The sequence below is a fragment of the Eleutherodactylus coqui genome, chromosome 6, assembly GCF_035609145.1.
Source record: "Eleutherodactylus coqui strain aEleCoq1 chromosome 6, aEleCoq1.hap1, whole genome shotgun sequence".
NCBI classification, from domain to species: Eukaryota; Metazoa; Chordata; class Amphibia; order Anura; family Eleutherodactylidae; genus Eleutherodactylus; species Eleutherodactylus coqui.
The window spans coordinates 105,347,701-105,636,058 of NC_089842.1; the positions used below are offsets into that span (position 1 = coordinate 105,347,701).

The 288,358-nt window shown below is 42.7% G+C and overlaps 3 protein-coding genes across 8 annotated transcripts; all 3 read right to left on the bottom strand.

The window, feature by feature from the left end:
• Positions 1–224: 224 nt before the first annotated feature.
• On the bottom strand, positions 225–207,610 carry PLEKHG5 (pleckstrin homology and RhoGEF domain containing G5). 6 transcript variants are annotated; one of them, XM_066607336.1, is made up of 21 exons: positions 207,535–207,610; positions 109,825–109,954; positions 96,136–96,238; positions 76,862–76,922; positions 67,625–67,716; positions 64,162–64,298; positions 55,523–55,686; positions 24,887–25,063; positions 18,897–19,067; positions 16,966–17,061; positions 14,477–14,527; positions 13,349–13,498; positions 12,442–12,552; positions 11,112–11,261; positions 9,003–9,140; positions 8,522–8,641; positions 7,738–7,870; positions 4,389–4,504; positions 3,963–4,111; positions 2,611–3,627; positions 225–1,183 (listed from the first exon to the last, which is right to left on the bottom strand). In XM_066607336.1, the coding sequence occupies exons 2-21, from the start codon at positions 109,925–109,927 to the stop codon at positions 1,174–1,176; spliced, it is 3,249 nt and encodes a 1,082-aa protein (XP_066463433.1). In that variant the 5' UTR covers positions 109,928–109,954; positions 207,535–207,610; the 3' UTR covers positions 225–1,173. The 6 variants fall into 6 exon arrangements, with proteins under 6 accessions (XP_066463433.1, XP_066463432.1, XP_066463435.1 ...); XM_066607335.1 differs by lacking the exon at positions 207,535–207,610 and adding an exon at positions 153,558–153,920; XM_066607338.1 differs by lacking the exons at positions 64,162–64,298; positions 67,625–67,716; positions 76,862–76,922; ... (1 more) ...; positions 109,825–109,954; positions 207,535–207,610 and adding an exon at positions 61,472–61,585.
• Positions 207,611–249,698: 42,088 nt separating this feature from the next.
• On the bottom strand, positions 249,699–267,297 carry NOL9 (nucleolar protein 9). Its single transcript, XM_066607341.1, has 12 exons — positions 266,953–267,297; positions 264,003–264,222; positions 263,613–263,743; positions 262,016–262,151; positions 260,719–260,815; positions 258,814–258,911; positions 256,233–256,394; positions 255,848–256,139; positions 254,371–254,482; positions 253,269–253,446; positions 250,540–250,673; positions 249,699–250,244 (listed from the first exon to the last, which is right to left on the bottom strand). The coding sequence occupies exons 1-12, from the start codon at positions 267,175–267,177 to the stop codon at positions 250,134–250,136; spliced, it is 1,896 nt and encodes a 631-aa protein (XP_066463438.1). The 5' UTR covers positions 267,178–267,297; the 3' UTR covers positions 249,699–250,133.
• Positions 267,298–276,021: 8,724 nt separating this feature from the next.
• LOC136632446 (transcription factor HES-5-like) lies at positions 276,022–283,942 on the bottom strand. The gene is made up of 3 exons (XM_066607342.1): positions 282,016–283,942; positions 281,758–281,938; positions 276,022–278,101 (listed from the first exon to the last, which is right to left on the bottom strand). The coding sequence occupies exons 1-3, from the start codon at positions 282,091–282,093 to the stop codon at positions 277,836–277,838; spliced, it is 525 nt and encodes a 174-aa protein (XP_066463439.1). The 5' UTR covers positions 282,094–283,942; the 3' UTR covers positions 276,022–277,835.
• Between the last annotated feature and the right edge of the window lie 4,416 nt (positions 283,943–288,358).

Sequence of the window (288,358 nt, forward strand, 5' to 3'; positions counted from 1 at the left end):
ACCTGGTTTTTCGTGTGCCCATACATGCTTGTTCAGCCGACAACTGTCCCTTCCAACCCCCTTAGCTGAACGGTCACATATTATCAACTGGGAATGAAGAATAAGCTATTCCCGGACATCAAACAAGCCCAAGCCTTCGTTTCTCTAACATCTGCTATTGGGGTACCCCTATACATATTAGATAGTCAATCAGTCCTGCTAAATGTGTATGGACATCTACATGGGTTTGTTTTTTTTAAAAAGGAAACACGTAGGATTGATCATAAATATCTAGGTGTTTCCATTATTTTAATAAACCCCTTTAGATGCTCACTGATTACCATGGGTACAACACAACAAGGTACTTACTGTAATCAATGGGCATCCGCAGCACACAGTACCAACAGCAATACTGTATAATGTACAGTTTATCTTAAAAGATGGGGTTACAAGTAGAAAAACCATCAATTTCATGAAGCAATCACTTGTATAAGAATTGTCAAAACTGGTCCAACCCTTTAAGTATCACAAGACTCAATGGCAGACCAAGACTAGGAGTATCACAGATGACTGGCCAACGCAGCCAATGCCACCACCTTGCTTTGTAGTGCCTTTCCAATACCAGTCACTGGGACTTGTAGTATCCTTAGAATTTACAGTAGAGTCACAATATCCTTTCAGTCAGCGTCGGACATGCAGCTTAGTAAACATTTCTTAGACATTAATTCAAGCTGTGCTAATAAACATATATGTTTTCTAGCGGCAGGGGTCAGTATGTAAAATATTAAAGCAATATTCTGAAAAGAGTCCGTTGAATGCATATTTAAGTCCCATAAAGAAGAGGCAGATCGGCTTGGTCATCGTAACACTTGGGATCTATCAATGAGGCACATGTCCAACAATTGCCGGTTGCTTTCTATGGCATTGCTTTCCGCCATAACAGTTCTGAACTTGAAATTTATATTAGAAGTTCTTTATTGCTCAAAGTGCAAATAAGATGCCTTTCAGAGGGGCAGATTTAGTCAATATCCGTCAATGTATCCAATTTCTCTCAACCATCCAGACCATCAGTAGCGTACAGGCCAAAACATGGACCGCCGTACTCTTCAGCCACATCGACATCCATAACATCTGGTACAAAGAATATTTCAAAGACTTAATCTTTTGTTGTCCACGTGTTTCTGCTCCGATGTGTTACACCTCCCTGAAAATGTAACATATGAATGTATATTAGTATACAGCATAAACCGTCATTATTTCCTATCAGTGGCAAAATCACCCCAAATCTTATTCGGATTACCAGTAAAAGCTTCAGATTTAGATGGAGTGCTTTCTCCAGTTACATATTTGTAAACCTGTCATTTTTCTATGCGAGTGGAATGCGTTTGGTTAAAAAAACATCCTATTGCTGCGCTTGATTGAAAATTGCACTCATGCATATCACATAGCATGTGAGTGTGATTTTTTTTAATTAGTTCCATAGAAAATAATGGGTAATATTAGCTAAAAATAGGTCCAAGAGATAAACGGCCCATGTAAAATACTTGTTTTTTTCTTATGCGATTTCTGCACATCTCATAATGCACAGAAATCATGCATGAACATCCCCTGCGCAAATATGATCTTAATAATGCATTTAGTGTATAGTAGGCTACAGTAGGCTCCAGTAGGCTACAGATTTAGGGCTCTTTCACATGAGCATAGGAGATTTTTGCTTGGCCGTGTCACGGCCACAACGCAATCAAAAATCGCATGAACAGGTGAACAAATCTCCCATTTGTGTGCCCGTTAAGACGGCCCGGGTGCAGCAAGTATACACCGAACCCAGGATACGTCGGGCAGGGAGAGACAGTTTAGCTCTGCTAAACTGGCTCGCCCTCGCCAGCTCTCGGCAAGGGGAGGGGATGAGGCAGGAGCTAGTGTTCTAAGCTCCCACCCCCTCTCTGCCCCTTGTTGGCTGTCAGCGATTGGAGAGGGCAGAACGGGGCGGGAGCTTGGCAACTAGCTCCCACCCCCTCCCATTGCAAACAGACAGCAAGATGGGCAGCGTATATCGTCCCGCCGTGAAAACAGGGCCAATATATACACTCGTGTGAATGAAGACTCAGACTGAAGTATGAAACATCACTCTTAATAAATTTCCCCCAGTCCCTTTAAACTGGATATTTCTCAATCTCAGTGTTCTGTATACATCATATATTTGTGGCTAGACACTTCTACAGGTCTACTTTGACACAGCTGTTTGTTACAATGTATCAAAATAAATCTCTAGGTGAACATAGCAACAGATAAAATCTCTCTCTTGTCTTATGGCCCTTCTACACAAGCTGAGAACCCCACGATTCTCGTTTGTCTGATAGAATGAGCTGTTGACGTCAACCCGAGCCCGGCGCCTCTCAGGCAACCCATTCAGACTGCACGATTCTCGTTCCTATGTGAAACACTGAATCATCAGTGTTTAAAGTGCAGAAGAAGTTAAATGATTTCTATGCCGGCTGAAACTGAATGATGAACGAGAGAGATCCTCGTAAATGTGAAGAATTGGAACACATGTACTGGCAGTGATAAAAATTACTCTATACAGCCGCAGTCACTATAGAATACATAAGTAATAAAATCATATTGACTTACGAAGCCGTCAGAGTGGAATTAAGGAGTAAAGTTGTTCTAATCCTGTACAGTTGGGCCAATGTAAGTTTCCTGTGCTGTGTCGATTGTGGATCTGACATTGTCCGCCTGGCACAGCCAGGTTCAGCAGCATTGTCCATTTCTGTCCCATTGTCCTCTGTATACTGTTCTGTGTAAGAAGCGCTATCTTCCTGTGATGGGGAGTCGAGCTCAAAATCCGGGAGGGAGTCAAGTTGCTCAGAAAGTGGATCTTCATTAGCTTTGGAAAATCTAATTTCTTCTGAATCTGAAAGGTCGGACGAACTGCTGCTGCAGCTACTTAGATTGACAATGTTTTGTCTCGCACAGTCAGAATGAGATCTGGGTTTTGTGAAGTGTTCTTCAGCCTTTCTCAAGGAACGTTCCACTAAGCTAGTCCTTTTGTGGGAAACGTATCGAATCTGGATATTTTTATTGTTGTCGGAGTGTATAAAAGTATCTGGTCTTGGAGACATAAAGAGTTCACACAGGCTTTTACTTTGGGTCAGCTGAGCTTCCTCATTATTGTGGTTTGTTGGTTCTATTGAAATCAGATGCAGAAGGTTGGCTTCAGACTTGGATTTCAAGACCTTAGACTTGCATGGTAAGAGCTGGACTGGGGTTCTCCTCTTGAGTTTTGGAGAGGTTGAGCGCTGAGAACTGACCGACTCCCTTTCTTCTTCTGTCATTTCTTGCTGCTGACGTTCTACAAACTCCTCCATTGAGGTTGGCGAGAGGGTCCCGTAAGCGCTGTCAATAGATGATGATCTACATGCATTTGGCTCCAGTTTTAGATGGTTAGAATCCACCATTGGGTTTGCATCTGAAGTCTCCATGCTTTCAAACATGTCCCTTGTAGGTGTGATGGACGAGGCAGTGGTACTGATTGAGATTTCATCAGACTGAGAACTAAAGAGTCCTTGTTCAGTCTCAGGAGAAGAAAGGTCTTCACAGGCATCGATGACCACGACTGATATTGTCTCGGTTGAGCTGTCTGACTGACTGCAAAAAAAAAAGTTAGAGAACAAATTTACAAAACATCCATAATATTAACAAATGATCATCATTATCATCATCAATTACAGTCTACACAATGCTGATTCTAATCCCAAGGCATTATGAACCAACATGGAAGAAGAATGAGTTTTATGGACAGCCATTTCTTCGAATAGAAACTATGTAATGATTCAATGCCCCAGTTTTGAAGAACGTCCTGCTGAGTCCTTCAACATTGCATGTTCAAGACACCCTGTAATCAACTTTACAATGGGAGGCTCTTCTAACAAAAAAAGGATTGTCCAAAGCAGGCAACCCCTATAAGAAATCAGGTTACTTACCTCTGCAACAAGTCAACACTGTTCCGTCGCAGAATGGTCGGGGAGCTGGCTGTAGATGTTCCACTTTCCATATCTTCTTCCTCTTCTGGAATGTGTGATACCTGCTGCTGGTTCTGCATATGCTCCTGACGCAGCCTCTGTAACAGGTTCTACAAAGGTAGAAGAGATGGTTATTTGCATGATAGGGATGACTTATAGAGTATCATGACAAGTATGGGCAACAGCAGCACGTGTTGTATATTACAGTATGCAGAACAGCCTCCGACATCGGAGAGCTGCCCTACATAATGTTAGAAACGTGTCAGACCTCGCCTGAAATGGGAGCTACGCCGGGAGATCTTAATGTTAGACGAGATCTGATGCTGGATTGGAAAGACTATGAAACCCTGTATTTTCCCAAGGGTAGTGTGATAATTTTTCACTTACCTGTGCATTGAAAAGTGCTTCCACCCATCCTCTGCATAACGACTGGCCACTGGCTTGAAAAGAATAGGCTGCCACTGCACTTCTGAACTCATTCAGGTAGATCAACAGGAAGGAACCTGAACAGAAAGAAAGCAATGCATTTCGGTGATTGGGGGTTTTGCTTCAGTTTTGGAAAAGTTGTAGCAAACATTGCACTATAATCGCAACGTATAAATGACATCTCTAAGTACATTCACACACAGCACAATCACTCCAGCTATTCCCATATGGAAAACCTGCAGCCATTATGATGGAAAACCCCAGTGGTCAAGTTTCCATATAAGGCCGGTGTTACACAGGTGTAGGCGCATTTCCGTCTGCATTTGTGCCACGTATTTGCGCAATGGGTATTGCACATTTGCACACACGTGTTTTACTGTAATTTTTGCGCACGCAATCATGCTCCCATTCATTGAAATGGGCAATTAGTGTAATTAATTCAATATGTCCTCTTTCCCTGTGCAAATGCGCAGGAAAGTAAAAAATGCTGCACATTTTTTTTGTGCGCGCAAAATACGCTTACGTGAACGACACCATTGAAATCAATGGCTTCTATTCATTGCGTATTGAATGTGCCAATTTTTTGTGTATAATATGCTGCGCAAATATGTTCAAGTGAATCAGCCCTAAATGGTGAGGATTTGGCTGCAGTATTTTAAGCAGATCTGCTACGGGATTTAACCCTTCTATTTCAAGGACTATGCCACAGCTCAAATCCACTGCCTAAATAGACACGGTGCAGATTTAGAATCTGCAGTTTTATCACAAACACTGAAGATTCCTTGCAGGAATTTTTCACATCATGTGGAGATTTTAGAAATCTCCTCTATGTGTATAAGGGCTTATTCAGACAACCGTATATCGGCCATGTTTTCACGCCTGGCCGATATACGGTGTCCCTCACTGCAAGAGGAGGCTGGAAGAGTAGGGGGCAGTGCTCTGAGCTCCCGCCCCTCCCCACCCCTCAGCACTATTTACAATGGCAGGGTGCGGAGCTAAGTCACTGGACTTAGCTCCGCCCCCTCCCATTGCAAATAGTGGTGAGGGGCGGGAGCTCAGTACACTGCTCCTGGCTCTTTCAGCGTCCTGCAGAGAACCTGGCTGATATACAGTCATCTGAATAAGCCCTTATACTGTAAATGCTGTGGAATTTCCACTGCAAGAACTCTGCAGTGTTCCCGATGTGTGTGCAGGTAGCCTTAGCACCTTTCACACAAGACAGAATTATGCAGCGGGACAAAGCCATATTTGTAGCTGCAGAATTCCACACCAATATCTGCAGATCTAACTGCAAATTATGATGCGGAGCTGCAGGCAGGAGTTAAGCCATTTTAAACTCTGCAATCAAAGTTTGCAGGTAGCCTATGGATTTTGGTGCAGAATTTACCGCAGCTATTGATGTGTCGTTCAACCTATTCCGTCCCGTGTGGAAGGTATCAAAGATCACTCTAATGTCTAGAAATACTCTGTGCAACTATGGCCACTCCACTGATCTGGATTTTAAAAAAAGGACTTTTTCTCTACCCGAGCGAGGAAGGAGTGGGAGAGAAGAGTAAAACAGCAGCCTGGACTGGAGTGAATTAGGGCATTGCATGTGATAATAATGCACCTTTTGTCCATCTCCACAATAGTGTCTGCAGTACAGCATACCCTGTATTTATTTACAGCCATTACAGCCTATTTACCTCCATTTATTGTTTATTTTAGACAAACAATATAAAGTGAATGTTTGCCCTTCACCTGGCAGCACATCTGTTTTCACAGGGTGATTCTCTCACTACGACACCCAAACATTCCTCAATAACGATTTCATTTTCGTTTGCTCCTTATGAAAATTGATATGTTTCTCCTTGTATGTTGCAAAATAAGTTCTGCCCAGACTAAATGCTAAAAATGGTCCCTCCAGCATCCAAGCACTTGTGAATGCATATTGGCGAAGACATCCGGTAATGTGACATTCGTAATGGCACCAACTCCCCTGCATTATAAGTGTGGTACATTGTGCCATCTTGCTGAAAGTAATACCTCCAGTTGTTTCAAACTTTTCCCCCAGTTTGTGACTGCAGGATTTTGTCAGTATTCTTCCTTCACTGTACTTATTCCGAAATGCCCTTTGACAATATTTAAATGAACCCGTTTGCCAGTATTAACGAATAAACACACGAAGTACATGTTTGTGGTAAGCTAGGTCAAATGCCTGTTTGGCGGTCGCCTCTGGATGTTACGGGTACAGTCCACTCCGTTGAGAGGTGTGATGGTTCCATAGCCAGAAATCTTCTTGCAAGTCAATTTTCAAAGGGAATCATACAAACATTAAAAAGTTACTAAGGAGTGTTTGGGTTTCCTAGTGAGAAAATCAGCCTAAGGGCTCCTTTCCACTGGCGAGGTAATCGCACGTTTTCAGTGTGATGTGAGAGTGCGAGCTCTCCCAGGAAAGTCCCACACATGTTGTTCTATGACAGCCTTTTCACTAGCGATGTCTAAGGACAAGCTGCGATGCGAGGATTAAAAATCGCAGCAGGAGGATTGTTTCAGCGTTTTGCATTTTTCTGTCGCCCATATAGTGCAATGGCAAAACAGATTCTCGCATCGCAAGGCAGAAGCTTGCGATTTTGCAGCATTGTGATGCGATTTTAACATTGCGATTTTCTCGCAGCGATATCGCTATCGCCACTGGAAAGGAGTCCTAAGGGCTCCTGCACACTTGAGTTTTTCTTGCGTTTTTTTTTTCACGCGATTGTCAATGGGATTTTCTAATGTTAAAAACGCATCGCACAAAAATTGCAAAGCACCAACTTGCGATGTGTTTTTAACATTAGAAAGTCCCATTGACAATCGCGTGAAAAAAACGCGAAAGAAGAACGCAAGTGTGCAGGAGCCCTTAAATTGCTTTCACACGGATGCCAGTACTTCCGCAGCAAGCTGCAGAATTTGCTGTTGCAGAAAATCGCACCAAAATTCGCATGGCTAAATGCAGATTTTAATGTGGAATTGCTGGCAGAATTCTGTCATTTTCAATTGGACATCAAAATCCACAGGTTAGCCATGTAGGTTTTGGTGCAAAAATTTTCCACAGGACCGCAAATTCAGCTGTGTCTTGCAGAAATACTCTGCCTGTGTGAAAGCAGTCTTAGCATGCAAACAAAGGCTTCCGACCCACAGAACACAAATGCCAACAAGTGGGCCCAAGTCCCACGGTTATCCAACACTTTACATGGTGCAATATAAAGAAAAGTGCATGATCTGAGGGTGCGCCAGTACCATCTAGTGTTGAAAAATGATATTGCAGTAGATGGTAGTAATTGTTCACCTGTGTCTTTGAGTTCTCTACAGATGATTTTGTCCACCAGTAATGGCTGTCTGATAACTTTGGTCCTCTCTGCTTTCTTCACTGGTTTTGTGATGAGGAGGAGATCCGTAAACAGGAAGCAGTAAACATCCATCTGTAAGCATAAATACTGGTTTATATGTATGTCTCACTACAACAATATGGTCAGAGCATTAAGGTCCACAATGGACGTAACATTGGGAATAAGGGAAAGGGGGTGATGGCCAGAGGAAAATGTGGTAATGGTGGCTGGAGGGTAAGGTCAGCTTCACACAAGCTGTAAATGCCGCAGCATTCGCAGTACAACCATGTGAAGGACGTTTCAAAAATCTCCTTCATATGAAGTGGAACGTTTCTTCAACGAATCCACAGAGTTTTGGGAAAATACTGAGAATGGTAAATCCGCAGCATGCTATTTATTACTGTGGATTTCAACACTTGAAATACAAAGGGTTAATATCCATGGCAGATCCATATGAAAAACAGCGACAAAATCCGCACCATTTAGGTGCTGATTTGCAAAGTAATTACTGCAGGTTTTTCCACAGCGGAAAGCCCACAGCGAATCCGTCAAGTGTGAAGTGTGCTGGACCTGCTTCTCCAAAGATGATGGAGAGTGATGATGGAGTATGATCCAAAAATGGCTGGGGACACCAATTTTATTTTTTCCCTTTTGCTCTTGCCATTGAAGCCCCTGAGCTTGGCTTAAAATTGTCAGTAAGGATATATGGTATATTAATGTTAGATTGTAAGCTCTGTTCCGCACCTTGCTGTCTTTCCCTTCTTTCATTTTGAGACTTCCTTCCAGCAGAAGTTGTCGGGTGTCATCAGGGGATGTTCCAATCATTGGCGCCGTCAAATCCAACTTACAGAATTCCTTCAGTATCTGACATTGAGAAATATTGTATATTAGTTATATTAAAGGAACCCATCAGCACATTTGAGCCCCGCAAACTATATTATGAGTTCATGAGAAAGCGTGTACACGTGTCCCTCTGAAAAGAGTCATGCAGTTTGCATGCACCAATTTCTCAGGGGCACAGCGCTGGACCGGGGGGGATCTGGGGAGTATGAGACACAGCTGCACGGACTCCCCGTTCTCTCACCTCATGCTGATAGGTTACTTTAAAAAAAAATTGCATAAAGAAAAAAAGTGCATTGGGTCATATACTAGTTCTCACTGACTAATAAAATGACAGATTGGTTGCCATGGGTGACATCCTTGATTTTCTTATATCATTTCTCACCTTATCCACTTCATCAGAACTGCTGTCCACAGCTTCATACGAGTCAATCCGGCTGATGATGGCTACCAATCGCTGCTGTTCCTGCCTCTGGCGCATTCGTGAATTCACGTGATTGATAAAACGCTCCACACAGTTTATCTACAGGATGACATAAGAGTGTAAGATGAAAAAAGTTACAATAAATCACTAACACCGGAAAATATTGCCAAAGTATCTACATTGCCTGAGTGACTCCATTAATCATTAGCCTCATTAATCATTCATGCATTAAAGGGGTTTTCTGGGCAAATGCTGTTGATGACCTATTATTAAAATTGGTCCTCAATAGCTAATTGCCAGGGATCCATCACTCAGCAACCCTGGCAATCAGCCGATCATCAGTGTTGGAGCCGGAAATCTCAGTGACAGCTTAACTTCCATTGAACACAAGCAGAAATATTAAAGCAGCTTCAGGGTCATCAATTTCCTTGAAGCACTGACAGCAGGCTACACAATAAGCGGCGATCAACTATTGATGATCTATCCTTCGCATAGGTCAGCAATACTATTTGTCTGTACTACCCCTTTCACTGTTAAAGGGAAAGAGAACAATTTGGTTACATGAGGCCAATTACATAGCTGCTTGTGTTTAAACTACAGAAGATCTTTTTAACCCTCTAATCAACATTTACTAAAAAAAAAACAACCCACCAGTGAGGCTAATGCCCTCCCATTCTATCCCAGTACCCCATCATAATCATAGGATTCTGGCCATTTGGACCCAACTAATTCCAAAGGTGCCATCAAAAATATGGGAAAATCCATTGAAGGGTGCACTCAGAAGGGTGAGCGCGATACTGGTCTGAGAAACGTCGACCGATATCAAACTTGTAAAATTGTGATTCTGGATGTGAGAATAATGTGCTTATGCTTAAAAACGCATCGCATCTACATACTTCGATTTTAATGCGCGTGAAAAGATTTACAAGCGCTTTTGATCGTTTTCAATGGTAAAAATCACATTGCACTCAAATGCGATGCAATTTTTTTTAAAGATTCCATAGGAAATAATGGTTGGTTCTTTACAGCAAATCGGCCAAAAATAGGACATGCAGTGTTTTGGTTTTTTTACAATTTTGAAGCATCAATGCAAGAGAAAAATCACTTATGTAAATAAACACATCAAAATCAATATGTTATTAACGTGTTAGTTCCATCTCTTCCGCTATGGGACAAAACTTGCTCGTGTAAATACACCTTCAGGCTTTAGTCACACGGGCGTTTTTTGCCGCGATTTGCGGATCGCATGACGGATGCGCATCCGCAAATCGCGTGACCGGGGCTGAAAAATCGCCTGAAAAAACTGCTCCTAGCTGCGTTTCAATAGAAACGGGCTGGAGCTGTCCAGCGCATTGAATTCAATGGAGCCGGCAATACAGCCGGCTCCATTGAAAGCAATGCGCTGCGGGCGATCTCACGATGAATTGTCGGGAAGGGCTTAAATATATAAGCCCTTTCCTGCAATTCATCCAGAAATGTGTAAAAATAAAAAAAAATATATACCCACCTTGTCCCAGCAGACGGAGTTCAGCGCGGCCGGCCAGCAGTGGGTGTGAGTGGGTGTGAGTGAGAGCTGCCCCTGATTGGTCCCTGCGCTGAGCCAATCAGAGGCAGCTCTCACTCACACCCATTCATGAAGGTGAGTATATATATTGTTTTTATTTTTACACATTTCTGGATGAATTGCAGGGAAGGGCTTATATATTTATCCCGCTGTATTGCCAGCTCCATTGAATTCAATGGGCAAACATCGTTCTTCTCTGCCACAGCTGTTACAGCTGTGGCAGAGAAGAAGGATTTGTCTTCTATATGTTCTCAATGGGGTCGGCGCTGCTGCCGCCGGCCCCATTGAGCGCATATAGAGAAGAGAACAGGAATCGCAGATCGCAGATAGGTGCGATCTGCGATTTCTGTTCTATAATTTATCGGATGAGCGCATAAAAAGCACTCATGTGTCCGATACCATTGCAAAGCAATGGTTTTATAAAATCGCCGGACGCATGCGCATGCGCAAATCGCGCGAAAAAACGCCCGTCTGACTAAGGCCTCAGGCTCATAGACATAATGTACCATAATGATGATGGACTCTCTGATTTGATGGTCATCAGTTTTCTTTAGGATCGACTTGAGCAGCAGGGGGTACTTGGTGAGACGTTGATGTGGCTTCACAAGCATGTCACTCAGCTTCAGTCGGTTGCACTGCTTGTGTTTCTCAGCCCACTGCAAATGCGAAACACATCACCATTAAATGAGTTTTACACTATGGACACCTATACACAGAACATAAAATGTCCCTCATGACCAGCTGTTACCAATGGGGAAATCAGAAAGTAACTGTTCAATTCCCCAGCAGTGCCTCCACAGGTAGAATGAAGCATTACACAATGTCCATTCAAAACAATGAATTGCCTGTATAATGCGAGACAAGAAGGGTCCTCCAGAGAGGAAGATGCTCTTTACAGCCATCCTCCATGCAGGCCAAGAGATGAGGATCATGCCCTCTATTAATTCAGAATTCCCTAACAGAGTGCATGAAAATGGGATTTATATATTGGGCAACCCCTTTAAGAATCAGCTAAATAGATTTATTTCAGTGCAAGAAATAACACAGAGATTATTTACTCTTACTGTCTATTAAAGGAGACTTTCTTTACTTCCAGAGGTTAAAACCTATCTGGACCCGGTCCTGCTCACACAGCTGATAGTTTGCTCTTATTATAAAAACATTGCAACAATCAGTTTACATTGCAGCACAGAAGAGACATTTATGCCGCGGATGTGTTAAACCCACAGGGGGATGTCTAGGCTTGACACAATTGTAGCAGACCGTAAGCTGTAAGAAGTTGTAGAAGAATATTCCTATTCAATGACAGCAAGCAGAAATTTGAAAAATGCTGGAGAATATTACAATGATTAAATTAGTTCTTTCACTTCTAGATATCGATTAGCTATCTTCAGGAGGTCTACTACTTTGGATCTCTGGTGATCAGCTGTTCTACTGATGCCACTGCAATACCAGCCAGGGCCACTGTGCAATGTATGGAGCTGTCTGCTTCTGGCAAAAAAAAGCTGTGTACACAAAGAAAGTGGCCTGGGTGAACAGGTGATCACAAGAGGTGCCGAGCGGTGGACCTCTGCTGATCTGCTATTGATGACCTATCCTGAGGATAGGTTATCAATAGCTGGAAGTGGGAGAACCCTTCTAAGCTTTGTTTATAAAACGGGGAAACCTTTTTATAATGAATGTACAGGAATCCCAGCATAGAGAGGCAGAAAGGAACCTCTATGTTTTGGGGATTTCCTCATCACCAGTGTGACACCAGGTAGAGATATTTACAAAAACAGTAGCTCATTATTCAACCACATTTACCACTGACTATAACAGGAGGTAATAACTCACCGTGACGTACGCTCGGAACAATTCGTTGTCACGATGCAGATTTCTCATATACTCCATACAGCCTTCTTCTTCCATACAATATCGGATGTACGGCTTGAAAAGCGACTCAAACTGCAGGAAAAATTGGAAGGAATCATTCAAAAAGTTGAACAGACTCAAAAAGTTTATACCTACACATTGGAAATTTAGTATCAGTTCAATTTGCTACAGCTATCATCTGATTTAAGGCACAGCTATAGGCCCATTTAGACACAACGATTATCGCTCAAAATTCTCTCAAAAGCCGTCTTTTGAGCGATAATCGTTGTGTGTAACTGCACTGACATCATGCAGTTTTCGTCACTCCGTTGGTCATCATCGTCTTTCAGCGTGCTGGAAGACAACGATGAGCCTTATCAGGGATTCACAGCAGAATACAGCTGATACTATTGTTTCAGCTGTATCCCACTCCCTGATCACAGGCTGGGTACGAAGAACAGAGCGGTCCAGCCGAGCGCTCCATGCAGAAAACATCTGGATCTGGATACAGAAGAAAAGCGGAGACACCCCGCTTGTCTTCTGCATCCACCGCTCCCAGCGCTCGGCTGTATAACAGCTAGGCGCTCAGAGCGGGGAACAGCTGGATGCAGAAGACAAGCGGGGACACCTCGCTTATCTTCTGCATCCTCCGCTCGCAGTGCAATGTGATCGCTCATCTTGAGCGATCATCTTGCACTGTAAATGACACAACGATGATCGCTCAAAAGTCGCTTGAGCGACATCTTTTGAGCGATTATCACTGTGTCTAAATGGGCCTCATGCAGTACATGCCAACACTATTTACTCTGCTCTCACATGATGTATTATGTGCTAACACCATGTACTATGTGCAAATACTATGTATCGTGGTCTGACTGATTTTAATTACCATTTTGAATCCTTTCTGGAAGTCCATTGGGTTGAGCAAGCTTTTGGTTTTCCTAGTCTTCTCCAGAACTGGCACCATCACGTTGCCCCATAGAATCCGATGAAGCTGAATGATCTCTTGCACATTGCTAAACAGTTTCTCTGGCTCCACCTGACAAAACAGCGATAGAGTGTGAATGAACTGGATGAGGGATGGCTGATCAGTAGAGATGAGCGAGTATACTCGCTAAGGCACATTACTCGAGCGAGTAGTGCCTTAGCTGAATATCTCCCCGCTCGTCTCTAAAGATTCGGGGGCCAGCAGCGGGCGGGGAGCGGCAGGGGAGAGCGGGGGGGAACGGAGGGGAGATCTCTCTCTCCCTCTCTCCCCCCTGCTCCCCGCCGCAACTCACCTGGTACCCGCGCCGGCCCCCGAATCTTTAGAGACGAGCGGGGAGATGCTCGGCTAAGGCACTACTCGCTCGAGTAATGTGCCTTAGCGAGTATACTCGCTCATCTCTACTGATCATATGACAGAGCTATTAAAGTGGTATTTCCAGATGAGACGTTTATGATATATCCTGTGGATATTCAATGAAAGTCTGATAGATGTGAGTCTCACCTCAAGTACCTACACCTATTTCTAGTTCTGACCCCCACTGTCTCCGCCCCAGCTAAACGCAGTGGTCGTGGGTGATCAGCACTTACAGAACCAGCCGAGCGGGTTTCATAGGATAACACAGAAAGCTACACTGTTTCTGCTGCTCCCAAGTTTGGGAAAGAGCGTAGCTAACAGTGTTACACGGTTTCCATAACCACCATTGACTTCTATGGGAGTTTGGGAAACAGCGTAGTGAAGCCAGCTCGGCTCCTTCTGTGCTCTCGGCCATCGCATTCAGTAAGCTGGATGCAGTAGGGGGCATAATTAAAGAAAAGTGTAGGTTCCAGAGGTGTGACCCACATCTATCAGACTTTCATGGAATATCCAGTAGAGTTTCATGGTTGGTTGCAACTTTTTTCCCCCAAGAGGAAACACTGAAGTTGTGTCATCATGACACATAAGACTGTGGAGAATATACAATACACAACACATTTAAGACGTCAATGACAAAATCAATATATTTACAATCATCAGTTTCTTCATTTTTACCTCACACAGTAATCCGGATTCCTGGAGATTTAGCAGGCAGCACAGGAACAGCTGTGAATACAAGGTATGTGAGAGATTAAAGAAAATATAGGGGATGATATAGAAAATAGGAAAATACATTGTAAAATCATAAACGATGAGCGATGAGACAGGGCAGTGTAAATAGCAGCCGTTCAGTATTGAACAGCCACTATGTTAACTGAATGGAAAGGGGCGGGGGGGGGAGCGAGAACTGAAATCTGCTCCTGCAGCCCTGCTGTGAGCCAGTAATACAAGCTCCTGTGCAGGAGCATAGGAGAGCGTGTATGTGCGGGGACGAGGGTCAGGCATCGTTTGCCCAACATTCGTCTCGTCTAAATGGGGCTTTAGTTTACGCCAAAAATTGCACTAAAATTTAGTGCAGCCTTTAGTGCACAATGTTACATTTCGGCCATGCCCCTTTTCACAAAATCACTCCTCTTTGTCGGAAGAGTCATAAAAAAAGCGTCTAAAAACAGTTTTCTGGTGCAATTTGCCCAAGAAAATTGCTTATTTCTAATATTAAAGCTGCCCTATTATGTTAATACAATAATAATTTACATTAAAATTAAATATAAGATGTTTTGCTACCATATTATAGGATTACAATATGTAATGACTTTTTGCATGTGCATATATAGGTTTATACTATAAGGGCAAAAACACAACGGAGCGTAGTTGCACATGAACGTTTTGGGTTTTTTTTCTCGGAGCATTCTAACTCTGTGCTATAGCGCATGAGTTTGAATACAACTGTGGGAAGATAGATCCTGCCCTATCTCTTCTTGCCCATACTACTAACGGGTGAGAATAATGAAAACGAAACTATTGGAATCAATGGCTTCTTCTCGTCCCGTTATGCGGCCGTGATTATCACGGCCGCATAAAGGCACAAATACACGCCCATGTGAAGCAGCCCTCAGACTGAAGGATAAATATGTATGAGTACATCAATATGTAGGTCTATAGTATATATATATATATATATATATATATATATATATATATATATATATGTAATTAAAGGCCCATTTAGACCCAATGATTATCACTGAAAAATCGCTCAAAGTCGTCTTTTGAGCGAGAATCGTTGGGTCTAAATGCACAGACACTGTGACGTTTTTGTTAACGAGTTGTTCATCGTTCTCTTTCAGCGCAGGTTGCCAACGGGATACCACTGATACTATTGCTTCAGCTGGTATCCCGCTCAGAGAACACAGCCGGAGTATGAAGAAGACAGCGGTCCAGCTGTGTTCTGTATACCCCGCTCGGAGCACTCAGCTGTATACCAGGTGTGCGCTCCGTGAATTCAGCAGGAGTATGCAGAAGACAGCGGTCCAGCTGTGTTCTGCATACCACGCTCTGAGCGCTCAGCTGTATACCAGTTGTGCGCTCCATGAACACAGCAGGAGTATGCAGAAGACAGCAGTCCAGCTGTGTTCTGCATACCCCGCTCGGAAAGCTCAGCTGTATACCAGCTGAGCGCTCCAAGGAGACAACAGCTGTATACAGAAGATAGCGGTCCCGCTTGTCTTCTGCATACAGCGTGAGCCTTCATTTACACACTAATGCAAAATGAACGCTCAAAACTGCCATTTGAGCGAATTTCGAGAGATCATCTTGCCGTGTAAATGCACACAATGATTATCGCTCAAAAGATGACTTTTGAGTGAGAATCCTTATGTCTAAACCAGGCATTAGGTATCAAGGGTGTAGCTAAAGTCCCATGGACCCAGGTGCAAAAGTTCAGCTTGGGCTCACCCCAGCTACTCTGCATGGCCAGCCCCCAAAAATACATACACACATACTATATATAAGGATAGGATCCGATTCTCTGAGAGATGAAAAGACACAGATTGTAACCCTTTCACTGCTAGAGAAACGACACGTGCTCCTCACACAGAGGTGAAACAGTGAGGAGAATTAGGAATTTAAGGGACCTTTCACAAAGGACAGAATTGCACTGCAGGACACAGCCACATACGCAGCTGCTTACAAATGAATTGAGCCATGATTTCCTTAACTTGTTCCCTCATCCAACTATCCAGTCTCAGCAGTGATCGCAGTATTTATGTATTTTCCTAAATAAATCCATATTCATCACAAACTAACTTCTTTTGTTCCTAAAAATCGGGTGGTGTATTTAATTTAATGAGCTTTAGTGTATGTATATTAAATGTATGTTTATGTATTATATGCATATACTGTAAGTTTAGGGGTATATTATATGTATCTATATCTGTTCATTCTATATAGAGCAGCTATTATGTCTAGTACATTTATGTATAATTGCATTATGTACTGTATATGTAAAATATATATGTATAGTTGTATATGTACTATATATTTATTGATATGATCTATGGGTCTAGCAAATGTATATTTGCATTGTAATTGCACTTTATGTATGTTTGTATTGTATCTACTAATGTGTATGTATGAGTAAACTCCATCAGACTTGTACTACTCACATCTGTTATGACCTTCAGCTTCTTGATGTATGTGGCCTCGGTGTGGATCAGCTCCCATATGGCCTCCTGCTGGTGACACTGGCGTCTTGATAAAGTCTGCAAGAACACAGAACAATGGTCAGCATGATGTACGGTGTCAGCAGAACCAAGGGCTACAAATCACCTATAGAAGCAAGTCTAGACTAGCAGACTGGGCCCCACCACCAGAACCCTACAGATCAGAGTCTTCTTTCACAGTGTCTACGAGGAATAGGAAGGTCATAGAGTGCTCATTCATATGACTGTTTAAAATATATTTCTATAGACCTATTGTGAGATGATGCATTCTGGTAAGACTCTGGTTCATAACGCAATCCTTTATGTATGATATGAGAAAAGACCAAAAGTTTTGAGAAGATTATGGACTCTCTATCTCCACCGTGTTCCATTCACGGATCATTGACTATACTTCCACAACAACAAAACCCATTCTGTAAACCATGTCTTTGTAATGTAGGCTCCAATCATCATATGGCACCTTAAGGAGACACAATATGGCAGCGCATGGAGTGTACATAGTTTGCCACATGCATGAAACCATAAATCATGACCATAATTAAAAGGACATTACAAAGATTATAATGAAAAGTTATATAGTGTTCCAATATAGTTTCTGTATTGACTTGATTGACAGCCTGACATTGCCCTTTAACAGTGGTGAGGACTTTCAACTTGACACATTGACAGCAGTGGGAGCTAGACCTAAGAAGAGTCCGTCCAGAGGAACAAAGGTGGATATGAAAAAAATAGAGATAAAGTCATTGGGGTTGAAGGGTGCAGAGCTATGCAGTCAGGCCCGCTGACTATCTCCCATATCAGGTCTACTTTAAATGCATATATTTCTCTCTAAAAAGCATTTTTGCTATAGTATTTCATTACGAATTTTGCACACTCTGGCATCTGCAGTTTCTATGTATCACAGTATATAGTAATCTGCAGAAAGCTGATCACAGTGATATCTGCTTTAATCTGGTAAGAAATCGGCTTTGAAATTTGTTCAGGAGAGAAGAGAGGGGCTGGAGACTGACCGGTTCACTGATGTATTTCACTGCGATGTGAACTGCATCCTGCAGCATGATATTATATATAATAAACCCCTATTGCAAAAATGCTTTTCAGCCAAAAATACATCTATGGGATAGATAGATCATAAGTAGAGATGAGCGAGCGTACTCGGAAAAGCACTACTCGCTCGAGTAATTTGCTTTATCCGAGTATTGCTGTGCTCGTCCCTGAAGATTCGGGTGCCACTGCGGCTGACAGGTGAGTCGCAGCGGGGAGCAGGGGAGAGCGGGCGGGAAAGAGGGAGAGAAAGATCTCCCCTCCGTTCCTCCCTGCTCTCCCCTGCAGCTCCCCGCTCCGTGCCGGCACCCGAATCTTCAGGGACGAGCGGGGAGGTACTCGGATAAAGCAAATTACTCGAGCGAGTAGTGCTTTTCCGAGTACGCTCGCTCATCTCTAATCATAAGTATTATCAGTGGAGGTCTCACCACTAAAATCCCCACAGACCTGAGAACGGAGGTTCCTTGCTCCCCTTCCTGCTTACAGCACCCCCCACAGTGAGAAGGAGATTAACTACAATGGCAGTCGCACATGCACGGTGCCACGCCATTCTCTTTCAATAGGACTGTGTAAGATAGCCAAGCACTTGTACTTGGCTATTTCTATCAGCCCCATTGAAATGAATGGAACACATGCTTGGCCAATGCTGCATTCAATTTGTTGTCACTGCCGGAGGGCGCAGAGAGGCTGCAGTGACAGAAGAAGGGGACTCTGGACCCATGTTCTGCAGCTCGGTGGGGGGCTCATCTATCCTATGCCCCCCAAACTTGTCCACAGCCTTTCATTCACCCAAAACCACTACATTATTAGGTTACTATTCTTGAACTTACCTCAGGAACATCAATAATTTCCTGCCAGCTGTCTTCTAGGCTGAGATTTGTGTCATCCTCTTCCTCCTCCCAAGAATCCTGGTCAAAGCACAACTGTTGGGGAAGTTTTGGAAGCCCAAACATGCTGTATGAGTGTAGTTTACTTTCCAATTGCTCCATCTTATCAATCTCCTATAGAAAGGACATAAAGTATATACACAGATCAGTATAGAAGAGACGTAAAGAAATATTAGTCCTGTGCATTCCAGGGATCAGGGGGTTAAAAGTACAACCCAGCCTATAACAAAAGCAGAAGATATCAGAATAGTCTCAAGTCATTTGAATTTCCATTCAGTCCCGCTCTAGACAGCTGGCGACGTATAAATAACACTTAAGAAGTCAACCGTATTTTATATATGGAAGATCTGCGTTATCCGCTAACCAGACTGCTGCTAATGTATGTAAATGAGATTAGTAGGGGGCAGTGACACTTTGGGATGGAGCAGATTCCCTTCTTTGTTCGGCGGTTACTGTGGCTCGTGCTTGGACACTTGGCAAAGCCCATGAGGGTTATAAAAGAAAAGCAACAGCTGGGAGCAACGGGCGAGGGTCGGGGCACTGAATGAGCCCCAGACAATTGGAGCTACCCGGACAACTCGAAAATATTGACAGGGCAACATGATCCTTAAAAAGGATACAGGCAGCTGAGTCATAAAAAAGGCATCTATCCCCGGGGTTCAGGCACATAATAGCAGCAGTCCTTGTACTTCATTTTTTTAATTGGCGTTGATCAGCATGAAAAGTACATGAATGCCCCCGATAATTATAAACAGGTATACAAGTCAATGCCTCCAACTACAGAGGGTAACAGTAACATGGGAAAACAAAACTTCAGCTCAAAAGTAAAAATGTTATGTTAGGGGAAAACGCTATATATTACTAATCGAATAGATATGTTACAGGCAAGGATGGATCTGGAGCAAATGAATAAAAAACAATATAAATATACATAACGACATTGTACAAACCATAACATTACATACAGCACAGGTCACGGTTCATGATGGAAGAATCGATCTCATTATTTGTACTCTGCTGGTTAAACTTGCATCTGAATAGCAGCCAAGAATTATAACTCCTATTGTCTATTAATAATAATCCATCTGTTATATCTATCTATCTACCTCATATCTATCTCATATCTATCTATCTCATATCTATCTATCGATTCATCTATCTACCTCATATCTATTTATCTATCTATCTCATATCTATCTATCTCATATCTATCTATCCCATATCTATCTATTCATCTATCTACCTCATATCTATTTATCTATCTCATATCTATCTATCTCATATCTATCTATCTATCTATCTATCTATCTATCTGTCTACCTCATATCTATCTATCTATCTATCTATCAATCTATCAATCTATCAATCTGTCTACCTCATATCTATCTATCTATCTATCCCATATCTATCTATCTATCTATCTATCTATCTATCTATCTATCTATCTATCTATCTATCTATCTATCCCATATCTATCTATCTATCTATCTCATGTCTATCTACATATCTACCTCATATCTATCTATCTATCTACCTCATATCTATCTATCTATCGCCTATCTATCTATCCCATATCTATCTATCTATCTATCTATCTATCTATCTACCTCATATCTATCTATCTATCTATCTATCTATCTATCTATCTATCTATCTATCTATCTATCTATCTATCTATCGCATATCAGTCTGTCTGTCTTGTCTATCTATCTATCTAATATCTCATATCTCTATCTCATATCTCTCTTATATCTTTCTCATGTCTATCTATCTCATGTCTCTCTCATGTCTATCTATGCTATATCTATCTATCTATGCAATATCTATCTATGCAATATCTATCTATGCATCTATCTATCTATCTAATATCTCATATCTCTCTTATATCTCTCTCTCATGTCTCTCTCATGTCTATCTATCTGTGCCATATCTATCTATCTCATATCTATCTATCTATCTTTCTAATATCTATATATCTACTTATCTCATATCAGTCTGTCTGTCTATCTAATATTGCATATCTATCTCTCTATCTCATATCTATCTATGTCATATCTCTCTGTCTAGCTCTCTGTTTATCTCATATCTGTCTATCTCATATTTATCTATCTATCTATGCAATATCTATCTATGCATCTATCTATCTATCCATCTAATATCTCATACCTCTCTTTTATGTATATCTATCTCATGTCTATCTATCTATCTATCTATCTCTCTATCTCATATCTATCTATGTCACATCTCTCTGTCTAGCTCTCTGTTTATCTCATATCTGTCTATCTCATATCTATCTATCTATCTATCTATCTATCTATCTATCTATCTATCAATCTATCAATCTATCAATCTGTCTACCTCATATCTATCTATCTATCTATCCCATATCTATCTATCTATCTATCTATCTATCCCATATCTATCTATCTATCTGTCTATCTATCTCATGTCTATCTACATATCTACCTCATATCTAGCTATCTATCTACCTCATATCTATCTATCTATCGCCTATCTATCTATCCCATATCTATCTATCTATCTATCTACCTCATATCTATCTATCTATCTATCTATCTATCTATCGCATATCAGTCTGTCTGTCTTGTCTATCTATCTATCTAATATCTCATATCTCTATCTCATATCTCTCTTATATCTTTCTCATGTCTATCTATCTCATGTCTCTCTCATGTCTATCTATGCTATATCTATCTATCTATGCAATATCTATCTATGCAATATCTATCTATGCATCTATCTATCTAATATCTCATATCTCTCTTATATCTCTCTCTCATGTCTCTCTCATGTCTATCTATCTGTGCCATATCTATCTATCTCATATCTATCTATCTATCTTTCTAATATCTATATATCTACTTATCTCATATCAGTCTGTCTGTCTATCTAATATTGCATATCTATCTCTCTATCTCATATCTATCTATGTCATATCTCTCTGTCTAGCTCTCTGTTTATCTCATATCTGTCTATCTCATATTTATCTATCTATCTATGCAATATCTATCTATGCATCTATCTATCTATCCATCTAATATCTCATATCTCTCTTTTATGTATATCTATCTCATGTCTATCTATCTATCTATCTATCTCTCTATCTCATATCTATCTATGTCACATCTCTCTGTCTAGCTCTCTGTTTATCTCATATCTGTCTATCTCATATTTATCTATCTATCTATGCAATATCTATCTATGCATCTATCTATCTATCCATCTAATATCTCATATCTCTCTTTTATGTATATCTATCTCATGTCTATCTATCTCATGTCTCTCTCATGTCTATCTATCTATCTCTATATCTCATATCTCTCTATATCTCATATCTCTCTCTATCTCATATCTCTCTCTCTATCTCTCTTTTCTATCTAGCTTACACTTATATCAGTCTGTCTATCTAATATCGCATATCTATCTATCTCTCTATCTACTATCTATCTATGTCATATCTCTCTGTCTATCTCATATCGATCCATCCATCCATCACCTTGATTATGGGTCCAGAGTAAATAGAGCAAAGGAATGGCTGCACTACTAATAGATCCAGTCAAGGTAGTGATTTATTTATTCCCCCCAATGCAATGTTTCAATCCTCCCTTTATTTATCGAGCTACCTGGATGCTATAATTCCTCTCATATCTATCTATCTGTCTGTGGTAGGATAATCTGATGTGTATCCCCCACCACCACCTTCAATCCACCTTATGAAAAGCACCGTTTTCTTTCCTCTGCTACAGTATAAGTTGCTGATAAATAGTTCTCTGTATTTATAAAAGTGTGAAAACCTAATTGCTTAAAATAACAGTTTTTCTTCCTAAATGCACTGGCAGGTGAGAGGTGAGAATTTCGCCTTGTATATGGGTTTCTGGATGGGTGACAGACTCATTTATACCTCATCATGGGTCATTCACACCTATACAAGAGACAGATCGCAGACATTAATTTGGGTAACTGCTGATAGATGTATGGATAATATAATGGACCTGAGTTTTAGGACAGCTTGTTTTTATGTGTTACCTTAAGGCACTCTGAACTAATACAGTCACATTCCAGTGTCCATACATGGGGTGCAATACCCGGACCCCTCATTGATCTAATGGACCTAGCATAGGTCATTATAGCATCCTATGCACAGAATGGGTCAATGTCCTAAGGATCCGTTATACAGCACCCATATTGTAAGGCAGTAAGCCTCTGATTTCCTATTATGGCATGTTACATTGGACATCATTTTATGGAGGACAGAATACAGTACTAGGTGGGAGTGATGTCTATAATAGGACTTGCTGACAAATGGGACTTGTATAGAGTTTTGCTATAGGTATGAGACCCCAGTAAGATAAGATGATCTGTCAAACTCTGCTTTGCTAAATTGTGAATTACATACTCAGCTCTGCTTCATCTGTGTGTGTGTTTAATCACATCTTACCACATATATTGTATATTCTCCTATAAACAATCCCTTATATAAACAGTGACTGTATATACAGGACATGTAATACGTCTGAACAGGTGTATACAGTAGGGTGTGACTGGTCATGCTGAAACTAGTAGTTCTGGAACAATTGGTGACGCACATATTATCACCCTGCACAAATGCTGTGAGCTAAAGAAAACACAGCAATGTTTGCTATACCTGTCGGAACCTCCGAAGGCTTTATGAAACACCTGAAGACCTGACCCTGAAACACCTGAAGCCCTGACCCCTGGCTGGTTTCACTTGAAACTTCACCTTGTTACAACGTGTCTAACACTAATTCAACGGTGGCTGCTGTTTTAGTCCATTAGCAATCAGCACTGATGGTCTAATACACTGATACAATCTATTTTCTCTTGTTAACATACCAATGGCAGGCTGAGCACATGACTTTTAGGGCTCTTCCACACAGGCATTGCGATTTTCGGCTGCTCACATCGCGGCTCAAAATCGCATAATTGAGAGAAAGCCGAAATTAGGTCATGGCTAAATCTTCAGATCTCGTCCATTCAGGCAGCTGAGTACGGCGCATAAATGCCGTAGCATGGTATTCTGTCGACCGAGGGGAGAGACTTTAGCGCTGCTAAAATCTCTCCCCCTCGCTCCTCCTCCCTTTGCTGGCTGATCGCGGTAATAGAACCTCCCATAGAAGCCTATTAGAGATGCAAGCAAAGGGAGGGGGAGGAACATTAGAAGCGCTTGCCATGCTAATTTCTCTCCCCAGCCAATAGGAACTGCTGGCAAGGGGAGAGGAAAGGATTTTTGCTATGCAAGACGCTGCTAAACTCCCCCCAACCTCCCTCCCCCTCCCCTTTTCTGACAGCTCTCATAGGCTCCCATAGGAGTCTATGGGAACCGGCTAGGTATTTCAGCAAAAAGATAAGTCCTATCCTATTTCAAAGTTTCAGATAATTGCGATTTTCGACTAGCGTTTTATTGCGGCAAAATCGCCGGGATAAAATGCTCGTGTGAGAGAGGATAGATACATAGATAGATATTAGATACATAATAGATAGATAGATAGATAGATAGATAGATAGATAGATAGATAGATAGATAGATAGATAGATAGACATGGCATAGATAGATGGATAGATAGATAAGATAGATAAGATAGATTAGATAGAGAGATATGAGATAGATAGATAGATAGATAAATAGATATGAGATAGATAGATAAATAGATATGAGATAGATAGAAAGATAGATAGATAGATATGAGATAGATAGATAGATAGATAGATGGATATGAGATAGATAGATAGATAGATAGATATGAGATAGATAGATAGATATGAGATAGATATGAGATAGATAGATAGATAGATAGATAGATAGATAGATAGATAGATAGATAGATATGAGATAGATAGATAGATAGATAGATAATATACTAAATTGCATAAATAAATATAACAAAGATCACCTTGCCAAATGGCCCGGTAGTGCCAGATCCAAAGAAGCCACTGAATCGACTGGCAGCTCTGTTCTTCCAAGTGTCATTGTTGGGCAGAGAGCAGCTGAAATTCTGGAGAGAATCTTGCATGGGAATAGTGGCATCCCCAAGGAATTCATTCATATTCTTTCTTCTTCTCCCCGGAGCCTAAGCAAAAAAGGAGAACCAAAAACAATATTATTCTTCGTGATCGACACTATTATCAGTTACACTGTATACAATACACTCTGTCATTAAAGCCCTACAGAGAGTTCTCAGAAAAAGCAATTATACAGTATAAGAAGACACAACACTTCAGTCTTCAGGGTCAGACAAAAGATGGAACTCAAAGACCCCTTATGTACAGGATCCTAATCCTGGTGCTTTTATTCTAAAGGTTTTCTAAATGCATCAGGTCTTTCCTGGCAGCTACTGTATACATTGGGGTCATTACAGTCCACGGTCCAGACAATAACTGAGACTAATACCAATGTGTCAACTTATCAGCAGCAGACATTAACAATCGCAACAAATAACAAAACTGGGCTGGAAGGAGTACTGAAATATACAGGTAGTGCAGCGACTCAGGCCGAGAGCAACAGATAATACCACTGAAAATCCAAAAGCTCGTAACGTAAGATAATACAACATAACAATATGAACATAAAATTCTAAATAAGAACATAAAGAATCAAAATAACACATTATAGAACTATAATAATATCTGTAACACTAACTATTATTAAAAGGGTGCATGCAGACCACATGAATGTAAGGCCGGTCTCACACGAGCGTATGCTACAGCGTATTACACGCGCAGTTCTTTTAATTGTGCCGCTCACACGATGCACGTGGAATACATTGCAGCATGCTTTATTTTGACGCAGAGTACGTGGGCATACATGCCAAGACAGTGTCTGGGGATTGGCGGCACGCAGCAAGTACGTGTGCCATTGCGTACTTGCTGCGTTCTCATGCGCAAGAGATACGCAAGTGGTCCGCTGGCAACTATGGTCGTGTGAGTCCATCCTCAATCGAAGCAACAGTAAGGGCTCATGCCCACACACGAAGCAGGATACACCCACTGTTTTACGCCGTGGGAATCCCGCGGGGATAAACTAAAAAGTCCCCACAGGCGATCACGGAAAAATGCACTTTTTTACCACGTTTCTTTGCGGTCTCCATTAATACTATATCAATAGAGACCTTCGACCGTGGAAAAACGTGTTAAAATAGAACATTTCGCAATTTTTTTTCCTGCGCTATAAATTCGCCCATGGGCATTAGCCCTAATATGTATCAATACACGGTAAACAAAAAATTGATATTTTATAGTCTCACACCTTCCCCAAAAATCTCTAAAATTCAGATGTGACTAAAAAGAAGCATTTTTATGACCACATTACAGCTGGACCATGAGGGTTTCAAAGAAACTAAACTTAGCTACGACTCTCCCACACTCCACTCTTAAGAGTTTCAAGTGTCTCCTGCACTCATACCAGCTCTTGGATGTCCGACATATTCCAAAACCAAAAGAGAGAGATTCTTCTTCTTTTTTCCCCATTACACTCTTTATACTAGAACTGTTCTCTTCCTCATCAGGCGCTTTGAGCTGTGGCTGGTGTCAGACTCATCTATAGAGTTGTTGTCAGTTTCTGAGCACACCCCGGTGTCCCTTTCACTACTTTTAGAGGCTCCAAATCTACGTCAGGGTCCTTGGTAATTAAATTCATCTCTCTTGCAAGATCTCTCTATATCTCAATAAATTGTCTCAGAATTGGAGCGCTTTTTTAGTACCAATGCAAATTGGTTAATTGCCTTCTGGTCTGGGAGGCCCACAAATGCTGTTTAAGAGGGATACTCATTATTTTTAAAGAACGAATGTATGCGACTTTCTCAAAACCTCCTACCGGTAGCTCAAATTCGGCAGCTCAAAACATCCCACAAACATAACCCCATGGCAGCGAGACTTGTTGAGTTCATCCGTTAGGGGGCACTTATGCTCCCTGGAAATGGCCAGGGCTAAAGCCACTCTCGTTGCTCCTTTTACAAATGTGGTAGACTACTAGCCAATCCACTTTGGGCCCAACAAACCTGCTCTTTTGTCCTACTCATTATTGACCATTCGGGTACCACCCGTTACCTGACCAGGTATTTTACTAATGTCTTTCAAAGCTTGCATCCCTCCCCTCTGGAAATTTTCTTCCCTGCCTACTATTCCTCAGCGGTTTGCAAGGGTGAATGAAATATGATAATGGAACATTTGAGCGCATTTGGGAAGAGACACACAGATATAGTGGAATGGTTCTTGAATATCGCCGGTTCATCTTAATATACTCCGCTGAATGCCCACAAAACCTTGTAAAGATCCCAATAGAGCTATAGGAGGCTGTTCTTTTGCCCATAATGTACACGTTAAAATGCGGTTTTAGGAAAGCGTTTAGGGAAAAGGAAGATAATGCTGGAGCATAACGTATTTCATTCCCCCTTCCACCACTCATCGGATAGTCCTTTGTATAAAACAGTCATATTACATATCAATACCTGAGGATATGTATTATTGACAAGCTGATTTATATTGGTCTACCTGCTTATCTCTTACCCCCCCCTACTTCCCTTTTCTTTCCCATATAGGTTTTTCATTTAACCATTCAACTAAATGATAGTTGTAATGTTAACGCTTGTAACTGTAATGTAATGCAAGGCTTGTAATTTTGTATAACCATCATTTTGTTAATTAGGGAAGCTAAATCACCAGTGAACACCAGCTCCCCAGCTAGTGTAGGGTCACCCCATACAATGCCCTATATCTCTGCTCCCTGGAGGGTGGGGGTCAATGCTAAATTTTCAAAAGATTAGTAACACCAATGTAAACATAATTAACATACATATTGAATTGCGGCACATAATCAATCAATCGCCATAGAAGTAATGCTATAATTGTAATATTATAATGAGGCGTAATAAAGTATGAGAATATTATCACTGCTACTGCTAATAGTAATAATATAAAATAATGGTAGCAGAAATATCAATCATCTGAATTAATATTAATAACAACTCTGTAATAACATTCTAATAATGGTGATTGATTGGTTAATAACAGTAGTAATAATAACAACTGGTTGTTCTTTCATCTCCTACCAAGAGAAAACACTAAGAATTTTGCATGTCAACAAAGTAAAAGGCAACTACAATAAGCACAATAATAGCAGCACAGCCAAAACCCATCGCATATTAAAAAAAAACAAATACTCACCTCTACCTGGAAAAGCCCAACTCCAATAATAGACTGTATACCATTATGTTTCATGTACAATGCTACTCAGCTTCCCCTAGGTCAGGGGATGTCACAAATATGCCTCTCTTCTCCCTTCCAGTTAATATCAAATCTCATATCTTACTGAGAGAAGGATGGAAGTCTTGCGTCAACACCCAGCACAAAGTCAACAGTCAATAAAGCAGATTGCATTGCTGCTCCGGGTATTACTGAAGTCATGGCAATCGCATTCCTTGCTCTTTTCCCTTCTTCTCTTCCTAAATTGACTCTGTAGCTTTAAGAAAAACAGGCAGAGCATATTTGCATATAGTGGGCAGGGAGAAGAGCGCTGCAGCTGGTGTCATGCCTGTGACTGTCTGCTAATGAGAACTGCTGCTGCTGCCACCCTCACTTTAACCCCTTCCATCATTAGCAGTAAGCAGTGGTTTAACGAGCCTGATAAAGAGATACGTTCCTATATCTATGTATATTCATTATTGCAAAATGTCACTAAGATAGGTCCACGCAGGTACAATGTAGAGTTACATGGAGAGCATGAAGGTTTATTAGTAGGAAGATCAGGATTGACTACACTTAACCCTAAAATACATGACCGAACCATCGAAATAGTCCTCTGACAACGAGATGCCCCCTAGTAGTATTATCAGAGCTGCAGCACATAGCAGTGCCACCTGCATGATGACACTTGAAGTTCCTATCAGTCAGTATTAGCAATCTGTAGTCACTTTATGTGCTGCCATATAGTGCCACAAAATGGCATTGTATTTTACCTCCGTTTTCATACATGGAATTCTAAGTACAGAATGGGCCCATGGGTTCCTACAGGATCATCCAACACAAGTCTGCAATGCATTGGTGTCTAGGAGCCCTCTATTTGCACTTAATAATCTATTCCATTATTTATTATACAAGGTGGGCCAGGCAAAAGTTGCCCGGCGCCACACTCTTATGAAAGCGGTCCAAAAAAAATCTTGTCTTTGTTGCCCACAGCAACCAATCACAGCACAGCTTTTATTTTATCTCAGCAGTATACGACATGAAAGCTGTGCTGTGATTGGTTGCTATGGGCAACAAATACAGGAAAGTTTTTTCAAAGAAAAGCTAAGAAAGTGGTGCCAAGCTCATTTTCCGTGGCCCACCGTGTATGTGGTTTTTGGGCAAAATCTGTGTGCCCTCCTCCTTCACAGGGGGTTGTCACACAGCTTTCCCACACTATTAGTCAAATGTAACTAGTTTTGTAATTTTTCACTCCATTACCATTAACACAGAGCTTTGCCCTTCCGGAACCCAGGAAAGCTATATTAGTGATCATACTCTCACCCAGCTTGACAGAAAAGAGATAAAGCGAAGACATTTATTGCAGACCAGTGCGATGTTTTGTGTTGAAACCACTCCAAATTCTTGCCCAAATTCCAGTGGAACTCAAAACATTTGGAGGGGCTTCAACTCTCCAGGCTGGGATCAGTAAAACACAAACAGCCTTTCTGTCCATGTTTACTAAAACAAACATGTAACCTTAGAGCCAGACAATGTACTGCAGCCTTCACAGGTCCAGGGCGAAGCACAAATAGCAGACTGATCATTCACATACATGTGTCATCACAACATCGCCCATGCCGCATCTCAAGTTGTCAGGTTCCAGGAAATAGGTGAAATGATCAGAACAACATAGACTGATGGCTTCACTAAACAGCCAGGGACTGACCATGAGATAGCAGTTGAGGGATGACCTACAGAGACCATTCCCTCTCCTTTTCCACTATGCAATGGGATAGATGTAACTAGTATGTTCCAATGCAAAATATATAAGAACCACTACCCCCCGCCTCCTTAAAAAAATAAAATAAAATCACATAGACTTTTTGGCACTGCTTTATGTAGCAGGGCATATGTTGGGGCCATCTGGCACTAGGACCCAGGAACACCACAAATATCTGCCCCACCTTCAGATTGAACAATGGGATGATGTTATTTGCCCAAGTGTTAGATGGACCAGGGACCATTGTTAGACCACTTTGGTTACAAGATAACTGATTTCAATAAAGACATGTTAGGACTTGTAGCTCCTCATACATTGGTAATACATGTTACGGATAATAAGTCTGGTGAGTTTTTGCATTATAGATAATATATCTAAAAAACAGATTGTATTAAAAACATTGAATTCAGACTATAAAAACACTGTATAAAAAGTTTCCATCACAGAATAAAATCTTTGGGGGAAAAAAAAAGAAAATTGCGAGTGTATTGGACAGAACAAAATACCTTGTATCCGTGTAAAAATAAGTAACATTTACAAAAAAATAAATAAAACAAAGCAAATGTCAAAAATACAAATAATATCAAATAAGGAGTAATAAGTAACATCTTTTCTAAGTCCCTCTAGAGATCAGCCACTATATCTTTTGCCACAACTACCCTGGAGATGAGCAAGATTCTGCTGATACTTACCTTCAAATCATTTCCTGCCATCAGGACTTCGTCTATTACAGAAAGCCGGTCCCAACTCTTCCATTCTGAAAGTCGACCCATGATTGATCCTGAACCGACAGACTTTTCCTTCATCTCATGAACAGAGATCCAGAATTATGGTTTTTTGGGACATCAAATTAAAAAAAAAACTGCACAAAAATTTGTGGTTGGGGTCTGTGCTCTGGTATTAGAGAACTGGTCTTCTATTAGTCTAGTGGAGAAGAGCCTCATCACACTGGTGGAGCTGGACACTTGTCCTCAACATAGGCTGTGAGGAGTGAGGAACTTGAGAAGGGGGAGATATAGGGCCAGGAGGAGTGACCAGTAAGACCTCATTTCCCTCCTTTCCCCATTCAGGGAGTAAATTACATCAACTCATCAGTGGCTGACAGAGATCAAAGGAAGTCTGAGCTGTCAGACTTGGATTCTAGGTGGATTGGTTGGAGGGTAAGCAGATCACACCTCAATTCATTGAGATAAAGACCTGCTAAACTGTAGACATTGTGCACCAGTGCAGCCATTCTAGAACTGGGTCATTATGCAGACTGTTTAAATTAGGAAAATTGCTGAAGTGAAAGAAAACAAAAACACAAAAATGACAATAAGAACCACAAACAACAAAATAAAAAAATGGACAAATAAAAAGGAAAAATCCAAAGCAAATCTATACTAAAATCTGCACCATTTGGTGCAGACCTGCAGCAGATCTGGTACACGTGGACATACTCTTATATTCACTCTAAGGGTTCCTGCAGAGAAGCAAAGGCGTACAAACGCGAGCGTGCCGTGATTGCGCCATGAAGGGAGCGCTATCACGTGCTTTTGTGCACAACACTGTTTACTGTACTTTTTTGTGCTGCCGGGCCCATTCACATCGGTGCAGGACACACCCGCGCCGTGATTGAACTGACTGGGCCTACTTGGTCCCTGGTGTTATCGATTAACACCGTGAAATTGCGCAGTTCAGACTCCTGTGGTGCCTTGGGTGAGCAAATGCACACCCAAATAGAGCATTTATTTTTTTGCACGTGCACAAACTAAGTGCAAAAACGCAGAATATGAGGGAACCCACTGAAATCAATGTGTTCTATTCTCTGCGGTTTGCGCAAGTGACATTGTGTGTGTATCTTTCCACATGGCAGAATATTCTGATGTGTGTGGAAGCACAGAGCGGATTTTATATGGATTATTAGTATGGATCCCCCTGCATGGAGAATCCGCAGCAGATACAGTAGCGCCAAAGTGGATGAGATTTTAACAATGTCCTCCACTCCATATACTGCGGAAAAATCTGCTGTGGAAATAGACCTACGGAGCGGAGTCTGGATCCGAGGCATGTCAATTATAGCACCGAGATCGAGTAGCTCTCCGATTGTGCGACTCCTTGTAACACAGCAGTGCCGGATTTCAGCTCCACCATGTGAGCCAACGTGCCATATGCGAATCTCTCTTGCGCGGATACGAAGCAAGTACACAATGACATATGTAATTGCTGCGTGCCGTCAATCCACATGCACTATCTTGGCGTATAAACAAGATAGTACATGCTTTGATTTTTCTTAAAAAATGCTGGTGTGAGTGGCTCAATACAAATCAATTTTTTAAAACCACTGCGGATTCATCACGGAAAACTCTCGCAATCATATGAAGGAGATTTCTGAAATATCATCCACATGGCTTAGGGCTTATTCAGACGTGCGTATATCGGCCGAGTTTTCACGCCGGCCGATATATGCTGTCCCTCTCTGCAGGGGGAGGAGGCAGGCCAGGAGCAGTTTGCAATGGGAAAGGCGGGACGGGGGCGGAGCTAAGTTCCACCCACTCCTATTGCAAATAGTGGTGAAGGGCGGAGAGGGGGCGGGTGCTCAGTGCACTGCTCCCGGCCTGGCCTGCCTTCTCCTGCAGAGAGAGACAGCGTATATCAGCCAGGCGTGAAAACCCAGCCGATATACGCACGTCAGAATAAACCCTTAGGCTTTATTCCCATGAGCGCATATACGGAGTGTTTTCACGCCTGGGTGCATCTACGGTACCTATGTGAAGCATTGATTTCCAATGCAGCCGTTCACATGGGCGAATATACGGCACGTAAAAACGCCGTCAGCGCCCAAAAAAGAACATATATGCATCCGCGCATATACGCTCAGCCAAAACGTAGTTCTGGAACTATGTTTTGGCCAATACACGCCGGCGGGTCCTATAGACACCTATGGGAGCAGGGAAAGAGAAGGGAGGGGGGAGGCATTTTTGCAGCGTCCTGAGGATTTTGGCAGAGCGAGGGTTTTCCGGGGTGTGGCGTATTTTTTTCGCTAAAAACAATGCTTGCAGTCGTGTGAACGGATGAGAAAACGCTGGCCATGAAAAAAGCCCATTCAGGCGCTTATACAGAGTAGGCGTGAAAACATAAAAACGGCGTCGCCGTAAATGCGCTCGTGGGAAAGAGCCCTTAAACTGTAAATACTGCGGAATATTCTGGCACACACTGGGCCAAAATACTGGCACACACTGGGCCAGTTCACACACATGAAGCACACCCTTCTGCGTGAATGGACAAGAAAAAGCAAAGTTTAGCTGCGACTTGGTCGCAGATTTTTCTTGATCATGCATTTTCTAACAGTGATGCAGCCAGCGTAAAAATGCAATGCCTGTGTGAATGAGGCCTACCTCTCACAGACTTTGATAGGCTGGCTACAGCCACCTTGCATGGTGGAATAAGGGTCTGATTAGACCTACCGATTTCTTGTTTGAATGAGCAAACGGTGTCAGAGTACGCTCCTGCAGCCGGATTAGACAGGTATTTACATCGTTGGCTCGTTCGTCAAAGAATTCATTTAGTGATTCACAGTATAAGCCTCTTTCACACGGGAAACTAGGCACGCAAAAATCACGTGCGTAAAAAACATGCAGCTATTAGAACCAATGGTTTCCTATGGGAACGTTCATTGGTTCTAAAAGCCGCGTGATTTTTACGTGTGTTAATTTTGTGCGTGTAGCTCCCTGTGTGAAAAAGCGCTTAGTGTATCAGAACGATCGGTATTTAAACCAAACCATCAGTAAATGGGCCAAGAATGATTTTTATGCCCGCATAAAATGAATGGTGAACGAAAAGTGGATAATTTATCCGTTTAGCGGCCGCATTTACACTGAATATCGTTCATTTGATCGATTTCTTGACTGATATATCGTTCAGTGTGAAACGGCCTTAAGAGTCTGGGAACCCTTATTCTCCCTGTCAGACATTAAAGGCATATCTTGTGGATGTCTCAAGCAAGAACACCCCCTTTTTGGAAAAATGCCACTACAGTTTTTGGAGTCAAAGCCAGAAGTGGAATCAGCAGGAAGGAGAAGTATAAGTCTATCAGTCCTCCCTTTATATTTCCTATTCCTTCTAAAGCCACTTCTGGCTTTGACTCCAAAAACTAACATAAAAACGTCAGCGTTTTTCCCCAAAACCTGTGTGTGAAACTAAATGTATCCATTTGTATAACATTGATACAATCTACAAGCGTCTCTGCGATACATTGCTGGATCAATCGTCTGTTGTTGATTGCTGATGTATTGGAAATCTCAATTAGTACCTTCAATTATAAGAATAATGAAATGCCCCAAACAACAGCCCCTTACAATGCCCCCTCCTCGTGAAGTAAAATGTACCATTAATGTTATCAGGCACAGGCATCTATAGTGTCCTGAATTCACATGAGGCTAATGTCAGCGAAGGAAGCCTTCACACGTCATTGTGTCTCTCTATCAATGGAACTTGTGTTTTATGAATATCTATTGCCACGTCCAAACGCAATCTCAACATCATCCACCTCTATTGCCTTACATCGCAGATTGGTTCTTTTGCCTAGTATTAACATATAATGACACATGACACTTGCTCATTCTGCCTAGTGTACCTGTTGTTTCAGGTGTCCCATGTACATGAGGTATAGCACTATTTCTGGCCATTATATGACTTGTATCCTGCATTTAAATCACTTGCTTTCCCCTCTGCAGTATTACTATTGGGGTCAATATAGGGGTCACTATTACTACTGGAGCCACTATGAGGGTCACTATTACTACTGCGGCCAGTATGGTGGTTCGTGTTACTGCCGGAGACACTATGGGGGTCACCGTTACTACTAGAGCCTTTTGTGGGGGTCACTATTACTACTGGGATCACTATCGGGGTCACTATTACTACTGCGACCATTATGGGGGTCACGTACTACTGGGGCCACACTGCATATTTGTGCACGCAAAAAAGAACGCAGATAGGCCCATTGAAATGGTGCGCAAATACACAATGAGGACTCCTTCACACGGGCACTACAATTTTCTGTCACGACTGCATCTCCCGTTTAAGTGCCCGTTCAGACGGCTTGGGTGCAGCGAGTATACACCGCAGCCCAGAATACCTTAGGGCAGGGAGAGAGAGTTTACCTCTGCTAAACTCTCCCTTCCCCCCTCTCGCCAGCTGCCGACAATGGAAGGGGGCGGGAGCTAGTGTTGTAATCTCCCGCCCTGTCCTGTCCCCTCTCTTTGCCGAAAGCCAGCAAGGGGCGGAGAGGGAGTGTAGCAGAGCCGCTGCTAAACTCCACCCCCACTTCCCTTTTCCGGCAGCTCTCATAGGCGCCCATAGGAGTCTATGGGACCAGCCGGAATACAGACCTATCTTTTCTGGCCACCATATGCACTATCTTTTCCAGCCAGCCGTTTTTACACACCGGAAAATCGCCCATCTGAACTGATGCATTGGAATCCAATGCATCCGATGGTCACGATTTTCGGCCAGTGTTTTATTGCGGCAAAATTTCAGCGATGAGATGTTTGTGTATTTTTTCACGTGATTTCATCGTGTAAAAAAATATGCCCATGTGACCTGAACCATTAAAATCAATGGGTTCTATTCACTATGTATTATGCACGCAACAATTGTGCGTGGAATACGCAGCGCAGATACGCTCATGTGAACAAGCGCTTACTACACTATTGCAATCAGCTCTTCGCAGGCAGCTGTACGGCTCATGTGCCCTCAGCGACAATGGCTTTGACACCCCTGATCTAATCTGTTTCACGCTCCTGCTTTTATTGCTGGTTCCTTAACATTGTGGGCTCCAGATGTCTGTTCCCGAAGCCAACAGAGCAGGCAGCCGGGACATAGGACAAACATGGCCTTAACTTATAGCCCCCCCTGCCTGGAGGGCATGTGCAGCATGAGTGACCCCCATATGGTTTGTTTTACCACCAGCCATCACATAATCTTCACAAGCCTCCCTTAAAACAGCAGTTTAGGCTGTAAATTATTTTTACCCTTCGTGTCAATCATGCTCCGTCTGGCCATTCTACAAGGATGTGCAATCTTTGTTTAGCTGGGTCATGTAATGGTAAGCAGCTGGACTTGGTCTGTTGAATCCTCACCTCTGTAAGCTGCAGGTAAAGGTAGGCATACTGCAACAACTCCATAAATAATCCAGACCTAATCTGGTGTCAAAACGATTCATCGAAGATGGCTTATTTTCAGAGTCTGAATAGTTAACTTAAATGATCCTCCCCCTCCCAATAATCAGAGCTTCTAGTGCAATTACATCAGTAGTTCTAGCAACAGATGTCACCATGACTACCATTTACCTTTATTGCATAGGACAGACAACAGTGGTCTAAAAAGCTCCCCACAGACTCTATTACTAAGCGTCAGCAAAGTCTAGTGCATGGAACAAGTAGGTATGTAAAAGGGTATGTGCTGCAGCCATGAAACTTACCCCTTGAGGGCTTATTCTCACATGCATATATCGACCGCAATTTTCACGCTACAATTTAATGCATTGAATTCCAACGCAGCAGATTACATGGGTGTATGCCCATGGCGTAAAAGAGCCCGGATAGCCAATATAGCGCCAGGCAGGAAAGATAGTTCTGGAACTACCTGGTCGGAATACAGCCGCTGCCATAGACTCCTATGGGAGCAAATGACAGCTGTCGGAGAGGGGAGGTGGCAGGGAGTTTAGAGTTGTTTGCAATGGGAGGGGGCAGGACTGGGACGTAGCTAGTTGGAAAGCTACCACCCAGTTCCGTCCCATTGCTGGCTGCCGACAAGGGGTGGAGAGGATGCTGGAGCTTAGCACTAAAGTTAGTTTTGTGCACCCGTTCACGCATTATTACAGCGCCAGTGAGCGAATGTAAAAACGCTGATGCCCGTGTGAAAGAGCCCTAAATCAAGTACAATATCCTACCAAAACTAATTGGACTCTTGAGCAAGAATCATAAGTAATATTTATCTACGTGTGTTAATACTTAGTGGGGCTCCTTTGGCCCTAATGATATAGGATACTCTCTGTGGCATAATTTCTACTAACATCTGATACACTCCAGCAGATATTTCCCTCCATTCATCCTGCAAACATCTGGCACTCAAAGAAAATGGATGCTGTTCATATTTCTTGACTTGACGTTCCAGTTTGTCCCAAAGATATTTACTAGGGTTCAGGTCAGGACTCTTAGCAGGCCAGTCCAATAGTGGAAAATCCATATCATCAAACCAATATAAAACAGCATTGGATTTGTGACATTTTTGAAAGTATTGCGCACCATTCCCAGAGTACACCTCTGTGTTCATGGTTCTTGCCACTACAACCAATGAACTGAGACCATGCCAGGTAACACCTTCCCAGACCATAACGTAACCTCTGCTGTACTTCACACAACACACTCAGGCAAAAGGCATCCTCCAGGCTTCCTCCACACCCAGGTATGTCCACCTGATTTGTCACTCTCTAGAACGTTCTTTCATTGCTCAACTGTCCAATGATGACACTGTTTGAGCCATTGAAGACAGGCTGATACATCTGCTTTGTGAGAACGTGCCAGACTTGCAGGATGAATGGAGGGTAGTACGAGCTGAAGTGTTTCGGACATTTGTAGAAAGTATGTCAAAGAGAGTATCCCATGTCATTAGGGGCAAAGGAGCCCCACTAAGTATTTACACATATAATACTATTTTTGATTCCTTCTAAAGTTTCCAATTACTTTTGGTAGGATAGTGTACGTGCGGACTGTGCACTGCTATTAGATTGCAGTGTTTCTAGTGACACAACTAGGACTGTTTATGTTAATCATTCTTATGTTCATTATTGCACTGTTTTCCCCTGCTAAACATTAATCATGTTTTAATTGCAGGTTCCGTGGTAGTTAAACAGTTAACTTCTAGTTATGCTATTGTACACGGTTTTGGTCCTGGTTATGAGTATAGATGCTGGAGCGTGGTGCCATATGGGGCTAGTCAAGAATGGAGTCTGAGACCATAAATGAGGCTGCTTTGTGCCCCTATTGTGGGTTGCTACGTAGTGGCACAGTGGAGTGCATATAATGGACAGTGGGTTTGTTATACAGACCCGTAGGGACTTTATGTGCTACCGTCCAGGGCTTGCCACCTACTATGAGGCTGGTCTCTTGTGATATGGCAGAGGAGCGTTTGGGCTGCTTCAGACACCAAGGCCTGGGTACAACTGCTATCTCTATACGCTCTAAAATTACACCCCAGCATATCTATCCATTGGCCTTTTGCAGTCAATGTTATATTGAACAAAAGACTAGAAGATGACAAATTCAGCTCAGTTACATCGGTCCATCAGTTTTCCACTGGGCTGTCCTACCTACAGGCCCACAGTAGTCTGAGTCACCCCAGTTTATTCCATTTAGAATACATAATTCATATGAAGTCAGCTGCCGAGCAGCCACATTTTATCTGCACTAATTGGAATTCCACCTCCACATACTTTCCAAAGAGGCCAGGTGACATTACTGTTATTTAGGAATGGCTTTACAGTGGTGACATCACTGTCCTCAGCAATGACATCACTCCGCTCCTGATATACGTTCTATCGGACAATTCTGACATCATTGATCCTCCAAACAGAAGTGATGACATCACAAATACATGATACATATGTTATTCTCAAAGTCTGCAGAAGACACCCCTGCCAAATCTTCCCATCTGTCTGCTATGTGCACCATTATCTCTCATCTTAAACTCAATGAGACAGATGGTTCGTTACCGGATTCTTGTACAGAGACCGTCACAAAGCTTTGTCACTTCTCCACGTCCCTTGAATGATTTCCCTGTACACATTCTCACATCATTATTTGGAAGACAAAAGGTTCTGCATGGAAGCAGCTGCTCAGATAATACAGCACAGATTACACTGTCATTATCATCATCATCATCATCACCATGGAAGAAAAGGAGCAAAATACTATTTGATTTTATGCAAAATGGTGACAAAATGCACTTGCAAGTTGGCGGTTTACTATAACAATGCAGCAGTATTATGATGGGAGAGGCTGATGTAAGTCACACACATGTATGTAAATGTATCTGGAAGATTTCAGCACTGGAGAAGTGTCAGAAAAAGTACTTATGTGGGAAGGGGAATTTTATGGACTCACTGTCAGTCATCCAATTGAAAAACGATAGTCAGTTTCTCTTCCTGGCTGAGAACAGAGAACAATAGACTTCTTTCAATGCAAAGTCAATAAAGATAACACAGACTATGAGTTTAGTGTCTATTTATGCAAATATTTTGGACATCAGGTCAGGGGTTAAAGGGGTTTTCCGACTTTATTAAAAAATTACTTGCGGCAGATAATGGTGTAAAATAGAAAAAAAAACCTTTTCAAAGACCTCTAGCGTTTCAGAGGTGACTGCATTGGTCACTTGCTGCTCATCGCTCATGTGATCATTTGGTCAGTCATTGGCCTCAGCGGGTATCTGAGCAAGAAAGGCATATGACCGCTGAGTCCAGTGATTGGCTGAGTGGGCATATGGCTGCTGCAGTCACTTCTGAGATTTGACAAATGAGGATCAGAGTGGCTGCATTTGAGGGAGGAGGACATCGGAAACATGAATATGACCTTTCTAACATTTTACACCATTGTCTTCCTCATGAACTTTTTTTCTGTCGGTAACCCCTTTGACTGGCCATTTAGGCATTAGAGTAGTACTTTAGGGCCAGCATTCTTTACCTCTTACAGCGTTTTTTTCGGGACTTACTGTTGATGTTCTATCATACTAGGAGTAACTGATGCAGTGCCATTTTTAACTTTGTGGCTGTGTCTGCTACTGCAGCTCAGCCCCATTTACATAACACTAGGCGCATGGGCAATACTGCGGATACTGCAATGAACAGGCCATGTTGCTCTAGGAAAATCAGAGGCCCATTTATTCTGTTGGTTGTTGGGGGCCCAAGCCTACATCTTCATACTCATAGTAACATGTAAGGCTGAAAAAAGACCTATGTCCATCCAATTCATCCTATTTCCCCCCAATGTTGATCCAGAAGAAGGCAAAAAAAAAACCAATAAGGTAGAAGCCACATGGCTTAAATGTAGCATATGCAATAGTCAAATGCAATGTGTTGACCAACCTCAAGAGTATCATGACTGCATAGAGATTGCAAGGGGCCCATGATCCTTCAACTTGGACTTCATGATGAATTTTGATTGTGTATTAGATGTGGTAAAATTAAAGGTTACGGTTCTCATTGTCTGACTTTCATTTTTATCAAGCATATTAATAACAATAGTAATAGACTTTCAACAGTTGCAAGAATTATGACTACAGCGGTGGAGACTTCAACTTTTTACTACAGACGCCCTATAGAGCTCAGAACTTGTTTTCTGTGGGGGTGGGGGGTTCAGCATGGCCTGTCACTTTTGCATTAAGAAGAAAATGACAAATCAGTATCTGATTGCAGCCTGGTGATTCCTTGTTTAATGGTCTCTGTCACTAATGGACATATGATCCGTGTTGTGATGAAGCTTTGCTATATTCCTTTCTGGAAGTGTTATGTATATAAACAAGGGGACACTTAAGATGAACGCACAGGTCACTCGGCCTGGAATGCCAGCCATACTACAAAGGAAAAGTCTAAAAAAACAAAAAAGATAAACTGCGCTCATTCTAGCGAATCATCTCTTCCAGAGGTGAATAATATATGAAAATCACATGACCATAATGGGGGGCGAACAGCTGTGCGGATGCTTGGCAGACTCAAGTGTACCTAAGGGCGCACATACTATAGAAGAAACACATTCAATTACTTTGAGGTCTGTACAAAGAAGGGAACCCGACCTAGACCTATTCCCTTAACTTAGGGTTTGTATGATGCCACACCAGGTGCTCCTTATCTACAATCACAGGAAAAAAGTGAAAGGGAAATGGTCAGAGGAGTGTGCTACAGAGGTAGATCCTGGAATGGTGGACCGTGATTTGGGTTGATGTCAGTACTGGGCCAAGTGGGAAGGTACCAGGGTCCTTAGGAGGACTATAACTTGAGGATTATAACTGGCATGTTGCTAAAATCAGCAGAGGGTGAGGTAGCAGAGGTGCCCACTATGACCCAAAGTACAACATAAACTTGTACCTGTAGCCCTCTCAGCTTTATATTTGTCCCAATTATGGTCCAGAAATGACCTTTTGCACAATCCTTCTAATGTCCATGGTTGAAGACTGCAGTAGACATTGAACATGCCCTGTCTGTTTGACAAGATGGTGTCAAGATTTCTAGGAAATACATAGGAGGACACTAGGAGCTTTCAGACGCTGCACTAAAACCTGCTCCTCCGTAATTCCTGTGAACCAGATTTTTGGTGAAAACTAACACTGATGTGTAATTTGCTGATGGAGTCAGGGCTGCAGCCAGGAGGAGGTCACTGGATGAGGTTGCACTGGTGGAAGAAGGAGAAATGCAGAGGGCATTGTGACACTATTTTGGTGCAAATTAGATGATAATAGGTTAACAAGTGCTGCTGTAGCGAATGAAGGCATCTTGAGAAAGACGTTCTCTCTAGTTGGCTCTAGACCTAATATAACTGTTGGCTGGTATGACTTATCTTAGACATCACAATGATTCTATGATAATCTAAGTATTATTCGGTTGAGGTATATGGGTGTATGCATTAAACCTCTTGGGTCAGAATTCTTGTGCGAAAAGCCACAATTTTGGTGCAGGTGTCAAATCTGCAACTTTTTGAAGGTTTCTACCAGGCCCAGGCATTTTTTTAAAATTTTTAAGTAGGGGGAGGGGCTAGCATTACTAGGCGTGTCTACACACAGCTTAGCAGACTGACTATAATTTACACCAGAAACAGATATAAATTATAGCTGAAACCCACGCCAGTTCGTTCCTGACACAGATTTCAGTCTGACGCACGGAAGAGCCACCAGATGCAATAAATGTTTCCTATATTAAGAAGCTTACACCCCTCATTACATTTGTCCCACTTAGGCTGGTACATACTTTGACCAGCATATAAAACACGAGTCTATGTATATATGCCCTACTGAGCTTTCTGGGAAAATAATTACAGTCTAGTGTGCACCTGCAATCCCTACAGGGCCAATGATCAGGATTGTGGTTCCTTCATAGACTAGAATTAAAAAGGTTTCCCCCTCCAGAGAGATTTATCACTAGGATGTGCTACACATGCCTGATTATAGAGGTCTGCTTGCTGGGCCTGGAACTTCCAATATTGCTGAGCGTATGTGTGAAGAGAAAGAATAGTGTCACCTAGTGGTCAAAGTATCACGAAAAATTACAAATGATTACATTAATTTACTAAATACTTTATGTATTGATTACCATGGAGTTCTTGCCAAGTCTCAGACAGGTGAACACATGAATAAATAAAGTTGTCCCACTTCTAGCTTATTTGCTGCAGGAAGCATACAGCTCCATACATCGTGCATCTAATGCGTATATGATTATTTCAAATACTCAAAGACAACATTTTTTTTTATACCTATGCACGAGAAAAAAAAAAGAAATGTTTTCCATTCCAGACCAGTGGATTCTCATATTGATTGAAAATTAAGAAAAGTACACAGCAACCAGTATTGCAGATATGCCAAAGTGTTTGCCAATATATTACCAGCTGTTGTCTCAATGGATAACCTTTACCCACATTAGACCTTGTACAAGTCATTATAGAGCAATTGTGAAGGGAAACATTGGCTCCTTCATCCTCTAGTAAACGACTATACTCCTCAGTGACTCCATTATCAGCTTCACACTACATTACTCTAATAAGCCACTTTGTATATCAAGGTGAATGGATCACACATTATTGTGCTCATGAGACCACGCGAAAGCCGAGCTGTGCTATAGAGGGACCTCTGATCAATATCGGAGGAGGCCCATGAGCAATTGTCCCCTTTTTGTGCTTTTTACAATCTAGACTTTGCTTTGGCTATCGCTCCCAACAAGACATACTATTTCCTTCCATGTGTTATAGAACTACAAATCCCAGTGTGTGCTTACGAATGCTAAAGCATTAGAAAACGATATGCGAAACAGTCTTGAGGTTCAAAAGTGCTTCAACATCAGATCTTATCAACACCTAATGAGCCGTAAACACCAGCGTACCTTGGCAAACAAAATTTGGACAATAGGGAGCAATATACAAAACAAGGGTGTCTATGGCGGCCTACATGGAAATTTCATGGGACAAACTTTGGAATCATGATGCATTTCACCTGACAGCAAATTAAAATTTCAGTTAGGCCTTTTTGTACAGTGATCTCCATTTTACCCCCTCACTGGTATGTGAAACAACTGTACTCAAAACAGCATTTATCACCAACTTACTCTCTGTGGTCATTGCCCAAATAGGACCCATTCTCAAATTGTACCTCCCTTTTATATCACTTGCATAAACTAACAGGCATGGACAAAGTTATGGGGGATCACTGTTTGCCATCCGACCTCAACCCTATTGCTCAAAAGGGTCCTATACAATACTATATTATATATAAGATGACAGCAGTATAATTAATTGCATGTCATTATGATAGGTGGATGCAGAGTGATGGCCCTTCAGCTTCAAATTGAGTAATGAAAGAATGTTGTTATTGATAGCCAATTAGGGCTCCCACCCACTGGCGTTTTTTTTCTCCACTGCGCTGCGAGAGTAAGTGAAAACTCTCGCAGAGCAGTGCGAGAAATCGCAGCGATATCGCTGCGCCAGTCTTTTCAATGGGGCCAGCGGCAGCAGCGCTAGCCCCATTGAAAAGATAAGGAGAATGCCGCGGACTTCTGCCACAGCTGTGACAGCTGTTACAGCTGTGACAGCTGTTACAGCTGTGACAGCTGTTACAGCTGTGGTTGGAGTTTCCTTCATCCCTGCGGTCCCCGCTGTGGCAGAAGTCCGCGGCATGCTATCCCATTGCTTTCAATGGGATCGGCACTGCTGCCGATCCCATTGAAAGCAGTGGTTTCTGAAAAGCCCCGCAGAATGATTATCGGAGAAGGGCTTGAAATATAAGGCCTTCCCCGATAATCATAAAAAAGTGGTTAAAAAAATTATTAAAAAGTTACCTCTCCTGCTGTCAGACGCGTCCTCCTGCTGGCTTTTTTTATGATTATCGGGGAAGGGCTTATATTTCAAGCCCTTCTCCGATAATCATTCTGCGGGGTTTGTCAGAAACCACTGCTTTCAATGGGATCGGCAGCAGTGCCGATCCCATTGAAAGCAATGGGATAGCATGCTGCTGACTTCTGCCACAGCTGTGACAGCTGTCACAGCTGTGACAGAGGGTTCCTTCATCCCCGCGGGGATGAAGGAAACTCCAGCCACAGCTGTGACGTCTGTCACAGCTGTGGCAGAAGTCCGCAGCATTCTCCATATCTTTTCAATGGGGCTAGCGCTGCTGCCGCTGGCCCCATTGAAAAGACTGGCGATGTTGCAGCGATATCCCAGCGATTTTGGGATATCTGCCTGCATTTTTTCCGCACTGCAATGCGAGACTTTAACTTTAGAATCGCATCGCAGTGGAGAAAAAAACGCCAGTGGGTGGGAGCCCTTATTCGCTCACGACCCTTGGCAATACTAAAGGAGAGCTCCCTGCAATAAAAGAATACATTTTCTTAACTGAGCTGTCTACTTTAAAAAAGAACTGCAGGGTTCCCGCACCAGTGGAACCCCCTCATTTGTCAGGGGACGTACCTCATCCCCACAGAACTTTCTATAACGATTCACTTCTCTGCTTCAGTGTCTGATTCATATACAATTGTATTGACCTGAATAGGAGGCGTAAACAATTGCACATGTGTCAGACCCCCTAGTGGATTAATTGGGATTTTCACAGCTATCATGAACTCTAGGGCTCCATACTAAAAAAAAACATTGTATCTTAATTAAGTACATTAAGAAAACACTCTGATTCATCCTTCCTCTTGCTCCACAAAAGAAATATAAAAAGGGAAGGTTCACTTTAAGAAAGTCACGTTCAGCATGGTGCAGTCCAGTTCTTCAACTATGTCATTCATGAGCTTAACCCTTTGTAATCCAATTTTGGATTCAGGGTTTCCTAGGGGGTTTTCTCTTTCTGCCATTATACAAAGGCGCCATCTGCGGGTTAGAGCCAGTACTGTAGTATGGGACATGCTGGAGAGGCCCCCCCCCCGACAACAGAGTAGCCAGTAATATACAGTAAGAATACCCTGCCGGATGTCTTCTGACATCAGGGCTGTACAGCCTTCAATCAGAATGTCTTAAGACGTCAGACAGTGGATTGGAAAGGGTTAATACACAACTAAAACAAACTAAAGCCCAAAATCAATGTTACAAAAACACCACTGACAAGCTTAACCTTCGGCCGCAGCTTACATTGTGGATTCTGATGATTTACTTACTTTCCCTTTAAGGCAGGTAAGTCCACAAAGCTTGCTTAAGGTGCATCATTACAGGATTATTTATATGATCTCTACTTGATCTGCCCATGCAAAGCATTCATTAGAAACCACAGACAACTTGACCCAATTTCTTTTATACCTCAGTGTTCTTGTCTAATATTCTATCTAGAGATGAAGACTTCTTTAGGGGTTGGTTTAACGGAAATCCATACTGAACGCCATCGGGAGTCTTTTTCTTGGCTGAAGATTTTGAATTAAAAAGCTGGATTCTTGCCGCCACTAAACCAGCAGCCACCACCAACTCAATATCATCGTCTCTTCCATCGGAGGGACAATCATTAAGAGACGTGAAGTTTTTCAGATAACCCTCTCCAGCAAGATTGTAGGACTTTTCTTCATGCACATACCACGTCCTGGTCCATAGACCCTTCATCTCTTAGTATTAGATCCAGGCAAATATAAAACAAAAGGAGACCAAGGAAATCAATCTCTTCACCACGGTGAAAATAAGTCAAGGATTAGCCGAATTTAGCCATAAAAACTTTCCAAAAGTTGACCAGATTTGGAGCATGTCCGTACAGCTGCTCACATTTCCAGCTCTAGCAATGTAAATCCAACCTCAGTGTTTGTGGGATGTGACCATGTCAAGTAGCACTTATTGCAATGACTAAGGCTTCTTGAACATGATTCACCTTTGATACTATATTAATGCAGGAGGAATCTTCTGGCAGATATATTGGGAACACAATTAGAAGTGTTTTGATCGTGATCTCTGTGGAGACCTGTTTATGGCCTTACTGTTAAACTACTTCCCAGTACTATATCAGTACAGTAATACTGGATAATGACAAAGTAGAATTTGTACAGAATTTGTCCTCTTTGGGCATTTTCCTTCCCTCAGCAGTTGCGAAGGTCACCAATATCAGATCAGTGGGAGTCTGACTCTTGACACTCCAGTCGACTGAAGGTGTCACGGTGCTCCAGCATCCCCTTCATTGGTGCCTCGTATTGCAGTTCAGCTACATCCAGTTGACTGGGTCTGAGGAGCTCAAAGCTGTAATACCAGGTACAGCCACTACCAAAGTTGCGAAACTAAGCCTAGTAAACAATGAAAGAAATGTTACACTAAATGAAGTGCTGTGGCCCCTTTGGGCCTCATGTTACCATGCGGCGGTTGTGGCTCCTCCCGAGGCGGCGGCATGCTGGGTCCCGCAGTCGGGGCGCGTCCCCCCGACTTGCAGTCCGGCTGCCGGGGGCGCGGGTGCCAGCTCGGCGTGGTGCTGGTGGCTCGCGGCACAGTGCGCACTCTTGATAGCCCTGGCAGCACTGTGCTTACACCTGGGAGTGCAGCGGCCGTGCACGAGCTCCCTTTTGATGTGCTATGGGAAGTTGGCCATCTCCCACTCTCTGCCTCTGGGCGGAGGCTTCTGTTTAAAAGTCTGGCAGTGACAGCAATCACTGCCAGTTATTGGTTTCCCTCAGGTTGCTAGCTAGTCTGCATCTGTAGGTCTCCTGCCTCTGTAAGCTTGTCTGCTATTTTGTTACCATCTGCCAGGTTGTTCCATCTGCCTCAGTACTATCAGTATTGTTTCATGTTGGTTGTTTTCATCTGCCTGTCCTGTCGGTAGTCTACCCATTTCATCTAGGTATGCCAGCCTGGATCCTTCTCAGTCCCTAGATAGCGTAGGGACAGCCGCCCAGTTGCCCGCCTCGGGTTAGCCAGGAGTGGAGGCAAGTAGGCAGGGACAGGGGTTGCGAGTAAGATCCAGGGCAACTTTTTTTTTTTAGACTTGGGTATGAAACGCCAGTCTTAATAATGTGAGCCAAAGTGGTATCCCAAAGGCACCAAACCCATGACTGTTGGTAGGGACCTATGAACATTATAACCGTGGGGCTTAGATCACCATTCTGACCCAATGAATAGGGCTACCTAAACTATAACAACTCATTGCTAGGGCTTCTTAACATACTCACACAGCCTTGTAATGTGAACAAGTATCAAGGCCTGACCACAACTTTAGTGACCCAAACTCACTGCATTATAGATACCTATGATACTTTCAATTCGAGTCAATAGACCGAAGGTTGAGCGAGGACATTCGTCTGTATTACAAGCTCATAAATCCGTAGCATATTTCAAGAGCAGCTGCAGTGATGTAGTGAGGGTTATTTCATCTGATGGTGCTTGAGAGAGATGGGAAGGTGGCTTAATTAGCTAATTAAGCATCAGCTGAACCACTCAATAAAAATTGGAGCGTTTCGTTTTGGCGGGAAAAGAGTTGGAGCAGTTAGAGGTGGACAGAGGGCTTATCAGGACTACTGATCAGGCACTCCCCTCAGGGTCAAGACCTTCTCTGAGGAAGCAGCACGCCTGCCCACCTATCCCCCTTTCGTAGTCGCTGGCACTTATTATGGATGCGGTTGTCCAGTTATTGGGGAACTAACTATTTTGAAGATAGTAGAAGGCTCAAGCAAGATCGCTGAGTGGGTTATTTGTTTTTAAGTACATATTTTGTGCTTTTCCAAAGGCATTATACCCATGACTGTTAGCAGAGGAGCCTATGACCATAGTAACCCTGGGGCTCAGATCACCATTCTGACCCAATGTATGCTCAGTTAATAGCCTGTGTGTAGATCATCAATCTTTTAATATGCTTGCATTAAAAAAAATGTGCTACTACTGAGAATAAAGTTTAAAGTGGCTGACACTAGGGGTCTCTCTTCCAACACCTTTGTAATCCACTACCTGTCGTTGGGCATTTGGCTTCTCTAATAACAGGAACATGGAGACACTGCTACTCACTACAATCAGCTGCTGCCTTGCAACTGATTGGAGCAGGGCTATGCATGGCAGCATGAGAAGTGTGGGAGAGGAAGTCCCAACTAGTACAGTACTGGCAGAGTGGCTGGCTTAAGACATGCCCCCACCTATAAGTGGAGTGCAATCAGGGCCACAGAAAAATAGAAAAACCTACATGGGAAACTGAATTGATAGAGCTCAATCTGGGTGCAAACAGCAGCAAAGCAGTAACAGATGAGGACCTGGGCTGCTTTTGAAAATCTTTTAAAACTTACATAGACTTTAAGTGTATATATATATATATATATATATATATATATATATATATATAATATGACTGGCAGTGCGGCCTATGATCACACAGCACAGATAAGTATATAATAACATCTATATTTTTTTATTATTGTGAACCTATTATATTCTAGGGGGACGGAAAAACACTTTACTGTGTAGGCAAGATTCTAGATGCTTTCTACTTCCAAACATACGGTGCTGAAATGTTCTCTGTTAATTAATATGTTACTGCACGCTCCTTACAACTCAGGAGTCCTTGGAAAAGTGATCAGCAAACACATTAAAGACTTTACAGCTTAGACTGAATAAACCAATCCTGGTTAGTAGCTTATGTCCAACCTAATAACCATCATTCAAATAAACAGATGATAAGGGAAACACTAACTAATGGTGTCTATACTATGGACCTATAACAACCAAAACAGAGCCGAAGTCCAAAACTTCAACAGGCCATCTCCCGATCCTGATATAGGATATAACACACCCAAATCAAATTGTATTTGGACCTAAAGGGTGTAAAACATTTGGAGTATCTGCTCCCTGTTGCCTCTTTAGGACCACTATGAGGAACTGATAAGTCCTTGGCTTTTCGATCTTCATTTGGAATGATTTCATATGCAGTTCTTATATTATGCAGGTTTGAAGACAATATGGTGGAATCTGCGGTAAAGCAGTGATGAAGTTCTTGTTTCTGAAAGCGATGTTGGCCAAAAACATTCATGGTGACTTGGTGCAAACATTAGGTGACAAGTGCTCTTTATATTCCACCCTGAAAAGTTGGGTTGCCAAATTTAAAACCAGCCACTTCAACACCAATGATGAAGACTATTCTGGGAGATCTGAAGCGGTGCCTGTTCCAGAAACCATAGATGCCATCTATGACATGATTCTGGAAGACCAGCAAATTTCTGCTAAGAGGATAGTGGAGGCTCTGAACATTTCCATAAAAAGAGTTGAGTCCATAATTCATAATCATCTGGGCATGAGGAAGGTGTCTGCCCAGTGGGCCCTAAAATGTTTGTCAGCAGTTCAAAAACATGCCTGAGTGCAAGCCTCCTCGGGAGTTCTGCAGCGTTTTTGGCAGGATGTTGATGCTTTCCGGTTTTGACTGGTGATGGACGAGACATGGATTTTTATGTATGTTCCTGAGGCAAAAGAGCAGTCAAAAGGATAAAGACAGTGGTTTCCCACATCCAAAGAAGTTCAGAATGCAGAAGTCATCATCCAAGGCGGATTGCATTTGTCTTCTGGGATAAAGATGGGATACTGCTTGTAGACTATGTTCCGAAAAGGTCTACTATCACAGCTGTGATTACACAACACTTCTGCAAAAACTGAAAGAGGCATTGAAATCAAAAAGGCGTGGAACGTTGACCCAAGGTGTCTTAGACACAACAATGCCTAATCCCACACAGCAACCATTACCCAAACTCGCTGGCACCCTCTGACCCTCCAACCAAAGAAATTCTATCTGGATGGGTTGAAGCAGTCAGGGATCATGGAACAACTGTGATTTTTCATGGTCAAAGCCAAGAAGGGGGAGTGGGACTTGTTATTTCTATAGCACCAACTTATTTTGCAGCGCTTTTAGGTAATTTTTGTTGGGCATTCATTTTACCGAACTCGAAAGAGTTGATCTTGAGCAGCTACCTGAACCATGTGGGCATTGAACCCGCAACCTTCAGGTCATGAGCGAGAGCTTAGGACTATGTACTCATGCCTTAAGACTCTGCACCACACGAGGCCCTTTTATCCCACCACCAGAGACAGCTGGGATAAAAGGTACAGGATTTTTCAGAATGTCCTGTCAGCCACTACAGTCAGCCTCTCCCCAGCCTAACTTGGCTGATAACAGGGAATAATAGATTGCATCCAACTGCACAGCTAGACAACATGGGCTAGACTTCAGGTTTAGTGAATCTTTATTCACAAGAGGGAGGTTTCCCAACTCCACTCTGTATAAACTACATGGTGGAACAAAGTCCCAGGGCAATAAGACATAATTCTGTATTTATTTTGTAATCAGCCTAGTGGTACAGCCTTGTACTGAGCACTGCTGAGCAATAAACATGTGACACTGCTACTACAAATGCCAACATTCATGTAATCATGAAGATATGGCAGTAATTAGATCTAATCTCTCCTGTCTTAAGGAAATAGAAATATTTTCTGCTCATCACGGTTTCATACCGGTATAACCTGCCACAACGAGATGTGGACAGAATGCTGTGTATAACCAGGCTGATTGACTCCAAATTTATTCTGCAGTAGAACAACAACCCTAAACATGTAGCCAATGTCATTATAAACCATCCTCAGCGTGAAGAACAACAAGGAGTCCTGGAAGTGATGATATGGCCCCACAGAGCCCTGATCCCAACATCATCCAGTCTGTCTGGGATTACATGAGACAGAAGGATTTAAGCAAGCTACATCCACAGAAGATCTGTGGTTAGTTGTCCGAGATGTCTGGAACAACCTCCCTGCCGAGTTCCTTCAAAAACTGTGTGCATGTGTACCAAGAAGAATTGGTGCTGCTGTGAAAGGCAAAGGGCGGTCACACCAATGTTGATTTTATTTAGATTTCTCTTTTGTTCATTCAATTAACATTTTATTAATTGACCAAAAAGCTATAAAGTGACCTTTCACACGGGGCAGGGTTAGTCTGTGCGGACATTTCTGCATCAATGTTATCCCTATTGGTTTTGAATTCCACATATGTTAAAATCCTTCAAAACTGCGAGATTAAATTCCACATCGGAAAAGCTTTCTGCTGCGGAACTTAGGACGTCTTGCTGAATTGTTGTTGCGGAGGTCTAACAGGAGATGTAATGCCACAGGTTCAGTTATTTGGTTCATTTTACTGTGTTATGCTCACGACTATGAAAATGTCTTTGAAAAGAATGATTGGTGTGGGTGAGAGCAGTAACTAGGTTTGATGGCTCAAGTAGAGCATGCCCTGATGTGGGGGTGGACAACATAGCGGGCATCAAATACGCAGCACATAGGTCACACGACATAACATGACTGGAAAAGGAAGAATGAGGGGGGAGTGGAGCATTTTAGTTTCCGGAAGACTGGGAGAAAGAGAGCCAACGAAAGAAACTCGTAAGAAAACAGAGAAATAAAAGTAGATGGCGTGCAAAGCAAACTGTTGTCAGGCCCCGAAGACTAGCAGTACTCTAGACAACCCAGTGTTTGGTCTGAAAGTGTCTACGAAGAAAAGAACCATCACATCATCTTGGACTCCCACCACCCGCTTATACCCCGGTTTCATCTGTGAGAGTAGTGACTGTCCAGTTTTGTTTCCTTAAAGGGGTTGTCCCGCGCCGAAACGGGTTTTTTTTTTTCAATAGCCCCCCCGTTCGGCTCGAGACAAACCCAATGCAGGGGTTAAAAAAAAAACAACAGATAGTACTTACCCGAATCCCCGCGCTCCGGTGACTTCTTACTTACCTTGCGAAGATGACCGCCGGGATCTTCACCCTCGGTGGACCGCAGGTCTTCTGTGCGGTCCATTGCCGATTCCAGCCTCCTGATTGGCTGTAGTCGGCACACGTGACGGGGCGGAGCTACGAGGAGCAGCTCTCTGGCACGAGCGGCCCCATTCAGAAGGCAGAAGACCGGACTGCGCAAGCGCGTCTAATCGGGCGATTAGACGCTGAAAATTAGACGGCACCATGGAGACGGGGACGCCAGCAACGGAGCAGGTAAGTGAATAACTTCTGTATGGCTCATATTTAATGCACAATGTACATTACAAAGTGCATTAATATGGCCATACAGAAGTATATACCCCAACTTTGTTTCGCGGGACAACCCCTTTAAGTGAAGTTATATGTGGTCAGTGTATTGCCTTAAACATTACCTAATGGCTCGCCAACCCTGTAACTATCTATTCTACAGTTAATTTGGGGCTACCAGTCATTGGAGGGAAACTGGTAAAATTCTGATGGAGCCACATCCTGGAGCCACCTGGAACCACCGCTGCAGTAGCAACTGCTACAGGAATCTTCCTAAATCCTCAACTTTATGAGGTGGCCGAGTGAAGCTATAAAGTAAAAAAAAAACCTGTATACTCACCTCCTGCACCTTTTTCCTGGTCCGGTCCTTCGTGAGTTCCGTTTTCATGGTCATGTATGTATGTGCCTGCTGAGGCCAATTGGACACGTGTGACCATGCAACCTAGAAGTCAGGAAGGACTGAAGTGGAAGGAAGGACCACCGGAACCGCTTAGATAGCAAATAGGTTTTTTTTAATTGCATAGCATGAGAGACTGGTCGAGCTCTATGGCTGATGGGGACAACAAGGGGGAGTGTTCTTACTGATGGAGGGCTACAGGGGGCAATATTACTACTGACAGGGCAACTAGGGGGATCACCACTGATTGGGAAGCAAGAGGCAGTGTTTTTACTGATGGAGGGCTACAAGGGGCAGCATTATCATTACTGACGGGGCAACAAGGGGGAGCACTATTAATGGCAAGACAATAAGGGATATCATTATTACTGATGGTGAACAAATGGCAGCATTATCAATTACTGGGTAACAAAGGGAGCATTTTTAATGATGGGAACAATATTATGGAGTATTTTTAATAATTGCGTAATAATGTAGAGCATTTTACCTGATAAGGGCCTAAAATGAGAGCATTATTACTACAGGGCCCACTGAGAGGGGGTGCTATTTCTATAGGGCCACTGGAATAATAGAGGTAAAATCATATGCCATGATAGGCCACACGCTTATGCCCTATGACCACTCCCTCTTTTTGATTGGGGTGCTTTACAATAAGAAAATGTTTCCCGGTGGTGCCCAAAGACTTAAAAGGTTTGAAAACACTGAGTTACTGTAACATGGATGCTTATATGTGCTGCATTATAGCCTTCTGAATGAGGACTGGTCATCAATATCAGATCAGCAGGGATCCAGTTCCCGGCATCTCTGCAGATCCACTATTTGAAGAGGACGCAACTCTCATCCTCGGTCTGTGATGCCATGTTCATTGGTTGCATGGCCTTTGTGCAGCTCCGTCCCATTCAAGGGTATGGAGCTGAACTACAACGACAGGCACAGTCACTACGAAATAAATGGCTCTGTGCCTGGTATACAATGAAGAGGCCGTAGCCCCTTTGAACAGCTGATCACATGGCATGCTGGGAATAACACCCACTTATCATCAATATCCAAGTTCAGGAAAACCCCTTTAAGCCAGTACTTTAAATAAATTGAAAATCAACTGTTTAATACTATTTTATACTACACTTCTTCGAAGTCCTGGCAGACTACATATAGTATTCTGCTCTGGTTGTCAAAAAAGGGCGGCAGTACTTCAGCTGTCAAATAGTAAAAATCTACTAAAATGTAAAAATAATGTTAAAAAAACAGACGCTTAAGTTCAAGGACAAAGAAACCTGACATATTTCTTGGCTAGACAGCACTACAAGAGGCTCTTTGAAGTGACTGTCAAGCCCAGGAACAGGCCAGTTCCTGTCATTCTGGAGCAGCTCCAACAGGTCCCTTATTGAAAAACTATAGGAAAGGAGTCCTCTGCAACATTGTGCTTAAGTCAGTATTTGTTCGAAGCAAGAAAGCAGGAAATAAGACAAATCAGCAAGGGGAAATGGAAACTGCAGATCAACTGAGTCTGCGGCTTCACACCATAAACAGTCATATACTGAGAGAGCTGAAACTTGAAGCTCCTGGGCCCCATTACAAAATGTGTAACAGGATCCCCCCAATTATAATATGCCATTTATAATACTTGTGCTTCTTATATGGCATAGGGGCTTTTAGGCTACCTCATACACCAAGGTCTAGGTCAGTGATGGCGAACCTTTTCGAGACTGAGTGCCCAAACTGCAACCCAAAACCTACTTATTTAAATCAAAGTGCCAACATGTCAGGGGCCGGGGCTCATCACGACACCTGATTTTCCCCCCGTTGTTCTAAAAAGGACAGGACCGCTTCAAAATAGACAGTGTGCAGATTTTGACTGCTTTTTGGATCATAGTGGCATCCCACAGCAGCCCCCCGAGACCCACATACCCCCTCCTTCTCGTGGAAGCTCCGCTTCTCCTCTGCTTGGCATTGCTGCTCAGCACTGATCCCGGGTGCACACTGATGTCAGTGTGCTGCCGGACCCCTCCTCTTCCTGCTCTTGTGGAACCTAAGAGGAGACATCAGGGGAGGGGGGAGGAGGATCCCGGCTGTGCACTGACGTCACAGTGTGAGCAGCGCAGCTGGGGGAATATCCGCAGGGGAGCCGCAGCCCCTGCCGGTATTCACTAACACAATGAGCGGCTGACATCCGGGCGTACCAGCAGGGAGGGCTCTGCGTGCCGCCTCTGGCACGCGTGCCATAGGTTCGCCACCCCTGGTCTATGTGCAACTGCTACCTCTGGATATCACAAAATATCCAGCTATGACAAAGAAAGTTGTCAATAAAATAAGTCCTTGAATTGTTAAGTCATTAAAATTCAATGAAACCATTGCACTGCCACATTGGTTTATAGGAATGCTGGGTGACAACCATGGCTTTGTCAAATACTACTCCCCTTGTCAACAGGGCATGTCACTGCAAATGTATAGGGACACACCCTACTGACAGGAGGAATGGTAACGCCCATTTGACAATCTAGTGATACAACTCCAGGAAGAGTAACAATAGAATGATACAACAGTTCCTCTAAGATCTAAGAAAAGATGCTCAAAAATTATTACTTTATGAGAAATGCACATATTTACTAAAACATTAGAAGAGTTCGCAGGCCCTCTGAACAGCATTAAAGAGTCTTTCATCTATATTATAGCCCTCTACATGGAAACTGCACCATGATCGGTGCTCAGGAGGATGTTGAAGCGACAGCCTAGGCAGATTCCAGAAGATAGAAGGGCTATCTCTAAGCTTTGCCAAGGATATGGAACTTGTTTCTGGCTCTTGCAGGGTCTTCTGGCTCAGAGGATTTGGGTGGGAGTTAAAAGGACCAATGTTGCTTATTGCCCAGAGGTCCTTATAAGCCACATGACATTTAACTAACTCTATAGAATTAACCGAGTACTTCTACTAGTTTTTAATTTTTATAGGCTGTAAGTTCACGTACCAAGATGTCCGAGCTCTCCCTCCTGAATGGTGGCTGGTCAGGCCTCTCATTAGGTGAAGCGAAGATATATGTGGATGTAGCTCCGGTGTTCCTCATGATGGGCAAGCTTAATGATCTGAAGTCCTTCACAGCCTGTTCCACTTTCAGCTCATCCCCTGGTTTAGCTGTAAGGAAAAAAAATGGTGATCAATTAAAATGCAAACAAAAGAATATGGATGTCAATAAATAGGGGCATTGGGGGGTACGGAGTGATTGCTCTGTGCCCAAAAGCTTTGACTCTAAAGCAGTTCTCAAGAGTAAGAAGAAATAGTCACCATTTTTAAATAGAATTATCGCTATTCTTGCCCAAGGGTTGTGTTTGGTATTGTAGCCCTGTTCATGTGCTATTTCAAGAAAAGATGAAGACGCTTTTATCTAATCCTGGACAAACCCCTTTTTAACAACTTTTACAATATTATATTCCTTCTTCAAGTGACCCTCTGGTCTTGGACAAACAAAGATGCGCGAAATGCTTGTCTTACTGTCTGATGTAAACTGTGCATCAACCCTTTCCAATCCAATTTGTATTCTGGTTTTCTAGGGGGCTTACTCTTTTTTTGCCATTATACAACAGCGCTATATGCTGGCTAAAGCCAGTACTGCATGAGGTGACATGTTGGATAGGCTCCGACAGCAGAGAGGCTGGCAATATACAGTAAGAGAACCCCGACGGATGTCTTCCAACATCGAAGCTGTACAGCCTTAAATCATAATGTCTTCAGAGGTCAGACAGTGGATTGGAAAGGGTTAATATGTATCATTAGGATCCACCTACTTTATTTGACCAGTGCTATCGATGTGAGTATTGCTGACCAGTCAGAGTAGCATGTAGTGTCTTAGACAACAACATTCATACTAATGTGCATCAGGCAGTCAGAGATGTAGTTCGGTCATCTTTGTTAGAACCAGGACTGGAGGGTTGGTTTAATACTCAATAAGCAGGGTATGTAAAGTGTCAGAAGGGTGCTATGTAGCCTCTCATGTATGTCTTTCTCCTTTGGTAGTTCATTCAGCCATCAGCAGAATCAAGAAGTCTAACGTTTCTGAGAAGTCCGGGGGTGGGGTTGACTTGACTGACACAACATATAAGGCCATTTAGTGCTATCTGCACTAACTTTTCACAAGAATCAGCACTAAAGAATGCACCAAATCTGGCCTCAAAACCAGAGGAACTTCCACATCATTATACCATAGTACATAATAAATCATATAAACCCATGTGGGCACATGGCTAAAATTTTACAATGTTACTGGCTTCACATTGCATATCGTGCAAATTTTGCAACACATTTAACCCTTTCCAATCCAATTTGTATCCTGATTTTCCTAGGGGGCTTACTCTTTTTCTGCCGTTATACAATGGCCTCTCTGCTGGCTAAAACCAGTACTGCATGAGGTGACACGTTGGGTAGGCTCCGACAGCAGAGAGGCTGGGAGTATACAGTAAGAGAATCTCGACGGACGTCTTCAAACATCGGAGCTGTACAGCCTTAAATCATAATGTCTTCACAGGTCAGACAGTAGATTGGAAATGGTTAAAGTTGACCATGAATGATGCCTAATTGCTATAGACATAGCATGGACAGAAACAATGTTTAAATATCGTGAGCTCTCGTAACATAAACAGTAATGACATCTACATGGCATCAACTCTCATAGTATAGCCAGTATTGATGTCTACAAACCATGGGCTCTCATAGAAAAGGCAATAATGATGTTTATATAGCACGAATTCTCATAGTATGAACGGAACTTGTCACCTCGGAACAGCACCATAAAGTTATGGTCCTGTTCCAGGAGGTGACGGAGAGCCGAGTGATGTCATTTTTAAACTCTCCAGTTCGTGGTGGTGAAGACTGAAGATAGGACTCTTCTCTGAGTGATGCGCGCACTTTCCCATACAAGTCACTCAGTGAAGAGTCATATGTTTGTGCGCTGGGCGATCTCCACCAGAAGACACTGTGGGAACTCGGCTCCCCGTCACCTCCCGGATAAGCATCATAACTTATGGTCTTGTTCCAAAGTGATAGGTTCCCTATAAAGAATGATCATGTCTACATAGCATAGACTCTTAGAATACTGACAGTAACGATATCTAAGTATCTTGGATTCTCATTAAATGGTTAGAAAAGGTATCTGATTAGTATGGACTCTTATGGCATGGACCGTCTTAATATTATGGCATAGATAAGAATGATATCTATATAGCATGGACAGGAACAATGTCTAAAGACCATGGACTTGGACTCTCATATTGTGTAAACAATAATGTCCTAATATCATGGAGTCTCATCGTATAGACTGAAATTAGGCTAATTCTTAAGAAAAACAATGCAAAAATTATTTATAAATGTCAGAAAAAATTCTGCTCAAAGATCTATTCCACCCTTTTAGAAATGCACTGGGCACCACAAACTACTGGTAGTGATGTACTACACCAATGGAATATGACATAACTAACTGCAGCAAAATGCAGAGCATTATGGGAACACATCTACGGCTAAAGAAAGGTGCGTTGACGCCCGAACGTGATACCCTAGTGAAAGAATCCGGAGTCTGAAGCTCTGTACCATAAACAAACACGTTTTTTCATTGCTCTGGTATGTGACCCAAAATTGCATTCTGGACGAGTCTGAAGTCAAAAAATTACCAACTATGAAAGACCAAACATATTCAGAGCAGAGACAAAGAAGGATACAGGGAGAAAAAAATAACGAAAGCACGGCATGTAATAAACAGCAGCATGACAGTGCATAAAGACTATGAGATCACACAATTACCAGACCTAAAAATAAACGCTGCGCTAGAGTCCAACTAATTAATGCTGTTATGGCGCCCTCTACTGGATTCCAACAAATAACAAAAATGTCAATAAAATATATTTTTTAAAAGTCTTCTGTACTGTAGAAGAATAGGGAATGACAGCTATGCAGCGTGTTCATCTGGCTCTGAGATCAAAGTGGCCCACGACTATTGAGGTACCTGTTTCTAGGCCAGGCCACTGTATGTAGATGACCATTCAGAGGTGAAGCTCAATGCATTACCAGCACTATAGAGATGCAATGTGCATGTGCATGCTCTAGCTGGGTCAAGAAGCAAATAGTTCCACCCCTTCTCAATAACATACAACCAGCAATTTATGATAGGGGTCCAACCATTGCTTTACAACAGGGGTCTATGATCCCTATATAATCTCGGGTATGTGGCCATTGCTCCATTCACTCTCCTCCTCACTGTCGGGGGTGCAACGAGGCAAGGACAGGGAAAATAGGACCCCAATCCCGGGATTGCTGGGGGTCCCGATTAATCAGACTTTTATCATCTATCCTATGGATAGGTGATAAAAGTTAATTCTCATACAACCCCTTTAAGACTATTTGAGGGGTAAGGGAGGCGCTCAAATGAATAGAGACATAGGACTAATAAATTCCATGTCCATAATATGGAAAACTAGATTTTCATCTGCCCTGTCCCCCATGCATTACAGCTGCAGTATAATACATGGGGGACAGGGCAGCAACCTAACACTCTGATAAGGTGGATTTCATAGTTACTAAATAAATACATTTATCCATTGAGTTCTATGTTTTGTATATAGAAGCCCAGGTTGATCCAGAAGAAGGCAAGAATCACCCTTGAACTGTGTAGGTCAATTAACCACAGGCTGGCAATAATCAAATAGATACTTAGATCTACAGGCTACACAGTTATATGGGATTATAAAATATGGCTACTTTCATGAGCTGTGCCTGCCATTACACCATTCAACTGAACGACGCTGGGCTGTAATACCAGGCACAGTCTGTGCAGAAGAGTGGCGCTGTTTCTGGTGGAAAACCTGCCATATTTTCACATTCTATTTTGTAATAGTTTTTACATTTATTGGGATATGTTTTTTGAAATAGTATTACAGCTGAGATCTACTTTCAAGTCTTCTCCACCATACGTGCGCAGTGTCTCGTTCAGATATTTGCAGGAAGCGTGCTCAAGGCAATAGGAAGCTCTCATTGACCTGGAGCAAATCTTCAAAGAACAACGGCTTGGGAAGAAGTTCATTAACAATAACAAAGAAGTCAGCTTTAGCCAGGTTCCTTTTCCTGTCAAATGTCCCTAAAGCCTCAAGGTTGCCCTGAAACTTCTTCCGGATGCAGGGTCTAAAAGACTAAAGAAGAGACCGTCTCATGAATCACAGGTGGCTCAAGGAATCACTCAACAGACTTCCTCGTAAGGTGGCTTGAGACTGCATGTATCTGGAATGTCGTAAACAGTTTTTGGTGCAAACAAGAAATATTATTTTTTTTCAGAGAGGCACAAGAGGGGCGCAGGTATGAAAAAAATGAGTGGCCATACGTGAGATCATAAGCATCTGCATGGTGTTGAGGGGAACCACATTTCAACATATTCTGTGTTACAATAAAAATTCAACTTCTTGACTTCATCCAAGAACATCATAAATATAATGTAAGATATCACATCAAGTAGAGAGAAATGTGACGTGGCTGACATGTTTCCTCCATCATGGTCTTTAGTCTTGTGTTACTACACAAAGGTTTGCCTCATATTATACTAATTCATAATTACAAAGTACATTTAGCATACTGTTAAATGAAGCATATGTATAAAAATGATTTTAAAAACCCTCTAAACTACAAAATACGGCTGTAGGAGAGCTATATTTGTCATACGCACTCTGATACCTTATTAAGATTCGATAATGCTCTATGGAAAACCACAGTTAACATACGTCGTGATATCATCACACACCGCATCATCATCTGATCCATTATGGCAACACTCAGCTTATGTCAGTAGGTATTGCGGATTCTGTGTACATTCTCTAACATCTACGGGTGTAAACCCTTTTAAAGACCAGTCCTCAACACATCTTATTTACATAGGACTACAAGATATATCGTTATCCTCCATTTACACTCATTGCCAAAAATAATAATGCACATAGAAATGTCAGATTGCTGCACTACTTGGCCTGCAGTTATGTCTCAGGCAGATATGTATACGATTACAGTTGCAGTCTGCTGTTGTGAATGAGGGGTCTGGATTGCTACAGACTGGAACCGTATTGTCTTTAGCAACAAATTCAGGTTCTTCTTTTGGGAGCCAACGACCGTTGTGCACAAGTATGGTGGCCTTGTGGTGAGCGCTTCAATCCTGGCTTTGCTGCAGAGAGGCACACTGCCTCCATTGCTGATGTGATGACTGAGGGAGCCATCACATATGATAGTCGGTCATCCCTAGTAGTGATCGAGGGACACTAACGGCTCAGCAATACGTGCAGGACATCCTCCGGCCACATGTGTAGTCCCATGGCAAGTCTTCCCAGAGGCACTTTCAGCAGGGTAATGCTCATCCACACATAGCACAGGAGTGCCTCCGCCAGGTTGCCACACTTCCTTGGCCTGCCCAGTCAGTAGATTTATCGCTGATCAAGCATTTATGGGATCTGCCCGGACACCAACTTCGGGGGCCTATGAGTGTGCAAGATGTAGAGGCCCAATTACAGAATAAACATACGGAGCCTGTATGCCTCCATGCCCAACCATAACTTATCAGATATGCAGGTAGAGGCGACCCACAAAGGTATTAGAGCCTCTTTTGAACTATACAGGTTTCCCCAATAAACTTATCCTTTCACTCTAATATTGTAATGACTTTCAAATATCATCATTACATTCACATATAAAGTTTCATTCACTTCCAACAACTCCTCCTTGGGGCATTATTATTTTGTCAGTAAGTATACATTAATAATAAAATCTAATCACCTTGATCTCCCCTGACTGGCAGAGGGCGATATTCTAATATACCAACAGTAGGTGCCACACATGAACATATGTATCAAAGCAATGAGAAGTTATTTTATATATATATTTAAAGCTAAATAATCATTACCGTGAGGGTCGGTGAACTCCCTGCACCCTGGCAGCAGCCTCAGCGTTGTTCTTCAGCTCTCAGCACTGTCTGTGGCTGTGATAGACTTACAATGCGAGCATATCCTGTCAGCCTTTTCCTGAAGGTACTTCCTTCTATTGGGTTTTTCCATGTTATATTTTGACAAAATCTTAACAAACCGTCTTACTAAGCGACATATTCTTTTCCGATAATTCATTCGGAGAATGATGAAATGAAAGCAAACATACCCCTGGGCTAACACACACAGAGCGCTGCAGCTAGGTGAGGTATAAGGTAAGCTCTGTGACTATTATGGGAAATGCTGCAATTTAATTTCTCCTGCTTCTCAGGTTGAAACATCACCTGGCATAAAATATAATGACTTCTTAAATATGATGAGCAACTGAGCAAACAAGGTTAGCAATGCAAGCGAGCCTCAGCCAACAAAAGTGTAATAAACCGCAACAATGATATTTAAGTGCAGTGAAATAAACATCTTGGGTGAATGAGTGTTTGTGTCAGCAAGACAAAGCTACATAATGGTCACATAATGGTATAGGGGCCACCAAAGAGGGCACAATTAAGACTGATTGGCACAAACATAGATTTTATTACAGATGTAGCAGAGCCAAGTATGTCAGATATATTAGAGTTGAACTCACTGGCGTAACTATAGGGGATGCAGGGGATACGGTTGCACCCGGCCCAGGAGCCTTAGGGGGCCCATAAGGCCTCTCTTCTTCATATAGGGAGCCCAGTACTACCGGTATGAATGAAGCATTATAGATGGGGGCCGTGTTACAGGTTTTGCATTGGGGCCAAGGAGCTTCAATTTACACCTCTGCGTTAAGGGGTTAAGAGAAGTTGGGGGCCCCTAGATAAACTTTTGTACCCGGGGCCCATAAGCCTTTAGCTACGCCCCTGGTTGAACTTGTTTGGCACAATGTAAGTGTTATCTGAGATGTTACAAAGGACTGAAAATTTACTGATCCACAACAATGTTGCCCAAAAGTGCTAAATCACAATTCCGGTTCTGCTATATCTGTAAGTGTAGTATAGATTACAGTATAGATTAAGTTGATCATCTGACACGGCACCAAGAGCACCTTTACTTACAGCTCTCGGGCGCTTGTTCAGGGTGCTATCACTGTGTTCCAGGGTGATGTCACCCTGGAACACATGACATGCGGGGCAGCTCCGATAGGCTGGCTGTGTTGTTCTTGAGCGCAATCAGCCTATCAGGTTGCTTGTGAAGGTAGATAGATAGGTTGCTTCATACTACAGGCCTTTCCTGTGCATCCGGCCAAAGTCCGGATCACCGCACAGAGGTACTCTACAGATACCCCCACGTGCCCGCTGTGGGGTGATATCTGTTTAAGCCTTACTGTCAATAATTGTCTACCAGAGAATCTGCAGAGTGACCCATATCACCTTTCCTCCTCTGGAGTTCTCCCAGTCCAGGAGCGGTACTGTACAGATAACGTGGACTGTAGGACCGTATTCATCCTGTGTATCCTCCCTGACCTCTGAGCTCTAGCCTGCTGGCGTTAAAAGTGAATTGTACCTGCCTTACTTTCACTACCTGTTTTGTAAAGTTAAATCTTTAAGTAAAGTTATACTGGGCCTCAACCGTTCCTGGGGACCCGAGGTACTATACACAAGTCTCTGTATTTTTTTCTCTGCCGCGTAGCATACCGGTGTGTGGGAACGGTGGCGTCACGAGTGATAAGTACTGCTACCCCCATCAATACATTTATTGGCATTTCCTATCCTAGGGGTGTCGAAGGTGGCCTGCGATACTGCTCTGGCCTTGGCTACGTGTCATCCCTCTGGGACCAGAGCCTGGTGAGTGCCGCCATGACAAGCCAACACTTATCCCTCCCAGCTCTGCATGTTAGTCATGTGTCCGGGGTCTCTCCTCTGGGGTGTTGCACATCTGACCCCATGTTTAGCTCCGGAATTAGTTATCTTTGATTTCACTGACTAGTCAGTCATATGTAACATTATCATAAAAAAGGGTTGTCCACTACAGGGAACCTCTTGTATTAGAAAATGAGTTTCACAGAAGGGCTCAGAATCCACATTCAGTTCACCCCTCTTTCCAAAATGTAGGTAAAGAAATGGAAGTTGAGCATTCTAATAATATTTTTTGCTCTTAAAGTAGTTGTTCCCTTTGGGTTCCGCCTTTCTATATGTCCTTTTAAGATATATGTACTGTAGTAAAGAGGGGTCCTCCAATGAGGACCTCCATTTATTAGCTAAAGCAAAAAGCTCTGGTGCCAGTGCATTACACAGATGGCCATTAACCTTATGGGTAACTTGCAATTCTCCAACAGTATCCCTGCTAGGAAAGTACAGTAGCTACTTGCAAAGTGTTTCCTTCAGCAATAATATCTAATTATTGGGCTTTCCCCATCATTGACAAATTACGTGAGATCAACTCAATGAAAATAGGAGAAACTTTTTAGACAAAAGGCATACCAGCAACTCAAAAAGTACAGAGGAATCTTGAATGGACACAAGAATCAGTGAAAGTAACTAAAGATTGAAGCCAAAGTAACTGATTGCACAAAGAGTATAAAAAAGTAGATTCTTTACGATCTCAAGAGAAAATTTAATTTGAAAGAACCTTTAACATGACATCACATAGGTGCCGCAGACTCATGTTACTGGTGAGTGAGGACTCTTACCTTTAACCTTCAGGTAATGTCCACCGAATCTGTAGGCTTCAAAGTTGAGGGATAAAGGTGTGTTGGACTGGTCAAGAAAAATATCCACTTTACCCAGCTCAATTCCTTTTCTTTCAAAAGCCGGGATCAAGACTTCTCTAGAAAGACATAAATTGGCCTCGTTAAGTTAGACAATTGTAAACAAAAGAAGTGAAAGAGAAATATCAATTCATAATATTTATTTTTCTTTCGCTTTCTGTATAATGAAAACCACAACACTCTGCCAAATTTGTTGCATGATGGAACCCATGGACTTCTAATGAGGATCATCAGTTTACATCAAGCTGTTTGTCATTCTGATGGGGAAAGAAAGCATTCCACGCGGTGACAGAATTTGCACTGGAGGGTTCTATCTATCTACGTCATATCTATCTCTCTATCTCATATCCATCTATCTATCTATCTATCTCTCTATCTCATATCCATCTATCTATCTATCTATCTATCTATCTATCTCATATCTATCTATCTCATATCTAGCTATCTATCTCATATCTATCTATCATCTATCTCATATCTATGTCATATCTATCTATCATCTATCTCATATCTATTTATCATCGATAACATGTTTATCTATCTATCTATCTCATATCTATCTATCTCATCTATCTATCTCATATCTATCTATCTATCTCATATCTATCTCTCTATCTATCTATCTATCTCATATCTATCTATCTCATATCTATCTATCTCATATCTATCTATCTATCTCATATCTATCTATCTATCTATCTCATATCTATCTATCTCATATCTATCTATCTCATATCTATCTATCTATCTCATATCTATCTATCTATCTATCTATCTATCTCATATCTATCTCATATCTATATATAATCGATAACATGTCTATTCATTTATCTATATCATATCTATCTATCTGTAGCGTATATAAGTGTAGTTCTATCTAGCCAGAAAAATTATACATATATGCAAGTTTTTGAGGCTGCTTACACCTTCACAGCGCAATAATCAGATTATTACTGAAGAAACATTTATACACAACAGAAAAGAGACAGTGTGATTACAAATGGGAGGAAGGCACAGCATTTACATGACGATGAACTAGCATCATTGGACTATGAATAAAGGTCCTTTTACTTGGGACGATTATTGTTTAAAAATCATTCAGTGCAGCCAACGATCGAATGACAAACGATAAATTGTTTGCTTTTTGTTCATCAATTATTTCATACAGGCATAAAAATCACTGTTGGTTCGTTCACTAATCGTCTGGTTTAAATACCTATCATTCAATTGTTCTCATTCACTTATACAGTGAATGGGAATGACTGAATGATTTCTCGTTTGAATGAGCCAAACATATATCTGCCTGTGTAAACAGGTGCCCGAGTGAATTCTGCCACCATTCACTTGTTAGCTCGTTCAGACGATAAATCATCTGCTGTAAACAGACCTCAAGATGGAAGGGGGAGAGGCGAGAATTAGGAAACCACAGAAAAGGTCGATGGGTGCGAAGTGTCCGGGTAGTATGACATGCACTCCGAGGACAATTTAAGTCCCCGTAATAATGTCTGGAAAGACTTCATTAGTTTAAGTTCCCAAATTTTTTCAGTCTCTGTCATTTTTAAAAATCCTTTGAGTATCAAAATTTAGAGATCCATTAAAATATGATCCAATCCAGAGAAATGGATCCCTACGAGTGTATCCAGCTTGTTTGTTATTGTGTGTCCGTGCAAGTTCATCCTGGTCTGTAGCTTTTATTATGTTTTTCCTACATAGATTATTTTGAATGGTAATTTAATTAATAAATTAAGAAATAACTCCCCCCCTTCCCCATTGTAATCTCAGATTATAGCAGCACCCATCAGTTAACACATATCCGTTACTGGCTTGTTGTGATAAATGACCTGAGATATTGCTATCTCCTGCAGAATATACTCTTTTCTACAGTCCTAATACAAACTATCTTCCTGACCTTTCTGTCACATTCCTGAGTGAAAGGTCAGCTCCATGGCTCAATAAAGGTCTATACTGTAAATCAGCCGTGTCCCCTGTTAATGAGCCAATCTCATCATGAGGAGGAACCAACCAGGGTGAGGATCTGTAAACTACAAAATGACCTTTTTGTTCTCAAAGTTCTTTGATTACTTGCTGAATATGAGACGGTAAATTACAAGCAGGCGGCTGTCGCGTCTCTTCTCCAGATCAAGTATTCTATCTAAATTTTTAGAAATAACTAGAATTCTTATTTTAGGAAGGGCATGTCTTCTTAAAGTTTTGGTTTAGTGATCCTATACTAATGTAGTAAGGGGCTGTTTATATAAAGCCTAAATATATAGTGTAGAGTTATATAAAAGACCCTCAAAGTTTAATCAGTGGGAGCCTGTCACCTAGCAGCACAGTAATGAGGCCATGGTGTTCCAGCCACTGTACCTATGTATACAAGAAAGGGAAGTGTTGCGTCTTCTTGCCTGACCTGATCAACAAGGGTCCCAGAGGGCAGACCCTCACCGATCAAATACCTATCTTTATGATATGCGTTTAAGTTCCAGACAACCCCTTTAACTTTATCATGGTATAGAGGGAAGCAGGGGTTTGGAAATTAGAAGGAGATAGATAGATAGATAGATAGATAGATAGATAGATAGATAGATAGATAGATAGATAGATAGATAGATAGATAGATAGATAGGAGACTCTGAGTGTGGACCCACTGTGCTAACCAAACAGCCCGGTTTTTGGACCAGACATAGTGTGGCTAGCAGGTGACCCCAGTTGCAAGGCAAACTCAAGACAGGGAGTCTTGCCCTTAGAAAATTAAGGAGATAGGAAGACACCTGCCTAAAAGCAGGGTAGGCGTCCTGATAAGAACGGCCCCACGCTGGAACCTCGAGGCTAACTATTCCTGACAGGACACAGGGATGAAGTGCAGAACATAGGGTACACAGAATACAGAACATGACTGACTTACCACAGAGACAGGAACACTGCACAGACTGGAAGGAAATGGACAAACACACACAGGCAAAAGCACAAGGCAAAGAACATACAGAAAAACCAGATACAGGAACAGGATAAAACAGACAAAACAGTCCTGAGACAGGTGACCTAGATGTGCTGAGTGTCTGAGACAAACACACATCAATACTAAGGCAAAGAGGGAAGATTCCCAGCACCCTTAAATAGGAAGGTGTTTGCCATTTAAGCTGCAGCTGTGCTGAGAGCACTGAGCAGGGTTAACTAGTGCAGTCCTGATAGAAAGTAGAAGAAACAATTACATTCATATAGAAGAAGCAGAGTGACGCCTGAGTCTGCCAGGAACAGCAAGGGGGCAGCAGGCATGGGTAGCAGATTTAACAATCGATCGATACATAAATAGAATCAGCACAGGATATATATATTTACACACACACACACACACCTCCATGATAAGAGAAATTAAAAATGTTACCCCAGTGATTTTTTCTTCATGGCTGGTACAATTTCTGTCTCTATATCCACATTCAGATCAAACTTTAACGTGAAACATTCCTTACTTGGGTCCTGCAAAAAAGATGAAAGTAAAATACATTACTGTTACAGTATTATTTTGAAATAAGGACTCGCCACTAGGTCATATATGAGTTGTGTTCAGGATCAAGACCAGATGGCTACAAAATTGCAGGATTTTGTAACAATGCAACATCACTACAAATCATATGTATGTGAAGCCCATGATTTCCAATGGGTTCTTTCTCATGAGCGATATTTTGCAGCCTGCTACATTACAAGAATACAAAATCGTGGCATGTTCTATACAGCTGCGACTTGCTATGTTTTGTAGCCCATGTTTCCTTATGGAGCCTCCTTGTTTATCGCTTCGCATAGCATGAACTTGTGATTTTTGTGCTATAAAATTGTGCAGTAGCAGAGACACTACATTTTTCCCAAGGAAAAAAGCATCATTGACGCTACAAAATCACATGTACATAGCAGCGATATCGCTGTCGCCCATGTGAAAGAGGCCTAAGGGAAATACAATACTGCAATATGACGTCTAAAATAACACGTTGAGCCTACATAATACAGGAAACACATAGTAGTAGCATTTAGCAGTCTCAACAATTTTATGTGAGCTACACACAGGTCACTTTTCACAATAAGATAGCATGTGCGCACATAAGGAATAACACTATTTCTTGCCGTTATATTACTTGTATCTTGCATTTTTCATAACTTTTTTCCCTCTGCAGGCTCTATATATAATTGTCAGTTTTCCCTTAGATAATGGGTGTAGATTAGCTTCTTTGATGTTTCACATACACTGCACACATTGAGGAGATCCTGCTGCACTCTCCCCCCCTCTCTCGGTAGCCTTAGAAGCAACAGTAGCATGGAGGATATTATACAGCAGTACTGTTCAGTGTAGCTGTAAATCTACAGCTTGTACCGTTGATATATACAAACACTAAAACCACAATTACTTTATCCAGAGTAGTACACTAGAACAATACTCTAGTTGTGTAAGAAGAGTAGAATGTTTTTGTTCAATTACAGCAAGCAGATCTCTTGAAAATGTAAAAACAAAGTATATTAGCAAGCTACCTATTTTTCATTACAGAGTTACTCTTTTTTACTTACAGAAGACTGGATATCTGTTCGTATCTGACTGTTAAAATACAGAAACACCTGTAGGAGCAGGGAACTCTGGGACAGAGTTTGCAAATGATGCTACCGATACAAGACAATGATGACTACCACATTACCTTATAACAGAGCGGCCTTAGGGAACTTCCACATGGGGCAACTATCTTATGAAAATCGCTCAATCGAGTGATTTTAAGAGATAGTTGTCCCATGTAAACGTGCGGTTCAACAGGGCACTGAGAGAGAAATCAGTCATTAGTCGCTAGTTTCTTTGTTTCAGTTCACTGAAACGAAGCAACTAGTGAGCAACTTCTCACTCAGTATAAACAGGCAGTCGTTCATCTTTGAATGACTGCCTGTTCACAGTGAATAGTGGCGGTCGGTCAGAAGTCATCTCCTGTGTGGAGTCTTGTTCAAACGATCAATTTTGTGCAGCCAAGTTAGCTGTGCAATAAAATTGTGACTATTAGAACTAATGGTTTCCTATAGAATCATTCAGAAGAACGATTTTTAGCCGCGCAAAGAAATCGGACTAAAAAAGATAGCAAACCGAAATTACGTGCTGATGAAAAATATAGGTCTTGATCTATCTTTGGATCGAAAAACACTGGAGCCTCCATAGACTCCTATGGGAGCTGAAAAAATAACGGAGGGTGAGGGAGTTTAGCTGCGTCCAACATTGATAAAAAAAGACAGGTGACTATTTAAATTATTAGGTTTTTTGCCGATTGGGGCAATTTCGATCAGAAGCACATTTTTTTGGCAAAACATCGCACTTTGGAGGCCTGAAAGAGGAGTGACTGTTGTCCCATGCAAAAGTCACCTTTAGGTGCTTTTACACGGGACGATCTGTGGGTAACAGATGCCCAACAGGTCGTCCTAGCAATAGTAATTGCACTTTCACACAGGAACAAGCATCGCTGACTGAATGGAGGTGGAGTGGGTCTGGGGCCATACCGGTCCGCCCGCCTCCATTTACCACAGGCAGTCATTCATAAGTGAACAACTGCCTGTTTACACAGAACATCGTTCAGTCGGTGCGTGCATTAAACAGAACGATAACCGTTCAGATTCTCGCTGGATGGTGGGAATCCGAACGTTAATTGTCCTGTGTAAGGGCATCTTTAGACTAAACAATGGACTGAAGTGTCCGTCAGTTCAGTCTCTTCCCTTTTGCTACGAGGCAGGAGTGGAGACAGAAGGAAACTGTAGACTAACTTTAGAAACAAGTGGTGAGGTCACAGGTCAGCGGCCATTGTGTTCTTCTTCCCCTTTTTAGATTTGCAGTTATTTTGGTGAATTTGTAGTGAAAACTTTAAAATATCAACCCTACATAAGAATGAGAATGTGCCTGGCCACTACAATTCAGGAGAAGTAAAGGGCGCAGCTATAGGGAACGCAGGACCTTGGTGCGGGAGGTTACCCCTCCAAAGTTCTGCCACAAAAGCAGACACCGGTGTTATAACTGGCACATAGTAGGGGGAATCCCTCTTATGAGTTTTTCTTTGGAGCCCAAGAAATCCAAGGTACAGAATAGAGCACGATATACAATATATAGCATTTGAATGACTTTGGGCAATTGGAAATTTGCAAGATAAGTCATCATGTAGTCTTAAGAAAGGGATATTACTATGCAATATAGGGCTGACCCTAGAGTGTCATATGAGTTATCTGTTCCAGGTAAGGTGGCCATCGTTGTGCATGTGATTGGTGGTTAAGGTGGACCTACACAATATGTATGACTTAAACAGTATATTGGATGATGGTCTGGGTTAAAAGAATACGTTAGGCAAAACTGATATACTATGTTATGTCTAGTGTGCATAGGAAGATACGACGCAAGAACTCTCAACAAACTGGACAAAGTTTAGTCACATCTCCAATATTACAATGTGTTGGACACGGTTACACTAAGGACTTCATGCAACTCTTCTCTGCTTTCTCATCTAAGGTCATAAGAGTTCTTAGGAGGCACAGATTATACACAAAGAATTCAGCTCCGCTACATCTGTATGTATCACATCACATCTAACAGTTTCTACGCTGCTCACATTTGGTTTACATAGTGACATTCAATTCTCTTTAACCATAGCGTATTACCATATCTGGACTGACTTCAGCACCACCTCCCAATGGCAGCACAGGAATGGGCACACGGAGGGGAGGGAAACGCTGGACAATAGACTTAAAGTGACTTTTATTGTTGGCAGAAAGTTCTAAAAAATAGCTAAAATGCACATAGCACTAGAAAGCAGATTTCTCCTCATCCCAGGTGACTGAGCTTCATACACACATCTAATATGGATTCTCCTACTATAGAACATGGGGAGTGATTGAATAACCTTTTCAGGTCAACTTAATCCAAATATCACTATCTAATTTCCAGGGGCATAACTATAGTGGACTCAGGGATTGCACCTACTGCCTGGTTTATGAAGGGGCTCAATGCATCCTTACAGTATAAAGGGCCCAGAGGCTTTAAGTTAAAGGGTGAGATCTTCCACTGATGGTCTTATTAGAATTAGAGACCAAAATAGGACATACTTTATTTTACGTATTAGGATTAGTTCAGCATAAAAAGCATTGTTGGTCCAGCTAGCTGACAACAGGGACCACACACTGTGATTCCCCAGGGGAGCGCTGATAACACTGTTTTCAGCTGCAGTCCTGACCATAACAGACCACCTGCTGTTCTCTGCATACAGAGAAGGGAGGCTCATTTACATGCAATTGAAGCTAATAAGCTACTAATGGGCATTAGTGTCCATTAGTAGTTTATGTAAAATGATCGTTCAAACTGTCAGTCATCCTATCTTTTGAGCGATTATCGTTGTGTGAAAATGGGGCTTCAGTAAGTGCAATAATGGGGAATGCACATCGAGGAGGTTTCACAAATCTACAGTCTAAGGGCTTCTTCACAGGACCTGGGTTTTTGCCTTGGTATTTGTGCACGCAAAATCTGCATACGTAAAACACTGAAATTAGAACCCATTGATTTTGATGGGTTCGTCTTCATGAGCGTGCTTTGCATGCACGGAAGAAATGTACATAGGCGTATTTTCTGTCCGTATTCTGTCTGTATTGTTTACGAACATAATGCAGACAGCATACAACACCATGGATGTGCATTGGTGTCTTCAGATGTGCATGTTTTGCATACGTAAAATAAAGTATGTCCTATTTTGGTCTCCTATATGGACAGAAATCGCTCATTAAAGTCTATGGGATTGTATAAGAATGCAGCAAATAATGCACATTCACTGCATTCCCCAGTGGGGGAAAAAGTGACATTAATTGGTTCTTCTTGCGTTTTTTTTTCTTTGCATGCATGAAAAACACAATGAATATAGATGCATGACAGACAAAAAAACGCATGCACACCAAATATGCTCATGCAGTGAAAGCTGTGTGTTTTTCACAGACCTCAATCGCATATCCCCGTATGCATAAGGCCTTACACAGCAGGACCATTGTGTGAATAATCATTAGATTGAGTGATTTGTACAATGATTGTTAGGTGTAAAGTGTGCAACCAGCGAACAATCAGCGATCAATCTTTAGATTATTGCTGATTGGATCTTTCAGGCGGACCTAAAAATTGTCATTTGTCTGATGCAAATCCTTTGTTGTACATAGGCATAGTAATGATCTGCTGAACAGGAAGCAGCGGCAGAAGGATTGACCAGAAGAGTTATGATGATCTAATGAACGATCCAAACTACCCAGTTGTTCATGCAAATGCATGTCAAGCACACATATACAATCATTGCTGGTTGCATGCTGTTCCAATTTATCCTGCAGTGTAAAAGGACCTTAACTTCAATCCATTCGCTGCACAATTTAGTACAATCTATTGTACTTTTTGTAAGGAGGAGAACACAATTAAGCATAAATGTGCTTAAATACCTTGAATTTGCCTCGTTTTGTCCTTAATGATATTTAGTTTTTGTAGTTACTTGGCAGCTATGGCAACCCAAGATCAGTATTTCCGCTTCAGCTTCCTTTCCTCCTCTTCCTTCTTCCCAACTCTTTCAATTAGATCTTGGCTCCCAGCCTATCATTATAAAGGACTTCTCCCAGAGTTTCCTTTGTGCTCGTTTCTTTGATAACGGTGCTCATACTGTATGTATAGTTCCATTTAAGGGTGTGACCTCCATCCAGCCTGCACTCTTGCCACCACTTTGCCCATATCCACCCCCACCCCTCCCATTTGCACCATCAGCAGTCTGGATTGAGCGAACCACATATAATATACATGTATATTAGCACCCAGCATGGCACGTATAATGGTACCAACCTTCGTACAGATGTAATAGTAACAGCTGAGATGGATGCATAAGGCCTCTTTCACATGAGCAGTATTTTGAGGCTAAGTAGGCGCAACAAAAAATTGTGACCATTGGAACCAATAGTTTCCCATGGATTCCTTAGGTAAAACAATTTTTTTGACGCGCCAAACAATTCGGAGCACAAAAGATAGAACATAAGTTTGTTACTTCAACTCCTGAAATTTCTTACTGCGCTAGAAGATAGGTCTTGTTCTATGTTTGGACCGCACAAAGCAGGAGGCACCATAGACTCTTATAGGAGTCTATAGGAGCTGTCAGAAAAAGTGAGGGGGAGGGATTTCGGGGCTGCGGTGTTATATTAGGGCTCCAGCCAGCCATGTGAATGGACATTAAAAAAAATCACAAATAACAGCCGCGACTGGGTCGCAGCTATTCTTCATTCATATGATTTACTGCTCCCATGGTCGCGATTTTATAGCACAACTAGCCTAGCATTGAAATGACACTCGTGTGAAAGAGGCCTTACAGTGCCAGCCATAGTGCTCATATGAGGCCAGGCATGGTGCATGTCAAATAGTGCCAGGCAAAATGCAGATATCATAGTGATATTCATGGTGAATATAAAGTACTAGTGATGTATTATGTGTTGCCCTATCTTTTGAGTTTAAGCCGCCATTTGAAGTTTTCGTCGCAGATCCGGCACAAAATACCGGAAGCAATAGTCAATAGGGTCTGTTCGACATTGTTTGGTTTCATTGTGAGATTAATCCATTCGGTCAGGGAATCCCCCTTTTCCGCTTCGCAAATGCAGCAGGAAAACGGAACCCAGCCTCAGATATGAAAGACATACCCCCCTCTGTCTGCAGTAGATGGAGCCTCCCACAGTCAGAATGGTTGTAGACAACAGTTTTGGTGATGAACTCCATATTTATGAAGCCCCCTGAAGTCTGCCAAACTAATGACAGTGAAGAATGCCAGGTACAACCACACATTGATTAATACCAATTCTTTAGGTTGGCATACTTGAATGGTTCTTCCTGGCCATTTTGGACATAGTGGGGTCTTTATAGACTAGGCTGTCCCCGTGAGCACAATACAGGCAGCAGCAGGGCCATACGGGGTGCAGAGTAGGAAACAGGTCATTTTCATAAAGTTGCATTGTATTCTGAATATGCAAATAATCGCAAATCATTCACTGTCTACATAAGTAATACCGAAACTGCTCAGAGGCAGGATATACCGGCCTGTCCAGACAGGACTCACAGGGTAATGCAGTGATATCACTTCCCTCGTCCTGCAAACAGAACTTCTGATGGTGGAAAATTCAGCTCCTAGATTGTATAAACTGGCAGCGGTTCAGTACTACGCCTGATCCATCAGTGACTGCACAGCTCCAACATGCAAGGAAATATTGCCTTTAGCTCCTGCACAATAAGTTATCACCGGTGGAAAGAAGTCATCATTAAAGGGGTTTTCCAGGATTAGAACGTCTCTGGCCGGAAGAAGTGGTTTTCTGTCTACAACGGCGTCACAGCTGGGCAGCGATTGGCTATTACAGTCACCTGATGTTTTGCAACAATAGAAATGTATCTATTCTATGATAGTAATAATATAAATCATGATATTAATGGTAATCCCCATAATATAGAAAAAAGATTAATGCATGGATTCCAGCAATAGACAATATATGTGACGAAGGATTGGACGGCTTTGACCGGCCGCTCTTCTACTACAATTTCCACCACTAAACTTTGGAATTTTTCTAGTTTAATGAAACTAAAGTCATTGGACGGTATAATCTCTGTATAATTAAAAGTTGAGCAACTTTTTCATATACTTTACTTTTTTTTTAACATCTCTGCTTGTTGTCAGTGAATTGAAACATTACATCCTAAGCTGCACCTTCTCTCACAGCTGAAAGGTTAAGGTGACCAAACACATTAAATAAAGGTCAGTCAAGCACACCGATTTTGTTTACGCATGACCGAGCATCCAATTGATATGGAGGTGTCCTGACTTTCCACTGATAGCAGATTTCAGGGAAACATGTTGGATTTTAACATGCCAGATCCTGTTCTCAAGAGAAGTAAACTGCAGTCAGAGGAATCTGGCAGGGCTTACTCCACTCTCTCGGTTGGTGGTGGGGTGATGAGTAATAGCTGTCGCCCAATCCTCTTTCTGCTGACAGCCCTATGGTGCATGGTTACTTTTACTTAACCCCTTAAGGACCAGGTTGTTTCAGTCCTAAAGGACCAGACACTTTTTAGGGATTTTACCCATGTGGTGGTTTTACTGCCCTATTTTTTTTCTTCAGCTACCAAAATTATTTCTGCTGTATTTTTTTTCTATTGTTTTATTAGTTTTTTTTTCACTGACTTTTTTTTGTTTTGTTGGGGTTAAGGGCTTATTCAGACGTCCGTATATCGGCCGTGTTTTCACGTCCCCGTCCCGTCCCCTCCCATTGCAAAAAGTGGCGAGCGGCGGAGAGGGGGCGGGAGCTCAGTGCACTGCTCCTGGCTCTTCCAGCCTCCTTCCCCTGCAGAGAGGAACACCATATATCGGCCGGGCGTGAAAACCCGGCCAATACACGGACGTGTGAATAAGCCCTAAAACACTAAAAACATTATTTTTTCAAATTTATAGTTTATTTTTAAAATAATTATATTTATGCTAAAATAAAGTACGGGAATGTGTTCCTCATTTTGTTTCAGACGCTTTGATAATTTGTATAGTCTCGGGTTACAGGGCGCATATGGCAACGGATAAGGTTTGCGTTTGGCGGTGGGTCATTTTCTTTTTTATATACGGTATATATATATTTTTTTATTCTATAATTCTTTTATTTATTTACTTTTTAACTATTTTTTTTACATCTATGTCTCCCATGACATCATATAAGATCTCTGGGGGTCATTCACATTCTTTTTTTCTTTATTTCACACTTTTCCACTGTAGCTGGAATATCCTTAGGAGCCGCAGTTACAGGGGCAAGCATCCCCTGTAGTGACAGCAGTCACTGGCAGAACTGATCTGGATATACTAGGACCCTGCAGCTCAGCTATGACAGGATGCACCCCCCTAACACACCCTGTCTACAGAAAAAAAAAACTTAAGGGGCTCTGAAAAAAACTAAAATGAAAATCCAAAGAATGGCTGGTAGTTCAGGGGTCAACAATGTATCAGAGTACATAAAATGTATTACTATTCAGTCTATGCTGGTCATCACATAGTAGCCCTAACTTCCTAAAATATATTAGAACTGTTTTGGTGGGGGGTCTCTAATTCTGCAAAACAAGAATATCTTGACTTTGCAATCCCGCCCGGGTTTAGTACATAGCATAGTGGAAACCTGAATATGGGTATGTGTCATTCGTCCAATGAGCCATGACTGGCAAGTATACGGAGGATCAGGGTTATTAAATGCACATGCAAGTGTGAAGCTGACATATGTGTTGTGAGCAGAGGCATAACCTGAAGCTTCAGGGCCCTAATGCAAAACCTGTAACAGGGTCCCCAACTATAATGCTTTATTCATAGTACTGGGCTCTCTATATGGAGAAGAGAGACCTTATGGCCCCCCAAGGCTCCTGGGCCCCGGAGGGTTTAGGGACCCTGCAGATCCCTAAAGGATATTATAGCTGTTTTCTTGACCAAGCTGTTGCGGAATATTCCGGCTCATGTGAAAGGTCCCTTATAGTTTGCCAAAAAATCCAGCACATTTTTCCTGTTTAGTGGGAAAGTCCGAGATCCTACAAGAATGAAACCGTCCTTACATCTGTGTGCCGTCTCCGGGTCTTCTTCTTCGTTATCTTCAGCCCCGCAGCTTTCTTCTCTCTGCAGGAAGTAAAATGAATAAGATGAATGAATTTATTTCTGGGGAACTCGGAATGACATAAGACAAATAGATCATTATTAGAGATGAGCGAACGTACTCGTCCGAGCTTAATACTCGTTCGAGTATTAGGGTGTTCGAGATGCTTGTTACTCGTGACGAGTACCACGCGATATTCGAGTTACTTTTACTTTCATCTCTGAGACGTTAGCGCGCTTTTCTGGCCAATAGAAAGACAGGGAAGGCATTACAACTTCCCCCTGCAACGTTCAAGCCCTATACCACCCCCCTGCAGTGAGTGGCTGGCGAGATCAGGTGTCACCCGAGTATAAAAATCGGCCCCTCCCGCAGCTCGCCACAGATGCGTTCTGACATAGTTTAGGGAAAGTGCTGTTGGTGCCGGAGCTGCTGTAGGGAGAGCGTTAGGAGTATTTTAGGCTTCAAGAACCCCAACGGTCCTTCTTAGGGCCACATCTAGCCGTGTGCAGTAGTGTGGAGGCTGCTTTTTGCAGTGTTGCACTTTTTTTTTTTTTGTATATTGGCCGTGCAGAGCATTGCGCCCTGCAGTAATTAGACATAGTGCAGGGCCAGTAGTGGTGAGGCAGGGACAGAACACATATATTGTGAGGCAAGGACAGAAGACATATTGATTGAATATAGGCAGTGGGCCTTTGCAAAAACATTTGGGGAAAAAAATCTATTTGGGCTGCCTGTGACGGTCCTCAGTGTTCTGGGTCTGTGCTGGGTGTAGTAGTCCTCCTAATTCATACGCAGCCAGCTAAGTGTTACAGCAGGCTTGCGCAAAATTATTTCCTGCCTCTGTGTTGGCTGTTAAATCACCGCTGTATTCCAGTCCACAGTGCAACAGTCTGCAGTTATTTGACATAGTCCAGGGCCAGTAGTGGTGACGCAGAGAGAGAAGACATATACAGCGTATATAGGCAGTGGGCCTTTCCAAAAACATTTGGGGAAAAAAATCTATTTGGGCTGCCTGTGACTGTCCTCAGTGTTCTGGGTCTGTGCTGGGTGTAGTTGTCCTCCTAATTCATACGCAGCCAGCTAAGTGTTACAGCAGGCTTGCTCAAAATTATTTCCTGGCGTTTCGTAAGCGAAGTCAGCCTCCAACCACAGGCCAATAAGCGGCACATTTAATTACAGCGTTCTGTTTCTGCACTACTGGTAATACACCATGCTGAGGGGTAGGGGTAGGCCTATAGGACGTGGACACGGGCGAGGACGCGGAGGCCCAAGTCAGGGTGTGGGCACAGGCCGAGCCAGTGCGGTGGCCAGGGGTAGAGGCAGGGCCAGACCGAATAATCCACCAACTGTTTCCCAAAGCGCCCCCTCGCGCCATGCCACCCTGCAGAGGTCAAGGTGCTCTACGGTGTGGCAATTTTTCACAGAGACGCCTGACAACCGACGAACAGTGGTGTGCAACCTTTGTCGCGCCAAGATCAGCTGGGGAGCCACCACCACCAGCATGCGCAGGCATATGATGGCCAAGCACCCCACAAGGTGGGACTAAGGCCGTTCACCGCCTCCGGTTTGCACCACTGCCTCTCCCCCTGTGCCCCAACCTGCCACTGAGATCCAACCCCCCTCTGAGGACACAGGCACTACCGTCTCCTGGCCTGCACCCACACCCTCATCTCCGCTGTCCTCGGCCCCATCCAGCAATGTCTCTCAGCGCAGCGTCCAGATGTCGCTAGCGCCACTGTTTCAGCGTGTATGGCCAGAGGAGGAGGAGGAGGAGGGGGAGGAGCATGAGGAGGAGGGGGAAGAGGCAGCTTGGCCCACTGCTGCTTGCCTGTCATCCTTTCAGCGTGTATGGCCAGAGGAGGAGGAGGAGGAGGAGGAGGAGGAGGATCCTGAAAGTGATCTTCCTAGTGAGGACAGCCATGTGTTGCGTAGAGGTACCCTGGCACACATGGCTGACTTCATGTTAGGATGCCTTTCTCGTGACCCTCGCGTTACACGCATTCTGGCCACTACGGATTACTGGGTGTACACACTGCTCGACCCACGGTATAAGGAGAACCTTTCCACTCTCATTCCCGAAGAGGAAAGGGGTTCGAGAATGATGCTATACCACAGGGCGCTGGTGGACAAACTGATGGTAAACTTCCCATCCGACAGCGCTAGTGGCCGAAGGCGCAGTTCCGAGGGCCAGGTAGCAGGGGAGGCGCAGAGATCAGGCAGCATGTACAGCGCAGGCAGGGGACCATTATCCAAGGCCTTTGCCAGCTTTCTGGCTCCCCAGCAAGACTGTCACCGGTCCCCAGTCAAGGCTGAGTTGGCGGGAGCACTGTAAAAGGATGGTGAGGGAGTACGTAGCCGATCGCACGACCATCCTCCGTGACGCCTCTGCCCCCTACAACTACTGGGTGTCGAAGCTGGACACGTGGCCTGAACTCGCGCTGTATGCCCTGGAGGTCCTTGCTTGTCCTGCGGCTAGCGTCTTGTCAGAGAGTGTGCTTAGTGCAGCTGGGGGAATCATCATGGATAAGCGTACCCACCTGTCAACTGACAGTGCCGACAGGCTTACACTCATCAAGATGAACAAAGCCTGGATTTCCCCAGACTTCTCTTCCCCACCAGCGGACAGCAGCGATACCTAAGCAATATGTAGGCTGCACCCGCGGATGGAAGCATCGTTCTCTATCACCATCAAAAACGGGGACCTTTTCGCTTCATCAATCTGTGTATAATATTCCTCCTCCTCCTCCTGCTCCTCCTCCTGAAACCTCACATAATCACGCCGAACGGGCAATTTTTCTTAGGCCCACAAGGCTCAGTCATATAATTTTTGTAAACAATTTTTATACGTTTCAATGCTCATTAAAGTGTTGAAACTTTCACCTCAACCAATTTTTATTTTAACTGGGCTGCCTCCAGGCCTAGTTACCAATTAAGCCACATTAACCAAAGCGATTAATGGGTTTCACCTGCCCTCTTGGTTGGGCATGGGCAATTTTTCTGAGGTACATTAGTACTCTTGGTACACCAATTTTTGGGGGCCCTCGCCTACAGTGTAATCAAATTATTTTTTAGCCCACCTGCATTACAGCTGACGTTACATCAGCTGTGTTGGGCACTGCAATGGGATATATTTATGTACCGCCGGTGGGTTCCAGGGAGCCACCCATGCTGTCGGTCCACACGGAGTTGTAACTGCATGTGTCCACTTCTAAAGAACCCCAGTCTGACTGGGGCATGCAGTGTGGGCCGAAGCCCACCTGCATTAAGCACGACATTACCTCAGCTGTGATGGGCAATGCAATGGGATATATTTATGTACCGCCGGTGGGTTCCAGGGAGCCACCCATGCTGTGGGTGCACACGGAATTCCCATTGCGGAGTTGTACCTGGCTGTGACTATTTATAAAAAAACGCGGTCTGACTGGGGCATGCAGACACCTTGACAGAATGAATAGTGTGTGGCACATAGGTTCCCCATTGCTATGCCCACGTGTGCAGCTCCTGATGGAGGTGGCACAGGATTGGATTTCTCATTGCTTCTGTACAGCATTGTGGGCTATCGCCCCGCCCCTTTTAAAGAGGGTCGCTGCCTAGCCGTGCCAACCCTCTGCAGTGTGTGCCTGCGGTTCCTCCTCATGGCAGATGCACTTATAAATAGACATGAGGGTGGCGTGGCATGAGGGCAGCTGAAGGCTGCGCAGGGACACTTTGGTGTGCGCTGTGGGGGGGAGGGGGGGCGGTTGGGCAGCATGTAACCCAGGAGAAGTGGCAGTGGAGTGTCATGCAGGCAGTGATTGTGCTTTGTTGGAGGTAGTGTGGTGCTTAGCTAAGGTATGCATTGCTAATGAGGGCTTTTCAGAAGTAAAAGTTGTTGGGAGGGGGGGGGGCACTCTTGCTGCTATTGTGGCTTAATAGTGGGACCTGGGAACCTGAGATGCAGCCCAACATGTAGCCCCTCGCCTGCCCTATCCGTTGCTGTGTCGTTCCCATCACTTTCTTGAATTGCCCAGATTTTCACAAATGAAAACCTTAGCGAGCATAGGCGATATACAAAAATGCTCGGGTCGCCCATTGACTTCAATGGGGTTCGTTACTCGAAACGAACCCTCGAGCATCGCGATAATTTCATCCCGAGTAACGAGCACCCGAGCATTTTGGTGCTCGCTCATCTCTAATCATTATCTTTTCATCACAGCAGACCAACGCCGAGCTCTGCGCTTGATAATATCACAAAATATATCCTCCAGTCTGTGATCTGTGGATTTCCCTAGAAGATCTCTATGTACGCAGAATGAACAACATTAAGGGTCCTTTCACACAGCATGGAATTTACCACAGGACACAGTGCAGATGCGGATTTCGTTACACCTTTAACTGCTGAATGCGTTCTGCGGAACGTCTTGTGGAATTTATAGCATTTTTTTCTGCAGACTTTCATTGCGGACAGCGGCATGTTCGGGGGTCCCGTACAGCCCCCTGCGATGAGATTGCAGGTTGCCGTGCAGTTGCCATGGCAGACAAGCGTCTTCTGCATGCCTGATAGAATGCCTGTCAGATAACAAAATACTGCAGGAGTGATCAAAGCATCGCAAGTTCTTGCTCTGGGGACTAAAAAAAAAATGTTTTACTAATTATTAAAAAAAATAAAAAGTAATAAACGTTTTTAAAAAATATTTTGCCATATTTATAATAAAAAAAAACAAAATAATAAAACAAAAATACATATTTGGTATCACTGTGTCCATAAAAGTCTGATCTATCGAAGTAACGCATTATTTACCCCGCATGGTGAACGTCATCAAAGAAAAAAAAATTAAAGAACGCCAGAATTGTGAAAAAATGTTATAAAAAGTGATCAAAAAGTCATATGTATTCAAAAAGTATCAGCACAGACTACAGGATGTCCCGCACAAAATGAGCCCTCGCGTTTTGCAACCCGTATTACTGCATGGGAGGGGAATTAGGCCAATTAGGGGTTAATTATCATATCTGCTATTCTACTGAATATACTTACAGCAGAGAAAAATTATCAATGGTCTGTGCAACACTTTGATACTTCTTGGTTTGTCTTATATGTTTGCAACTATATAGTCTGTGTATTATTTGAAGATCTATGTGACCTCCTTATAAGATTCTCTGCTAAAATATTTTCTTTGGAAGAGTTATGATGTCCCCTAGAGGACAGTTTTAGAACGACATGTAGACAAGTGCAATTTTCACGAAGTGTAGTAATCTTCAGATTATGGCACACTGAGGATCAGATTATAGCGTTTTGGATCCATGAGAAAAAGAAAAAAATGATAAGTTCCATAACTTTAAGGCCGGTTTCACACGGGCAATTAAATCGAGCAATTTTCGTGCGATGCAAGAGCATGTGAAAACGCACAATTATGAAACGCATGGTTTGCAATGTTTTCACTCATTCGATGTTGCGTTAAAAAAAACAAAACGCTGCCTGCACTATCTTTCGGACATTTTGCCTTTTTATCTCCCATGTTTCTCAATAGATCCTTCGTTTTATGGCATCTCACAAACTTGCGATTTTTGTCTTATGCCATGCATTTTTAACATTAGAAAGTCCTATTATCTATCGGGAGAAAATCGCACGTGGCAGCAATGTTTTTGCAAGAAAAAGCATCTCTGACGCAGACATCTCATAAGCAAAATAGCGATCTTGCCACGATTTCCTCGCGGCAATATCCTGATCGCCAGTGTGAAAGAGCCCTTAGCGGATCACATTCACACCTAGCACAGATCTGCACGCTTTATCACGGCTCTCCGTTCTGAGTGGTAAAAAAAAGAGTCCTCAACATACACATGAATTGACGCACACCGGTCCTCTATTGACTCTGTGTGCCTTTATAGGTTTTATTACAAAAATTAGGAAAATATATATTTACTTAGGTCTGTGTCACACGGACGTGCGTATCTGCGCACGTATTTGCGCAATCAAACTTTGCACGCGCAATATACAGTGAATAGAACTCATTGATCTCCGTTATATTCACTGCGCACTTTGCATGCACAATTCCGTCATGCAGGAAAAAAAGCAGCACACTCTATCTTCCTGTACATTTGCGCTGGGAAATACAATAAATACGGGACTGCGGTTGCTAGGGTGGTTTTTTTTGCTCGTGCAAATGCGCATGATTTGCATGCACAAAAAAGTACAGTAAGAAGCACAAAAGCGTGTGCAAAAACGCAACCTCCGCAACTGCGCTTACGCTCCTGTGACATAGGCTTCAATGTCACGATCAATTTTGATTTGTCACTTTATCATTCTGCCTGTAAAATCCACTACTTTTTAGATGCCGGTATCACTTGCAGGATGATTCGCTCCGCCATTGTTTTTGCTCTAGCTGCTAGGCGTATCGGAGAATTTGCTTGTGGTCAGGATCTATACACACCCTATGCATCAGTATGAGCAGGAAGTGGGAGAGAATGGATGTGTCAGAATGCAATCTTATGATGCCGAACTGGGCAAGGATAGCAAAATAATTCTGGGCTTCCAAGAACAATACATGGCGCGTTGGAGACAACACACCCCTGGCTAGGGTCATTTCACTAGAGAACAAGCCCACCAGGGAACACACAGAGCTCTGTATAGATAGCCTAGCAGTCTTGTCTCCTGGGGAGAACAAGTACAGAATAGCTTTAAGGAGTTGTCTGCTTTGGAAAATCCCTTTTTGTCAGTATGATTCCCTGAAGATATGCTGGTCACAATGTGCTGCAGGAGCGCCTAACAATCAGCTAAAGAGGTTTTTCCCTGTACTTAAAAAAAAAATTCACATGCTTAAAATAGCATAAAATAAAGAAAAAATACATATTCACCCGCAGCACTGGAGCCCCGATGCCCACCACTCAGAATCCAGAAGCAGCAGGCCGTCATGTGCTGCTCACTGTGCACATGACCAATCAGCCAATCACATGCTTCAGCAATGATTCTACTATCGAGGAACCCTGCAGCACCTCCACAGGGGAAATGAAGCATTACATTATGTCCAATGGAATTAACAGGCTGTTAGAGGACATGCCTGTCCTTCAGTGTAAAAGATGCTCTTTCTAGTCGCTCCTTGCTCTAGCTATTGGATAAGGGTTCTACAATGAATGCCTGTATGATGTGGCCTGGTTTGGATCTAAGGATGCAACGATTTTTGGGGATTTTCATCTTCACTTTTTAAAAACCAAAACTTTATTTTTCCAGCAAAAGAGCTATATGAGGGCTTGTTCTTTCTGGGGCAGGCTGTGGTTTTGATTGATACCATCTTGGGGTACATATAATGTACCGAATAACTTAGTCATTTTTTATTTTTTTGGGGAGGGGGCAGGGTGAAAAAAACATTAGATCAATTCCGCCATTGTTTCTTTTTTTTCTCTATTTTGTTTTACAGCGTTTACTATGCGGGGTATATAACTTTTCTGCGGGTGGGTATGATTATGACGATATCGAAATTATATAGGTTCTTTTAGGTTTTTCTACTTTTGCACCGTAAAAACTCTTTTCTTGGAAAATATATATTTTTTGTATCGCTGAATAAAACCCATAACTTTTTTATTTCTCCATAGAATGAGCTGTGCAAGGGCTTGTTTTTTGTGTAACATGCTGTAATGTTTATTGGTACGGTTTTGGGTTACATATGACTTTTTAAACTAGAAAAATGAAGAAAAAAAACATTTTGGCTTTTTTTTTGGCCTTTTGTTTGCTGTGTTGGATCAAAAATGTATTACATTTTATGGCTTGCTACAGATGCGATAATACTAGAGATGAGCGAGCACCAAAATGCTCGGGTGCTTGTTGCTCGAGTCGAACTTTCCGCGATGCTCGAGGGTTCGTTTCAAATAACGAACCCCATTGAAGTCAATGGGCGACTCGAGCATTTTGGTATATGACAGATGCTCGCTAAGGCTTTCATTTGTGCAAATCTTCAAAACCTACGAAAGTGATGGAAACAACAAAGATACGGATAGGGCAGGCGAGGGGCAACATGCTGGGCTGCATCTCAGGCTCCCAGGTCCCACTATTAAGCCACAGTAGCGGCAAGAGTGAGCCTCCCCCCCCCCCCCTAACAATTGGACGTCAGACACACGGCGGTGTAAACATTTTTTGAATTATTGGCTTGCAGTTGAAGGGTGACAGCGCTTATGTAACGCAAACTGCAGCCAGAAAAAAATGATACAGGCCTAGCTGTGCAATAGTGAGGTACTAGAACTCCCAGCAGCCACGGAGTTAAATGCACACGGTCACAGGTAGCCCTGGGGTTCTTGTAGACAGGATTCCACTCTACCCACTGTCCCTGCCTGACCAATACTGCCCCTATACTATGTAGTACAGACTGCAGCCTGAGAACGCTATAGCCTGTACGCCCGATATAAAAAAAAAAAAAAAAAAGAGCAAAACTGCTCCCAGCAGCCACAACAGTAATGCACACGGTCAGATGTGGCCCTAAGCACCGTTAGGGTTCCTGAAGACGCTAACAGCCTAACACTCTCCCTATTGCAGGAACAGCACTCTCCCTAATCTCTGCCAGCGTGTGTCTGAGGCGTGCCGCGGGCGGGACCGCTTTATATACTTGGCGGTCACTTGATCTCACCAGCCACTCACTGCAGAGGGGTGGGATAGGGCTGGAACATCACAGGAGGAAGTTGTAATGCCTTCCCTGCATGTCTATTGGCCAGAAAATGGTGCAAAACTTTCAGGGAAGGAAATGTTATTGGCTAGAGTAACACGTGGTGCTCGTCTCGAGTAACGAGCATCTCGAACACCCTAATACTCGAACGAGCATCAAGCTCGGATGAGTACGCTCGCTCATCTCTAGATAATACCAAATGTGTTTTTTTTTTATTTAAAATTTTTGTAAACAAAAAAAGTGGAAAATGCACAATAAAGGGTTTTTGTTGATGTGGATTTTTTTGTACTACTTTTCTTTATTTTCACTTTCTTATGTCCCTGTCCGGAACTTAAACCCACGATCTTACACTGCAGTATACATGAGTTACTTGCCAGTGATTTCTATGGTAGACTGAAGGTCATTATTAGGTCTTTGGCTGCCATGGCACCCCATTGGCCTCCTTCTGTTACCGTTGTACATGCTATAATCAACATTGATCTTAGCATGGAAGTGATTAATGGCAGGTGTAGTACACACCAGAAGAAGGATGGTAAGCATTGACTGCTTGCTCGGTGCTAAATTAGGCCCACAGGCATGACCACATCGAAATCTGGCCAATGGCCTTTAGAAACGAGGACTTGCTCTCGTAAAAAGACCCCTTCATTTGAACAGCAAACACAGGGACACTTTGCCATCCTGATGGGTACTGTATCAGGCCTGTAAGTTCGCCCATGAATAGACAAGGTTTACAACCCATAGAGAGATTAGAGACTATGGGCTCCTGTACCTATTGGCATATCCCCACCACTGTCAGGCATCAGTCAGCTTCCATCTAGTTGTCTAAGACCCCCAATTGTTTCCCCACAGCCTCGGGAATGAGCTTTCAAGTATTGAGCCTGAGACCTTTAGCTGAAGTGACAGTCTCCGCCTATGTGGACTACTGCATTGCCATCTTTGATGAGGACATTGTTTTGCTTGCTGGCATTATTATTGAAAACACATACTGCTGACACCCTCAAGAGAGTTGGGAAATAAAGACTCTTTCCACATTGCTACTACCGCCTTTGAAAAGAAGATGAGTTGGGACATTGCAAATAACGACTGTATTGGTCAGTTCTGCAATATTGTGATCTAAGCATCGAACTTCTGAAACTTCAGGTATTTATTTGTTCACTTGTAATCTAATAAACCATTTGGAACATCAGTGAACTGCAGTCATGTTTTGGTTCAAGCCACTGTAGCCCTACTGCAGAGCTGTAACTGGGCTTACTATCAGGCTTATGTTCAAGCCCCGGAATTGACACCCTGAGAAGAGTATATAGTCCTATGGTGATACCTGCCAGAGCCTCAGACAAGAGGCGGGCTGAGGGAAGATCCCCTTTACGTGAGCCTAGTGAGGTCCCTAACACCACCTCGGGGAAAAATAGTGGCAGCGATCCTGGCCACCCAAAAACAAAGCACCAAGCCAGCAGAATGAAGGGCCCAGGAAGAGGAGAACAGAACAGAATTTTGTCCCCAAACCAGATAATCACTCTAATATCTACTTAAGTTTGGATACTTGATGTAGGTAGTTTTAGAAAGCTGTGCTACGTATCCTTTGGAATGAAAACGATTTTCTAGAAGGAGGGCAGAAAATACGGGAATCTCTATTGACTGATTGGCTATACTATAAGCCACGTCTGTAGGTTTACTTCTGGTGATGAACCCTTGAATTACCATCAATCTCTAAATGTGCTCTTTGTAACATGAACTGCTTGTGTTTAAGCTTTGTGTCAGACCTCATATTGCTCTCTCAGTATAATAATAAATTGTGGGTCCAACAAGTTCTGAAAAACCCTTTTTTAACCCAGTAGAGTCTGACATTTTTCTAGATAGAGTTCAATATGGTCTGACAACCTTTTTTCCCACACTTGCTTCAGATGGCTGGAGAAAAATGGCATAAATGAAGATACTATTAGCCCAGGTAAAGAGAACTGATGGAGACAGGAAAGTGATGCAAATTACATACAAAACTGATTTGTTCATATTACCATCATTCCATACCAGTGTCAGTCACCCATACTCACTGAGAGGGTATAAATGAAGATAATCACATCCACACTCAGATGGATTGCATGGCCATATTACTGAAATTAATTCATTAGTTGGTAAAACAGCAGACAAAGGACTGTCTATCTGCATTATCCAATAAACTTCCCAGTGCACAATAAGAAAAGGGGCAGGAATGGGAAAAAAATCTATCATTTTTAATGTTCTTTTCCCTAAATGGCAATAAATATAATTCTGATTTATGATTATGTAGTAAATGACAAGAAAACATGCACAACCAGGTTTACAAGTCAAAGTCCACTTGTTGCTAAGCAGAACCTAGTCATCATCCCCTTTAAAAATGGCTTTATAGAAAGCACATGCATTATGGGCACATTTTATGAGGACACGGCACCATCTGTTTTTCCTGTTATTACAAAAATTCATTTGGGCAAAATATAGAAATTGCGTAAAGAAATGCAAATTAAGAACATGGTATGTAAGGCTGAAAAAAGACACATGTTTATCCAATTAAGCCTATTATCCTACAATGCTGATCCAGAGGAGGGGAACAAACCCCAAAGAGGTAAAAGCCAATTGTCCTCATTTTATGTGTGATCAGTTTTTATTGAAAATTTTAAATAAGTTACGTGAACACAATGCAAAGAATAAGCAAAGCAGAGAAAGGCACAAACAGCATGTCAGAACATACATCTGCCATACTAGTCAACATTATCTGATCAATTGTACATCTGGGCATACTGTCTCCAAATGCCAATACTCCATAACAGCAACTAACTTAAGAAGCTCATTACTGAGCCTGTGACGCCCAGTAGCAAAATGCCTGCACCTGTCATCCCAAACGTCCCATATTACAAATGAGTCCAACTATCGAGGCCAAAAGCTGTCTTTATAGCCCTGTATAATGGACATACCAAAAAATAAACTAAATATAAAACCTGAATGATCCAAATATGGTGGAAAAGAGAAAGAAGAAAAAAAGGAGAAAAGTGAAAAAAAAACAAGGAAGGGGAAAAAGAGGGAGAGAAAGAACAAAAAGGGATGGGGTGGGGAGGTGGCAGCTATGCCTTAAGAAAAGGTAGGTGAGGGGGCTAGAAATTTTTAGATCCAAGGGGCCACCACCAGGTCTACTGGGGATGACTCATTTTCTAGCTTTATCCATAATTTGTCAGTAGGTAGCCCAAGGATTTAAGCTTGGTCAACACTGCTCTACCCAACCGAAGTCTAGAAGAATACCACGTGAACCTAGTGACGGCCATTTGTAGGACCTTGAAATAGCTATATCAAATGCCTATTAGCACAGTCTGAAGAAAGAGTTGAAAAGCGTGTCAGGATAACCATTTTTACAACATTCATGGGGCCAAACAAAAAGATAGATCTGCATTGATATCTTTGCAAATCCTCTAAAGGGTCTTCCTCTACTGTGGCAGGTAATTGAAAGAATAAAGTAAGTGCAGCTGTGCAGAAAGTTTAATGCCAGGGCACAGAAAAGTGTTCCATTGTTGCAAATTACAGGAGGGGAGAGAGGATACACCCCTGGTGAGTACCATTATTTATAGCAAATGTTTTCTAAATGTTGCCATTTACCCTTATCCTGGCTGTCAGTTGGGTGTATAGGGCCAGGACCTGCTATACGAATTTTGCGCCTAGATCAACTTGCTGCAAAGAAGCTTTGAGGAAGGGTTGGTGCACCCACATAAAGGTATGTTATTTTTTTGGGCATAGGAAATTAATGAGATGGTACGTAGTGTGTTGTCCCTAGACTTTCTGCCCATCACAAATCCTACTTGGTCTCTATTGATAATCTCTGGGGTTATTTAACTACAGCTACTAGCCAACAATTTCGAGTAAATTTTGATATCCCAATTTATTAGCAATATCGGTTGAAAACTGACACATATTGTGGAGTCTTTATTTGGTTTGGGCAGGACCACCAGATGCACCTAGAGCAACTGTTTTGGAAAGGGGCAAGTAGGCAATATACGATTAAGGAACTTGGTTAAAACTGACAGGAGTTGTGCCTTAAAAAGTTTTTAAAAAAGCAATCCATGAAGCCATCTGGTCCCGCGCTCTTCCCCCCCTTTGAGAGATGAGATAACTTTGCTTATTTCCTCTTCTGTAAGTGGGGAATCTAACTCGTCTCTTGTTGCTCTCGAAATCATAGGGAAAGCCGTCTCCTGAATATCATCATTGATCTTTGAATCCAGGTCTGAATGTGAAAGGTCGGCATAGTGGCCCTTTATGGTATATAAAGAGTTAGAATAATCCTTAAACAGAGCAACTATTTGGCAAGAGTCGTGTACTTCTGCTCCATGCGGAGTCTGAAGAAATGGCACGTGTGTATAGACACGATCACATTTATTAGCATTTTCAGAGAGGAAGCTCCAAAAGCGCTCTGGCTTTCTGGTAAACCCCTTCTCCAGCTTATCTCTCAATTGCTCACTGACCGTGGTATAGTCAAACAACACCCCTGGGTCAAGAAAACACTTATGAGATTTCTCTAATTCCTCCACCTCTGCAGAAAGGCTCTGAATCTTAAAAGCCTTTTCCTTCTTTAATCGGGCCCCATGTTTAATTAATGTACCCGAACTACATATTTCAGTGCTTCCCACTGCAGAAGAGGAGAGGTTCTATTTGTCACATGATCTGCCGTCAGAATTTTCCAAGGTGAGATCCATGGTCATGTGAAAATCCCTCCCCAATTAACACAAAAGGGTCAAACTTTGATAGGATATCTTTTAACTTCCTACCCTGATCAGCATTAGGTAGATGACCTTTGTCCACAGTGTAAATTTTGGCATGAATCTTTAACTTTGCAAACATGAATCTACCCTCTGGACAAACCAATTTATCAATGTGAGTGTATAGCAAAGACCTAAGAAATGCAATAGATGTGCCCCTGGATTTAGAATCCATATTCAGACTATTTACCCAGGCTTTATAGTATCTACAGCACAACCCAAGTAATTGCCTGGCTCAAAAGTGGGTCTCCTAGAGAAACAATATTTGCATATTCACCCTGTGCAGCCAATTAAGAATTTGCAACCTTTTTTTGTGGCACGTTGAAACTCCATACAGTAAGAGAGACCAACTTAATCGAAGTCACCAGAATTGTGACAGAATGGCACCAAAAAAAGGGAGGGGGCAATTCACCCTGACAAGGACGTACCTGATTTCGTACCTCGGTCCTTAGTTAACCCTACGTGAGACAGGGAAATAACATAAGAAACACAAACTTAGCTTTGCGAAGCAGCAGGCAAATGACAGTTTCAGGACTGAGCTCTAACTCAGACCACAGTCAGAGCTAGACAGAAGATTCAATAGCAATTCAGTCCAGCCTCAGCCAGACTAAAAAGCCATGCCAATTACCCTCAGGTGCAGCTAAGCATGTCTTACCTAATACCACACCCACCAGAGCCAGAAGATGGAGAACCACCTTTCAAAACCTGCACCAGACTTTCAGCATGGCAGCAATCCCAGAACCGCCGCAACACAAGACCACTATAACCATACAGCTATAAATGTCCCTACGAAGGCAAAACAACACCACCTGAGCTAACCCTAAACAGGAGCGGTCTTTCAAGGGCATTAACACAGAGACCACCACATAGGCGACAGTAATACAATATCATTATAAAACATACCCCTTCAATGAAGCCTATCTGAAACTTGACTCTAGACTAAGGAGGCTTTTGTTACCCCTTCTGTCTTTAGGGATATAGCTTCTGAACCTACAACTCAGAGAATAGATATTATGAATCATATCTGCTACTAGCAACCAGTAATGTAAAACTCAATTTGGATCTCAGCATCCATTAATAACCCGCATATATTTAGATCAGAAGAAATAGATTAATGCAAGACCCTGTAAGTACGGGCCGGAAGAGGATCGGCCTCCTTCGATAATCATGCCCTATGCATGTTGCTAGAGACTGAAGATATAAATTAAACAGCAACAAAGAATCTCCCTGTCACCCACTCACAATGCCTTAACGTCTCACTGTCTCCCCGTTTGGGGATCACCAGGGCACCGAAGTGCTGGACCTGAGTGTAGAGGAAGAACAGGGCACCAATCAGGCAGGGAGAATGCTGCAAACTAAGGTCCTTAGTAAATTCTGCCAGGTCAGGCGATCGCTCATGACGCCTCCCATTTTTGCATACGAACAGCTGGAAGGGAAATCCCCACAAGTAGGCAATTTCATGTTCCCACAGTATGTCCCGTAGTATGTCCAGCAGGGGGCGTAGTGCTTTATGTTGAGTGGAACATGAAAGATCTTGTAGCAGAAGAATTTGTGCTCCATCAACGTCTATTTCAGACAGGTTGCGGGCCTTTAACCTAATCTCAACTTTTACAGTATAAAAGCAGAGATGACAGATCACATCCCTGGGTTCATTAATATTAGGATTGAGCAGGCCAAGAGCCCTATGAGCTCTATTTATTTCTAGCTCCTGTTATCGGACAGCCCAGAATCGTGCCAAATAAGTCTTGTGGCATAGGAACCAAATCAATGGTTTTAGTTGTTTCGGGTTGACCCCGTATCCTTCTGTTATTTTTTCTATTCTGGTTTTCGGAGTCGTAAAGCTGCTTAATATGTTGATCATGGATATCACACTAAGTAGATAGGTCAGAGAGTTCAGTCGAGAAATTGCCTTGATCTGTAGACAGGTCATTTACTTTGGGAATGGTAGCTTTTATGGAGCTTAATTCTTGTTTAAAGGACAGATCCAGCCTATCCACAAAGCACTCCATTTCTTGCCTTTTGGGGAGCAACTTCATTTGCTCATTCCTGTCCAAGGGATTGGGCTGGAAGAGCCATGTGCTGGAGGTAAACGCTCATGGTGGAGGACGAAGAGGGAGGCTGAGCGCCTCTAGTTTGCCGTTGCGGGAGAAGACTATTTAATTGCGGCAATGCAGGAGATGTAGGGGTCCTCGATGCCCAAGCCTCACCCTGAGCAGACGTCAGAGGCAAGTCCTCACTGGTTACGCTTACCTTCCTGTGCTGTATTCCCGGATCATCCATGGCCTCATGGCAATGGGATGATGGAGTTAACAGCGCTGCATTTGTGTTGCAGCCTGCCATAGGTGAGTCACACTCGCATGCAACAGATATGTAGCTGCGCAGGCTTCTCTGCGCCTCTGCCGGGTTCTGAAGATCCCAGAAAGAGAGAAACCTCCCCTCCTTCTCTTCACTATAACAGCTTCTGGTGCTGAATTTGGGGTAATGGATTGCTAGAACTGCTCTCTGCCATTGCCAGGGCACACCCCAATTGCCTTCATTTTAGGAAACAAATTCCTTCCCGACTCCAAATCTGGCAGTCAGAAAAACTCCTTAGATTAAGAACCCTTCTGAAGGAAGCTAGTGATTATAACATGTAATGCTTGGATAGATCAGTGGTAAAAGAAGACCCGGCCACCAAAGAACACGATGGCCGATACTGTCAGAGTTGATACCGGCATGGATATCAACCAACTGAAAGGAGCAGTGCAAAAGCAAAAAACATGGAGGGAGCTCGCCTTTAGGGTCACCGCGGTTCGTAAACGACTAACAACAACAATATTGTTAGACTCAAGAAAAACGTCCAGGCTCCCCTTGAAATTTCTCACAAAGTTAAGTAAATATATATAAAATATATAAAGTGTATTAAGTTGTCCATTTCTTATATCCAATCCTGAAAAAGTTGGGTAACAAAACAGACTCAGCATTCAGCAAACTAAGGGAGTTGGGTGACAACTTCAGTGGGAATTGTCATTTTGGCCAACCAATGAGGCCACAATTACAACTCCCACGGAAGTTATCACCCAACTTCCAAGATTGCTGAATGCCAAGTCTGTTTTGTTATGCAGACATACAAAGGTGGAGAATCTACTACTGCACAGTCAGAAGGAGAATGAACCATTATGGACTTATCAAAAATAAACCTGAACTCAATTTGAATCTAGAACTGCCCAGTAGTCTGCAGTTTTCAGAGAACAATAGTACGACCGTGATAAAAGATGTCCTACGCACCTACTGTGCAAAGCTGGGTGGGTACAGCTATGGGCTCTGTAATGGCTGCAATTAAAGGGACACTGCCATCATTTTTGAGCCCCATAAACTTATATTGTAGTGCGGGGGGCTGTGCGCTGTGGAGGGGAGTTTGTCCCGGGTATTACACTACAGTGGCAAGGGGGGCCTCTGGGCCCCCTGGCTTAAGGGCTGGGACGCAACTGCGACCCTTGTACCCCCTATAGATACACCACTTAATAGGGACTCCGTGTAGCACTATACATCGTGCACATACCATGTCCATGTGTGCTTGGACCAAGATAAGTGGCTAAGAAGACCTCACACAAGAGGACAACTTGTATGTTTAGTATTTTTAGGAGGAAGAGCTTTGAACTCTATCTGCATGAGATAATGTGTGAGTGCACAGAAGCGTGAGTGTATACTTAGACATAGCAGAGTTGAGTTTGTCATTTGACACAATCTAGTTTTACATAGGCCTGCACGTAATCACAGCCCATAATAAATGCAGTTTTAATGACATATTGGCAATGCTACATCTTTGTATCTATAAAAGAGAGTATGCATCACAGTGCACAGTATTAAAACAGGAGTCTGTTCAGGAGAACAAAGACTAGAAATCTGACTGAGCGGCATCTCTCTAGCGCAAAGCGTAAGTGACCGCTCTTGAATGCCATCCCACCCCTATTATCCACGCACTCTATCATGAGCAATCCTTGTAAAGTGAAGCCAGTGTAACGGAGATGTTTCCCCATGGTGAATGCCTTCTTTTCAGAAGTGCCAAGATTTGTGTTTTATAGGGTCGCCATTAAACGTGGAAGGGAACACTGTCCTGGAAGTGAAACCACAGCTTTCAATGCGCTGAACTGCAGCACAATATCTAAATAATAGGCGGCAGGCGGTTTAAATATCAGGGAAAGCACAGCAGATCAGCAGACTGTCTGCATCAGTCTCCGGAGAAACATTACTACTGCCAGCTGGACAAGGTCACTACAGTCTCACTTGGTGCCTTTCACAGAAAAGTCTGACTTGTAAAAAAAAAAAAATCATTCATTATGGAGGAAGAAAGAAAAACAGAGAGCGAGATTGCAAAATAAAGGAGACAGTAGTTTATAGGTGAGGATAATAGAGTGTATAAAGACTGCATAGGACAACCCCTTCCCATCTGCCCTATTAGGGTATATGGGCTTCTGATAGGCTCAGGACCCTCTTTATGACTGCCAATGAGTGCAGCTTGTCCACCCACGTATCTCATGGCGGCCAATTTATTTGGACGCGTGCCATTTAATATTACATTTCTCTAGTAGTGGCCACTGAAGGGAAAATGAGTAGCCGCCAACAGCCAATCGCTAGGGATTAGGGCAACTTCACTCTAAGTAACGACTCTCCAGTTGAGTCAACCCTTTCATAGAAGGAGTTCAAAAAGATGTAAGCAGGATAAAACACTTTCTGTAACCCTTCCCCAATCCTATGATCTCTTGATTGGTATTTAGCAATGCGGATCAATCAGCTCTGCAGTAAGATACCTTAAAGGGTTGTATGTACCAAGATTTCAAGTTATCCCCTATGCACAAGATAGGAAAAAACGTGCAGATTGGTGGGGTTCACCTGCTAATCTCAAGAATGGGATTCTGTGTCCCCCTCTGCTGTCACTGCGGGGGTGGCAGAATTAATAGATTGTGGGTGAGCTCGCATGGTTGACGCTCTATTCATTTTAATGGGGCTGATGCAAATACCCAAGCGATTGCGCTCAGGTATCTTGGCAGTCCCACTGAAAGTGAATGGAGCACCAGCACGCATGTGCGACTAGCACTCAGTCTCTGCTCACTGCGAGAGGTGCAGTAACTCCGTAGTGAGGAGGACGGTGGACATTGGAACCTGTTCTTGAGATCGGCAGGGGTCTCAGTGGTGAAACACCCACCAATCAGCAAGTTATTTCCTATCCTGTGGATAGGGGATAACTGGAAATCTTGGTACAACCCTTTAAAGTATCTTATTGCAGAGCTGATTGATCCTCAAACTTTATAGTGCGGCTAGATTGCAGCGATGAATGAAAACTTAAATCTTGGCAGGGACTTATTGTGGTTTCATTTCTAAATATGAAGAAAGGAATTGGTGGAAGCCACAAGGGTAATTAAATGGGTAGACAGAGTAATTGCAGCTCCAGACGTGACTGATCTGTGGTACAACGCTGTTCACTGACAAACCCTTCATATAGAGGCAGAGCGCTGCTCCTCAGCTTTGATTCTTACTGAAAACTCCAGTTTTGAACAATTAATTACAACTGTACAAAATCTACATCAACATTAAATAAATCTTTGCTTTGCTTATCTTGTACTTATTTCTTCTCCTACATTCAAGTCTAAGTGTAAATTCTTCTTGCACACTTAAAGCTCAGCTGTCAGGTCACATGTCTGACAACTAGGTGGAGCTAAATTGCTGTCTGATTCCAAGGGCGAGCAGAAGAATTTTTTAAGGAGCTATACAAAAAGCTAAGTAACCTACATAAAATAACATTGGTACACAATCAACAAAGTATTTACAACCATCTCAACTATTCCCATAGAACCTACCCTTTACCATCCATTAACTCCTCTTCATCTTCCTCAACATCCGACGCAGGGCTGGTGCGGGGAGGGCATGATCGAGTAGAGACGTTACGGGCCAGGATAGATCCTGAGCAAATAAAATAGAATACAAAGTAAGTATACATAGCAACACTGTACAAACCACAACTATACATACCACACAGGTCACATTTCATAAAGGGTGACTCTAATTCAGTCATTATCTCACCTGGTCAAAATATCATCTACATGGAAGGTCCTATTTATACTTCGTAATATCTGTTAAATCTATCTATCTATCTATCTATCTATCTATCTATCTATCTATCTATCTATCTCATATCTATCTATCTATCTATCTATCTATCTATCTACCTATCTCATATCTATCTATCTATCTATCTATCTATCTATCTATCTATCTCATATCTATCTATCTATCTATCTATCTATCTACCTATCTCATATCTATCTATCTATCTATCTATCTCATATCTATCTATCTCATATCTATCTATCTCACATCTATCTATCTATTTATCTATCTATCTCATATCTATCTATCTATCTATCTATTTATCTCATATCTATCTATATATCTATCTCATATCTATCTATCTATCTCATATCTATCTATCTCATATCTATCTATCTATCTATCTCATATCTATCTATCTCATATCTATCTATCTATCTATCTATCTCATATCTATCTATCTCCTATCTATCTATCTATCTATCTATCTATCTATCTATCTATCTATCTATTTCATATCTATCTATCTATCTCATATCTATCTATCTATCTATCTATCTATCTATCTATCTATCTATCTCCTATCTATCTATCTATCTCATATCTATCTATCTATCTATCTATCTATCTATCTATCTATCTATCTATCTATCTATCTATCTATCTATCTATCTATCTATCTATCATTCTTTCAAATCTCCCAGTCTGTAGGGGGCTTCATCAGAGAAAATACTGTACAAGCATTGGACAGCAGAGATCTGGGGTAAAGTTATTTTTCCTGATGAAGCCCCTTCAGACTGTTTGGGATATCTGGAGGAATAATTGTCTGAAAAAGAAAAGGTGAGTGCTACCATGAGTCTTGTGTCATGACAACAGCAAAGCATCCTGAGCAGGGGTGTATGTGTATGGGTTGCAGGGGGTGCGGTCGCACCTGGCTAAGGAGCCCTAGGAGGCCCATAAAGTCTCTCTTCCCCATATTGCAAACCAATACTATCAATGAAGCTTTATAGTTAGGGGTCCAGTTCCAGATTTTACACTGGGGCCCAACAGCTTCAAGTTACGCCTCTGATCCTGAGACCATTCCTGTGTGGGGTTGATGTTCATTCAAGGAAGTGGGATCCATGAGTAAACATCCTCAAAGAGCAACTTCCCCCAACCATCGAGGAGCAATTCGGTGATGAACAATGTTTTTCCAGCATGATGGAGCACTATGTCACAAGGCACAAGTGAGAACTAAGATGAACAAAACATTGGAAATTTAGGTCCATGGCCAGGAAACTCCCCAGATCTCAATCCCATTGAGATCCCGTGGTTATTCCTAAAAACGCCAGTGGACAAACAAAAACACAGAAATAGTGGTAAACTCTAAGCACTAATGAGGTAAGAATGAGTTGCCATCAGCAAGGATTTGGCCGAAAAGCTGATATCCAGCATGCCAGGGCAAATTGCAGAAGTGTTGAAAAATAAGAGTCAACACTGTAAATATTGAGTCTCTGCCTAAACTTAATGCATTTGTCAATAAAAGCCTAAAAACTTATGAAATGCTTATAATTGAACTTCAGTGTACCATAGAAACATCCGACTAAGGCTTCCTGCAGACGGTCGAGTCGGACCCCACTGCGAGAATTCTCGCAGTGCGATGCAAACCATGCCCCTGCAGTGACCACCGCAACTCACCTCCTCCCGGCGTCTTCTCCGCTCTGCTATGTGCCGGCTACCGCCCAGCCAGCACATGCGCAGAGCAGAGCCGGCGTGTCAGCTGTGACGTTTCAGTGCGGGTCACTGTGAGGCTTGCGCAGAGTAGGACATGCCATGATTTGTTTACTGTGCGACTTTTCACGCGGTCAAATCACGGCTGTCTGCATAGGATTGCATTACCTAATGCAATCCTATGGCAGCGGGCACGGACGGAAATTCTGCAGGAAATTCCACCGCGGAATTCCGCCCGTGTACAGGAGGCCTTAGGCCTCATGTCTACGGGGAAAATCAGGCCCGCCGCGGACTCTCCATGCAGAATCCCACAGCGGGTCCCTCCTCTTCCGGGGACATGAGGCTGAAAATAAGAATAAACTCACCTGTCCGGACACTGCGGATCTTCCCTCCGTCACGGCCGGATCTTCTTTTTTCGGCCCGGCGGCGACGGAGGTAAGATCCACAGCGTCCGGACAGGTAAGTTTTAATTCTGGTACGGGTGTTCCGCGGATCCGGACAGCTTCCATAGGCTTCAATAGAAGCCTGCGGGAGCTGTCCCCACGGGAGACCCACACTAAAATGGAGCATGTCGCTTTTTTTTCCTGCACGCGGATCCGCGCCTGAAGGGAAAAATGACATCCACAGGTATTTAACTACCTGCGGGTGTCCAATGCATCCCTATGGGGCGTGGATCCGCGCGTGGGAAAAATGCTGCAGATTTTATCCCGTGGACATGAGGCCTTAAAGACTGAGGCACCAAACTTTGTGAAAAACCCAAATTTGCGTCAGTCTCCAAACCATTGGCCACAACTGTATCATACCTCTATGTAGCAGAGAATGACTAGGAGCCGGATGAGACTGCAAAATCCTTGCATTGCATGATAGTAGTGTATACAAATATGTCTTTACAATCCCGAGATAACACAGTGTGGTCAGACATGCTGAACTGTGATACCAGTCAAATCCATGCAATTTGACCAAATAATATCAAGAATAGAAACCTTATTTATAACCCTTGTATGTAGCATAAGGTTTCCAGACTGCAGCAGCAAGGAAATGCCGTTTGATATAAAAGGGTCAAGAGTGCAATTTCTATTCAAACTATACAAAAGTCGACTCCCTTGATGACTCTAAAATTAGAGCTATACCTCGCTAAGAGAACGTCTGGACGGGAAAGGACAATAAACATTAAATCTTGACTTAAATTTCCAGTGCAGGCATGGATTTTCAAATACCCTTGAATATCGTCCAAGGAAATCTCACGTCTTTGCCCACAAAGTGTAAAGGATTTTGCTTGTCAAGGTGCCAGCTAATGTTTCCATGAATGCAAGCTCCAATACTTTGGCAGGAAAGTCATACTTAGGAGAAGTTTAGAAGTTGTAAGATTATTATCATACAATATCCTGATCATGTGACCCGTCTCCATAATAAAGGGATTTAGGGGACATTAAGGCTTAAGTCTGTCTTATCTCTATTTGCTGTGCAGTTTAATGCACTGTATTGTCCTCTGGTATCAGCCATTTCAGGTTGGTGATTGGCTGACTACAGTGTTCTTCAAGGGGCTGCCTAGCAGTGATTCAATGGATCTCATTAAAATTGCTAGCATACAGATTAAAGCGCTGTGCAAAATAGGAAATTGGAGTATGTCCTAGACATAAATCTACAGCTGGATTTGTTCTGTTCTGCCCGCTCCCCTCATTCCTCACCACCTTCACACCTGGCACTGCTCAAAGCTGTACAAACAGCTGTCTGCTAACGACTAATTACTAGATAGCTGCATTTGGAGCCCTCAGTCCTGCCTAAACCCTGCGGGCAAACACACCACACCCAGAAACAAGCAGGGACACACATAACCGCACGTCTAATATTTTTACAATGAGTAGAAAATTGTGAGCATGCAGTGATTACAATGCACGACTGTGTTACACACATCAGGGAATTTGTCTTAGAGGGGAACTAATCCCCCAAAATATGAGCGAGATGCAATAATCCATTTATAGCCGTTATTACATCTATGTCTATGAGCCTAAAGACATATTCAGTTTCGGTCAGTGAAATACGCAACTTTTTCACGGACCGAAATTGTGGACATTCCCTGCACGAATATTTATTGCATATTTCAGGTGCGCAAACAAAAGCGCAAGAAAGTCCCATGCAGTGAATAAGCATGTATTCTGTGTATTCACTGCGTAGTTACTTGATCCCATTGAGTTTAATGAGCTATTTCGATCTGTAATAAAGGCCCATATACACGGGCCAATGATCGCTCAAAGATCGCTCAAACGGCAGTTTGAGTGACAGCTTTGAGCGATCATTTTGCATAAACTATTAAGTAGCTACTCAGCTACTTAAGAGCAATTCAGTGTGCAAATGAGTCCTTAGCTGAAAGCAGTTAATAGCCCGAGGGTGCTTATCTCCATTCAGATCCCTTTTTCTTCAGGAGGAAGCAATGCTATCAGCACTCCCCATGGAGAACTGCTGGTAAGACCAAATGACGATTTTTAGGTTGGACTGAATTTACCGATCAGCTAGCAGTGCACAAAAAGTGCACGATGGGCGCACATTTAGACACAACGATTATCGCTAAAATGATCGCCTTTTAGCAATTTTTTAGCGCTCATCAGCTCGTGTAAATGGGCCTTAACTCTGCTGAAAATCACATGAACGAAGAATAGCCGTGACCAAGTCGTGGCTATTATTCGTGATCTTATTGTCCATTCGCATGGCTGGCTGCGGTGAAATAATGCCACAGCACCGAAATCCCTCGGTCGGCAGAACTACTCTAATGACTTTTAAATGCCTCAACGAGAGGCACTTGCCATTATTTAGCAGCGCTAGCCGCTGCTAAACTCCCTCCCCTCCCTTTTTCTGGCAGCTCCAATAGAATCCCATAGGAGTCTATGGAGTCTCCTGTGTTGTGCTATCACAAGATAGGACAAGACTAGAGATGAGCGAACGTACTCGGTAAGGCCGATTTCGCAATCGAGCACCGCGATTTTTGAGTACTTCACTACTCGGGTGAAAAGTACTCCGGGGTGCTGTGAGTGAGCGGGGGGTTGCAGAGGGGAGTGGGGGGGAGAGAGAGAGAGCTCCCCCCTGTTCCCCGCTGCTACCCCCCGCTCCACCACACGACGCCCCGCCCCCCGGCGTCCCCGAATCTTATCACCCGAGTAGTGAAGTACTCGAAAATCGCGGTGCTCGATTGCGAAATCGGCCTTACCGAGTACGTTCGCTCATCTCTAGACAAGACCTATCTTTTGATGCAGCAAGAAATTTTGGCATTGAAATAACGCACTAAGGTCCTATCTTTTGCGGTCCGATTTTTTAGGTGCGTCAAAAATTGTTCGTGGTAAGGAACCCATAGGAAACCATTGGTTCTAATTTATGCGATTTCTGGACGTGTCAAATCAGTGAGGTTTCAGCTTTCCAAATTATGCATTTAAAATACATGCGCATAATGTGGAGCACAGAATCGCCTGTATGAATGAGGCCTTAGCCTTCATTCACAATGCCACTGGGATACCATGAAGTATCGGGATGGTAGGGCTTTCTAGCATGCGGCTGTCAGGCTATGCGGAGCACTTTCACAACAGTTGGAGACCACTTGAGCACTTTGTAAATCATGTATTCTGCCATTTCTAAGAGAAAATGTAAAATTGTCAAAACGTTTTCTACTGCATATTATATTCCTAGGTCTGACCATCGGGAACCCCACCAATTATGAGAACGAAGAGGTATGGCATGCCAAAAGTACATGGGAGGAGCAGCTGCACCTCTAAACAATGAAGAGGATATAATGCTCACAGCAGCACCACGGCCCCTCCATTGTGCTGTCAGGGGTCCCAGGGTAGGATCCATGCAATAATAATTGATGGTCTACCCTATAGATAGGCCGCCAATGTTATAATCTCAAAGAACCCCCTTTAAAGGCTGCTTCCCCCCAAAGATGAGCTGAAGTCAAGCCTTACTATTCAAATCAATGAACTGCCCTCCAGCATAAGAACCCTAGCAGGGGATCTATATAATACTAGACACCAGAGGGGCCATTCTTTGCGTTGCAGTATCTTCTATAGAAGATGCATGTGTGATATACAAAAGGCTACATCACGTCTCTGCATAGCAAGATTGGGAACTGAGTCTGATAATCATATGCTTGTGTCTTGCTGGCAAAATTAAGGCATCTTAAAATTAAAGAAGTTCATTTTTTGGCCAATGAGCAACATCCTGAGTACACCCCCAAATGGACAATTTCTGCAATGCCTTCCAACAGACCTGACTACTGGGTGGTATAGGAAGCTCTGAATACACTAACAATCCTTTGCCCCCCTCCTTAGTAGGGTTCTTAGTGGGTGTAAAGGCCCATTTAGAGACAACGACTATTACTCAAGATTCGCTCAAAAGCCATCTTTTGAGCGCTAATCATTGTGTGTAAACGTGCGCCAATCGTGCATTTTTCGTTACCTATTTGTTCAGCATTCAGTCCACTTAAAATCCATTATTGGACAGTTTGCTTGGTTTAAATGGCATTCGTTCAGCGATTTGATGGGAGTGTTAAATCGTTTGTCGGGCGTACATTTAGCCGGCTAAAAGCAGAGCGATTGGCTGTCGGGGGGACAAAGCTTCGATTTTAACACGCCCATCTAGTGCTCAACCATTGACCGTGCCGTTGTGACACAGCAACCAAGACCATTGAAAAATTAATTTGCCATTTTAAAAGCACGTGCCAAGGTCTTGCATTCACGGATTATTTTTATTTAGGCTCGCGCAGATTTCGTTACTAGACCGACACATTTGAGAGTAAGATCTTCATACTTCCAAGAGATTATTTACATTCCAATGACAAAAATACTGGCGTTTGTACCACCTAGTTTTTTTCATATAACTCTTTCGCAATTCCTTACTACAGATCGCCTATAATAGACGTCTTTTTTTTACTTTTATATTAAAGACATCTAGTTTCTTTCTGTCGCTGCTAAACAGTCAGGTTTTTTGTAAAGACCAGATAAAAGCACCACGATTTTCACGAGCCGATACAAAGAAGCTCTTTTTTTCCCTTCACTAAATGCGCACGCCTTTCAAACAAACTATCGCTCAATTATCGTTTAATGCAAATGCTACACAACGATAATCTAACAACTGAAATGCTGGCTGCTCCGTCTATTTTCCAACGCTTTTCGTTAGGTTAAAACGATCGTCTTTAAAAGCAAAAGCATCGCTCACTTTTGATCATTATAACAAATTTTGAGCGATAATCGTTGTGCCTTAGTGGTTCTTATTAGTCCTTCGCTTAAGGGCTTATTCTGACGTGCGTAAATCAGTCTGGTTTTTATGCCCGGCCAATATACGCTGTCTCTCTTTGCAGGGGAAGGAGCAGTGCACTGAGCTCCCATCCCCTCTGTGCCCCTCGCCACTGTTTGCAATGAGAGGGGCAGGGTGGGGGCGGAGCTAAGTTCTGACATCCCCCATTGCAAATAGTAGCAAGTGGCGGAGAGGGGGCGGGAGCTCAGTGTACTGCACCCGGCCCGCCTCCTCCCGCTGCAGAGAGAGACATCGTATATCGTCCAGGCATGAAAACCCGGCAGATATACGCACATCGGAATAAGCCCTTAACCCTTTCCAATCCACTGTCTGACGTCTGAAGACATTATGATTTAAGGCTGTACAGCTCCGATGTTGGAAGACGCCTGTCAGGGTTCTCTTACTGTATATTGCCAGTCTCTCTGTTGTTGGAGCCTATCAAACGTGTCACCTCATGCAGTACTGGCTTCAGCCAGCAGATAGCGCTGTTGTATAACGGCAGAAAAAGATTAAGTCCCCTAGGAAAGCCAGGATACAAATTGGATTGGAAAGGGTTAAGGGTCTATTTTAAGGAAGCCTTAAGCACTCATGGTTGGCAATATCTTTCCATCAACTTCCATTGTGCTACTGCAAATAACATGAATTTTATGCAGTTACTGCTGCGAACATTCATAGACTTGCAATAATTGGGATCTAAAAACCTCACTTCAAAGCCATCTGGGATACCATGAAACAACAATGTATACGTGGCATCCTAAAGTGACAACCCCCTATATATTCAGTCAGTACTATAATGACTGCCAGCTCCTCTGCCCCACAAAAAAGTCTCTGGGCAAAGTTTCTGGATTCAGTATGTTTCTCTTTAATTGTAAAACTGTAGTCTTGTAATTATGATCCCTGCGTCTTTTAACTGTGACCCCTGAAACCGGGCTGCATGCCATTCACATCAGTTTCCTTGACCTAAGAACTAAAAGTTAGTGTAGAGCCACAGAAGGAATACATAAGAATCCGACAGTGAGTTTGCTCTTTAAAAGAATATTGCATTATTTTGAGTATCGGCGGCACATATGAATTTTGGGTGGTATACTAAATCACAATTAGGGTGCCTACCCACTTGCGATTTTTTTTCCTGTGATGTTTTGCGTTTTTTCTCAAGAGCAATTAGTATAGAATGTGTCCTTGTCCATCTGGGTTTTTTTCCGTTTCGTGGGGTTTTTTCACATAGGAACTGTCAGTTGCATATGTCTCCTTATTTTTCTCTTAATGCACCCATGATTGTCAATGGAGGGCTGCAAAAAACGCCGCGAAAAACACGCGGAAAACGCGCAAAAACGCCGCGTTTTTCACGCGCGAAAATCGGCAACGCAAGTGGGTAGGTGCCCTTAAGCTGCAGTGAATGAAGTGTTCTTCCCAAGTTGGCAGGAGAACCTTGGTGTTGTAGTTATCACAATACCCTTCACCTGGGACAAAGGTTTAGTTTACTGCCCTAAACCTATAGAGAAGTATGAATCCAGCGGGCAAGGCAGTTTGTTGGCACCCTACCCCCCCTGGCACATAGCATCTTGGCCACATGCCCTGACAACCCCCTTTCTTTCCATGCTATATCCCTTTTTGGAGAACCAAAGGGCAGCACTCTATAAATCCCCCTTCTATAAATCTCCCTGAGCGCTGTGTATTTGCGGAATCAAGGATGCTTTCTTTGCACGCACATGAGCATATTTTAGGCTGCCTGTCCACGGGCTTTTTGTGCATTGTGTTCCCCGCTGCGATAATCCAGCTGCGGGGAATGCAATGCATGCTTTCCATAGTGTTGCTATGGAAAGCGCAGCCCCCTGTCCACGAGCAGAGAATCATAGCAATTCTCCGCTCGCGTCCAGCAAATCGCAGCATGCTGCGAATTGGCGCGATTCGCCATGGTGAGCCTATCTGTCAGACAGGCTCACCGTGGAGATCTGGCTCCTGCTCCCGGGCAGCGGCTCCCACGGCGTATTTCGCTACGCCCGTAGACAGGCAGCCTTACTGTACATTTTGCGCCAACAAGGCATGTACATTTCATGCGGCAAACAAATATGCAGCAATTAAAATGGCTAATTAGTCTGAGTTCCACATGTGTTCATTTTCCTGTGCAATTACACAGTGTTTCACACTTCTCCTTCTAGCGTATTGTGCATGCATTTACACATCCTCATTGACTTCGGTACTAGTGCCTTATGTCTCCACCGGATGTATGGGTGGAGACATGTGTTGGCAGGCTTAGTGACAGGTCACGCTCCCAGATGTTCAGATTGGCTGCACAGCTATAACCAGCCATGCCCCTGACAAGCTGACACATTTGTCGGGCGGACTGGTATGTCTGCTTCCATCCCCGCAGTCAGACTGCGAATTGCAGGCACACCTCTCACCGCACATCCCCCTGACAAGCTCATACATCTGCCGGGTGGACTTGTATATCCGCTCCAGTCCCCCTGATCATCCGCCCCGCTGTCAGTCGGCGGATTGCCTGTACACCTCTCACCGCTCATCCCCCTGACAAGCTTCAACATCTGGCGACCGTACTGCATGTCCACTGCCGTCTGCCCGATCATGCAGCCCCGCTGTCACTGTCATCGCTGTGCGCTACAGCCTTCCAACGCTGTCAGCGCCCGCTGCCGCATCCCCCTATCAGCCGTTCACCGCCACCAGCACATCGCTGGAGCACCTTCCAGCTGACAGTCCCGTCCTCGCCACTGCCACCCAGCACAGCACCGGAGCGGGGATATATGGAGCATATTTCAGCTGTCAGTACGGTCCTCGACTGCAGCGGGCACATATACCATGCTACTGGGGTGTAACCAGGGTGTTCCCTGTCACTGTGGTCGCACAACCAATGTCTCCACCCACACTTCCGGTGGAGACATAATGCACCAGTACTATTGACTTCTATGGGCACTTGGGATGTGAAAATGTGCAGGAAAATAGAGCATTCTGCGTTTTTTATTTTGTGAGACCGAAATCCTAAACGATGATCGTTCGGTGTAAAAAGCAGCCACTCAGTACTGAACGGCCGCTGCTTACATTCAATAGAGAGGGGCGGGGGAGAGCGGGGAGAGAACCCTCCTCCAGCTGCCCTGGCCCCTTACTGGCCACTCTGTCAGAGAGCCAGCGATAATAGCTCCTGTGTAAGAGCACGGGAGCGAATATATGTGGGGGGGGGGCATCTTTTGTCGAGTGTAAATGGGCCTTTAGGGTGTTTTTATATGGAACGATCTGTCGGGCTACGGATGTCCAACAAGTCGTCCCTGTGATAACCGTGCCTGTGCTTTTACATGGGAGCGAGCATCACTGACTGAATGGAGACGAGGTAGTGAATGGAGGCAGCGTGGGCTGGGGAGCGTTCCGGACCACCGCCTCCATTCATAATAAGCAGGCATCATTCATAAGTGAACGACTGATATCTAACACTGAATGATATGTCATTCAGTTTTCGACATGCAGAGACGTTCTGTCACTGTATGCATTTACACTGAACACTAATCGTTCAGATCCTCACTGGATCGCAGGAATACTTGTTCCATGTAAAAGCACTTGCACATGACCGGGTCGGATTCTGCATGTGGGAGCCCGCAGCAGAATCCCACTCTGACCGTGACCAGCATTCCGTGCGTACCTGCCTCTTGTCTTCTTCATCTGTATTGCGGATAGCTGTGGCAAGCCGCCGTTCAGCATGCGCAGTACAGAATTTTTTTTAATGTTTCTCTTTCTTGCACCGTCGCTAGGCAATGACGCGGGTACCCGCAACCTATCTGCAATGTCAATTGCGGATGGGCTGCGGGTCGGACAGCTTCTATTGACTTCAATGGAAGCCGTCTGCTGCGGAATCTGCACGAAATTGCAATTTGATTGTGTAGGAAGGAGCGCTTTTCAATAGCATGTTGTTATCGGCATTTGGTGCGGATGCCAACCGCGGATTCTGCAATGTGTGCAGCCGGCCTAACGCTACGCACTGTTCATCCGTACAGTATAAACATGCCCATACACATCAGACCTCATTAGGGCTCATTCACATGAGCGACGCGTTTTCACACTGGCCGAATCACCGCCGAAAATTGCATGAATAGCCGCGATCAAGTCCCAAGCTCCAGCTGCGTTTTCTCGTCTATTCACACAGCAGCTGCGGAGTATTAGAGAAAATATATGCTACAGTGTGGAAACCCCTCGGTTGGCATAAATCTGTAAGCTTCTAATAGTTTAACAAAGGCAGCTGTAATCTTTTCCCAGCGTTGGACGCAGCTAAACTCCCTCCCCTCCCATTTTTTTCATCTCTCATAGAAGCCTATAGGAGCCTCCACTGTATCTCATCAAAAGATAGGGCAAGACATGGCTAAAAATCGCTCATGTGAATGAATACATTGGAAAAAAAATGCTTCAGATGATCGTGATTTTTTATCGAGGCTCAATAAGCCTCGTAAAAACGCTTGTGTGAATAAGGCCTAAAGGTGGTGGAATGGGCAATTTTAACTAAAATATTTGTTTGTCAGGTGAAATTTAACAACAAATGCTCACTTTAGCCAACCGATGAGAGTCAGATGAAAGGATTTTCAATCACAGAATATTCCCAGAGGTTACTTATCTCCAATTACATGAAGGCATACCTTCTCCTAAGGTCATATTCACATGGCCGAGAGCGAGTGCGCTTGAGATGCTCGGGCTCAACTCCCATCGCATAGCACATCAACACATTACATGTCCCATTATTGTGCCAGACTCGCCCGAAAATAGGGCATGCAGCGATTTTTGCAAACTCGGACCATTAATCTCTGTGAAAAGCAGCTCATGTAAATGAACCTATTTAAATGAATGGGTTCATTTTTTGTGCGACTTCTGTCCATCCTAGACACAGACAGAACTCATTCGAGAATATCTGTTGCATGAATGTGGCCTTAAAGGGGTTTACTACTGATGACCTAGCCTTAATATAGGTCATCAATAGTTGATCGTCTGGGGTCAGTCGCTCGGGGCCGATCAACTGAGAGGGCGCATGCTATCAGCGTTGCAAATGCACAGAGGTCAGAGCGGAAGCTTCCGTGCCAATCTCGGGGATTTCAATGAGAGCCGTGTCTTCAGTTACAAGCATCGGCCACTACACGGGGGTCTACGTGGAGACTTCCACTGCTTCAGTTCCGACCCCTGTGTATTTGTGGCTCTGATAGCATGCGCCCGCACAGCTGATCAGTCGGGCTCCCAAGTGACGGACCCCGTTCGATCAACTATTGAAGAAAAGTCAATGAGCAGCATGTAGGGTATCAAAATGAGGGGTTTTGATGCACTACATACTGCTCAACGACTCTTCTTTGCAATACTGTTGTGGATTTCCAGGTCTGAATCCTCTACTTTAGGGCGCCTGCACATGGGCGGAGATCTCACCGCGGGATTTCAAGCAGGATTTCCGCCGCTCAAAGCTTGCATAGGATTGCGTTAACAAACGCAATCCTATGCAGACGGCCTTGGTTTGGCCATGCGAAATCTCGCGCGGCAAACAAACCGCGGCATGTCCTATTTCTGTGTGGGGCTCGCAGAGCCCCGCACAGAAACGTCACTCACCCAGCCGCCGGCTCCGGTCTGCGCATGCACCGGCAGCCAGCACATGAAATAGCCGGAGCTGTGGGGCGCAGGTGAGTACGCGCTGGTCCCTGTAAGCGCTCGGGTTGGGTCCCGCGGCGAGAATCCTCACCGCTGGATACGACCCGCCCGTTTGCAGGCGGCCATAGTGTGCATTTTTTTCTCTGCATCCCACTCAATGGTATGCGGTTGTGCTGCTGACACTATTCAATTTTCTCTATCCTGAGGATAGGTCATCAATAGTATTTTCCACGGAAAACCCCTTTAATTGGATGGATGAAAAGGTAAACATTGGCTTGAAGTTCTTTGACCCCATCCCCATCTACTGTATATCAGGCCCCTAACTGTGCCTTTCTATGGTCTCCACATCCAATCATTGCAGATCATTAAGCCACAATACACTTTAGGCAAGTCAATCAGACACACCAATTTCAGTGGAACCGCCCAACTGTTGGATATGTATGGAGGCCTCAGAATTCTCCTCTGACAGGCAATATTGGGGAACAGAAGGATCGGGCATGATAAATTTCAACGCCAAATCCTTTTGATTTCCCTGGGGATAATCCACCACCAGAGCTGACAGCGACTTTTTCCAATCTACTGAACAATCAGTGTATGACATAGTTCATAAGGCTACAATATCCGTTGAGTATCACCAAAATAAGGTGATTTCTCCAAGAGGAGAAATAGCTGTTGGCCAAGCGAGCATTCATCCAACAGCTATTGAAGGTGTATATGCATCCTCAGGGAGGTTTCTTCCATCATGGCATAATGTCGCAGACATGAAGACCATATACCTATGTGATCAAAACTACCAAAGGGCATGTAGGAAATAATACTAATTAGCTTACCTTGAGGGGGGAGGTCAAAGCGTATATGTCGATCAAAGTGCATGGTGCTGTGGAACTTGATGTCACATGACTCACACAAATTCAAAGGATTCTTCTGATTCATTTGCTGGCAGTCCACGTGGTGACATACCTGAAGGGGAAGCATGGAAAGGCTTCAGTACAGAAGATGTCTATGGAGTACAGTCATAATAGACACAAGTCATATACTGTGCAGTGACAGTGCTGGCATACAGTAATTCTGCTCTCTCTCAGACAGACACTTTCAGACGTCTTTTTACAGAAGGAAGGTTAGAAGAAGATCACAATTGGCTTTTGCAGTCCCATGCAATTCATCACAAAGACCTCTGTGGCCCATAAAATAGACTAACTCATAAGCAAAAAATCCTAATTGTCAGTATGTTAGACAGCCTCACTGTATCCACAGCGCCAGTTTAACCACACTGGACAGGACGATGCGAATTATCTTCACTTCGCAGATTGGTAAAAGGTCAGAAGTGACACCTGATGAGCCTCACAGTGGAACCTTTCTTATGTTATCAAAGGTTACAAAGCAAAGGAGATCAATACCGGCATCTGAGACACTGAGAGTCTTACTGAGACCATTATATACTTTATATCACTCTTGTCTTTGTTTCCTTCTATTATGCCATGTATGACATATATAGGACATGCACACCTTTACGTTTCATCATCTGGGATACACAACACTATGGATTGTTATTAAAGGCACCCAAGACAAACGCTTAGAATATGGAAATACATACATATATATGATACCACTGCTCTGAACAGTCTCATGTGAACATTTGCATCACTAAGGGGCAGTATTATAGTAGTTATATTCTTGTACATAGGAGCAGTATTATAGTGGTTATACTCTTGCACATAGGGGGCAGTATTATAGTAGTTATATTCTTGTACAGAGGAGCAGTATTATAGTATTTATATTCTTGTACATAGGAGGCAGTATTATAGTAGTTATATTCTTGCACATAGGAGGCAGTATTATAGTAGTTATATTCTTGTACACAGGGGGCAGTATTATAGTAGTTATATTCTTGTACATAGGGGACAGTATTATAGTAGTTATATTCTTGTACATAGGAGGCAGTATTATAGTAGTTATATTCTTGTACATAGGAGGCAGTATTATAGTAGTTATATTCTTGTACATAGGGGGCAGTATTATAGTAGTTATATTCTTGTACAGAGGAGCAGTATTATAGTATTTATATTCTTGTACATAGGAGGCAGTATTATAGTAGTTATATTCTTGCACATAGGAGGCAGTATTATAGTAGTTATATTCTTGTACACAGGGGGCAGTATTATAGTAGTTATATTCTTGTACATAGGGGACAGTATTATAGTAGTTATATTCTTGTACATAGGAGGCAGTATTATAGTAGTTATATTCTTGTACATAGGAGGCAGTATTATAGTAGTTATATTCTTGTACATAGGGGGCAGTATTATAGTAGTTATATTCTTGTACATAGAAGCAGTATTATAGTAGTTATATTCTTGTACATAGTGGGCAGTATTATAGTAGTTATATTCTTGTACATAAGGGGCAGTATTATAGTAGTTATATTCTTGCACATAGAGGGCAGTATTATAGTAGTTATATTCTTCTACATAGGAGGACAGTATTATAGTAGTTATATTCTTGTACATAGGGGGCAGTATTACAGTAGTTATATTCTTGTACATACGAGGTAGTATTATAGTAGTTATATTCTTGTACATAGGGGGCAGTATTATAGTAGTTATATTCTTCTACATAGGAGGACAGTATTACAGTAGTTATATTTTTGTACCTAGGAGGTAGTATTATAGCAGTTATATTCTTGTACATAGGAGGTAGTATTATAGTAGTTATATTCTTGTACATAGGGGGCAGTATTATAGTAGTTATATTCTTTTACATAGGAGGCAGTATTATAATAGTTATATTCTTGTACAAAAAGGATAGTATTATAGTAGTTATATTCTTGTACATGGGAGCAGTATTATAGTACTTATGTTCTTGTACATAGGGGCAGTATTATAGTAGTTATATTCTTGTACATAGGGGGCAGTATTATAGTGGTTATACTCTTGTACGTAGAGGGCAGTATTATAGTAGTTATATTCTTGTACATAGGGGGCAGTATTATAGCAGCTATATTCTTGTACATAGGAAGCAGTATTATAGTAGTTATATTTTTGTACATAGGAGCAGTATTATAGTAGTTATATTCTTGTACATAGGAGGCAGTATTATAGTAGTTATATTCTTGTACATAGGGGACAGTATTATAGTAGTTATATTCTTGTACATAGGGGGGCAGTATTATAGTAGTTATATTCTTGTACATAGGGGGCAGTATTATAGTAGTTATATTCTTTTACATAGGAGGCAGTATTATAATAGTTATATTCTTGTACAAAAGGGATAGTATTATAGTAGTTATATTCTTGTACATGGGAGCAGTATTATAGTACTTATATTCTTGTACATAGGGGCAGTATTATAGTAGTTATATTCTTGTACATAGGGGGCAGTATTATAGTGGTTATATTCTTGTACGTAGAGGGCAGTATTATAGTAGTTATATTCTTGTACATATGGAGCAGTTTTATAGTAGTTATCTACTTGTACATAGGGGGCAGTATTATAGTAGTTATATTCTTGTACATAGGGGGCAGTATTATAGTAGTTATATTCTTGTACATAGGGGCAGTATTATAGTAGTTATATTCTTATACATAGGAGGCAGTATTATAGTAGTTATATTCTTGTATATAGGAGGCAGTATTATAGTAGTTATATTCTTGTACATAGGGGCAGTATTATAGTTGTTATATTGTTGTACAAAGGAAGCAGTATTATAGTAGTTATATTCAAATCCATAGTGGGGCAGTATTATATTAGATACATTCTTGTAGTGTTAGGTGTCTCTATACAATCTGATAATGTCAGCAGTGGCAAGACAATGTAAAGATACGCTCTATTCACAAGAGAAATGTTTTTTGCTCAATAGTTAATTTCTTCATACATTTCCAGGATGAACACAGGAGCGGCATAAAACAGAGTCCTAATACATGCCGCTTTATTTAATGGTGAATACAAGTATTTACTAAAACAGCCATATCAGGAGAGCAGACAGGGTCTCTTGAAAGTTAATCTGTCGCCATATTTGAATAGCCCCATCTAAGGGCTGTGGAGGCTAGTGACAGAGACTGTGATTGCAGTGCTGGTGAAACTTACTTGTTAGCTGCCATGCTTTTCATAAAATCAGAGTTTCTATGCTGCAGATATTTATCAGCTCCCCCCACGGCTGGTTGACAGCTTTCTCTCTGTCTTTTTAAATTCTCTCAGAGGAAATCTGTCACCATTTATGTAACTATAGAGGATGCAGGGGATGCGGTTGCACCCGGGGCCAGGAGCCTTAGGGGGCCCATAAGGCCTTTCTTCTCCATATAGGGAGCCCAGTACTATGAATAAAGCATTATAGTTGGGGGCCCCGTTACAAGTTTTGCATGGGGGCCCAGGAGCTTCAAGTTACGCCTCTGTTTACAGCAGATAGGGCAGCATACGTACAATGACCGATTCCCTTTAAAGAACAACTTGACAAAACAGGAAGACTGCATATAAGTTAAGTATATAATACACACATCACACAGCTCCTTCCGGCAGGAGGTTTTTGAGGACATGCTGGTCTTTTGCAACAAAAGGAATATTCCCTGCAAGGTTCCTAAAATACATGTTGCTGAGCCAGGCAGAAAATGACAGTCACGCAACCACTTCTCTTACTTCTTGTAAATTACAAAGAGCACAAGCTGCGGTGAGGAGCCATTCCTGCTCTAAATACAAAACCAGTCATTACGGCCCATGTGCAGCTGATGTTCTCCCAGTAAATGAAAAGCCACCTGTAATTTTACAAAGTGGAAATCTCTGTTCACATCGTTCCATATGTTGTGGAAAATAGGTTCTACCATAGAGAATAACAGATGGGTTCATTTACTAGGGATGTCAGGAAAGTGGTGGTGGAGGGTCGCGCCGTGGATATCGCCCATCTGGAGTTCAGCAGAGCCTCTGATACAGTTCTGCATAAAGAGCTCATAGATAAATGATTGCAAACTGAACTTAATACAGTTTGATAGTTCGGTGGATTCGCAGTTGGGTAAAGGATAGATTTCAGAGGGTAGTTGTGAATGGTGTATTGGGACAAGAGACTGGTTACAAGTGGTGACCACAAGGATCTGTCCTGGGCTGTTCTTTTTAAGATATTGGATATAAGAGAACGTTTGGTAGGTAAAGTTTGTCTGCTCGTTGATACAGATGTATGTAATAGCGTTGATATTCTGGTGGGTGTAAGGGTTTGTTCACACCAAGCTTACGTTTATGTCCCTTGATTTTTACCCTAAAAGCGGTATTCAGATGGCGCCCCGAGCATAACTACAGATTTTAATTAGTCAAATGGAGACAAAGGTTGCAAACTTTGGTCTCTGACAAGGTTTTCATTCGTTTATTCATTCCTATTATTTTTGGAAGACAGAATAGTCGACTACGCTATTCTATCACCCAGAATAGACGGACACAACTGGAAACTTTATCATATGGAAATCAAAGGTTGTAACTTCAGTTTGACTCATTAAAGTCTATGGTTATGTTGGGAGTTCCATCTAAATAGCATTTTCGGGGATTAAAATAGAATCCCAGGGACATACACGAAAACAAGGTGTGAACAAGGTGTGGTCAATGATTTAAGGACCATTTAGACACAACGATTATTGCTCAAAATTCGCTCAAAAGACGCCTTTTGAGCAATAATTGTTGTGTCTAAACGCGCGGCCATTATGCACTGTTCGTGCACTATTCGTTCATCGGTGATTTCTAGCAAGCTAGAAACCACAGATGACTCATCAGCGCAGCACGCTGAGTTTCTCAGCTGGCAGCGCTGATAGTATTCTTTCAGCTGGTATCCCGCTGGCAGTTCTCAGCGGGACACCGGCTGAAATCTCTGAGAACAATGCAGCTGTTTGCATATATAAAACAGATGCTTTGTTCTCGGAGCTATCGCGGCAGTATTCTGCTCTGCCAGCATTAACTGTTAAGTAGCTAATTAGCTACTTAGTGTCATGCAAAGATTATTGCTCAAAACTGTCACTCAAATTGTTGTTTGAACAAATTTTGAGCGATCATCGTTCTGTGTAAATGGGCTTTTTGCTCTACTGGATAGATGGTTAAACAATGCAAACTGCAGTTCAATGTTTCCAATTGCAGAATAATGCACTTGGGGGAAGGAATCTTTGGACTGTGTATCATATTGGCAGGACTTTGGGGAATTAGGATTTAGGGGTTTTGATTTTTGACAGCTTCAAAATGAGTCCACAATGTGGTCAGACAGTAAAGAAAACAAGTACAATGCTCGCCTGCATAGTTAGAGGTATAACCAGTAGAAAGAGGGAGATTGTGATCCACTGTATACAGCTCTAGTGAGACCATATCCTGAAAACTATGTGCAGTTCTGGAGACCTCATCTACAGAAATACCTTGATAAAATAGAACAAGTACAAAAACAGGTTAAAAAATAATGGAAGGTCTTAAAGTGTACCAAACTTTTCTGATAACTTTTCAGAATACGCTGTAAGCTGTGTGTGTAAGGGGGTTGCCCTTCCCCTTAGGCCTAATGTCCGCGGGCATGCACGGATTCCCAGTGCAGGATCCTGCAGTGGATTCCATCCGTGCTCGCAGCCATGAGGCCTTAAAAGACATTTACTCACCTGTCCGGCTGCTGTGCAGAGTCCACGATTCAATTTTGCCAACGGACATGATGCCTTACACAATCAAGTGGCATGCAGCCGCTGTGATATGCGGCCAAACAATATTTTGAGTACTGTCCCTTTAAGAGAGTTTATGCCAAGTTATTATGCAAATTAAAGTACACAAATACTTCAATGGAGCGTAAACAATGTTTCAGAAAATTTGCAATTAAAAAAAGTGTTGCCACTGATTCCTTCTCTCATCGCTGTGCCATCATGCAACCTGCAACACGGGCACGTACCACCCACCCATTACATAAGTACATAAGGAATAACACTATATCTGGCCACTATATGACTTATATCCTGTTTTCCTCTCAAAAGCCTTTACCTATGATTCTCAGTTCTCTAGAGAGTGGTTGAAGGAGCCTGGCTGCTGTGTCGTGTTCTACACACTGGAGCACAGAAAACTATAGATCCTGCTCTCTAACTGTCTGTAACACACACATAGATACATAACATCACATAGGAGTGTACAGCAATACTGAGCAGTGTGCGAGTGTCTCCCCCTACCCGTCCCCTCCTCTTTCTACATTGTTTAATTAGCAGGATGACTCATTCATCTCCTTTTCTGAGGTTCTCTTGTCTCCTGTCAATCATTTAAAAGCAGGGAGCGGACAGCAAACTAAATGAAAGGGAAACCTCTAGTGGCCACCATGTTAGAGGTATGTTTCAGAACAAAAATTCCATTTTAGGTAAGTATGTTTTGCTACTTATCACACCTGCTATCATATGAGCACAAATTGTTTGAAAAGTTACCAGTTAAGCACAAAACGTGAATAATCTGTAGAAAGAAGCTTCAAGAGGGAAGTGTTGTTATCAGGAAACTAAGTATAAGACACAAGAGGACACAATCTGAGCTTAGTTCGGGAAAGATCAGAATAATGTGAGAAAATGCTATTTCACTGAGTAGTAGTAGAGTAGTAGATGCTTGGAACAAACTTCCAGCAGACGTGCCTGGAAAATCAGCAGTAAGTGAACAGAAGCATATCTGGGATAAAATACAGTATGTCAATCTATATAGAGAGAAAAAGGAACTAATAGATGGGCAGACTAGATGGACCATGTGGTCTTTTTTCTGATATTAGTCTTCTATGTAATAAAGGAAAGAGTATGCCCAAGGGGGTTGCCAAGGGTTATGTGATTTTGCCACAGATCTTACCATTTGCCCCAAATTTCACTGTTTGCATTGCACTAGAGTTTGTTGTGGATTTTCAGTGCAAAATCTATGCAGACTTTCAGCAACAAATCTACAAGTCTGAACAAGAACAAATAGTATCAGCCATTACAAAGACAATAACGTGTAGATGTCTATTAGATATACAGCTACTATTGACCTAAATAGAAGCTAAATTCTGATTGCTCCCTATGATGGCAACAGCCTGTACTGATTTGTATCATTCTCAGAGGTTTCTTTGAAGGGGGAAAGAATTGGCACCCAAGTCTAAAGAAAGAAAGCATTGTGGCCTTATCGAGTATAAGGAAAATTTTCCAAATGACCTCTTCTGCCTGTATTGTAATAGTAGGTGCTTTATAATATATTCATGTGCATTATATATGTATTATTCCTCTACTTTGGTGACAAGAGGTAAAGGTTAGCTGATAACATTGTAATAGATGATTCAGTTCTAAATACACCACAATATAGTGCAATAAACAATGGATAATGCGACAAAATCTGAAATTACAGTTTTACATTAGTTTGCAGATATTATTCCGCATATGATGGGACCTTTTTCACTAGCACCATAAATAATCCACATTGTTCGTGGTGCCAGCAATTGGCCGCTCATTTGAATTACCGATTAGTAGCTATTGTGTATTAAGATCTAAATTAAGGAAGAACTTTATATTTTTAGCCCTTTGAAAACAAAATGAGATGGAATAAACTGATACAGAAACAATGAACTAATGGGACAAAGTGTTATAGGAGACTGTGGTATAATAAAGTGTATACTGGGGGGGGGTCACTCTCCACTTACTGTGACTATGTAGACATTATTTGAGTTGCATTTAAAGGGATATTTCAATAATAGTGTAATGCTATGGTACGCCATGACTTGCTGATGGGTAGAGGTCCTGCTGCAAGGCCCCCATCAATAACAAGAACAAAAGCGCCGAGACCTCATTCACTTTGGCAGGGAGTTGCATCACAACAGCCCCAAAGAACATTAATGGTGCAGAGAAAATGCAGAACAACTCAGCACAATTCATTCTAGTGACCCCCATGATCAGCAAGTATGTCCTAGCGAAAAAATGTCACTCAATATTAGTAGAATACCGCTTTAAGATTTAAAGTGGACCTTCAATTTGGAGCCATTTTATAGGACTTTTCCAACAACAGGAAAACCACTTAAAGAGCTGCAAATAGTATAATAAGGCTTTTTTAATATACATTCATGATGTTTACATCCTGGCATCATCATCATGACATGTAGTTCATAATGACGTCCTGTCACATGATGGTGGCAGTTAACCATTTTGTTCATTGTGGCATAAACATTGACACGACCTATAGTCATTGGCCTCTGTGGTCATGTGATGTCATTAGGGATGTCAATATCAGATCAGCAGGCAATTGGAGCAATATTTTAAATATATTATAAACATTATTATTTTTCTATTTGGGGTACTTTGGGCAATTTTTCCAATTATCAGAAAAAAATTGCAATGGCATAAATAACATATTGTAAAAAATACAGCCATGTGCATAGATACATAGATTTACATTAGCTCTGTATTACGGTTCACAAAACACAGACCAAATACAGAACTAATATAGACTTGTCTGAAAGTAGCCTTATGCAGGGGAAAATGCATCTGTGTAAAAGCAGCCCAACAAGCAGGAGTGATTTAATTCTGGTTACATTAAAAAAAATGCTCATTAAAATATTTTTTTCCACTTCTAGCTGTTTTGCTGCGGGTAGCAGACAGCTCTGTACATTGCGCAGTGGCCCAGGTTGGTACTGCAGGCTGAGTTCCATTGACTTTAATAGGACTTAATCTGCAGTACCAACCCAGGCCACTGCTCAATGTACAGAGCTGTTTGCTGCCTGAAGCAAAGCAGCTAGAAGTGGGTCAATCCCTTCAAGTAATTACCCCATATAATACAGAAAAGAAGTTCCTGTTAGAAATGTACATGAGTTATTCCTCTAGTAGACCTCCTGAAAGAAAAAAAAGCACAACCCAGCTCGACTCCTGATAAATTTTAACAAACGATCAGGACAGGAGTGAAATTTGTTCTATTGATTTACTCAGTTCACAGAGGATTTTGTAGACTTGACACATTTAAAGCAAACCCTCAGCTGTGTGGAATATAAGTTTTATATGGATTGGTTTTCACTAACATTCACTGACAGCAAGCAGAGATCTTGCAAGGAAATGAAACCCAATGTATATGAGAAAGTTGGAAATCTTGAATAAATATTACAGTGATGGAGCTTGAACTACATAAAAGGGGAAACAAAACATATTGAAATAATATTTTGCAATGAGCATGTATTCAGGTATACAAAATGTATGTTATGTGACATGAGGATCCTTATGTAGTAGGTCACACACGCAGGACTTCCAGATAGCTAATATGTGACTATAATGTGAGACAGCTAAGAATGTGCAGTATAAAGGTGTGGCGCTATAATATTATTATCTATAGAATGTAGGTTATATATATATTAATGTAACCTGCCTTGTGCTAGAAGAATCAAGTATCATATGCTTCTCTAGCAGGTAGACTATGGCTCTAATGTAGCAGATAGATGGGCAACTGTCTTAGGCCGGGCTCACATGGGCGTATGATTACCACGTATTACGCATGCGCTGTAAGCCTGTGTTATAGGCCGTAACTCACAGGCAATTAGAGATGAGCGAGCATACTCACTAAGGCAAATGACTCGAGCGAGTATTGCCATTTTCGAGTACATGCCCGCTCGTCTCAAAAGATTCGGCGGCCAGCGGGGGTAAGCGGTGAGTTGCTGGAGTGAGCATGGGGGAGTGGGGGGGCGAGAGAGAGAGATCTCCCCCCGTTCCTCCCCCCACTCTCCCCCGCCCCCCGAATCTTTTGAGACGAGCTGGCAGGAAATCTCAAATGGCAATACTCGCTCGAGTAATTTGCCTTAGCGAGTATGCCCGCTCATCTCTATAGGCAATCAATTACATTGCCTTACGCAGTTCCGCTCATATTACATGTTAGCACTATGCAATATGCGAGTGCAAAAAAGCATGTATATGCACCAAAAAAAAAAAAAAAAACAGGTGGACTGAGCATGACATCGTGCATGAGATCACTGTAATGCGCAGTACAATTTCTCGCCACCTTACATGACATGACCCATGCAGCATTTTACGCTTCAGGCAGTCTCAGCCCAGCCTTAGTGATACTGTATTCAAAGCCTTAATGGCTCAAGACAAGGTGGATCAACCGATCCCACTGGCTTCATGGCACGCGGCCACTACAGTCATAGTTAATCTAGCAGGACAGTCTAAGGGCTCCTACGGACAAGCGTAGGCGTAGGGAATGCCATGGTGGGCTATGGTGCTTATCTGCGCATTCTACTGTACTTTTCTGCGCTGCTAAGCCCATTCGCATCGACACCTGTGCTATAATTGAACACGCTGTGCAGCCTAATTAGTCGCCGGTGTTATCAATTAACATTGAGCGCAAAAGCGCTGAATATGAGGGAACCCATTGAAATTAATGTGTTTTGTCCTCTGCGTTTTGCACAAGCAAATTTTGCAAGTGTAGAAACGCCCGTGTGAAGATGCCCTAAGGTTCCGTGGTCTCAGAGGACTCACATTGAAGCTTTCATAGGCTTGCATAGAAAGACTGACATCCAATCCATGCAGCAGGGGTCTATGGGATTCACGTTGTCACGTGGTCTAATGGTGGCCGCAACGGGAGCTGCTAATTCTGCAATAAATTAGAGAGAAAGGAAATTCCCTGCAATGCCTTTTACCTAATGTGGTTAATAAATGGGGGCATATATGAAAATATTTCCCAGAGTGCTTTTTTAAAGGGTCATTTCCATCTTGGCCAATTATAGAAGTGATTGGGAGTTACAGAAACGGTGTAACAAAATGAGCTACACTGTTTCTATATCTCAGAAGTTGCAAAGATAGCCTATGACAACCCAACTGGCTGTTTCCATGGCACCTGACATCTCGGTTGCCTTGTACAAGTGAGTATTCCCCTTTTGGCCTTGATTGTCTGTGTTGGGAATACCATTTTAAGGGCTCTTTCACGTGAGTCAAATATTTACGAAGGGGCACAGCGGAAATTGCCATTGCAGAATTCTGCATCGAAATCTGCACAGGGCTTGCAAATTTTGGTGCACAGTTTACTGCTACTTGTGGTGCGGAAAGCGAAAAATTCCGCTTGCATGAAAGAGCCCTAAAGGACCTGTATCTACCAGTCTTTTTTGGCATATCCTGCAGATATCCCATAAATGACTTTCCCACATGCAGAATTATTTCCACTAGATGCAACTAAAGAGACAGCTTAATCTACTGCTGCAGATTTCTGCTTCATACCCCTCATTAATACATGCAGATGTTGGTGCAGAATTTCTGCGTCTTTAGGTGTGTCTTGCAAATATATTCCACACGTGTGAAAGGTCCCTAAGAGTCCGGAATCAAAACACTCCTTTAAGTAGGCAAATGTGTTGGTCAGGAGTCTAGGAAAGCTAAGCAATACCCTGTGTGCTAGACGTAATGACAATCACCCAGCTTTCTCTGAAACAGATATAAAACACCAAGATTGAATGCAGATTCTAAGGAATTAAAACGGGAACATACAAACGTCTACTTTTATTATTTAAAGGGGAAATGCTCTGTAATAGCAGTGACCTTTATTTATACTACAGTGTCCTCTTAACAGAGGTAAGGAAGCAAGGGTCCCCTATGTAAAACAATGCCCTGTGGCCAGTTCATTTCCCTTTAGGATACATGCATACGGAGTGATAAAAAGTTGCTCCCTAGTTTCTCATCCTGTCCATGCGTTGTCCGATGTGCAGGACACCACATGTTGACATGTAATATTTTTGTCCGAGAATCGATATCGATATTGTCTGGCTACCGCATTAAGGCTATTCAGGCCCAGGTCAAGGTGGTGGAGGTCAGAAATGTGACGGAGGGCTTCATAGAGAACATATGCAAGCAGTGAGTTCCCCCTTGTGCCAAGTGTAGGCAGCGGAGAGTTTATCATTTTGTTTTATGGCTGAAGGGAAGCACGGCTTGCTCAGCTTTTCCCATAGACTAGAATGGAGGGAGCTCCTGTGCTCCCAGGCCGGCACTCTTGCCTCGTGCTCTGGTAATGCACTGTTATCATAGGGAGACTGGGGTATATGTATTAACAGTGTTGTCCCATCTCAGCATTTCATGGCTGAGATAAGAAGCCGTGGGTGTTTACCAATCGCCTCGCCGGGTGTTATGGAAATAGCCAAGGCGGTAGCCTTAAGCGGTTTCTTTAACTTCAACTGAAGTGAACAGGCGTTACGGAAGCAGCGTAGCTCAGAGAACGCCACTGCTTTGGCAATATGCGAGTAATAGAAACAGTACACTGTGCTACATTGTTTCCGTGACCCTGTTCACTTTAGTGGGAGGTACAGGAATAGCTAAAGGCTACCGCCTTGGCTGTTTCTATTAACCTGGCGAGGTGGTGATAAAACACCCACAGCTTCCATTCTTAGCCAGAAAATGCTAAAATTAAAATGCCTCTTTAGCCTACCTGCACTAAAATTTTGGTTAAAATTGTGACTATTTGAAGGTTTATGCCATGGTATTATTGTATCTTGATGCCACCACGAAGCTAGGGGGTTGACTGTGCTTGGATGCAGGAATGCCCCTGTCACACCCCTAGCTCCCGATAGGATGATGTGTGAAAGGTCCTAGCAGCACTGTGTGTCTAGGTATTTGGCTGCCGTGGACGGTTGGGGTTAGGGATTATGTTCCTTTTAGCCTTACATCATTAGTTGTAAATACTTCCATGTTACACCTGAACATTTACAGTTAATAATGTCACACTAACACCCAAAAAATCCCTAACGCTAACCGTCCAGGGCTGCTAAAAATCGACACAGACGATGCTGCAATCTGTTGTTCTGCCTGTGTGTCATCTGCCGCCGCTGGCACCAGCATACAGTCCATCTCGTCCACTGCTGCTACAAAGAAAAGACAGACAGACAGCGGGGATCTGCAGCAGCAGGTTGAAAGGGCCAAGGAAGAAGCAGCCGCAACAGGGACTACAGTTTATGGCCAGGACCTGCAGGGGAGCCATCAAAGCAGCCAATCAGGTACAGGGGGCGTCACCCCCTGTCACTCTTGGCTTCACCAGTACTTCCTGGTGGCTTCAAGATACAATAATACCTTACGCCACAACCTAGGACTTTTTGATATATTGGGCAGCGAATAGTGTTAGGGGGTGAGGCCACATATGAGCCATCATATTTGTCAGAATTTTCCTAAGAATCTATTGGAAATAGGAAAAGTTCTGGAAGCACAACTCATACTAGCAGGATGTGTGGGCAGGGTTATTTTAATACCCTAATGGGTCCAATGCATGGATATTAAAACTGCCCTCTCTCACCACCATCGCCCCAACTCCTTTCTTCCCCCTACGTTTTTAACCCTTTCCAATCCACTGTGTGACGTCTGAAGACATTCAGATTGAAGGCTGTATAGCTCCGATGTTAAAAGACATCCGGCAGGGTATTCTTACTGTATATTACTGGCCGCTCTGTTGTCGGGGGCCTCTCCAGCATGTCCCATACCGCAGTACTGGCTCTAGCCAGCAGACGGCACCATTGTATAATGGCAGAAAGAGAAAGCCCCCTAGGAAACCCTGAATCCAAAATTGGATTGCAAAGGGTTAATAACATAGTTTGCAAGGCTGAAAAAACACAAATGTCCATCCAGTTCAGCCTGTTTCTTCTCCTCTTGTTGATCCAGATGAAGGCAAAAAAAAAAAACAATTAGACAGAAGGCAATTTACACCATTTTGGGGGGAAAAATTCCTTGGCCACGTGACCTTTGTGGCCAATCACTGGCCCTAACAGTACTGAGACTGATGAAAATTTTCAGCGATCATGTGCTTAGACAGGCATGTGATTGCTGGACCCAAAAGTGAGTGGGGAACAGAAATTGAAGGGTCTTCCTGTCCCAGGAAACATCTCTCCTTCCAGAACAGGGACTTTCTCTCTCAACTGCATATAGACAGCCCTTTAGCTCCTTCTTGTGGTAACGGCAGGTTACAAGCTTACGCATTTCACACTGTCCAATCAGTGCTGACAATGTAGGGGCACACCTTTTTGGCAAGGAGAAGGGTAACACCTAGTTGTCAATTTATTTTATAAATATTCAGGGGGAATAACACAGAAACGGCACAGTGCAAAGTTATGAGACAAGATGCTCCAGAATAACTATCTTGTGAGGAATAAAAGTATTTACTAAAGGTTTTATTAGAGGAACCAGTGATGGCCTCCTTGCACCCCCTTCTTCCCCCTCCCATTAGTATGTTTTTCGAGTGAGTGGGGATACCAGAATACCCGGAGGAAGCCCACGCAAACACACAAACTCCATGCAGATGTTGTCCTTGGTGGGATTTGAACCCAAGACCCCAGCAGTGCTAACCACTGAGCCACCGTGTTGCCTCCCAGGATGATGAACTGCAACTTAGCTCGAGGGGAAGGAAAGTTTGGCTACAACTCTGCAGTTGGAGCCAGTGACCCTGGTTTAAACTAAGATATGTGAAGTATAGGAAGCAGACTGTTGATTCCGATGATAATTTATTCGTGTTACTTAGTCTGAGCTCAGAGAATAATATTATATTTCATGTAACCAATTTCCTGTCAGTAATGAGTTCCTTGTACCAAACCAAATACATTTACCAAAGTTTCCTACTTTCACAGAGATGAAAGTGTGAGTTAAATAAACACAGGCCGGTCCCCGCCACTTCACTGCTGTATTATCCCCGAGATAAATAGAATCAGACGACAGATCAAAGGGGCCCCTGTCACACGTGACCCCATGTGATGCTTGTGTAAGCAACTGAATTCCACTTGTTCATGTTTCTCATATCACTAAATTCTGTGCAACCCAGGGACTAACAATGAGCCCACCCCCCCATAATGACTATATGGAAATATACGCACCAAGCATACTAATAAGATACATAATACAACACAGCAGGTCATCTCGTTATCGAAGGCCAAAATAGGCCAAATAATGTAAATTAATTGTGATATGCATAGAGCTAAATTAACACATGCATTCTGGTGGGACACTACTGTGTTGCGTTCATTGTTTGCAAGGCTGAACAGCTCAAAGTGGGTTGCGAGGCCAATGATGGACAGCTCTGCTCTGCAGCGGCATTCAGAAGTGAGAGGACCTTATAGTAAAGATCAAAATGGGCTCCCATTATGATGCAACTCATGGCAGAAGGGCCTGGTATTTGTTTCCTTCTCCACCCCTTTTCCATGACCCTTGGGCCCATTCCCCACCTCTTCTTTGCCAACATTCTGCAGAGTTGAGTCCTACACAGCGTCTCGCTAACTAGTAGGAAACAGGATGTCATCAACCAAGGCTAAAGGCCCTTTTACACACAACGATTATCGCTCAAAAGCCATTGTGAACCGAGAGCAAGGCAGGTGGTTTGGTCTCCGCAACCAGAAAGGACGCACACGGGGTGGTCAAGTTAAGAAAAATGTATTTACTACAGGTTAATAAAGGCAAGTTAATGGTAAAAGGACAGGAATAAGGACAAGCACAATACACAGTATAGTTGGAACAATTCAAGTTAGATTTCACAATATATTCCACGGTTACTATGTCCACCTCCACAGCACGGACACTGAAAGAACAATAGTCCCAAAACTATCCCTAACTGACCCTAACTTCACATTTGGGAGCGCACCCCTCTTACCAGTGGTCCGGGTGGACTGCTTACAGTTTGTAGAAGCGTGCGTTGGGGCCCAATGTCGTCCCTTTCTTGTATAGCGAAGTGTCCTCTCCTCACGGTTATCACAACATCCGAGGCAATAAGATTCTTCTCAGCAGGCAGGAAAACAAAATGGATGAAATGGGATCCAACAGCAAGTAGCTCAGCACACTAGCAGTCCTGCAGAATCCATACACCGCGGTGTGATATAAGCCAGGGTTGTGCAGTTACCGTCCGGTACTCAACAGCACTGCCAGTCTTTAGCTTTGGTGGCAATGTCCACAGCCACAATGTCAGTATTACTGGTTAGCCACTGGGCACAGTCCTTTCAGCATGGCTCCACTGAACATTCTGTCTCTTTATACTCTGTCTGCCTCTGGACTGAATTACACACAGGTTAGCTGCACAGGAAAGTCCTATAAGATCTCCACACACTCTCAATGCAGCACAGACACTTGGTTCTCTCTCTGCAAAGATGGCTGCTGCTCTCTGTGTGTCCTCACATCCTGCTTCCTTCTCATACTGGCAGGCTGACCTCATAGGGGTGTGTCCCTCCAGCATCACATTCCCAGTGCAGGGGCTGCTGACCAGAATCACAGAAACACATATACACTCAACTTTAACACAGTTTAAACAAATGAAACTTGGCACGTCATTGGGCTGTATATTAGGACAAGTATATGCACAGAAGCAGCACTCCTATTGCCATAAGGCTGGGACACAGTCTGTATATTACATATTCCCCCCCACTTTAATATTGGCAGTCCCTGCCAATGACTGAATATCCAGAGGGTTGTACTTTTATGCGCAAAGTGGTAGTGTACCGTTGTATGGCAGGCCAAACAAACTTATCCTGCAAATACCGAACAGGGGGGGGGGGTGCCAGCATTTGTCCTAGTGGTCCGTCTGAGGACCTGTGAAATACTCTGGGGCACTTCAGCCATGGGCTGAGAAGTACTAGCAGACTCCGCACCAGGGGGGGCACAGGCTGGAGGCTCAGTAGTCACCGGTGGAACATCCTTAGGAGCAAGGATCGGCCAGCAATCATCCTCATCGTCATAGGCCCATTCCACACCACCAGTCTCTGACTGTGGGAGCTCGTTGACGTTGGCAGTTCTGGTACAATTTGTTTCTTCAGAATGACATAGGCGCAGCATATTTCTGTGAAGTACTCGAACACAATCAGTTCCTTCCTTCTGGACTTGGTACACTGGCCCATTGGCATACTTGCGGCAAACAACACGATATGGCACAGCCTCCCATCTGCTTTCCAGCTTCCCTTGGGGCTTCTTGACACGCACCAGAACCAGGTCGCCTGGCTGCAATGGTGCTTCTTGCACTGGGGTCTTATCAGAATGAGAATGTTCTCGTAGACGCTGCCGCACCAATCGATGGATCGTCTCAAGTCTCTGCCGATGTGCTCGTACCCAAGAGTTTGGATCCCTTGGAGGGAACCCATCCACATCAGTCAGCTGCAATTCTCCCATGCTTCGCCCAGAACGCCTAAAGAAGAGAGTATAAGGGGAGTACCCTGTTGTAGAATGGACCTGATTATTATAGGCCCAGACCATCTCAGACAAGAACTGAGGCCATTGTAACTTCTTGTCTTCCTCCAGCGTCCGCAGCATCTGTAGCAGAGTTCTGTTGAATCTTTCACAGGCCCCGTTGCCTTGCGGATGGTATGGAGTTGTGTGCGACTTCTTTATTCCATAGATACGTTGAACTTCCTTCATTACATGGCCCTCAAAGCAGGCTCCCTGATCGGAGTGGATGCGTTGAGGACACCCATACACTCGAATGAAATCTTGACACAGAGCCCGAGCTGCTGACTCAGCTGTCTGGTCCTTGGTGGCGGTTACCACTGCAAATTTGGTGAAGTGGTCCACCATTACGAGGCAATACTGATGCCCGCTGTTGGATGGGCCCACCATTAGATAGTCTATCATGACGATTTCCAAAGGTTCCTGGGTCACTATGGTTTGCAGGGGAGCCCTCTCTTCTATTGCCTTATGGATCTCACAAGTTCGACAGCTGCGGCATACTTCTTCAACCATTTGACGGAGACCATGGCAGTAAATCAGACGCTGTAACCAACGAAAGGTCTTCTCGTGACCAAAGTGACCATTCTTGTTATGAGCCTCCATCGCCAATGAGCGAGCCAGTTCACTAGGCACCACAATTTGGTATCGAACGTTGATTTCAGAAGGTAGATAAACCTTTCGGCATAGAACTCCATTTTTCATCTCCAACTTCTCCCACTGACTCAGAACCGATAATATCTCCCGTGTCAGTTGTTCTCTTTCCTCTCTACAGGGCTTCTTGCCTTCCTCAACAAACTTGATCATCCGTGCCAGCCCCTCATGGGCCTGCTGCATCTGTGCCCATTCCTGTCTTGAGGGACCAAAGAAAGGAGCCACTTCAGTCCCTTCCATTTCACACTGATTAGCGGTGGCCAAGGCCTGTGAAAATCTGCTGAAGTCAGGCACCTCCACATGCTCTAACTCGTGATCCACATCTCCTGTGGGGGTCTGGGTAGTTACCCTAGAAAGTCCATCAGCATTCTGGTTCTCTGTCTTGGACCAATACTTAATGTGATAATTGAACTTAGACATTCGGGCTATCCGCCTCTGCTCTAAAGCCCCAAGCTTGGCATTTTCCAGATGAGCTAATGGGTTGTTGTCAGTCAGTACTAAAACTTCAGCCACAGTCAAGTATTCAGAGAATTTCTCAGTCATGGCCCATGTTAGTGCCAACAGCTCCAACTTAAATGAACTATAATTCTCAGGATTTCTTTCAGAATCCCGAAAAGAGCGGCTGGCGTATGCTATAACCCGCTCCTGGCCATCCTGAACCTGGGAAAGCACTGCTCCGAGACCATACAGGCTCGCATCTGTATATAGCTGGAACGGTAAGTGGTAATCAGCGTACGCCAAGATTGGGGTCGTTATCAGAGCATCCTTCAATTCCCGGAAGGCTTTTTCCTGTTCAGTTCCCCATTTCACAGGCCGGTTCTTCGGACCACCGGATGTGCCCCGTAGGAGGGCATTTAGTGGTGCTGCTACCCTGGCAAAATCCTTAATAAATAGTCGATAGTAACCGGCTACTCCAAGAAACGCCCTCACTTCTCGCAGGGTAGTTGGTGTCGGCCAATCCTGAATAGCCGCTATCTTGTCCCTCGACGGTCTCACCCCTTCTCCTGATACGCGATGACCCAAGTAATCAATTTCAGATTGGAACAACCGACATTTGCTGGGTTTTAATTTGAGCCCGTGTTCCCGCAATCGTCTAAATACTTGACCCAGTTGGTAGAGATGGTCTTCAAAAGTTGCAGAATACACTATAATGTCATCCAAGTAGATGAGAGTGAACTCAAAGTTGAAGTCACCAAGACATTTCTCCATCAATCTCTGGAACGTTCCGGGTGCATTTGTCAGCCCGAAGGGCATCCGGTTAAATTCATATAGTCCCATGGGCAAGATGAAAGCTGTCTTCTCCTTGTCTTTCTCAGCCATCGGCACCTGCCAATACCCACTAGCCAGATCTAGTGAGGAGAAGTACCGAGCTCTCCCTAGCGCCGAAAGGGACTCCTCAATCCGGGGTAAGGGGTAGGAATCTCTCACGGTGCAGGCATTTAACTTCCGATAGTCTACACAAAACCGAAGAGACCCATCCTTTTTTTTTACTAACACCACTGGAGCTGCCCAGGGACTTTGGCTTTCTCGGATGATCCCACCTTGCAGCATCTTAGTCAACAGTTCTTTCACTTCCTGATACAACCGTGGAGGAATTTGTCGGTAGCGCTCTCTAATTGGAGGGGTGCCTCCTGTGGGAATCTCATGGCAGACCCCAGTTGTACATCCAAAATCTTCAGCGTAACGCGTAAAAGTGGCTCTGTTTTCCCACAACAGCTCATCTATCTTCTGGACCTGTTTTGAAGAACACGAATAAGTCTCCATCTCCATCTGTTCTCGAATTGCACAGCCATTCCATTCAGAGGAGGGACCCTCATCTTCTCCCATAGACACGGTTATGATCCACTCATCTCTTTCAGCCGGCTTCAGATGCATCGGCGTTACCCCCTTTACTTCTTCCGGAGTTACATAGATGTTAGCCAGCATCCTTCCTGGTGTCAGATCTACACTCTGGTCCCGGGTGTTTACACATCGGAGTGGTACTCTCCCATTGCGAACTATTGCCAAGGAACGGGCTACTAGCTGATCAACACCTCCTTCGGCTGCCAGCAGTGGTTCTACCAAGACAGCTATGCCTTCTAATTTCCGACAGGTGCCTACAGGCATGGACACTATCATCTCCCGACGGGGTGGCAGTGTAACTTTTGTATGTATAGGGACAGAAATTCGTGCCAGAGGACGCTGTGCATCCGAGCTTTCTGGTAAGCCACATATCCGGATCAGCCGCTGGAACGCTGCTCGAGTAGGCCGATGGGTGGTAGTTTGTTTCCAATAACCATGACCTTTCTTTTCAAAGAGGATCTGATCCAATTCTTTTAGCACATTCATCCCCAAAATGACAGGGGTCTTTACTTCATGTGGCTCCTGTACCACCACAATGCCTTTCTTACCTAGATCTTGACCACATAACCGGACATTCATCCAGGTCACTCCCACAACTGGGACTGGTAACTGGTTGGCTGCGACCACTCGTACGAATGTATGGGGATCATATTTCACATGTTGTCGGAAGTACCGTTCATAACAATCTCTACTCAAAGTCGTTACTTGAGAACCCGTGTCAATCATCCCGATAACCGGAATACCTTCTAATTCCATTTGGATGACAGGACTTGCAGCAAGTAGGTCATCATCAGGGCATTTTCCCCACATAATCTCCTTCTCAGTCTCCCCTACTCCGTGCCCTACAGGAGCAGTCTCTCATAAGCTTGTCGCTGGTCTGGACATCTGGCAGCAACGTGGCCCATCCGTCCACACTCCCAGCAGCGTATTTCCCGTAGTTCTGGACATCGATTTGGGCCCCTTCGGTAAGCCCCTTCGGTTTCTCCTGAGCGCTGTACTAAATTATTGGGACCCCTTCGGTAGGTCCTGTTCTCATCCCTCCAGCGGGGTTGTGGGTGGTTCTTACCTTCTTGGTGTGGACGGCCCACTCCTTCATCTCTAGTTCTCTGGAAGTCTGCAATTCTCATAGAGTTTTTATCACAACAGGTTTGCAAGCGTTCCATTTGCTCTTGCAATTTCTGCATTACTGTTAGAATTTCTTTAGCTGGCACTCTTTCTACTGTTTCTAGACTGGAGCTAGCCCCCTGCGACAAAGTGACTCCAACTGTGGTCTGGGGCTTTGGGACAATACTATTGGCACGTGAGATGGCCTCTACCTGCACGTCATGAAATTTAGCATTAGTCTCTCGTCGTATAAAGTCCTGCATAGCAACAGTCAAACTGCCGTCGCGGATCCCCAGAACAAACTGGTCACGGAGAGTCCGATCAGGGTTACAGAAGGCCAGTGAGCCTCTTTCCTTCCCTTGAATATCTCGGATCAGTTCTTGTAGGGCATTTGCATATTGGGGGAGACTGTCATTCTCCTGTTGCACTCTCTGGAAGAATCGAGTCTGCAGGGATCCCAGCAATGCTGTTTCTCCATAGATGGTTTCTAGAATCTGTACCACTTGCTCAAATGTCTGCCTTTGATCGAATGGCCTTAATATCACTGTGGTCTTAGCATCACCTTGTAACGTCAATATTGCTAGCTCTACTAGTACTTCTGGTGCGGTCTGGTACATTCGCTGTACCATTCTTATCTGCTCCACCCACATACTCAGACATATTATTGCCATCAAATTTAACTAACTGACTCACTATAGCCCCTGCTGGCATTCCTCCTCTGGCACCATCCCCTCTAACTGGTGCGTTGCCGTCCATTCTGGAAAGCGGATCCTGCCGACTAACGCCAATTTGTGAACCGAAAGGAAGGCAGGTGGTTTGGTCTCCGCAACCAGAAAGGACGCACACGGGGTGGTCAAGTTAAGAAAAATGTATTTACTACAGGTTAATAAAGGCAAGTTAATGGTAAAAGAACAGGAATAAGGACAAGCAAAATACACAGTATAGTTGGAACAATTCAAGTTAGATTTCACAATATATTCCACGTTTACTATGTCCACCTCCACAGTACGGACACCGAAAGAACAATAGTCCCAAAACTATCCCTAACTGACCCTAACTTCACATTTGGGTGCGCACCCCTCTTTCCAGTGGTCCGGGTGGACTGCTTACAGTGTGTAGAAGCGCGCGTTGGGGCCCAATGTCGTCCCTTTCTTGTATAGCGAAGCGTCCTCTCCTCACGGTTATCACAACATCCGAGGCAATAAGATTCTTCTCAGCAGGCAGGAAAACAAAATGGATGAAATGGGATCCAACAGCAAGTAGCTCAGCACTCTGACAGTCCTGCAGAATCCATACACCCCGGTGTTATATAAGCCAGGGGTTGTGCAGTTACCGTCCGGTACTCAACAGCACTGCCAGTCTTTAGCTTTGGTGGCAATGTCCACAGCCACAATGTCAGTATTACTGGTTAGCCACTGGGCACAGTCCTTTCAGCATGGCTCCACTGAACATACTGTCTCTTTACACTCTGTCTGCCTCTGGACTGAATCACACACAGGTTAGCTGCACAGGAAAGTCCTCTAAGATCTCCACACACTCTCCATGCAGCACAGACACTTGGTTCTCTCTCTGCAAAGATGGCTGCTGCTCTCTGTGTGTCGTCACATCCTGCTTCCTTCTCATACTGTGTCTGCAGACAGGCAGGTTGACCTCATAGGGGTGTGTCCCTCCAGCATCACATTCCCATTGCAGGGGCTGCTGTCTTAAAGGACCAGAATCACAGAAACACATATACACTCAACTTTAACACAGTTTAAACAAATGAAACTTGGCACATCATTGGGCTGTATATTAGGACAAGTATATGCACAGAAGCAGCACTCCTATTGCCATAAGGCTGGGACACAGTCTGTATATTACACCATCTTTTGAGCAATAATTGTTGCTTGGAAATGTGTGCCCATCGTGCACTTACCGTGCCCTTTCTCGTCCATTGCTGAGTTCAGCTCAACTTAAAATCCATCGAGACTGATAAGATGGGCCGCACGCTGAGTTCTCCGCAGACAGTGCTGATAATATGCTTTCAGCAGCTGTCCTGCTGGAGAACAATAGCGATGTATTTAGAGAACAGACCACGTGCTGTTCTCTAAACACATGCAAAGGAAGCTAGTTAGCTACTAATGGGCTGATTAGACCTTTAGTAGCTAATGCAAAATGATCCCTCAAAACTGTCAGTTTCTGATGAATTTTGAGAGATTATCTGTGTGTGTAAATGGACCTTCAGCCCCTTCTCTCTTCAAGGGTCCCATAGTAGCTGCATGGTCTGCCCCATGGTACTACAGGTTCTGAGTGTGGGAATCACCACCCATAGCAGTGTTAAATATAATTTATCCAGAACCATTAATCAGGCGTGGATTGATAGTGTGTTGTACCGGGAAACTCCCCGGTGGGGCAGCTGCATTTTGACCTGGCCATTATGGTTTATTATGCACTGGACTGGCTGCTCTTACTGATAAGTAAGTACAAGTGGCTCACCCTATGTATAATGAACCACAGCACCAGCAGCCCTTGTTGTAAAACACACAGCCCAGATCGCAATGCTCTGAGAAGGGCAGGTAGACTAAGTTAAAAATCTGATTGGCAAGGCACTTACAGGAACAGCTAGTGGGTCTTTCAGGACAGGAGCCTCTTCCGCTTGTTCAGCAGAGCCCCGACATAGGTCTACTGCTCTGACTAGTTCCGCCTCCAGGCCGTACTGATCATTTGCATCACCACATTCCTCGGCCCATAATATTTTAATTTTTTCTACAAAAGAGCTGTTATACTTGTTAATTACAAGACTAGTTTTAGTTTTATTGGTACCATTTTGTAGTACTTGCAACTTTTTGGTTGGTTTTTATTGAGTTTTTTGAGAGTTGGACAAATGAAAAATACTAGTTTTGGCATTTTTTTTTTCATTTTTCTTATGCTGTTCACCATGTGGGATAATGGACATATTTTTAGAATACAGGTCATAACAAGTAGCGCGATACCCAATTTTTTCTATTTTTTTCCATAAAAGGGGGATTTGTAGGGAACAATTAATTTTAGCTCTAATAAACTTCATTTAACTTTTTTTATACATATTTTTGTCCCTCAAGGAGACTTGAAGATGAGATCATTCGATTGCTAGTACACAATGCTTCACAACATATGTAGCACAATGTAGTATACTTTTAACAGCTTTCTTAGTAGAGTCTGCTGAAGACAAGGTCTACTAGGCTGGCTTGTATGGCAGGCCCGGAGGCCTCCAGCAGACCTCAGGTTGAAAGGCCAGCCAAACACTACCTTGGAATTGCATCACGGGGTGCCGAACAGGAGAAGCCCACTTTCCCAGTCATCTGCTTAAATCATGCAATCGCTATTGATCGCAGCATGCAATGATTAAACGGCTGGGATCAGAGATGTCTCTACTTCCATCTGTCCGTGTAAGGGCCGAGCTGTCGATAGACAGCTGAGCCTCAGTACTTCCCAGCATTACATTCCTATGCAACACATGACCGATGTAAAAATACATATGCCTGGTCACTAAAGTGTTAACCGCCTGTGTTGTTATGTATACCATGTTGTTATAACGCTGTTTACATAGTATTTGAGTCACCGCTATGGGCACATTTTCCTAATGCCTCCGTGCTGAAAAGCACTCATTTAGCATCTACCGTACTTAGTGCCTAATCTAACATTTTATTTACCATGTCATGGCCTGCTATAAGAAATGACGGCCAGTAATCTGAATTCAGCTAAGCTATTTATTTACATACTATTTGACTGTTTCTGGTAGTAACCAGCAGAATTTTAAATGCAGCTCTGAAGTATAATAATGGCTGTAACTCAGGATCAGTACAAGATAAGTAATATAATGAATTTACAAAGTGACTCCAGTAGTTTTTCTGTAGATTACATTACTATATACACAGGAACATGTATTTGAAAAAAATCTGAAATTGAAAAATAAATAGACCAGGACTAGAACCAACAATGAACAGCAAACATTTGCAATATGATTCCCCAATGTCAGGTGATGGACAGCAACTGCTGGAAAATGAGGTCGGCTCTCTTCTAGCAGCTGCTTACCGGATGAACTGCCCTCTCTTCTAGCCGTTGTGGCTGGGGAAACCTTAAAACCATCCGCTCTCCCAGTATCATGAAGCATTGGTCTCCCACACAGCAGTAAAAATGCAAAAAGTGGACTCTCCACTGAATGTTTTCTGGCTTTCTCTTGTTATACGTTCCTATGACAACCCCTTCAATCTGCTCAAAACTGTAAAAACGCCTCCTCATAAATTTCTATTTTTTTTTATAGCTTCTCTCCAAACTGAGGTAGTAGCACAGAAGTCAGCATTAAAATGATTAGGAAAGAGAAGGTTGAAAAGTGCACGTCAGCCCAGACCATAGCAGGCGCTGGTGATGAAGGCCTCTGGCATCTCCTGGTGATGCATAAGGGGTTAATGTACCCATGAATATGGAAAAAGTGCAAAGAACAGGGTGTAAAAATGGCTAGAGGCTCAGAAGTGGCAGCGTTCAGTGCGGGCTGCTGTACAGTCATCTGGTATTTTCTGCAGCTGTATAAACAGTCTGGTTAGAATGTCCCCAGCGCCAGGCGACAGTAAGCCTTGGCACATATGTAAAACAATTTTCTGTCAAGGTCATGTAATCAGCGTAATTTACTGTACAGCGGATACACGCACAACAACAGGAGGGGGCTCAGTATCCATCAGGGGTGGATTAAGTATTGTCCCGGGGGTATAAGAGTCATTGGCCCTTGGTTGGTCTCCTTCAAGCTTTGGGCTGCACATAGTCAATAGAGCTCTTGGCTCCTAACAAATTATTTTTGGCAACTTTTGTCTTAAAACGGCAATCTTATGTCAAAGTAGCCCCAATTCGATATGGAATCAAACTCTTGCAGAATCATTGCCCGTTTCCATGCCCATTTGGATCCACCAAACATCTAAGTAATTGATCTGACTGCCAGGTGCCCTCACCTCACCCAACTGTTCATGGTTATAGATAGGTACTGTGATGTCTCAGGAGACACCTGTCAATCTTCAATACTATGAAATTCTACAGGCGTATTCTTAAGACTCTATTTACACTGACAGATGGTCGCTCAAAAGTCGCTCAAACGACATCTTTGCATAGTCTTTAGTAGCTAAGTAGCTACTTAAGAGCTTTGCAGGCAGAGTGGGACACCATCGCTATTGCTCGGCGAACAATACAGGTGTTTTGCATAAGCAAACAGCTGTATTGTTCTCCCCAATTACAGCTGTGAACTACCAGCGGGACACGAGCTGAAAGAATCTTATCAGCGCTGCCGACTGTGATAACAGCCTGCACCACGGATAAGAGTTAATCGCTCAATTCAAGAAAACTAGAAATGAACGATGAATGACTCGTGCACGAAAACTGCACGATGTCCGTGCATTTAGACCCAACGAGTCTCGCTCAAAAGACAGCTTTGGGCGAATTTTGAGCTATAATTGTTGGGTCTAAACGGGCCTTTAGTCTTAGTACACTAAAGGTAAATCAAGACATTCTCAAGAGGGGTTTCTAGAATTGACTGTTAAGTGTCATTGGTTCCAAGACAGATATGTTATGGACAATCCAGGAGGAACCTTATGACACAATTCCAACCCTAAAGGCCTACAGTATCTTAAAGGGTTTGCCACACACATCTTCTTTAACATGGAAGCTACTCCAATCCAGTTGTTGGGGAATCTGCAGCCAGGTAGATGTTTAGCTACAAGGTGAATAGCTGATTCACAGAGGTGAATCCCAACAAGGAACTTCCTTTTAGGATGACCATATGCCATAATAGGACATCATATGGTCTTGGGGGCCGAATGTTGATATATATAACAGGTGTTGAGCATATTCAGCAAGCCTTTAAAGCTGGACAACAGGGACATGGTGGATGCTTTACTGTTGATACATTGGATGTGTACTAAAGACAGTTTTGCTTTTAAAGGGATTGTACGACAACTGTGACTTTAATGATTTATCCATAGGATAGGTGATAAAATGGTAATCAGTGCTGAGACCCCCCGCAATTCCGAGAATGGTGGGTCCCATGTCCCCCTCTTCTCGTCACTGCAGGCTTACTACACCTTTCCTTATTGACAAGAAGACTGAATGGGGTGGGGGTTGCACATGTGCGGCACCACCCCATTCATTTCAATGGGGCTGCAGGACATAGTCAGGTAAAAGCATTTGGCTATCTTTGGCAGTCCCACTGAAAATAAATGGAGCAGAACCGAGAATGCATGACTGCCACACCATTCCATCTCTTCCTCACTGCAGTAAGCCCACAGTGAGGAGGAGAGGGGCCTCTGTTCCTGGGATCTGTGAGGGTCTCAGAGGTGAGACCTCCACTGATCAGACGTTTATCACCTATCCTATGCATAGGTGAAATAAGTCAATGGAAGTAAAACCCCTAAATTAATTTGGCAAGAAATTGTGTTTCTGCAGTACATTGACATAATCATAAGGACAATCTTGCTTGGACTGCATCCATACTTCTAATCATACTGCAGGGTTTATTAATTGCTTGGAGCTTTTACTACAGATAACATAGAGAAGTAACCAGCGCACAGTCTACAAACTATAGGGAATTTTTCTTGTTTGGTTAAGGTAAAATTTGAAAGACAAATTGGAGCTATTACTTCTTGTAATGACTTCTGGTAATAATCTAACATAGAAAGTGAAATATAGTGTAGCAAGTTTCGTATAAAAAAACTTTAGAAGGGGCAGTATTATAGTAGTTATATTGTTGTACATAGGGGGCAGTATTATAGTAGTTATATTGTTGTACATAGAGGGCAGTATTATAGTAGTTATATTGTTGTACATAGGGGGCAGTATCATAGGTTATATTCTTGTACATAGAGGGAGGTATTATAGTAGTTATATTCTTGTACATAAGGGGCAGTATTATAGTAGTTATATTCTTGTACATAGGAGGCAGTATTATAGTAGTTATATTCTTGTACATAAGGGGCAGTATTATAGTAGTTATATTCTTGTACATAGGGGGCAGTATTATAGTAGTTATATTCTTGTACATAAGGGGCAGTATTATAGTAGTTATATTCTTGTACATAGGAGGCAGTATTATAGTAGTTATATTCTTGTACATAGGAGGCAGTATTATAGTAGTTATATTCTTGTACATAGATGGCAGTATTATATTAGTTATATTCTTGTACGTAGGGGCAGTATTATAGTAGTTATATTCTTGTACATAGGGGTAGTATTATAGGAGTTATATTCTTGTACATAGGGAGCAGTATTATAGTAGTTATATTCTTGTACATTGGAGGCAGTATTATAGTAGTTATATTCTTGTACATAGGAGGCAGTATTATAGTAGTTATATTCTTGTACATAGGAGGCAGTATTATAGTAGTTATATTCTTGTACATAGATGGCAGTATTATATTAGTTATATTCTTGTACGTAGGGGCAGTATTATAGTAGTTATATTCTTGTACATAGGGGTAGTATTATAGGAGTTATATTCTTGTACATAGGGAGCAGTATTATAGTAGTTATATTCTTGTACATAGGAGGCAGTATTACAGTAGTTATATTCTTGTACATAGGAGGCAGTATTATAGTAGTTATATTCTTGTACATAGGAGGCAGTATTATAGTAGTTATATTCTTGTACATAGGAGGAAGTATTATAGTAGTTATATTCTTGTACATAGGAGGCAGTATTATAGTAGTTATATTCTTGTACATAGGGAGCAGTATTATAGTAGTTATATTCTTGTACATAGGAGGCAGTATTACAGTAGTTATATTCTTGTACATAGGAGGCAGTATTATAGTAGTTATATTCTTGTACATAGGAGGCACTATTATAGTAGTTATATTCTTGTACATAGGAGGAAGTATTATAGTAGTTATATTCTTGTACATAGGAGGCACTATTATAGTAGTTATATTCTTGTACATAGGGGGCAGTATTATAGTAGTTATATTCTTGTACATAGGAGCAGTATTATAGCAGTTATATTCTTGTACATAGGGAGCAGTATTATAGTAGTTATATTCTTGTACATAGAGAGCAGTAATATAATAGTTTTATTCTTCTACATAAGAGCAGTATTATAGTAGTTATATTCTTGTACATAGGCAGCAGTATTATAGCAGTTATATTCTTGTACATAGGGAGCAGTATTATAGTAGTTATATTCTTGTACATAGGGAGCAGTATTATAGTAGTTATATTCTTGTACATAGGGAGCAGTATTATAGTAGCTATATTCTTGTACATAGGAGGCAGTATTATAGTAGTTATATTATTGTACATAGGGGGCAGTATTATAATAGTTATATTCTTGTACATAGGGAGCAGTATTATAGTAGTTATATTCTTGTACATAAGGGCAGTATTATAGTAGTTATATTCTTGTACATAGGGGACAGTATTATAGTAGTTATATTCTTGTACATAGGGGGCAGTATTATAGTAGTTATATTCTTGTACATAGGAGCAGTATTATAGCAGTTATATTCTTGTACATAGGGAGCAGTATTATAGTAGTTATATTCTTGTACATAGAGAGCAGTAATATAATAGTTTTATTCTTCTACATAAGAGCAGTATTATAGTAGTTATATTCTTGTACATAGGCAGCAGTATTATAGCAGTTATATTCTTGTACATAGGGAGCAGTATTATAGTAGTTATATTCTTGTACATAGGGAGCAGTATTATAGTAGTTATATTCTTGTACATAGGGAGCAGTATTATAGTAGCTATATTCTTGTACATAGGAGGCAGTATTATAGTAGTTATATTCTTGTACATAGGGGGCAGTATTATAGTAGTTCTATTCTTGTACATAGGGAGCAGTATTATAGTAGTTATATTCTTGTACATAAGGGCAGTATTATAGTAGTTATGTTCTTGTACATAGAGGGCAGTATGATAGTAGTTATATTCTTGTACATAGTGGAAGTAATAAAGTAGTTATATTCTTGTACATACAGGACAGTATTATAGTAGTTATATTCTTGTACATAAGCGGTGGTATTATAGTAGTTATATTCTTGTACATAGGGGGACAATATTATAGCAGTTATATTCTTGTACATAGGAGGCAGTATTATAGTAGTTATATTCTTGTACATAGTGATCAGTATTATAGTAGTTATATTTTTGTACATAGGGGACAATATTAGTGTGGTTATATTCTTGTACATAGGAGCAGCATTATAGTAGTTATGTTCTTGTACATAGGTGCAGTATTATAGTAGTTTTATTCTTGTACACAGGAGGCAGTATTATAGTAGTTATATTCTTGTTCAAAGGAGGCAGTATTATAATATAATAAACTCATAGTACATGAGTTTAATAGTATCATAGAAATATATCTTTGTCCATAGGGGGGCAATAATATATCTTCTTGTGCAGCGATTGCAGTATTATAGTAGTTATAGAGTTCCTAAATAGTTTTTATCTTGAGAAGAAGTCATGTAATATTGAGGACAATTATCCATTTGTGACAGGCTGTTTGGGGATGTTGCTTGCTCTGATCTGTACTAATACCAATTACAATGATTGTTTCTAAGATTTTTTTGACAGGGACTCCTTTGGGAATGTAGAGAGTCAATCCTCATGAAAATATGATTAGCACATACAGGCCCCATGCAATAGCAAGTTCTACATGACATTATACATTGTGACATGGATTGCCACTGAAGACTCGACAATAAAAGCCATTCTGGGATAAAATCTCATCAACCATGATTCATATGTTACTGCGGAATTAAAGCATTGAAATACAAAGGACTGAACTTAATTCACTTATAGTTATAAAACTGCAAAGCACCATTAAGAATCATGCGTAGATATTCACAATCATGGAGTAATGCTTAAAGATAACCTTTTGAATCCAGCATAAGACAACTGCTCAGTCCACTCCACTTCCTGCTTCTATCAGCTACAGCTGCAAATACTTTACTAATTTTGTTCCAGTTTTGATTTTTTTAAATTCATATCCAATGTTAAAGTAGAAGTTCTGATTACTACTGGGAAGTGTCTGCTGTTTAACAGAACAGCTTCCATAAAACTGCCCATATAGTCATGAACATCTGACAGCTATCTCTCTTTACACTTCAGCATGCATGCTTATTGCCAGAAGGAGCTGAAGGTTAAGCAGCTGCCTGACATTTCTGTAACCACTTATCTCTATGAGAACAAAAATGACTTGGTTCCCTCAACAGCAGACCTCGGGGATAGTCAAGCTGCCACTGTTCACATTAGATTGTCAGTGAACTGCAACTAAATTGGAGGAACACAATGAGATTTCTCTACTGTCTATATCCAGCTGAATCGTTTGTGTCTACAGCCACCAATAAAGGACGCTTCGGAGCTTTCTGCTTACTGTTCATACATTGAACTCAATAATAACCCAGTACTGGGTCAGCTCCCCCTAGTGGTGGCTGCACACAGAAAGAATTATACAATTTAACTCTGTCCATGCAGATGATTTGGAGCTATGCATTAGAAAAAATGGAGCTGTGATTTCTATGCAGATATATTACAAGATTAATCACACAGAATGTTGGATGTAAAACTGATACGGTGTTAAAGGGAGGAAATTCCCTTTAAAAAGGGCTTTTTAGTCAAATTAACTCTGTCTTGGGTCTATACTGTTGGGAGTCATCTAATATAAAGTGGAGCCCTCCAACCTCTATTAACAGCATTCTCTAAAAGAGCTTTTGACAAAAGGTCAGACAACTGTTTTAAGGCCTTTTGAAAGCTCTGTGGAATGATGAAGTATGTGACTGGTTTACCAGATTTTATCCATTCAATACATTTTAAATTATAAGTAACCCCAAGAAAAATAGAAATGGAACAAGCAAAATACATGGGTAGAAAAGTAACTAAACATCGCTGTCGAGAAGTATTTCTAAAAAAATATTGTGTTTGGATAGAAATCCTGGCAGGCAGATCTTCCTTCCATTCACGGTAGTCTGCTCCAAAGCCTCTACTATAGAAAATACAGGTTAATTCTCATTTGTTTGTAGATTTTTTTTTCAAAACGGAGATAATTTTTGGATTGTGATTCTTTCCCTGCTGTCTCAGTAGTTCCTCTGGTTCGAATCAATTCATAAATGACCTCATGACATAATGCTCGAATGTATTAGGATAGGAAGGTCGATGTTCTTGCCATCACCAATATTTACACTATCGTGTATTAAGATTTTTAAAGGGACAGTAGACCATATTTTGTTAAAAAGAAAATCATTTTTGTTAAAGAGGGTCCATCAGCTGGAACACTCTGTCCAAACTGCGGTTATCATGTTATAGAGCCGGAGGAGCTGAGTAGATTGATATATAGATTATGGGGAAAGATTCAGTATAACTTGTATTTTATTCATGTATATCTCTGCATAGTCTGAGCTGAACAGTCCAATGGGTGGAGCTATTAGTGATTGACATCTACCCCCGTATGTATAGTAATACACAGCTGTCATATTCCTTTAAAAGGATCCCCTGATGATAAGACAATGACAGGGTATCCTGCTGCTGGGACCTTCAATGGTCAGCTGTAATCTGGATCCTGTCAGCACATGTTCCATTTCGTCCCCAAGGATGAAATTAAATATTACACAATAACCACTGACAGCAATAGGCTGGTCATGTAATGCAAGGATGCAGAAAGTTCACCAGAGCAAGAGGGTCTCTTTGTGGCCACTCTTTTGCTAATTAAATCAAGGTCATCAATGATTTGACCCAGTGGATTAGTGGTCATACAGGTGATCTCATGGATTGTCATCCTTTTGGTCTAGGGGTCATTTCTGGTGACCAAGTGGATTAGTTGATTACTATGGGAGTGCAGGCGCTCAGCGTGCAACCAGCGGTACAGCTGCACGGGTCACACTAACTTTCAGGGGTCAAAGTGCTAGATCAGGGAATCGGGTAAGAAAAAGATGGACTTTACAGGAATCCAGGGAACCTGCCATATGAACCCTATAATTTAGTTTATGGTGCTCATACCTGGTGACAGGTTCCCTTTAAAGGGGTTTTCTACTGATGACTTCTGCTATTGCTCTGACCAGTGCCCAGATGGTTAACGTACCTATAAGTAATTTCAGCGAACGTAGAACACAGAACTAGAGTACCTACACTGCAATTTTGCCAAACACAGCAAAGCAACAAGTCTGCACAGAGAGTCATAATTACATGTTATTCCACTATACAATAACATGCTACAGAACTATATAATACATATAAATCAGGGACAGGTGAAAGTCTGCAGAGATTTCTGTGTGGGGGTGAAGGAATCCAAGTCCAACCAGTCCCTGGCTAAGGCCGGATTCACACGGGTCAACTTTTTTTCGCTATGAATGAGGCTTTTTTTGTGCGCGTATCGGTGTATTTACTGTGCTTTTTCAGCCCGCAGGTCATGTTCATTTGTGCATGGCAAACAAACACACATTGAAAGGGCTAATTAGTTTCAGACGTGTTCTTTTTCCAGCGCAATTATGCAGTGATTCATACATCTCCTCGCATATTGCACCTGTTTTTGCACACCCTTTGGTGCGCAAATGTGCAGAAAAATAGAGAATGTTCTTTTTTTGCATGGCCAAAAATATGCACGTAAAATACATTCATGTGAACAAACCTATTGAAATCAGGAGAGGAGGCAAACAGGGACCTGTGACCGCTGCAGCCAATCATTGGCTCACTTCAGCTGTTCATTATCTGCAGCATTCACATGTCCCATTGTCAAGACATCACCGCTACTGCAGCAGGAAGTAGAGGGCAGCGGGGGATCCGTTATCCTTGGATCAGGAGTGGCAGTGGATCAGGTGAAGTAAGCATGCTCTTTTTAATGTTTTTCCACCATACTGAGCATCTTTAAGAAAAAAAAAGTATTGAGTTGGATGATCTCTTTAAAAACGGACCTCTTTAAGTGCCACCAAGATGATGACAACATTCTGATACAATGTAGGAGCAGAATTAAACCTAAGATCAAGAAGGGAATCAAAGCTGTTCTTGCGAGTAGAGCTGTAGATTATACATCCTTTAAAGGGGCTATGCCTCCACAAGTCTGTAAAACATTTCTGAACTTTAGCAGGTATCATGTGTCAGCTTAAGACAGGATATATTGTTCCACAAGACAAAGCCCAAGCTTCACTCTTAATACTGTACTACAAAGAATCTAGCAAAATAAACGCAGCACATCAAACTTTAGATAAACACATTGTAGCATGTGGCATGCAGTGTTTTGCGAAAGTATTGACCCCCCTTTAGTGTTTTTCCTGTTTTGAAGTATTACAACCTAGAAATGAAATAGATTTTAAGGGTAATTGCGTCTCTCTGTTCCGTTTTTAGAGAGAAACGGAATTAAAACGGAATTAAATGTTGCCACTTATTCTGTTAGGTTTCCATTTTTTTAACTAAACAAATAGCGCAGTCTCCTCCAGAGGCGTTTGTATTCAGGGCATGAATAGATTTTTCCCTAAAGGTCTCGGGTAAGAATCTAGTCTACAGTATAGGGGATCCCAAATGCAGAATTGTAATAGTGAGCCCTGGCAGCCCACTTATTATGATGGAGAAGGTCGCCAATAAGAACAAGTCAAACAAGGCACAAAAACTTCCTGTGAATCTGGCCAGTCTGGGCAACTTTAGCAAAACTTTTACATGGGGCAGATTATTGCGTACAAGAAGCACCTATCAACAATATAACAAGTCAGTCAGCGCTTCTTGGCTTTAAATCTACTAACTATAATAAGTTTGTGGAGGTTTTTATGGACAACTGTTCATGGAAGCCAGTTTATATTATTGGCAGTGTCAAATCCGCTATTTACACAAGGGCATGTGCTGCTGACAAATGATCAGTTTTGAATCTGCATATGGCTGCTTTCACATCTGTACTCAGAGTGGGGGGGGGGGGTGTTCTGGTTTCCTGCTGTGTTTGGAAACCAGGAAAGGCGAATCCCCATGGCCAGACAGCTCTGTCTCAGACTGGAACCAAGCAGTGCTGAATGGACCCCATTGACTATAATGGGGTCCATTCATATTTTTTCGTTCAACTGAACAACCCTTAAATGGAAGACAAGGCATTGCATGCAGCGCTTTTTCTTTGAGTATTTTGAGTTGGATCTGTGGTGGAACCTCCAACGCAAAGGTTCCAACACAGATGTCAAGCCACCCTAAGAGATGCGAGGAAAAACGAGTAAGTGTTTTATCACCAGGACACCATTAAACTGGCCAGTGATCATGAACGGGCATGGAAATGTTTTTTTCTTGCTTGATATAGTAGTTCTAATGTACATGAATGCAGGTAGACCTTGTCTAATCATGGGATTAGCTAGGTTATGGGATTAGGTAGGGATTAGGTATACTGCACCTTTAACAGCAAACATGAATGATGTTCAGTATATTGTTAGCAGAGGATGGTCCCAGATTTCAAATGAGGCCAGTAAAATCTATTATAGATTACAATGTATCCAAAAACTCAAATTTTAGTTACAAATTGTCATGTATTCACAGCAGCCCTGTCACTTTAATATTAGAAGCTATCACACTTGAAGATACATAACTATAGGGGTTGACAAGGTTTCTGTAAACCCTGTATCCTTGAGCCTGAGGGGGCTCAAAGCCCCTGCACCACAGGAGAAGACCAGTACTATAAACTATGAGTTATAATGGGGGAAAGAAAGGGGGCACTGTAATAGATTTGCATTAGGGTAAATTTGACTGAACCCTTTGAGCACTTCAACCTGCACTGATGAAAACCTGCAAATATAAGTGGATTATGATGTAGTCATGGCTCTGAAGGCCGCCATGTGCTTCAGTAATGCAGGCAGGCATGGATGCTGCTGTCACTTTGTAAAGCTATCCACCCTGTAAGGCGAGGGTGCCACACAGCATCAGGTTACTGTGAAAGGTAAGATACAGAACACGGGCTGCGCCGAGGAAATTAGTCTTCACAAGCATAATTCCCAAGAAGAACAATGAAATTCAGCTATCTTCAATTAAGATAATGCATGCTGAGTAATATTATTATTGTTTATGCTATGAGTATAATTATTATATAAATAATTATACATTTTGTTATAATATATGTAAATAAATGTGTGTTTGTTTATATAAACACACATATATATTTATTTATTTATATATATTCTAACAAAACTTATAAGAGGATACCAGAAAGGGAACTGCAATGCAGACCATGTAGTACTGTGTGGTGGTGTGCTGTATAACTCAAGATATACTGTTCCCATTGAGATGAATGACAGGTGTCTTATGAATCCAAATACAGTCATGTGCAAGAGGCCCAAATAACAGTGCCCGCAGCAGTGCAGAGTGTTTTAGGCAATGAGGCAGTGACCTGTTCATTCATGGCAGAGGAAGGATAAAGGGGTGAAAAGAGGAATAAAGGCAAAAAACCCCATAGTGGTGGTGAAAAAGGCTAGCCTGAGCAGCAATGTGAGGCCTGGAAAATGCAAAGCAATGCAAAGTAACACAAATTAAATTTTTCAGAATGGCTGCTGACTCAAGGTCACATCTAAATTCCCATCCCTGTCCTACACTATGGTGTCAATTCCATCGAGCTGTTTCATCACAAATCCGCGCACAATCTGCCATGTGAAAGGTGGGTAACGACCATTCCACCTCCTATAACTATATCCCCTGAATGACCTACTTATGAAGCAATAACTCACACAGCTGGAATGCCAATCCGAGTACACGATTTGCCTTGAAAGTAGGATTCCCGGGGCATCCCCAGGTGAGTATGGGCAGTGGATGAATCAGTGCATAAAACATATTTTGGGTATAGGATGAAAATGTCACAAATAAACAAAATGTAACAAATGTCTGGAGATGGAAAATGTAACAACCTGATAGATGAAGGAAAAGAAAAGCTTTTTTTCGTTAGAAGGAAATGGTCTTTTTTTTTATCAAAACCTCTTATTCATGAAGAACAAAAAGGCCCTCTGTATAACATATTAAATTAAACATGCCCTCCCTCTTTTCCTCTCTATTGCACCCATTAACCTGAGTTCCTCCGCAATGCTCTGCACAATGTACCCATATGCTGAAAAGAGAGTTTGTATCCGCTCTAACCAGGATATAAATTTAGGTGCTCTGCTCTGATATCACAAATGGGTTTTGGTCAGATTACAGCTATAACATCACAAGTGGGTTGCACTTAAACTACTGTGAAATCACAAGATTCTGTGAAATCACAAATGTGTTTCTGACAGGTAACAGTTGTGATATCATGATTAGGTTTTAGTCAGGTGAGCTGCAGTGACATCACAAGTGTGTTTCAGTGAGGTGGGGTACTGTGACATCAGAAGTGGGTGTCACTCAGGTAAGCTAATATGACATCACAAGTGTAGTTTATTCAGTAATATCACAAGGGGATTTCCGTCAGAAAAGATTCTATGACATAACAGCTTTATTTCCATCAGCTAACAGCTGCAGCTGTGACAACACAAGTGGTTTTCAGTGAGGCGAAGTGCTGCAGCATCACAAGTGGATGTCTCTCAGGTAAGCTAATGTGACATCACAAGTGTAATTCATTCAGGTAAGCCATTGTGACATCCCAAGAGTGTTTTAGTCAGGAAGGATTCCATGATATCATAACTGTGTTTCCAACAGCTAAAATCTATGACTTCCCTATTAGGTTACAGTCAGGTGAGCAACAGTGACATCACAAGTAGGTTTTAGGAAGGTGAAGTGTTGCAACATCACAACTGGGTATCATTTAAGTAGGCTGTGGCAACACAAGTATAGTTCATAAGCCTGTGACATTACAAGGGGCTTTCAGTCTGGAAAGAGTCTATGACATCATAGCTATGTTTCCATTAGGTAAGTGGGTTACAGTCAGGAAAGTCCTATGAAATCACAAATAGGTGTCAGTGAGGTAAGCAGCAGTGACATCACAAGTAGTTTTCATTCAAGTACAGTACCATGTGGTGACATCAAAATAGAATTTCACTCAGGTAACTAATGTGACATCCGAAAGAGACTTCAGTGGGGTAATCTGCTGTGACATCACAACCATGGTTTTGCTCTGCCAAGTTGCTGTGACATCACAAGTGAGTCCGGAATCACACCACCATATGCTCACTGCTTATTACCCATGCAGTTTTTGCACATGTAATATGCAGTAGCAAAATCGCATAAAATGTTGCAACTTACATGAACAGTGCGAAGTCCGCACATGAAAAAAATTGGGTCATGCACTATCTTGGCAAGTATTAAGCGCGCATACACGCCAAGATAGTGTCTGGGGATTGGCGGCACGCAACTAGTACGCATGTCATTGCATACTTGCCGTGTGCGCAAGAGATACGCGCACAGCATGCTGACGAATACTTTCATGTGAGCCCAGTCTGAGTTTCAGGTATATTGAGCCAGATCTGTGACGGAACCTCCAGCAAGAGATTCCAACACAGATGTGAAACCAACCTTACTAGTAGTTTGCTACAGTGGTGAGTGATTTTCCTGGGAGCCGTGAATGAGGTGGTCTATGGCCAGTGTGCCAGGCAATTGAGAACTAAGGGCATGTGGGTTCTCTAATGTTGAGGATCAGGGTCTGCCCCTGACCCTCTATTATTATTGATAAACCAATGTCTACCATTACTCTCATTCTGCAAACAGGCACAACAGACGATATCATCCTGGTGTAGTGGAACGACATTCAACAATGAAGTCACATAGAGGATATCTAAATATTTCTGTATAAGCTCTTAATGCAGATCGGCCTAACAAAGTCCTTTCAAGAGCAAGAGCAGAAATCAATTCATTTATTTTTTCAGTGCTCTATTTACTCTGTCTTAACGTGTTTATAAAAGCCGTTCCCAAATCAACTATTTTATGAAATCTACAGCAAGTGATTGCAAAGCAGCCATTTACCAGCACAGAAAGCAAGTGAAATATCCAAAAGAACAAGATGATTCTGCACCATACTTTGCACTGCCGCACTCAGCTAACATCCGCCATCGAAGATACAGAGGAATCAGTCTATAGAAATCATTTAATGTAGAACTCTATCATTATGTTTTATACAGCAGCTCTAGGCGCCTTCTGAAAAAGGAAGTTTAAATATCAAAGGTCAATAAACGTTACTATATACAAGGCTTATGGTCTCTAGGTCAGGGTGGTATCACATCTACATTGAAACTTCGGGTCGGAGGTTCAGCTGCAGATCCGACTCAAAATACCGGAAGAAAAAGCACTGCATGCAGCGCTTTTTCTTTCATCTTAAAGCCGGGCAGTTGAGCAGAAACTGAACAAACCCCATTGTAGTCAATGGGGTCTGTTCGGCGCTGTCTGGTTTCATCCTGAGACAAAGCACTTTCGGCCATGGGGAATCCCTTTTCCTGCTCCTCGAACACAGCAGGAATCCGCAACCCCGGGCGCAGGTGCAAAACCACCCTTACTGCACTAAAATCCTCAGCATAACTCATATAAACTAATAAAATGAATTAAATCTTTACATGTTACATTTTATACTGATCCTAAGATACCGCCTGTATTATGCTGCACAGCTGCATTCACAATTCTGCTCAATGTTATTGGAAACAGTCAGCAAGCTTTTTGTCAGATACTCCCATAACAGCTGACTTCCAATAATGTAGGGGGGGGAGTGCTAGTTTTTCCTACATCAGTTTTCTGTCCATTGTCTGTTGTAAAGATACCACTTTCCAGAATGCAAATCACCAGCCATAACTCTATCGAGATACCAAAAAAGCAGAGAATGCTGAGCGATTTCAGCTCTGAAGCCTGCAGCATTGTGAATGCATTTCCTGAATTTAATAGAGACTGTAACTCATGATCAGTACAAGATATATAATGTAAATGTGTTTACAAAGTGACTTAAAGTCTTATAGGTGCTCATAGGCCAACTCTGCACAGACTGGACATAATTGTCATTACCTCTTATCCTAATAGTGATGTAATTACATTTGGTGGAGCTATCTCACAGACAAGTGATACGTTTTAACACTGCAGCGTATATAAATCATCTATCCTTGTCGAATCCTCCGGTTACCTCTACATCCTTCACATAATCTCATTGGTTACATTGTATTCTATCCCCGCCCACTTCAGAGCTCTTCGTCTGATGATGTGACCACTACTGTGATCTTATTGGCTATCCCTACTTACTCAAAAAAAACAGGTCACCCTCGATAAACAGGAAGAAGTGACTAAAACAATAAGGAAATAATTTATTAATAAGCCACATAGAATGTACGATGTAAAGTAAATATTGTGATTGCTTGGCATCTGAGAACAAAGAGATTAAGGTCATGAGGATCCCAGATTGTATTCTACCGCCTTGGAATAAGATGCAAATAAATAAAAAGTAATATACGTGCTTCCTCAAGGTTAATTACTAGGATGTTGTTTAATAACATCTGGATCGGATTAAGATATGTTCCTGTTGGCATTTATACTGTATCGCAAAGTGCATTTCCACCCAAAACATAAAACTGGCCATAGATTAGTAAATGCGAAGTTGCTATTTTATTATTGATTGAACATGCGTAAAGAATTAGTGTACCATCAGGACCTGAAAAGCTACTAATATGCTTGCACTTCTGGTTGTCACTTTTTGAAAACAGAGGTCAAATCCAGGTAAAAACCGTGATCTGACCGTACCATGTGAAAAAACCCATAGTGGATAAAAGCCAACCTAATAACATCATAGGTTGTTATGATACAGTTAGTTCAGGTGATCAGACCCACAATCGGGTTGACATTTGCATCTATCATATAATCGTGTTAAATTGGCCAAACACAGTGTTTGCCTGGACTGTTCCTGTAAAGTGGTTATCCCATGACTTAAAATTGCTTCACAACCTCTCCGCCCTTATTGGTTACTGCTGACCAGGCCATGTGATTGCTGCAGCGAATCACTGACTATAGAAGGTCACTGCTGGGATTGGCCGCAGTAGTCACATGTACTGACCAACAATAACCGAGAAGGAGAGAGTGGTTGTGAAGCAATTTTAAGTTATGGGAAAACCACTTTAAGGAGCCATCCTACAACCTTTCAAAAATCATTCCACTCACCGACAGCAAGTAGAGACTTTGAAAAAAACAAAGAATTGAAATATAAAGCACATTTTTGAAACTATAATAAAGCTTTATCTCCCGAAAACCCCCTTTAGGCCGGTTTCATATGAGTGTCTAAAATCACATCCATAATACCGATCCATATTATGGACGTGTTTCAAAAGACATCCGTATGTCATCAATTTTTCATCTGTACATTATTTGTCAACGTATTTTTATTATTTTCTCTTGGGCAAGTCCTGATCTGTATTTGCCCAATAAAAAAAGAATGCAAATACGGAGGCAAATATGCAAATCATAGACCATGCTGCCTTTTCGAAAAAAGGGTGTAAAAAATACGGCCATGTGATTCGCCCTACATATTTCTATTAGCTCGGTATTACGGTCCCCTTAACATGGACCTAATATGGAGCAAGAATACGCCAGTCTGAAAGCGGCCTTAATAGGAGAACTCCTGAATACTTCAATAACATGTTAGATCATAATTGAGATCATTTGCTGTTGTGGATTCAAACTATGAAAAGTCTACATGAATACACTAACGTCTAACAAGAAAACGAAACGTGAAAAGCTAAATGAGACGTAAAACTAGAGGAAAGGAAATATTCTTCAAGAAGGATGATAACCAGCATGACGAGCCCCATTACAATGACGTTAAAGACTCTTAATGACTAAAGATCAAAGAAAACATGAATCCTATTAACACGGCTACCAACCGCTACAAAAGATGCTGCAAGTAAACTATAAAACGGATGGAGCGCAAAATAAGCTGCTGATTTATGACTGACGACTCCAATCATCATAATAAAGGTGGGGGGAGGGGCACATGACAAAATGCGGAAAGTTTCACATCAGCATCTGATCCCCCCCAAACGCAGCGGGAAAAGTTAGACTTGGTTATCAGCAAACTACTGCAAAACTAAGGAAGCCATATGTAACAGTGATTAGATAGATAGATAGATAGATAGATAGATAGATAGATAGATAGATAGATAGATAGATAGATAGATAGATAGATAGATAGATAGATAGATAGATAGATAGATAGATAGGAGATAGATAGATAGATAGATATGGGATAGATAGATATGAGATAGATAGATATAAGATAGATATGAGATAGATAGATAGATAGATAGATAGATAGATAGATAGATAGATAGATAGATAGATAGATATGAGAGAGATAGATAGATAGATAGATAGATAGATATGAGATAGATAGATAGATATGAGAGAGATAGATAGATAGATAGATAGATAGATAGATAGATAGATAGATAGATAGATAGATAGATAGATAGGAGACCTGTTGTCATCACTTTTCCTACATCTTTATATTAAAATTAATTATACCATAGTCTTCCATAGTGCTACCAACCTTCCTGTACATTATATAGTAGATATTTAACCCTTTATTCAGCCATAGTACCAATGATGTTTTATAAAGTATGAGCAGATATATGTATCCCATTATCACCAATAATACTAGACCTTTACTGCATCAGCACCATCTAATAACTTCAAGCAACAATATATGTAGACTTCATCCAGATGTAAAACTATGACCATCATCATCCTCTGGCTGCAGAGCTCTGCCTCCAACCAGCAACAGTCATTATATCTAAAACAAAACATTGAGCAAAGTATAAAATAATTTTATATTTTCAGAGCAAGGTCTGTGGCTTCAGAATATACATATGTGTCACCCCTCCCATGTATTGTGGCCACAGGAACCTGTGCTGATCTCCATCTTATCTACATAAGGGAGGGGGGGGGGGGGGTTGTCACAGGGATGTTGCTGAATTTTTAATCCCATTCTGCTCTTTGTGAAAGTTAATTCTAGACTAGCACAACCCGGGGCTCAAGCCAAACACATGCTGCAATATTCAGGTCTATACGATCTTTATTCTTGTCTTTAAGATCTATTCCAAGGCTGCAAGTCTACAAGGATGAACTACTAAGATTTGCCTAAACATAAAACACCTTAAGGATGAATCTACAGTAAGAAAATAGAATACTAAGGTCTATGTGATCTCCATACACCTTACAAGGCTAGATGGTGGGAATATTGACATAAACTCAGTTTAAGGCTTAGATGTTGGCAAAGTCCATATGTGGTCTATGTTATTTTCAGCCTCAGCTTCAAGACTCATGACAAAGCTGGAAAAGCAAGGTGAGATCTACATGGCTGAAAAAGTGAAGTCAATGAGATCTCTTACAAGTCTAGAGGTGAAAGGTGAAGTCTACATTGATGAACTACTGAGATTTACACAACCAGTGGATCTTTCGAGGCTAAGTGAAAGGTTTTGGTAAAGGAGAGGTCTATACTTCTGAAATATTTAGGTTTAGAGTCAACTCTGGGGTTGGTTTCTAGGCTGAAGTGCACGATGAAGTCTTTAGGTCTGAAACATTGAGGTCTATGTGATCTCTAGATGCACATTTTAGGCTCATGGCTACACTGAAGACACTAGGTGAAGGCTACAATACTGAAATATTGATATGTTCTACATGTGAGGTCCATGAGATCTCCATACTCACCGTTGTTAGATGTGACATGCAAGGTGAAGTCTACAAGTCTGAAATATAACAACTAGACTTATCCTGCACAGTAGGAGTCTGAGGAACTACATGACTGTAATACTATGGTCTGTATTATCTTCAGGCTCACATTTGAGACTCATTGCTAGGCTGGAGATGCAAGGTCAAGTCTACAAGGCAGATATATTAACACTACATAACCACAAGACTTACTAGGCTGAATAGAAGGCTGAGGTGCTAATACTGAGGTCTATTTAATCTCTAGACTCACCTTTCAGGCTCACTGCAAGGCTGGATAAGTCTACAAGGGCATCAGTTCTGCAGCAGAACATTTGTTGGAAGTGAAATAAACATCCACTGGGCCCAAGGGGAGAAGGATGCACAGTTCTTACTCAATGAAGAAACTCTGTTTCACCTTGGAAATCCCAGACACGGTGTTGCAGTTTCCAGAGAAGAGGATGCTGCTTGTTGTGAGTCACTTATCCATGGGGATTGCTGGTAGCTCTGGCTAGATGACAGTCTCCTGAAGGTGTGGCAGCTTGCAGATCCTCCAGGCTTGAGTAGCAGCCACTGGATTCCACAATGCAAGGCAGCAGCAGGACCCCCCTTTCTTTTTTTTAGCAAGCACTGGCTACTTTTGTTCTGTGTGTGCCTGTGTGTGACTCCAGCTCTCCCTCTGCTGAGCTAATGTCTATTCCTCCCATACACTCCCCTCCCCTTGCACAATGAGCACACTGCTGGAACTTAAGCCTCCAGGGCTCTTACAAGACACATCTTTTCCCAGGTGAACAAGGGATCAGTAAACACCTGTCTGAGCATCAGGTTTCTGAGGCTGAACAGGAAGAATGGGAAGAAGAGAGGAAGGACATGGACAAAGATAGGGCTCTTCCCTCCATGTACAGTTGTTACAGACTATAGGAAAAGCTCTAACCTGCTGAGAATACAATGAAAATATAAAGACACTGCGCCATTATATGGAACTGGTGAAATACCTATGTCACTACAATCAGCACATTGTCATCCAGCTTTTCTTGAGTCCTGAAGAGAAATATGCAATTATAAAGAAGCATAACTCAGCGGATGCGCCATTTAGGAGATGGGAAAACTGGGTTACAAAAGCTAGTGTATTCATTTTGACAGATTTTGCTTGTCATTGGCTGTATGGGTTTAAGTTTGGGGGAAGACGGCAAATCAAGGACAAACACACAGTTGTGGCCAAAAGTTTTGAGACTGCTCAAATTTTGGTTTTCACGAAGTTTGCTGCTACACTTTTCATAGTGGCAATTTACATTAAGGGCGCCCACCCACTGGCGATTTTTTTTCCTTTGCGTTTTGCGTTTTTTCTCAAGAGCAATTAGTTTTGAATGTACCCCTGTCCACTGGCGGGTTTTTTTCAGTCCGTTGCAATTTTTAACATAGGAACTGTCAGTTGCATATGTGTCCTTATTTTTCTCTTAATGCACCCATGAATGTCAATGTAAATTAACGGAAAAAGCCGCGAAAATGCCGCGAAAAAGCCACGAAAAACAAGCCGAAAACGCGCCGAAAACGCTGCGTTTTTCACGCACGAAAATCGCAAACGCCAGTGGGTGGGCGCCCTAACTGTAGATTGTTATGCAGAGTGATCAGATGAATTACTATCATCTGCAAAGTCATTCCTTGCTGTTAAAAAAAAACTTTACCACAAAAATCCAATTATCACTGAATTTCAGCCCTGCCACAAAATGACCAGCTATTGTTTCAGTGATGCCCAGGAAGTGCCAGAACCATCTCCTAAAGGGTATTCAGCTATTGGATCGGTTCAACACCAGTGCAGAGCTTGCTCAGGAGTGGCAGCAGGCAGGTGTCAGTGCATCCGCATGTACAGGGAGGTGAAGACTGTTGGAGGCCGGCAAAGGAGATACTTCTCTCCAAGGAAAGCATCAAGAACAGACTGACATTCTGCAGGAAGTACAGGGATTGGACTGCAGAGGACTGGGGGAAGTTATTTTCTCTGATATAGCCCCTTCAGACTGTTTGGTACATATGGAGAAATAATTGTCCAGAGAAGTAAAGGAGAGCACTACCATGGGTCCTGTGCCATGCCAACAGTGAAGCATCCTGAGACCAATCATGTGTGTGGTTGCCTTTCATCCAAGGGAGTGGGCTCACTTACAATTTTTCTTAAGAACACTGCCATGAATAAAGAATGGTATCTAATTATCATCCAAAAGTAACTTCCCCCCAACCATCCAGGAGCAATTTGGTGATGAGCAATGCTTTTTCCAGCATGATGGAGCACCATGTCACAAGGCACAAGTGAGAACTAAGTGGCCTGTTGAACAAAATATTGAAATATGGGGTCCATGGCCAGGAAACTCCCTAGATCTCAATCCCATTGAGAACCTGTGGTCATTCCTCAAAAAGCAGGTGGACAAACAAAAACACAAACTGTGATAAGCTGAAAGCAGTGATGAGGTAAGAATGGGTTGCCATTAGTCAGGATTTGGCCCAGAAGCTGATATCCATTATGCCAGGGAGAATTGTAGAAGTGTTGAAAAAGAGAGTCAACACTAAATACTGAGTCTTTACCTAAACTGATGTATTTGTCAATAAAAAAAATTATGAAATGCTTATAATAGAACTTCAGTAAACCATAGAAACATCCGACTAATAGATCTAAAAACACTCAAGCAGAAAACCTTGTGAAAAAGAAAAGTTATGTTAGTTTTAAAACTTTTGGCCACACCTATAGACAGGCAGGAGTCACTATGTACATACATTACTATCTTCTACTGATCCTGAGTTACATCCTCTATTATACTTCAGAGCTGTACTCACTATTCTGCAGATATAGTGATAATTTCTAAGGAAATGATCTTTCACTTGCTGAGAATACAATGACAGTTATTTCCCAGGAAGGAAGGAAAATGTTATAGTTTTGCAGTGCAGTTCCTACTCTATTGGAAGCGATGATAGACATATGTGTCATTGAGCTAGGCGGGTGCAAGGGTAGTAGTGACATATAGTATAGTGTATTATAATAGCAGCAGAGTATAATTGGGGGTTATGGTGATATAGGTGGTGAAATCATCCAGTGAGACTCAGTCATTTATATGCCAGTTTAGAAGCAAACGTCTGGGGGTTGCAATAGCAACATTGTCATTTTCATTATGTTATTCATTTTCAAGGATGTTGTGTATAATGGATGAAATCTGTGAAATGCAAACAGCAGATGAGTCCCTTTACAGAAGCCAGCTGTCTACTAATACCAGCAACACACACTATTGATAGGAGTTGTCACCCAGCTTTCCCCCATCCCGGGAGATCTGCATTGTTATACAGTAACATTCCCTTTTCCCTCCCTCCTGCTGCTCTCTATCAGTCTTCAGTGTAGTTCTGGTATTCTATTCATTAACCAGGAACACAACTATAGGTAGCAGTGCAAGAAAAAGTAAGCAACGCTGGGAGTCTCATGAAAGAGTCTTGTGATTGTCACTCATTGTCACCCCCTATAGGTACAACGGCACATACTGAAATTTTCAGTTTGGCTTTAGTAATGGAGAATTCTTGGAGCATTATCTACTTTTTTAAATACTTGGAGCCATGAAGAAGGTTTGGAGATAGTGCAGCGTTTAGCACTGGAAAATTGCTATTTATGGCATAATGACTAAATTCACCCGAGTGAATCAAACTGGTAGCAAGCGATGATATAAATAGAGCATTCCAACTGCCACACTGTTGTCTGGTCATTACATTATTTATTATACCTGTGCCAACTGCTCCAAAAAGGGCTTTTCTGATCTCATCTTTTTACTACACTGGATATAAAAAGTCTTCGCACCCCTGATAAAATGCCAGCTTTTTGTCATGTTAAAAAATCTTACAAAGATGAATCATTTCAGATTTATTTCCACCGTCACTGTGACCCGTTATCTGTACAATTCCACTGGAAAACAAAATGAAGCCATTTAAGGATAAAAATGTAGAAAATCAAAATAATGTGGTTGCATAAGGGCTCAGTCACACGGACGTTTTTATGTGTGTATGTTACCTGCATTTGCGATCCGCATCTATATAGAACCAATGCTTTTTAACTCCTTCATGACATGGCCTATTTTGGGCTTAAGGACGCAACAATTTTTGGCGGATTTTCTTCTCCATTTATCAAAAGTCATAACTTTTTTATTTTTCTGTCGACGCGGCCGAGTGAGGGCTTGTTTTTTGCGTGGGGAACTGTAGTTTTTAGCGGTGCCACTTTTGGGTACATAGACTATATTGTAAAACTTTTATTTTTTTTTAGGATAGCAGGGAGAGAAAACGCATCAATTCTGCCATAGATTTTTTTTTTTTTTTTTTTTTACAGCGTTAATCATGCAGCATAAATGAGACATTACATTTTTTCTGCGGGTCGGTATGGTTACAACGATACCAAAATTCTTACATTTTTTTTAGGTTTTCCTACTTTTCTGCAATAAAACCCCTTTTTTTGGAAATCTTTTTTCTATTCTAAATTGCTGCATGCAAAGTCCTATAACGTTTTTATTTTTCGATGTATGAAGCTCTATGAGGGCTTATTTTTTGCGAGACGAGCTGTAGTTTTTACTGATACCATTTTGGGGTACATACGGCTTTTTTGATCACTTTTATTGCGTTTTTAGTGAGGCAAAATGCTAAAAATTAGCATTTTGCCTCAGTTTTTTAGCGTTTTTTTTAGCGTTTTTTTGCGTGCACAGTCAAAAGCATGTGGGGTTTAATTTTTTTTTACCTTTTTTTATGCTAATCTGAAAAAAAGCATAAAAAAGGGTTTTTTTCACATTTTGTTTAGATTTTTCTTTTTTTTACATTTTTCTTTTCTTTTTTTTACATAATTTGTGTCCCTCTGAGGGACTTGCAGCACTGTGCCTATGATCGCTGTCATAAGGCATGACAGAGCTACTGCTCTGCCATGCCTTATCGCTTATACAGCGATCATAGGCATAGGCAATACAGGACGCCGGTGTCTGGCGTCCTGTTGCCATGGTGACAGGCCGGGCTCTCGCGATGACATCGCGAGTTCCGGCCGGAGACACAGAGGGAGTCCGCTCCCTCTGTGAACTCTTTCCCTGCCGCGATCTACTTAGATCTCCGATGCCCCCCCCCCACTGTTGCAGTGGGACGCCGTCTGTGACTGACAGCCGGCTCCGGCTGCGGGATAGCGCGCGATCATATGTGATCCCGCGCTATCTCCAGGACGTAAGTTTACGTCCTGTTGCGGGAAGTACCAGGCTGCCAGGACGTAAACTTACGCCCTGCAGCAGGAAGGGGTTAATGGCAGCAGTTAGATGCTTGATATTTACCTGCGCACAAAAATGTGCAGCGGTAAATATAGGACAGCGGATTTTAAAACGCAAGTAACTGTGGCATCCGTCTTTTTAGGATGTGAAAGCAATGGGCTGCTGGCAAGCCCTGCAGTGATTTTCGGGGAAGGGCTTTAAATGTAAGGCCTTCCCCGAAAATCATCCCTAAAATGTGTAAAAATAAAAAATATATATATACTCACCTTTCTGCAGCTGCTAGGGCTCAGGCGCATCCAGCCGGGTCTTCTCCTGCACTGTTCTGAAGTGCTTTCAACAGCAGGGATTTAAAATCCCAGACTGCTGAAAGGGCTGACTCTGATTGGCTGAGCACTGTGCCCAATCAAAAGCAGCTCTCAGCTATTGAATGACAGCTGAGAGCTGCCTGTAATTGGTCCCTGCACTCAGCCAATCAGAGGCCGCACTCACCCATTCATTAAATTCAATCAATGGCTGAATCAAATGCTGTCACAGTGTTCAGTGACAAGGGGACTCGCCGCAGAGATGAAGAAATCCTCTGCTACAGCTGTGAAAGGCCCGCAGGCCCCATTGACCAAAGGTGAAACCCCTGGATGTGATAGCATCCAGGGGTTTCACATCCAAGGAATCTCCTGCTGCAGCTGTCACAGCCACAGCAGGGGATAGCAGACAGTGCACTTTATGTATGGAAAAACGCGGCCAAGTGCATTTTTTTCTGCGTGCCGCCCGCTTCTGTTATGTGAATTTTTGTGCGTTTGCGTTCTGCGCACAAAAAATTTGCACGTTAAAACACCCATCTGACTGAGCCCTAAGTGTGAGCACCCTCCTATATTTGTGGATGTGGTTATGTTTAGAAGTGGCCAATCACATTCCCATCACATTTAAACCCATGATAAGTAGCAGTCAGCACTCCGCTGTTATTATTTACAGGGATTCTGATTTACCCCATATAAAGTTCAGCTCTTCTAGGAGGAGGTTTCTGACATTTTCTTAGGGCTTATTCACACAATTGCATTTGCACTGCATATTAAGTGTACAAAATATACACAGACAGTAGGCAGTGAATAGAACCCACTGATTTCAATAGGTTCTGTCACGTATGTCCTAATTTGGCACGTATTACGCACCAATTATCCCATATTAAACTTAATTTGCCATTGAAATCAAAGGCGGCATGCTTGTACGTTTTTTTTGTGCACGTAAAATATGCTTACGCCTGTGTGAAGCAGGCCTTGCTTGTATTTTTCAGCAAAAGCCATGGTCCATAAAAATATTACAACACATCAAAGGGATTTGATTGTGATTGTTGAAAAGTTCACTCTGAAGAAGGGTACCACAAATTTCCAAGGGCTTACAAATACCATGGAACACAGTGAAGGCAGTCATCAAAAAATTGATTACATTTGACACAACAGTGACATTACCAAGAACCGAACATCCCTCAAAAACTGATGAAGAGACCAGAAGAAAATTGGCCCAGGAGACTGCTAAGAGGCCTACAGCAACATTAAAGGAGCTGCAGGAATTTCTGTCAAATACCGGTATTCTTCATATGTTTGGGCTGTGGGGTAGGAGGCAAGACAGAAGACTTTTCTAACAAAGAAAAACATCCAAACCCGGCTATGTTTTACCTAAATCTACAAACCCCATACCCGCAGTGAAGCATGGTGGGGGCAGCATTATGCTTTGGGGCTGTTTTATCTAATGCTGGAACTGGGGCTTTAGTCAAGGAGGAGGGAATTATGAACAGTTCCTAAAGCCAGTCTATTTTGCACAAAACCTTCAAGCCTCTGCTGAAAAGCTGAAGATGAAGTTCACATTTCAGTAGGACAACGACCCAAAGCAAACCTCCTAATCACCAAAAGAATGGCTTTGCCAGGAGACGATCAAAGTTTTGAAATGGCCCAGCCAGAGCCCAGACCTAAATCACATTGAAGATCTGTCAGTGACCTGAAGAGGGCGCTACACACGAGATGGCCTCACAATCTGACAGATTGAGAGCACTTTTGCAAGGAAGAGTGGGCAAAGATTGCCGAGTCAAGATGTGCTATGCTGATAGACACCTACCAAAAAAGACTGAATGCTGGTATAAGGTCACAGGGTACCTCAACAAAGTATTAGTTTTAGGGTGTGCATATTTATGCATCCACATTATTTTAGTTATTTTTTTTATTTTTCCACCCTACATGATTTCAGTTTGTTTTCCAGTGGGATTGTACAGATAACGGGTCACAGTGACGGTGGCAATAAATCTGAAATGATTCATCTTTGTCAGAATATTTAACATGACAAAAACCTGGCATTTTAACAGGGGTGCGAAGACTTTTTGCATCACTGTATGTAGCCGAGTTGGGTCCTCAGATGCAACGAGAAGGACATGGGAACATAACAGAGCACCAAACTGAGCGGGCTTAGTCTAAAGCAAGGATGCAAAATATGTTGTCCTAGGACAGGGCTTCGTTATCAGATGCCATTACTGCAAGGGGTTGCAACTACATTTTTACATAAATGTGTAGCAAAGTTTAACTTGATTCATAATGTGTTAGGAGCATTTTCTATATCATCATTTACCCTTAATAGCTTTTTAATAGCTTTAAGCTGTTAGATGAGTTTTCTAGGGAAATACTATTGATGAATTATCCTATAGTTTGAAGCCGCGGGAGCTGTCCGTGTGGGAAAACCATACAAAAATGGAGCATGCTGCGGTTGCTTTCCCGCGTGTGTGATCCGCATGCCGGGGAAAATGACATCCGCAGGTATTTAATTACCCAATGATTCTCTATGGGCGCAGATCTGGCATGCAGGAGACCCGCACAGTTTTTAAAATTACATTTTTACCGTGGACATGAGGCCTTAAGATGTATTTTCAAGAGCTTGAGATAAGATAACTTGTTGCCGAAAGTTATTACAGTCAAGTTAAACTTTGCTACATTTCTATCATACAACTACCATTTAGTGCTATTGAATGAACCTTCTTTCCAGACAAAGTTACAACTTCTTAAATGACCTCCAGTTAGGAGACAGCAGCACATTAAACAGCGGCACCTAGATGACACCCCTAAAGCTGACCGGCTGAGCAGTGCGGCAGGAGATCATCCCTCTCTGGTCGCCTCTGTAAATGGGCCACCCAGTCTGATGCCACATCTCCTGTCTCTGTTGGCTGGAGATGCAGCTACTAACTTGTGTCCATGTTACCTTAAAGGAGATGTCTCGAGGCAGGAGTGAATTTTTTTTTTATTGCCCAGTCCCCCTAATTAAGCACACATTACTAAGCCCCCCTGTAAATGACTTTTCTAGCTGGTTTGTACTTACCGTTCCAGCGTTTTAGCAACTTATAAAAATTTTCCCAAGATGGCCGCCGGCTCTTTTCCCTTCGCTTGCTGCAGCCCGACGTGCGCGCTCCCGAGACGCTACCAGCTGTGTCTCCCTGACAACCAGACGCCCCGCAGCCGCCGACCGGACCCCTGGAGTGAACACGGCCGACCAGTCACCCACCGCCAGGCAGCAGGTAACCGGCGCAGCCCCCCCCCCCCGGCACAGCGGCAGCCCCCCCATCGCAGCGGCAGCCCCCCCATCGCAGCGACAGCCCCCCCATCGCAGCGACAGCCCCCCCCCCCCCCCCCCGGCACAGCGACAGCCCCCCCATCACAGCGGCAGCCCCCCCCATCGCAGCGACAGTCCCCCCATCGCAGCGACAGCCCCCCCCGGCACAGCGGCAGCCCCCCCATCGCAGCGACAGCCCCCCCCCGGCACAGCGGCAGCCCCCCCATCGCAGCGACAGCCCCCCCATCGCAGCGACAGCCCCCCCGGCGCAGCGGCAGCCCCCCCGGCGCAGCCCGCCCCCGGTGCAGCGGCAGCCCCCCCGGCCCATCACTTACCAGGACGGCGGGACAGCTGGACGGCGGGACAGCTGGGTGGCTTCTCCGGACAGCTCGGCAGCTCTGCACCTTCCTCTAACAGAGGATGGTACAGAATGGCCGCTCCAGCGCGCTCCCGAGCAGTGACAGCTCGTCTGCGCATGCGCAGAAGAGCTGTAGCGGGGAGCACACTGAAGCGGCTCGTGCTGAAAGGAGAAGACCGGACTGCGCAAGCGCGTCTAAAAAAGCAAGCTACCAGCGAATTTAGACGGAACCATGGAGACGAGGATGCTAGCAACGGAGCAGGTAAGTGAATAACTTCTGTATGGCTCATATTTAATGCACGATGTATATTACAAAGTGCATTAATATGGCCATACAGAAGTGCTGAACCCCACTTGATTTCGCGAGACAACCCCTTTAAAAATTGTGGTGTACAGTACATTTCTCTTTTTGTCCATTCATATAGAATTTTGTTAATTAACAAAAAAATTAACTTCTATTTTTAAAGCATTCTTACTTTGCAGCATTTTTGCACACTTGACTAAAACTTTTGCACAACACTGTATATGCAGAATTTTACTACAGAAAATCATCTGGTATCTGCCAAAGAAAACCAACGGTTTCATTGTATTACTAGTAGTAAGAATAAGCGTATGTATCAACATGCTTGCTGACTGTTTCTAATACAACTAACTGAATTTTTAATGTAGCTTTGGACTATTATACAAGATCAGTACAAGGTAAGTAATGTATGCATACAGTGACTCCACCAGCAGACAAAAGTGACTTCCCTTTTTATGTAGAATTAGTCTATTTATCTATCTATAGCCCCATTTACATGCAACAATTATTGCTAAAAATTCGCTCTAACAATGTCTTTTGAGCAATAATCGTTACGTGTAAATGCTACCATTATTTGTTTTTTGGCCAAACAATGATTTTTAGTTGAGTTTAAAATCCATAATTCGCAGGAGAACTAATAGCAGGGACCGCACGCTGTGATTCTCCGCGGGAGTGCTGATAACATTGTATTCAGCTGCAGTCCCGCAGGAGAACAAAGGGGCTGTATACAGATAACAGACCACCTGCTGTTTTCTGCATACAGCAAAGGGAGGCTTATTTACATGCAAATAAAACTAGTAAGCTACTAATGGGCATTAGTTCCCATTAGCAGCTTATGCAAAATGATCGCTCAAACTGTCAATCATCCTATCTTTTGAAAGAAATTTTGAGCGATCATCTTTGCGTGTAAATGGGGCCTAACTCATATCTTTCTTTCTATCTATCTATCTATCCATCCATCCCCTGTAAAATGCTGCTATAGGTGGACATACCCTTTAAACATCTACGATTACTTAATCCCATGCCTATCATAAGTAATGTGCGTCTGCAGGGTACAAGTGATCATAAATTTGATGTGACCATTGTTGCTCTACTCTATTATACCAATTTAGATGTCTACCAAGAAACTACTTACCATGCAATTCCCTAATTTAACATTTAAAGTGTACATACATAATGCAGATACATAATCCACAACACATTCTGGCATGCACACTGCAGGCGAAGTAAGAGTTAACGCAATTCCATGACTGTAAGCAAGTAGAGGGGGATTATCCTCACCTTGCATTGTTTTCCCTGTCTGCTGCAGACACAGCACCTTGACCTCCCTAGGAGATACAAAGTAGATCCTACACAGCCGAGACTTGAGTTCTTTCCTACATTCACACCCATGTATCAGTGAGCCTGGCTGGTGATATTTACTGTGAAGCCACTGTAGATTGTAATCACAAGGCGGCGATTGGTGATGGTCATGTCTCTTGCATGTAATGTTATGCTTACTCTTGAAAATGGCAATTTTTACTTGTGTACCAGGTATTTTTAGCCATCCTTTCCTGGGCTGATGAAAGCCCTTCCTATAGCAAACATGCTGTTTAAGAGCAGACAGAAGTGACTCACAATCGCCTCTAATACCAGCCTTACTGCGGCACTTTGCAACTGTAGAAATTCATTTCCTGAGCAGCAGACCGAACACTTACTCTCTTATCTAAACAACTTGGAAGCACGTGGACTGCGCTGATGAAAGGGAACCTCCAGTAAGAGGGTGCAGACGTCCCATCACATAGTCTGGATACTGTACAAAGAGGCAATCATTGCATAGACTAACATGGCAGTGTTTTTGGAAGAAAGCAGCAATGTACTTTGTAAATCTCATGTAACACCTTTAATGGGGTTCTCTAATAGGAATATCCATGTAAAAAGAAATCTTGTAGGGGTACACTGGGATAGTAATGATGCAGCAGACCTGTGCTTTAGAGTTGAATCAAGGTTATCACCTATCAGACATTTAATAGGGTTCTCTACTTGATTAAAGAGTCCCTTGACAATAAACTGGTCACAAAGATGGAACCCATAATGATCAGCTATAATCTGTGGGGTGACCAGACATTTCTGTACAGAATGGTGACACTGCAACTTCTGATTGGCTGCAATGGTCAGATGACATCCAGTGATGTCATGCTCCACAACAAACAGCGGGAACATGGATGGCGGAGCTGCAGAGGTGGGTTGTGGTGGCTGAGGACAAGTAAGTACAGCAACTTTTACTATTTTAACATAAGTGAACCCATAGAGGAAATGTTATCTGGTAACCAAACAACCCCTTGAAGCATTACACAATGCCTAATCTAATTAGTGGGGTGTCTGGGTAATACAGAACAGGTCCTCCAGAACCAGAGACACTATTATTGCTCTTCACTGTGGCTATGAGATGAGGATTCTGAGCAGAGGATCCCTCTAGTAACTCAGAATTCACTAATGGGGTGCATGAAAATGGGTTTTCTAAACTTGACATCCCCAATAAGGTATGTCCATATGCAGAATGCCAACATTTCCTGATAAATAAGCAAGCTATCTAACGGGGCCCTAAGAGAAAAGTGGTCCATCCCAATTGCTAGCAGTTGTCTAGAACTGCATTGCAAGCTATTGGCTCGTGTTGATGGATAAGGTGTGGTGGAAAAACCCAGTAGAATAATGGCAACCAACTTTGATCTTTGCTATGGAGCCCCTTCTTTTCTGTGGCAATGGGAGGTAATAAAAATGGCTTGGGGTGTGACTATCATTTGGACCAGAAAACTGCAGTCTCTGTGTTGGGTGTCTTCTTATGCTGTTGGTGTTGGTCTGTTGTGTTATAGGTTAACATCAAAGCTGCATTAATGGCCATTTGTAATATAGAGGTTTGAGTTTCAGAAGTCACGCTTTTTGGGGCGTTCACCATTGTCATACAACCCCTTAGAGTATTTTTTCTTTTGCTTTCTCTAAAACAGCTGGATGCCCCCAGGGATTAAAGATACAGTTGGGAGGATGCTGCAACTGATTCACCACCTTTGAGTCATTTCCCTGGCTGTAAGGGACTCATTATGTGTAGTTCAGTGTGGTAACAGCAAAGTTTCAGCCAACATATAAAACTATGAGTACTATGTATTTACTCATATCTCAACCTCAGACCAATAATGAGTTCAAATTATAGGGCGTTATTTTGATGCAAAACACTGATTGTAGAATTCCCCTATTTTATCTTTTGGATTATAATTTGCAAACCAAGCTTTAAAAGACAACAACCATTCAAAGCATCACAATTACCTATAAGTCCCTGACTGTCATAAGGCTATGCACATGGGCAGAGGAAATACATGTCACCATTACACACTGAGGACTCAGTCACAAGGCGCCGATGCGCCCATGTTACTGCACGAAGAAGACGGCCGCACTGCAGGTGCGGACGACTCTCCGCACCGCCAGAAGAAAGAACACATGACCTGCAATTGAGCCGGTCGGAAACACTGACATGTAAAAGGACTTGGATTTTAGTTACCTATAAACTTAGCTGGTGCAACCAGTGTCAGACAGCTGCTGCCAAGGCAAATAGGATCATGGGGTGCATCAAAAGAGGTCTAGGGGCACATGACAAGAACATTGTTCTTCCTCTTTACAAGTCACTGGTCAGACCACACATGGAATATTGTGGACAGTTTTGGACACCGATACTCAAAAAGGACATAGCAGAGCTTGAGCGGGTACAGAGGTGGGCAACTAAAGTAATAAATGGAATGGGCGGACTACAATACCCAGAGAGGTCATCAAAATTGGGATAATTGTCCAGCCTTTGTTTGAACACTTCTATTGAAGGATAACTATCCAGCTCCTGTGAAAACCTGTTCCACTCATTGATCACCTTCACTGACAGAAAGTGTTTTCTAATATCTAATCTGTGTCTCCTCCCCCTCAGTTTCATCCCATTGCTTCTAGTCTTTCCTTGTGCAGATGAGAATAGGGCTGATCCCTCTGCACTGTGACAGCTCTTCAGATATTTGTAGACAGCTATTAATTCTCCTCTCAAACTTCTTTTTTTGCAAGCTAAACATTCCCAGATCCTTTAACCGTTCCTCATAGGACATGATTTGCAGACCGCTCACCATCTTGGTAACTCTTTTCTGAACTTGCTCCAATTTGTCTATGTCTTTTTTAAAGTGGGGTGCCCAGAACTGGACACAGTATTCCAGATGAGGTCTGACTAAGGAAGAGTAGAGGGGATAATTACCTCACGCGATCTAGACTCTATGCTTCTCTTAATACATCCCAGAATTGTGCTTGCTTTTTTGGCTGCTGCATCACATTATTGACTCATGTTCAGTCTGTGATCTATTAGTATACCCAAGTCTTTTTCACATGTGCTGCTGTTTAGCCCAATTCCTCCCATTCTGTATGTGCTTTTTTCATTTTTCTTGCCCAGATGTAGGACTTTGTATTTCTCCTTGTTAAATACCATTCTGTTAGTTGCTGCCCACTGTGCAAGCTTTTCTAGATCTTTTTGAACACTCTCTCTCTCTTCTCTGCTGTTAGCTATCCCTCCTAGCTTTGTGTCGTCTGCAAATTTAATCAGTTTCCCATCAATTCCCTCCTCCAGATCATTTATAAAAATGTTGAAGAACACTGGGCCTAGGACAGCGCCTTGTGGTACCCCATTTGATACATTCTTCCACTCTTTGAGTACAATCACTCAGCCAGTTGTGAATCCACCTAACTCTTGATTTGTCAATTCCATATTTGGTAATTTTTTTCAATAAGTATGGTATGAGATACTTTGTCAAATGCTTAGCTAAAGTCAAGATATACTATACTGTATCTACCTCATTTTCCTGATCAACCCAGTCGGTGATTCTGTCATAGAAGGAAATTAGAATAGTCTGGCATGACTGGTTTGTTACAAACCCATGCTGGCTCTGGTTAATTACTCCATTTTCATCCAAATACTTGCATACATGCTACTTAATAATTTGTTCAAAGATCTTTCCCGGTATAGAAGTCAGGCTCACAGGCCTGTAGTTTCCTGGATCCACCTTCTTCCCTTTTTTGAAGATAGGGACAACATTTGCCCTTCTCCAATCTTCTGGGACTTCTCCTGTTCTCCAGGAATTTTCAAGGATTATGGCAAGTGGTTCAGCAATTACCTCCGCTGCTTCCTTTAGTATCCTAGGATGTAATTCATCTGGACCTTGAGACTTGAATTAATTTAAGTTAGCTATGTGTTCCCTCACCTTCTTTCTGCTTATAGTCTGCATTCTTTTATTCCCCCAATAACACAGGGAAGATCAGTTGATGTTCCATCTACTTTCTGAGAGAAAACAAATACAAAATAGGAATTTAAAAGTTTGGCCTTCTCAACATCGTTCTTAACCAATTCACCATTTTCATTTTGTAAGCATCCTATAACATCTTTGACTTTTGTTTTGCTTTTGACATACCCCCCAAATCCTTTTTTATTGCTTTTAGCATCTGTAGTCTTTTTTCGGCCTTACATATTATGTTACTAGGAAAGCAGGGTGATAAGCAATATAACCATTATTATGCATTTAGCAAGGTTTGTTATCTAGCTTTTACAGGCTCCTGAATGCCTAGTAGTTATACAGGATTATATCTCTTATTTCTTCATTGTTTCACAGCTAGGAAAATTTCATGGAACACTAGCAAAGCTAAGCAACAGCCCCTGTGGGAGCTGTGAAGGCAGACATGTTAGTTGCCATTGGTGTTTCCCAGAAAAAGAATTTAAGAAGAAAAGAAATGTTTACTAAGTGATTTTTTTAGAACTTTCTTTCTGTAAAATATTTAGAAAATTTCACAGTTAGAATCAACATTAACGCCTTCTTGCTGCAGTCCTTTTTCATTTTTTTATTTTCATTTTTCTCTCTCCATTTTCAAAAAAAATCACAATTTTCTTCCAATGGCATAGCTACAAGAGGGCTTGTTTTTTTCAAGAGTTACATTTTTCAATGGTGCTATTTAACGTACCATATAGTGTATTGGAAAGCTTTTAAAAATTTCTAAGTAAGGTTAATAGGGGGGGGTTAATTATTATGATGATCAAGGTGCGGTAAAAATAACACATTATCTTTATTCTATGGGTTAGTACCATTGCATAGATACCAAATTTATATAGTTTTTTTGCTTTAGGGAGCTGTAGCTATTACCTCTACAAGGCCAGTATGCTTTAGGTATAAAAAGTTCTTGTTTGCATCTTTCCATTCAGTTCTATTCCAATACTCATGGAACAAGTCAGATCTAAACCCTTTTCAGCCCTGTGTCCACAGACGAGTACATCCAAACAGCACTTAAGACCCGCCGCGCCAAACCTGAATCATCAAGCCTTTTCTGTTAAAATATAAACACAATGTTTTCCTAACTTAAGCTTCTTTCGCAACCCAAGAAACCTGAGACCATTAGAGCTTATTTGGCTAAGTTAAGATGTATCAGAATTTTGCTCACCTCAAGTATTCAAAAATAGAACATAAACACTGCATTTCCTTTTTTGTGAAAACTTATTTTTATTGCTTAATGTCTGACCTAAATTTAGAACCGAGGGGAAGTACAGACCTACCAATAAAGAAGAATGAATATTAGAGAAATTTTACAACTTTTCTTCTGCTGCAGTGTTACATTGGAAGTAACTTCTTTAAAGTTTTTATGAAGTCAATAAACACACACTATGGCATAACATTTGCAACTTTTTATGTTCCAGCTAGTAGGCATACTGCTTAAAGGGGTTTTCCAGGCAACTCCGACTGTCAATGCTGGGCTACACCAGGGCCAGAGCAGAAGCCACTGCTCCGACCCCTGTGTGGTGGCCGATGCTCATAATTGTAGGCTGTCATCCCATTGATTTCAATGACTGCTACTCCGGCAATTATGAGTGCCATCCACTATACAAGGGTTGGAGCAGCGGCTTCCACCCTGACCACAGTGTATCCCGGCACTGACAGCCTGAAAAAGCACATTAATTAAAGGTACTGTGCCAAATTTTCTGAGTTGAGGAAATATCTAACCTGAATCAAAGGTGTCCTGTATATTTAACATGATGGTGAATGCCCCATCAGTGCTAGGGGGGGGGGGCACAGAGGGGACACTAGTACTATGGGAGCCATAGAGGGGATACAAGTGCTATGGGAGTGTCACAGAAGGAACATCAATGCAATGGGGGGGGGGGCTACAAAGAGCACACTAGTGCTAAGGGGAGCTACAGAAGGAACACCGGTGATATGGGGGGCTACAGAAGGAAAACCAGTGCTATGAGGGCCACAGAGGGGATACTAGTACTATGGGCTGCCACAGAAGAGACGCCAGTGTTATGAGGGGCCACAAAAGAGACACAAATGATATAGGGGCCACAGAAGGGAACTAGTACTATGGGAGGCCACAAAAGAGACACTAGTACTATAGGAGGCCACAGAAGAGACACCAGTGTTATGAGCGGCCGCAGAACAGACACCAGTGCTATGGGGTACTTACTGAGTGGTTAATGGGGGATAATGGCAGGATGGTAACAATGTGCAGAGACAAGCTGTGGCTGGAGGAAACCTTCATGGTCATCTAGACCCAGGTAAAGAACAAAAATGAAAACGCCACCTCTAATCACTGGAGGTAACTGCACTGTAATCACTATCACTCTGTAGAACTGGAATCTACTATATGGTGACTGCATTATTTAGAGGTATACTAGAGCTGAGATGCTGTATCTAAACTCATAGACATATTGCCTCTAATATATATATATATATATATATATATATATATATATATATATATATAATATTTTATGTGGAATTCCCTTTTAAATTTGGTCAATAGGGTTTTTTATTTCCCATCTGGTGGCACTGTAAGGAAACTGGACTCTTGCTGTTTGGTTCCTTAAAGATTACAGTTGATTTCTGGAGGTCCCATTATTATGACAAACCATGATAAGCTTATTTTTAGAAATATCTAATAAGAATCGATTGTAAAATGTTGAATCCCCTTTAAGGTTGAAGTGTTGGGTTAGGTAGAGAACAGGAAGTAGGGCTAGGAAAGCAGTAGAGAATTCAAGTTGAAATAATGTGGTGCTTAAAGGGAAGAGTCGATCAATAAGGTTAGGTTTGGAATGAGGGATTTGTGTAGGAAGAAGAAGACGGAAGACAGGGTGAGAGTAGTAGTTGTGGAAGAGGAGTCTGAAAATAAGGTTTGGTTCAGAATGGAGCAGAGCTTTAGGATAAGATGCAAGGACTATAGGTAAGATGGGGTGGGGGTTAGGGTTGGAGTATCAATAGAGTCTTAGAGGGGAAGTCATTGAAAAGTTAGCTTCAATTTGAAGGATTTTGGTAGATAGGGAGCACTAGGACTGTGATCAGGATGGAGGGCTAGAATATGATGTAGTTGTTTAGGAGATCAGGAGTGTAAGGGAAGGACTTCAGGATTGACTTATTAAGGTGTTCCCCTCTTTGGACAATCTCTACTTCTTAAAAGGGTCCCTTGACAAGAAAGTGATCATACAGTGTCTGCTGCTGAGACCCCCAGCAATCAGCTGTAGTCTGTGGTGAAACCTAGCAGTAAGTCTTCAAATTCCTTGCAATGCCACCACAGAGGAAATTAAAGGGGTTGTCCCGCGGCAGCAAGTGGGTCTATACACTTCTGTATGGCCATATTAATGCACTTTGTAATGTACATTGTGCATTAATTATGAGCCATACAGAAGTTATAAAAAGTTGCTCCGTTGCTGGCGTCCTCGTCTCCATGGTTGCCGTCTAATTTTCGTCGTCTAATGGCCAAATTAGACGCGCTTGCGCAGTCCGGGTCTTCTGCTCTTCTCAATGGGGCTCGGTGTAGCTCCGCCCCGTCACGTGCCGATTCCAGCCAATCAGGAGGCTGGAATCGGCAATGGACCGCACAGAAGCCCTGCGGTCCACGGAGGGAGAAGATGCCGGCGGCCATCTTCAGCCGGTAAGTATGAAGTCACCGGAGCGCGGGGATTCAGGTAAGCGCTGTGCGGATTTTTCTTTAGGTCCCTGCATCGGGGTTGTCTTGCGCCGAACGGGGGGGGGGGTTGTTGAAAAAAAAAAAAACCCCGTTTCGGCGCGGGACAACCCCTTTAAGCATTACGCAGTACCCTATTCCTATCAATGGACTGTCTGTGGGATGCAGAACAGGAAAGATCCTCCAGAGTGAGAGACACTCTGTGTAACTGTTCTCCACTTTGACCAAGAGATACAGATCCTGAAAAGAGAAACCCCTCTATTATCTCAGGATTCCCTTATAGGGTACAAGAAAATGGGGTTTCTAAACTGGACGCTTAATGACAAGTTATTCAAAGGTCAATGAAAACTTTGGATGTGATAGATGTCTCTTGAAGGCGATGCTCAAAATTCTCTTTCTTGAAACAATGGCAGTAGCATGCCCATAGGGGAAAAAAAGTGGAATGAAGAAACATTCTTACATCTGTTGCGCAACAGCCATATTGTTTTGGGCAGTGCCCCTCCTTTAATACACAATACATGACCAATCTTTAATTCCTTAAGGCAAACATGTGACCAGCACATCATTCATAAGACTTTATCATTGATGTTGCCCAATACTGTAGTATTTTCTGTACTTTCACCTTAGCTCTGCTTCATCATCACCATATGAAATGATTCACAAATGTGACGCCAGAATTATTCAAGTCTTCATTGTTGTTAGTCAAGATCCGGTAGGTAGCCCCGCTTGGCCTGAAATAATTCACAAGCAACTGGTGACCTTAGGAGGTGTGCGGCATGGACTGTCAAAATAAATACAGACTGGGATCCTTCTTGGGAGCTTCTGCAAATCTAATGTAAAACACATGTATGAGCTGTAATACACAATGTAATATACAAGGCAAGTGAAGGAAGCATGACGAGACAAACGCAGGGACGGGGTGGTGAAATATTCCTCTGCATGTGGGATGATTGCTATGAAAATAGAAGGAAAGCTTGCTGACATGCCAGGACTCACAACGCTCTAATTGTAGACAATAAAAGCGGTTAAATGACTGGCTGCATCGTGATGAACGGTTAACGTGTCTGTCTGACTTGAAAAAGCTTGCTTCTGTATTCTGATAAATACAGTATAGAGTGGGGCTGGAGTTCTAAAATATACTTATATTATTGTGTGGTGTAGTCCCTATGGTTATATGTCTCCATCAATGCTGAAGGATGTAGCCAGGACAGCAGCGCTACCTGCAAGAACAGGGCTCATGGGTAGGCAGGACAGGCAGCTATCAAAAGGTGCAGCCTAGGGAAGGGGGCAACTGTAAACACAGAAGAAAGGTCCTATAGTAGCTATTAAAGTGCTGGGCTCCCTCTATCTAAGGGTCCCACAGCACCCAGGAAGTAGGTGCTCCCCCTGATATGATCATCTGGAGAGTACATACAGTGCTTATGCAGATTACAAAGTCTGAAGCTGCTTTCAGATGATAGCTGCTCCATTCTCTCTGGTCCCTATAACTGTGTCAAAACCTCAAAAAATTTGGATGATAATTTGGACGATACCCCACTCCTCAATATTAATGTAGTGGCTCCCAGCTGGTGTAATGAGCAGCCACCTCGGCCATGCCAAGCTCTGACCCCCTATTAGGCAAGGCAGGGAGAGCAGAGGAGAGCCGAGACAGAGCCGTGCACCACATTCAAGTGCATGGCAATGCATTCAGTTGCATGAAGTGCCCCCCGGGCCCCGAACTTTCTTGGTGTGATAGGCGTCCTATAAAAATACATTTTTCCAATACCACTGATGAGAACACTGTATAGAGAGTGGTGGTAGAATTCCACTTCTCACCCACGACAAGCCTAGATCAGTAAAGGCTATGACTCCCACTCAACTAACTGTAAGTAAGGCTGGCCTTAGTAAAATCTCTAGATGTGCACACCATAGGGGTTCAAACATTTAAACAATAGGCCTGTTGTGTAAAGGCCCATTTAGACACAACTATTATTGCTCATAATTCGCTAAAAAGCAATCTTTTGAGCGATAATCGTTGTGTGCATTTACACGGCAAGATGATTGCTCAAAATTCACTCTAACGTCAGTTTAAGAGACAGTTTTGAGTGTTCATATTGCATAAGCTCTTAAGTAGATAATTAGCTACTTAAGAGTTTACTAGTGTTTAAATGAAGGATTTCGCTGTATAAAGAAGAAAGATGCTGTGTTCTCGGAGCTCTCAGCTGGGATTTGAACACTGTGTTTCAAATGGACTGTGTTACTAATTGTCTAGCAATAACCCCTTTTGAGGATGAATTATGCATTACATTGTATGATTTATATTTCTGTCCTACAGGAGTAATCTTCATATGGTGTTCATAATGTTCTGACAGCAGTATTCTGCATTGTGCATGATGTATTAATCTCAGAATTTAACTAGCAGTAACTGAAGACAGGTAAAAGTATTGTAAAGTGTAATTGTTTACTTGATAATATACTATTATCTACTTGAAATTCTTTGTTCATAAATATTGCACATTTTTGTAACTTCTTCTGCTGCATTGAATCTTGAATCTGTGTTGTGACATAATCACTCATGACAATAATCAGGAAGGAGAGGTCAAGCTCCCTTCCACTGGTCTCCTAATTCTTACCAACATACAATTAGCAGCAAAACGTAGGGGACAAATAGAAGGCAATATCACTTCAGGGTCAGACTGCACAGGGTTTGTTTGTTGTCTGTTACTATGGAAACATATAGCCCTGTGTAGGAGCTGTAGACAAAGAATAGTAGGAATTTTTTAATTAAGGCAATTACAAGTTATCCCCTATCCACCAGAAGTATACCTTGCTAACATACCTTGCTAACCTATGGAGGTCTCACAGCTGAGCCCCCCACCGATCTTGAGAACGGGCATCCCCTGTCCTGCTCTACCTGTCACTTTGGGTGTTCCTTCTCTCCCCCACAGTGACGTCACTGTAAATGGAGAGTTTGACGAGCATGCACGGTCTTTGCTCTATACATTTCAATGGGCTGCAAAAATACCCAAGCGCTTGAAAATGAATGGAGCGCTAGTGTACTTGCGTGACCAGCACTCCATTCTCTTCCACACTGCGAGCGGTGCAGTAAACTCTGCACTGAGGAGGACAGGGGACATGGGTCTCACGTTTGAGATCAGTGGTGGTCTTATCGCTGAAACCCCCATCAATCAGCAAGCTATCCCTCCCTGTGGATAGGGGATAACTTGTAATTGTGGTACAACCCCTTTAACATATGTGACTGTGATAGAACTAGTGTCTATATGTAGCCCTAATTAATAGAAGTCAAATAACCCAGAAAATCTGATAATCCAGCACACCGTCTAGAAAGATATAAAATGTCCTACTGCATTTATAAGTAATATCGGTATTAGAAATAATTAACACTGTACTTACATAATAGCAGCATTTATATTTCATACATTAGCAAGTCACCAAGGAGATGATTTTGCATAATTACAGCATGTGAGTATTGCTAAGCTACAGAGGTGTACAGTAATGCTACTTGCTGGAAAGCTAGGTTAATGCATTATTTCTGAATTTGGCTCTGCTTCTGACACTCATGGGAAAGTGCACATACAAATGCATTATTCCTTGTGATGTGATGCTGTGCAGTCTCCTGTGATAGCGTGAGAGTAGATGACTTATTTCCCATAATGTCACTAAAGGGATCAGTGATGTACTTGCCCTCATGCATGTTACTGTCACAAGACATCAGGGACCAAAAGGCATTTTATAATGAGCTAAATTAGAGGTTTAGGGATTTTCATCATTACCAACACTGCCACCTGCTGACTGACATTGTCATTGCAGATCATTGAGATAAAATCAAAGACTGTCCAAAGAAGGAATCAATTAAATGTTATTAATCACCATTTAAAGGGGTTAAATGTTAATTAAGCTCAAAGTAAAAGCCATTCTATTTATTAATACATTTTAGGGCACATTTATCTAAGACGTTCACTGAAAGAGACAAAAATTGCAATACCTGATACACTCGCCAAAGGGCAGGCGCCATCGCCGTAAACCCTCATAGAATGCAGTCTACCAGACTATGATATGGACGACCTATTTGTTCAGTGCAGACTATTATGCAGTCACCCACTCAACCCAGCCCAGATTGGGGAGGAGCGACTGCAAACAAACATAGGCTGCACATGTGAACGATGCCTAAAAAGAATAGTGAGATAGCGTAGGTACTGACGGACACATGGTGGCCTCGACGTGGCCCGTCAGTCTATGCGTTTTGGCCAAAATGCAGAACTAACACCCGCATTTATTAGTATGTATCAGTAATTTTTGTATGCAGTTTGATAGAGATTTTGGGGGAACCCAAATGTCAGCCAGTGCGGCCCACTTTGGAGATACAGGGCAACCCACTGCTATGTCAGTGAGAGTTGCTATCCTGTATGGTGGGGCACACCATCTTTGGCTGGCCTCTTTGGTATCATTCACATGTGCAGGCTATGGTTGTTTGCAGTCGCTCCTCCCCAATCTGTGCTGGGTTAGGTGGGTGACTGTATAATAGTCTGCACCGAACAAGCAGCTCCTCCTTATTATAGTCTGGCAGACTGCATTCTATGATGGTTTACGGGGATGGTGCCTGCCCTATGGCAATTGTGCCTATCAGGTATTGCATTTTTTGGCTCTTTCAGTGAATGTCTTTGTTGTTTTCCTCTCACCTCTGTGATTTTATATTTATGTACAACATTGATCTTACATACGTTAGAACAGCTCAAGATGCCCCAAATGTCATAAAGGGCGCAAGCCTTTTATTATGTATGGCGCATCCTGGGCAGAACGTATGCCACTTTCTGAAATATACAGTAAGTAAAACCTGCCGTAGATTTGCACTGTAATTTTTGCCAGTTTCTGACGTAAATTATAGTGAATTTGATCGTCCGTGCTTCCCCCCCTCCCCACCCACCAAGCCACATCTACATTTTTACAAAAGCAGCGAGGGTGGCGTAGAGAACAGAAAAGCAGCACATTTTTATGAAAGTAGGACTTTCGCAAAAACGTAAAACCTCTTAAAGCAGAAATTCTTGCGTAAGGGCAGTTATAAATTCCCATTTTGTATTTAAAGGGAATCTCTAAGCTCAAACATGCCGGCATAATGTTGTAGAGCAGGAGGAGCTGAGCAGACTGATATATAATTTTATGGGGAGAGATTCAGTAGAACTTGTATGCCATTTAATTATACCTCTGCTTGTTTTGAGCTGGACAGTCCAAGGGCTGGTGCCATCAGTGATTGACAGCTACCCCTGTAGGTACACTCATACACAGACAGCTGTCAGTCACTGATAGGACCGCCCATTGGACTGTCCAGCTTAGAATGAGCAAAGGTTTAAATGAATAAAACACAAATTATACTGAATGTTTCCCCATAAAACTATATATCAGTCTGCTCAGCGCCTCCGGCTACATAACATCATGCCTGCCGTTTGGACAGTGTATTCCAGGCAGACACATTCCCTTTAAAATTCTCATACTTTTCAAGATCCCTGCTAGCTGTCAATAAATGGTAACATTTTGTATCAAATCAGTCATTTCTGAGGAAGGGGCTGCGTTCCCAAACCATGTTAAATGTTGGCTGTTCTTTAACCTTTAAAAAGAAGAACACGGTAAAATTACAAAATTGAATACCATTTTATGAGTTGTGCTTCCATGTCCACACATTTTTACACTAACTCCAAATCTACATCACAAAAAATCTGAGATTAGTTCTCCAAGATGTTTGGAACAAGCTCCCTGGCGAGTTCCTTCAAAAACTGAGTGCAAGTGTCCTAGAAGAACTGATGCTGTTTTGAAGGTAAAGGGCAGTCACACCAAATATTGTTTTTATTTATACTTCTCTTTTGTTCATTCACTTTGCATTTGGTAATTGACAAAAGTAAACTATTAAAACTTCTATTTTTGAAAGCATATTTAATTTGCAGCATTTTTTCCACAGCTGCCCAAAACATTTGATATACTCTCAGTTTTCACCTAATTGGGCTGTATAGAGATCAGGTCACCTCTGTGGATGTTCAGATCGCTTTCTGAAGAAAGAGAAACACTGAAACACTCCTTTCCTCCTAATCTCTGCCAAAGTGTCTATCTGCAGCTCTCTTAGGTCAGCAAGTTCAAAGCCAGACATGTAGTTTATTTTATCACTGCACCGCAGTTTGCAAATAAAGACAGCTGCTGAAACAAAGGGTGGGGCTGGAAATAGTATCTGGGGTAGTAAAGTGTATTATAGAGGGAACTGCAAAATTATTACATTATCATCTGTATGATAAGGTAAACCACGTTTACTACAGTGACACTAACAACAATAATTTACGCCCCCCCCCCCCTATTCCCCATAGAAAAGAAAACAATACTAAAATACTGCCCCCTTTTTACAAGAATATAACTATTATAACACTGGCCCCTAAATACAAAAATATAACTATTATAATACTGCCTCCTATGTACAAGAATATAACTACTATAATACTGCCCCCTATGTACAAGAATAGAATTACTAGAATACTGACTTCTATGTACAAGAATATAACCACATATATTGTCCCCAATGTACAAGAATAACTAAAATACTGCCTCCTATGTACAAGAATATAACTACTATAATACTGCCCCCTATGTACAAGTATATAACTACTATAATACTGTCCCCTATGTACAAGAATAGAACTACTATAATACTGCCTCCTATGTACAAGAATAGAATTACTAGAATACTGACTTCTATGTACAAGAATATAACTACTATATACTGTCCCCTATGTACAAGAATATAACTACTATAATACTGCCCCCTATGCACAAGAATATAACTACTATAATACTGCCTCCTATGTAAAGAATATAACTACTATAATACTGTCTCCTATATACAAGAATATAACTACTATAATGCTGTCCACTATGTATGTACAAGAATATAACTACTATAATACTGCCCCCTATGTACAAGAATATAACTACTATAATATTGCCTCCCATGTACAAGAATATAACTACTATAATACTGATCCTATGTGCAAGAATATAACAACTATAATTCTGCCCCTATGTACAAGAATATAACAACTATAATACTACCCCTGTGTACAAGAATATAACTGCTATAATACTGCCCCTATGTACAAGAAAATAACTACTATAATACTGCCTCCTGTGTGCAAAAATATAACTACTATAATACTGCTTCCTATGTACAAGAATATAACTTCTATAATACCGCCCCTACGTACAAGAATATAACTACTATAATACTGCCCCCTATGTACAAGAATATAACTACTATAATACCGCCCCTATGTACAAGAATATAACTACTATAATGCTGCCCACTATGTACAAGAATATAACTACTATAATACTGCCCCCTATGTACAAGAATATAACTGCTATAATACTGCTCCCTATGTACAAGAATATCTACTATAATACTGCCTCCTATGTACAAGTATATAACTACTATAATACTGCACCTTACGTACAAGTATATAACTACTATAATACTGCCTCATATGTACAAGAATATAACTACTATAATACTGCCCCCTATGTAAAAAAATATAACTACTATAATACTGCCTCATATGTGCAAGAATATAACTAATATAATACTGCCCCATATGTACAAGAATATAAGTACTATAATACTGCTCCCTATGTACAAGAATAGAACTACTATAATACTGCTCCCCCATGCACAAGAATATAACTACTATAATATTTCTCCCTATGTACAAGAATACACCTACTATAATACTGCCCCCTATGTACAAGTATATAACTACTATACTACTGCCCCCTATGTACAAGACTATAACTACTATAATACTGCCCCCTATGTACAAGAATATAACTACTATAATACTGTCCCCTATATTCAACAATATAACTACTATAATACTGCCTTGTATGTACAAGAATATAACTGCTATTATACTGCTCTCTATGTACAAGAATATCTACTATAATACTGCCTCCTATGTACAAGAATTTAACTACTATAATACTGCCCCCTATGTACAAGTATATAACTACTATAATACTGCCTTATATGTACAAAAATATAACTACTATAATACTGCCTCATATGTACAAGAAAAGAACTAATATAATACTGCCTCATATGTACAAGAATATAAGTACTATAATACTGCTCCCTATGTACGAGAATATAACTACTATAATACTGCCCCCTGTGTACAAGAATATAACTACTATAATACTGCCCCCTGTGTACTAGAATATAACTACTATAATACTGCCTCCTATGTACAAGAATATAACTACTATAATACTGCCCCCTAAGTACAAGAATATAACTACTATAATACTGCCCCCTATGTACAAGAATATAACTACTATAATACTGCCTCCCATGTACAAGAATATAACTACTATAATACTGCTCCTATCTGCAAGAATATAACAACTATAATAGTGCCCCTATGTACAAGAATATAACAACTATAATACTGCTCCCTATGTACAAGAATATAACTACTATAATACTGCCCCCTGTGTACAAGAATATAACTACTTTAATACTGACTCCTATGTACAAGAATATAACTACTATAATACTGCCCCCTATGTACAAGAATATAACTACTATAATACTGCCCCCTATGTACAAGAATATAACTACTATAATACTGCCTCCCATGTACAAGAATATAACTACTATAATACTGCTCCTATGTGCAAGAATATAACAACTATAATTCTGCCCCCTATGTACAAGAATATAACTACTATAATACTGCTCCTAAGTACAAGAATATAGCTACTATAATACTGCCTCCTATGTACAAGAATATAACTACTATAATACTGCCCTCTATATACAAGAATATAACTACTATAATACTGCCCCTATGTACAAGAATATAACAACTATAATACTACCCCTGTGTACAAGAATATAACTGCTATAATACTGCCCCTATGTACAAGAATATAACTACTATAATACTGCCTCCTATGTACAAGAATATAACTACTATAATACCGCCCCTATGTACAAGAATATAACTACTATAATAACGCCCCTATGTACAAGAATATAACTACTATAATGCTGCCCTCTATGTACAAGAATATAACTACTATAATACTGCTCCTATGTACAAGAATATAACAACTATAATACTACCCCTGTGTACAAGAATATAACTGCTATAATACTGCCCCTATGTACAAGAATATAACTACTGTAATACTGCTCCTATGTACAAGAATATAACAACTATAATACTACCCCTGTGTACAAGAATATAACTGCTATAATACTGCCCCTATGTACAAGAATATAACTACTATAATACTGCCTCCTATGTACAAGAATATAACTACTATAATACCGCCCCTATGTACAAGAATATAACTACTATAATAACGCCCCTATGTACAAGAATATAACTACTATAATACTGCCTCCTATGTACATGAATATAACTACTCTAATACTGCCCCCTATGTACAAGTATATAACTACTATAATACTGCCTCCTATGTACAGGAATGTAACTACTATAATACTGCCCCTATGTACAAGAATATAACGACTATAATACCGCCTCCTATGTACAAGAATATAACTACTATAATACTGCCCCCTATGTACAAGAATATAACTACTATAATACTGCCCCCTATGTACAAGAATATAACTACTATAATACTGCCCCTATGTACAAGTAGATAACTACTATAAAACTGCTCCATATGTACAAGAATATAACTACTATAATACTGCTCCTATGTACAAGAATATAACTACCATAATACTGCCCCCTATGTACATGACTATAACTACTATAATACTGCCCCCTATGTACAAGAATATAACTACTATAATACTGCCTCCTATGTACAAGAATATAACTACTATAATACTGCCCCTATGTACAAGAATATAACTACTATAATACTGTCCCCATATGTATAAGAATATAACTACTATAATACTGCCCCTATGTACAAGAATATAACTACTATAATACTGTCCCCATATGTATAAGAATATAACTATTATAATACTGCCCCTATGTACAAGAATGTAACTATTATAAAACTGTCCCCTATGGTTTTTAGGTTAGTGGCATCATCTCATTATTCTGAACAGATTTGTTGAGAGTTTGTTGCATTGACAACATCTAAACAATCTATCAATTGTTATATGAAATCTTTATATTTATACATTATTTGCTGTTATGGTTTCATTGATTTAAAATAAGATAAAAAAAAAAACATACTGTATTTGTTGTTTTTGTTTTTTCCTTTCACTGACGTGAATGATGATCTTGGCAGAAAGCGTGGCACAGATTCTGTCTTGTCTGTCTTTTCATCTCCCTCAGATCTCTGCTTTACACGTATGTTGTGCTGTCAGGGTAAGAGACGCAGATGTCTCCACAGCTTAACATGTCAGCAAGCATCTGTCTATGCCTTGTTTACTGGGGAAGAGGAAGAAAGTTGAGAGCTGTGGAACTATCGTGCTGTATCCCAGACCAAGGAGATTGAAAAACTGGGAAAACCTATTTCCCATATACAATTGTGTCCAAAATCCCAATGCATGAAGCCAGCTCTGTTGTTTCTGATATCTGCAGGAATATGTTGGGACTATTGCTTATCAACAGTTATGGAAGTAAAGGACGGGAGCAGCACACGTCTATCATCCAGAGATCTGCAGTTATCACTGGGGAATGCATCATCTGCAGTGTAGCATGCTGGGGAATGCAGTTAATAAGTGCTCGCTGGCGCCCCCTGCTGAGTAATATACTTAGAGAGAAGTTTGCTTTGCTTAGGCTGGGGTCACATGGGACGGAAATCCTGTGGAAATCTGCCAGAATAACCGAACTGAAAAACTGCGAGCTTTCCGCGGGATAAACACAGTTCAAAACTGGAGGGCGCAGCCGCGGGTTTTGAAGCGTCTTCACTGCCTGCATTTCCGCTGCGGCTATTTTTGCCCATCGTGAAGTGCCACTGCGGAAATGAAAAAAAAATTGACATGCTGCGTCTTTGTTTTCCGCTCTGCATGTCCTTTCCGAACGGCTTGGCCGCAGCGTATGAACGAGATTTTTGCAAAATCTCATCCACTTTACTTGCTAGTCCTGGGATTAGGAGCCGCATGCGGATTTGCCGTGCGGACATTCCGCATTGAAATTCCACGGCAATTCCGTTCCATGTGAACCCAGCCTTAGAGCAAATTTCGATTTCAAAGAAGTGGTTGTCACTGGCCTCATTTATGGTGCTTTTACAAAAAACAATTATCGCTGTCCAAACAATTGCTAGATCTTTCGAATGTGATTAATACTTATCGTTCAGTGTAAACACAGCGAACAATGAACGGTAATTAATTTTGCTTAGGGTTCATTTTATGCAAGCATGAAAATCATCGTTGGCTTGTTCGCGAATCGTTCAGTTTAAATACTGATCTCTCAGTCGTTCTCATTCACTGGTACACTGAATGTGAACGACTGAACGATTTGCCAGCAAACGATTTATCTGCATGTATAAACACAGGTTGTACGAGCGAAGGCTGTCATTGTTTGCTCGTGTGAACGATAAATCATTCCGCGTAAAAGCACCTTTAGTTATTGGCTAAAACTGTTGCCTTCTTTGGATAGCGCCTTATTGTTAAAGATAAGCTGATCACCTGGTGTCCCGTTGTGGAAACCCCCAGCGATCAGCTCTTATATGTGAAGGTACCTTGCAGCAAGTGTTCAATTTCCCTACAGTGCCCCTACAGGAAAAATAAAGCATTGCAACATTCTCATGCAACACTAAAGTCTAGTCGTGTAATGCGTGAACATACCAGGTTGTTCAGATAGAAAAAGACTCTCCTAGTAGTCATTGTTGCTAATAGGATCCATAAACTTGTCTCTCTCTTTATTAACTGCCTTGATAGGGCATTTCATAATGGGTTTTCTGGACATCAGTGTGGTTAGGTACGGGTTATAGAAGGGGAGAGGGGGTTGCAGACATGCACCAGTGGGGTTGGTGCAATATTGGTATGGGCCCCTCTTTGCATCTGGTATTGCAGCTCACTTCCATTGAAGAAAACAGCGCTGTACTGCAATAATACACACAACCCATGGATAGGTGTTCATGTAAAAAAAGCAGCCATGTTTTCCTAATCTGGAACAATCCCAATATATGGGTTGTGCTAAAATTAACTATTATCACCTGTCCATAGAATAGGTGATAAAAAGTTGATGGGTAGGGGTCTCACTGCTGAGATCCCACCAATCCTAACAAATCTGGAGAACAGGAGTCCTGTTACCCTCTCCTCTTCATTGTGGGCTTTCTGTACGCCCCCCCCCCCCCCTCCTTCATAGCCCCCACAGTGAGGGGATTTAGTGAAGCGGTGGTTGCGTATGTGTGGTGCTAGTCCACTCATTTTCAATGGGACTGAAAAAGATAGCCAAGTACAAATGCGGGAGTGGAATGGCCATTTAACCCACTGGGAAAATTCCCGGTGGACTGGTTGGGTCCTGGAGCCAGAGGAGGGGTGGAAGATTTTGGTGAAATGTAAAAAAAAAACAAAAAAAACATTAGTATACTGGACTCTGCAGTCTGTTCTCATACAGCTCACCCGGGAAGTCATGAGTCAAGCGAACACGTGACACGCACATATGATCACCTTATCCTTCACCCGGAAGTCAGTGGTTAAGCTGAGTAGGCGCAGGCCTTTGGTTTTTTTTTTACTATGTCTAAAGGGCACTCCTACTGAGTGGAGAGGCTGAGCCCTGTGACGGGCATTATAACTGAGTAGGGGTCTATATGAGGCATTATTATTGAGTAGGGCCTATGAGGAGTATGATTACTGAGTGGGGCTTATATGGGGTATTATTACTGAGAGGGGGCCTATGAAGTGTATTATTACTGAGTGAGGGCCTATGAAGTGTATTATTACTGAATGGGGGGCCTATGAAGTATATTATTCCTGAGTTGGGGCCTATATGGGGCATTATTACTGAGTAAGGCTTATATGGAGTATTATCACTGAGTGGTTGCCTGTGAGAGGCATTATTGTTGAGTGGGGCCTATATGGGCCATTATTACTAAATGGGAACCTATATGGAGCATTATTACTGAGTGGGGGCCTATATGGGGAATTGTTATGGAGTGGGAGCCTGTGAGGGGCATTATTACTAAGTGGGAACCTATATGGAGCATTATTACTGAGTGGATTTCCCAATCCACTGGCCACTGCTCCTTTCATTCTGACGACACCGTGGTTGGGAGAAACAACCCTCCAGTAATGAGAAAAGAGGGACATGGGAAGCCTGTTCTCAGGATTGTGGAAGCCTATGGGTAGGTGATAAAAGTGTATGCTGGGAATATCCCTTTAAGTATAATAGTGACTGTGGTTGAGGGTGCCATTAGGACTCAGCTCGCCACATTAAAATGCCAAATAGTAGGCGATGGCAAGAGATTCTCTTATGGGCACATGACTTTATCAATGAGAGAATGACAAATAGTTCTAAACTACTGGGGTGTAAACGCCGGCCGGTTGAAGTTATGCGCTTGGATCACTCTGCTTTCTGCTGCTGAATAGGAATATTACTGTTCACTCAATGGCTTTTCTCAAAAGACCAAATCAGCAGACACCAGGCACTGAGCTCTCTTATTGAAGATGATAAAGGCCACATAACTTCAAAGCTGCTTAAATGTCATCTGGATTTCTCATCTCATGAGTTATAAAAACGATAAAAAAAAAACAGATGAAGCGGATGTGCAGGACTCAGAAGCGTATTCTCTACCCATAGGTAAAGCTTGCTGGTAGTTTATTTTCTTCAATGTTTGGGCTTCTTTTAAGCTCTGCTGCATCAGGGTACTCCTATCAGGGACTCCAGCTTAGTCACAATGCTCAGTGAAAGTCTAAAGTGGTCTCAGGTTGCTATTTTATCCATCTCCCTTGCTTTATACTGCAGCTCTGCTTGTTTAGATTTACTGCTTTGTATAAGCACAACTCTATACATATGAGTCATTTAAAGGAAGATCCTGGTGACCTGGATCCTGGATTCCTGTCTACTATGTATTTCTAATCTACCTTGTATCTTAATCTTTCCTTACTGTCACATACAGTAGTTTCCAACAGTTCCTGGAAACCACTGCAGAGAGGATTGATTCATCCCACTTTACTCCAAAGTGAGTGGTTTTTGGATCTTCCTGAGCATTTTGGAGGTGGTCTCACAATTTCATTCTGCATTTAAATGGAATTCAGCAGCAGAGGCTCTAACACTATGTGAACAAAGCCCTAGCTTCTCAACAGGCCTAGCATGGCTCCATGCACACAGTCGACAGTTCACAATAGGATGGATTCACAGACCTTCCTCAGCTTGATGGTCCAGACTCACAGGCACACTACGTCCCGATCAGAAGGCTCCAGGGCTTTTCTTACAGCTCACTCGCTTTTGTTGCACCCAACCTCTTCTACAGTAGGTCTACAGGGCTTCTGTGGCAGCCCACGACTCAGGTTGTACCCAACCTTGCACATACTTGCTTACACAGTCTACCACTGCGGCAACAACACAATCCGACTTGTACATGTTCCACCCAACATGTTGACCTTATGTAAACCTTCAGAATGGCCACCATGACTGGAATCAAAACCACTTACACACTGTCTATGGAAGCCATGATAGCGCCTGTTGCAAAAATAAAAAACTTGCATGGTTGCACATAATCACCTGCAGTTTTACAATCACCATCAGTCACTATAGCATTTTCCTCAATAACCTCAGCACTAGAGATGAGCGAGCACGCTCAGATGAGGCAGTTACTCGAGCGAGCATCGCTCTTCTCAAGTAACTGCATTCTTGTCTGAGCAAGCTCAGGGGGACAGCGGGTGGCGAGGGTGAGCGAGGGTGAGGGTGAGCTGCCCCTCGCTCACCCCCCCCCCCCCCCCCCCGAGCCTGCTCGGACAAGAATGCTGTCACTCGAGAAGAGCGATGCTCGCTCGAGTAACTGCCTTATTCGAGTGTGCTCGCTCATCTCTACTCAGCACCCATGTCATCTCCCGAAATAAATACTAGCCATTTTAGCATTTACCTGTCTACACAAGGTCAACTAATATACACTGAATATCATTATTTGTCCTGGTCCTACTTATGTTTACATGAACTTTATGCCATTAGGATTTGCTGAACCTTTTCAAGTCCCTCTCTGTACCGATTAACAGGGAAATGAGTGGATTCATGTTAACAACGCTGTACTGATGACTTGCCTTAAGTGCAGGCACTGAGCAGACTATGGTTTGCTCATTAAACCTTCATGCACAGTCAGAATATGTCTCCTGACCATGGTATCAGCACTGTCATGAATTACAATGGTTTCATTAGAATTTTCAGACTCTGCTTCTACATAATAAGGTTAACCTGCTCTCATGTTCTACAGGTGGACATAGACCAAGGTGATCACATAGAGGACAACTGCTATCAGCCCTAATTCCTGCATTGACATGATGATCCTACCAAGGTAACCTGGCCCAGAAGTGTACACCGGTTCCTCCCAAGCTCTAACCCAACAATAGACCCCAAAGATCCAGATGAGATAACTGCTTTTGTAGGTGACTTTAGAGCCAATCATCTGCCAGTAGGGTCTTTTTCTTAGGGGACAATTCACAAATAACCTATTAGACTTTGAATGATGTGTCTGCTGAGTGCAATAACAGCAAATATTATGGTGAAATCAATGATAAAATGTTCTGTATTGACAGAGGATGGGCCCTCAGAATCATCCCCTCCTGTGGGGCCAAGAAACTCCAAACCCCAATTGGTTCCAACTGCAATTTTGAAAATGTAGGTGAAGAATACAGGAGCTTAAGGGTCAAAAAAGACCTGATATACATATTGTCGATAGGTTGGAAAGTATTCCTTATCTATAAAACAGAATGAAGTGTGGTATACAACTATGAAAGAAGATAAAGGCAAGACCTCAGGTGTCCTGATTTTGATGAAAGATAAATATAGGGTTAATACTACTTCCAATACAGAAGCAGACAAATTGCCTGTGCAACATGTTCAGTCCAAAAATGACCCTGACTGCAAAAGAGGCCACCATGTTAAGTTAGTCTATGACTAGGGTTGCTGTATGACCAAGTCACCATATACAGGATAATCAAAATAATGTTATCAGCATGAGGTCGAGAAATATATATTCCCCATCTACCCAATGACGAGTCGAAATAGACATATTCATTCTATGGAGACATTAGTGGCTGGCAGACACCTACAGCACTAATAATTTCAGAGAAAACAACCAGATTGTGTGAGTTTAAACCTACCGCAGCTGATCCAATCCCCTCAACCCCAAAGACATGAGAGTTTTGATGGATCCAGTCTAGATTGCCAGCATGGATGGCATCACTGATTGGGTATTTTAACCATAGGGGGTCCCCTTACAGACACCAAAATGCATGACCTGGTACCACACATGAAGTGAATATTGTAGAGAATGAGTGGTCACTAATTTGCCCAGCAATGGACTACACTATCTAAAGCTACCTATGTAGCTGATGTCTTTTTGTGGGTCAGTTCCCCAAATCAACCTTATTAATCCTACAGCTGGCCTGTGCTTGAATATACAAGCAGAGCTTATGGGGCCATTAAAAATGGCAACACACTGTATATAGCTGGAGGATGGGCCTTTAGAATCTCCTAATGTAATATTTTATATAAACCGACATAACAAACTGAAGCCGACTCTAATACTTCTGTTAGAACGTCGCAGCAGATCCGCTCTGCAAACACCGAGCATTGTTTCCAAATAGAAGAAGAGTGTGGTAAGTAAATTAATCTCATAGACATAGCTGATCAGCCTAATCCATAATCACTGAGCCAGGACAAGTCTCTAAGTCCCAACCTTTATCCTACTTCTGTCAGAAGCAAGCATTGTAACGTACAAATCTAATTCTCGGGATTAACCCTGTCACTACCTGAGCCAAACGTGCTTCCCCAAGATGCTTCCGTCTCTGTCTTTAATCCTTCGGCTAATATTTTGTATGATATTCCATATGTTACAGTGATGCTATAAACTCAGCATGGTTTCTCATTCAGAATATCGGAGTCAGTGATAAAAATGGCAGAAGACCATAGTATGAATACAATGAGTCCCTTGCAGACATGTGAAGGGTCCACACTGCTAAGAAACTCCATTTTTAATGGTGAGTTTCCCTTGCAGTAAATGGTTGGGGTCCCATTTTTTGATGTTTTTGTCTGCTGAAAAACTTAATTGTTAAAGGTAGAGATGAGCGAGCATGCTCGGATAAGCCAGTTACTCGAGCGAGCCTCGCTCTTCTCGAGTAACTGCTTACTGGTCCAAGTGTGTTCGGGGGGGGGGGGGCGGCGAGTGGTAGCTCTCTCTCACTCCGCTATCCCCCCGCCGTCCCCCCGAGAATGCTCGGACCAGTAAGCAGTTACTCGAGAAGAGCGAGGCTCGCTCGAGTAACTGGCTTATCCGAGCGTGCTCGCTCATCTCAAGTTAAAGGGTTTTTCCCAGACTAGGATATTGATGACTAATCCCAATGATAAGTTATCAATATTTGATCCGTTGGGATTCGCTGTCCAGGACCGTTGGCGATCAGCTGCTAGTTGCTGTGCTTAGTCATTCCTATTCACCTGAATGGGCCGGAGCTGCTAAAAGGCCACGTGATGAATGCACATGACATCACTGGCCTAAGTAGAGGCCGTGGTGCTCGGGTGACCTTTTACACAGCTGATCAGTGAGGGTCCTGAGCAGCAAACCCTCACAGAATGTATATTGATGACCTAACCTGAGGGTAGATAATCAATATCCTAGCCCCAGAATACTTCTTTAATATCTGTTGGCCAAAACTGTTTTCTAATGTAAACTGGGCCTACCATGTCTCCTCTAATGGCAGATGTTGGGGGTGATAAGAATCAGGGAATATTATAGCACAATATAACATTATTCAAAAAGTGACACAGAGGAGGCACAGGTATGCCCAAAACAGCAAGTCTGTATCTAACAGGGTGTACCCATTTACAGTTTTCATAGTTTTACATGTTTATTGTAATTACAAGAGTACTGTTACTTTAAGGTGGGTGTGTAGGATCTCCGCTGAGGGACCGTTAGTGGAAGAGCAACCAGCGCCATAGTGTGGCGCAGTTTGTCAGGAAAGGCTGAGCTGATACGGTATGCAGGCTACAATTGCACTTAGAAAGCCAATGCTGCACCCCGGCGGTGAAAGCTGTTCTGGAATTAAGAGATAGCTGTCGGAATTCCTGATTCCTCAGCATTCGACCATCTTGACTGAGTCCACCCTTGCTGTACATAGGGGTAAGACAGGGACTGATCAGGGACTTACAGTCAGAGACTTCATACAGCTGCTACATTGTGGTGGAAATTGTCATGATAAAGCACATTACAGTTGTAAACACAATCTGCAACCAGTGTGAGTTCTTCACCACCAGAACTAAGGCCAAGAACATGGAGTGAAATAGAGACTTCTGCTAACATTTACCGAACATTCACCGATCCAGGACCCAGATGGAGCAAAGCCGATCACCCACTACCCTCGAGCCACTGGTAAGACCACAAGGCCTAGACCTCCATCAGTTTATATCTGAAGAAGGGAGGGTGAAGGAGAGTCATAAGCCTACCACATGTACATGTCATTGCCATAGACAATGTTATAGGACCCTTGGATTAGCCCAACCCTGGTTGGTGCAAATTCCTTTTCTACTGAGTGGTTAAAATTTGACATGACTTTTATCCCCAAAGGAACTGCATTGTTAGCAAATAATAGGCGAGAATTTGGACCAACGGTTATGGAATGGGGGTGAGGGAAGAAACAAACAAACTCAGCACCACAATGGAGTTCAATTTGATCTTTGCTATAAAACCCCACTTATTCTATGCACGCTACTATCAGCATGCTAAAGACCATTTTCTAACAGGAATCTCATAGAATCTGTTGAGTCTTGCTAACATGTAATTCAGCCAGGAAAAGAAATGACTGCAGGGACAAAGAAAACCCGATCAGCAGGACATGCTGTGGGCAGAACACAGAATGCAGCTGCGTAAACATATGCAAAATAAGTTATATAATGCAGCGGGAACATGGCTTCTTTCCGGATCTCATATGGATTATTTCTATCTTTTATTTAAGGAAAATTGAATTATTTTAATCTACATTTTAGCTATAATACAGTCAGGCTTGCAATCTCACAATATGCATGGTTTCCTCTCTGGTTGCTGGATCAGAATTCCCAATTGTCTGATCACTGATAAGCTGGAAGAAAATATTGGAAGGAGAATGTTTGAGTCAGGCTGCGAGCTCCATGACACAAGAGAAATTCAGTAGTTTAACCTCGACTACAGCTTGATATGCAGCAGAAATGTAAAAGAAGACAGTAGATTATTCTGATTATCATTCGTTTCTCTGGATCAATTTAGTCTCCATCGTGGTTAAAAGGGTTGAGATTAATAAAATAGGGTTAAACAAACAGTGTCACTCTAATCCATAGACTGTATCTGCTACTGCAGTTCAGCCTCCTGCCAGTAAATGCAATATGAGGATCAGCCAATGTATTTTTTAATCCCATGCAACCCTTTTAACCTTTTGATTTTGCTACGTTTACCTCTTCTGTTCAAGCAGTCCCAAAGTTTTTCTATTGTAACTGTAAAGAAGAGAAAATGTATCCCATGTTCTATTTGTTTTTGCTGGTGTGAATATGAACCAAATCCAGCTCTCCTATATCCTAAAAGCAAACTATGCTGCCGCCATAGGGCCATTAGAAGGAGGAGGCTCGGCACAGTTAAGTCTTAACCCCTTTGCTAGTGGCTGGCGAGAACCTGTGAAGGACTCTCTTCTTCAGAGGGCCATGGAAAGGATGGGGTAAATGAACACCAGACTCTCCTGTCCGAAGTGGCAAACACAGCACCATAATGGGGGCCTAGTTTGATTTTTGTTATAGGGTCCCCAAAAATCAATGGATCAATCCTCTTTTATACCTTTTTTAAAGGGGTTGTCCCGCGCCGAAACGGGTTTTTATTTTTTTAAACCCCCCCCCCCCCCCCGTTCGGCGCGAGACAACCCCGATGCAGGGGTTAAAAAAACAAACCGGAGAGTGCTTACCTGAATCCCGGCGGTCCGGTGTCTTCATACTCACCTGCTGAAGATGGCCGCCGGGGTCTGCTCCCTCCGTGGACCGCAGGTCTTCTGTGCGGTCCATTGCCGATTCCAGCCTCCTGATTGGCTGGAATCGGCACGTGACGGGGCGGAGCTACACGGAGGCAGCATCCTGCACGAGCGATCCCATTCATAAAAGGAGAAGACCCAGACTGCGCAAGCGCGGCTAATTTGGCCATCGGAGGCCGAAAATTAGTCGGCACCATGGAGACGAGGACGCCAGCAACGGAGCAGGTAATAAAACTTTTGATAACTTCTGTATGGCTCATAATTAATGCACAATATACATTACAAAGTGCATTAATATGGCCATACAGAAGTGTATAGACCCACTTGCTGCCGCGGGACAACCCCTTTAAGTACTGTGCACTACCTCTCCAAGCAAGTTTCCTACACTGGTAGCTGAAGTTTCAAATACCACCACTGACTCCATAAAATAGGAAGAATCCTCATGAAACTCATGGACCAGATGTTAATAGGCAATATTAGTACTGGTCCCCTCTGGCTCTCTTCACTCCTGTTTTATCAGCTGTACAGTGATATCAGTCGCATCCACATTCACATGTCAAAATCTACCTGCAAGGGGCACAACTGAGGGCCTCCTATGTAGAAGGCTCATCATTCACTCAAAGGACCCTTTTAATGGCCCTTTTACACATGACGACCTGTCAGGCGCAGATGCCAAATAGGTTGTCCTAGACAAAAATAATTCCTGTGCTTTTACACTAAACAGGCAGTTTATCATACATAAACGACTGCCTGTTTACAATTTGTTGTTCAATTTTCTACATGCAGAAACTGAACGACAAACAGAAAGTGAGTGAACTCTCATTTGCTTCAATCAGTTGTGCATGCATTTACACTGAATGTTAATTGTTCAGATTCCTGCTGGATGATGTATCTGACGTGAAATTTGTCAAGAGCAAACGTGGGCCTTCACGGGAACTGGAGTCTGGGTATGACTGCTACCTCTTCGCTCACCATAGCTACACTATTGAGAAATATATATATATATATATATATATATATATATATATACACTACCGTTCAAAAGTTTGGGGTCACATTGAAATGTCCTTATTTTTGAAGGAAAAGCACTGTACTTTTCAATGAAGATAACTTTAAACTAGTCCTAACTTTAAACAAATGCACTCTATACATTGCTAATGTGGTAAATGACTATTCTAGCTGCAAATGTCTGGTTTATTGTGCAATATCTACAAAGGTGTATAGAGGCCCATTTCCAGCAACTATCACTCCAGTGTTCTAATGGTACAATGTGTTTGCTCATTGGCTCAGAAGGCTAATTGATGATTAGAAAACCCTTGTGCAATCATGTTCACACATCTGAAAACAGTCTAGCTCGTTACAGAAGCTACAAAACTGACCTTCCTGTGAGCAGATTGAGTTTCTGGAGCATCACATTTGTGGGGTCAATTAAACGCTCAAAATGGCCAGAAAAAGAGAACTTGCATCTGAAACTCGACAGTCTATTCTTGTTCTTAGAAATGAAGGCTATTCCATGCGAGAAATTGCTAAGAAATTGAAGATTTCCTACAACGGTGTGTACTACTCCCTTCAGAGGACAGCACAAACAGGCTCTAACCAGAGTAGAAAAAGAAGTGGGAGGCCGCGTTGCACAACTAAGCAAGAAGATAAGCACATTAGAGTCTCTAGTTTGAGAAACAGACGCCTCACAGGTACCCAACTGGCATCTTCATTAAATAGTACCCGCAAAACACCAGTGTCAACATCTACAGTGAAGAGGCGGCTGCGGGATTTTGGGCTTCAGGGCAGAGTGGCAAAGAAAAAGCCATATCTGAGACTGGCCAATAAAAGAAAAAGATTAAGATGGGCAAAAGAACACAGACATTGGACAGAGGAAGACTGGAAAAAAGTGTTGTGGACGGATGAATCCACGTTTGAGGTGTTTGGATCACAAAGAAGAACGTTTGTGAGACGCAGAACAAATGAAAAGATGCTGGAAGAATGCCTGACGCCATCTGTTAAGCATGGTGGAGGTAATGTGATGGTCTGGGGTTGCTTTGGTGCTGGTAAGGTGGGAGATTTGTACAGGGTAAAAGGGATTCTGAATAAGGAAGGCTATCACTCCATTTTGCAACGCCATGCCATACCCAGTGGACAGCGCTTGATTGGAACCAATTTCATCCTACAACAGGACAATGACCCTAAACACACCTCCAAATTGTGCAAGAACTATTTACAGCAGAAGCAGGCAGCTGGTATTCTATCGGTAATGGAGTGGCCAGCGCAGTCACCAGATCTGAACCCCATTGAGCTGTTGTGGGAGCAGCTTGACCGTATGGTACGCCAGAAGTGCCCATCCAACCAATCCAACTTGTGGGAGATGCTTCTAGAAGCGTGGGGTGCAATTTCACAAGCTTACCTCAACAAATTAACAGCTAGAATGTCAAAGGTGTGCAATGCTGTAATTGCTGCACAAGGAGGATTCTTTGACGAAAGCAAAGTTTGATGTAAAAACAATGTTATTTCAAATACAAATCATTATTTCTAACCTTGTCAATGTCTTGACTCTATTTTCTATTCATTTCACAACGCATGGTGGTGAATAAGTGTGACTTTTCATGGAAAACACAAAATTGTTTGGGTGACCCCAAACTTTTGAACGGTAGTGTATATATATATATATATATATATATATATATATATATATATGCATTTGAATTTCCATAATGCTACCTATGTATGAGAATTCCTAGCTATTTGTTGGATGCTTAATGGATCTTAGAATAACTGCCTTCATAGACACTAAATCATGTAATACTTAACTAACAAGCACCTTCTTCTGAACATAATTTTACATGTACAAGAATATAGCTACTCTAATGCTGCCAGCTGCCACTCTACAATCAGAAATATGACTGCTCTAATACTTCCCCCTATATACAAGAATATAACTGCTCTAATACTGCCCCCTATGTACAAGAATATAACTACTATAATACTGGTCCTATATACAAGAATATAACTGCTATAATACTGTCCCCTATGTACAAGAATATAACTACTATAATACTGCTCCTATATACAAGAATATAACTACTATAATTCTGTCTCCTATGTACAAGAATATAACTACTATAATACTGCCCCCTATGTACAAGAATATAACTACTATAATACTGCCCCCTATGTACAGGAATATAACTACTATAATACTACCCCTATGTACAAAAATATAACTTCTATAATACTGCCCCCTATGTACAAGAATATAACTACTATAATACTGCCCCCTATGTACAAAAATATAACTACTATAATACTGCCCCCTATGTGCAAGAATATAACTACTATAATACTGCCCCCTATGTACAAAAATATAACTACTATAATACTGCCCCCTATGTACAAGAATATAACTACTATAATACTGTCCCCTATGTACAAAAATATAACTACTATAATACTGCCCCCTATGTACAAGAATATAACTACTATAATACTGCCCCCTATGTACAGGAATATAACTACTATAATACTGTCCCCTATGTACAAAAATATAACTACTATAATACTGCCCCCTATGTACAAGAATATAACTAGTATAATGCTGCCCCCTATGTACAAGAATATAACTACTATAATACTGCCCCCTATGTACAAGAATATAACTACTATAATACTGCCCCCTTTGTACAAGAATATAACTACTATAATACTACCTCCTATGTACAAGAATTTAACTATTATAATACTGTCCCCTATGTACAAGAATATAACTACTATAATACTGCCCCCTATGTACAAGAATATAACTACTATAATACTGCTCCCTATGTACAAGAATATAACTACTATAATACTGCCTCCTATGTACAAGAATATAACTACTATAATACTGCCTCCTATGTACAAGAATATAAATACTATAATACTGCACTCTATGTACAGGAATATAACTACTATAATACTGCCCCCTATGTACAAGAATAATAATCTTTATTTGTATAGCGCCAACTTATTCCACAGCGCTTTCAGGCAAGAATATACCTACAAGAATATAACTACTATAATACTCCCCCTATGTATAAGACTATAACTACTATATTACTGTCTCCTATGTACAAGAATATAACTACTATAATACTCCCCCTATGTATAAGACTATAACTACTATATTACTGTCTCCTATGTACAAGAATATACATAACTACAATAATACTTCCTCATATGGTCAAGAATCTCTACCTGATCAGGGTGGAGAATTTCCACGTGCATTTTAATCAGTACATGCGGGTCTTTAGATGAGATTGTACATTATCCGAAAATGAACAGCAGTAAGCCTACTACACAGAGACTGTTTTATACATGTATACACATGTATATTTGCATTTAGGTAAAATAGTTGGCTGTATTTATCTTACCAACTGATTGTGATAGTTTTCCATTACAACACTGCCATCTAGTGTTAAGCTAAGGCATAGGAAACAGTTAATACTAGGTCTGGGAATCAGTAGCTGCAATAGGTGGAGAATCACATCCTACACATTACACAAGTAATGCAACATAATAACTTCAGTCTTCTAATATTTTGATGGGAGTATTCAACATGAGAACACTAAAAAAGAAGCAGAACAATAAAAAAATGCTGTACAGACATTTGAAGTTTAACCATAGGGCTATGTCTAGAGTGCATCTGGCAGATTACTTGGAGGGTGTATAGAGTGAGAGGACTAGTCCGTGAGATGCATTGCAGCCACAATAAGTAAATTTAGTTTATGGCAGACCCCACTTAATCATTTAACTCTATGTCTTTGTATGGTATTTGAAACTCTTCATTAGAAAAACAGAGTTTCACTCAATACTGTATCTCAGCTTTGGTTTCGGTGGTACTAGAATGAAAAGTGTGATTCCATTGCTGGGCGTAGCGAGCTTCCAAACTCCGGAGTTTGATAGATGACCTTGGCTGCTTTTATATTTAGTCTACAGCTAACAAGTAACATCCACTTCGGATTAGTCGAGTAAATAACATTCTAAGATTGAAAGAAAGTGGGAATTCCTTCCTCGCTGCAGATACAAGCAGCTGCTGTGAAGACATGAATAGAGAACTGTGGATGCAAAGCTTTTATGGCAGGAGCCTTTTCCCCATGACAAGAATTAATTTCACAGATCATCAAGGCATTTTCTAGTTAATGACACAGTAATCACAAGAACACATGGAAAGAGGCTTCTGGGATAGAAGATCCTACTCAAGGCTTGTAAACCCACAACCCTATCTTAACCCCCTCAAGCCTGGATGAATTTTATGTTACTAAACCTGATATTTGTAATAATTACCTAGACCCACTACCTATACTTGTAATAATTACAAAGGGAGGAAGAGAGAGAAAGAGAAGAGAGAGAAAGGAGAGGGAAATAGAGAGGGAGTACAAACAGAATGAGAGAGAAGGGTAGACAGAGGGAAAGTAGGGGGGTAGAGAGAGAAGAAGTAGAGGGAAGAGAGAGGGAGGTACAGACACAATGAGAGAAAGGGATAGACAGGGAAAGTAGAGGGGTAGAGAGAAAAGAAGGAGAGAGAAGAGAGGGGGAGGTACAGACAGAATGAGAGAGAAGGATAGACAGAGGCAAAGTAGAGGGGTAGAGAGAAGAGAGGGGGAGGTACAGACAGAATGAGAGAGAAGGATACAGGGAAAATAGAGGGGTAAAGAGAGAAGAAGGAGAGGAAAGAGAGAGGGGTACAGACAGAATGAGAGAGAAGGATAGAGGGAAAGTAGAGGGATAGAGAGAGAAGAAGGAGAGGGAAGAGAGAGGGGTACAGACAGAATGAGAGAGAAGGATGGAGGGAAAGTAGAGGGGTAAAGAGAGAAGAAGGAGAGGGAAGAGAGAGGGGTACAGACAGAGTGCGGATGTATTTACATGGCCAATTTTCTTACGTGATTTCTGTGCAATGCAAGATGCATGGGAAAAGAATTCATTATTTTAAAGGGGTTGTCCCGCGCCGAAACGGGTTTTTTTTTTTTTCAACACCCCCCCCCCCGTTTGGCGCGAGACAACCCCGATGCTTCTTACTTACCCGGTGAAGATGGCCGCCGGCATCTTCTCCCTCCGTGGACCGCAGGGCTTCTGTGCGGTCCATTGCCGATTCCAGCCTCCTGATTGGCTGGAATCGGCACGTGACGGAGCGGAGCTACACGGAGCCCCATTGAGAAGATAAGAAGACCCGGACTGCGCAAGCGCGTCTAATTTGGCCATTAGACGGCGAAAATTAGACGGCAACCATGGAGACGAGGACGCCAGCAACGGAGCAGGTAAGTGAAAAACTTTTTATAACTTCTGTATGGCTCATAATTAATGCACAATGTACATTACAAAGTGCATTAATATGGCCATACAGAAGTGTATAGACCCACTTGCTGCCGCGGGACAACCCCTTTAAATTCGACTACTTATTTGTGTGATTTTTCTCTTGCAGCATAGATAGAAGCATTCCAGCATATCCTATTTTTGGGCAATTCTGTTTAAAAATTGACCATTCTTACCTATGAGAGCCAAAACACTTTCACTGGTCTCACATGTGCATGCGAGTATGATGTAATTTTCTCTTTTTACTATTGGAATAATGTATTTTTCACACACATGAAAATGACAAGTGCAGCAATAGGATGCACTGTGTTTTCTCACAAAAAGCATCACAATCGCAAAAAAAACAGGGGTCTGCAAGTGTGATATAGGTCTGTGTTTCTCGGACTGATGTCACACTCAACCATATAAATGCATCCTGAGGCTTTATTCACACAAGCGTATATCGGCCGCCGTTCTCACGGCAGGCCGATTTACACTACCATCTGAGGCATTGGATTCCAATGCATCAGATTAGACGGATGGCCAAAATAGCGCATTGGAGCTCTTTTACGCCAGCAAGGAAAGATAGTTCAGGAACTATCTTTCCCAGCTGGAATCTGGTCGCTGCTATCGACTATGGGAGCCTATGACAGCCGCCAGAGAAGGGAGGTGGGAGAGAGTTTAGCAGCATGTCTGCTAAACTCCCACCCCCTTCCCTCCTTCTCTCCGCCCCTTGCCGGCTGTTTGCAATGGGAAGAGGGTAGGACAGGGTGGGAGCTAGTTGCTAAGCTCTGTCCCCTTTCTGCCTTTTGTTTGCTGCCAGTAATAGGAGGAGGTGGGAGCTTAGCACACTAGCTCCCACCCCATCCCGCCCCCTTCCCTTGCCGAGAGCCGGCAAGGGGGCGGAAAGAGGGAAGGCAGTTTAGCAGAGATAGACTGTCTTCTCCCACTCGATGGCAATGTGGGCTCAGTATATATGTGCCGGGCTCGGGACGTCTGAACGGGCACACAAACAGTAGATTTGTCCGCCTGTTCACGCGTTTTTATGGTGCTGGCGGGCGCATGTAAAAACGCCTACACTCATGGGAATAAGTCCTGAGAGAGATAAGAGAGGGAGGGAGAGAGAAAGGAAAGAGATGGAAAGATAGAAGGATAGAGACAGAAGGTGTCTATCCGCTCAGAGGTGAAATGTTGCAAGTGAGTGAATAAAGAATGCTGATTTTTTTTTCATTATACTTTGGAGTGCTGTCTCTTATTTTATAGATAGATAGATAGATAGATAGATAGATAGATAGATATGAGATAGATAGATAGATAGATAGATAGATAGATAGATAGATAGATAGATAGATATGGGATAGATAGATAGATAGATAGATAGATAGATAGATAGATAGATAGATAGATAGATAGATAGATAGATAGATAGATATGAGATAGTTAAATAGATAGATATGAGATAGATAGATATGAGATAGATAGATAGATATGAGATAGTTAGATAGATATGAGATAGTTAAATAGATAGATATGAGATAGATAGATATGAGATAGATTGATATGAGATAGATAGATATGAGATAGATAGATAGATAGATAGATAGATAGATAGATAGATATGGGATAGATAGATAGATATGAGATAGTTAAATAGATAGATATGAGATAGATAGATAGATAGATAGATAGATAGATAGATAGATAGATAGATAGATAGATAGATATGAGATAAATAGATAGATCTGCACCTCTCTATAGTTTCCCATGAACATATATATCCCTGATGCATTTTCAATAGCAATGTTTTCTCCAGATCCTGCTGTGAACTGACATGTGAGCATCATACTTAGTGTTTATTTAGTATAATCGGATAACCTTTTCTGTTTGATGCATGCAATTTAATCCAACAGAGCATGAAGTGAAAATGAGCTTGAATTAAACAAACTGCCATCTCCGTAATTCACATCTCCGCTAAGGTCAGGCTGTGTCAGCTCCAATCATGCAACATTAAAGGGGTATACCAACCAGAAATAGTTATCGCGTAAATGCTAGATCAGTAGGGGTCTGACTACTGGTAACCCACTGATTGCCAGAATGGAGGCTCTCTGGCTTCCTATTCCCCCAAGGCTATACATAGGAGGAGCTTGAATGGAATGGAAGTTGCCCTGAAGCTCCATGGCATTGATGGAAACTGTGGATAGGTGATAAATTTGCCTAACTGGAATACCCCCTTTAAGGGTTCCTTCACATGCACTTTTTTAATCACTGTTATTCATATAGTGCATGTATATTACATAGCACTTGATGTTGGGTTCTGTCCTCATTGGGGCTCTCAATCTATGTTCCCCCTCTTTGTATGTTTTTAGAGTGTGGGAGGAAACTCATGCAAAGAGGCGGAGAACATACAAACTCCACGCAGATGTTGTTCCTAGAGTACTTCACACATAGCAGAAATGGTGTCGATTTTCCACTGTAGATTTTACCCCTTCTAGTGAAATGATAAAATCAGGTGCAGATCTGCACCAAATCACACCATTTCTGCTACGTGTGAATATACCCGTAGAGTTGTGCCTAGGATCCCAGTGCTGACCAACTGGGCCAATTTTTTCAGCTATTTTTGTTCCATGAATTGGTACCATATTAGGCTCGTGCAACCCAAGGTAGTCCAGTTTCTCTGTAATGTACCCACACACATAGAGCAGACATAAATTTTAGATTCATGCGTGGCTTCTGATGTGTCTGTTATTCCTCGTCATATAACTAGCATATGTCCGAAGAAGAGCACTTAATAGAGTTGTCTACCCCTGATGATAAGGATAATCTGTTGCTGAGAACCCTATAGATCAAGTGTAATCCTTCTGAAAACCTGGTATCAATTGTTCAATTTTCCTGCACTGCCACCACAGGAGAAATGAAGTATTGCACAACTTCATGGAAATCAATAGACTATCCATGTATTGCGTGAATGCGCTGAGTTCTCCAGAGTGGGAAATGCTTTTTGGATCCTCCATTAATTTGTGCCCTTAATGTCAACTTTTTCTACCACTTATTCCAGCCCTGAATAGGAGTGGTGGGGGGGTAACACAATACCAGCAGTGTTGTCATTGGTAAGGTAAGTATATTTCACAGGGTTTTTTTCATATTATAAGCCGCATTGATACATTTTTAAATCTCTGAAAGCCCTTTAAGGGGGCTGTGCCAAGATACAAAGTTATCCTCCATTCTGTAGATAGGGGGTAACTTTTAGATTAGCTGGGATCCGCCCACTGGGATCCCCACCAGTCCCAAGAATGGGGTTTAGCGGACCCTAAAGTAAAGACAGCAATAGCTGCACATGTGCACCGCTGCTCCATATATTTTAATGGGATAGGTGAAGATAGCTAAGTTCAAGCTTTTAAACTTGGCTATCTCAGGCAGTCCTATTGAAATAAATGGAGTGGCGGCGTAGATATTTGACCGCCGCTGCCCTCACTTCAGGTCATGCCAGAGCTTTGTTCTCAGGATCACTGAAGTTCCCAGCAGTTGGACCCCCTCCAATCTGAAAGTTATCTCCTAGGTAGGGAATAACTTTCTATTTTGGCACAACCCCTTTAAGACTATTTTTCTGCCCTTGTTAAAATATTGTCATCTTTGGATTTGCCTCATCAATAATTACAACCCTCACGCAGCCTGAAGCAGATGTAGTGGAGGAGGCTGACTGAACACAGTTGTCACCACAGATGGTTATCTGTTAAAAAATTGATTACGATGTGAAGTCACCATGAAACTGATAACACAAGCGTTATGTAACTTACATAGTGGCAAGAAAAATAACATTATATAACCATCACACAAGCATTTAAAGGGGTCCTTGGGATTTTAGCATTGTATAATGAACAGTTCTTCAATTTCCTAAAATACTTTGTTTACATCTCTCACCCTTCTTAGGATTTCTGCTTCCTGTCTGTAAATGGTAACACCTGTACAAAACAAATACTGCTCCCAGCTAGGTGTTTGCTACAATGTATCCTATGTGAGCTAAAAATAGCATCAGCACAACTCTCTGCCCTGGACTCCACACTGATAGTGCTAACTATCATTGACACACTGTAACAACTCTACCAGTAGCTTCAATTGGACTAGGTCTAGACAAGAATGTTCCCATTCACTGACAGGCAGCATAGATATTAAAAATGGTGAGGAATTCTACTCTCATCAAAATATGAATGTTAAAGACTTATTTACTTTTTCTTCAAGAATACAAGAGTATCAGTTTCTCTAGAGGACATGGCATGTCATTGCATCAGATTTGCACAGTGCTTAAAGTGCTATTCCAGGACTTTACAAACTTCTAACCTTTTATTATAGCCTGCTTCAGTTAAGCATTCAACAATGCCTCTTGTCTACCTTAAATGAGTGCTTGCTTCTTCTTCAATCAAGGCGTGTTACATCAGTGTTTCTTAATTCTAGTCCTCAGGGACCCCCAACAGGTCATGTTTTTAGGATATCCTATAGTAAGAACACCTGTGCAATAGCGAGGAAATCCTAAAAACATGACCTGTTGGGGGTCCCTGAGGACTGCAGTTGAGAAACACTGTGTCACAGGACCCTTGCCGTCCTGATTTTGAGACTTCCTCTGATGTAATGACCATGGTCAGAGGCTCCTAGCTTCCTGTCTTGACTAACCTGTGTCAGCCACATGAACATTTATTAGCTCGGAGGGCAGTCAGAAAGGAAGATCACTAGAAGTTATGAGCACGCACACTTGTAACCTCAGAGGAGCGTTCTGCATGCTCACTAACCCAGCCCAGTGCCGCAGCCTTCTCCCTCTAGCTGTTACTATTCTGATGGCTCTCATGTGTTGGGCAGTAGAATGTTATCTGTTCATGGATAGGCAGTCATGTTTTATTCATGGACAAAATGTATAACAGTGGGTAAATGAGCAATAAAGGTTACATTTGTGGATGGTGTGTATGTAGAATCTACATCTTATTTCACATCATTGGTATCCACTGGAAAAAAAGATCTAGAAGGCTAATGTGTGTATTACTTTGTATGGGTGATGTACAGATGGCAGAGTGCATGTGTGTCTGTATAAGGGCTCCTGCCCATAGATGAATATTTGCTGCAAAATCCGCGGCCGACGACTGCACCATGGATCCGCAGCAAATAGCACCCATAGCATGCTATGGGAAATAAGTTCTTCCTCAACACTTGTAGAAACCAATTGCGGTTTCAACAAGCGGAGGAAAAATCGCAGCATGCTTCATTTTTCCGCGGATTCTGCACGGATGGCTTCCATTGAAGTCAATGGAAGCCGTACAATCCGCGGCCCTTCAGCAAAATATTGCGTAAAGGTCGCTGATCCCGCAGAAAGAGCAGGAATTTAAAAAGAAATCAGTACTGCGCATGTCCGATGGCTCTGGAGTATAATATAGGCTGTAACTCAGGATTGATACAGAATAAGTAATGTAATATATGTAGACAGTGACTTCACCAGCAGAATAATGAGTACAGCTCTGGAGTATAACTCAGGTTCAGTACAGGATAAGTAATGTAATGTATGTATAGAATAATGAGTACAGCTATGGTGTATGTTACGGGCTGTAACTCAAGATAAGGCCCACTGCACACAACCAGGTTGGAATTGCAAAATCCGCGATAGTCTCCCATGCGGATGCTCTGCTGCATTCCACGCCAATGGATCATCCGCATGTCTGCTCTCACAATCGGACAATGACTGCGATTTTCCAGCTCTGCCATGTGCAGGCGGCCTAAGTAATGTAAGTTGCCATAATTACAAAATGGCCATATAGATTATACCGTATGTTTCTAAATGTGGGTAACGAATACTCATGTTCATCTACAAGGAAAAGTCTATAGAAGGTTTACACAAAAGTCTACAGTAATACAAAATGTATAAGATGCCATAATTTAGTATATCTGTGCCACTAATTTACTTAAAACAGTTCAGAACAGTACAAGTTAAGTTATGTCTTCAGATAATGTTCAGAACAACTAATTATTGTCTCTTGTTTATCTAATCCGCTTCGGCTTATTGAAAGATTTAGCTAAGATATCTTGTAGCATAAATAAAGCTTAGTATATTATTATTATATCTGTATGGTTTCATTTACTCTTGTAAAACGGCCAAACTGTTTATAAAGCAGGTTTATATTATCTTCCGAGAAGGTGGTGGGTTCAGCGGGTAGCGTAAGGACAGAGGTAAGGATGTTATTTTTAGGATCAGACCCTTGAGATGTTGTTTTACAGCAATTTAACTTGCTTTGGGCATCTTGAGAAGAGAACACTTGTGTCACTGGCTTATTTTCTTAGCTCTGTGTTAAAGCAACAGTAAACTATAAGAATGTAATTTTATGCAGGAAGGAGGAACTTATATACTTAAGGCGGCCATACACATTGGAATAAAGGGATTATCCCAAAATCCAAAGTTATCCCCTATCCGGAAGGGTCTGGCATGTTGGGGTTTAACATACCCAATCCTTTTGTTCTAGAGGGAGATACGCTACCCCTAGAGGAGTCTAGCAGTAGGTTATTCCCCTCTTCCTACTGAAAACAGTTTTACACTCCTCCAAGCCATGCATGCTTGTGTATGGTGAAATAGTTGTCAGCCTATCAGTTGACAACTATCTGAAGTGTATGGCCAGCTTTAGACACAATGAAAGTCATCCCCATTTCTAGAAGATTGACAGGTAAGAATTGAGAGGAGATAAAGGGATTAAGGTACCTTTACATAGAACAGCTATCAGCTGAATAATTGCTCAAAAGAGTGAATGCAAATGATGGTTGCTCTGTATAAATACGGTCATCAACAGGGTGGTGAGCGATAACTTGCTCGTTAATCGTTAGCCATTTTGTTTCAGCTCACCTAAAAAAATTGTCGCTTGTTGATCAAAAGTTGCCTGGTGTAAAGTTACAGTTGTTTGTAATTGGATGACCTGAGAGCCAAATTACATGAAGATTCCCACTACGGACCATATGTTGGTAAAAAAAACCTAATGAACAATAGGTCATCAATCGCTTTTGGCCAGAAACCCCCTTTAAGGGTCTACACTATCCTGTCTCAACCACAGGCTGTTCTCTGAAATCATCCCTGGCAGCTTATCAAATATACACATGATGGTGCCAGAAGAGACGTTATATAAGCCCTGTAGAGTACTGGTATTTGAGAACCATGACACCTTCACACTGTATGGTGTAGGCACTATTGGGAGAAGTTACTAAGACAAGCATTTCATATGCTAGTTTCAATATAATCGCTGCTGAAGTAAAATGTGCCTAATGTGCACAGAGGCACACGCTTTTTTTATAGATTAGGCAGATCTTCGGGCCATCCATGTGCCTAAACAAAAATCTATGCCAGCCAAGTAAATTTCTGGTATAATTTATGCCCGTTTTTGGTGTGAATCAATCTTCAATCTGTCAGGCCAGGGCAGCTACACCTCCTTCCAATAAGTCATTCCCACTTTTTAAAAAAGTGTCGAGAACTGGTATAAATTCAAAAAGTTGCATTATTTTTTTGTGCAAACGTGGCTTGTGCTAAAAGTTTAATAACACATTTTCTTCATGAATATTCTCCCTCACCCCCACCCCATTATTCCCTTTTTTTGGGTTTCTCTGGGAGTTTTGGTAACAAGATCCAGCACTAGAAGGGAGGCCCATTTTCTCATTGGCTACATGCTCCTTATTCTCTGAGATGCATGATGACCAGAACCACCCACAGAATGGAGACCGGTGATTAGTTCCTGCTGCAAGATCTCTATTTGCAATCAATAGAATAGAACTACTACTACTACTAATATTAATAATAATAATAAATTAGCTTGAACATACATAAAAGTATAGTACAGATGTATTTCCCATCTCTTACCTTGATGCCTTTGTCTTCCATGCTGCAGACAGACATTATCTTTGTGAGGTTTTACTGTTTTCACTATTCAAAACCGGCGCAGCGAATGATCTTCAGTGAGATAACCAGCCCTAAATCCACTAAGCTTCACAATAAGAGTCAAGTGGATTAAGGTAAATCCTTGTCAGTTCTATTAAGTTTAATTGTAACATCTCTGTAATCTAGATGGTCAGCCAATTATGGACCAGCATGCTACTCAATGAGTGAGTGATAAAATCGCTCACAATTTTAGAATTATTTTTTTATAATAACAATCTAGAATTTTATTAAGGAAAAAAGTGTAAAATCGCTACTATGGTGATGAACGATCGTTAGTATCATCATTAGTCCCGTAGGTTGGCTGTACATCTCCCCGTTAACACATTTTTATGCTCACTGAAAATCAAAGCTCATTTGCTTGTTTGTCAGCTGATTGTTGAGTCTAGTACACAGCCCGATTGTTGGGCGAAGGAACGCTTTGGCCGGCTGCACACAGGTGGGTCGGATTCTGCATATGGATTCCGACCTTGTGCCCAGTCGGCATTTGCACGAACCTATCCTGAAGTCTTTTTATCTCTACTGCAGATGGTCCGTTAGACAGTACAGATTAAAGAAAAAAATCTACTTTTCCCACATCATTGCGATGACGCAGAATCCAGGACCTGTCCGCAATGTCATTGCGGAAGGGCCGCAGATTGGGCGGCTTCCATTGACTTCAATGGAAGCCATCCATGCAGAATCCGCACAGAAATGGAGCATGCTATGGTTTCTCCTCGCCATCGATTTCCACTTGTGTAGAGAAAAAAAGTGCATTTTGCCATAGCATACTAAGGGCAGTATTTGCAACGGAATCCGGAGGCGGATGCCCACTCCAGATTCTGCAAAGTAAATCTGCCCGTGTGCCCTTTTATACGGTCCAACAGTCTTTTAAATGACTGTACGAGTGCTGGTGTCACCGCTAAGGTCATCAGAATGTTTACACAAAAAGAGTTGCCGTCGGCTCGCGGGCTTCTCGTCCGCTTCTCGATTGTGAAGCGCTGAGCGGGGAGCATTTACACTGGATGAGAAGCCAGCAAGCCAATGAGGTTTTTTAAGCTGAATGAAAAGTCAGCGGAAACAACCACGAACGTCAAGGGAGCGATTTATTCGCATTCACACTGAACGATTATAATGAGAGAATTTCGAGCGATAATCATTACATGTAAATCGGCCTTTAAGCCCGAGAGTCTGTCCGTGTACAAAAGCATTGAAGCAGTTGTAACCAACTTGAGGCTCTTCAGCTGCTGTAAAACTACAACTCCCATCATCCGACTATCTCAACTGCAACTTTGAAAAACTTCAGATAAATAAAAGAGCTTTGCATTATGAGCACCTACCTTGGTCGCTCGTCGTTTATCTATACAGTCAGAATTCTCACAGGTCAGGACTTTGTCTTCAGTGGCTGCACGTTCATCTACAAAACATAAAGGTAACACTTCTGATATTAGGAATGTAATTTAATCCCGCACAAATATGAACCCGATTATTTAGAATGCGGTCATACACATGAGCGATTTTTTTTTTCCGCATCGCAGTGCTGGAAAAAAATCACAGCATGTCCTATCATTAGGTGTTCTCTCAGAACGTCTCGCCCGGCATGTGGGGTGCACGCGATGCAATGCAAGGTTTCCCATTAAAAACAGTGGGAAACACTCACCAATCCTCCTTCCCAAAAGCGATGCAAGACATTTTTGACACAAACACGCCTCACATCATCGGGTAAATCGCACGGAAAGCCTTTATTGCCAGTTGATTCAATAAAATGATATTCCAAAAGGAATTAGATTGTGGCAATGTTGCGTTGCCGTGATTCTTCCCCGCGATGCATTTTGCATGAAAACACAATGCTCGTGTGAAGGAGGCCTAAATCTGAAAAAAGACACATGTCCATCCAGTTCAGCATCTTATCCTGCAGTGTTGATCCAGAAGAAGGGGGAAAAAACATGAAGCAGGAGCCAATTTTTCTTATCTTAGAGAAACATTCCTAACTCTTAACCTGGCAATCAGATTAACTCCCTGGATAAAAAGCCTCAAAATGAGTCCCCAGTGTGGTCAAGCAGTAGAGAAAGCAAGTAGAGTGTTTAGCTGCATAGCTAGAGGTACGACCAGTAGAAAGAGGGAGATTGTGATCCTGCTGTATAGAGCTCTGGTGAGACGACATCTGGAGTATTGTGCTCAGTTCTGGAGACCTCATCTACAAAAACACATTGACACAATAGAATGAGTCCAATTACAAAAATGGTGAAAGGCCTCAAGAACAAATTTATCAGGAAAGACTTATAGAACTTAATTTGTATATCCTGAAGGGAGAAGGGAGGGAAAACCCATGATGGAAACTTTTATATATGTTAAAGGTATTGCACGTCCCGTAGGGTAACCCCAGACACATGACATACGCTGAGGAGCTGGGACGGTAAAGTGTTGGCTTGTCAGGGCGGCACTTAGCAGGCTCCTTCCCGGAGGGACACATGTAGCCAAGGCCATGGCAGTGCTGGGCCTCTTCCGGACACCCCCGGCATGGGGATGCCCAATAAACAGGGTAACATGTGCAGAGCAATTTGTCACGTGTGACGCCACCGTTCCGATACCCCCTGACATGGCTGTTGGCGTGGGTAAATAAATGAGCCACAGACAGTTTAAGTACCTCAGGTCCCCGGGAACGGTCAGGGCCCGGGATTAACTTTACTGTAAACTTCACTTTGGCAATACAAGGCATAAATTCAAATGATACACTAGTGCAGGTAAGACAAGAGATTTGAGGTCAGGGAGGAAACTCAGGATGACACCGGTCCTGCAGTCCACGTTATCTGTCAGGTACCCCTCCTGGAAGGGGAACACTCCAGAGGAGGCAAGGGGGATAGGGTCACTCCACAGACACTGTGACAGAACAGTACCTCCACCAGCGGTCCAAGACTTCAGAACTTGCAGGTGTGTAAGACAAACGATTGAGTACCTCTGCACTAGGCCTTGACAGACTAGACTTGCTCTCTGCTCACTCTCTCTCTCTTTGGGGCTCACTTACAATTGGAACTGAAGACATGCATTCCGGGAAAACCTCTCCTCCTCTTCCATGTGCCTCTGTATTCTCTCTTTGGTAGGACTCAAGATGGAAGACCGTTCTCGCTCTCAATCACTCACATTTATACCTTCTCTCTTACCACGTGAAAAGATAGAATTGATGCATTCACAGGCAGACAGCTCATATTTTGCAGACATTAACCCATCATACACTGCAGCTGTGGATTACACACAACAGTATAACAAGACATTTTGCACAGTGCATCAAGACACGATATTACATGTATAACATTATGGAGGGGGCCAGGAAAGCTTGTACTGGGCCACTACAGTATAAACAACGTTCAGGAGGGAAGTGTTTTAATAGGAAGCTAAACACTAGAACAAGGGGGCACAATCTGAGATTAATTGGAGGGAATCAGAAGCAACGTCTCGCAATGCACAAATCGTGCGCAATTTCACGGCCATGTGAAAGCGGCCTAACAGAGCAGAAGTTAGCAGAGAAGTAAAACTCCATATTTATTACCCTGATTCAGCAGTTTTTAGAATTATTCCACATGTGGCCCTAGGGCTCAAAATGACCCAAACACAATGAAGGAGCACTTTGTGGATTTTTTCGGCCTCACTTTCATAGGACTTTTTCCATGCACTATTTCAGGGTTGCAGACACCATGATATACTGAGAAACTAAGGTAAAGGACTAACTCATATATCATGGACTGTGACTATTACCACAGAGATGGCTGTTCACCATACCAGTCTTCGGTATGGCAGAGGTTATGCCCACATGAAATTGCATTTTTTTGTAAAGGCTATGAGTATTTTAATGATTTGATCCTGATGTGGACGCAACCTAGAGGTAAATAAGTAACGATGCAGTGGTTACCATCCACAGGAAATATGTGGGAGAATAGACCCAGAGTGAATCGTTATTGAAGCTATTGTTTTTTTCGTTTGTGGCAACTTTTTGGCTCACCACTACAGATCACTACCAAATTTATTAATGCCTTACATTACTAAAGTCTGAAAATTGATGTGAGAGCCCTGTGGAAATTGTAATGGCAGCCATATTGGTTGTCGCCCTACTTTCCTAGAAACAGATATAACTTGTCGGTGACTTATATCTGTTGTGGGAAACCTGGGTGACAATATGGCCACCACTACAGATCTGTTTCTAGGAAAGTAGGGCGACCTGGCAGTAAGGATGGATTCACACGAGCGTATGCTTTTTTTGCGTGTGCATTTGCGATGCGTTTTTGCAGAATGGGTGTTTGTGCGCCCCCATGTGTTTATACTGTATTTTTTGTGCACTCAGATTGCACACATTTGCATGCACAAAAAGACACGCAGCGAAGCTCCCAGCCTTTAAAATGGCCAATTATTGTAATGAGTTCAATATGTGCTCTTCCCCCATGAAATATAGAGGAAAAATAGAGCATGCTGCATATATTTTTGCGTGCACGCAAAATAGGTGCATCTGGATTAAACCCTTTGGAATAATTGGTTTTTATTTTTCTGCGTATTGCATTCGCAATTTTTCAGTGCAGAGTTATGCGCGCAAATATGCTGGTGAGAATTCGGCCTGAGGGCAGATTCAGACAAATGTGGTGTTGTGCCCTTATCACAGGCCGCATAATGGGACAAAACGAAACCACTGATTTCAATAGGACTTACTTCAGCGGCTTCGTTTTCACTGTCGGGATTTTCGCCCATTAATTGTATGGGCAAGAAAAGATAGGACCTGCCTTATCTTTTCCGCATGTAGTGAATGCTGTGTGTGGGAAAGCTCGGGTGGCACCCATTTTCCCACGGTTATTTTCAAACTCCTGCACCCCTTGTTCAGGCGCAACTACGTTCTGTGTCACTAAGCGCAGTTGTGCCCACGCTCATCTGAATAAGCCCTAAGTGTTAAATTCCCCCACTGCTCTGTCACAGGGGAATGATGCATTACACATTTCCCATTGCAATCAATAGAATATCCATGTAATGCAGGATGGAACAAGTCCTTTAGAGTGAGGGCTAGAGATGAGCGATTATACTCGCTAAAGGCAATTACTCGCGTGAGCATTGCCTTTAGCGAGTACCTGCCAGCTCGAGACTAAAGGTTCAGTTGCCGGCACGGGGGAGCGGTGAGTTGCGGCAGTGAGAAGGGGTTGCAGGGGGAGAGAGGGAGAGAGAGATCTCCCCTCCGTTCCGCCCCGCAGCTCCCTGCCCGCCGCCGGCATCCGAACCTTTTGCCTCGAGCGGGCAGGTACTCGCTAAGGGCAATGCTCGCTCGAGCAATTGCCTTTAGCAAGTATACTCGCTCATCTCTAGTGAGGGCTCCTTCACATGAGCATATTTTACAATGCTATTGAGCCCGGAAAAATTCCGCCCTCAAAACGTGGAAAACAGAACCCTAGAATCTATTGATTTCAATGGCTTCATTCTCATTTCTTTTTTTTTTTCGTGTGCTCGGTTCCCACAGCTGCACAAAATTGGATCTGCTCTAAAATATGCGCATTTGTGCACCATAGAGCCACATAGAGGTCTGCGGGAGGTATGCAAATGCGAACATATGTATGTGAGGGTATGCGCCAGACACCTCATTTGCTTAATAGTCATTTAAATCATAGTGGGGTGATTCTCCCACCCATGTGATCTAGAAGTGCCTGCATAAATACGTACAGTATTTGCACAGGCATGCATGCAAAGTACCCTAATTGGCTGCGCAAAAAAATTGCAATACGCCCGTGTGAAGCTGCCGTGAGAAACACTTTTTTGTAGCAACTCTCTGTTCTGGCTAATGAACGAGGATCCTAATTGGAGAATAACCTTCTATCATCCAAGAATTCAGTTATAGGATATTTAAAAGTGAGTTTCCCAAAGCTGACAACCCCTTTAGTTGTGACTGAAGCTCCACTGAACTAGTAAATATATTATATTAACACGACGCTGATCATATTGGAATTCAATTAAATTCTTATTACATATGTGCTATTTGTAGCCGGTGTTCACAAATACGCTGTAAATGAACACCATTTCTACACAGACACATTGGGAAATGAGCAGTTTAGTTGAGAGCCAATTGACTTTGAAGATTAGTTCATGATTTTTATCATGAACTCCTCTCTTTATATAAAATCCTAAAAAAAAGCTGCATTTACATACATTTTTACGTTTTCCCCCTAAACACAAAAGTGGTAAGAAAGAGAAATCTGGAGACAAAATGTCAGAGCATTTCGAAAAGCCACAACATTAAATACTGCAAATGAATGCGATTTTTGAATAAATATTTAGTAATTGACTAAAACGCAAAGCAAATGACGAATACCTGGTCTAATGCAGAAGTGTTTGGAAAAACCCCAAACCGTTATTTTTCTCAGTGTTTTTCCCACAGTGGTATGTGGAGTGATGTGTTGTGTTGGCATGGATATGTGTCGCTGCTGTAGAAGGGATTTTTCACTCACCCATTTAATGAGCGGCTTTTAATTTCCTCTTTAGATCTGCGGTTGTCACAGCAGCTGTAAAAATTTGCGAGCTGGAATCCTGTGTCTGGAAGGTTATGCTGGGAGAGGACAGACAGCTCGGAGATGCAGACCGACTGAGAAAATGTGTTTATCTCTCTCCGAGCCAGAGAAAAATGGAGCTGCCTGGCCTCGCTGCTTATTGTGATCGGCATTAAAAGGCTTCACATACAAAAATAAATAAATAAAAGCAAAATAATAATACAACTAAAATGGGAAAAAAACGCAACAAAAATAAATAAATAAAAAAGGAAAAACAATCAATGTAACGATGTGATTGCTTAGACCTCTGGTATACCCAAATGAGGCAAAAAAAAGTTGATTCAAGCTAAAGGAGAAAAAATATACAATTTTTTGCTTCTTTCAGTAACTGTAACTGGATTTTTAAACTGTCTATAAAGAGTTTAGTACATACAGGAGCTGAGCTATAAGTCTCTCCAGGAAATGAGTCACTGGGCCACATTACAGCCTGTTTCATATTATTAACGAGTGATGCTCTGTCTACATCAACATGGCATAATTCACATGGCTGGATAGGATATCCTTACGGCTTTGGCAGACGAGCGTATGCACTAATATGCTCACCGCATCGCAGGGTATTTGTGCATGAGCAAGGTTTGGAGAGGGCAATAAACAGGGTGATAAGTGCATCTCTGCACATACCTGGTGAAGGATCGATAGAAGACCCGAAAGCTTGCTATGACAACATGTATTTTTGTTAGCCATTAAAAGGTATCATATCTACAAGATTACTTGGTTTCTCTTGCTGGGGACAATCACACTTTGCTCTACTGGCTAACACCGTACCAAACTTTTTTTTCGTTCTGCACATATCGTAGTACTGTAATTTCTGCGCTCGGATGGACAGTTTACACACGCACGTGTTACTCCCTTTCCGTGGAATTAAATGGCTATTTAAAGCCTAATAAGGGACAGTTGTCTTCTTTCTTGTGCGTTGTCCGCAGGGTCACACCCTTGATTTTTTTAACCTTCTGTAGACTTCAATGGCAGTTTTCTGCGTAACACACAGAATAATAGGGCAAGTCCTATCTTTTCTCATGTGAAAGAGTTATACGCAAGAAACACGCTCTTGTGAATGAATGGCAGCTGAGCGTTGCCTCTGATTGGTCACAGCGCTCAGCCAATCAGACCCAGCGCTTTCAGAAGGTGGGGATTTTAAAATCCCCAGCCAGGAGAAAGTGCTTCAGAAGAGTGTCAGGGAGCTGGGGAGAAGATGCGCTGCAGCTCAACAGCACTGGAGAGATGATGTATATATATTTTTTATTTTTTCAAGCAGCTAGGGCTTATTTTCAGGGAAGAGCCTATATTTTAAGCCCTTCCCCAAAAATCCATGCAGGGTTTGCCTTCATCCTATTGCCTCAATGGGGCGGCAGCAGCATTTGGCAGATCCGTGGAATGCATTTTTTTTTGTGCAAAAAAAAAAAAACGCTCGTTTGACCGAGCCCTAAAAGAGAAGAACTGATATTTATGTTAAGTGATAAAATGGAAGTAAAGCAAGGACAAATCACAAGATATATATTTTAGAAACTTTAGGAAAGATGCATTTTTATTCAAAAGCTTTATACTTTCAGCCACAAGGAGAATATTCTTTATTAATGATTCTCCATTCTATGACATCCTACTGAGCTTGTGATGAACTCAATCTGAGAAGGTGAAGTTGCAGTGTAAAGTATAGTGACAGATGAGCAGTCTGAGCCACTGACGAGACAGTCGGTAGATTTTAAGTGACCTCAGACTTCCATCAAACGATGCTGCTAAGCTTACACCACTGATCATGACTGTTGCCAGAAGGAGTGGAGCAACAAAAACAAGGCAGCATTATCTTTGAAATATCATTTTTAAGATTAATGGGAAAAAAATGGCTTTACTTTTTTTTGCCTTCCTCTGGATCAACATTATTGGGGTGGGGGGATTATAGGTTGAACTGGATGGACATACCTTATGTTTGGCCTAACGTACAATCTGACTAACTGCACATTTGCAGGAATTACTGCTCAAATAATACTACATTTTCTCGTGTTGTAGAGTCTTCAACAGTCCGCCTTAGTTTGTCATTTTCATTCTACTTTATGTGGTGCAGAAAGAATCGAATGCTGCAGGGAAACTGTCAACAAGCAGGATAATTGCATAAACATCAGATAAAACTGGGCAGATGTCAAAGCCAACTAGGCTTGAAGGGACCTGGGCAATATGAGTGATTATACCTTACTCTTGCCAAGCAGAGGATGGCATAGAAAAGGGGTACGTTTTATCTAACATGGAGCCCAAAATGTTCCTACTGTTAGATATTTATGAATCTCTTTGTGTTTCTTTTTACTACTTTTCGCACATAATGTTAAGCCCCAGTGCAGGCTAATGGGTTACCCTGAATACTCAATGCAGGTATTAGGTATCAGTATGTTCAATAGAAATTTGGGGTGTTCCTGTAACCTCATCATGCAGTATTCTGTGTAATCTAGCAAGCCATAGTAGGATTCGTTACAAGCAGCATGTTGATGGTTTCCATGTTACAACAGATTTTTTAAAAATTTCTACTAATTACTAGCAATAAACTGTGAAAAAAGGAATGAAGATATATTACATAGTTGTTAGACTTTGCATTTCAACACTATGGAGTCAATATTAATCTAAGGGCAGATTCAGACGACCATATTTGCAAACACGTTTCCCCCCACACAATGTATTTGCTCAGTGAGCGAGGTAGATTTGTGGGCATATACTGTACTTTTTGCACATGCAGGGCCAAGTCACATACACGTGACACACCCCTTCCATTATATAAAAGGCTATTTAGCCTACTGACTTTCAGATGTGTTCTTGATTTCGCTGAATTGCACAGCGCATTGTGCATTTGCGCACGTATTGAATGCACATTTGTGCACCTCACTTAGACTTCGAATGGGGGCTTTTGCTGCACAATGCGCAGAAAGATAGAACAGGTCCTTTTTTCTGTGCACACACATAGGGCTTATTCACATGGGCGTATATCGGCCGGGGTTTTCAGTACAGCCGATATAAGCTGCCACTGTAATGCATTGGCTTACAATGCATCAGTGCACTGGGGGGGAAATTTCCGCGGCGCGAAAGCGCCCAACCGGGCGCTTCTATGCCGGCAGCTACGTAGATCCCTATGGGAGCCTATGCTAGCTGCCGGAAGAGGGAGGTGGGAGGGAGTTTAGCAGTGTGACTGCTAAACTCCCTCCGTCTTGTCTTCTCCTCTCTGTCCCTTGTCGCTGTTTGCAATGAGAGGGTGCGGGATAGGGCAGAGCTAAGCTCCGCCCCCTAGCATTGCTGGCTGTGAACAAAGGGTGGGAGCTTAGCTCCGCCTCTATCCCGCCCTCTTCCATTGCAAACGGCCTGAGAGGAGGAGAGAGGAGGTGAGCCGGCGAGGGGAACAGAAGGGGGAATGTCTCCCCAGGCCCCACACCATTGCAGCCTCTGCGTATATGCACCGGGCCCTTTGCCGCTCAGGCATTTTTCGGCACTGGCAGGCGCACATAAAATGCATACGGACATGTAAATAGGCCCTTATTGTGCGCAAAAAAAACATTTATGGGAATGAACCCATTGACACCAATGGGTTTTATTTTCTGCGCATTGCACGCATATATTTTACACGCACAAAAACTCACACAAATACGGCCGTCTGAAGCCGTCCTAAGGTTTAGTTTCACTGATAGGGCTAGCGTTACTCGCCAGACAAACCTAGGTTTTTGCCAGGGCCAACTGAATTTTGGGGGCCCATGTGAATCTGAGAATAGAAGAGAGGCAGCAAACATACACCTGCCTTTCACGATATACAACATATGCAGCTACTACTTAATATAACGTATGACGGGGTTGTGAAGGGTTTCGAGCAAAGACCACAAATGTCAACTAAATCTTTCCCTTAAATGAAGAAACCTCTATAAATTGTAAATCAATTGCAGAAACAGGTCCATTCTTTCCATTACTCGTCATTGTTGACAAAATATGTCAAAAAACATTTTTGAAATCCTTTGGGTGGAAGATGTTTTGGCTTTCGTTAATATATTTTCCTCAAGCTGATATGAAAAATATAAATCTGCTCCTAAAGGTGATAACATTGTTTTCATACTTTCTCCGAAAAGACTAAATATAGAAATGCACCGAATTATAATCATACACATCATTCCAGAAACTGTACAGGAAGTCTGACAGTATTTTGGATTATCCCTGAAGAAAAAGAGATGAATAACAATGGAATTAACCCTTACCTTGTGTTTAAAGGTCTGGTTTATTGAAATACCCTATTAGGGGGATATCTAAGTTAATAGAGGGGGTATTTCATTCAGGACACTCAACTAATGTATCAACCCCAGCAGAGAGCATCTCAAATAGCCACCCTGGAGGACCCAGCAGGTGATTGATTTAATGAGCATCATGTTATGCTCTAATTTTCCTGTGGAGGCATTGCAGGAAAAGAGAACACTTGTTAACAGGTTCACCCTCAAATTGCAGCTAGGGATTCCAGCTATTCTATAATATGTGAGCTTGTAAGGAATGACTGCATTACAAGGCAAATTCGTCATTCAGAAATATGAAAAAGCTGGATGACTTACTGATTGATTATCACTAGTGATGAGCGAGTACCTGCCCGCTCGAGAGAAAAGGTTCAGGTGCTGGCTGCGGGCAGGGAGCTGCGGGGGAGAGTGGGGAGGAACGGAGGGGAGATCTCTCCCTCTCTCCCCCCCGCTCCACCCTGCTGACTGCCACAACTCACCGCTCCCCTGCGCCGGCACCCGAACCTTTTCTCTCGAGTGGGCAGGTACTCGCTAAGGGCAATGCTCGCTCGAGCAATTGCCCTTAGCGAGTATGGTCGCTCATCTCTAATTATCACCTATAAAGTGATGGAATAGAATTCTTAAGATTTTTTTACAGGTAAATATTCTATAAATTCATTTGTTTTGTTATAAGGTTACAATACTTGCCAATAGTCCTAATTTTTGTCAGACTGTGCAGCAAATTGGACCAAAAAAGGCTGGAATTTGTTAATTTGCATTAAAAAGGGTGTTTCTACAATGAACACTACAATGGGTTTTTATAAGCTATGGTTTTCTTATATATATAAAGCATACCGTCCGTCCCACCCCATCAACAGCAAACATTTTTGTGAGACTGCTCACTCAAGACTCCAAAGATTTGCATAAAAAGGGGAGTTTCTGAGTCTTCGGAGGTGTTAGCAGGCAGAATTGGGCATGTCTTAAAATGTCCCACTATTGGGATTCAAATTTTAGGAGGTGTGATATAGTGTGGGGTCTGATGACAGCCATATTGTTTCCACCTAACCCCCACCCATCTAAAGCTTAACTAATGAGAATACAGCCTCTTTACAAGATGGCAAAGACGTTGTTTGTCTTTTCTTTTCAGTCTATACTGTGACGGAAGGCCGAATAATAACAGTGAAATGTAATTACTCAGAATTTAATTTACTCATTCACTTTCATGTCTAAATTATTCTATAAAGGAATGTGCTCAGGGAATTTAGGACGAAAGTAAAAAAAAAAACACAATTCTTTTGATGTTTTAGTAATACTGTGTCATGCAGATAAAAAGAAAATCTCTCAGAGATCCAGGAGGGAATAGCTACAAGGAAAGATTTACGAGCTGCAAATTTGTATGAAATGATAGAGTTGGAGGAAGTTGCAGAAAACTTGGCATCTCAAGACCTCGGCTTTGACAGAGATGCTATGCTCAGACCTAGCCAGCGTTGACTGAGGAGGATTTCAGAACTTCAACAGAGGTTATCAAAAGTGTATTTAGAAGGGAATCCCTAGAGATTTGGGGATAGGATGGAGCTTGGAGAATTATTAAACTAAGATCATCTGTATTGAAAACTAAAATGGCAGGTATTCTCATATCATAGGTTAAGAAGCAGAAGATCTAGAGCATACTGCAAGCTGTGAGGCCAACAGTCCACCTAATCCAGTCATGGTTCCTTATAGCTCTCCTCTGGTTTCAAACAACTTGTGATGTACTCAACATTTGCATGAGTATTACATTGACTGGAGAATTTCAACACTCTTCTAAATAATGTCGGTCATTTACTCAAGATGATGGATTTACTGTTTCCATTTTGGCTTGACACTAAGTAGAATGGAGTCTAGTAGACCCTCTGGTATCAACAAGGATCCAAGAATGGCTTTCAAGACCTGCTATAGGAAATAACTGCATTTTCAGATGAGCCAAGTCTCAAGTCAAAAGATAGTCTAGGTTAGGATGACTCGGATTGCTTCTGAGTATACTTGTCCTCCTGAAAGAGAGCAATAGATCCAGACCATATTGTTTTATCTTAAGCAGGCAGCCAGTTTTCTGCAAAGATAAAGTTGGCAGCAGAGGTGTAACTTGAAGCTTCTGGGCTCTAATGTAAAATCTGTAACAGGGCCTCCATCTATAGTGCTTTATTCATAGTACTGAACTTCCTAGATGGAGAGGTAAGGTCTTATGGGCCCCCTAAGGCCCCTAGGCCCAGGTGCAACTGCATCTCCTATAGTGGGTATCAGTGAGCTGGGACCTCAATTGATTGCTAGACTGGAGAGGCTGCAACTTGACAAAATAAAGGTGGATTTACAAGCATCACCAGGACTGAAACTAGAAAAGTGGCATCTAGTGCTCTCTGTGGTCTTCATCAAACCTCAGTATGGCTAGCAAGAGTAACAGCAAAGACAAATGAACCAAGTTTGGCAAAGCCAGAAGAGGGTTAGGGTGAAGATGGCCAGAAGAACTTCTGTGGAAACTTGTTATCCTGGAAGAGAGCAGCAGGTCCTGTTTGACCTTAGGTAGGCAAGAAAGTGACTCTCCCAACAGGTGCTCAACCACAGTGATAAAATGTAATAAAACAGCAACTCTACATAAGCCTAAATAATCACCGGTGACCACATTGTCCAAAGTGACTAATCAGATCTACCTTGTGTGGACCACAACAAACAGCTTGTCATATTTCTGATATATTTTACAAAGTGAAATGAGAGAAAGAGGAAGAGGGATATTGAAGTTAACAGTAGTTAAATCTGAATATTTAACTTTTTGAATGAAGTTGGCCTCTAAGGGACTTTATGCCATAGCTGCATTCACAATTCTGCTGGTTGATATTGGATACTATCAACTTGTTTGTTGACAGACACACTCCTAAAGCTGGTTTAGTCACAACGATTATCATCACTCAAGAGATGTCCCGTACACCTCCCCCCCCGCGCGCGCGCGCGTGCGCGGTGAGATCGGGGGAGCCGTGCAGGTGTCATGGCAGCCGGGACCTTCTGAAAGGGAGACTGCCTATTAAGCCATCCCCGTGGGGTGGTTTCATAGGCTTATCAGAATGCAGTATGACATAATGCTATAGCATTACATCATACTGCAGGAGCGACAAAAGCATCGCATATTGTAGTTCCCCAGGGGGACTTAAAAGTAAAGTAAAAAAAAGATTACGAAAGTTTTTTTAATTGTAAAAAAAAAGCAATAAAGTTTAAATCACCCCCTTTTGCCATATGTTTAGTTAAAAAAACCTAAATGACAAAATAAGAATACATATTTGGTATCGCTGCGTTCGTAAAAGTCCGATCTATCAAACTAGCACATTATTTACCCCGCACGGTGAACGTCATCTGAAAAAAAATAAAGAACGCCAGAAAGGCACTTTTTCAGTCACTCTGTCTTCCAGAAAAAACGCAATAAAAAGCGATCAAAAAGTTGTATGTATTCCAAATTAGAAACTACAGGACATCCCGCAAAAAATGAGCCCTCGCTGAACTACGTCAACGGAAAAATAAAAAAGAGTAGTATAGTAAAAAAAAAAAAACTATACAAGCTTGGTATCATAGCAATCGTACTGACCCATAGAATAAAGTTATCGTGTCGTTTTTGTTTCAGTTTGTGCGCCGTAGAAACAAGACGCACTGAAAATAGCGGAATGTCGTTTTTTTTTTCATTTTACTCCACTTAGAATTTTTTAAAAGTTTTTCAGTACATTACATGGTACTTCAAATAGCACCTTTAAAAACTACAACTTGTCCCGCAAAAAACAAGCCTTCATACAGTGACGTCAATGGATAAATAAAGGAGTTATGATTTTTTTAAAGGGGGGGAGGAAAAGCGAAAATGGAAAAAAAAAGGGCCGCGTCATTAAGGGGTTAAGCGCAAGGTGATCACTCAAACATTGAGCAATCACTTTTTACTCTGAGCGAAGGGATGCAGAAGACAAGCGGGGCCGCTTGTTTTCTGCATCCAGCTGTTCTCTGCTCGGAGCACCTGGTTGTTATACAGCTGAGCGCTCCAAGCAGGAGATGCAGAACACAGCTGGAGCGCTGTGTTCTTCATACCCCGACTGTGTTCAGGGAGCGGGATACAGCTGAAACAATAGTATCAGCTGCATCCTGCTGTGAACTCCTGATAAGGCTGATCGTTTTCTTTCAGCAAGCTGAAAGAGAACATCAGCGATTCTTTAACGAAAACTGTATGATGTCAGTGCAGTTACACACGTTTATCGCTCAAAAGACGGCTTTGAGTAAAAATCGTTGTGTTTATATCAGCCTTAACAGCAAAGATTTCAGATGACCATACAGTACCTAGTGTAAAGGTGTCACATCCCTGAGGGTAAATCAATAAAGCAAAGTCTGTGCAGACAGGGGCCAAGCAGAGAATACCGGGAGACTTCAGCTAGTATGTGATAGGTTGATATGAGACTCTCCACTATTTTTCTTAGGGTTTCCATAAATGCTCCGCAGTGTAACCGCATAGGGAAACATTTTCACAGCTGTTTATCATTTTTTTGTTTCTAGTTATGGAATTCACCGTGGACAAACCTCAGCAAAAACTTGCACAATTCCTCAGAGTTATGTGCATATTAAGAAGCTTTTCTACCCACGATTTAAAGCCATTTGCAAATGAGACAATATACGACTGTGCACGACCGTGTTACAAAGAGAACTCACATGCTTGTGGCCGGTTTCCACTGGGCGCAGACATGATACATTTTCATTTTCTTGCCCTGTTATGAATAATATTTCGAACAAACAAGGCATTCTTTCATGAGGGTGAAATAAAACAATAAGGGAAAGGGAGGAGGGGGAGGGGAACACAAATGCGCTCATTGATGCTCCAATTACTTGGACTTTAATGGGTCAAGAATGACCTTATTCTTCTAGACCATAAAAAAATCTACCCGTTTCTGTTTCTACAGGTTAAAAAAAGTATTTTATGTAGTTCTGGATTATTTGTAAGCCTGAAAAATGTTGCACTACATAGCAAAAAAAATACACGTTTCTCCTGAATGTAAGGGCTTGCTTAACATATTCACAAAAACAGGAGCATTAAACATAGATGATATGGGATTCCATTGCAAAGATCAAATTGTACCCTTATTATGGTGTCCGGTTTTGTACCCAGAACACAACTGCCTATTTATGTTTCCGACATAGTACTAATGCTGTGGCTTGTGTGAGTTATGTCACTTATCACCAAGTTTGTCCAAAGCCTCAGATTGCATGTGATGATATGAAATAGTAAAAAAGGGGAAAATTAATATTGCTTTGTATGAATATTTATAGTGATTGTACAAACCAGCAGAAAGAGTTATACAGGAAGTTTCCAGCAATGGTTTATGAAGGTCCGGCTTGTAGCGCATAATTTATTATCCTGTTACAACTCTTTATACAAGTTAAACTTTGTGATTATCTCACACTAAGTGCTAGGACTAAATCACTGCTTTATAAACACTGGAACTGGCTTTGATCTTTCGGGCCTGGTCCACAGTAGTCTGCGACTGGCTCTGTAAATCCAGCTTTAATGGCTTTTCTTTGAAAGACATTATTTCAAGGTACCCATATACAATGTATCTGATAATGAACCCCTTCAAGACCAGCTCCATGCATACATGAGTATGTAAAATAAGTTGTATTTTTATAATGGTACCATTGGATGTACCATAATGAACTGAAGAGTGGGGGGAGATGAAGAAAAAAGGAATTACATCATATTTTTGGGAGAGGTGTAATGTTTAGGGAGTTCATGGCGTGGTAAAAATGACATGAATTTTATTCTGAGCGAGGCCAAATTCATATACTGTAGTTTCATTTTTTTTGTCGATTGGGCTGTGTGTGGGTCTGTTTTTTTATAGGGCAAGCTGTCTATTGTATTGGTACCATTTGGGGTACATATATATTTTTGCTTACTTTTTATTCCATTTTTTTCAGAGCCGGGGGAATTAAAAAAACAACTCAATTGTGTCAATCTGTGTTTTTTTACAGTGTTCATTGTGTGATATAATTAGTACAATATTTTAATATTAATGGTATAATAAATGGTAATACCAAATATGTAGGGTTTGTTCATTGTTTAGAAATTTTGTGTGAAAAATAGGAAAAGGAAATAAATGGGAAACTTTTTTTGTGTTTTAAACAATTTTTTAGACTCTTCTCTACATTTTTATTTAGTCCCCATATGGGACTTGGACATGTGATCGCTTGATTGCTTGTACCTCAGTAGTGCAATATATAGTGATTTCAATTATGTGTATTAAGCCCTGCCATAGGCAGGACTTCCTAGACATCCATGCATCAAATGGGTTGATGTTTAACAGCGCCTTGTATAAAATTTCTGAGGTAATCAAAAAGGATTTACACTTACCTGGTGCACGGTGGAATTCCCATAGGTCCTCTGGGAATCCACCGGCACCTAGTGTCTAGGTCTGCGTGTCATGTTGCTCCTCGTTCCAAAATTCAGTGGGTCTGGAGAGGCGTACAGGAGAATAAAGCCCACCGGGTACCAGGGGGCTTACAGGAAAACCAATTTCAGGGAATAGAAAACAGAAATCTCTGCGTCTGTAGTTTTTTCGAGTCCCAGAGCGCGGAGATTTCTTAGACATCTATGCGTGGTAGCCCTGGGATCCCTCACAAGGCTCTGGTCTGTCATGCTAGTTCATTGGCAACCTACAATCATGTCACAAGAGGGACCAATGGGCCCTTCATCGGACTGATTATACATACGGTCAACTTTACCCAAGACATCTAAATAGTTAACTGCCATGACTGGAGCTAGCTACCGACAGCTGTCAGCTGTCAGAAACAGATTGAAGTTGAGGGACCCATGTTGTGATACAAGATCAGGACAACAAAGAACAAGATGGCTGGATACAATCAAGATCACCACGAACATGTCAATCACGGAACTGAAAGAAGCGGTGAAAGACAGGAATGCGTGGAGAACATTGATCCAAAGAGTGACCGAAGATCGGATGCGACTGAACGGATAATTAATCAAGTTGCCATCTGCATCTTGCTAACAATTTGTGGCATACTGTAACTTGTGGAGATGAGATAATTCTGGACATTTTGAACTTGTGGCTATTACTGTGTAACTACAGCAGGCATACTTTAAAATGTGCCTATTATGAAAAAGTTGCACTTTAAAGGGAATTTCATTAACCCCTTAAGGACATGGTCTGGTTTGGTCCTAAAGACGCAGTGATTTTTTTGGATTTTTTAATCTCCACTTTTCAAAAGCCATAATTTTTTAATTATTTTATTGTCGAAATAGACATCTGAAGATTGCTTCGTTGCGGGGCGAGATGTAGTTTTTATTGGAATCATTTTAGGGTACACATATTGTATAACTCTTACACCTCTTTGGGGGCACAGGGTGAGAAAACAAAAATTCTGCTGTTTTTTTTTTAAATAACATGATAACTTTTTTCCGCAGGTTGGTCAACTACGACAATACCAAAATTATATATCACTTTTTCAGGCTTTTCTCCTCTTGCACAATAAAAAAAACTGCATTCAAAGACCCGCCACTTTCTTATTTTTCCATTGGTTGAGCTGTTCAAGGGCTTGTTTTTTGTGTGGTGAGCTATATTTTTTATTGGTACAATTTTGTGGTACATACATACCTTTCTAATCACTTTTATTGCATTTTTGGGAGACAGAAAGAACAAAAACAGCATTTTGACTTTTTCCAGTGTTCACCACATAATGCGCTCATTTTATCGTACAGGTTGTTACGATTCAGCGATTGAAAACATACATTTTTTTACTGAGCTTTTTCCTATGAAAAGAAAGTAATAAGTGTGCAAAAATGCTCTTTTGTATTTTTTTTCTTATTTCATCATTTTATTTTTATGCTATGTAGGCGGCTTGAACATGTGATCATATAATTGCTCAGTTAATACACTGCAATACTTCTTTCCTCTGGATCAACATGGGGGAAGTGATAGGTTGAACTCGATGGACATATGTCTTTTTTTGGTCTTACATATTATGTTCTGTATTACAGTTTATTATCTCTATTCTTTACCCTGACAGCTAAGGCAAGTGTTAGGCTTTGGTTGCCTTGGCAACTCATTGGCCTTCTGCAATTATACCACAGATTTCTGATTGTCTGACAGAAGGAGCACCCTGTTAACCTCTTAGATGGCCCATTCAGTATTCACTGTGGCATCTAAAGGGTTAAATGGCTCTCTTTTTTGTGGACTTGGCCTAGCCATGTATTTCAAGGTTACCCAGTGATTTGAATCAGTGCCATGTAATACTATGTTTTCCCTATAGGAGGGATGTGTGGCCTACCACCGTTTCAAAAGCTGGGCCTGCTGGGATTAGCTGATGGGCTGGGAAGCTTCCTTCTAAGAAAGGGTTCCTTTTAGAATTATGATCTTCTGAAGGTGGAGAAAGGCTCATAGGTAAAATTCCTACTGCTCTGTACTTTATGTGACCCTGAGCAAATCAAGTATCCAGCTCAGTCAGAGTATTACAAAACTATCTAACCATATCCTCACATGGAACAGAAAAACCCAAACTCTTGTGCCAACTGAACACCAGCTTTAGAGGTTCTTACCAGTAAATCTCCATTCAGCTTTGAAGGTTTCATATTATTTCAGCCATGATAAAATAAACATTAAAAGTATCTGATCTCACAAAGAGCAAGAAATTGTAACTTCAAAACCATAACAGCTAGTATCACTACATGTAACTAAGAAACACTAGGTTGCCCTCGGGACGATAAGGCCAAGTATTTGGCCCAAGAGAAAGAAGACTAGCAATAATTTAACATCAAGTCTGCAGCAATATACTACATTCTTATGGTAAAGAAAGGCCTGGAGATCATTCTAGAACAGCTAAAGAAGGCCAAATTCTGGAATTGCTAGATAGTTTGGAATTGTTAGGGTTCAAATATGGAGTTAAAGGCACTGGAACTATCATGCAGCATTAGGTAGGATCAGGAACAACTTTTGGAGGGGCTGAGGAGTACCCGAGAAGTATTTCACAGAGGTCCACACCATGGAAGGCAAAATAATCAGATAGTCTGATTGACTGCTAAAAACACCCATTGGACTGGAAAAGCCACTTAATATGTTTCAGAGTTCAAACCTTAGCAATGTGAGATATGACCTTTTGAGCTCATAAGTGTATGATTCTGACTCTGATCACAATTTTACAGATAGTATAGACAGCTTTTTATGAACACTGGTGTTCAGGCCTTTTAAAGGTTTAACCACTTCATGATTCAGAGAATTCAGTAACCTCCTTGCTGAAACTGCAGTGTGGTCAGGGGCCAGGACATATATAGAGGTAGATAGAATCTACAAGAGAAACTATATTTTGCTATATATCTGTAAAAGTAAAAATTTGTATATTTGTTTCTTTCTGTTCGTAGGCCTACATGCCTTGATACATCTCAACCAGGCTTGGTACACTTACTCTTCATGATCCAACTGAAAATACTTGGGGGGTTTCAATTGTTTTTTGCTCATAGCAACCAATCACAGCATAGTCTTCATTTTACTGGAGCTGCTTACGAAATGATGATTGGTTGTTATGTGCAGGTTTTTTTATACAGTTTTAATACATGAGACCTATTATATAATCTATGGTTAACTAAGTTGCTTTGTGACTCAGCGTGGTGAATAATTTAGATATGTGATAGATATGGAATGCCTAAGAAAAAATGTAAACTCATCGGAGAAGTCCAGTGGAAAGCAAAGTAAGTAAAATTACTGCAAGTGAGACAGCCGAACAAGGTGACCAATGACTTAAGAATAAGTGGGAAAGAGCCAGAACATCAAGGGCTGCAGAGACCCCAGCACAGCATTAGGCCTGAAATAAAAAAGAAAGGGAAAAAAACAGGACATCAAGGGCTGCAGAGACCTCAGAACAGCATGAGGCTCGAATTCAAAGGGAGAAGCTAAAAGTCAGTACATTAAAGGTGTCAGAACCTACTAAACAGCAAACCATAAGAAATGCAATTATCCTTATCTGAAATGTCATACTTCCTCGGATGAATTTCTTTCATAGCCCATGTAAAACAAAATTTTGAAAACAGTGTAGGAGTTGAGAGAAAGGCCCATTGTCTATTGTGGTGCCCAACTGAGGCCCAACTTGAAGTATTGTGGGAAAGAGCCACTACATCAAAGGCTGCAGAGATGCTGGAATAGCATGAGGCCAGAATTTAAAAAGAGAGGGAAAGAGCCAGGACATCAAGGGATACCTAGGCATCACAGAGTGTATAAGCTAGTACTATATAAAAATAGTATGACCCATTTTGTTTACATTTCTAATTTTTTGTAAATATATATCTTACAAGCACAATAGGACAGCACCACCTACTGGCAAAAATCATAGGAAAAAAAGAATAAAATTTATATAAGCATAAGATAAAACATAAGCCTTTGCATTACCCTTTTCTTAAAACTTTAAACAGCTGTTTCTTAATTCTAATCTAACAATATGTCTGTTTTTACATTTCTCACAGTGGTTATCACCGAGTTTTCCTAGGACCTTGAACAGTAAATCTGCCTAGATATGCAGTGATGCAAGGATGAAAATTAACCACAGCATCACTCACCTAATTTATCAGTCAGGAGACTGAAAAAGTTGGGTGTGGGAACTATTATGGTAGTAAATATGGTCAGTGTAATTGTCACACAGCTTTCCCAGAAACAGAAAAATATAGTCATGGAAAAAGTCCCTGGTTCATCTCCCTATGACCTACCTGCAAGGTCCTCAATGATATCCAGGGATGAACTCCAGGAGAATCGCTCCACAGCACTGTAGCCCAGCTCCGTCAGGGATGTGGGGAGTGTTTCAAGCTCATAAGCTCCCCGTTTTTTCCAGTACAGAAACATATTGAAGACAAATGCAAGAAAATATCCCTAGATAAAGAATCTTAGAACAGCCGTCTTATGATCTTACTGCCTTCATTCCTTTCTCGCGGCCCTATTGCTTTGGATTTAGCAGGTTTGGGGGGCTTTGTGTGAAGTATTTTAGTTGTATCATCCCCAGGGATAGAGGAAACGGGCTGCTCTTTACTTCCATAAGGGGGGAAAAGGCTCCGAGTTCTGAACAAATAATGAATTCATGTTCATAAAAGACAGAAAACTGGTAAAACACAGACTGTGGCTACACACTGACCAATGGTCTCCGCACCACACTAGACAATGGGCCTTTCTCTCGACTCCTACAGACGGTTTCAAAATTTTGTTTTACATGGGCTATGAAAGAAATTCATCTGAGGAAGTATGACATTTCAGATAAGGATAATTGCATTTCTTATGGTTTGCTGTTTAGTCACTGGATATTAAAAAAGAATCACAATGGAGGTTAGTTCTGATGTGAAGCAAATGGGCCCCCAAATTTTAAGTATGGAGATAGAATGTCAACAGTTCATGCAAACTACTGTGTTTTCTATGTTCACTTCCTATGTCAGCTAGATGTTACTTGATCTCTTACTATCTTTAATAGCTGTGCAGCCATCATATAGTCTCCGAGTCACTCAGGATCCATAGAACCACATAGTCTATGCCAAGCAAGGGCCGCACATTACATCCAAAGCCCTATGTTCCCATTCACAGAAGTGAGGTATCTGTACAAGTGACATCACTCATCATTATCTATGGGACAATTGGGACAATCCCAAGTGTACACTCAAATATCGCTGTACCTCCCATTCACTATAATAGAGGATAGTTGTACATTTGCAACCACCTGTTATATGAGAGATCCCAATTCTCAGAATCAGTAATGGTTCCAATTGCTTTGCCACAAAAGTGCATGGTGGAAAAAATGATTCAAGGTGTGTTCCCATCTCAGTCAAACAATGGCTGCAATGGGCATGTATTGACCTGAAGCTGTCACTACATGAATTTGGAGTATAGTTTTATATATAACTATAATAAATTGAAAATAAAATAATTATATTCAATTTATTGAAACTGTTAAACTAGAGTTGGTGATTGGAGAACCACCAAGTCTGGACCAGAGGACTAGAATGTATACAATGACTATGCATATTCATGCACTTGTCTAGCCCCTGAGCCTTCTGCTCATGGGAGGACCCAGAGTAAATAAGTACATCTGCATACTTCTAGAGAGTTCGGTTGTTATTAGCAAGTAGTTGAGAGTGTAAAAAGTACAGAGTTCTGAAAAAATAATGCAGTGGTGAATGAGAGGTGTAGTTAAAAGAATGGAATTGAAGAAACTAAAAGAATGAGAAAGTTTAAAATACAAGAAAGTTCGATAAAGAACTGCCAGAAAATGTTTATTCCTTAATTCTATGGAACAGGAAAATGTGCCAGATATAACGCATAAGTGCTTTACAGAAATATTTACAATAGGAGCGGTATCTCCAGTCACCAAAACCTCTGGATTTTGATGGAAAGGAAAACTGGACTGTTTTGGATGTTGCTTTGTTCTGCCTAAAACTTCAAATAAACTTAAGTTCTACTGTTTTCACTATTACCGCATCTTCTGTAGCTCCGTCCCACTTGGGAAATCTGCAGTACACTAAACACTACGGCACCCTCCAGGAACAGGGACTACAACCTTCATCATTTTATTTGTAATATTGCCAGGTGGGAGTCAGAGTACATAGTCACCATGATAAACCAAGCTGATCCCCATTCCCTGTGCTTGTTACAGGCACACCACGGATTACAAGGTGGCCGGGATCATGGAAACAGCTCCCAAGTTACAGAAACTTTGTTGCTTGCCGTGCTACACTGTTTGTGCAATTTCCGTTGACTTCTATGGGAGTTGTTGAAACAGCTAGTACAGGGCACCTGGCTTTTTCTATTCTCATGACAACCCTGGGCTACTGCATTCAGTGTGGCCAAGGACAATGGGGATCCTAACTCAAGATAGATGCGGGTTCCAGAAGTGAGACATGCACTTATCAGACTTTTTTGGCACATCCTGTAAATATACCATAAAAGTCTGAGATGGGAAAATCCCTTTGAATAATGCTAATGTTACCCAAAACTAAAAACTTTTTAAAATTCACAAACAGTACTCAGCAACAGGCAAGTGCATTTGTTGTCCTGCATGTCTGTGGTAGAGCTAGCAGTTGACTGCCAGGGTATTTGCCCCAGATGCCGGATGACTTGGCACGGGTATTTAAACAACTTATTTAAGTTGTTTCCGACTTGTCCATATCTACTGTTACCCTACCCTGTGCCAAGTTGTGTTCTACACAGTGATGTAGCAATAGGGGATGCAGAGACTGGAATTGCTCCTGGGCTGCTATGCCTGGGTGGCCACATACAAAAGTAATTTGTACTATAAGAGTCCCCTTACATTGTCAGATTTTCTGCCCATAAAGAGCGCCAGTTGACGATGTTCATATATCGATCAGCCCTTGATATTTTCATTCACATGGAGCAATTATTGTGACTGTATATGACCGTTAATATGATTATATTTGTTCGCATACAGTTTAATTTTTGTCAGGGACAACTCCACTGCTTACACAGGGAGATGTGCTGCCGCCAAAATATTGTTACGCCTATATAAAAGAGGCGATCAGTCAACAATGAGCAATTAATTGCTGGGATGCCTACAAGAGGCAATCATTGGAACAGAAAATCCTGAACGAATAGCCATCATTGACCTATGTACCATATGAAGGCCTTAAGTGGGAAGTGGAAAGATACATTTTATAATCTGTGTAGATCCTACACAATGTGCTTTGATGGGAGGAACATTTTCTGGTGAAAGATCATTAAATACTCCACTCACAGCTGAATCTACAGTTTTCAGTGGTTTCAAGGGTGTATCTATCAAAAAAGAAACCCATGCAGCAACTATGGGGCCCTAAAAAGAGGGGTGTTCACCAGGTTGGCTGAATCTCCTATTTTAATGGGGGGTGAGAAGCTATTCATGGATCCTCTTTCTATACCGCCTACAATTTTAGCAAACCAAGGATCATATAAAAAACATGCAGGCACGGGAACTACAGGACCCAGAACTATCCCAAAAACTGACTGATGGGTGGATCTTGGTACGAAAGGCGATAACGAACAAAAAATGGAGGGAGAGCTATTTCAAAATAATACATGAAGCGATCTATGGTTTCAACATACTCCCGCACCCTGGAAACCTAACCAGAATGCAGGCGTGCCCCAGATGCTCCCAACTAAAAAACGACTTTCTGCACGGAATTTGGCACTGCCCCAAAATCAAAACATTTTGGACAGAAGCACAATCACTGGTACATGAAATTAGAAGTATATCCATACCGGTAACTCCACAAGCTTACATGTTCCATTACCTCCCTAACCAGACAAAAAAACATGATACTCACTGTCCTTAAAATAAGTAAAAGGTGCCTGTTAGCAAAATGGTTGCAGACCAACCCCACAGACGTCGCCAGATATATTACAACAGCTAAAGTACCTTTAGACTGCATGTCTACGGCCGAGGCGGAATATCGCTAGCGATATTCCGTTGCGGGGGAACAGGTGGGAGAACTGACAGGTCTCAACGGTGAGCCTTTCCAATAGATAGGCTCACCGTGGCAAATCACGGCAAATCACAGCATGCCGTGATTTGAATCCCACGAGTGGACGTCAGGCTGCGCCAAATCCAAATCCTGCTGTCCAATCAGGTTACTGGTGCGTGGGGCACTGGCGTACGGTGAGGGGAAGCAGGGGTCGCAACGGTGACCTGGCCCTTGCACTGAGGGGGCTCAGAGGCCCCGCCATATTCAACATGCACAGTGCGTGCATTACCGGCGCTGTCAGTCGCATGATGGCTGAGAAGGGAGAGGAGAGAGACAGGAGGCAGCGCCGCAGGTCGGCAAGAGCAGAGGGGAGGGCTGTTACACGTGGAGTCGGCAGCCAATTACAGGCTGCAGTCTCCCAAGGTGCGTCCCTCCCACTGATAGGCTGCAGCTGTGAGTGGTCATCAGTCTCTGCCGGCCAGCGATTACCAGGGGGAGGGGCTGGTGCGGCTCTACTCACCTCTGGAGCGCTGGATGCACAGCCGGTACAAGAGAGTGCAGGAGGACCCGTGGCTACAGATGACATGACCAGGCTCTGGTCATGTGATCAAAGGATGGGACTTTCCATTACAGGCTGCCCAGAGACTGCTGCAGAGGTGAGTAGAGGAGGGAGTGTAATTACATATATATAGCTTGTATACGTTATACCAGCTGTATATATATAATTATATACAGGAGATACACAGGTTACACCAGCATGGGACATACCACTATATACAGGGATACAGAGGGGATATACATCCTGTATATAGTGCTATGTACCATGGTGGTGTAACCTGTGTATCTCCTGTATATAATTATATATATACAGCTGGTAGAAGCCCTACAGCCGGTATATAGTGATATAGACCATTCTGGTGTAATCTGGCCCAATTTATATCAGCATGCTCTATATTACTATATACAGAATGTATAACTTATATCAGCTGTACATGTATAAATATATACAGAAGATATCCAATTTTGGGAGGTTTCACATCTGTACTGGGGAATTCCGCTTTCCTGTTCCGTTTGGGGAGCAGGAAAGGGGAATCCCTGCGGAAGAACGATCCGTCTGTGGACAGAACCGAATAGCGCCGGAAGGACTCCATATTTGGTGCCGGATCTGTGATGGAATCTCCGGCCAGAGGTCCCGACGCAGATGTGAGACCGGCCTTACACCAGCATGGCCGATATTACCGTATACAGATGTATATACTTATACATCTCCTGTATGTACCATGCTGGTGTAACCTGGAGATCTCCTGTATATAACATGTGGCTGCAGGATGTCCTGAACTGTCGTTGTCCCTCGTACCACTACTAGGGGTGACTGACTTTTGTATTCGATGGCCCCCCAGACCATCACACCACAAGTGGGGATAATTGTGCTGCTCCACAGCAGATGAAGGATTAGGACACCCAACCCGAGGTCTCCAGACATGACTACGGCCGTCGTCAGAGCCCAAAGTAAACCTGGATTCATCGCTGCAGGCAACCTGGTTCCACTCTGTAGCAGTCCAGTTTAGTTGTTCACGACACCACTGCAAACAGAGGCAACAGTGGGTGGGTGTCAAAGGCTGTACATGTAATGGGCACTATAAAAGCAAATGTCCTTCAGCCAAGTGCCTGGAAGTGGTCCCGACAGACACAGTGGTATAATGATGACACCATCTATCTCTGGGTTGTGGACAACAAAATAGTTGGAGCTGCTTGTGCTTCTCTGATGATCATCTCTACTGATGGTCTGTCGAGGATGTCCTGAGCCTGGTCACCTTGTGTGCCCTCACACATCCACTGGTCCCAACACCTCCTATCAGTCTGGTCAGAATGGCCCAGGTGGCGGCAATTCATTGATACGACCATCCAGCTTCTCGGATTCCAATAATGCGCCCCTCTCACACTCTGTTAACTGGACGAAAGCTCTTTGATTCCATCGTAGAGGCGTCTAGTGGTCAACAAGCTCTACGCAAGCAGAAGAAGAGGTCACTACACACAAGGAGCCTCTGAGAGCCTTTTTATAGGACATGGGTGGAGACACTTTTATGGCCTCAGGTGGCAAGTCCGTTCATCTAATCACACCACAGCTCCAATCATCTGCATATCTGCCTGAGATGGAACTGCAGATTTGCAGCAAAAACGACAATCCTTCTAGGTACTGGATTTTTCTAACAAAGAGTATATTTGTGTGGGAGAAAAACATTCCAGTGTTTTATGGGACATTTGTTTGAATTCTCATTGATTTCATAAGAATGCAGCGTCCTTCACACAGACACAATTTATTGTTTTTACCGTTTCCAAAATAAACCAGCGGAAAATGTTAACACTTTAAGCTTTATTTTATCACAGGTGTCACTGGAGATATGTCCTGCACATGGAGGGGGGTGAATCATCTGCAGGATTTTCCATTAATTAGGCATTGTTTCCATTCAATAGATGGTCAAATCTGTAAAAATAAAAATAGGGGAAATGATAGAAAAATATGTCCAGTTACAGCACAGACTCCATTAAAGTGATATTCCCATCTGAGACATTCATGACATATACTGTTGATATGCCATGAGAGTCGGATAGCAGCCAGTGCCATGAGACCTGCAACTATCTCTACTTCTGGTCCCGGTCATGCTGAGAATGGTATTCAGGGGTAGTCAGGACTTATGGAAACACCTGAGCCGGCATCGCTACGCTGCTTCCGTAGCTCCCATATAAGTCAATGGGAGTTATGCAAACAGTGTTATAAAGCAAGCTATGTTGTTTAAAGGGCACCTGTCACGTTCCCACAGCACTATAAACTAAAGGCCCATTTACATGCAAAGCTAATCTTTCACATGATTGAAAGATTGAAAGTTTAAGCAATCATTTAGCATAAAGTGTCAATGTCCATTAACACTTTACCACCTTTATTTGCATATAAAAGGGCCTCCGGCAGCTGTACGCAGTGTCCAGCATGTGGGCTGGGCTCTGTACACAGCTGCATTTTTCTCGCACAGGCTGTTGGCAGAATACAATTTAATCTCCTGACACCCGCTGAGAACACAGCGTGCGGTCTGTGTTATCTTTCTTCAGCTGAAAAATGGATTTTAAGCTCACCTTAAAATCATTCTTTAGCCAATGAGTGCACGCCATCGTTTGAACGGATTTTGAGCGACAATCGTTGCGTGTAAATGGGCCTTTAATTATAGTGCTGTTAGGGGATGTGACGGAGAGCTGGGTGATTTATTTTTTTAGATTCATCCGATCTCGCAATCCAGCGTTGTCATATGGTGAAGTCCACGTAGTGCACAAAAATCTGACTCTTTTCAGAGTCCTGTGGGCACACTGTCCCATAGACGTGTAGATTTTATTAACCTATTCTGTATATTTTTTCAGCTAAGCAGCTAGGTGAAGTTGGGGCTGAGAAATCTGTTTAAGCTAGCTCCTGCAACTGTATAGCAGAAGATGGCGCTTTGGTGGGCTCACATCGTTCTTTCTAGTGCAGGCACAACGGTTCCATATTAAGAGTTTTAATATATATCTGCTTTACATTTTAATTATTTACAAACCTACTTCTTCCTGTGCCCCCAAGATGTCTCCCCAGTGCTGGTGTTATTGTTTTGTCTTGCCTTTGGTGCTCAGTCCCCCGGCGCTGTGTATGGAGAAGCCGATGCATGCTGCAGACGGCTTCTCCTCTTCATAGCGCCTGCTCCCTGCTGGACCTGATGCTCTCTCAGTGCATTGGGTGTACAGTAGTGTATGTCACAACCCAATGTACTAGACACAGTAATAACACCAGCGCTGGGGACACATCTTGGGGGCACAGGATCAAGTAGATTTGCAAATAAAAATATAAAGCAGACATGTATTGATACACTATTAATATGGAATAGCTGCGCCTGCACTAGAGAGAACAGAGCAGGCACAGCTGGAGCGCCCTCTTCTGCTATGCAGCTATAGTTGCTAGCTTAAATCTGATTTCTCAGCCCTGTCTTTACCTAGCTGCATAGCTTTAGATGGGTTTTGTACAAAAAATGTACAGAATAAGCTAATAAACGTATTGCAAAAAATGCAGAGAATCACCTATTCTGTATATTTTAGAAATGTGCAATCACTCTTAAAGGGAAACCATCATTGGGTATAGAAAGACAATCTGATAACACATTTAATAACCTAGCACTTTTTACATAAGCAAGTAGTGTTGTTATTATCAGCGTAGCCGGCTGTCATCCACTGGTCATCGGATAGGCAGATTCCTTAAAAGTTTGTACAAGATTTTCCTACAGTTTATAAAATCCCAGACAAATGTCTAAACAGTTAAAATAATGACTATAAGTGTTCCATCATCCTGCAGTAAAGTCATTAATAGGTTTATAAAACCCGGACAGTTATAAACAGAGCGAATAATGACCATAAATGTTTTATTTTCATGTAGTGAGCCCATTATTTACTGTTTAAAGGGGAACTACCAGAAGGTAAAAAAACAAAGAAGCTAAGCAGTCCCTTCATTATTGTGTCCCTATGACAACACTTCATGTCTCTCCTCTGGTCGTTCAACCTTGTTATATGGACACAATGTAAATCAACACGCTCATCAATGATCACATCCAGAAAGACTATGGGGGAAATTCACTAACATCAACATTTCCAACGCTGGTCTTAGTACAATTTTCCCCAGCGCACTGTGCGCTAAATACATGAAGAGGTGCATGCTTCCATTATTGCACCATCCTGGAGTGTGGTCCTGAAGTAAGGGTCAAGGCCCACGGATAAAACCAAAAGGAGCCTTTTACAGGCTCTGTTACAGATTTTGCATTGCAGCCCGATCCCGCCCTCTGGCGAGCGGATGGATACTCCTTATAAGGGATCTAGTGTTCCTAAAACAGTGTTTGGTAATGGTCTATGGCTGTCTGAAGAAGCAGGTTGATTGTTACGCCATATAATCTGATTCTGACAGTTATACGTGATGCAAACCACAAATGCCATTAATGCGAAGTTCAGAAATAATGTGCCGTCCTTTGGAGTGACCAGTTACTACCCATTTATGTAAAGTTAGCTTGTTTGAAAATATGTGCCATCTTCACTTCCGTCTGTCATCCTGCTTTCCACAATACTAATAGTGGCCCCCAATAGTCCCAGGGATGCTGCCCGGTCAGAGCCAATAGCAACCCCCTATTGGTCGAGTAGCAGACCTACAAGCTTTACACTCACCCTGTCAGCAGCTCCGGTCCGACAGCAGCCGGTACAGACTCTGTGACCACTGACCTCTCATGGACTCTGCATTGCGCCAAATAAAGGCAGCGCCCGCTGGAACACACAGGGGTTGGAGCAGAAGCTACTTGATTTTAATGAGAACTGTGCCTGCAATTACAAGTGTCGGCCACTACATAGAAGTTGGAGCAGCGCTTCCACTCAGACCCTTATGCATATTGGGGGGCACTGCCTGTGGTGGGTCACATTAAATGAGGCGGCAGGCTGGATTAAGCCTGCCAGCCTTGTGTTTGACATCTGTGCTGTATGTTATGTCTTATTTTGTCCCTGATTACCCTGACTTGTAAAGTGCTGCGGAATATGTTGGTGCTATAGAAATAAACATAACATAGTATATTAGGCCTGAAAAAGACATATGTCCATCTAGTTCGGCCAAGATTATTATTATTTCCAGCTGCAGACTGACACAATGTAGAAGGTGTTACATTAACAGTAATCAATGGCTCATTTGGAGGCTCATTTGCATTTTGTGTGTACTGTGCCTTTAAAAGTATAGTTAGGCCATTATGTTATCTGTGCACACACAATAAACTGACCATATGTTTGCTTCCCCTTCATGGGAACACAAAAATTTATAAAAGGGGACATTTAACTTTTCCTGTAAGCAAATTGGCACGGCAGAGTGCGGAGTCTCAATGATGCTTTTGTCTGCAGCTTGTTAAAGAGGAAGGCGACCGCGGAATGAGAGTCGTGATCCTCTCCACTGCACAAAGGGTAGAAATATCTGCTTAGGTTTTACACCAAAGATCTATAAACCTTATCTGCTGATAGGGACTCCTATAGCACAGAGGGCACCATGCTTACAATGATTCGTGGCATCACACCCCCTATTCCCAGAACAAAAGGGCCCAAAAACTTTGTACCACTTATAGCAGCATTTCCCAAACTGTGCTCCGCTGAGACCCAACTGAGGGTCTAGGTTCCCACTCTACTCACTGATGTAGCAGTGTTTGGACAGGCTCCAGTGAGGAACAGGACCTGTGGTGGTAGATCAATGCAGATCCCATGAGCCAGCTCCTGTCGCAGGTCATATTTGTTCATTTCTTCACTCCAGCCTGTTCGGACACTGCTGTAGCGGTGAGTAGAGCGGGGACCAACGGCAGGGGGCCAGCAATAGGGGAGAGCCAATTACTACTGGGGCAGCAATAGGGGTCGCCTATTATTACTGGGGCAGGAATAGGGGTTACCTATTACTAATGGGGCCGCAATGGGGGACACTATTACTACTGGGGCAGCAATATGGGTAACTTATTACTAATGGGGCCGCAATGGGGGACACTATTACTACTCGGGCCGCAATGGGGAGCCTAGTACTACTGGGGCTGCAATAGAGTACGCTGTTACTACTTGGGCCCTAATAGGGGTCGCCATTATTACTGGGGCAGCAGTAGGGGTCGCTATAATTACTGGGGCAGCAATAGGGGTCGCTATAATTACTGGGGCAGCAATAGAGTTAGCTATTACTTCTGGGGCCAATATAGGGATGTTGTTACTACTGAGGCCACCAATATATGAATTGCCATAATATGGATTTGCTGTGGAATTCACAGAAGCTGTAGCAGCAAAGTAGATGAGATTTTGAAAATCTCATCCACAAGCTATGGAAAAAATCTGCACACAATCCGTGTGGATATTGACATGTGGTGCGGGATTTAATTCCACAACATGTTATGTATATAAACTATTATGTATATCAGTAGCCCATTCAGTGCTCCAGCGTTACTCCCTGCTTTTTTTCTTTTAAACAGTCCTGTCCTTTTCATAATGACAGAGGTAAAAATCCTATGTTGTGATAAGCCACGCCCCTAACCCTTCCCTTGAACACACCCTCTGTCCCACTTTGGGATTCCACAAGAAACTTTTGCTTCAAAACGGCCTCCATTGCTGAAAAAGTTTGGGAACCACTGCCTTATAGCATAGTAGGTTGACACTATGACCCGCTTGTCAATAAAAGCACCTTTATCTACTGACATTATGGGCACTATCTCTCTATCAATCACCAGCTTATTGCTTGGAACTACAAGTCTCAGCATAAGCAGTCATTCCTAGTCAGTCACTGGCTAGCTTTGTCATATACTTTAACAGATCCCTAATATTCTTGCCTTCTGCTGACATAATATATCCTATTGGGGTCTCGCCCAACTTTTACGAACTTTTAAAAGGGAAATCTGCTTAGTCCAGTAATCTTGGCTAATGTAATCCAGGTACAATTTACATACGTGAGAGTACATAGGAGTCAGTTTGTCCCACTGTGTATTTGTGCAGGCCCACTCCTAACAGCCCTGCAATTGCTTTCTCTTTAGCTCCATCTACCTGTCCTTGCATGTATTGCACATCATCATTAGGCCACTGTACACAGGACAGAATTCTTTGGGAACTATATGGTGATATTATTGGAGCAGTGTGATGGTTTTAAGTGAACACTATATAAATATATTAATTTTAATTTATTTATTAACAACCTTGTAGAGCGATAGTACATTGAAATATTAATATTTGCAGATGATACAAAACTATGTAAAGTAACACAAGAAAGGAAAGAATGTGGTTGCAGCAGAATATGGATAAGTTGGGGGCAGAAAAGTGTCAAATTAGGTTTAACACGGATAAATGTAAGGTTATGGTCAGGGAAATTCATGTCACCATTACACACTAAATGGGAAACCATTGGGAAACAACTGACATGGAGAAGGACTTGGGGAATTTAGTTAAATATAAACTTAACTGGAGCAACCAGTGTCAGGCAGCTGCTGCCAAGGCAAATAGGATCATGGGGTGCATCAAAACAGGTACTTGACAAGAACATTGTTATTCTCTACAAGTCACTGGTCAGACCACACATATCAGAGCTTGAGCAGGGGACAAAGATGTGCAACTAAAGTAATAAACAGAATAGGCGGACTACAATACCCAGAGGGATTATCAAAGTTAGGGTTATTTAGTTTAGAAAAAAGAGGGGCGACCTAATAACTATTTATAAATATATCAAAGGACAACACAGAGATCTCTCCCATCATCTATCTATAGCCAGGACTGTGCCTGTAACAAGGGGCACCCTCTGCGTCTAGAGGAAAGAAGGTTTCTACACTAACACAGAGGGGGGTTCTTTACTGTAAGAGCAGTGAGACTATGAAACTCTCTGCTTGAGGACATGGTGATGGTGAATTCAATAACAGTTTGAGGGGCCTGGATGTCTTTCTTGAGTGTCACAATATTACATGTTATAATCATTAATAACTTCAGAAGGGTCGGTGATCCGGGGATTATTCCAATTGCCAGATTGGAATAGGGAAATATTTTTTTCCTAAAATGAGGAAAATTGGGTTCCACCTCATTCAGGTTTTATGCCTTCCCCTGGATCAACATTGTAGGATAATAGGCTGAACTGGATGGATATACGTCTTATTTTAAAACCTTCTATACTATGTTTTATTGTGGCAGTATAATAGCACTATATGGTGGCATTATGGAGCACTGTATGGTACTATTGTAGTATTGTTTGGTGATATTATATGAGTACTGCATATTAACACTATATTCTTGTATTATATGAGGAATTTATAGTGCTATTATTTTTCAAGCACTTTGAGGGGACCAGGCACTTGAGATGCTTTTACTTGGGCAAGCAGAGTTTGTAACAATTGCCAGAATGAGGACCTATTCCTTTAGTTTTTTGGACCTGCTTAGTATGTAAAGATGTGAAGTCTTGTAGCACTACATTGCATGACATTTCAGGTATTTTCTGTTAGCGGGACCCCCTACTGAGCATGGTATTATTTACACTGCTCCTTTTTCCACATAATTTCCATGAAATGCGAGTCCTGGTGCCCTACAATTTGGCAGCAATTACTAGCATCACTGTAACACTTATGTCATGAGCTAAGCTGGCAGCACATTGATGGTATTTTTCTTGGACAGGACAAATAGAAAAGTGACCTTGTAAATGGAGGTTGTGTTTGAGTTTCGGGTACAATTCTTTCCAACGAAAGCAAATAAAAAGGGACAGATATTGATGTGAGGAGGGATCTTTCACTTTTACGGTGATCAAAATGGAATTAGATTTGAAGAGACCACTCACTAGAAGAAGCGTTGATCTGGAGTCACAGGATTCTTTCTTCTCCATACACGTCTAAAGCTAAATTCAAAATTCTATTGTTATCAGAGAGCAGAGCATTGTGGGAGCTCAGCTGTTAGGTCACATGTCTAACCAAGGGGTGGAGCTAAATCACTGTCTGTTTCCAAACCTATTAGGAAGGTGTTACTTATGGAAATTAAGAAAATTAGAGGAAATAAATCAAGAAGTTGTGTAAAATCAGCAAAGTATTTTTTATTTAAGTTGGAATTGTGGAATCACATTACAGTGGAAAAATCAAGTGATCTCAGTGCAAATCTGCATCAAAATTCACAGTTGGACCTGATGATTTTGTTGTAGAATTCCGCAGTTGCAGATTTAGGTGCATCTCTATAGTCAAATGCGCTACTAGATGGGTGTTGTTAACAAATTGGCCGTTCAACATAACTTTTGATAGATGTTTTCTGACCACACCAAATTATCTGACGCCTGGACAAGGCAACATGGGACACGAAGTTACCAGAGCTGCTATCTACAAACCGTGATTTTACAGTAAAGAGGGTGGACTGAAACAGGATTCTATTTCTGGGGGGGGGAACGGAATATTTTTCCTAATTCCAGTAAATCCCTTTAGGCCACCTGCACGCGAGCGGATTTTTGCTGCGAAATCTGCGGCGAGTGTCCGCATCACGGATCCGCAGCAAATGCCTTCCATAGCATGCTATGGGAAATCGATTCTTCCCGCACAAGAGCGGAAATCGCTATGGAAAGATCTTGTGTACCCGCGTCACACAAGTACGCCAGCCGCGGTCAGAGATGGAATCCGCTGCGGGAACCCACATGCGGAGTCCGGCTCTGCCATGTGTATGCGGCTAAAGTCAAATGTTTCTATGGTGAAAACTAGGGCTCCTTCATATTAACGTATTGTTACAGCATATTACACACACAGGTTTTGCCTTTATAATACACTGTACCAATCTGCCATAGGCTCCCATGTTGCCGCTAACACATACTACGCAAAATACGCACGCAGCATGTTCTATCTTGGGCGTATTATGCGTGCATACACACCAAGATAGTGCATGGCGATCAGCAGCACGCAGCCAATACGCAAAGTCATTGCTGCGTGCCATGCAACTGTCTGATGCAGGTGGCATGCAGTGAATTACACTCATGTGAAGCTGCCCTTATAAGCATTTCAGAAGTCTTTAAACCTTGATCACGTTTAGGCAAACACTCAATATTTACAGTGCTGACCCTTATTTTTCAAGTCTTCTGTAAGTTGCCCTGGCATGCTGGATATTGGCCTCTGTGCCAAATCCTGGCTGATAGAAACCCATTCTTACCTCATCAGTGCTTGGAGTTGAGCACAAATTCAGTGTTTTTGTACACCTGCTTTTTGAGGATTGACTACAGGTTCTCAATGGGATAACAGGAATAAGATCTGGGGAATTTCCTGGCCATGGATCCAAAATATCAAGGTTTTCCTCACCAGGCCACTTAGTTCTCACTTTTGCCTTGTGACATGGTGCTCCACCATGATGGAAAAAGTCTTCATCTCACTGTATGTACAGTTGCACTGACACCTGCCTGCTGCCATTCCTGAGGCATTGCCTTTCATCCAAGGGAGCAGGCTCACTAACAATTTTGCCTAAGATGGTTGGGCAAAGTTGCTCTTGGATGATGATTAGATACCATTCTTTATTTATGGCAGTGTTCTTAGTAGAGATGAGCGAGCATACCCGCTAAGGGCAATTGTCCTTAGCGAGTACCTGCCCGCTCGGAAGAAAAGATTCGGGTGCCAGCGGGGGAGAGCAGGGGGGAACGGAGGGGAGATCTCTCTCCACCCCCACCCCCCGCTCCCTCACGCAACTCACCACTCACCAGCGACGGCACCTGAATCTTTTCTTCCAAGCGGGCAGGTACTCGCTAAGGCACTACTCGCTCAAGTAATTGCCCTTAGCGAGTATGCTCGCTCATCTCTACTAAGAACACTGCCATGAATAAAGAATGGTATCTAATTATCATCCAAGAGCAACTTCGCCCAACCATCCAGGAGCAATTTGGTGATGAACAATGCTTTTTCCAGCATGATGGAGCACCATGTCACAAGGCACAAGTGAGAACTTAGCGGTCCGGTGAACTAAAAATTCAAATTTTGGGTCCGTAGCCAGGAAACTCCCGAGATCTCAATCCCATTGAGAACCCGTGGTCATTCCTCAAAAAGTGGGGGGACAAACAAAAACACAAAAATAGTAATAAACTGCAAGCACTGATGAGGTATGAATGGGCTGCCATCAGCCAAGATTTGGCCCACAAGCTGATCTCAAAACTTTTGGCCATGACTGTACTTACCCAACTCAAAAAGACACTTTTACAGCCGTGAGAAGATGACCCATACCTGATAGGTCCCAATTTATTGGCAGCAAGGTTCTTATGGCCAAAAATGAATGTGTAAGCATTTACAATCCATACTTTGTTTAGTCAGAAAAAAATGCTAAAAGTTTATTTAAAAACTAACTTCAATTATAGCGGCTGTTTATTGCTGTTCTTGGGTAATTTTAGACTGGAACATCGCACTTTCCAAAAATACTCTTCGGAAAAAAAAAGATTAAAAATTCAGCAAGCCTAATCATAGGCCCTGTCAGAGCACGTCATGTCAGTGTAATGAATGCGGCCAGCCTCAGCAAGTACAGCATGCTCATTTGGAGTCCTTTTCAGCTGCAATCACTAATAAAAAAATAAAATCACAGTACAGTGCACATTCGAGATGGAAGCGTTGCCATCGCAACTGTGAATTCTGCAGCTAAGGGGTAACATCGGTCAGTCACTGGGATGGCTTACTCAGCTTAGTCCTGTCATTAGGATGGGGGATCCAACTATTGTATTGGGGAACCTGCAACTGCTTGGGAAGGGTATCTTTTTTCCTTAGGGAGAGCACCTAGAAGAAAGTGTGAGGAGACTTATAAGACCATCCATGCTCCTCTGGGAAATATGCAAATAGGGAGGATGGAACAATACCTCTAGAGCGCCACCTATTGGAAGGCAACATTCCTGCAAGTCAATATTAGACTCTTTATACAAATCTTATAACAAGGACTGGGAATTGAAAACTAAGCCAGAATCCATGCACAGACAGTTGTTTGCCCCTCATTAGTGTGCAGTAGGATTCTGGCTTAGCTAGTGAGAGGCCTATGATGTGAGTTGGGAGGGGTATTGTCACCCCCTAAGAAGAGCACCAAGAAGGTGAGTGAGGAGACTTATGAGGCCTGAATGAAGATTTGCTGCGATCAAGTCCCGATTTTCATTCACGTTTTTTCAGCCATTCACACGGGTCGCTGCTGCATTTCAGCAAAAAAATACACCGAAGCGAGGAAAACCATCAATCGCTGTAAAATGCTCGGAATGACCAATAATGCTTAAATAGAACAGCTGTCTTCTTTTCTCCTTTTATTCCTACTTCCATAGAAGTCTATGAGAGTTTCCTGTGTATTTTGGCAAAAGATAGGGCAAGACCTATCTTATCATGCAGCGTATAAAATCAATGACCGAAACTGGTCGCCTAAGTGTTATTTTTCCTGGTGCGTTTTTTTTTTGTTTTTACGCATCAAAAAATCATTCATCTAAATGAATGCAATGAAATCCAATGCTTCGCTTGGTTGCAATTTTTGGGCTAACTTTCACAATACCTGTGTAAATACAATCGTGTGAATAAGGCCTTAGGGGTAATACAGCTGCGGTGAAACTACCAGCATGGCCAGGTAGCGTCTCGCTTTGGTGTAGTTGTATGCAATGAGTGCAGGGTCTGGCCTGCTGTAAGACTACAACCCTTAGTGACCCTTGTGGGAGAACCGCAGCTTATAGAGCGCCGAGGCTGTAAATGGAGATGCAGTTTCCTCGCTGCTTGTGTCTTCCTGTCCCCACCCCCACCTCTATATTAAACAGATGGCCTCCATAGCCACTGTTTGGGGGATTTGATAGTCAGCCAAGTCTATTCTCTGTAACCAGATCAAACCATATGGGGAGAATTAGGAACTGATGCATTAAACGGTTAACCCCTTGCAAATCAGAGGAGCGGAGTTCAGATTGAAGAGGAGTCAAGTAGTGCTAGCAGCGACTGTGCCTGCAATAGGAGGAAGCAGTCTGTTCCTGGGTATCTATATCCGTCTATACAGCGGAACTTCCCGAAAAGACCACCTACTTTCAGAAGCTCACCCCTCTATAGCTGTATACTAGGAAACTACATGATTGGCAACATACTCTCTACACAGGCTGCTATATTTACTACAGATCGCCTCTTCAATTATTGGAAGCAGCCCTTGCAAGGGTTTCTACTCAAATAATAAAGTAAATACGGGGAAATTGATTTAATCCACAATACGAAAATCCATAAATCTGAGGAAGTGGATTAAGAACACAGTCAGTTATAGGCTCTTTCACACAGGAAGAATATTTTCATATTCCGCAGCTAAAAACGTAGAAAATTCCAAATTTCCACACCAAAATCTGCATGTATACATGCAGGTAATGGAAGTAGAAATCCGCAACAGCAAAAATTCCTAGCAAGAACTGCCACGGGGGTTATCACCCAACTTTTCCAGATAGATAGCTAAAAAGGCAAATCTCCCTAAAGGGGTTATCCAGGCAGCAGCCGCCAGGATACATTGGGGTTGTAGTGTAACTGCAAGCGCAGCTCCCACTGAAATCAATGAGAGCTGCACCTGCAATTACAAGTGCTGCTCACACTGATTTCAGTGGTAGTGCCGCCCACTACACAGGGGTCGGAGCGGTGCTTCCACTCTGACCCCAGTATATCCCAGCAGGGGGGTATCCATACAGTCTTTGTTTCTATATTGCTGGTAAATTGTTATTCAGGAGTCTGGAAAAGCTAAAATGGCAGACATGTTCCTGATTAGGAAAGTATTGCTGCTTTCTTCCAAAAATCCTGCCCCACGTCTTCACAGGCTGTGCGTGGTACTGGGGCCGAGGGGCCTGTGGACTGCTGTGGCACAGTTTCTGGATGGTTTACTAATCCCGGATAATCACTTTAATGAATGTAAAATATATAATGTTCGACTAAATTGCCCAATGTGGCTTCCCCCAGACAGCGCTGAGGGCGCAGTATAGTATGTTGTCAGGGTGGCTGCTCACTATACTGGTGTAGTTATAGCATGGGTGAACAGAGTACTGTGTGCGGTGTGCACAGCCTGCAGAGCTGCGAAGTGAACCGTTGGACAAATGGCTTCTATAGGAATAGAGACAGCCCCAAATCCACAAGCTAGTATTGCGGCAGACGCACTACCAATGGTCGAGTGGCGCTTTTTCTATACATGTAGTTATATAGTCTAATATGTCAATAAAGCTTAAGCATTGAATAAAGAAAGGCTTTGGAACTTTGATATATTTAGGGTTTCATTCCATCCCTGTTTTCAAGAGCTCTGTTTGTTGTCACTAAAACATTTCTAAGTTACATTCAAAAGAATGGTGACAGTTCCCGCCACACCGTTGGGTAAGCCGCTCTGCAGTGAAAACCATCGATGAGGCGGCAGCAGTGAACAAAATCAGTGGATATCCCAGACGTCGATCTCCCAGCGGTCATCAAATTATTGTGTATACTAGCGATGCAATATCACTTCAGGAGATGGAAACTGTGCTGAAAAGAATTATTAGCCACAAACGTAAAGTGACCCTCCAGTTTCAGGATAAAATTCTGTCCTGGAACCAGGTTTATTACCTACAGTTGTTCCTCTCTGCTGTCGTTCCGATCCACATCCCCGTTTTTGGCTGTTCAAGATGGCCAACGCAATCTTCAGACTACCCAATCCCCATAGTGCTTTGGAAGTGTTAGCCTACTTATGTACTGTACCTGTTCGCTGATTGGTCAGTGCTACGAACATGATCAGCTCTGGCCAATCACAGAGCTGCACACAGTGTGCATTAGGTAGTTAGAAAACTGCTGCAGCCATCTTGGATGGCCGAAAACAGGACCTGTACCTGGCGGATTGGAGGGACAGCAGACAAGAGCAGCAGGTACCAGACTCTACTTCCCCTCCGGCCCTAGGACAGACCTTTGTTCAGAAAACAGACGATGGTAGAGTTATGCTCTGTGCAGAACCTGATGGCAGTGCATGACTAGATTACAGGCGGAATTTCTGCACGGATATTCCACCCCGTGTGCACCCCGCCCCACACCTGGAGAGTTCATTTAAGAAGTACTGTACCCCTAAGGTTTCATATATATGTCAACGCTGATTACATTTATGAACGGGTGGTGATGTGCATTAAAGGCCAAGATGGGAAAACCTGGCTGCTCCGTCCCGACCGCCTGTCAGAAAGAGTGCCTATCACAACGCTGTTTCTGTAGCTCTCATTTAAGTGAATGGAAGCTATGGAAACAGCGTGCTATGCCATTTCCGTAACGCAGGAAGCTAGTAGCTCCTATACACTTTAATGAGCGCCAAGGTCTTGCTGTTGGCTCCGGGTGGCTGTCCAGTAGTCATGGCAGCGGTTTCCTATTTCCTACCCCTTTTATACATTGAGGCTAGTGCCCACAGTCCTTGGAGCACAGGGCTTTGTTGCAGAGGATTTCAAAATTCTTAAGCAACTCTAAGACATTGTTTTTGTGTAGCATTATATTGGAATTACAGTGCATTGGCCCTTTAATTAAAAGCTAGACCCTGCCATTATGAATGAGCCCGTCGATCTGCTTAGCTGGCAATCCCTGGTGCCAACAGAGCTCACGGAGGATAAACACTCTGGGCCATTGTTTGCACTTTCTCATTTTGTCTGCTCAGTAGACTGCGGTGTGATTTATGCACGGTGCCGGCTATTGCTGGCCAATTACTCCACAGGGCAGGGACATTATAGAGCATCGGGAATAAGGAGGAAGGGAATTATCCAAGTGCAGGAGCGATGGCAGAGGGAAAGTACAGAGACAGCGGCCCATTCTAATGCAGCAAAGAGAACTTTGGATGTAGAAAGAAGATTTAAAAAGTTGTCTAATTAGATAAATAATAATTAGTGGAAACTTTAAAAGGGTACAACCCACTCTGTACACAAATGTATAGTTTATATAGAAATATTCATTACAGTTGAGAGCAGCATTCAATGCTCTTCGGCTCATCATTAGAAACAGTCAACAAGCTTGTCAAAGATCGCTCAAACGACAGTTTGAGTAACAGCTTTGAGCGATCATTTTGCAGAAAAATTAATTGGTATTTAAGTTACTCAGCTACCTAAATACCAATTAGGTGTGCAAATGAAGCCTTCCACTGAATGCAGCCAATAGGCTACTATCTGCACTAAGATCCTTTGTTCTCCACGGGAAACAATGCTATCAGCACTCCCCGTGGAGAACTACTGATAAAAGTGAAGGTCGATTTTTAGGTTAGACTGAATTTAAGGATCAGCTAGCAGTGCCCGAAAAGCAGACGATGGGCACATATTTACATGCACCAATTATCGCTAAAATGATTGCCGATTAGCGAATTTTTGGCGATTGAGAACTACCAGCGGGATACCAGCTGAGAGAATCTTAGCACTGCCGGCTGAGATATCAGCCTGCGCCACTGATAAGAGTCATCGCTCATTTCTAACCAACTCAAAACTAGAAGTGATGAACGAACAGTGCACGATGGCTGCTCATTTAGACGCAACGCTTATAGCTCAATAGACTGCTTTTGAGCGAATTTTGAGCGATAATCATTGTGTCTAAATAGGCCTTTAGGCCGGTCCTTTTTACATAGTACAATTATTGCTAGGTGCAAATGTGCACAGCCACCGAACAATCAGTGATGAATTGCCAAGATTATTGCTGACTGCATCTTTCATGTGGACCTAAAAAAAAATAAAAAAATAAAAAATTAAAAACCCTGTTCACCTGCTGCAAATCTTTTGTTACAAACAGGTGCCTTAAAGATTTGCTCAACAGGGAGCTGTAGCAGAAGGGTGACTAAAGGCGTCGTTATGTTCGAATGAACGATTATTGTTCAGTGTAAATGCAAAATACGATCCCCAGTTCATTGCTGGTTGCATGCTTGTTCCAATTTACCTTGCAGTGTAAAAGGGCCTTAAAGGGGTTGTCCCGCGCCGAAACGGGTTTTTTTTTTATTCAATAGGCCCCCCGTTCGGCGCGAGACAAACCCAATGCATGGGTTAAAAAAAACAAAAACGTTTAGTACTTACCCGAATCCCTGCTGTGCGGCGACTTCTTACTTACCTTACCAAGATGGCTGCCGGGATCTTCACCCACGATGCACCGCGGGTCTTCTCCCATGGTGCACCGTGGGCTCTGTGCGGTCCATTGCCGATTCCAGCCTCCTGATTGGCTGGAATCGGCACACGTGACGGGGCGGAGCTACGAGGACCAGCTCTCCGGCACGAGCGGCCCCATTCACCAGGGAGAAGACCGGACTGCGCAAGCGCGTCTAATCAGGAGATTAGACGCTGAAATTAGACGGCACCATGGAGACGAGGACGCTAGCAACGGAACAGGTAAGTGAATAACTTCTGTATGGCTCATAATTAATGCACAATGTACATTACAAAGTGCATTAATATGGCCATACAGAAGTGTATAGACCCACTTGCTTTCGCGGGACAACCCCTTTAAGAAGCCATTGACTGCTGTCCCAAAGATAAGAAGCGGAACTCATGAAGCGTTCTTCTAAGGAGTAAACATGGTAAGGATCGAGTCGCTGTTTTTTTTTTCTTAACAAATCTTTATTTCGAAACTCCCGACGCTGGAAAGGGCTCGGTGCTTGTAGCTTAAAAATATTTACATAATATACAAGTAGACTTAAAACTGTTGTGCGATCACATCAACACCACTAATCCTACAAAGTATCCCATTAGACTCTCCTTAAATCACCAACAGACAACAAGCTTTAAAAAAAAAGACAACTTTAATAGAAAATATTTACATGACATAAACGCTGCCGCCATTCATCTGGCTGGACACTAATAATTTAAGATGGCAGATTGTAACGAGGATCTGTTGGCTCTGCGGACACGGCAGATTTAGTAAATACTTCTATTTCCCATGAGAGGAGCATCTTTTAAACTTTGTTATTTCTCCTAAAAATGCATGAACTTAGTGCTACCATTCCACTCCTCAACAGGACGCTGTCAGAACATAAGAGACAATGTAGGGACATACCCCACTAAACGGAGCGAATGGTAACACGCAGTTGTCAACTTCTATATTTCCAGGAGGAATACCAGGACAGAAGAAAAGATGCTCCAGATATGCGAGTTCATGGAGGATACAAGTACTGACAGCTGACAGAACCTCCTTGAAAGAAGTGACAAGCATACATTTTTATAGATGTTCCCGTCTTTTGAGATGTCTGTTCAGCTTTAATTTCCCAGATCCGTATATAGAGAAGTCATATTCTGTGGTTACGTAGGGTAGGTCACCCTCCACTCCAGGCTACAATGAAAGTAAAAGATAAAGTGTAAATCTACTGAATCTAATTAGACATGGTGATTCAAAAGTCAGGGCCCAGCAGAATATCTTCCGATCAAAAAGAGATACAAGTAGGAAATGTTGTAGAACACTTAGTTTCTTGGACTCCCTCCACTCATCTACAATGGAAAGGGTTAATGGGATACATGATTTAAGGGTGGAATTTCATCAGAAGCTTTTCTGGGTGGCCTTGACTTTTAAATCCCACTATATGAGTTATATTGAAGATATGTCCCATTTTGTTGCAAAGAGTTCATACCTGATGCTTGAAGATGCTGTGTGGTATAGATATGTTGCCTATGAGCAAACAATTGACCACTCGAAGAGTCTCAGGTGGCAAAGGGCTGAGAATGTGGTAGACCTTTTTTGCCATATTAACTCCCCGAATAATACCTGTTCATAAAGACAACAGATTAGCATACACTTCAAGTCAAAGAGAATCCAAGACAAACAAATCATCTAATAATCTGTAGGTTCCCATATGCCGTGAAAACAGCTCTGACAAGTCGAAATATGAGCTCTACAAGTAGGGCTGGGCAGCTCATCAAAATTCATTCAATTAATTCTCTCTTCTAATGCTCTACGATTCTGAAATCACTCAAAATTGTACAATGAAATTTAGCTTTGCCTTCACAGCAGCGTCTTTAGTCAACGCGTGGGAGAGGGTGCGCCAGAAAGAGCCAGTGAGTGGCAGGGCTGCTGGAATTGGCTTTATCTGCTTAATGTGCTCTATCTAGCTTGCATTCAGTAGGTGAGCGGGGATTGTGAAGTATGTGGGGGGCTGTGGTGACTGGGACCCCATATTTTACCTGTTTTCACAGTAATTCCTAGATAAGTACTGATCAGAAGTGTTCCATAGAATGCTGATGATCATTACGTGTTCCAGGATTATAGGAATGAAGCAACAGTGCACAAGGAACAGTGCCCGACAGACCCCATTGATTATAATGGGGTCCATTGGGTTTTTCATCATGCTGCCTGGTATTTCCTGGACTAGCAATAATAAAAAAAAAAGAAATTGAGAGAAGGTTTTTGGTTTGAGATTCTAATTTTAAGTTAAGAAAAAGCAAAAAAAAAACAAAAAAAAAAAAACACCCCCCAAAATGTTCTCAGTCTCCATCTACAAGACCTCTGAAAGTGTCCTGTGGTATCTGGCACAAGACATTAGCAGCAGATCCTGTAAGATGAGTGGTGCGGCCTCCATGCATCGGACATGGTTTTTCAGCACATCCCATAGATACTCTATCAGTTTAAGATCTGGGGAATTTGGAGAACAACTCATCACTTCAAACCCCTTGTCCTGAACAATGTCTGCAATGTGGGTATACCGCTACCATGCAGGGGTGTTACTTTGTTTGCACAATGTTTAGGTAGGTGGTGCATGTCACAGCATCATCCACATGAATGCAGGACCCAAGGTTACCCAACAGAACATTAGCCAGAGCCTCACCCTCTGTGCTTCCTCTTCTTCCCATAGAACATCCAGGTGCCACCTGTTTCCCGGGTAAGAAACATACAAGAACCCAGGTATCTGCATAATGTAAAATAATACGCGATTCCTCAAAAACAGGTGAGGCCACCTTTTTTCATTGCCCCATGGCACAGTTCTGATGTTCACACTTTTGTCCTGGGGTAGCATGGGCACTCTGTCCGGTCCGTAGCTACGCTTCTCTATACAGGAGAAGTTCTGTTGTGCTGAATAGTCGGACACTTTTCTATTATAGCCAGCAGTAACATTTTCAGCAATTTTTGCTACAGTAGCTCTTCTGTGGATTTGAACCGGACAGGCTAGACTTCACTCCCTCCATACATTAATGAGCATTGGTGTCCATGACCCGGTTGCTGATACATTGGTTATCCTTGCTGAGACCCCTTTTGGTAGGTACTAACCCCACTGCATACTGGGAACACCCCACAAGTCCACAGTTTGGAGATGCTCTGACCCAATCATCTGGTCATTACAATTTGGCTTGTTCAGATCCCTATACTTTTTCCATTTCCCATATATGAATGAACTGGTCACTTTCTGCTTAATATATCCCGCTCCTTGTCAGGGACCAGTGTCACAAGATAATCAAAGTTATTAGCGTTTACACTTAACAGTAATGGATTTTATGTCAGCGATAACAAATAGTAACAGATGTTTTTGCATTTACACAGGACGATTACTTGTTACCTAGCAGAGCAAGTTCTTCATTATGTATGTGCCAGCATCTACAAGGACATGCAAATGCTGTGGCATCAACATGTGCTGGCATCATTCGCCCTGAAGGACTTCACTCCATCACCTTTAGGAGCAGGCAAGTGCCAGACTACCAGGCGATTTCCTACAAATCCGACAAGGGGGTATTTCATGTTGGACAATCAGGGTTTCTGGACCATAATTAAAGCAATGAGTCAGGTTTTAAAAATTGATGGCCTATCCTCAGGCAAGGTCATCAATATCTGATTGGTAGGGGTCTGAATTTGAGTACTCTTGCCGATCAGCTCTTTGAAGGGGCCATGGCGCTTATGTGATCGCTGTGGCTTCTCCAATGTTTACTAATAATCCAATGATTATGATTGCGTTTGTACTTCAAATACTAAACTTTATATAGTGGCTGCTCTGATTACCGCAGCCTCATTCCACTGAAGTGAATGGGACAATGCTACATATAGTACTGGGATCAGATACCAAAAAAACACAAAAACAAAAAACATAGTATGAGCCACCTCACATGTAAACTTTAAAGAGGCCGCAGGACTCGCAACACAGTCGCGTGAAACACCTTATCGGTTGGGGTGCAAAGAGTCAGATCCCCCACCAATCAGATACTGACGGCCAATCGGAAGGAAAGGCCATCAATTTTTAAGAACTGGATAGCAGCTTTAAGAAGTACAGCTGTGTGCAAATGAGGATTTATCATACAGGAGATGGGTAGACTTAAAAGCCAAAAGAACAAAAAGGGAGTGGTGGGTGGGAGAGTACAAAATCCATATATATCTTACCGAATCCCAAGCAATCACAGATTGGAACCTGAGTTAATAGAACTGGACCGTTGTTCTGGCTGTGGATGTCATCTAGAATGTGGCACAGCCCAACCCAACTGGCATTAGCGGAATACATGATGTGCGACGGAGCCACGTCGGCATGGATCACACGCAGAGCAACTTCGTTAAAAGGCACCTTAAAATAAAGAAGCTTGAAATGTAAACTTAGGCGTACAGCGGTGACAACACACGTTATTAGTCGTCCACACAATCTGGCACTGCAGTTATTTTTTACCACCATGCAATATTAGGATTTCTGAACAATAAGTTGCTAAACCGCTGAACACTCCTGACACGTTCCTTGTGCCGTACCGCTGTTATTTGTCCTGGAGGTGTACGACTACAATAGTCACCCGAGTAATGGCTCTAAAGAGGGTTTACAGGCGAATGTCATCCTGCGTAAACATGGAATCCGAGAAGGCAGGCGAGTGAGAATCGCTCACTTACCGCAGTCGCCTGCTGTTTACCACACCTAAAAGCCAAGCGTCTACCGGCCCATGTAAACAGGCAGTTCATCTATGAATGGTGGCAGGCGGCTAGAAGAGATCTCCGGCACCCTTTAATTTCAAACTTTTACTCCTGAGTGAAAGCACAGCAGTTGTTTCGTGTAAAGCAACTGCAAGTTTAGACTTGGTCAATCTAGCATTTTCCTCCGCATTCTGACGCTGCCCAATCAATGCTGACGGACGCCCAATTCTCAATTTAGTCAAAAGTATTAATTAATAAAGGTCCCACTGCCGAAAACCCTGCTGGTGACTAGAATGAGCGCTCATACAAGTGCTGCGCCCCCTTGGCTGTCTTCGGCGCTTTTTGGCAGCTCAAGACTGCCTCAAAGAGATGCCTAGACAGCACTATACACCTCTATGAGGCGGTCTTCAGGTCCAGAAGGAGCTGAAAAGTGCCCAATACAGCTGAGGGGGCACATGGCTTGTGTGAGCGCTGTAGCCCTCTCATTCTAGCACTCAGCGGAGGTCACAGAGCCAGGTCAAAAGTTAGCTGAAAATGCAGCTACTCTTTAATGCTGAATTCTAAAACTCTTCCTATAATCCCCCAAACCTACCTCATAGGGTAATAGTCCATTGAGAGGGATTATCTGATCAGGATCAAACTGCTGTAATTTACTGATGTATCCCAGCATTGCAAGGTCACGCAGGATCCAGTTATGGCAAAGCCTAGTTAAACAAAAAAATCATAATATTAACCCCTTGAAGATCTGACATTTTTTATTCCCTCCTTTCAAGGTCTAATTTTTCTTTTTTCTTGTGATACAGCCGTATTAAGGGTCACTTTTACAGGACAAGCTGTATTTTTCAATGGGACCATTTAATGTAGCTTAAAAAAAATGTTTTAAAGTTCTACAATACATTTTAGGTCAGCTGAACTAGAAACCCACAATAGCACCATTGTTTTCTTGGGTTTTGTTTATATCGCATGCATGCTGCGGTAATAAGAACATGTTCATTTTATTCCGTGGGACAATACAACTATGGCCGTACTATTGTCATGGGGCCTTTTTTTTTTTATTTCTTTAAAAAAAAACAAAAAACTAAACTCTAAAAATATTTTAAAAATTGCTTTTTGGTGCAATATTCTGAGATCCACAACTTACTTCTGCGCTGATGGGGCTGCATTTGGCCTTTTTTTTGCGGAGAGAGCTACAGTTTTTATTGGTGCCATTTTAAGTAGATAAAAGTTTATCACTTTTTATTCTTTGGGTCAAGGGCTGCCAAAAAAACAATTCTTGCACTATGTATTTTTTATCTTTAGGTGACGCTTACCATGCTGGATAGGTAATGCAATATTTTAATAGTTCAGATCTTAAGGATGTGACAGTACCATTTAGGTTGGATTTTTTTTTTGTGTGCGTAAACTGGCAAAGAAAGCGGGGGTGAGCTTTTAATTTAATATAGCTTTTTTGTTTAAAAAAAAAAAACACAACTAAAACCTCACTTTGCAGCTGCAATGGGGGGGGGGGCTTGGAACTTGCACGCTGATCACTTTTACAATATACTGCAACACATAATTGCAGAATACTATACTTTGCTGGCAGCATATTGACGCCTGCCACAGGCAGGGCTTAACAGGCTAAATTACGTGGCAGGGCTTGGATTAAACAGCTGACAGCTATCGGGTACACCACCTCTCCCCCACACAATGTACAGTTCCATCATAGGTTGTGAAGGTGTTAATACAGGGATTAACTTACACAAAGTATCAAAAATACTGTTCGTTCTAGATTAGGTCCCAATTTAGGACTATGATGAAATTCCTCATAGGGGGACATTTCCTTATGGCAGTGGCTCTCCACCTGGAAGGAAACCAAGTCCCAGCATGCTCTCAATGCGAGGGTACACTGGGAGTTGGAGTTTTCCAAAAGCTGGAAAGCCACAGTTGGACAGTACACTATTGTCTAGGTAGCCATCTCAATACACAATACTGAAAAGAAGGGAGAGGCACAGAAGGAGTTCCTAAACGAGAATACAATGACCCTGGAGGTGCAAGCTGTGCCCCCTAGTGCTGACGGAGCAGCTGCTTACATATTGTCGGTATCCCCAGCTCCAGTGAAGTTGCTCTCTATCTGGATGAGATGATGATCACCGGGGGCTCTGGGATAAAGCTGCTCACTATAGTCCAACTCCTCTTCATCTAAGAACTCCAGGCTTCGACTTTTGCGCTGAGCCTGTGACTGAGCTTTTGTCATAAAGCCTGCAGTGTTCTTGATATATTGGGGCGTCAGAGGCTCCATTACGCTGTCTCTGGTAGACATTTGAACTATATGACTTGGGGAAAGGAGATGTATTAAGTCAATCAAGAGCAGCAATCCAAATCCTAAGAAAAAAAAAGGGAATAGGAAACAGTAATATGTAGCACACTGTAACATAGTACTGCGAATGCACGATGAAGATGGACAAGACGACAGACCTCTGACCCATCCCATGGTATTGATGATGAGCGGCTGGTCTCGCTTGTAGCTGGTAATAATGTATTTCACCGACTCGATAAAGCGCTCCATGTCCTGCTCACACGAAGTCTCTCCAAAGTAAACCATTTTGTGAGGATCCCGCTGCTGAGTAAATGGAGGTCCTAATACCAAAAAGAAAAACAGGAAAGGAGTACATGAGGAAAACCGAGAGTAACACTTCAAATAAGGTGACGGTGCACAGCTCAGAAATACACAGAGTTTCCTAATGTATTCTCATTATATTAAGACTCCCATCTGTATATAAGGGGTTTTATTGCAGTACGCATCCAGCCATGTGTGGCTATGCCTGGTACTGCAGCTCAACCACCATTCTCGGCCCCAAATCAGCTGAATAAGCCAATCCGCAGGAACAGACAGCAGCCGTCCCTTCATCCCACTAGTCAATTATCGCACATTTACACGCAACGATTGTCGCTCAAAACTTGTTTAAAATGTTACGTCACAACGTTGTTACTCCGCTCAGTTTCAGCCTACGTAAAAATTATCGCTGGTTCACTCACTTCTCGCTAGGTTTAAACGCTCCCCGCTCAGTGTTTTACAAAGACTGAAGCACTGAGTGAGAGGTTACTGATACTCAGCAATGATCTGCCTTTCCAAACATCCTGCACAAGCGCAAAACAACTAGCGGTGACGTCACTTGTGCGCTCATCACGTGTAAATGGGGCATTACATCCGTATTTGAATTATTTTCAGTATGGGACTAGCTCGGGTCAGTAACACAGTGGTGTGAGTGAGGACTATGAAGGTCTGTAAATGGAATTAACAGTCTTTTACACAAGCAACCAGGGTGTAAGTGCAGCAGAAAAAGTCCTCTTCTACGCCATCTAGTTGGGTGCAAATCCGGGAAAAGCTCCAGGTAATTGGGGGGAGTGAAGGATGGGCTTCCAAACCACTCATCCACATTTTGAGCTGGACAGTTAGGTACTTTAGGAGTCAGGTGGGAGAGTTCCTTAACCCCTTAGGGGAGCAGCCCTTCACACTTCCATTTTCAATCCCCCCACCCCACGTTTAAAAAAAAAAAAAAAAAATCATAAATCTATTATTTAAGCATCAACATAGCTGTCTGAGGGCTTGTATTTTGCAGGGTTGCATTTTTAATGGTACTATGCAATGTATGATATAAATCTACTGAAAAATGTTTAAAACATTCAAAGTGGAGTGAAATGGAAAAAGACAAAAATTCCACAATCTTTGGGTGCGTCTTGTTTCTACAGTGTGCACACTGCAACAAAAATGAGCTGATAACCTTATATTATGGGTCAGTACAATTACTACAATACCAAACTTATGTAGTTCTATTTTTTTTCAAAGATATTTAATTTTTTTTTTATTATTTTCTGCCACCATCTTCTAACAGCCATAACAGTTTATTTTTCAGTTGACATAGTTGTACAAAAGCTCATTTTTTGCAGTACGCTCGTACTATGGTACAATTTTGAAACACCTGCAACTTTCTGATCTTTTTTTATTATATATTTTTCTTGGAGGCAGATGACCCAAAAAAATGCAATTCTGGCAAGGGTGGGGGTGGGGCGGGGTGTTTCTGACAACGTTTAGGATGCAGGGTAAATAATGTGTTACTTTGATAGATGGGACTTTTACGGACGCAGTGATTCCAAATATGCGGGTTTTTTTTACTAGATTCTCTTATTATAGGGAAAAGGGTATTTTTTAAACACTTATTACTCTATTTTTAAATAATTAAGACTTTTTAAAACAGATTTTTGCTTTTTTTTTTAAGCCCCTATAGACAAAAACTTGCAATGCATTGATCACTCCTGCTGTATGATGTAATGCCATGGCATTACATTATACCGTGATCTGCCAGGCAATCAAGTCACACCACACGCAATCTGCAATGGCAGCCCTGGCGCCTTTCATAGGGTCACTGGCTGCCATGGCAACCCACGATCTTAGGGGACATGTGGGACCCCCCCAAACATCAATCAGGGTATGTAAAGGGTCATCAGCTCTGATGAGCGGCACTGCTTATCAAAACTGTTGTGGGTGGGTGCCAGCTGTAAGAAACCCGCATCTTATGGAGTGGGGTTGACCCCGACCCTCCTCCATACATATACCAACCAAACTTGCAAGACGCACATACGTACGTAAGTAACTATGTCCTGTGGTGTCACATAAGTTGTGAGTTACTGGCGCGGTGCTCTCAGCCCGGGTCTAAGGATGCTATAATTATTTTTGTTAGAGACTAGACAACATAGGGTTTATTTCAATGTCTGATGTAATTTGCTTGCTGTGTGGAGTGAAAAGTTCTTCTGCCAACCATCTTATCCAGGAGTCGGCGCTCCTGTGAGCCAGCTAGCTCAAAGTCACTTCACAGAAGTTTGAGAAGTTTCTAATTTGCTAGATCTGCCCTGCAAGTGCCATTAAGTGGAAGCATCTAGGAATAACAGCTCAGCTATCAAGCGGTGATCATGCAAACTCACAGAGAACTGCTAAGGGATGTCCCCAAATCTCATATAGGTGTACACGGACCTTTACCCCCATAGGATATACACTTACCCAGAACAGGCTTAGTAATACTGATCAACGAGATACAACCAGGTGGTGTGAATTCAGTCTGTCCCAGGTCACAGTCCAAGTACTCAATACATGGGATGCTAGAAGAAATGAAAGGCAGACGGATTAAGGAGATCGGCACAAATTCAGGGGCAGATATTGTTGGGAGTGTGGGATTTTAGTGTTACTCAAAAGTACACCAAAGTGGTGTCCATTTGTCTAATGCAGGTGACTGTTTTCCATTTGAGGGAAGGGGGGGGGGGGGGGGTTCTGTCTCAATACCATTTCCAGTATTTATGATGGAACCCAGAGACGCAAATCTACAATGTAGTCAAAACCGCTGTGAGAATGCTCCCTTATGAAGAAAGAGCAGCTGAAAGGGCGCGACTACCCAACACTCAGGTCCTAATGAAGACATATGCTGGCCATCAATGTCTTAAGCAAGGAAGCTTCTTTAAAGCAGCAGCGCCCCCTTTCTGTGGTTAATTTGTTTTTTGTATTTGGACAAATATCACAAGAGGTACTTTATGAGCTTCTGCAGCCCACACACAAGAAACCAGGGTGTAAGTGCAGCAGAGAAAAGACTTTCTCCACTATTTGGTTAGGTGTAAATCTGGGAATAGCGCCACATAGTTGGAGTTGGGGGGAGAGAATAGTGGGCTTATACTCTTATCAATTTTTTGAGCTTGGCTCTTTAGGAGTCAATTGGGGGAGATCCCTAACCCCTTAAAGCTGCAGGGTATACAGTTACGTACTGCAGCTTTAGGGTATGTATAAGGAGACATCGCAAGGCGATCTCGATCCATGCATTGTGGCTGCTTATCAGAGCTAATAACTCTTTAAATGTCGCCAGTTCCTACAGCAGCATTTAAATCCCGATTGATGTTCCAGGGTCCCGTACGGCCCCATGCAAGGAGATCGCGGGTTGCCGTGCGGGTGTCATGGCAGCCAGGGGCCTTGAAAAAAAAGAAGCCAGAATTGCGCTTTTTTGGTCACTCCATCTTGAAGAAAAAAATAGAAAGCGATCAAAAAAGTCATAAGTACTGCAGAATGGTACCAAATGGAAACTACGAGATGTCCTGCAAAAAATGAGCCATCACAAAAATAGTTATTGTAGTCAGAAGATGGCGAGAGAAAAGAAAAGAAAAATTAAATATCTTTGAATAAAAATAATAGCAGTACAGCAGAAAAAATAAATAAACCCCTATACATTTGGTGTTGTAGTAATTAAAATGACCCATAGAATAAAGTTTTTATGTCATTTTTGTAGCAGTGTGTACACCATAGAAAGATGGCGTAAACTTGTTTTTTCCCCCCTTTATTTTACTCCACCAAGAATTTTTTTTTACATTTTTCAGTACAATATTAAATAGCACCACTGAAAAATACAACTCGTCCTGCAAAAAGCAAGCCCTCATATAGCGACGTCGATGGATAAATAAAGGAGTTATGATTTTTTAGAAGGGGGGGGGGGTGGGGGAATGAAAAATGGGGGAAAGGGCCATGTCCTTAAGGGGTTAAATAAGTTGAGTTATTTGCATGATGCTCTCAGCCTGAGGATTGGGGATGCTGTTATTAGTTTAGTCAGAGCTGCAGTGTAAAGCAGAGAGGTGGTAAAGAGCACAATCTTGAACCAGTAATGACAAGACTTTTAGACTGGACCAGTGAAGTAACTGATAACAGCTCTACTAAAACATGGCCAATAAACAAACACAGCAAAAAAGTATTAACTGTGGGGAAGATGCAAAAGCTAGAATTCCACTTTAAAATGTTGATATCCGCTGTCAAACTAGTAACATTTTATCAGTTGGTCTGCATTGGTTCAATGGAGCAGAATTGAAAACAATGGCTTTGTCTCATAGATGACCATACAGCCACAACAAGGTAATAACATCTAAACCCACTCACTGCTGCAGCAGCTGATTGATGAGATATCTGTTATATGTCGATTTCCCAACATCTTTTGGGCCACACACGAGGATAACGGGGCAGCCATTGTCTTCCTCTGGAAAAAATAAAATAAAATCATGAATTTTATATAATCAACTACCAAAGGTGCAGGCATCAGCGTCCCAGAGGCACGCACCCATCATCTGACGCACTAGTACAGTTCGTAGCTCCCTGCGGTGCACTACAACACCCAGCATGCTGTGCTTGTAGAGGCTGTAGACCACAGCGGTAAACGATGCCGATAGGCCAGCATAAGAATTATTTTTGATCTGACGATTACAACAGTCACATAGATAGTAAGAAACATCCCTTGGAGCTGTTGTACTGACCAGGACCGGATAATACACCCAACCATTATACAATGGAGTTCTGCGACCATATGAACCAATAAGGTAGCAGAGTGACAGGACTCCCCTATTTAGACAAGCTGGTAAGTTATCTCTTATAATTCACAGTTCAGCACCTTCAGAACCTCTTTGTGAAGACGAACGCCGAGCTCATACAATGGGTCGGATTCCACATTCAGATATCCGCAGCACACGACCTGCGATCCATCGTGGAAATTAATTGCACATGGTCGCAGAAGATGGCAGATACGTGTGATTTTTCGCACAGATGGATGTGTATGCCCTGCGTATCAGCCGTGTAGAAAAAAAGCTCGCAAGCCGGCAATGACATTAGAACATCGGCCAGACAATTAATTCGCTTTTATTCATTTACCATCTTACCCCCCTTCCAATTCAAGCTTTTTTAGGTATTTTCATACCTAGTTCCTATCGATTCCGACGCTCATACCCAATGTTAATTGCGTATGGATGACAGAACGCATGCATCTATTGACTTCAACGGATGGCATCTGCACTAAAATAGAGCATGCTGCGATTTTTCTTCTGCTTGCAGAATACACAATACGTACCTACGAGTGTGAAGGAAAATTCTAAAACACATGCCTTTCAACGCCTGCTGTTTTACTGCGGATCTTCCGCACGGATGGCGATCGTGGAATCCGCAAATCAAATTGGTTCATGTGAGCGCATCCTGAGAGGGATGTGAAACAAGCCCATCCTTTACATAAGTTATGTCTGTGTATTATGCTGTAAGGTCCTGCAGCCTCTGGGACTGGCAATAAGGGCGAAGCCCCGCAGCCACTAGTGTCTACATCACCATGTTCTTCGGTGCGGATGGCAAGTTTCCATTGAGGTGTATTATATAGTCCTCACCCTAGTAGAACCCCACAGTAAGACATCAGACATACCAAGGCAGGCGCTGACTAGTTGCTGGGCTGCAGATGCTGCGTCCGACGATATAGTGACAGCCGTCTCTGGATCACAGAGGTGAACTCCAATAGAATGCAGAACCGGATCACTCGGAGCAGAATCAGTATTCTTTTTCTGAAAAATAAAAAAAACATGTCATTCGGCTGGTCTAGTCACACCGAATGGCCACTTTGTTAGAGACACCTGCACTTTCAAAATTGGAGTTTTCCTGTCTAAAAACTAGTTTCAAAGTTGGGTTATAATAGGCAAAGACTAGTTTGAGCATCACTGCTATCTAAGAGAAGCTAAAAGGCAAGACGCCAATGGGCAAAAGAGTGCAAAAATTGGATCAGTGAGACGTTTGAAAAAAAGGTCATGGTCAGATGAATTTCTGTTGCGCCGTACTAATGGGAAGGTCAGAATTTGGCGCAAGCAGAATCATAAGATGAACTCTTCCAGTCAGCTGTTCAGAGCATCTCAGGACCTCCATATAATATGTGGCAACAGCTACGCTGTCCGCCTGGGCCAATATTCCTGCAGAGTGATTAACATCTAGTGGAATGTAATCCATAATAACTGCTGCCGTTCTGAAGGCCAAAGGAGGTGCAACGTGCTCCTAGATGGGGGTCTCTAATAGACTGCCTATTCAGTGTATAGTCATTCTGACAGGGCAGCAGAAAGCTGAGACCCATGCAGATTACTAGAAGGGGCTATAGTCACCTTCCCAAACTGCGAACCACACAGACAGGAACATCACTGGACAGTCAAAAGATCCCCGCCAGACCAGCTCCGTTCACAGCACTTTACCCCCTTGTACAAAGCTCTGAAAATGCCAATGACAAGTCTCTTCCCCAGCAAAGATGTGGCTGAACTAGCATTAAAAAAAAAAAACTAGTTGTTCCTCTGTTATGCCTCCTGAAAACGTTGGCCTAAATAGACAGCTGGGTGCTACTGTTCTCCTTGTCAGTCATGCCTCTCCCTATGAACTCTGACACTGTCCCATTAGTGCCAACAGATGGTCTAGAGAGAAGAAACAAGAATAGTAACACTGTTCTTGATTTATACCATTTCCAGGAGGAATAAGAGGGTCAGCTAGCAAAGAAAAAAAAAAAAAGTGTTCCAGATTTAAAAGTGCCCTTACAGGCCGGTAGAAACAAAGATGGCTCCCCACTTGTCGGACTACCTGAAGTACACTGCGTATCGCATGCCTTAGTAGTCAAAGACCCTACATGCTGCTCTGACTGGTCAGCAGGCGTAGCGTCTTATACTAAGGGTACATGAACACTAATAGTCCAAGTAAAAATAAACAAAAGTTGCAGCATGACCTATACTTGTCCGATTCTTGGTGAGAAGAGCACATGCCAACGTGCTCAGTTTGGCACATCAGACAGCGCACGGACGGGGTATCCCAGTGCTGTCTAATGAGAGTTGTGCCCGAGCATTTTAGGCACAACCTTTTTCTTGCACACATGCATGTACCGCTATGATGTATACTAATACACAGTGTGCATCAGGCAGTCAGAGGAGTTGGTGCGGCCATCTTTGTTTGTCCAGGCCCAGAGCATCACTTTATTGAAGAATACAAGTATTTCATACCAACTTTGTGCCAAAGATGCGGGCATACTCTGGGTGACTCAAAATGTAGTTCACCGCCGTATCCTCCAGACGCTCGAGCAGCAGGATGGAGCAGGAGGGCTTGAAGTTTTTCAATACTTTCCGTCTGCAATCTGGAATAGAAGAAGATCTATATAACAGCGGTAGGTGTACCCCCCCTTCCTCTGAGGCTGGGGCTACACGCACTACGCACACAGGGGGCTGCAGGGAAATCACACTTGCATCCAGTGGTTTCCGAAATTGTTTATATCTAATGAAAAGTTTCGGAAAGAACAAGATTGGCGCAACTTTGTTAGTTATACGGAACAAGTGGAGTTGTTCCCCTGCCACAACTTCACAGGGTGACTATCAGTATGATGTGCAGCATATTACCTACGGACAGGTACGCACGCAGCCGCACCCGCGCCTCCGCTCGCACTTCTTTACGTGTTTTACACTTCTTTTTCTGTTTCACTCCTTCGATTGCCAGGGGTGCATGGGTTTTCGGTGAAAAGAGCTCATAAGGGACTTCGCTGGACTTGATGGTCAGCCCCAGCACCTTCACGCTGCCGTACAGGCAGGTCAGCACACATTTACCTACGAAAGCCAATTTCTGCAAAACATAAATACAACAAAGTTTTTTCGATTGCCAGAAGATGCAATAATTTTATGTAAATGACGCAGAATTACTGTATGATAAATATTCTGCAGATTTCTAATGTATATTGTGGTACCATTCAGTCCCCGAGTGCCGATTCTGGGGACTGTGGTGGCAGGGAAGGGTCTATTTAACCCCTTGAGAACCAGGGTATTTCTGTCTTAAAGGACCAGACACTTCAGGGATTTTCCCCATGTGGTGGTTTTAGTGCCCTATTTTTTTCTTTCCTTCAGCTGCCAAAATTATTTTTGCTGTGTTTTTTCCCCCGGGACATGTAGGCCTATTTTTTTTTATCTTTCTCCGCTGATTTCCCCCCCCCCCCCCCCTTTTTTTAGCTTTATTGGCGGTAAAAAGCCAAAAAGAATTTTTTTTTTCAATTTACTTATTTTTAAAATTAGAATATTTATGCAAAAATAAAGTATGAGAATGGGTTCCTCATCTTGTTTTTGCCGTTTTGATATGGGCACGATTTTCTCACGATGCAGCAGCACTACAAATTGCATGTATGTGAAGATCCTGCTTTCCTATTGGTTCCTTCACATTAGTGATGTTTTGTAGGCTGCTACATTTCAAGAAAAAAAAGGCATGCGCTATACCGCCGCGATTTGCAATGTTTTGTAGCCCATGTTTCTCTATGGAGCCTTCCTTTGCGTTGCATCACATGAAATCGCGGTTTTCATGCAGTGTGATGCAACTTTTACAGTAGGAAGTCCTACTGCATGTCCCTAAAATAAGTCTGAGCTGCATGAAAAAAAAAAAGAACACACAATACATCAGCGAACAGGCGCCGTCTGCTCTGCCGCACTTCTCCTCTGCAGCTCTGGCTCACTAACTTGTAGTTCTCAGCCAGCGCTTCCTGGTTCTGGAGTTCTAAACCGCGCCTCCTGGAAGCACTGGCTTTGATTGGTTCTCGAGCACCGCAGGTCAGCCAATCACTGCAGTGCTTGATGAACCAATTACAGCTATTCAATGAGATGCCTGTGATTGGTTCTTGAGCGCCATGACTCAGCCAATTAGAGCCAGCATTTCCTGGAGGCTGAGTTTTTGAATCTCCAAACTAGGAAGCACTGGCTGAGAACTATAAGCAAGTCTGCCGGAGCTGCAGAGGAGATGTGTGGCAGAGCAGACAGCTGTTAGGTGATATATAGGGCTTACTTTTGGGGGAGGGCTCATATTTCAAGCCTCCCCACCCCCAAAAAAAAAAAATCCCGGCAAACGGTTAAAGAAACATTCAAAGCAAAAATGAAAATCCAGAAGCATTGAGAGCGTTGAGGGCTTCACCCATAAGTCTTAGTTCAGGGAATATATGAAACTGCTGGCGACGGACCCAACATGGCGTCTGATTAGGACATCACAGGGGTACGCTACCACTGCAGGCAGCTGTCTGCTATACGATATACATGTACAAGGCATCTGCTTGCTGTCAGTGAATATGAACTGTATTGTAACGGAGAGCGGCTGAAAACCTGTCCTGATCAGCTGATCCCCACCTCGCCTGTCTGCCTGCTGACATCAGATTCAGAGGCTGCAGCCTGGGCGCTCTACAGAAAGGTTCCTGCAGCCAATGACAGCGCTCGGCAATGATCACTGATCGCTGTCATTGCCTGTAGCTTTACCGGACGACACAGCGGAGCGGGGAACAAGCAAGTCGTAGCCGATTTGTTATTTCCCAACATGGGAGACTCCGTGAGAGGGTTTTACATAACTCTGACAACCCCTTTAAGGGTCGGACATTTTTTCTTTTTCTAGTTTTTGTTTTTCCTCCCTGCTTTCAAAAAAAATAAATAAACAATGTTGTTCTTCCACTGATCTAGGGCTGGTTTTTTTTTTTGCAGGATGAGTTGTATTTTTCCATAGTGACCCTTAGGCCGGTTTCTCGCACACCGCTGGTAAAATGCAGAGTTTCAAATGCATTCTGCAGCATCTGTAACTCACCCCATCATTGCAGGGGGTGACGAGGTGCATTAAAAAGCGCTAAAAAAACACAAAACATGAAAATAGAGCAGACAGCGTTAGAAAATCGTGGCGTTAGACACCGCACTAGAACACTGGTCGCCCCACTGAACCCAATGGAGTGTTGTAGAGCGGTCACTGTAAGAAGTGTTGTGGGTGAGAGCGGCCGTAATATACTGCGGAGCTGGAACATCTCTAAGTGCTGCGGAATGGGGGAAAATATGCAATGGCGCCACCTCCTGGGTGGGAAGGGGGTTGCAGCATACCCACTGCGATAATTACATAAGTTTACATTGAGGCTCCCTACAATTAGGATGCCAAATTTATATTTTGCTGTACTTTTTTTTTTCTAAGGGTCTTTAAAAAAATAGTTACTTTTATCGCCATCTCCTGTCTGCCACAACTTTTTCTTTTTTTAAGCAGCAGCATTTAAAAGGTTAACACCTGTGATGATCGGCACGATCACTGATCGTGGCTGAGGTTAAATCCCCAAAACAGCCAACGCCGGCCAGTTACAGAGCCTGCACCACATTAACCCCTCGCACCTCGGATGTAGATACACCTCCTGGGGCATGAAGGGGTTAGAGGGGTAAACTGGGTCCTAAATATTAATAAAAGCTTCTTATGACCCCCCACCCACCTATCAGGATCAGCACAGATTTCCCCTTTAAGAATGCACAATGGTGAAGAGCTCAGTGACAAGCTCAGCTCTACTACACCGCGCGCACTCACCTCTCCGGGCTGCAGCACGGTCACACACACCCCCTCCTCCACCAGCAGCGCGCCAGGCTCCGGGCTCTCCTGGCAGGCGCTGGTGCTGGGCCGGGGTGCTTCAGAGGAGGCAGCCGCCAGCTTGCAGCGTTCAGACAAGGCATGTCTGTTCTTCACAGAGCCGCTCTTCCCCGGGCGGATCTTATACACGGGCCCCGGGCGGGCAGTGGCCGGCCGCTGCTTCATAGCACAGATTCTTCACAGGGAGAGCAGCGGCGCCGCAAGAACAGGTTTGAACACCGCAGCACGACGCTTACGTAAGGGACAACCGTAACCTTCCCTAGGTGAACGGCGCTCCATTGGATAACTGACGCGGCATAACCGCCACAACCCAGGGTTAGTGCCTGTTCGTCCCGCAACGAGCTGACGTCTGTAGGCTCCGCCTAGTCATGGGAACGTGAGCCGTGATGTGCGGCTGGACTGGACTGCGCAGCCGCGGGCTATTGTGGTCGGGGTGACTTCCTTGTCTCCCGTGTAAAACAGGCGGAAGGGATTTACTGAAGTGCGGCTGAAATACATGAGATATGAACAGCCGCTTATAGTCCCAGGTCCGAGCCCTGAATCAGCCAACCCAAACAACCAATCAGGGGGCTTGAATTGCTGAGTTTAGGCAGGACTGGGGAAAAAAAGTTAATATGCGCCCTGCTGCTGCGCTGACACTCACTGTACCCACGTGACCACTGTAGCCACTCACTGCCCTCAGCAGGGGAGTTTTGCTCTATTGTTTTTTGCAATAATTAAAGGAATTGTCCACTAAATGCAGTGAAGACAGCGGATAGCGTTCTTAAGGAATCTTAGCTGCTCCTTATGGCCTCCTATTCACTAATATTAAAGGGACCAGATTTTCCCAGGGTCAAAGCGGGACTGAGGGGTGTGGTCAGGGGCGGGGCTTATCATAACTTATGCTTTTACCTCCATCGTTATGAAAAGCGCAGCGACAGTTCAGAAAAGACAGAGTAAATTCTGCAGCATTTCTCCATCTAAAAAATTGTCAAAATTGATACCATTGGTGCAGATTGTGACTGGAGATCAGCCTCGTACCGGCAGCTGATGTCGTACTGTCCAGCGCTCCCCCTCATCTCCTCTGAAGGCTTCCTGCTGTCAGCGCCCCTCAGCTTCCGGTTCCCAGCGACCTGGTCAGGTGAGACCACTACAGGCGGCTGACAGCGGGAATCCTACGGAGTAGGTGAGGGGGAGCGCTGGACAGTATGACATCAGCTGCGGGTTGTGGCTGATCTCCAGTCACAATCCGCACCAATGGTACCAATTTTAACTGGTTTTTGGATGCAGAATTTGCTGGGGTAATTTTTTCTGTGAACCTTCCACAACATTTCTGCCACGTGTAAACGTACCCTAAGGCCCCGTGTCCACGGGCGAGGCGGAATATCGCTAGCGATATTCGGGAGCAGGGGAGAGAACTGACAGTTCTCTGTTGTGAGCCTATCTGACAGATAGGCCCACCGCGGAGAATCGCAGCATGCTGCAATTAGAGTCCCCCAAGCGCAGAATCGCTATGATTCTCCATTCGTGGACCGGGGGCTGCGCTTTCCATAACAACGCTATAAAAAGCGTGCACTGCGTTACTTGTGGCTGGATTATCGCCATGGGGAACGCAATGCAAGATCGCCCGTGGACAGGAGCCCAAAATCAACATGAGGTATGCTGCCTTGTGCAGGGTGGCCTTAGTAGTAATAGTGTCCCCCCACAGTGGACTCAGTAATAATAGTGTCCCCCCACAGTGGACTCGGTAATAATAGTGACCCCCCCACAGTGGACTCAGTAGTAATAGTGACCCCCCCCCCCACAGTGCACTCAGTAGTAATAGTGACCCCCCCACAGTGCACTCAGTAGCAATAGTGATCCCCCCACAGTGGACTCAGTAGTAATAGTGACCCCCCCACAGTGGACTCAGTAATAATAGTGACCCCCCACAGTGGACTCAGTAGTAATAGTGACCCCCCTCCCCCACAGTGGACTCAGTAGTAATAGTGACCCCCCCCTCACAGTGGACTCAGTAATAATAGTGACCCCCCACAGTGGACTCAGTAGTAATAGTGACCCCCCTCCCCCACAGTGGACTCAGTAGTAATAGTGATCCCCCCACAGTGGACTCAGTAGTAATAGTGACCCCCCCCCCACAGTGGACTCAGTAGTAATAGTGACTCCCACAGTGGACTCAGTAGTAATAGTGACCCCCCTCCCCCACAGTGGACTCAGTAGTAATAGTGACCCCCCCACAGTGGACTCAGTAGTAATAGTGACACCCCCCCCCCCAGTGGACTCAGTAGTAATAGTGACACCCCCCCCCCCCCCACAGTGGACTCAGTAGTAATAGTGACCCCCCCACAGTGGACTCAGTAGTAACAGTGACCCCCCCCACAGTGGACTCAGTAGTAATAGTGACCCCCCCCCCACAGTGGACTCAGTAGTAATAGTGACCCCCCCACAGTGGACGCAGTAGTAATAGTAACCCCCCCCCCCCCCACAGTGGACTCAATAGTAATAGTGTTGGACTGAACTAATTTATGGACTGACGTAATGTTGTTCCTGTCGGTCACTGAATGGTGTCATCCATGATATGCAAAGTTCTGCCTAGGAAAAATATTTAAAGAGAATTTCAAAATTTCTATGTCTGAAGGTGTTTTCACACTTGTGCTGGGGATTCCGCTTTCCTACATACCCAATGGGGTGTGCCCGCTTTCCGCACAGTTGGCCTGTCTTTGGACGGAAGTAAAAATACTGTCTGCAGCACATTTTCTTCTGGCATTTGCAATCGGATCTGCAACACAACCTCCAGTCTGACATTGATTGGCAGAAATGCTGCCATCCAATAGGTGGCGCTGCAGAGGCATTGTTCCATCTTCCTTATTTGCATATATTTCCTAGAGCAGCATAAATGGCCTCATAAGTCTCCTCACTCACCTCCTAGGTGTCTCCACACACCTTCTAAGTACTCTCCTTAAGGAGTGACTATACTCCTCCCGACTCACATCACAGGCCTCTGACTAGCCAGGCCAGAATCCTACTGCACACTGATGAGGGGCAAACACCCCCAAACAACTGTGTATGGATTCTGGCTTGGTGTTCAATTTCCAATCATTGTACTAAAGACCTGTATGAAGGGTTGGACATTGACTTGCAGGAATGCTGCCATCCAGTAGGTGGCGCTGCAGAGGTATTGTACCATCTTCCTTATTTGAAGGAATCCCTGTTAAAGTGAAGCAGAACCATAGTGACACCTTGTGTCCCAACATGATACAGCAATGTTTCTGTGTTTTATCTTCAAGCATGAGTATAATTAAAGGGGTTGTCCGGCCATAAACATTAGGTCTCATTACTTCTGTATGCCAATTTCCATGCACTTTGTAATATACATTGTGCATGGAAAATGAAGCAAACAGAAGTTTTGGACTTACCTGAAGGGATGCCCCCCCCTGTGTTGCTCCTCCGTCGTCCCTGGTTACCACAAGAATCTTCTCTTCTTGTCGGCCCAGCTCTTGTTGGCGTGGGAACGAGCCCCATCTCATCCGCGCATGCGCAGTTCTTCTCTCTGCAGCCGGGACCGATATACGATCTTCTTGTGTGCAGGGGGGGGGGGAGGATGGAAGAGCCTTAGAGCAGGAACTGAGCTCCCGCCCCCTCTCTGCCTCCTCTCCGCCCCTCTGCACTATTTGCAATGGGGAGAGCCAAGACGGGGGCGGGGCTAATTCTCGGACCTTAGCCCCGCCCCCGTCCCGCCGCTCCTCATTGAAAATAGTGCAGAGGGGCGGAAAGGAGGCAGAGAGGGGGCGGGAGCTCAGTTCCTGCTCTGAGGCTCTTCCATCCTCCCCCCCCCCCTGCACACAAGAAGATCGTATATCGGTCCCGGCTGCAGAGAGAAGAACTGCGCATGCGCGGATGAAAAGGGGCTCGTTCCCGCGCCGACAAGAGCTGCTGCGGCCCGACAAGAAGAGAAGATTCTTGTGGTAACCAGAGACGACGGAGGAGCAACACAGGGGGGGGCATCCCTTCAGGTAAGTCCAAAACTTCTGTTTGCTTCATTTTCCATGCACAATGTATATTACAAAGTGCATGGAAATTGGCAAACAGAAGTAATGAGACCTAATGTTTATGGCCGGACAACCCCTTTAAAGGGGTTGTCCCGCGCCGAAACGGGTTTTTTTAAAATTTTTTAACACCCCCCCCCCCCCCCCCCCCCCCGTTCAGTGCGAGACAACCCCGATGCAGGGGTTAAAAAAACAAACCGCTCAGCGCTTACCTGAATCCCGGCGGTCCGGCGTCTTCATACTCACCTGCTGAAGATGGCCGCCGGGGTCTGCTCCCACCGTGGACCGCAGCTCTTCTGTGCGGTCCATTGCCGATTCCAGCCTCCTGATTGGCTGGAATCGGCACGTGACGGGGCGGAGCTACACGGAGTCGGCATTCTGCACGAGCGGCCCCATTGAAGACAGGAGAAGACCCGGACTGCGCAAGCGCGGCTAATTTGGCCATCGGAGGGCGAAAATTAGTCGGCTCCATGGGAACGAGGACGCTAGCAACGGAGCAGGTAAGTAAAAAACTTTTTATAACTTCTGTATGGCTCATAATTAATGCACAATGTACATTACAAAGTGCATTAATATGGCCATACAGAAGTGTATAGACCCACTTGCTGCCGCGGGACAACCCCTTTAACAGCATAACAGACCCAGCAGCTGAGAGTTGAGGGTCAGAAGATGGAGAGCAGCAGTATATGAAGCATGAAGTGAGAGCAACGACTATCATAATCTCACAATTTCATGAACATGCTGACGGTTAGCAAAGATTATTGCAGAGGGATAGGACCTATATTTAATTGTTGTGCCCATGCCGAAAAGTACAAAATGTTGGAGTTCTATATGGGTCCCTATCCTTTTCAATTAGAGTTAGGTGGTGCAACATAAAGGTAACCTTGTCTGTCCTTGTCTCTCAGGAATAGCTCTGAAACACAAACTTCCTTGGATTGTAGCTTAACAAGGGGGAACACAAAATATAGATAATAATGCTCACCTTGTGTTAACAGGGCAACAACAAATCTGACATAATACGCTTCAGGGTATGATACATCCATAACTAGAGTTGAGCGAGCATACTCAGTAAGGCGATATACTTGAGAGAGCATCGCCTTTTTCGAGTACCTGCTGGCTCGTCCCTGAAGATTCAAGGGGGCGGGGGCAGCGCGGGGGAGCCGGGAGGAGAGTGAGAGAGATCCCTCTCTCTCTCCCTCCCGATCCCCTCTGCAACCCCCGCTCACCCCCCCCCCCCCCCCCGAATCTTCAAGAACGAGCCAGCAGGTACTCGAAAAAGGCGATGCTCTCTCAAGTATATCGCCTTACCAAGTATGTTCGCTCATCTCTATCCATAACTATCTACTCCTATATGGATAGACCACAGTAAATCCAGAGGCAAAACACTAAAATTCAGCATGCGCTCCCCGATAGAAATATGAGGGATCTTCACCAATAAAATGGATTAGAAACCATCAGTCTGTTTATTAGAACCACAGAGACGCGTTTTGGAGCACACAACTCCTTTCCCAATCCAGATATCCACAAATATGTCTGTGAATTAAGAAAGAAGTTGTGTGCTACGAAACGCGTCTCCATGGTTCTAATACACTGATGGTTTGTGCCCATTAGTACTTTATCATCTTCATTTGCATGTAAATGAGCCTCCAGGAGCTGTTGCAGAACTCAGCAGGAGGTCTGAGCTCTGTAATTAGCTCTATTGTTCAGCCAGGGGCTGCTAAGAGAAAACAATGTAATCTCTAGCTCACATGTAGATAACAGCCTGTGGGTTGTTTAAAGCCTGGGGCTGCACAGAGAATACAATGTTATCTCCTGCTCCCAGTGTGCAGTCTGAAAGGTGGTTTTTAAGCTGAATTAAAAATCATTGTTCAAACGAAAAGTGCATGATTCTAGCATTTACACACAATGATTATCGCTCAAAAGCCATTGTTTTAACACATTTTGAGCAATAATCGTTGCATGTAAATGGGGCTTTAGACCTCCCTCACACATGCGCTGGCAAATATGCAGCGTTTTTCAATGCTGCGTTTACTGCGATTTGAGCAGCACTGGCATGCATTTTACCAGCTGAGGAAGCTGAAAAAAAAAGGAATACTCACCTAGCAGGCGTCGTCCGGGTACCTGCCGCTGCTCTCCGGCGTTCCTGCAGGCTTCGGTGAAATTGTCAGCCTCCGACAGACCATCTCTTGCTGGTTCCAGCTTGCTCTGCTGCACTCTATGGAATGGATAGATGCCCTTTGCCAGATGTAGGGGATTTTCTTCCTTCTATTTCCTGCCATATAGCACTGATGCAATGTGCTCACTACTGCTACATTCATGCAGGTTTGCTGTGTTGGCTGCAGCATGACTATTAATTAGATTTGGGGATTGTATCTACCAGATGCTGCATGATTGCAGCTTTCAGCATTGTTACTTTGTGAAGTGTTATGCAGTGATTATGTGCAATTTAGGCCTCCCGCACATGGGCGGCACGGCATTGGCGCGAGAAAATCGCAGCAATATCGCATTGCTGGTCTGTGCGATATATCGCTGCGTCTTCTTGCGGCAATACCGCGATTTTGTAGCGCTACAAAGTCGCGTGACTTTGTAGCACTACATGCAAGGATTTTCAGGGGGGAGGGGTGGTGGCTTGAAATAGAAGCCCTACCCTGAAAATATACCCTTACTGCTGTAAAAAATTTTTATAAAAAAGCATACATCACCTAGAAGCACTGTTTATGGCTTCGCTGCACCTTCTCCCCAGGTCAATGGCACTTGTCTTCTTCTTCTCTTCTAGCCAGGGATTGAAAAATCCCTGCCTCCTGGAAGCACTGGCTGTAATTGGCTGACACTTAGCCAATTACAGCCAGCACTCGATAATTGACTGTGAATGGTTCATCGAGCGCTAGCTGTGATTGGCTAAGCGTCAGCCAATCACAGCCAGCACTTCCAGGAGGCGGGGATTTTTCAATCCCTCGGCCAGAAGAAATGAAGGATAATAGTGTCGGGGACCTGGAGAGAAGATGCGGCTTGGCTGAAGGTGCCAGAGATGTGATGTATCTGGGTTTTTTTTTATTTATTTTTTCCGCAGCTAGGGCTTAAGGCCCATTTAGACACAACGATTATCAATTCGTTGTGTCATTTACAGCTCAAGATGATCGATCAAGATGAGCGATCACCTTGCGCTTTGAGCGGAGGATGAAGAAGACAAGCGGGGTGTCCTGCATCCAGCTGTTCTCCGCTTGTAGCACCTGACTATTATGCAGCCAGGCGCTCTGAGCTGAGGATGCAGAAGACAAGTGGGGTGTCCCCGCTGTGTCATAGCCAACTCCCACTGCGGAATGGTTAGGGCCGGGTTCTAAGTTTACATCCTGCTGCATTTAATCAGTCAGGATGTAAACTCATATAGCGTTAAGGGGTTAATCATTTCTTAGTAAAAGTTATGTTTTAAACTTGTCTTGCGGTCAGCATTGACAGGGTCAACAGCCATGATATGAGTTACCTGCAATTTTAGCTGTTGCTGGCAGGTGTTGGCTGTCAAAGAGAGCCAGTACTCACCATTTATGGAATGGGCTCGCCGCATACACGGCTATGCTGTGGATATCGAAGTATGTGCAGTTAGGAGGTGTCGGGAAGGGGTTAACTATGATCACCTTGTAATTCCACAACTTGTGTGTGCTCACATGTAAGATGGGACAACTTGCCTTCAGTCCCGAAAAAAACTTTCTGATATTCTAGGGTCCTTAAAGGGGTTGTCCCGCGAAAGCAAGTGGGGTTATACACTTCTGTATGGCCATATTAATGCACTTTGTAATATACATCGTGCAGTAAATATGAGCCGTACAAAAGTTATTCACTTACCTGTTCCGTTGCTAGCGTCCCCGTCTCCACGGTGCCGTCTAATTTCAGCGTCTAATCGCCCGATTAGACGCGCTTGCGCAGTCCGGTCTTCTCCCTGGTGAATGGGGCCGCTCGTGCCGGAGAGCTGCTCCTCGTAGCTCCGCCCCATCACGTGTGCCGATTCCAGCCAATCAGGAGGCTGGAATCGGCAATGGACCGCACAGAGCCCACGGTGCACCACGGGAGAAGACCCGCGGTGCATCGTGGGTGAAGATCCCGGCGGCCATCTTAATAAGGTAAGGAAGAAGTCGCCGCAGCGCGGGGATTCGGGTAAGTACTAAACGTTTTGTTTTTTTTTAACACATGCATTGGGTTTGTCTCGCGCCGAACGGGGGGCCTATTGAAAAAAAAAAAAACCGTTTCGGCGCGGGACAACCCCTTTAGTGTTAAAGGGGTTTAACACTGCAATATTTGCCACAATGTGATCAATTCTGGCCATGAAACATGTAACATTTCCCAGATCCGTTGCTGCCGATTGTCCATGGCCATACCGGTAAAACGCTGCAGGTCTCCCCGCAATTTGAGAGCATGCACTAAGAGAGGACATGGTGCGATTTATCTCCCACATCGCATAGCATCACGGTGTGATGCGGGAAAACATCATCTGTATGACCCCCATTCAAAAGAATGGGTTTATATTTGTGCATCTTGAAAACACACAAATCTTGCACGATTTTAGCATCTGTGTGAAACCGGCCAAACAGTCACACAAAAAATTTCAAAATCTGCTGGATGTTTAATTTCTGGAGTTTCTATTGGGTGCTGCAAATTGCATGTGACCTGAAATAGTTGTGCAATTTCAATGTAACCCCAAGTCACAGACAACTGGCACACAGTTTGTAACCCTAGCTTTTGTATTTTTTGCTTTCCAGTAGATGGCGCTATATCACACACAATGCCTTTGGAGTTTGGATAGGAAGCGTAAGCATTGCTCCATGCAGAACCCTTGTGATTGGCTGTAATTGGCAGTGGACCCCAACCTTCAGTTCTTCTCTGGATGAAAAACTACAACTACAAGCGTGCTGTTAAGGCATACTGGGAGCGTTAGTTCTGCAACGGCGGATAGAGTCCATTATCCCAATGCAAAATAAAAACTAGAACTGGATTCACGTTTAAAGAAATAAAGATTTATTATAAACTTTCGACAGAGATCTGTCCTCCAGCATATATGAACATTTACACCCACATGCATCTTCTATAGACCATAAACTGTACAAATATTACAACGTTTATACAAGATAAACACATTATAAATCAAGCGTATATATTGTACATTGAAGGTAGCAATTATACTGTTGCCATAGGCAACGATGAAGGATCTCAAAATCACTTCTTGTTCCTTAGTGGAAATATTTCGGTACACAGCCAGTATGTGAGTCCGTGTCAGTCAATAATATGGCACAGAATATAAGACTGTATCCATTACATTACATGTTCCATTATGTTGGATGCATTCTTCACTATATGCAGTCCATTGTTTGCCAAAATATTAGAATGGTCTGCAAAAAATAGGCCATGTACAGCCTGGCTGGTGTACGATTATACATAACTGCTTGCTCAGGGCTATAATATATAGTTCATCCTTTTGTGGAAAATGTAATTTGTATGTAAGTAATTAAAGGGGTTGTTCACTTTCAAAAATTCCTTTAATTAAGGTGGCCCTACTACAATTCATGAGAAGTCCCATTGCTTGGACCAACCATGCAGAGATGCTTTTGCCATCTCAAGTCAAGTGACGGCTATAGTTCGTGGTGGATCTCTGCTCTGGCTAACAGATGGAAGGCCCAATGAGGAGACCCCTTTATGTCTTGACATGCCATATAAATAGAGGGTCTCCAAAGATGATATCCACTTTAATATCTTTATATCAACCTCAGTAATGACCAACCTGTAGCTCTCCAGCTGTCCCAGCATGTGGTTGTTGGGGTATGCAGAGTAGTGGCTGTACAAAAGCTGGAGAGCTAGGAGTTGGAGATGATTGATCTAAGTGATTTCTTCATTATGAAGCAGACACTCATAGACACACTAGAAGTTGCCCTTTTGCTGCAAAACTTGATAGACCTCCAGTAGAGAGGATCATCTGATCTTCCGACCAGCAGCTCCAACTCTTTAATTGTCCGCCATTCAGAGACAGGTGGTGCCATCGTTTCCAGGCGCTTGGCTGAAGGACATTTGGTCTCATGTTGCCTATTATGTGTATTGCCTTTGACACCCACCGTCGCCCCCATTTGCAGTGATGTGGTGAATGTGGGCACTGGACTTCTACAGATTGGAACTGGGTTGTCTTCAAGCTTAGTTTAGGCACTGACAAGGGCCATGTTCGTGTCTGGAGATCTAGGGGTGAGCGCCTCATTCCCACTATTGCTGTGGAGGGGTTGCACACTGCCCCCTTCTGGTGTGATGGTCTGGGGGTCCCAGACCTAGTAGTGGTACGAAGGACAAAGACAGCTCAGCGATATGTTCAGGACGTCCTGCAGTAACATATGTTCCTCTCTTGGCGGCTTCCAGCAGGATAATGGTCGGCCGCACACACAAGGGGGTCACAGGAATGTCTCCACAACATTGGCACACTTCCGTGGCTGCCCGGTCACCAGATTTATGCCTCTATGCCTGCCCTTATCACATCTTGCATCCAAGCTAGAGGCGGCCCAACAGAGTACTAGAACCTCCCTTCAAGTCTTCAATTTTCCACAATAAACTATCCTTTTGCTCTGATATTGTGATCACTGACTTACAACACATTACAGTCACACAGAGAAAGTTTCATTCCATTCCGACAACTTCTAGGTGCTTGATTTTTTTTGAGAATGAATGTATCTTCCAGAGAGAAAGAACAAGGAGACTTGTGGTCAGAGCAGTCTCTTGGAAGTCCCAGCCACTCATCAATGTGCTATGGCTCTTAGACATCATTCGGACATTCTACCAGGGTCTCCACAAGGACTTTGTGTCGGCTATGAGTGGGTGTTGCTGCTGATGCTTTGCCGGCTCCGAGATGGGCTTAGGAGGTGGTCGGAGGCAACTGAGATTTCTTGTTTGGCTCTCCAGCTGGTGAAAGTGATTGAGTAAGTTGACCTGTGCCTCCTGTCCCGTGTGATGGACTGATAGATAGGAGAGGGTTTCATGAAGACACTTGGAATAGCCGTGTTTGTACTCCCGGTTATCTGGTAGATGAACTGATCTCATTCCTGAAAAATAATATGAAACTGGTAAAAACATTGCAAAACTGTACAGTAGGCTGAAGTCAGCAAAAATGGCAATGACAATTTATATTAGCCATTGAATTGCCATACCTTCCAATATTTTAAGCCCCCTCCAACCTGGAATGGGTTTTACAAGATTATTTCCTCCAGAAACAGCGCCACACCTGTCTAGAGGTTGTGTCTGATATTGCTGGACAGCTCTATTACCCCCTTAAGGAACAGGCTGTTTTGTTCCTTAGGCCTCCCTCACACAGGGAGTTTGCAGAAACGCAGCGTTTTTCAACGCTGCGTTACTGCAGATTCCGCCCCGTTTCAGCAGTGCTGGCATACTTTATGCCAGCATTTTGGCTGCTTTTTCAGCTCGGCTAAAAACGCAGCCAAGGATGCTGAAAATAAATTTAAAAAAGCAATACTCACCTAGCCGCTGCAGTCCGGGTTGCGTCCGCTGGTCTCTGCCGCTGATCCGGGTTTCCACTGCACTCAGAAGTCTATTGCTGTAGGCCAGGTTTGAGAACCCTGCCTCCAGCAATAGAGTGCTGTGTTTGGTTGTCGGCGCTTGCTCGATGCCCAATCACAGCCCTTCATTGACTGTCTCAGCCAATCAGAGCTTGCCGACGCTGATTGGCTGAGACAGTCAATGAAGGACTGTGATTGGACATCGAGTGCGCCGATAACCAATCACAGCACTCTATTGCTGGAGGCAGGGTTCTCAAACCTGGCCTACGGCAATAGACTTGGGAGTGTTGGAGAAGCCCGGATGAGCGGCAGAGACCAGCGGCCACGACCCGGACTGCAGCGGCTAGGTGAGTATTACTTTCTTTTTTTTTCTACCTAGCCTAGCTGGCACTGATTTTCGGGGTGAGCGCTTCTATTGCAAGCCCTCACCGCGAAAATCGTCGAGCGGTTGACGCTGCCAAAAACGCGGCACCAAGTGTTGCCGCGTTTTCAGCAGTGATGAAACTGCTGCCCATTCATTTTAATGGGCGACGCAGGGCTGAAAACGCCCCAAAATAGAACATGCATCGCTGTCAAAGCGCAGCGTTGCAAGGCGCTGCATTTTCAGCCCTGTGTGAGCAGCCCCATTGAAATGAATAGGAATGTTGTACAGCGTTTAGCGCTGGGCTGAAAAGGCAGCGCTAAATGCTGTATAAAACGCCCTGTGTGAGGGAGGCCTTAAGGACCAGACACTTTTTAGGGATTTTACCCATGTGGTTGTTTTACTGCCCTACTTTGTTTCCTTTAGCTACCAAAATTATTTTTACTGCGTTTTTTTTTTACCGTGACATATGGGGCGATTTTTTAAAATATCTTTTTCACTGACTTTTTTTTTTCGTTTTTCGTTTTATTTTAGGGTAAAATGCTAAAAAAAATGATTTTGTTTTACATTTATAGTAATTTTTTTTTATTTAGTATATTTATGCTAAAATAAAGTATGGGAACGGGTTCCTCTATTTGTACGGTTTTGGTATACAGGGCGCATACAGCAACGGTTTTTGTTGGCGTCTGCTTTGTGTTATTTTCTTTCTTATGTATATATTGTTGTTTTATTCTGTAATTTTGTTTTATTTGTGTATGTAATCATGTTTTTTTACTATCTATGTCCCCCATGACGTCATATAAGACCTCTGGGGAACCTTCTTTTTTTTTTCCATTTGACACTTTCCCACTGTAGCTGGGGCATCCATAGGAGCCCCAATTACAGGGAAAAGCAACCCCTGTAGTGACATTTGTCACTGGCAGAGTTGGCCAGGGTCTAGTATGACCCTCGAGCTCTGCTGTAGCAGGGATCCCTGGCGGTCACGTGACCCCCGGGCTCCCGTAGTGAAAGTTACACAGTACTTTCGCTTTCTAGTATACAGTGCTAATTGAGCACTGTGTACTCAGGGAAGCAGAAAGCAGAAAGGGTTAAATACCCCTCCTGCCTTCTCCTCCGGGTTATCAGCTGTCACTAACAGCTGATAACCCGTTCCTGCCTCTAATTGATTGCAGAGCAAGAGGGTTAAAGCGCCGCCGTAATTTTACTATTGGCGGTGCTTTAAGCACAGGACCAGGCGCCGTAAATTTACCGCGCCTGATCCTTAATGGGTTAAAGTAAATGGGGATGAGATGCAATACTACACCAAACCTTTGGACAGGTATAGCACTGTTTTTCTAATCTAAACAACCCCCTTCTTGGTCTGTAGCTGGATGCTATGAACATACTGCCTGGCAACCTCATATAAAAGGCTGTTGTTCGTAGGCCAGGTATCTACCAGCTGTGTTGGCAGCAGAGATGAAGAAAAGTTGCTTGGCACAAGTTCCATCATGTAATTCGTAGTCAGTGCTGATGGTGCCCCAGGGGGCCTAAAGGTCCCTCCGCCACATGAGAAGATAGCAGTAATATTTTTTGGCGCATTGTCGTTTAGGCGCCCAGGATCTACAAGTTTCAGCATAGATACATCTTTTTAACTAGTGGTACATGCAGTCAAGTAGACCTAATGCGTTGAAGTTTATAATACCATAGTAACATAGTATGTAAGGCCGAAAAAAGACACGTGTCCATCCAGTTCAGCCTATTACCCCCCCAATGTTGATCCAGAGGAAGGAAAAAAGAAACATTATTATAAGACTACAATAGATTAGGCCTGCACTACATACTGCCACAAGCGGCTCGGCTGAGGATTTCTGCTGGCCTGTTACATGACTGATGTCAAGAGGGTGATCATAGTCATATCACAATCCACAGGTTAGTCATGTCACACTATGGTAAACTTTACTTGGTAAAGGACCTCCCTTGAATAACAGTCATGTGACCAACGCGGGACGGGATAGCCGCGCCAGTTGTGTGTTCAACACCACTTTCACGTCACGCAGTTGACGGGCACTATCCTCTCACTTGCTGCACAGCCAGTCACATGACTGTTATTCAGAGATGGTCCTTCGGCCCTGGGAATGGCAGTATGAGGAGCAGGAAAGTGTGCAGTGGTGGCTCCGAATCTTTCTAAGAAGGATTAACCGTTTGCAATCCAATTTTGGATTCAGGGTTTCCTAGGGGGCTTTCTCTTTCTGCCATTACACAATGGTGCCATCTGCTGGCTAGAGCCAGTACTGCTGTATGGGACATGCTGGAGCGGCCCCCTGACAACAGAGCGGCCAGTAATTTACAGTAAGAATATCCTGACGGACGTCTTCTGACATCAGAGCTGTACAACCTTCAATTATAATGTCTTCAGACGTCAGACAGTGGATTGGAAAGCGTTAAAAGGGCAGCCAAGCTTGCATATTGCAACAATTCTCTGCATTGTATCATATGGTATATTGCACTCGTACATATTCCAGCTCATGATGGTTTGTGACTTTACAATTACATTGTAATCAAGTTGGTGCAGGGAACTGAGCACTTTTTAGGAGAGTAAAAAAAAATTTTGGGGGGGGGGGGCAAAAATTAGTGATACGGTAGGTTTTCAGCAGCTCACTTTCTACTTAAAGGTAATCTATCTGCAACCGCGAGAGGTTTGCCGATTTTAATTTTGGCCCCTACCTACAGGCCTGCAATAAATTATAATTAGGAGGTGTAATACCCAATAAACCCACTAGGGGGTAGTTGGTACACTTCTAAAACTTTTCCAGCAACCTATTTTTGCAGCAGTTTTCAAACTTACCCTGGTTGATGCCTATTTTCTGCTGTTTAAGGAACTGAACGGCAATTTCCAAGACATCAGCCTTCTCTGGCTTTGAGCCTGGCTGGAGAAGCTGGAATTCTTGCTCTAGTAGTTTACGTAGTTGGTTGATGCTGCTGTTAATGCGGTCCCTCCTCATCTTTTCCACTACTGGCTTCCTCATCTATTCAAGGAAAAATATATTTTGATATCCATTGTAAAACTCTAGTTATTAAAAAAAAGGAATGAATAGGAATTTACCTTATTTTTCTCTTTGGAGGCGACCTTGTCCACAGCATATTCCTTTGATAAGAGGCACAAAGCACCATTCACTTCCATGATCACAGGGTTTATCCTTACTGCGATTGTTCTAGCAAAGAGTGAAGGTCAATTTATACCCCTTCCCCTGCATGTGAATGTATGGGTGGCAGCCAACACATGGGTTCCCACACTCAGTAACCAATCACTGCAGCTTCAGGACAACAGCCACTTTCATTCATGCTTCTGAAGTCAGCTTCTGTAGCCAAAAAAGAAAGCACCCCCTACACACACTCCACACTCTTCCTCTCCAGATGCCAGGAGTGTGTGCTGTACAAAGGACACAGGGCTGCTACACATGGCCTGCCTGGCTGTCAAGACCTGGGAAAGTCCCACCCACAGTGTTTGCAACCTGCTGCTACATGAAGGGGGGTAAGGGACTGCCACATAGCAGCTCTGTGTCACAGTGATTATACCCCCAGGGTGGATGCGAGTGCTGCGTTATACCCGACATAGACCCAAGCCAGTGCAACAACAGGCAGATCTGTTTAAGTCAACCCTAGGGGGAAAGCTATTTACATTGCATAGGTTATTACTGTAACTGTGTATGTGTATGCGTCATGTGTACTGTTGTGTTGCATGCTTTATCTGACTTTATATATGAAGTGATTTTTGCGTTGGTGGTCTTGGTCTCATAATGGGGCGGAATTGCGCATGGACCTCCTCAGTATCATTTTTCAGGATGATGGCGGAGCTTCAGCCCTGGTCATCATTCCGCTGGGAGTTTCTCTCCTGTTCATCATTCTACAGGGATCATTGCCACTTCTCCTGGTGCTGCAAGGCTATTCACGCTCCTAGTACCACCAGCACGTTTGGGTCCATATTCCCCAGCCACAAGAGCGATGTTCTACCCAGCATGACTGATGAAGGGGTTCACCCAGAAACGCATATCTGCTGGATATCAATTTATTTAATAAAAAAAGAGGTTGGATAATTTATCCTACTTCTTTTTGACATTCATTGGAGAGAAGGCCTTGATACTAGGTTTTTAGTCTTCACACATTCAACTTGACCACCGTTGGTGGATCCATCTGGTTGGCATTGCCTTCATAGTGTATTTTGGTCTAAACATATACATTTTTTTCAGCCCATTTTGAAGTTTCTGAGCCCTGGATAATTGTCTGGATCTCAGGTCCTTGACATTATTGGGTTTACTCCACCCCTTCTTTTTCTCTCCTGGTCATCATTCCACAGGAGGTTCCTTTCCTGGTCATCATTCCGCTGAGGGTTTCTCTCCTGGTAATGATTCCACAAAGGGGTTTCTCTCCTGGTCACCATTCAGCTGGGGGTTTCTTTCCTGGTCATCATTCAATAAGGGGTTTCTCTTCTGGTCATCATTCCACAGGGGGTTTCTCTCCTGGTCATCATTCAGCAGGGGGTTTCTCTCCTGGTCATCATTCCGCAGGGGTTTTCTCTCCTGGTCATCATTCCGCAGAGGGTTTCTCTCCTGGTCATCATTCCGCAGGGGTTTTCTCCCCTGGTCATCATTCCGCAGGGGGTTTCTTTCCTGGTCATCATTCAATAAGGGGTTTCTCTTCTGGTCATCATTCCACAAGGGGTTTCTCTCCTGGTCATCATTCCGCAGGGGTTTTCTCTGCTGGTCATCATTCCGCAGAGGGTTTCTCTCCTGGTCATCATTCCGCAGGGGTTTTCTCTCCTGGTCATCATTCCGCAGGGGGTTTCTCTCCTGGTCATCATTCCATAGGGGGTTTCTTCCCTGGTCATCATTCCACTAAGGCAGACCTGGGCAAAGCACGGCCCGCGGGCCACATCCGGCCCGCTGAATAGCTCGGACCGGCCCGCAAAGAGTGTCCTGGTGACTCACCAATGAGTCCGGTGTCAGCAACGGGAAGCAGCGAAACTATGCACTCCGAAGCCTTGTCCATTTTGTTCACTTCTGTGCTGTGCTAATAGTTATTCAGGCCTTACTTATTCAAGCACCTCTACCAATGACGTAGGCTTGAATAACTTTATTAAACAGCACATAAGTTAACAAAATGGACAAGGCTTCGGAGTTTGTAGTTTCACTGCTTCCCGATGCTGAGTAAGTGATGCCACTGTAACTTCTGAGTGCCAGGATGCTCGTTGCGGACCTTGGGGAGTGCCAGGACAATCGTTCCACGCTCGTCATTGGTAAGTGTCAGGACTTTTCCCTTTGCATTGTAATTAGAATAATAATACTAATAATATTCACTTTTTAATCTCTCTTCTTGGGGCAGCTCTCTGTGCCCTCTCCTAGGAGCATACTACTGTGTATTAAAAAAATCTATTTTCCGAGGTTAGCTGTTAACCCTTAAATATGGCGGCTAACATTAAAAAAAGAAAAATTGATGCAGAATGCCGAGTTTTTAACAAAGAATGGACTTCTAAATATCTATTTACTGAAACCAAAGGTAAAGCTGTGTGTTTAGTTTGTGGAGAGCAGATAGCTGTATTTAAAGATTACAATTTGCATCGCCATTATGAGACTAAACACGGAGAGAAATACAAGAACTTGACGGAGGCAGAGCGGGCACGGGTATCTGAAGATTTGCTAGCAAAACTGCAAAGTCAGCAAGGATTTTTTAAAAAGCTTCACTCATCCAGGGATGCAGCCGTAAAGACCTGCTTTGTAGTATCCTACAAAATTGCAAGAAACAGTAAGCCATTCTCTGATGGGGAGTTTGTCAAAGAATGTTTGGTGGACTCTGCAGCGCTAATTTGTCCTGAGAAAAAAGAAGCATTCGCAAAAGATAGTTAATTTCATCAGGGCAAGAGCACTAAATCACAGACAATTTGTTGCACTGTTGGAGGAGCCGTATTACAGCGCCATTCATTTTCAATGGCGGCCGTATTCTGGCCGCAAATCGGGCGGCTGGAATACGGCCCCATTAAGGCAATGTGCATGGAGCCTTCGTATGTTGGTCTGGCCCTCTAAAACCATTCCAATTTCTCATGTGGCCCCATGGGAAAATTAATTGCCCACCCCTGCACTAAGGGTTTCGTATGCACAGAGCAAACTTTGGAACTTTCTGGTGGCATTGGAGAATGCAGGGGCACAAGGACATTGCAATTCAGCGTGCCAGAATGCAGTTTATAGTATGCCTGTGTTCAGTATGTAATTGCCCTGTGAAGTGGTTGGACCTTCCAGATATGTGATGCTGTGTTAGAGACCACTTATTGAGAGAAGTCTATTGACAAAGTTTTTATATCATGGGTAAAGGCCAACGAAGTGTGAGAAAAAGGTAAGCCTATAGAGAAGTGACACCTGTCTAGACAGTGAAAGGCATGAGTCCGCAGCTAGGAATAGACTGAGGTCCAGGCCAATGTGGCCATAATGAGCCACAGAGGGACTGTTGGTGCAATGGTTGTGAAGCGCTATCATAGCAAGTATCCCTGAAACCTAGACCGGTTCAAAATGAGAATTCTCTAGACTAGAGTGGCCCTAAGTGATCGGGACAATCGCCACCACTTGTTTATTCCAACTAACCTGAGGAGAGTTTTCCTGTTAAGAGACTGAATGTCGTTGAAAGACCACTAAAGTTCAGAGAAGCACACTCACCATCTGGGGTAACAGACAAAATTAAAAAACACAGTGAAGTTAGTCATTGCCAAGGAACTGGAATCGTAATTTCCTTAGGCGTACTCTTGGGTCACTCCAAGACTGCACTCAAGGGAGAAGTTGTGTGGAACCCAACTGTTCTGTTGGTATTATTGTTGAAGTACTGTGTCCCTTTGTGAGTAACCACCAAGACTTGTGCCTTTCTTAAATTTTAACCATCAAGCTTTTTGCCTCTCAGTGAGAAAGTTGTTTTTTAGTACCTTCCTACTGTGTCTGCGACATCCTTTTGAGGTATGTATCCACTGCACCTTAGAGCAGAGGATCATGTTCTATGGGTACATTATGCAGTATATGAGTATGATCTAGATAAATGGGTAATGTAGGAAACAGACCAGCTACTATAGGTGCTGCTCACAAGCAGCTGGCACATATAATGCCAAACCAGCTCCAAACGGCACAACTTTTATTTCTAATAAGGGCTACATGTTTCATCCCTGAAAAGGGATCTCCTTCTTGTGCCTAAAAAGAAAAAAACCTGTTACAGGGTTGAAACGTGTAGCCTTCATTACGATTCTGTGTGGTTGTACTCATCTCTGGCATAACCTCAGCAGGTGGGAGCATTAACTATTGGTGTTCTTCTCTTTTCGAATCTCCTTTGGATTTACTGCTTCACAGAGCACCCCCCCCCCCCCAATCACCACTACCACACCCTTTTTGTCTTTTTTCCTTTCCTTTCTCCAAGATTCAGGTCACCTAGATAAGCAATAATTTAAGTCATGCTTGGGAGTTGTAGTTTCACAGCAGCTGGGGTCCTCTGATTTAAAGGAAATGTGTTGCTGGATTTGATTCATTAGTAAGAGTTTTTAGAAACCTGCATTCCCATCAGATTTGTGCAAATCAACTTTTACTCCATTGACTGTAAAGTTACGCCCATTTGAGCGATATCACACGGCAACAATGTCAGACCCTGAGGCACATTAACTGAACTAGTCATTTTGGTTTTGCAGATAATGAGCTCATCACCATTTATCAGAGGATAATATGTCTACAAGACAGCAGAGCTTCTGTCCTCTGACCTCCAATGAAATCAGCTCTGCACACACGGCACATACTAAGGATGAGGATGCCCAAGGGGGCTGTCTGCGAGGACACTGTGTGACTGGAAATACAGGATCTGCTGCTGCTTCCAGATTCAACATAGAGTTACAGTTAACTGGAGGTTAGGAGCCCAGTCATCTCTCACAGTTGGGGAAGATCTGGGTCGGTATGATTTGGATGGATAGATAGATAGATAGATAGATAGATAGATAGATAGATAGATAGATAGATAGATAGATAGATAGATAGATAGATAGATAGATAGATAGATAGATAGATAGATAGATAGATAGATAGATAGATAGATAGATAGATAGATAGATAGATAGATAGATAGATAGATAGATAGATAGATAGATAGATAGATAGATAGATAGATAGATAGATAGATAGATATGAGATAGATAGATAGATATGAGATAGATAGATATGAGATAGATAGATAGATAGATAGATATGAGATAGATAGATAGATAGATAGATAGATAGATAGATAGATAGATAGATAGATAGATAGATACTTGAATTTGCATGAAACTAATAAACTATAATAAGTTATGAGAGTGAGAATTGCCTTTCCCTGTATTTTGTGACAGTGTGGTGTCTTGTGTTGTCCCCTGTATTGTGTGGCTTTGTGTAGTAGCTTTGGTGGATACATCTCGGTGTATATTGGCTGTCTCAGGGGATTGCAGCTACTATTCATATGACCTCTCTCCCGGTGGGAAGTGTCCTTCTCAGTGTTATGATGCCCTGGGCCTTGTGTCCAGCTCTTGTGTCCGCTGTGTATTACCTCTATGTGGTTCCAGTTGCTTTGTGTTTTGGACATTTCTGTGTATGTTTATATGGATACATCTCTGCTGAGCACATCTGATGCCGAGTCCTTAACATATGAAAGTCCAGGCTTAAAGTGGGGCACATTGTTAGAAAGAAGACTATTGATAGAAAACAGAAGCTGTACTTTCATCTCATTCATAGATAAAGTCTGTATTTGTAGTGAAATACCCAATATTCATTATTATGTATGATGTATATCAATGTAGGAGGAAATTGCTACAAATGTACCTTAGGCCCAATGCACACGGACGTATTTGCATTGCAGAGCCCGGGGCAGGCAATGAGACAAGAGCTGGACACAAGGCCCAGGGCATCATAACACTGAGAAGGACACTTCCCACCGGGAGAGAGGTCATATGAATAGTAGCTGCAATCCACTGAGACAGCCAATATACACCGAGATGTATCCACCAAAGCTACACAATACAGGGACAACACAATACACAGCCACACAATATAGGGGACAACATAATACACAGCAACACAATATAGGGGACAACATAATACATGGCCACACAATACAGGGGACAATACAATACACAACCACACAATATAGGGGACAACATAATACATGGCCACACAATACAGGGGACAATACAATACACAACCACACAATACAGGGGACTACATAATACAGGGGACAGGCAATTCTCCCTTCCATAACTTATTCTATTTTTTGTTATTTTCAATTAAGCTAAATCATCATGAAAAATTCTCCAACTTTCTGAAATCTATCTAATCTATCTGTCTATGAGAATCTGGCTGGGAGAAATAGATATAAACTAAATTTTAAAAAAATCTATGGCAGAATTG

Coding starts and splice junctions, on each gene's coding strand:
- PLEKHG5 (XM_066607336.1), bottom strand. CDS start 109,927: ATGAATCAGAAGAATCCTTTGAATTTGTGTGAGTCATGTGACATCAAG. Junction 17,062..18,896: donor AAATTATTGATGTTCCTGAG/GTAAGTTCAAGA, acceptor GTGTTCTTGCAG/ACTTTATCAAGACGCCAGTG. Junction 14,528..16,965: donor AGCTGAAGGTCATAACAGAT/GTGAGTAGTACA, acceptor TTGTATTCACAG/CTGTTCCTGTGCTGCCTGCT.
- NOL9 (XM_066607341.1), bottom strand. CDS start 267,177: ATGAAGCAGCGGCCGGCCACTGCCCGCCCGGGGCCCGTGTATAAGATC. Junction 264,223..266,952: donor CCGTGCTGCAGCCCGGAGAG/GTGAGTGCGCGC, acceptor TATGTTTTGCAG/AAATTGGCTTTCGTAGGTAA. Junction 256,395..258,813: donor TATTACTAAGCCTGTTCTGG/GTAAGTGTATAT, acceptor TTTTGGTATTAG/GACCTCCATTTACTCAGCAG.
- LOC136632446 (XM_066607342.1), bottom strand. CDS start 282,093: ATGGAAGTGAATGGTGCTTTGTGCCTCTTATCAAAGGAATATGCTGTG. Junction 281,939..282,015: donor CCTCCAAAGAGAAAAATAAG/GTAAATTCCTAT, acceptor TTCCTTGAATAG/ATGAGGAAGCCAGTAGTGGA. Junction 278,102..281,757: donor GAAAATAGGCATCAACCAGG/GTAAGTTTGAAA, acceptor ATTATTTTTCAG/GAATGAGATCAGTTCATCTA.